At 32.6% G+C, this 244,016-nt stretch overlaps 10 protein-coding genes and 1 long non-coding RNA gene across 15 annotated transcripts; 8 read left to right on the forward strand and 3 right to left on the reverse strand.

Annotated features, from left to right (window-relative positions):
- Window positions 1–2,708: 2,708 nt before the first annotated feature.
- On the forward strand, window positions 2,709–17,539 carry LOC140051366 (uncharacterized). Its single transcript, XM_072096558.1, has 12 exons — window positions 2,709–2,801; window positions 3,497–5,467; window positions 5,681–5,786; window positions 6,472–6,632; window positions 7,655–7,791; window positions 8,315–8,383; window positions 8,941–9,000; window positions 11,291–11,335; window positions 12,046–12,168; window positions 12,684–12,785; window positions 13,211–13,314; window positions 13,826–17,539. The coding sequence occupies exons 2-12, from the start codon at window positions 3,625–3,627 to the stop codon at window positions 13,968–13,970; spliced, it is 2,895 nt and encodes a 964-aa protein (XP_071952659.1). The 5' UTR covers window positions 2,709–2,801; window positions 3,497–3,624; the 3' UTR covers window positions 13,971–17,539.
- A 621-nt stretch (window positions 17,540–18,160) lies between these two features.
- On the forward strand, window positions 18,161–37,348 carry LOC140050922 (uncharacterized). Of its 2 annotated transcripts, none has more exons than XM_072095924.1 (18): window positions 18,161–18,236; window positions 18,606–18,684; window positions 19,037–19,125; window positions 19,551–19,637; window positions 20,168–20,237; window positions 20,544–20,636; window positions 21,134–22,649; window positions 23,159–23,333; window positions 23,958–24,097; window positions 24,218–24,312; window positions 24,633–24,694; window positions 25,569–25,656; window positions 26,282–26,462; window positions 26,907–27,034; window positions 27,325–27,454; window positions 29,376–29,481; window positions 32,921–32,978; window positions 34,443–37,348. In XM_072095924.1, exons 1-18 carry the CDS (start codon window positions 18,172–18,174, stop codon window positions 34,578–34,580), a joined length of 3,300 nt encoding a protein of 1,099 aa, XP_071952025.1. In that variant the 5' UTR covers window positions 18,161–18,171; the 3' UTR covers window positions 34,581–37,348. The 2 variants fall into 2 exon arrangements, with proteins under 2 accessions (XP_071952025.1, XP_071952026.1); XM_072095925.1 differs by having other exon boundaries at window positions 23,276–23,333.
- Window positions 26,566–52,210, reverse strand: LOC140050923 (uncharacterized). 2 transcript variants are annotated; one of them, XR_011845466.1, is made up of 4 exons: window positions 52,058–52,210; window positions 49,428–49,546; window positions 49,082–49,210; window positions 42,936–43,676 (listed from the first exon to the last, which is right to left on the reverse strand). It is a non-coding gene; the product is annotated as an uncharacterized lncRNA (long non-coding RNA). The 2 variants fall into 2 exon arrangements; XR_011845467.1 differs by lacking the exons at window positions 49,082–49,210; window positions 49,428–49,546 and adding an exon at window positions 26,566–29,325 and having other exon boundaries at window positions 43,600–43,676.
- A 2,406-nt stretch (window positions 52,211–54,616) lies between these two features.
- LOC140052264 (apolipophorins-like) lies at window positions 54,617–76,619 on the forward strand. Its single transcript, XM_072097738.1, has 40 exons — window positions 54,617–54,735; window positions 56,559–56,603; window positions 56,920–57,074; window positions 57,474–57,731; window positions 58,087–58,227; window positions 58,560–58,749; window positions 59,085–59,331; window positions 59,566–59,731; window positions 59,964–60,146; window positions 60,409–60,561; window positions 60,936–61,080; window positions 61,288–61,446; window positions 61,683–61,969; window positions 62,200–62,331; window positions 62,611–62,828; window positions 63,048–63,230; window positions 63,522–63,678; window positions 63,967–64,080; window positions 64,214–64,379; window positions 64,678–64,953; window positions 65,247–65,455; window positions 65,684–67,447; window positions 67,647–68,006; window positions 68,280–68,396; window positions 68,519–68,854; window positions 69,137–69,302; window positions 69,508–69,692; window positions 69,946–70,173; window positions 70,332–70,475; window positions 70,580–70,832; window positions 71,145–71,377; window positions 71,594–72,077; window positions 72,236–72,447; window positions 72,638–73,042; window positions 73,308–73,461; window positions 73,636–73,821; window positions 74,014–74,270; window positions 74,588–74,696; window positions 74,860–75,152; window positions 75,768–76,619. The coding sequence occupies exons 1-40, from the start codon at window positions 54,681–54,683 to the stop codon at window positions 75,861–75,863; spliced, it is 9,621 nt and encodes a 3,206-aa protein (XP_071953839.1). The 5' UTR covers window positions 54,617–54,680; the 3' UTR covers window positions 75,864–76,619.
- A 995-nt stretch (window positions 76,620–77,614) lies between these two features.
- LOC140052491 (uncharacterized) lies at window positions 77,615–80,510 on the forward strand. Its single transcript, XM_072098098.1, has 6 exons — window positions 77,615–77,632; window positions 78,067–78,136; window positions 78,550–78,677; window positions 78,831–78,987; window positions 79,306–79,368; window positions 80,503–80,510. Exons 1-6 carry the CDS (start codon window positions 77,615–77,617, stop codon window positions 80,508–80,510), a joined length of 444 nt encoding a protein of 147 aa, XP_071954199.1.
- LOC140052692 (uncharacterized) lies at window positions 80,142–89,662 on the forward strand. The gene is made up of 18 exons (XM_072098375.1): window positions 80,142–80,199; window positions 80,503–80,580; window positions 80,758–80,885; window positions 81,332–81,505; window positions 82,061–82,163; window positions 82,507–82,619; window positions 82,864–83,044; window positions 83,224–83,349; window positions 83,803–84,043; window positions 84,244–84,370; window positions 84,714–84,831; window positions 85,041–85,232; window positions 86,045–86,073; window positions 86,533–86,628; window positions 87,167–87,312; window positions 87,648–87,849; window positions 88,514–88,572; window positions 89,380–89,662. Exons 2-18 carry the CDS (start codon window positions 80,542–80,544, stop codon window positions 89,523–89,525), a joined length of 2,220 nt encoding a protein of 739 aa, XP_071954476.1. The 5' UTR covers window positions 80,142–80,199; window positions 80,503–80,541; the 3' UTR covers window positions 89,526–89,662.
- A 2,808-nt stretch (window positions 89,663–92,470) lies between these two features.
- LOC140051372 (uncharacterized) lies at window positions 92,471–115,408 on the reverse strand. Its single transcript, XM_072096564.1, has 26 exons — window positions 115,285–115,408; window positions 112,728–112,772; window positions 111,811–112,376; window positions 111,427–111,631; window positions 110,991–111,264; window positions 110,595–110,862; window positions 109,963–110,477; window positions 109,602–109,842; window positions 109,110–109,475; window positions 108,710–108,934; window positions 107,943–108,553; window positions 107,333–107,827; window positions 106,886–107,141; window positions 106,338–106,569; window positions 105,915–106,183; window positions 105,512–105,797; window positions 99,955–105,254; window positions 99,168–99,751; window positions 98,152–98,863; window positions 97,391–97,969; window positions 96,455–97,244; window positions 95,042–96,340; window positions 94,137–94,913; window positions 93,593–94,008; window positions 93,230–93,458; window positions 92,471–93,000 (listed from the first exon to the last, which is right to left on the reverse strand). Exons 1-26 carry the CDS (start codon window positions 115,328–115,330, stop codon window positions 92,819–92,821), a joined length of 15,768 nt encoding a protein of 5,255 aa, XP_071952665.1. The 5' UTR covers window positions 115,331–115,408; the 3' UTR covers window positions 92,471–92,818.
- A 6,010-nt stretch (window positions 115,409–121,418) lies between these two features.
- LOC140052691 (importin-13-like) lies at window positions 121,419–159,416 on the reverse strand. The gene is made up of 26 exons (XM_072098373.1): window positions 159,335–159,416; window positions 156,800–156,903; window positions 155,640–155,765; window positions 153,854–153,912; window positions 153,034–153,142; window positions 149,515–149,613; window positions 144,832–144,885; window positions 144,460–144,532; window positions 143,376–143,595; window positions 142,581–142,665; window positions 142,013–142,132; window positions 141,812–141,892; window positions 141,352–141,490; window positions 141,063–141,112; window positions 140,510–140,599; window positions 139,690–139,837; window positions 139,193–139,261; window positions 137,110–137,249; window positions 136,745–136,879; window positions 134,329–134,550; window positions 133,765–133,902; window positions 133,277–133,373; window positions 132,629–132,810; window positions 131,398–131,487; window positions 130,871–131,052; window positions 121,419–124,237 (listed from the first exon to the last, which is right to left on the reverse strand). Exons 2-26 carry the CDS (start codon window positions 156,863–156,865, stop codon window positions 124,144–124,146), a joined length of 2,868 nt encoding a protein of 955 aa, XP_071954474.1. The 5' UTR covers window positions 156,866–156,903; window positions 159,335–159,416; the 3' UTR covers window positions 121,419–124,143.
- A 2,384-nt stretch (window positions 159,417–161,800) lies between these two features.
- On the forward strand, window positions 161,801–169,294 carry LOC140051153 (uncharacterized). The gene is made up of 4 exons (XM_072096285.1): window positions 161,801–162,024; window positions 164,536–164,589; window positions 165,810–165,974; window positions 166,695–169,294. The coding sequence occupies exons 1-4, from the start codon at window positions 161,850–161,852 to the stop codon at window positions 167,978–167,980; spliced, it is 1,680 nt and encodes a 559-aa protein (XP_071952386.1). The 5' UTR covers window positions 161,801–161,849; the 3' UTR covers window positions 167,981–169,294.
- Window positions 169,295–173,048: 3,754 nt separating this feature from the next.
- On the forward strand, window positions 173,049–221,971 carry LOC140050999 (zinc-regulated GTPase metalloprotein activator 1-like). Of its 3 annotated transcripts, none has more exons than XM_072096055.1 (14): window positions 173,049–173,114; window positions 173,714–173,820; window positions 174,029–174,115; window positions 174,613–174,709; window positions 174,870–174,961; window positions 175,440–175,499; window positions 175,932–176,016; window positions 176,568–176,654; window positions 177,095–177,139; window positions 177,719–177,775; window positions 178,874–178,997; window positions 185,324–185,389; window positions 212,136–212,259; window positions 220,422–221,971. In XM_072096055.1, the coding sequence occupies exons 2-14, from the start codon at window positions 173,739–173,741 to the stop codon at window positions 220,475–220,477; spliced, it is 1,062 nt and encodes a 353-aa protein (XP_071952156.1). In that variant the 5' UTR covers window positions 173,049–173,114; window positions 173,714–173,738; the 3' UTR covers window positions 220,478–221,971. The 3 variants fall into 3 exon arrangements, with proteins under 3 accessions (XP_071952156.1, XP_071952155.1, XP_071952157.1); XM_072096054.1 differs by having other exon boundaries at window positions 173,060–173,170; XM_072096056.1 differs by lacking the exon at window positions 176,568–176,654 and having other exon boundaries at window positions 173,060–173,170.
- Window positions 221,972–222,924: 953 nt separating this feature from the next.
- LOC140052149 (uncharacterized) lies at window positions 222,925–226,453 on the forward strand. The gene has a single exon (XM_072097581.1). It carries the CDS (start codon window positions 223,195–223,197, stop codon window positions 224,407–224,409), a length of 1,215 nt encoding a protein of 404 aa, XP_071953682.1. The 5' UTR covers window positions 222,925–223,194; the 3' UTR covers window positions 224,410–226,453.
- The last annotated feature ends 17,563 nt before the right edge of the window (window positions 226,454–244,016 follow it).

Consider the following 244,016-nt stretch of genomic DNA (forward strand, 5'->3'; position numbering starts at 1 on the left):
TCTCGATCTGCAGTACCAACAGATTCATTTTTTGTCTGTTATTCATATTTTAGATTATGAAATTTATTATTATTTTCTTCAATGTATTTCTTCTCTTTTTTATTTGTGTCAAGGCTCGCCCAACACAAGATGTTTATCAACATCTTCCAGGGCTTTTGCCTTCCTTTTCTGAAACATATTTTTATAATTCTGTACAATCCTGTTTCTTGTTTTCCTATGTATTCAGATTTTGTAAATAAATGTCTATTGAATTGAATTGAATGTCAGGCCTAGGCAAGTGGATGGCATTCATTTTTCCATTAAATAGACACCATAACACCCCGAATGTTCCTCATTTTTTAGTACTCTTGGGTACGGTGGCTTCTTTTCAACGGATAAGCTTCTTTTCCACATGGGGTTCTTTTCAAGATTACTTTTGTAAACTAAAGGAGGGGAGTTTCTAGATTCCCGCCCGGAAAATTCTTTACATGATTTGAATTTCTAATAAAGATTAAAGATATATTGTCCCCTGAAAAAATGTTTTTTTTTAATCTTTTTGTTGAATATGTTATTTTAATGTCACATAATAGTTATTCACTTTCACAAAAAATTGGGTCTGATAAAAAATTATTTACTTGAAAAAACTGTAATTTAAAGCAAAAAAATTGTCAAATTGTCTGGAAGCCAATGAGGTTTTGGGTAATTTAACTGTTTATTTTGTCTTTTTATAGGTTAAATAATTTTTTCCCCGTTCTTTTTTCTTATGGAAGTGAACAACTTCAATAAAACTGCATATTGGCCTATTCAAAGTCCGATTTTAAGAATCTTTATTTTTCATGATTTTGGGAGACAATACATCTTTAACAAATCAAAATTTAACTTTTAAATTCAATTTTGTGGCGTAGGACTAACAATACCATCTTTCCCATTACACCTGCACAAACACATTTGCATAACAACGCAGGGCTTACCAAACTGTTTAAAATAGCTACAAGGTCCCCAGAAATGACACCTATAGTATTTTAAAACATGATATATAAGAGTCTTCACTACCCCACCATGATTGGGGCTGAGCAAAGACAATTTTGAAAAAAATATTTATTGAAATATGGAATTAAATATTAAGTCTACAGTTAAGCTCACCATGGTTGGGGCAGAGCTAAGAATGAAAGCTTAGTCCCCGGAAATTATGAAACGGAATATAAAAGTCTTCAGGACCAGCCATACAATGGTGATTGTTTCCGAAGTGTGAGACATGCAATGCACGCGGCCGTGATTATCATATCACCTTTGATAAATTATAATGTTAAATTTGAACTATCCAGATGCGAATTTTAGGTTGGGTTTAAAAAAAACTCGACTTCATAATTATGCTTAAAATCCGGCTTCAAATTCGAAGATCTGCTTAAAACATATTTATATATTTATTCTACCATAAACTTGTCTTCACAACATATTAGTAGGCCTACAATACAATATCTTGCATGAAACGGATATTTAAAAGTACACTATAATGTGTAACGGTAGAATTACAATTCTAATGTAAAAGATTAATAAAAATTGAACAGTGTTGTGTGTTGATCGCGAATGACTAACAATACCGTCTTTCCCACAGCACATGTGCACACTCATTTGCATAACAAACGCACGGCATACCAAACTACGATGAGATAAAATTAATTCTCTTCTAAACACGTAACGAAGAGAATTAATTCCTTTTTTTTACATTAAAATAAATTGAGGCGCTAAACATAAAATTTAAACCACCAAAGCAGTTTGCGAGAGCCAAAAAAAAGATGGTAAATGTGCTCTCCCTGCCTCAGCACTAAGGCCTTTTGGGGTCGTTTCCACCACATCACCAGATGCATTGATGTTGTCGCCTCATGATGTGTGGTGGATTTTGGAAAAGGGGACGTATTATCTGTGAACCCCAAACACAGTGGCTCGCATAGCCTTAACTCTATTCCACCGACCATCGTGGGAATCGAACCCATGACATACGTGTTGTGAACACGACGCTCAGACGACTGAGCTAATAATATTATAATACAACTGATCATTTTGGTTTTAGCAAGGTTAATAGGATATTTATGACGTAATGATCAATTACGTAATACACGTATAAATAGACTATTATCAGCTTTTCAGTCATGTACTTGGTGGAATAACGGGTAATGCTCAGTTTTGAGTGCTATCGGTTGGGGTTCGAATCTCGACGGATATTTTTTTTTTTCTTTAATACGGTTTTTTTTTTAAATAGAGATATGTGACACTGTATTGTCGAACATGTATGGTACCTACCATACCGGTAGGTATTCAAATATGCTTAATACGAAAAGATATTAAAATTCAGTAACTTATTTCTATTTTATATCACTGTGCTACACTGGCTCCAAGTTGGGTCCACTTGAGCACAGTGTATTAACATACGAAGAAAAGATATTAAAATTCCGTGAATTATTTCTATTTTACACCACTGTGCTCGCCTGGTGCCAAATTGGGTACACTTGAGTACATTGTACATTAAAATACGAAAAGATATTACAATTCAGTGACTTATTTCTAATATATGGCTCTATACCTCTATTTTACAACAAGGGCCCCCAAACCCTTTAAAAAAACGACTGTACTTAAAAGACTAGCAAACAACCTATGAACTTTGTTTGATGATCGAACTCTCCTTCCTTTTTTTAGCCGTATTTTAATCGAGTCACTGGTGGGAAATTACAGTGGATTTTTAAAGAATGGTAGTCATTTATCACGAACGTATTTTCTGATATATATCTAATGTATATCATTACAATATTTCTGGAACTGCTTAGGTAAGTATTGGTAGTACTGCTGGCTAATTATTATAGGTAATATTGTATTTTGTTCGGAGGCCTAGCTAGGGCGGCTAGCCTAGAGGGCTCTGTCTGGTCTGGGTCTGGTCAATTAAATAGGGAAGTCGTCCTCCTCGGCTCCCGCGCGCGTGCCCATCGTTGCCCGTCTTAACTACTAGCTAGCTGTAAATGTAGTGATACTAGGCCTAGGCCTACACCCTATGTAAACCTGACTTAGGGATTAAGCTATCATCCATTATTATAATGGTGTGTTGGTTCTGAACACAACTTGAACAGATGAAACAGATCACAGTGACAGTAGTCAGTTGATGTTTTTTTTTAAATTTTTCTCTTTTATTTAGAAAATTATCATTTGAAATAATATAATATGGCCATTTTTTCCAGAAAAAAGAAAAATATTGAAATTAGCTCCTCATATTTTCAGTGTGAATATATTGAAAATAGGAGTTTGGATTGTTACATTAAATCGGGTTGAAATTTAAATACTGTACTATTTTAAAGTGTTTTTTATATTCTTTTCCTGATAAAGGAAAGGAGGAAATGCACCGTAGCACTACTACCCTGCTGGATCCAGCTGCCCTTAATCAATATTTAAAAAAAACAGCCTTAAAATCTTCAAGGTGACTAATGATTTGTGAAAGTGCATAAATAATCAATTTTTATTTGTTTTTCAGAATATGTTATGATGTAATCAATTTACCAATGGTTGAGAAAAGACCTACTAATAGCTATATAGTGCTATAATGCCCAACTGCTCATAAAATAGACTTATCAATAGTCTAACATTTCATTCTGCTATAAGATGGAGCAAGAATTTGATCATACATCAGATTGTGATTCCATCAATGATCATGTATGGAACAATCCAATTGGTCAATATTCAAATCTTGGACGACACAAACCGAAATCGAATACTACTTATAAACCCAGAACGATTTACTCGGATACAAATTTCAATCCATCCAATGTTAGTAACGATGCTTTTGAGGCAGGTGATGATTTTTGTGACAATTTGAGTTCAGTCGGTTTTTTATCTAATTTTTCCAGTAATGATTGTGCTAATAACAATCCTTTAGAATCTACTTCTAATACAGATATTCACCATAATTGGAAAAGGACTAAGAAAATGCCTGCTAGTTCTGCAGAAACAACGGCAAACAAAAACAAATTTTTTGATCCAAAGCGAATATTTGCCGAGGTAAAGAAAGCCATACAATCCGATGTAATGAACAGCGAGAAATCTTCATCTTATACTGAATCCAAAGATGAGGAACTAGATCTAAGAAAACTGCATTTTGATCAGGAAATAGCAAGAAAATTAGGAGTAATATCACCTGATGAAGAATGGCCAATCAGAACTGAGAGTCCACTAAACATAGGCAAACATCGTCAACAACAAACCAGTATAAATAGATCTGAGAATGTTGGCCCACATGCATCACCTGATCAGTGCAGTTCAATCAATCAGAATTCACTAAACCCAGGAAAACAAGACAAAAGTAATTCTGTGAAGACACATAGAGTAAATACATCACCTGATCAAGGCTGTATAATCACAAGTAACAATTCAGCAAGTCTAGGAAAACGAGAAAATCGAAACAGTTCTGAAAAAAATGTTACACCACATAGACTAAGTTCATCACTAGATCAAGGCTGTCCAAGCATAAGTAAGACTTCAACAAACCTAGGAGAACGAGAAAACCAGAACAGTTTGGAAAAAAATGTCTCACCACATAGAGTAAGTTCATCATCAGATCAAGGCAGTCCAAGCATAAGTAACAATTCAAGTCTAGGAAAACGAGGGAATAGTTCTGACAGAAATGTCTCACCACATAGACTAAGTGCATCACCTGATCAAAGCCATCCAATCGCAAGTAAGAATTCATCAAGCCTAGGAGAACGAGAACATAGAAATAGTTCTGAAAGGAATGTCTCACCACATAGACTAACTTCATCATTGGATCAAAGCTGTCCAAGCATAAGTAAGAATCCATCAAGCCTAGGAAAACGAGAAAGTAGTTTTGAAAGAAATGTCTCACCACATAGACTAAGTTCATCATCGAATCAAGGCTGTCCAATCACAAGTAAGAATCCATCAAGCCAAGGAAAACGAGGAACTAGTAATAATGAAAAAACTTTCTCACCACATAGACTACGTTCATCACATGATCAAGGCTGTCCAATGACAAGTGACAATTCATCAAACCCAGGAAAACCAGAAAGCATTAGAAATAATCCTAAAGAGACTACATCCGAGACTAAACATAGTGGCAGTAGATCTAATGACATTCAGTTTAACACTAATGCTGCAAGAGATTTCAAACAAAGAAACCATAAACCTGCTGAGAAACAATCATCAGAAGATGCTGCTTCTCGTGCCGCTGGTGAGCCTCGAGCAGAACCAATCAAGAAGAAACCAGTTCCAAAAGGCGACAATGAAAGGTACTTATCGAAGAAAAGGAGAAAACCAAAATTTGCTAACCAACCTCAAAACCAGCAGGACAATGGAAATAGGTCTGCTAGAGCTGATAGAAGTGATAGGCCCAGCAGTAGAAGGAGCCGGGAACGACAGAGTCATATGAATCATGAAAGGATGGATGGTAACATGGATGAAGAAGTCAGAGAAGAAGCAGCTGATGGCTCAGGTAGGTTATTGTTTTGTATTTTGTAAACAAGATCCCAATGGCCATATCTAATTGCGTCTTTTTCGTTATGATAATTAAAGACTTTTTTTAGGGTTGTTTATCATCAAAGATTATTTATATTTTATATCATATTTATATACCACCTAAATCTAATAATGTACTAAAAGTTTCCACCAATCAGAAGTCCACCTTTAATCTGTTGTTTTGTTTTAGGTGATGCACTGCAGCAACTATTTTTTGGCATCATCAGAGCACTGGTGTGGTTCCTTGGTTTCCTATTCTTCTTGTTTCTGGTGTTGTTGTCTTTTGCTTTTAACATGTAAGTATATTAATTATAACCTATACAATAAATATTGATTATAATAAATATATTATTTTAATATTAAAAAATGTGTAAGTATTCAAATTGCCTAGTTTATTGGTAAAAATCATTTTTATAGACTTTGGAATGGATTGGAATAAAAACAAACGTCAAAAAGCCCAAGGTGCCATATGTTTGTGACAGTGTGCGAATGGCATTCACTAGCATGTGATATGCTAACTCATGGGGCAAGGGGTCAAGACCTTCTCTGTGCCATATTTCAGCATTCTCTCAGTCTCATTGCCTCGTCCTTAGGATATCAGATATAAAGTCATACTGTACTGTACTTAAATTACACATGAACTTTTAAAAGAGTACAGTAGGGAGATCGTCTGTCATTCATCATAGTAGGCTCTAAAAGTGAGGATGTCATGGATCCATATAGGGCATCTATATCTCCTCAATTCATCATTAACAATTACTACTACATTTACGTATTTTACCAATGCTTTTATTTGTTAAAAGTAAAAGCCCTGTCTACCTCAAAGTTTGTGACAAAAATGTGATGTGCCCATATATGGACATATACATATCTGGGCACATCATACTGTTTTTGTAAAACTAGTTTAATACTGTAGACAGAGCTTAAGTTTTCATAATGTATGTACTGTATATTCATGTTGTACTATGTAATTTGAAATAGTTGCAGGAGATGGCTTATATACACAATGGTATTCTTGAAAGTGCTGATGGAGTGGATCAGGAAACGGAGTGGTAACAAATTCAGGGCGTATGATGGAACATTGACTATGGAAGACATCATGACCTTAGGACCATCTGAGAATATATTACTTCCGACAGAAGGTATTAAATAAATCTGATGAATAAAGCTCTGTCTACAATTTAAGGGACAAAAAAATGTGATGTGCCTATATTTGAACATGGTGATGTCATATCACTACAATATTTGGACACATCACACTTTCTTTCTCCTGTAGACAGAGCTTTATTTTAGATGATTCTTACTTCCAATAATGTATTCAATATGTTCAGCATAAACGCTTTTAATCATTGTCATTATCAAGTAATTTAATATACATTTAATATCTACAACAGTATATGTAAAAGTTCAAAGTACAGTAATGCTTTGTCATTGATCTTGTCAATGTATAGTGACTTATAATTATTTCTTGTTAAATAAATTGAAGACAATTTTTTATTTGCGCTGGAGGGGAAAATACAATTGATACCAAAACAGATTGTAAAACTGTTTTTAGGATACAATCACAGATAGGTCTATTCTAACAATAGAACAAAAGCAGAGAATAAACCCTAATGTTCACTGGTGAATTCATTGAGTTTATTTTATAAAGGAAAATAAGTACATGATACTATATTATAAAAACACCTTGGAAACACCACTGTAATTGCACTGGTGTTAACTCTGTATTTAGGTCTGTTTCATTAACCGATGGTTGCTACTGTAGTTCAAATTTGATAAAACTTTCGTAATGTTGTGTTTTTGTAACTTTTTATTTGAAATAATTATTGTTTTGTGAAGTGTATGAAAATGACTTAACCTTTGTTTTGTGAACGCTTTTTCGGTGATAGAGAGCACACTATTATTTTGGCCCATATTGAAGATATAAATGTAACATAATATTTTAAATATAAGTTTTACCAAGTATAATGTTATGAAATCCGGTCTAAATCTCGGTCTACACTATCAAACTTAATGCGACAAAAAAATATGATGTGCCTTTGATGATGTTGTATCACCTTATTTGGGCATATTTCTACCATATTTGGGCACATTACACTTTTTTGTAAAACAGACAGCTTAACATGACATAAAAAGACAAGTATTCTTTTGGTTTTTTTTTAAGGTGACAAGGCAGTGGAAAGGTTGCTGAAATGCGATAAAGATGATCCCTACGAAGTACTAGGCGTATCAGCTCGTTCACCAGATGATGATGTCAAAAAATACTATCGTAAACAATGTATTCTGGTGCATCCTGATAAGGTAATTGTCATGATTTGGAAATAAAACCCCTTTCATCTCCAGACGTTCCATCCTCTGTTCCGAGAGCCTCCCAAATTTTTATCTAGTCTCCAGATTATTTACAAAATCTTCCGAAATTTTGGTTTAATTTTTCAAACCCATGTTTATGTGACAAAAACATGTAATGTGCCCATATATTTATTTTATTTATTCTTTCTTTAAACTGAAATACACTTTCAATACAAATGTACTGATTTCCAAAGTGGTTCAGTAAACATATTTACAACAAAAATAAAATATAAAAGAAAAACAAAAAGAAAGAAAACAGATATAAAACTATTTAAAATTGTGAAGGTAAAAAGGTTAATACATATATGTTTTCTATAGTGAAGATTTAAAAGTTATATGGACATGATGTCTACCATATTTGGACATATCACTATCATATTTGAACACATCACACTTTTTTTGTCTAAAACTAGTTTAACAGTGTAGACAGAGCTTTATGCTAGAACATTTTTTCACTGTTATTTCTATTTTATAGAATACAATGGAAGGAGCTGAGGAGGCATTCAAGATATTGCATCGTGCATTTGAAGTAATTGGTGATCCAGTATGTCAGTTTTATATATTTACTATTAAATAATATTGTTTTTTATTGTAATTTCTATATACTATTATACTGTATTCAGCAAGCATACTAAAATACAATACCCGAAAGTGAGAATTTCTAAAATACTGTCATTGTATGCTGTTTATACTCGTATACTGTATTCGTTACTATACAATATAATATCAGAGAGACGTATAGATTGAAACAAAATGCCATGATAGAGATATAAAATAGACCTGGAAATATAGAAATAGGGCTATAGGGTATTATTTTCAATGAATATAGTTAATAAATATTACTAATAGTTGTTGTATTTACGGATTTATACTCGTGAGAATTGGGATTAGTAGGTTAAACACATGAACAGTTTTGCACGAAGATTTAACTATACCTATACTGTATTAAGAGTTTGGAAGTCAATTTGTTATGCCTCTAAGTCTCTTCCATGAACTCTGCAGCAGTCTCATCATGGAAAAGGGCCTGTCTTGTAGAAAACTGTCCCCATCTTCCTTAACTGTACCCTGCAGGAACTCATGCTACTGACTTTTTTCCTCTAGGCTAAACGAGCTGGGTTTCATGAAGCAATAATAGAACACGCTCAGAAAGAAATGTTCCAAGTAAGAATTGTTTGTTTTCTAATCTTCATTTCTATATATTTTGTTTTTTCTAATTGAAGTACTTAAGTACTGTAAATGCTTTTTTTACTTGCATTTAAAATATTTCTGTGTTCCAAACATGAGGAAACTTTCCCTCTTACCAAATTTCCAACTTTTGAACCAGGTTTTGCCTGACCTTGATAGTGACAGCCTTAATGACTTTACTCAGCATGTGACCCCATTAAATGCTAAATGGATTAAAGCATGTAAGCTATCTAGGTATTTCCTGTGAACTTTTTTACTGAACATTAAAAAAAAGGCAGCAACCAAAACACAGCCCACGAATTTCACGTCGGCAATCGGCAATTGCCGACCTTATTGCCGACCTTAAATTGTCAGAGGACGGCAAGAGATTGCCGACCTAGAAACTAGGCTAGATCCCTCCTTTCAAGCCTCCTAGCAACAACATGGTACTTTAAGGGATCGTATCATTGAAATTTTAACAGGCATATTCACCACCATGTTGTGTTTAGTTAACAAACCATGGAATTAAGATGATCCCTGAATTCACTCAACCATTACATCATTTTGTGTGTGAGCTGGCATGCTTTCCTATCAAAACCAAGCTGGCTGGGCACAGCGCGCTGCGCGACAGACCTGTGTAGGGGAATACCCTGTTATGCCAAGCAAGCAACTATGCTCTGTGTACGGCTAGCTCCAGAACCATGATGTTCAGCAATTATCAAATAGAATTTATCTTGTAAATTTTAGTGTTAGGTTTTTATATTTTAGTTAATTTTCTTTTTGCATAACATATAGCTAGGGAGGCTAGGTTAGCAAGAGGTTAGGCCTTGGTGAATTTTCTATTTTTTGAACTGCCGAGACTGCCGACCTTGGCGAATTTAAGGTCGGCAATTTTTTGCCGACCTTCTTTTTTCTGAATTTCGTGGGCTGAAAACACTAAACAAAATAGAACTGAAACGAATATAAAGTAACAAAATCCAAATATTTATTCATTTATATAACAACATATTTATAATATATATATATAGGACGAAACGACTTCTCACGATCGGTATAGGCTTGGCCGGCCTTATTGCTAGGCTAAGGTCGATTGTAATTAAGTACTCAATCCATCATATCGTAGCCTACGAAAATCTAACGAAGATACATGGCAGTCCATACGTGGAACTCCTAGGCTAAATATCGGATTAACTGTAACAAAATGTGTTAAATAAGGTTTTATTTACATACTCGAGCGAGTGACTTCCATGACATAATACCACTACTAGGCCTAGGCCCGGCCTAAAATATTCATTTTTTTTATATGAATGCTTCGCCTCATCTTGGCTTTCTTCGGCATTATTTTCAAAATACTGTACACATGTTTGATGGAAAGCCCACATCACACGTGTTTTGTCGCGACAATTGTTTTGTTTTTGTTTTTTGTACCTACGCTACAATAAAGTAGTAATGTATATACTGTAAACAAAATTAATTGTTCGATTTTATATTTTAATACATCTTAAATAAAGGCAAAGGTATTAAAAACTACATACAGTATTGTTTTTAAAGACATTTTATTATTAATATTAATACATGATAATTCAAAAACAAATCACTGTACCACGCTTGTAAAATATTCATACGCCAAGACCTCGTGTGTCGTCTCTCTGGCCGGCTCGATTCTCTCCACAGCCTGGAAATCGTGATTTTTCAACGAATTCTAACTTCGCGTAGAATTAATCAATTTTTACGATTTGAAATTGCTGATATATCACTTTTTCTTTTTATTCATGGTTAAACAAATGATATTACTATTATTTTATAGAAAAACACATTTTCAAACATTCAGTCACTTCATTTGACCATGAGAGAGTAATTTGATCGGACACATTTTCCCAGTGATTTATTGACACTTCGTAAGGTCGCGCGGCCTAGTCTTTTGATGTGTAATGCGATTAGATCGATTAGACTCAGGCAAAACCTGGTTTCAGTACCCGTCTAAAGCATCATTTGACGGGTAGAGTGGTAAGAGGGAAAGTTTCGGCATGAGAAATGCATCTATAATTATCAACTTAGTATATTGAGTACAATATAGCGAGAATATTGTAGTAGGTGATGGAAAGTCTGGTAGAGATTACACAGAAATGTGTGGAGAAGTTAATATCAATCAATTCTAATGCTTTGTTCAACAGCATCTATGTATAGATTGTATTCATTGATCTCTTCTCTATGGTACATTATGGTATCATGTTTTATCAATAAATCACTATATATTTTTTACTATGGTTGTTTTATCATTCAACAGAAAGAATTTACAGAGCAGTTCAGGAAGATTAGAAAAGTACTTGAGGTAATATTAACATAATGTGACGTCATCAAAGAGACAGGATAGAATTTTGATGAAATTTATGATAATAGTTTTAGTGGTGATGATATTGCTCAAGATTAATTTGGTGATATGATATTGTGTACTGTTGTTGGTAGTATGGATAATGATTCTCCCTATGCTCATGGTAGATTATGGTTTTAGGGGTGATGATTATGGTGGTGGTGGTGGTGGTGGTGGTGATGATGATGGTGGTGGTGGCGGTAGTAGTATTGGTGATATAACTGTGAAGATGGTGGTCATGATTTTGGTTATAATAGTGGCGGTCGTGGTGATAGTTGTGGTGATGATGATATTAGTATTAGTATAACATATAATTCTGACATTAAATGAATGGCACTAATATATCGTATAGTGGTTGGATGCCCTTTATTTGATCTCTGTTCTCTAATTTAACTAAAGTAGTACATGTGCTCCACGTTGTCTCTCCATTTCTCTTATATTTTGTTTACCTCTCTATATGACCTTATGGTCTATACCATTATATATATCACATATAATGATGATATTGATAGTGGTGATTTGATGATGGTGGTAATTACAATGATTGTGGCAGTGGGTATGATTATGGTACAAATTGTACAAGAGTTGAAAATAATAACATGATTGTGGAGACAATAAATACAAAAAGTTTAAAAACAAATAGTAATTTTCTGTGTTTTTTGTTCTTTTAGGAAAGAGAAAATATGATAAACTGTGTAGTATGTGGAGGGACACATAAAAGATATGTGACTGATAGACCAGTGTATGCTGCAAGATATTGTGCTAGGCATGATGCAAGGCATGCTGCAACAGAAGTAAGTGTGCATTGATTTTGTTGTTGTCTCTTTTGTATTGTATTCAAATTCAAAATAATCATCCATTCAATATCAGCATACTGTAGATGATTAAGCACCATAATTAAAATAAGCAACACAGAGGGCATAAATGTATTTTCAATATTTTCGTGCATACATGCAAGCCAACAAGATAATATATGTATTCTATGATGCCTTAGGCTCACATCTTGGCACATCAAGCAAAGAAAGTTTGGACCCCAAACTGTGAATCTAGGAATCTCAAAACTATGCACCTTCTACCACCACAAACTTTGAACTTCAACCTTGCACTCTAATTTTGCAACTTGCTTATAATATTTTATATGTGTAGTTTATCATAGCTATGCTGAAATTATAATGTTTCTTAATTGAATATCAATAGTTAAAGGTTTCCAGAACATAATTGATAAATTATTATTAATTTGAGGGGAGAAAGATTGTGAAAGTGTAATTTTTGTATTATGTATTACTGTAATGTTTTTGTAATAACTTAGGGGGATATTTGGGCAGAGTCAACACATTTTGGATTTCGTTGGCATTTCTACACATGTATGGATCATAAGATTTATGATGTCACAGAATGGGCCAAATGTCAGGTTAGTAGCTTTTCTCTTAATTTGATTTTGCGTGCATTAACACATGGTATTGAAATCTGATATCATATACCATTAAAGGTCCATATAGCAGCTAGAACAAATAAGAATTTGGTAGATATAATTGTGAAGTAGAACAAATTTATTAGGAATTTGATATGTTACTTAGATATATTGTATGTATCTCTACATGCAAATCAGATTATTGTCTAGACCATTATGGCCAATCAACAATTGACCTTTATGTTTTGGACAAAAATGGACCTCCAACATGCATCCGTAAAAATGGATGTACATCTATAGACAATACGTACCTACTTGCTTATTATCAGGACCAACGGTTTTTCATGAACAATACACTTGTTATTCATGACTTCATCCTTGTAACATCAGAAGAAATAATAGCGTATGAAATGTTTATTTTTTAGAATTTAGGACAGATGCAGAGTAATGCTCATGCAGTTCGGTATCGGTTTGACATAAGGAAAAATCGTAATCGTCCAGCTCCACCGCAACCACCACCTGACTTTAAGTAAGTATAACTTATAGTTATATAAGTATAACAGTTATTATATATATTTACAGACCTAAATAAAAATTCTGCCCGCTGATATACTGAATATCAATAAATTGACTTTCAAACAATAAAGATTAGGAAATCTGTGAAAATGAGAAAAAGATGCCCTAATCTGCATGTTTTCTCTTATCTGTTGTTTTTAATAAATATAAGGATCAAGATTCATTTGTGTTTCAGCTGCCACCATTTTTCAGGTCATTGTTATTTTTCCACATAAAGTAACTGATAAAAAAAGGTCATAAGAAAGGCCTTGTTACAGTCCTTGTTTATGTGTGGAATCTCAAGTAAGCCAAAAATGGGCTTTGAGGCCGAGTTTCCAAAACAGGACTAAATCTTCTGTAAGACGAACGAGTTCCTGGATTGTTAAAGGATTCCCCAAATGAATGTTATATTTACTTACAATAGATAATTGAACTATATGAATTCTATAAGATAATATAAATCTTGATATATTTTAATATTACAGTGACGAGGAATTTTTTGAGGAATTGTTTCGTCAAGCTCAAAACTATGAAAGAAGCCAAACTACACAAAACACTCCTAACAGTAACACAAACACCAACCACCAAAGGAAGCATAAGAAGAAACACAGAAAGAAAAAAGGGTTTTAACATGTTATCACAAAATGATGTGTTAATATATAGTGTAATATGAATGCAGTACCAGAGATGATCGAACAAGTGTCACAGGGCTTATAAGATTTGATTAGGTTCTGTGAGATTTAGCACATTCGACTGTGAATCATATAAAGGCCCATTTACACTAAGGCGATAACGATCGACGATAAAAAGATAAATATGCATTTTTCATACCTAAAACAAATGAATTTAAAACAGTTTTCATCCTAGAACTATAGATTATCATCTATGCTGCCTTTAATGAAAATAATATTTCCACACGTCCAATCAAATGACGTCATGATTAAGTAAGTAATAATATCATGACAATACAACACAATTTTTTTAAATGAAATACAGCACAAATGATTATCCTATAGTTTTAGAACGAAAACTGTTCTAATTTTCTTTGTTTATGAATGAAAAATGTGTGTTTATCTATTTATCGTCGATCGTTATCACCCTAGTGTAAATGGGCCTTAAGACTGCATGTTTATCTAATACCCCTTTCACATCAGCTAGCGTTTACACACTCACCACAGCATCAACACCTGTTTTTTATATGGTGTACGTCCCATGTGTAAAATCTGGAGTTGAATCGGTATTAGTATAAGCTTTTTAGAAAGTTATAATTTCATTAGGTGTTTCCATGATTAAGATAACTTCCAGAGAGTTTAAAAAGTACAATACATTTCTTGTAAAAAGAAAACCAAAGAAATACTTATTATTATACTTATTGCAGTTTTGATTCTACAGCGGCGCTTTCATGAACCACATCAAGTTTGGTTTGACTGTGAGATGCTTATTCGATCATTTATGACATTTTTTATGATGGAAAATGAGTTTTGGTGGCAACAAAATATTATGAAAAGAGAAAGTTATATAAAAAAGGATCATCATAAAAAATGCCAAGGGAGAGAATAGATGTAAATAGTGATGATTTGATGATTAAAATAACCTGATCGGTATTAGTATAAGCTTTTTAGCAAGTTATAATTTCATTAGGTGTTTCCATGAAAACCAAAGAAATACTTGTACCTATTGCAGTTTTGATTCTACAGCGGCGCTTTCCAGAACCACATCAAGTTTGGTTTGACTGTGAGATGCTTATTCGATCATTTATGACATTTTTTATGATGGAAAATGAGTTTTGGTGGCAACAAAATATTATGAAAAGAGAAAGTTATATAAAAAAGGATCATAGAAAATGCCAAGGGAGAGAATAGATGTAAATAGTGATGATTTGATGATTAAAATAACCTGATCATGGTAACAATTTGTCTTTCTTTAAACTATACTGACAATTTCAGGTGCTGTTTTTTGCTTGAGCAGGCCAGTAAATTTATTTATATTGATTTTCAATTTATTATTTAATCACAGATTCTTTTTTATAGCAATACGTTTAATATAATTTAGTGTTATTGTATCAACCATGTATGCAGAGGGCTTCTGAGGCATTTTAAAGTCATGAGTGCCTCACTCAATTACTGATGAGTGTCTCACTCAATTCCTGTTGAGTGCCTCACTCAGTTGACGTGAGTGCCTAAAAAAATCAATTGCGATCACTATGTTAATTTTGTTGCATAGAAAATAATAATAAATGTGTATGTTAATATAAAGCTGTAGTAGTTCTGAAAAGAACTGTTGAGTTTCTCGACTTTATGATCAATGGACTTTGATTGTCCTCTGGAGTGAGAACGAAACTGTCACAAAACTCAACAGTTATTTTCAGAATTACATACGTGGTGTACCACAAACTTTAAATCAACAAATTTATTTCGCCATGCAAACATTCAAACATAAATTAAATTTTTGCTTTAGTATTTCTGGTAGGGTATTGCTACTTAAGAAGCTTTGTGTGCCTTGAACAGCTTAAGATCAAGTCATTTTGTGAAGTTTATCAAACCAAATGTTTAAATTGCTCCAAACTGAATTTTGTTCTTATGTAATTTTACAGTAAGAAGATTATGCCAGTTAATTTAAGAGCTGTAATTATGATGATATTGTATAATTATGTGTGCATTAATAGGGCTCACCACATTGAACCAAGTATAATATTCCATGTTTTTAAATTGTTTTCGCCCTTAATTAAAGCTCTGTCTACACTATCAAACTAGTTTGACAAAAAAAGTGTGATGTGCCCATTTTATATGGTAGTGAAATTACATCATCGTGTCCATATATGGGAACATCACATTTTTGTCACATAAAGTTTGATAGTGTAGACAGAGCTTTAGGCTTGGTTTCAGATACCATGAGTTACATGATAAGCCCTGGGTCAGGTAGAGATTTCCATGGTTTTAAAAATAACATGCATGATGGTAGGTCAAACGTTTATATCAAGCTCCTATATAATGTTTTTATAGTTCCTCTAAAGTTAAAAATTATCATGGTGCTTTTTTATATCAAAATCTCCAGTCTACCTCCATTTAAAACAAACCGCCCTCTGGTATAAACTTCAATGGAATTTTAAAGCCTGCATGAATTAGTTTTGTAGATGTAAATCAAAATGTCAATGGCTCTAAATTTCTCTAATTTTTATTTTTCTCTTCTTGAGTGGCTTGGTTATTATTATTCATTCAAGAAAAAGAAAAATGTTTACAAAATATAGTACAAATCAACAAATTAAACAAACATGACGCAAGAAGAAAATATGATCATAGTCACTAGCTGCCAGAAAAGCACAAATTGTGAAATTCTAAATTCTGTAAAATACATATGATTTTATGAATGAAAATAATAACAAATACGTGGATGGTTAGTGATATTTGTATAGGCTAGTAAACTGAAGATTTGTGTTATGAGTTGTAGGAGATATCTTTATGAATTTTCTACTGAGAATAGTAATAACTAATAATAATATTCAATCGTAGTTACAAAGGTTTTGATTGGCTAACTATGATTCCAGGTGATTGTTTATGTACATATAACATATTACCTACAATGTAGTTCAGAATTATGTTGGTATCAAGAGGCTAATATTGGTTATTCACAAGCTGCACGAATTCTACGAAGAAACAGCTTATATTGGATAAACAGCTGAGTTAGACTTGGGCTAGATCTGATTGAAACTGACCGAAACTGACCATCAAAACATGTTGTGATATCGGTTTATTTGGCATTACAAACACTCATTGAACTCTTTCAAACATTTTTCAAACACAATTTCTTAATTATAAGTTAATTATATTTGACCCTTCTTACTTTCCAAAAATAAATTCTGCAGAATCAGTAAGTAAAAGTAGATGCTTCCGATGATAGGTGCATGCGTCACAAATTCAGAAATCATATAAAGCAATAGTTTAAGTTGATTTATTTAATGCGTTTTTGTTCTGTTTATGTATGTGCTCTTGAAGCTGAAATGTTACCATCATCTTAAAAGCAAAGGAGTAGCATGGAGTTACTCCATGGGAGTAGTAAGCACATGATGATTTTAGTGTAAATTGAACTAAACATCTGAATTTATAATTAATGTTGATAAAGTAAGAAATTGTTTAAATGTATATTATTGAAATAAATGCATAAATATGGGAAATATTTACAAAAAAATGTGTGTACAGTAGTCTTTTTCTTCCTAAGCTCTGTCTACACTATCAACTAGTTTTACAAATGTGATGTGCCCAAATATGATAGTGATACGCCTAAATATGGTAGTCACATAAAGTTTAATAGTGTAGACAGAGCTTTGGTAAACAAAATTTGATACGAAATGCTTTTAAAAATAAAATGGTCACCATTATCAAAATTGTGTTAATAGTTCATAACAAGTACAAATCAGTACCATATTTTATACTTTTATACTACAGTCATAAGTCCTGATTGTTGAGGTCAAGATGATTAAATTCACTGCACTTATTATAAGATATCGCGATATGGTTTGGAAAATATTTTCAAAGTAATTTTCTCTCATTTCTCAATCTCACAGATTTTTGTCATCTTATTTCCTGTATATATCACCGAGCAGTTTAGTAGAGTTTCTCTATGCTTGCAAATTTATAGTTACATATAAAAGTGCATTTTATTTCTTTTCCCTTGTTTATTTACTTCCCTAATATTATAAGTACAGTTCTGGACTCTAATTTTGATTGGATATTTGTTTTGTGTCAAAAGAAAGGATGATGATGCAGTAGCAAGTGACCTGTGACCTGAATTTGACATGCAGCAGACAACAAAAACAACACAAATAAAAATCATAATGGCGGGGATCGAGTTGACAGAAGAAATGGATATTGATGTTGAGTGTGTTGAAGATAGAGACAGGTTTTACAATAATTATTTCCCTAATATATTGTAGTATAATATTATCTGGCGTAAAAATTGTTTTCAAGCAAGCAAACTAGGCTAAGCTTAGGCTTAATTAAGCTAGCTAAAAGGGAAGGCAGGGTGCCTATATTATATATAGGCCTAGGCCTAGGCCTATCACCTACCGGATTCTCCCACTCTGCCAGAGCAGTACCACCGCCACCACTCCACGTGACTTTTATGTAGAGGAATATATAGTAGGCCTAGCTTACCTACCTACTAGCCTATATCCTAAGCCTAACTAACTAGTCACCAGGTGGAACATTTTGATTTAATTAAAATGCAGAATTAATCAAATTCTACTTTCTCTATATACTTCTTACTTAGTGATGAATCTTTGATGATTCCGGAAGAAGACGTTTCTGCAGATTTTCCAGAATATCCATGGTTCTTCAATGTAGAAAAGGTGAGCATGATTTTGGTAAATTTCTTGTTCACTTATCTGACAGAATATCTTCTTTTCTTACACAATAATTTTACAACAATAAATGATTTGACAGTATTTTTTACAAAATTTTCAAAGCAGGCAATATTAATAAAAAATAAAGGTAATTGTATTTGTTATCATCTTCAAGCCTCAACTGGCAACTGAGGAAATACTCTACTCTTTTTGAAAAGTGTACCAAGTTCTTTAACATTGTATGTACACAAGAACAACAGCAAACGTCCCGTCCTAATATTAATAAGGACAAGATAATAAGAGTAAAGTACTCTGTTGAATGAATTGTTGATACATTTACTTTTTTTGTCCTATGCAGATGAACTCTAAAATGCCACAATGGGTGCTACATGAAGATATTGATCAGAAGAGTAGAACAGCTATAGAGAAGATGCTATTGGAAGAACAGTATCCTTTCAGATATTTTATTGCCATGAAAGTTAATAAATACATTTACATTAAAAATCTTATAAAAGTTATTCTACGACAAATTACATCCATGTGTCTTTCCTTAAGTTACACTGATGTATTTTGACATGTTTTTTTGCAGACCAAAACCAAACAAAATTGCTGAAATAATTTGTTAATTCTTCAAAATCCAAATATTTGAGGATTAGATAATGTGACATTTTGATAGTTACTTATGTTAAATAAATTTAATATTAATTTCAAGATAAGTTACTTTATTTTAATGCCGATAGTGAGTTTAAATACAGAAAGCTATCATTTTATCTTTATTTAGTATTCACTGCCTCTTAAATTTGTTTGTTTTCTTATTGGTAGGAATTAGCAGGAATAAATAAATAAGATTTTGTTCCTTAAGCATTCGTCAGCCTATATTCAGGGAAGTGTGTGCATACCAGATCAGGGAGTTCTAAACATGGTAAAAAGAAGCAACTCTTCTATAAATCTAAACGCAAGTAAGTTATGTTTTAAGTAATACATTTGTTAAGTGTGAGATATGAATATTTGAAATAGTCAAATTTGACTCTGCTCTTGAAATGCATTTAAACATGTTTTAGTCTTATTGTATAGTCAGCTCTTTTTATTCTTAAATGTATAGTAGAACATTTAATTAGATAGATGTTTCATATAAATGGTAATTCCACCTCGATTCAACCAATGAATTATTATCGTGCCATTAATATGGGTAAATTTGGTACAAAAAGAGTTCCTAAGCTAAAACGTCAGAATCCAAATTTTAGTTCAGTTCACGAGATATAGACTACAAAATGTTTGCTTAAAAAGGTCATGACCTCAGATTTTTCAAACTTTTATATTTTCATTATAAATGCTGTGCTAGCAGCGCATTTCTGACGATGTTTTTTTTGGTTGAATTGAGATGGAATGACCCAAATACCCAAGACGGTTTTAATGGAATTGTGTTGACTTTGCTATCTTATCGATAATTTGTCGTAATTTGTTTGAAATTAACAATTTTTTATTTAAGTGTTGAACGTTCAGACACCCATCGAATGCCTTGGTCAGACGAGGAACAGCAAGTGTTTAATCAAGCCAGGGTAATGTAGTCATAATTTAGATTTATGTACAGTATGACGCTATAAGGTCACTCTGACATTTTGTAACATATTTTGTCATGGTTGTCATGGTTGTCATGGTTGTCATGGTTGTCATGGTTGTCATGGTTGTCATGGTTGTCATGGTTGTCATGGTTGTCATGGTTGTCATGGTTGTCATGGTTGTCATGGTTGTCATGGTTGTCATGGTTGTCATGGTTGGCCCAATTTTGTGTTTCAGAAAATGTAATACTAAGGTGAGTATTATTTAGATTTCAAGTTGATTGTTTAACCATTTTTTTTCTAAAGGAAATTCATGGTAACCAGTGGAGCAAGATAGCTGATATGATACCAACAAGAACACCATCACAAGTTAAGAATCATGCTGCCGTGATGCAAAAGGTAAATATACACTGATACTTCTACAGTTATATTCCATTTCATTTCATTTTTCATTATTAAATCGACATCATGTCCCGGGACCCCAAAAGCAACAGAGTCACCATAACATGAAATGTCTGGGGGCCCAGATGAACTTAACTACATAAAATTAAAAATCAATATACAGTTTAAAACATAAAAGCATTTACCGTTTTATAAAAAAATGTCCTACACATAACATTTTCTACCAAAGCTAAAACGAGATTTAACATTCAGTTACCTCATGGCTTGTAATAATGTAATAATAAATAAATTATTTCAATGTACTATATTGCTGCAGTTAGGCTATTGGATTACTATTCTAAAACACTTTTTTATCCCGAAGGTTTCCATGCTCTTAGGCTTGCTTGAGTTAAGAATATTGCACTGCTGCAGTGAGCTTATTGTTTAAGTGGTAATCTAATAATGCTAACCAATATATAATTAAATTCTTGTGAAATCGTTTCGGTTTTTTTTAGAAATCAGAAATGTCTGATACAGCAACTAATATCAGAAAGCAGCTAAAGATGCTTACACCTAAAGAACTAAAGAAAACCCAGTCACATGGCAATTTGTCACCAAAAGAAAATGATGGTAGCAGCAAGAAGGAATCGCTAAAAAAGCAAAGACCAAGTCGATCACCTAAAAAATCTGGGAAAAACCCCCAAGAAGAAATAACTTCCAAACTGTTAAATAAATCACCTGTTATTATTCAAGGAGAAGCAGTTAAAATACAGAAGTTAGATTCAGATGAAGATGTAGATATTGACGTTGAAATGGATTCTGATGACTCATCTCTTGGTAGTCCTGCTTTCTATAAACAAACAATATCCAGCCTATCAGAGAACAGTACTACAGATTGCTGTTCCTCGGATTGCACTAATAAATCCGATACACAGCTCACTGATAGGTTAGAAGATTCAGACATAAGTGAAAAGTATTCTAGTCAAAATTCTATATCAAATATTGATAAAGGTGACGGTATATCAAGTAATGTTGCTAATTCAGGTGTTACCATTGAACGTTATTCACCAGCAAAAGATTCTGGAATCGAAGTTGATCAAAGCCAATGTAAAGAATTACGAGTATGCTTGGAGAAATTGTCTCCACTTTGTACAAAAAGTGAAGGCACTGTTAAATCTGATTTGAAGAAAGTACAAGAATCTGATCAAACTTGTGCAAGAAGAATGCCTGTGACAGACAGATTAGTGCCTGTTACAGATGAAATATTACCTATCAAAGAGAAAATAATACCACTCTACAAAACATCTGTCACAGCCAAAGTACTTTTTGCAAAGGAGAGTGTATCTCTGGCAAATGAAATAGTACCGGTCACCACAGATGAAATAGTACCGGTCACCACAGATGAAATAAAAAGTTTGAATCTCGCAGACAAAAGTCTACATGTCGCAGACAAAATAGTACATGTCGCAGACAAAATAGTACCTGTTGTTGTAGACAAAATAGTACATGTCGCAGACAAAATAGTACCTGTTGTTGTAGACAACACACCTGTTCTAGACAAAAAACCTATTGCAAACAATAAACTAAACAATTTTATTTCAGAAGATATTACAAAACCTTGTACTGTTAAGCTGACTGACTCTAAAGATTTGACCAAAGACAAAACAAATAATATAAATGATGATAATTTAAATGGTCAAATGTCCATCACAGTGAACTCGGAGAATGTCGGACAAGACTCAGTGGAAGAAACTAATGACTTAGAAGAACCAAAAGTTGGTTTCCAATCTGATATTGCAGTTGAACCGTCAAATTCATTTATTGACACTGCAGATATAATGTCTTTCAAAAAACAATTAAATGAAAACAGTCAACAGGAAACAAGGAATTTATCCGATGATTATGACATTCAGAAGATACCTCAAGAGAATGTTAAATTAGACAGTGCTTCTAATATAGAACAATTGACATCTGGTGAAATAAGTGATAACAGTGAAAACGAGGATGAAACAAGCAAAAGCATAGACCATGGTAGGTTACTTGTTTTGTAGGTAGATTGTTATTCTTGGCACTAATACTAATATTGAGGTCTGTCTAACCAACTACGTAAATCAGCAATGTCAAACTAGTTTGACAACAAAAGTGTGACGTGCCCAAATATGGTAGTGATGTTACCAAATATGGTAGTAACACAACATCATATGCTCACATCAAACTTTTTTGTCACATAAAGTTTGATAGTGTAGACAGATCTTTAAGATGGCAGCAAATACATTCCAAGAAGTTTTGTGTATGAGTTATTTTATGTTTTGTTTTATAAAGTTGCAATTGTCAATATCTACAAACCAATCAGCAGTTTGAAGGTTACCATCACTTCCATAATGATTTTGATAGTTTCAACAATAATAAAAATAAATATTTAAGCAAATAAAGGTTTGGTTTGCAGACATGCCCTTGTAAATGCCCAGTAAATTCATGAGATTATGTTTTCAAAGTATAGTAGATGGTTCTTAATGTGATAGTAATTTTATTTATTTCAGACCCAACATTTAACATGTCTACATCACATGAGGTTGTACCCATCTCACCAACCGTATTTAAAAAACCGGGAGTCAATGATGACCCATTTAGTTTTAAATGCTATTCCTCTCAATCAGGTGTTTGCAAGTCTAAAAAACGTTATTTATTTATACGCAACTTGATCTTGAGAACCTGGTAAGTATATTTTTTCATTCTCACTCTTGAGGAAGATCAGAGCGTATTGATCGAAACGTAGAGAAACTCTTTTCAGAACTAATACACATGGTTTACCGCAAACAATTCAATGTATATTAGTGCACTGTACATTAGAACCCCTATTAGAGGGACACCTTTGAGACCCAACAAATCTGCCACTTGATAGTTCGTTTGCCTTGTGACTGACATTGTTTTGTTACATTCTATAAATATATTTGAGATAATATAAATTTAAAAGATATCTTGCCATTCATTTTTTTCACGTGGTAGTGTTTCTTTAAAAGTTTGAGTGTCCCTTAGTAGAGGTGTCCCAAATGAGGAGTGTCTCTACTGTATAGTATTAAAGTTGTTGACGTTATTACAACACTACATTCTTTCTAATGCATGTGTATATTCTTGTTGCACTCTGATAATAAAATATTATACAACTAATGAATCTGTATGCATATTTCATGATTCAAATGTAGCTGAAATATAGCTGATGGCTTTGATTTGTACCACACGTTTGAATGCAGAACAACTTACACCGAAGAAAAGAGTGCGTAAACAGTTATAGTTTATAGTATAGCTATAGTTTTACTTTATGATCCTATTATTTTACAGGGAATCTCATAAACAGAATTACATGAACTGTGGTGTTATACGGAATATACTTAAGAAAAGGCACAAAGCTGGTAATGTCAATGATATTGGATGTATACACAAATACCTTGAGAAAGCTGGTGCTATCAATGTTGGACTAGGTTAGTGATTGGGGAGGGGGAGGGAAAGGGATATTTTTATAAGTACAGTACTTCAATTAAATTTTTTTACCTAGTGTTTGTCGTATTAAATGTGACATGTTTATATTGTTTTTCTTGCAGAAAATCCTAATGCTAAATGGAAACCAAAGATGTGCTCTGTAAAATTGACAAAAGAAGATAAGATCAATTTAATTGAAAACAGAAGAATGTCAATGGTAAAAACAAACATATTTTTAAAAATTCTCTCCAAAAAAATGTGTTAATTATTTAATTAACTTATAAAAGAAAACCAGAATTGAACTTTTTAGTTGGTTTGATATTTATCCAAATTATTTACTTGGCTGCTATTCATTGTGCTAATATTGTGGTCTTTTTTTTATCAAATAGGATTTTTTTATAAGTTATATTTATAACTTAATTCTATAACTGTTAAAATCTTTATTTTTGAATTTGGTAGTGAAAAGGATTTAATTTTTTTTTAAATATCTTATTTGGCATAATTTAGAAATTAGATTTGTATTGTTTTTTTCTATAGCGACCAAAACGAAAAAAGGATGCAATTATTATGGAAGAGAACGACAAGTCGCCTACTGTCAGGTGAATTTTAAATTTAATTTACAAAGTACAGACCGTAAATCTTCTAATAGTAACTCACACTCTAATAGTAACCCCCTTCTAATAGTAACCCACCTTATAAGTCAATCTAATAATAACCCACTACTCTAATAGTAACCCACACTCTAATAGTAACCCACACTCTAATAGTAACCCACTACTCTAATAGTAACCCGTACTCTAATAGTAACCCACCTTATAAGTCAATCTAATAATAACCCACTACTCTAATAAATAGTAACCCATGGAGGTTACTATTAGAGTCACACAAACTATGACACTAAAATCAACATTTTTGATAAGGAGATATAAATGCATGTTGATTTTGGGAGTGGGGGTGGATTGAGTGTTTTTGAGTTTATAAAATAAAGTTAGAGTTCAACCAAATTTGTTTATTTGTACTGTTTTATTATTTTGCTACGAGTTGCTGACCGGAAATGTTGGGGTGGGTTACTATTTTCAGGTGCCTAATTTAAGATTAGTAATAGTAACCCACTACTCTAATAGTAATCCCCCTTCTAATTAGTAACCCCCCTTCTAATAGTAACCCACCCTAAAAAACAATCAAAGAATAAGAACCAAGGGTTACAATTAGAAGATTTACGGTACTTCTTTGTTACATCCTACTATGGAAATTTATTATTTAATTGTGTGAACATCGATCCAACAGTAGCTACCCTACGATAGTTATTCTTTATTTATCTATCATCTTTACAGAGGATAACTCATGCAGGTATTCATTAAAAAAGAACTGATATTAAGGGGTCCTCTGTCTGAATAGAATACATAAATACAACAGTATAACAATAATAATAATAAAACTTTATTTCATCATTCACTGTTTTTTTTATTGCAGAGTTAGCCGTACGCAACCAAAACAGAAAGCCAAGTCATATGATCCGTTTAAATTAATTGCTTGCTCAAAATTTTCAAATTTAACACCAGTAAGTAGTAGAACTTTGTCTTTCTTGGTCAATTCCATCAGCAGAGTCTCTCTTTTACCACTGCCATCGTTCCAATCAAAAGGAAAGATGCACGTGAAAGAGATTCAGTAGTACTCTACTGGTTTCCATTGATTTCTTGTACCTTAGGCCAGAAGTATATAGGTTGACAGGTGTTATAGCAAGTGCCATCAACATTGTCACACCACCGTTATTGTTACCAAAAGACTTATATAATTTCTTTGTTATTCTGTCATAATACTTTTTGACATATCTAGCATATGTTTTATTATGGGATAAAAACAGGGTGATAACTGAACCCATGCTTTAAGTCTTGTTGTCATTTTTGGTGTTACACACCAAGGTTAGCCCACTAAGTCCATAGACTTGTTTCCGCTGGGTCCTTCTGTTGGTGAATTGGGCAATACACCACGTTCTTTAACATGCACATGAGCCATATTGCACACAGAACAAATGGCATAATGTCTCGTCTAAAAGACGGCATGCACTTTAATGCACTGTTTAACCATATCAAAACCAGAACTGTGGCAATGCCAGTATTTGAATCCACAGCCCTGTAATTATGATAACGTAACTTAACCATGAACTTCCACTGTATTATTTCTAGGCCCCATTGACGTTGAAGGTGACTTCTAAATCTCTTGTCGTTATGGACATTCATGCACATCTGTCAGGCACAGAGGTGATTGGTCTGTTAGGTGGATGCTTTAATCAAAGTCAGCTTACAATTCAAACCGCAGTGCCTTGTAACAGTCTTAGTACTGGCATGCAATGTGAGATGGACCCAGGTATGCTATCATTTCACTCTATATGTCTTTATCATCATCTTGTCTTGAGACATGATGCTTTCCACCATTTTCTCCCGAATGGTTATGTGTTTTGGCTATTCAAATATTTAATAATAATGATAATTATAATTGCTGTTGGCCAGTGCAGTAAGTGTAGATTTTGTATTTTAACCTCACCCTTCGGAAGGGATGTTATGCTATTGCACATATTTAATACATACACTATTCAAAAATATTAGGTCGTTACCTAGTAAACATTGCCATGGCACATAGAGATTGAAACTAAATTTATTTAAAACGTGTTGGTGTCTGCTGCAATGTAACTTAATCGTATAGAGAAAATTTTCTAAATTTCTACTGATATGAACTGAGCACCAATAACTAAATAAATAAACATACTGTTAACGATAGTAGAATTCTGAATTATATATTATTTATTTTTAGTTTCACAGACAGAAGCTTGTGAAGCAATTATAGATAGTGGATTACAGGTTGTTGGATGGTACCACAGTCATCCTACCTTTCCACCAAATCCATCAGTTAGAGATATCGAGACGCAATCACAATTTCAGGTATGATTACAATGGAGATCATCCTTGCCATAAATTGCTATCACATTTCTACCACAGCAAAAACCCAATGATGATGTACGAATTATTCATTCATACAATATTAAACATGTATATGTTTCAGTTCAGTGGTAGCCTAACCTAGGCCCATTCTGACTTTCAGTTTTGTTAACATTGAATTGTATTGAGTTGTATTCAATCCGCATATTTTTCATAAGGCTATTTGTTATTTGTAGCCTACAACTACAATAAAAAAAGATAGAATTAGTCAATATATGATTTCCAATTTGCAGAGCTGGTTCGTGCAGGGTGGAGCTCCGTTTGTTGGGGTTATTGTCAATCCTTATAGTAGAAACTTCCAGAATGAATCAGAATTCCGTTTCATGATCATTTGTGACCAGTGGTTAGATGGAGAGATGACAAGTGAGTATTCCATCAAAGTTAATTAATTCGTTTAGTAGTAATTTTAATAGTATATTTATTGTAATGGCGAATTTACACAGACGAGCGGTAACGGTAATACAAATATAGAATCTGTGGGATTCCTTATGACCATTTACACAAAGCACCGAGCGGACGGGCAGTTCAGCTGAGGATAGATAAAGATTCTACATGGGACACTAAGCTACACGTTTTTCCGCTTACCTTTACCGCTAGTCTGTGTAAATTTCCCTTTAGGCTTGGTTTTCTTCTTAAGGGAAGTTTATAATTAGGAAGTAAGATAATAATAATATTAAAACTGTTAAAGTTGATTAATTTTATCTACGCTGCATAGTGGTACTTGTTGGCCATTGTTTATTTTGTTTTTAAATGAATTTATATGATGAATGAGTGTTTATTTATTTCATATTTTATTCATGCTCCCTTCTTCTGTGTGGATGATGTGTATTCTTCAAAAAATATTATCAACAACCAATAGATGCAGACAAAATAGCCAGTATATATGTCATTATGTTCTGCTCTTGGCCTGTATGTCTGTCTTTGGGCTGGAATACCAGGTTAGGCAATCTGGCTGAAAACATTTATAAATGCAGTATTTATTTAAAGCAATACTGTACTTTGAATTTAGAGGATTCAAATTTTTTAAAAGCTTGGCAATTGTTAGACTGTAAAACCATTAAAATAATCTACAATTTGTGGAACACCGGAAATTCTTTGTGCTTTTAGGTCAAAGTTTGATGACAAAGCTTTGAACTTCAGTTCATCATCAAATAATTCCTTCATTTACTTCAATAGAAGCTAATTAATTAGTATAGTACTTCACTGCCATTACTGTAATAAAATTAGTAATGGTAAAAACTCCAGCATTGCTTCTTATCTTGCCACAACATTATGATAATCAAGTCAGGAAGTAAATTATATGTATTTTGTATTATGTTTCATATTAATGTTCAATAATATTCATTCATTTATTTAATCACCTCAAAAACATCAATGGTAAAATAAGTAAGACAAATAGTTTGTGCCAGTAATGCTCTACTTTCTAGTTTCATACAATACAATTAGTCATTTCCATATAATACAATCAATAAGATAATACTGCATATACTGTACATAAAAAATGAATTATTGTTTTGATTTAGCTTTTCGCTTTTTTTTTGTATCTCCATTGAGATCCAGCCACTGATACCCACAGCATTGTCATTTTTTCAGTATTTTGCCTTTGGATTTATATAATGATAATGATGTATATATAATGATATATAACATTTCCATCTAGTTGTTAGGTTCACATTCACCATTGATCATGCTTCCACAGAGTGAAATAGATCTGCTCTCAGTTTGGCTTAAATCATGATAATGTATTGAATTGATATACTGTATTAAACAATATTTCATCCACTAGTTGCATTCCTATTCACTGTTGATCATGCTTCCACTGAGTGAAATACCTCTGCTCTCTGTTTGGCTTAAATCATGATAATGCATTTAACTGATATATTTAACAATATTTCATCCACTAGTTGCGTTCATAGTCACTTTTGATCATGCTTCCACCGAGTGAAATACCTCTCCTCATTTATTCTTATCAGGCAGTACAAGCTGACACAGCACATATGTAATGATTTATTTATTGATTTATTCAGGTTCGATTGGAACTGTAGCTTGGTGGTCAACAGGCTTACTTTCCAATCCCAACGTCCAGGGATCAATCCTGACCTAATTCCAGTGCTTTAATTTACTACTCTTTTAACTCCACTCCCTAAGCCTCAAATGAGACTTTATAAGCATGATAAATTATAACATAGTTTATCCATCCTGTAATTTGCGAGTTTGTGCTTGCTGTTGGATGCCTATAAAATAAAAATGAAATAAAAAAAATAATGTATTGATTTAATTTCAGAGCAACCATTTCAATTTGATTTTGATGTTGTTCACCCGGTGATTGACGTCAATGAATTAATAACTGTCACAATGAACCTTCTTCACAAATTCAAAACATACAGCTAGTAAGTTTAATAATACAAATCTTTTTTCTTTTATTGTTAGAAATATAGTTGGCTTCTTGAATAATAATAACAATATTAATTACAGTAGAACCTCTCTTTTCGGACACCCCTATTCAGGAGACACCTGAAAGGGTCACTTTCCAATGAAACAAAGAGCCAATATATTGTTCAACCTCTATGTAGGGATACCCCTATTCAGGAGACACCTGAAAGGGTCACTTTCCAATGAAACAAAGAGCCAATATATTGTTCAACCTCTATGTAGGGATACCCCTATTCAGGAGACACCTGAAAGGGTCACTTTCCAATGAAACAAAGAGCCAATATATTGTTCAACCTCTATGTAGGGATACCCCTATTCAGGAGACACCTGAAAGGGTCACTTTCCAATGAAACAAAGAGCCAATATATTGTTCAACCTCTATGTAGGGATACCCCTATTCAGGAGACACCTGAAAGGGTCACTTTCCAATGAAACAAAGAGCCAATATATTGTTCAACCTCTATGTAGGGATACCCCTATTCAGGAGACACCTGAAAGGGTCACTTTCCAATGAAACAAAGAGCCAATATATTGTTCAACCTCTATGTAGGGATACCCCTATTCAGGAGACACCTGAAAGGGTCACTTTCCAATGAAACAAAGAGCCAATATATTGTTCAACCTCTATGTAGGGATACCCCTATTCAGGAGACACCTGAAAGGGTCACTTTCCAATGAAACAAAGAGCCAATATATTGTTCAACCTCTATGTAGGGATACCCCTATTCAGGAGACACCTGAAAGGGTCACTTTCCAATGAAACAAAGAGCCAATATATTGTTCAACCTCTATGTAGGGATACCCCTATTCAGGAGACACCTGAAAGGGTCACTTTCCAATGAAACAAAGAGCCAATATATTGTTCAACCTCTATGTAGGGATACCCCTATTCAGGAGACACCTGAAAGGGTCACTTTCCAATGAAACAAAGAGCCAATATATTGTTCAACCCCTATGTAGGGACACCCCTATTCAGGAGACACCTGAAAGGGTCACTTTCCAATGAAACAAAGAGCCAATATATTGTTCAACCCCTATGTAGGGATACCCCTGTTCAGGAGACACCTGAAAGGGTCACTTTCCAATGAAACAAAGAGCCAATATATTGTTCAACCTCTATGTAGGGATACCCCTATTCAGGAGACACCTGAAAGGGTCACTTTCCAATGAAACAAAGAGCCAATATATTGTTCAACCTCTATGTAGGGATACCCCTATTCAGGAGACACCTGAAAGGGTCACTTTCCAATGAAACAAAGAGCCAATATATTGTTCAACCTCTATGTAGGGATACCCCTATTCAGGAGACACCTGAAAGGGTCACTTTCCAATGAAACAAAGAGCCAATATATTGTTCAACCTCTATGTAGGGATACCCCTATTCAGGAGACACCTGAAAGGGTCACTTTCCAATGAAACAAAGAGCCAATATATTGTTCAACCTCTATGTAGGGATACCCCTATTCAGGAGACACCTGAAAGGGTCACTTTCCAATGAAACAAAGAGCCAATATATTGTTCAACCTCTATGTAGGGATACCCCTATTCAGGAGACACCTGAAAGGGTCACTTTCCAATGAAACAAAGAGCCAATATATTGTTCAACCTCTATGTAGGGATACCCCTATTCAGGAGACACCTGAAAGGGTCACTTTCCAATGAAACAAAGAGCCAATATATTGTTCAACCTCTATGTAGGGATACCCCTATTCAGGAGACACCTGAAAGGGTCACTTTCCAATGAAACAAAGAGCCAATATATTGTTCAACCTCTATGTAGGGATACCCCTATTCAGGAGACACCTGAAAGGGTCACTTTCCAATGAAACAAAGAGCCAATATATTGTTCAACCTCTATGTAGGGATACCCCTATTCAGGAGACACCTGAAAGGGTCACTTTCCAATGAAACAAAGAGCCAATATATTGTTCAACCTCTATGTAGGGATACCCCTATTCAGGAGACACCTGAAAGGGTCACTTTCCAATGAAACAAAGAGCCAATATATTGTTCAACCTCTATGTAGGGATACCCCTATTCAGGAGACACCTGAAAGGGTCACTTTCCAATGAAACAAAGAGCCAATATATTGTTCAACCCCTATGTAGGGACACCCCTATTCAGGAGACACCTGAAAGGGTCACTTTCCAATGAAACAAAGAGCCAATATATTGTTCAACCCCTATGTAGGGATACCCCTGTTCAGGAGACACCTGAAAGGGTCACTTTCCAATGAAACAAAGAGCCAATATATTGTTCAACCTCTATGTAGGGATACCCCTATTCAGGAGACACCTGAAAGGGTCACTTTCCAATGAAACAAAGAGCCAATATATTGTTCAACCTCTATGTAGGGATACCCCTATTCAGGAGACACCTGAAAGGGTCACTTTCCAATGAAACAAAGAGCCAATATTGTTCAACCTCTATGTAGGGATACCCCTATTCAGGAGACACCTGAAAGGGTCACTTTCCAATGAAACAAAGAGCCAATATATTGTTCAACCTCTATGTAGGGATACCCCTATTCAGGAGACACCTGAAAGGGTCACTTTCCAATGAAACAAAGAGCCAATATATTGTTCAACCTCTATGTAGGGATACCTCTATTCAGGAGACACCTGAAAGGGTCACTTTCCAATGAAACAAAGAGCCAATATATTGTTCAACCCCTATGTAGGGACACCCCTATTCAGGAGACACCTGAAAGGGTCACTTTCCAATGAAACAAAGAGCCAATATATTGTTCAACCCCTATGTAGGGATACCCCTATTCAGGAGACACCTGAAAGGGTCACTTTACAATGAAACAAAGAGCCAATATATTGTTCAACCCCTATGTAGGGATACCCCTATTCAGGAGACACCTGAAAGGGTCACTTTCCAATGAAACAAAGAGCCAATATATTGTTCAACCCCTATGTAGGGACACCCCTATTCAGGAGACACCTGAAAGGGTCACTTTCCAATGAAACAAAGAGCCAATATATTGTTCAACCCCTATGTAGGGATACCCCTATTCAGGAGACACCTGAAAGGGTCACTTTCCAATGAAACAAAGAGCCAATATATTGTTCAACCCCTATGTAGGGACACCACTATTAAGGAGACACTTTGTTATTTTCTCCGTTATACAATCCCTATGAAAAAATGTAGCATTCCAGATGATTTTATTTCACAATACAACACAATAAAATCACGAAAACGAAAGGTCGAAAAATAGTTGGAATAGTAAAGCACAAATTTAGGGCAGTAAAAAACAGCTATTATTTAATATTGGAGAGTACAGTATTTATTTTTCATATGTGTAAAGTAAAAGCATGTTAATATATTGCACAATGTATTGAGAAAAAAAATAATTATTCATAACATATTGTTTATTTTCTTTTTTAATAGTCGGATTGAAATGATGGAGCGCTATCGGAGAAAGGGGGAATTAACATACCTTGAAAAGGTAAATACTGTACATATACACTACAAACTTATTACAAGGTTATTTAAGCCAGTCCTGTGTCTAAGGGCCTGTTCGTAGGGGTTGAAAATACCAGCTTATTCCCGATTTCCGTTCGCGTGATTCAATTAACTTTTGCCTCAGGCTACAAAAAATTCGAGGTAAAATGTTCACCAAATTTGCAGGTTATTTCAGCGATAATCCAATTATACTCGGCCTTCGAGGATAATAAATCTCCGATAGAGGCAATGTGTCAAATTTTGACAAACGTTCGCTGCCTAGGCCCGTCATTTCTCCTACGAAGCTCTTCCATACACGCTTCGAGAGCGATCGTCAGCTGGTGCTGTCCTTGTTGGTGTAGACCGCTTAGTAGGCCTAGCTGGTCGGGGAGCCGCTGGTCGGTGGTGTTTCCGTCGTGTAACATTGGGCTCAAATTCTTCGTCAATGAGTAAAATAATGGTCGTCAGGAGAAGGCATATTTCGGCAGGATTATCGGCGTTAAGAGGCATAAGGTTTGTCGCAAGGATAAGCAGTGTAAAAGGTAGCAAGTAATTGTTATTGTAAAGAAAGATCGCGAGTAAAAAATATACAACACGAAACTAGCGTGCGAAAATGGGGTCGTAGGTTGTAAAGACAACTGACCTTAAAACGTAATTTCCGGTTTGTGATTCGTCGATTAAGCATTTAAGCGGTTAAATATTTCAAGTACGAACAACGCTCAATTTATAACCCGAGGCATGGGTGAAATTAAGCGCTTATTTTAACCACCGTAGGAACACGACCTAATAAAGTGTATGGGTGAACAATGCATACATCTGTGTGCAATTTGAATTGGTTACTATTCCATGGGAATAAAATGCATACATTTTTATCATTAGTACCAAATGGACATGACAAGGATGTGACACCAAAAAAAATGTTTTGGTTTAGAATATAAACGAAACAGGAAAGGACCTATCATTTCCCAACAGTCTCTATGTATGTGAATTGCCGTTTCATTCTGGACTGGTGTTTGAAAGACAATATATAATATTAGGCTACATAAATAATATTTTCAGGGCCTGTTGCTGCTAAAAATATACATTATATGGGCTCCAAAGAAGTAATGTCGACTGGTTAGGACACAATGGGTTAAATTTTCATTAGAAACGACTTCCAGTCAACTCAACTGTAAATTAATTCCAGGTTTAAAAAAAAAAATAAGTGGATAAATTGATTCATTTCCCTATGTTGTTTTATTTAATATTGTATAATTGTTTGAGTATTATTTCATACCCTACTTCAATTATAGCACTATATTTTTTACCCATTGCATTGAGGTCAAATCTTTAAAGTTGTAAATCACAATATTTTGAAGCTTTATAATTGAGCAGTTGTCACACAACAGGTCACCCAGCTCTGCAAACTCAAGAATGCATTTTGTGTATTAAAGAGTATTTTTATTCATATTCATTCCTTGTTATTTAGATGTTGCTGTCATTAAAGAAGTATTTATTGTTAGATGGTGGAAGTTTACAGATTGGTTTAATAGACAAGATACGAGAGATGGTAGCTGAGGAGTTTAAATCAGCAACAACATTCAATCTGCAAGTTAATGATGATTAATTCATTTACGGTATTACTAATCCCATTCAAATATAGCACACATTTTTTTAACCATTACTACATTGAGATAAAATCTTTGTGCTACTCTAAACTCTTTCAAGTCACTGTTGAAGTCTTTCTTTTTCATTAATTTAAATTATTGCCACTTCTCAATTTATGTACAGCACATTGAGAGCTTGTTTATATGCGCTGTATAAGAATGAACTATTATTATTATTCATCTCAGTGGTATGGCGAGTAAGACATTTGTTTACATCTATCCTACAATGTCAATATAGTTTTTTATTAGTATTTATATAAAAGAAATACACAAAAGTTCAGTGAATAAGTGAGCCAACATGAAAAAGAACTTTTAAATGTTCACTTTAGGCCAAACATGCAATGAGGACGAAAACTCAATAGATCACTGCATTTTGGCTGGCCCCACTCATTTAGGCCACAACAGGATCGGCCTAAAGCAATTGCTGAACTATGCTCTAAATCATATATTGGTTTGGATGCAGTGGCATGATAAATATTAATCTAATATCATAAATTTACAAATCAAATCAAATCAAAAAAATTATTCAATGAAAAAATTATATTTTCTTAAAAAAATATATGTTTTTCGATTTTTCAATTTATGCATACATGCTAGTATAGCATGTACAATAACGTAGCAACTACACTATTTGAAATTATTAAGCACAAATTATTGTCTCCTTGCAGATGATATGGTGATATAACTGATTTACGCATGTGCGATACAGCCTAACGCTACAACAAAACTAATTACAAATTGGTTAATTCAAATTGGCCAAAATAGCCAAATTATCGTAATAGCATTAAATACCCATTGTCTTTTCTGCCTTCAATAAAATTGAGAGCAACATTTTGTTTGTAGTACTCATAATATATACATAAAAAAAACAACCTTTTGGATAGAATTTTAGAATGTATAAATATAATGTAAAAACTGAATTTTAAAAATATATAATTGTATATTTTTTAAAGCTTTTAAAAAAAATATTTTTTTAGCATTTACTATTTAATTAGTAATATAATAAAAATATAAAACCAATTTCAAATATATAATACTGTATCTCTAAAGGAGAAATTATAATAATAATAGAGAGAAATGGTGAGCTATGATTATGTCTGAAATTTTTAGGGCGGTAATGTTTAAAAACCATATACAAACATACACATTTTATGTCAATTTGTATCAACCGAAATCTTTGCGAAGGAGCTGTGCCAAGTCTTGTCTAGCCTTTGTTGTACACAGCTATTGTGGACACTGAGACTGGTAAGGTCAAGATACAACTTTGCGCAGATTCTTAGATGCATTATGGGAGTATGTTTGATCCAAATAATGACCGGGGTAATAATGAACAGTTCTTAAGCTTGGTTCCCACTAGCGACGAAAAGTAGCGCAACCGACACAACGTAAGCAAATGCCCTCCCAATAATTGTGTTTACCCCCGCCTGTGTGAAATCAAACCTGCTTGTTGCGCGTCAATGTTAGCATGCCGTAGACTTTGACCTGGTTCACCCCGTGTACTTTTGAGTATGCACTGTTTTCCAGTGTCTTTTGCATTGCGTTGTGTGAAATCAAACTGATTTGATTTCCCATAGCGATGTTTTGCAGCACTGTTGCGTCATCGGTTCCCACTTGTGATTACGCAATACAGCTTTGCGTCGATATGTCGCTGCGTTGCGTTCTAGTGGGAACCACGCTTTAGAGGTTTCACAATATTAGGTGCTTTATAAAACAAGATGCAATTTCAATACATTTTACATAGGCTATAAAAAGTATATAAAGTACAAAGAGAGTGAGAAGTTATGTTAGATATATTGCTTGTATCATGTTTTTTTGTGTGTGTGTTTTTTAATGGGAAGAACAAGTCACTTATTGCATGGAGATTTTTCTAGAAGTGTTTAATTGCTGGCATTAATCACATGGTTGACAGTATTGCACCTCAACCAGATAAGTATGTTTAATATTGAAACCTAGATAGATATTAAAGTGAAGTGTTTGTGTTTTTGATACCATGTTAAATTGTGTCAAGGTTCGGAGTCCTGTTTAAACCACTTGACACCAAAGTTTAATGCACAATTTAAGAAATAAAAAAATACCATTCTTTTGAAATTTCGCATGATGAAATATTGTATCCAGGACTTATATTCTATTTCCTTACTTTTTCACATGTCATGTCTCATTTTGTTAATCGGAGGAAGTTTTAAGTGTCCTTGTTAACTTATTAAAGCATGTTTGAAAGAACTTTGTTGCACTATGTTTTTGTTATTTTTGGGTGGAGTAACATTTTGCAATACTACTACCGAGTTGAGCAAGAATATATTGGTCTAGCCTCTCATTGGAGCTAGGCTGCTAGGCTAGCATAAATTAAGCTGGATGAGTGTTGTTGTGTTTGCTTATGTCATAACTTATGAAGAAGTTTTTAGCCCATTTAACCATAGACATAGACATCGCTTTATTCATCCATAAATTTGGAAATTATAGTGTTCTTAGCTTTCTCTCTCAATAAATATTAAACAGAATTAAATAAAGACAAAAGAATATAACTAACGAACATATCTTCTATTGAAAAGGCCAATACATCTTGGAATGAAAAAGTTGGGATATCGGTTCGTGTTAGCCGCCGGTACCGTCAGTCTACCGCTGCGTTGTACTATACAACTGCTAATAGTCTCATTTAAATCAAGTATTTAGTAAATCACTAAAATATTTAGTATGAAACAGTTTATCTAGTTGCTGTATATAGTTATCATTATTCACTTATTCACTCATTTATTTAAGTTAGTGACAGTCTGAATAGGTTACCTTTGACATCATAATCACTTCCAAGTCCTGCTAGCCTGGTAAACTAACATTAGCTCTTGACAACACAAGATTTTAGCCAGATTAAAGCAGACTTATCTAGGTCTAAATTAGACAATTTTCTGAAGTACTTAGCTCTTACAAACCATTGAATACCCACCTAGTACTTTCAAGTTCTTTCAACCAACCCTTTCTGGCCTTTCACACCTGCTCTGACATAGCAAATAAAATCGCGTATCAATGTTTTATTTTCACAACGCGCCACACCAATCGTGTTACTCGATCGATAGTTGCTAATGCAATGCTCGCAATCTGACATGAATCTGAACTGGAGCCGGAGTTGTGACTGACCCTTTAATTGTTAGGTTTTTTTTTTATTTGTTGCTTGTCATAAGGTGGATTTCTTCTCCACCATCCCTCTTCCCATTGCTTTAGTTTTCATACCTAGATATCGTTGATACAATCTTTGGTTGTACCATAGATGAACTCTGTACAGGCCTTAACTTCTGTTGTTTTTATTTTCAATACCATATTATCTTGTTACACAAGTACTTTTAAAAATCTTAACCCATAGTTAACTTTTTGATACTACTACCTTTACCCTAACTTTTGATTGCTGTAGTAAAATTGTGTTTGTTGTTTCGAATACAGGTACATCACATGTTATCTTTGGTCTTTAGCAGGTGGTGTAAACGTGATATTGAGGAACATAGACACATATTCCTCTTGCTTTAATAAGGTATATCACAGACAGACAGATGTACTTGTAATGTGATTAAAGTGGCCGTGGTTACCCACCCCAAACCTCTTCCAATCAGCCTAAAATTACCTACATTAACAACATCCTCTGGTTACTACTGTCCAGCGGTGTTTAGCTAGGCCTACATCTTCTGAAAAAAAATCCTGTTACTGACTGAGAGTTTGAAAGCATTGATTGACAGTAAAACTATGGTTAATATTAAGAGTATTGGCAGATAGCCCACACATTGAGTGAATTTTGGCAAAGTAGCATAATTTATAATATATACATTTCCAGGAAAAGGGACATTTGTACAGGTTCATATATATCTAATTTTTCACACGGATGTCTACATTAAACTATAGTATAATAATTTTAATAATATAGACAAATTAGTTTATACACATTACACAGCTAACTTTTTAAAAATGGAACTCCTCATACTAGACTTGCTGAAAACCACAAAACTATCAAAATCAACTTTCTGGAAACAGAAATGTTGGGCCAGCCAAAGAGTTGTGAGAGACGACTACTTATTTTGTGGTTTATTAATACAGTATACAATAATAAACAAAATATTACCATGGCCCTGTTGCATAATGTACAGTGTAGATTACTGACTGTATTTCTGCTAAGTTTGTGTTCCCAAATACAGACCATTTATATCAGTGGGTGTTGTCAACTTTTAATGGTCAAGATATAACCGGCAGTCAAAATGTTGTATTGTTGGAGCAGTTAAATGGTGTTATCGTTATATTTAGAATGAAATTCAATTTGTTCCATTTATGCTGCTAAGAAATTGGGATGGGGGTAATTTATTGACATGGGTATTAATCATAATCCGATTTTTATCATCTTATACCTGTTGGCATTTCTTGCTATCTTGTCACCATCTCCTGGCTAGCCTTGATAGTCTGTTCTTCCCAATTAACCATATGACATCAGCCATGCATTTCCAGTATGGTGTGATTTAAAAGCACCACCCGATTACAAGACCAATGCAAGGCCTAATCAAGCACCTATTGATGGCCTATCAAGTTAGATAACATAATCAGAGAGTAAACTATTGATCTACTGCCCTCGACTTACCCCCTTATTTTAGATAAGAAAACAGTGTAATACTTCTCGTCATATTTACACAAACACTATCTGAGTTATAACTTGGTAAACATTGTATTAATCAATAACTTTGATCTGAACTCAAATAAATTATTAATAAAATAATGATGGCGCTAGGAAATTCCCCTGAGAGAGAGTTAAAATTAATTGTCCAAAATAACCTGTGATCCTTGCAGTTTTTTTTTCTATTCTACAGACTTCTAAGTTTAGCATGGTTGCTAGGGATTCTAGCAGATTTTCATACCTTTACACCATCTAACCCTTATTTATTTAAGCTCATTCTCTATTTTTGTTTGCTTTTTTAGTATAGTATCAGTTTAAAATATCTCAAACCCCCTGACAAACTTCCAGCAGAAGTGATGGTAAATAGGCCTCTAGTCTAGATCATGACAATGTTTCCTGTGTTACAATCCTAGTTATGGGGTTGACCCATGTTAAGAGTCACCTAACAACCCATGTATAGCGAGTGAGTGGTGAGTAATCTTAACAGTACCCACCATGAACACTGTGGATACCTGGAGGTATCTCTTGGTCCCCACCCACTCACAACTTCTTAACACACACCACTAGACTTCTCTGCCATACAGAGCGTAATAAAATAAAACATGTTTTGTTTCAGATAGTTACACAATACTGTACTTTAAATACAAAAAATGTCATCAACATAATACTGATGATTAATGCTGAAATACTGTATTTTATTGCATGGAGGATATGTATTGCCATGGAGTACCATGATATTAGGCCTACTGTACTGTCTGTACACGTCTGTCATAAGTTTAAATTGCTAAACGGTATACAAGGTTTATTTACAAAAAAGATGAATTAGACAAAACAGTAACACCTTCAATATTTGCAGTGAACCATAATGACTACAATTAAATTTGTTGAGGTCACGCTATCTAGAGTAATTAAAAGATCAGCAGAATAATGTCATGTCAATAAAACTGCTATTTGTTAACAAATACCCATTATGCTGCCCTCTGCTTTTTTTCCTTTGCCCATAATCAATAACATGGTACCTGAAGTATGCCCTCTTAACCATGGAGGAATTAGTTAAAACCTTGATTAGGTGCCCCATGGGGGTTTAAAGATTAGCCTGCTTTGGGATTAGCATTTTCAAGGTTTTAAATGTTTCCTTTGCTATTTATAAGTAAATTTGTTTGTTTTTTTCAGTTTACCATTATGTTTTTTTTTTTATTTCATCATTATTTCTTCTATTCAAAATTCAAGTAACTGTTTTGTTATAAAAACTTGTTGTATTGTATTGTAGGCCAGATTCACTTTTTTTTAAATTTTTCCTCAATATCAAGCCTTTGCGTGTGGAATAAGAACAAACTACTTGTTGGAAAATACTTGAGCTCACATACTGTGTACTGTAAGGCTGGAGAAGACTTGTTCTACCACCAGAACAATGGTCGCTGAGTCCCTTGAACCTGTGCCGATTGTATAGCTATAGTTTGCAGCGCTTTGCCTTAACCACTCATGTAGATTTTCCCTTCTGTGGTTCATGGGTAGGCTCTTCTACCTCAACTTGACCTAACAGCATTCTGTACAAAATATTTAGTATACCTGAAGTATGTTACCTTTTGTGGTTCATGGGTTCATCTTCTATCCACAATAGGATGCTATACACAGATGTGTTATTTGTATGTGATTGTTTTAAATTAAACTTTTTATGACCTTTCGAAACAATGTAAATGCAGCATACTTCCAGTGTATTGCACATGAAACAAGGGAAACAACACACTTATTGAATACTGAGTGTATCCTGTGGTTTGGTCATGGAACAATACAATTTTAAATTTTGTAGGACAAAATGCAGACAACATGTAGACAACTAGTAACTCATGTATCGCTAAATCAGATTATATATGGACTAATAAGCAAAAATAATAGCAAAAAAATACAATGAAAGCAATATGCTAATTTAATTCACCATAATCAAAGTAAACAAAAATCAAAGAATAATAGGATATACATTAGATTAAGAAGAATATTATAACAATCCATGATTTCTCTTAAACATTAGGAATCTAAGATTTGTTTTACCATTTACATCATGCTAAATATTTGTACACTTATGTTCATTTTCACTCAATTTCTCAAAATAGTTTTGGTAGATTTTAAGTCTGACACAATGTAGGTAGATCATTGAGGCCTGACGTAGTAGATCCTACAGTAGGTTGTCAATATTCAAAGCTTGCTATAAGATCAGACCTTGGCCAAAGCTTGTCATTAATGGGTGCCTATTGAGTAGGGCATCACATCAGGCAGAATGTTTGTATAATATTAATAGCTATATGCCAAAGTTAACTTTGCACCCAACGTCTTCCTAAACCGTGCCATGTTTTTCTCAAATTTAAAGGGTTTCTTTTAATCATATTTGGAAATTCCTAGTCATACAATCATTTCATGTATAATGTCATAATTCATACCTATGTATTGCTCATGCTTTTGACAATTTAGACTCAAAATGTTTGTTTTGTTTGTAGAATTCATTCTGCTTAGAGTAATTGTGTTCTGAATTTTAACAATTATTTCAGCCCAATTTGTTCTTGTGTGTTCAATTTTGTTCTTATAAAAATGAAAGCTTTAGCATCCAGTATGTAAACCAGCTGAATTTTGTTTTGTTTTGGGTTGCTTCCAAAAATGAAAAGGTTTGCTGAACTGCATCTTGTGACACTCTACCACCTCTCCTTGTCTTGTTTCATTTTGTTACTTGCCAACATTGGTCAAGGATATTTACAGTTAAAAGGCCAAATTAAATTTTGTTTGTTAATTTCACATCTGGAGGTTCGAAAGACTTTTTGAAATTCTATTGTGACTTACTAAACACAAGGATGATAGTCTAGAAGTTGCACAATGAAACACTTTAAAAGAATTGCGTAATAGTCTCTGTGTTAACAAAATTCCTGGGCACAAATTTGACCATAAACCAATTGTTCTTTCAGCTGGACACTACAGGCACTTCCTTCAAATAATAACCACTAATAATATGTCCCAGAAACTTTAGAAGCTAATGATTAAATGATCTTCATTTAAACTGCAATTCATAGTGCATAATGATCTTCATATCATTGTAAAGTAGATTAACTAAAAGTTGACCTATATTATATCTTTTAAGTATGAATATTATTTATGTTTATCAAAGCGTGCACATGATGTAAAAGCCAAGGAAACTGAAACTTAAAGCAATATATTTCAATCTACAGCTGGACCCTATGCAGGAAAACAGCTGTTTTTCTGGCAAGTTGCCAGAAACATTTCATAACAATCCCTCAGAGCATGAAGTTAACCTTGAAGGAAGCTCAAAACTCTGATTGGCTTCTTGGAAAGCGAACACGATCAAAACAACTTTGGACTGGGGTCAATGATCAGTATATGTCACAGTTTGTTTACAGTGTCTTTACAGGGGTTATTCCTTTATTAAAGAGGGTTATGCTGAATATAGGTTCAGTAAACATCTTAATATGTCATCTTTTTTAGTGTTTTAAAATGTACAAAATCTTAGAAAATGCACAGTACATACTGTACATAGATTTCCGTTTCACTTGAGGGAGATGGTGAATTAATGATGACATCACTAAAATTGGCAAGCTGGATATTGATTTTAAATAAAGCTGATTTCCTTATGGAAGAAAATGTGAAAGAAGATTAGAACAAAGAAAACAAAACATTTTCAAAATAAAATTTATTTATTTGCAAGTCAAAGTCAACATCTTAAAGAATTAGATACAAATATTACATCATGGTTAAAATTACTATTTTTCTTAACTTAACCTTGGACTTTGTGGGTTGTACTGGACTTTAGCCAAAATGGCCAATCTTTGCTACTGTAAAAATAGCTTGGATAATGACTTTACAAATGCCATCAGCAGAGTGTAAACTGATTTTATAATAATAGATAATAATTTAGAATCTAACTATGGGTACGTTTACAAAAATTGAATTTCTGTTTAGTTTAGTTTTTGTGAATGGCTGACTAGATTAGACGATGTTCTGGTTTTCTGTTGCCAGCAGCCTAATCGAGTGCTGAAAATTTCGTAAACTTATGACAACTTATGATGCCTGCACATTTATGATTGCCTTTATACAATTATTAACTGCCCTTTAGGAAGGGTCGGAACCCTGGTATGGTTTAGGATTGAAAGCGTCCATCTTTCTAGTCTTTTAGAAACATAATTTGATCAATTTTTATGAACTTACACTGTAATTTTATTAATTGTTGTTTCCTAACTTAAGGTATGTTTTCACTGTAGTCTCATTAGTTAGTAATATTTAGATTTGTTAGAATTCAAATTATTGTAGTTCATGCATTTTCGATCACCATTATAACATACTGTATGGTATCTGTTCTGCCCTCTTGAAACCAGAGTTCACCGAACATTTATATCGCTGTGCTCCACAATCACCATTCCTATTTAAATGAAAAAAGAAATAGATACAATTTTACACTTTTGCACCTAAATGAAAATCAGTCATAAGCCCATAGACCACTTTAATAAGTCCATCTTGAAATTTTATTTTCAAGAAAGGTGATTGCAAAGAGAGGTGCATTGCAGAGTTTTACTGTACATTTTAGTACTTTTAATACTTAAAGTAAACATTAACTTCAATTTTGAATTTTGTTGTGGGTAAATGACAATGCACTCTCAACATACTTTAGATTTACCCACAAAAAGTATAAGTGCAGTTTGTAGCAGACATATTTGTGGCTTATAGAAAGTTAGGAAATCGGTTTAATTTGAACAGGTTAAACCACTATTTATAATTGTCCACAGTTGAAGGCATGTATACATGTTGCAAACAAATTGTGGAACTTATTTCCATTTTGTATTCATGTTTATTCGTCTTCTGTTATTATTTTAAAAGAATTGCCTTGGAACCACTTAATTTTGTTAGTTTAGTCATTGGTTTTCAGATATGCTGGCCCTTTCAAGTACAAGGTCTTCCCCAGAGTCCTGATAAAGGCTTGACTGGTAAACAGTTCAAGAGTTTCTAGTGAGTGTTGACAAAGTGCGAGGCAGCGAGGCATGCCAAATATTTGTGCGAGGCATCATTTTATCATTTCCAAAAGTGCGAGGCATGCGCGGCATATAGTTTACAATTTCAAAAAGGTGCGAGGCATATCTTAACGTGCTATTATGATATATTATAGGCCTAATAATCAATCGATACAAGCGTATCTAAATAGATTCGTGTATACACTCATCATGTTGTTTATTTTTATGTAACGATTGTTTTTTCATTCAAGTCATATCGTGTCAAATTTTACTTTTACAAAAGTGCCCAAACTACGGTTCAAAAATCTGAACGACAGTCTTCAACTTTCGATAAACAATAATTGTTATAGCGACACACTCATCAAATGACTGCAATGTTTGTTGGCATTTCGAGCGTGTTCACTCACATGTCTCTCGAACATAGCAGAGTGAAAATAATATTTTGTCACACCCCTGCGCCTAGATCCGGTAGACCCGAGAGATGGACAATCCCTCTTTACTATTTAGCAGGTAGTGGAATGATTCAGCCCTCAGCTCAGAGGATTGTGGTGCATTCCCCTCCTATAGCACGTGGTTTCAGCAGCAACGCACAGACTTCTCTCTGAGCGGCGTGCCAAAGACATTTTTGACATTCCATTCTCTAGGAACAACACGTGTACCTCTCTCGCAAATAAGGTGAACAGCGATTGCCAGGACAAGTTCAATAACTGGCGGTGAATAAAAGGTAACTGATATGCCGATCCAATAACATGCCGCAAAGAAAAAAATTGCGACAGAATTCTGGAGCGCGTGTGAAAAAAGACTTACGTCCGACAATTGTAATACTAGGCCTAAAATTAAACTTTAGCTAATATGCTTAGCCCTAACCTAGATAAGAGGCCTATGTAGAAAATAATTTAATCAATTTTGATAAAATAATAATTGGTGTAATATTTAATAATGATACACTATTCCTGTTTTAGTAAGCTAGGTATATTACGAACGATTTTTATTTATTGTTGTCCATGTTTGTACTAATAAACCTGGCGCTAGTTTCCTTCGCTTGTATTTTTACTCCAAATTTGATAACTAACTTTATCGTGTGAATACCACACCTTAGAAGTATACCTCATGAGTACTTTAATGAAAGAATCACATAAAAAGTAACAAATAAATCCTTAAATTAATGATTTTACAGGCGTGTTTCTCGCACACTGTTCGCGAATTTCACTTATTCAATGTTCAATATTTTTGTTTCTATGGAGCGCCAAAAGAGCAACGATAATAGAGGACTAAAACTCAGTGGAATGCGTCAATTTCTAATGCATTTATTGGTGAAAAACACGTTTTATTTCAATATATTTGTTAATTTGTCAATAAAAATGTTGTAATATGTTACTGCTGATACTGTTCTGTTTTCAAAGAATAATAATCGATCCTAAATCAACATCACTACCTAGTCTAGACCTAGGACATCCTACTAAGGATATTATGATGAATTTTTCTATTTTATTCTTTAAAAGGTTAACGAAACCGTGTACATTATCAACAGTAACATTTTTCCTTACTGACAGTGACAAAATCTATTGAAATTGTACTTGATTTTCACCAAATAATGCGTTAAATATAAATGGATTCCACAGAGTTTTTAGCCCTCTAATTAATTTTGCTCTTTTGGCGTTCCATAGAAACCAAAATATTGAACATTGAGTGTGCGAAATGCGAGAAAAACAACGTCTGTAAAATCACCAATTTAATGGATTTATTGTTACTTTTATGTGATTTTTCTTCATTAAAGTAGGCCTACTAATTCTAAGCTGTGGTATTCAGGATAAAGCCTTGGTTAAATTACAAGGCAGGTGCAAAAGGAAACTAGCCTAGCGGGCCTAGGCCTAGGCTACTTCAATTTCGGTGATTTCCTGCCTTGCAATTTTGAGAAATGATAAAATGATGCCTCGCATTTTTTGATGATGGTAAAACGATGCCTCGCATAAATTTCTGACTTGCCTCGCATGCCTTCCCTGCCTCGCGTGCCTCGCTGCCTCGCACTTTGTTACTACCCGTTTCTAGTTTTGTTTTGCTCTTCATAAATTCAAAACAGGACAGTAATTGACATTGCAATGCAATAGATACATTTGCAGGTAGTGTATTTTTCAGTTACTGTATTATTATACAGATAACAATTCCTTGAACTAAAATATTAATCACATACAATTGACTTGTTTGTGTTTGAAAAGAATGGAATTAATTTAATGATCATGATTAAACTTAAACTCAATTTCTTTTGTCCTACGAGACATCATTGTTAAAAGAGAATACTATTAGGTCCTAATCTGTTCCTTCTTAATAGAGGCTCTATTGTATACGTGAAACACTGATCATTACATGTTCCTTTATGGTACGACAAATATTAAAAACTACATTAAAATTTATAGTGGTATGTTTATGTACTTAGCATAAACTGTATATTTTTCTGTCATGGATTATAGAGTTCAAGTAGAACATCAGGGAGGGGAAGTTTGATTTGTCTATCACAGAATTTCCTTTTTATGAAAGTTAATCATTGTGTCTGAACATCTTCAACGTCATAGATTATTGTACACCTAGCATTAACATTACAAACCCCAACACTATGACTATGAGTCTGAACATTATTTTACTATTAATGAATCTGCACTTTGTTGTGAGATTTGTTAGATCACAGATACTAGGTTGTTTCATTGCAACTTATTTACACATTCAAAAATAAACATACTGTAGTTTTCAATCTGCTGCACTAAGCAAAAAAACATTTGCCTATCTATTACTGTAATTTGTTTAATAATGTAAATACTGATAACTTTATTTAACTCCTTTTATCAGCAATAAAAATTCATTGTTTCGCATTGTGCATGTTCATTGCACAATCACGTTTTTCAGTGTTATTCTCTTCCTTCCAGCTGATTTGCTAGGGAATGAAACCAGATCAAAGCAGTCCACAGTTAGTCACACTTATTGGGTTATATAAAGATCATTGTCCTTTTGAAAAGTGAAAATAAAGCTAAGTTGAAAAAAAAAAATGTACAATGGATGAGATTGGGATATCTATTGCCAGATTATTAACCTGAAAATCAAGGGAATGAAAAAAAATAAACAATTATTAGTCACCCAATGAAGCAAAACAAACCACAGAATTAATAGGTGTACTGTATAAACTGTGTTTACAAAATCTATGACCCTAATTTGAGTACAAAGGAAAATCTGGCTTTTTACTCTTTTTGTTTGGCATTTATCAGTAATTTTTCCCTGGATGTATGTATCACTTAGCACTATACTATTATGAGTCTAGAATTAGAAAAACTTAAAATTTATTAATTAGAAATATTTTTTTAAATAGATAATTTGTTTGTAACATATTAAATTTGAAACAACATTTTGACATTGCTTGCCAAAGATCTTTAAATTTAAAACGATAAATGTTCCATGGTGGTATATTTTAGGCAACCCATCTTAGAATAATGTTGACAATGGCCTGCTTACGAAGAATGGAGATTATAGAAGGTGCATACTGAGTCTTAAACAGATCAATGCACTATTCCAAGAATCGTCAGAATTGTATAGAATGATTTGGAAATGACCTTATCTTCCCAATTACATCCCATCACAGAATACATAATTGTCATTTATACTATGTAATTTAATAACAATTACTAAATACTAGTAATTCTATAATAACATTTTATTACTAATTAATGCAATTAATAATCATATCATTGATCAGCTGGTAGTCGACTGATGCTTTTTGTATCAGCTGATACATGTCATACACCTACATTATTTTGAATTTAAATGGAAACTTGGAAGTTAAATGAAAAAACTGAAAACAAATTTGCTATTGCAAACAGTAAAATGATAAAATGCCCTCATATATTTTTATTGCCAGAATTGTACAGCTTTCTTTTGAATTATGACTCCTGCCATAACATTATATTTTCAGTTGTTTACGTTTTGTTTTGTTTAATTTAAAAGGTTGCTAATGATGAGAAATACCCCTGGTTCATTTGTTTTGAGGCTCAAAAGGCTCATATAAGAAAGAAGTGATGTCAAATAATCCTTGGTCTGTTATTCTAGGACCATGTAGAACGTGGGGAATACTTTATTTGTTCATTTGAGAAGCCCTATGCAAGCATTTGGGGAATACTCTCCTTCCAATCATATCTTTAAGCCCATGCAAGCAGCGAATGATGGGGAATACAGTCTTACTTTATACTTTGAGAAGGCCCATGCAAGCAGCGAGTGATGGGAATACTTAAAAGGTAACTCTCACTGTTTAGCAAGGTCAGAGTGCTTTCTTTACTTCAAAAGCCTCATTAAAATTGCATAAACCAATCTAGGCACCAAAGTTTCTACTAAGCAACAGGGCATCCTTGAATCCAATCAGCAGCACACGATTTACATACAATGTCACTATACTGCCCACAAGTTCAGTTTCCATATATAATTGTTTATGCTATATCCAACAAGTAGCTTTCCACCCTCTGCAAATTTGTTCAACCAAAACAGTACAAATTGCATGTATTCTGTTACTAAATTGGTCTGTACTCAAGTTATATCAAAACATTGTATAATATCAATACAAATTGTTATTTAAAGTACGGTATTATATTATAGTATTTTATTTTTTATTTATTTTTTTTTTATACTGGGCAACCTCTTCAGTCAAAGACTGGTCTCCCAGAGGGCCCAGTTGGTGATCAGTGGCTGTGATGTACTAATACACCGGGGTAACCCCCTACTCGTCTCGAAAGATGTACTAGGTTCTTTAAAGTGCACACGAGCTAGTTGTGTAAACTGGACCTACGGTTTATAGTTCTTATCCGAGATGACTACCACCAGAACCATGGAGTGAGCCTCGAACCCTTGCCGATGTTATGGCTACGTAATTACGGTTCCACTGTCTTAACCGCTCGGCCACTCACTCAGTATCTACCTAACATGCCAAATAAAACATAAATTTACAGTTATTTGTTGTGCTTAATTTCTGAGATAGGCAGACACAATGCAAAAAACATGTGGAAACAACCATTGTTGATGCATAAACATAGCTATGATTGTTATAGTCTATGTACATATATTTGTTAATTAAAACTCCGGTATTGTTACATATTTGTCGCATATCACAACAAAAAAAAAAGGTTTTCACTCACAAACGGACTTTGTTGATAATATGTTCTTTTACATTTTACGTTTTGAAATTCATAGATATGCTTCATAGTAAATTCTGGATTGGCTGCACAGTACTTCTGGATTCGCACACTCTCGCACCCTGCCAAGTAATAATGAATTAATTTGCAGATTTTAAACATGGTTACTATACAGTATTATGTTTATGTTTTTACTTCATACACTCACACTCACTCATTCCTTCATTCTCTTAATTTCTGATGACTCAAGTCATCATAATCAAAAAGTTTCTGAAAATTTAAACATGTGTACACTTAGTAGAGGTTAAGCGAGTCCACCGTTTAGTCAACTTTAAACTCATAACAAAACAATAAAATGCTTTTAGAAGAGATTATCCCAGTTATAACCAGTTTCACAACTATAAAGTATACAAAGAAATGAGGGTATTTAATTTACATACAATGCTTGCTAAGTAATACTAATAATACTAGGTTTTATGGTGAAAGGACAATCAATTCACCTTCAAAATTGACCTGGCAAAATGAAGGTAAAATTCTGTAAACAAGTCTAATTAGGGTACAACTGAATAACTGGCTAAATAACAACTTTTTGTGGAACTTTATTAAACCTTAATAAAGCCTTTAATCTTGATTGACTTTTAACTTCCAACTGGCTAAGGGCCAGATTCTGCTATAAGCAAATAAACTGGTTAAAATTATATGTACCACCATTTTCTAACAAGCAATTTCAGGGCAAACCTCCTAAGTAAATTCAGATAATCGTGGGAGCTACCCAATATTTGGCTGATCTCTTGTCTTGCACTAAAGGTGCAATTCTCTTTGTTTTGGATATAACTTTCACTACAATTTAGACTTTGTTATAAGGTCCCTTTTGGTTAAAACTGAATGGGCCAAATGAGAATTGATTATCAATAATTGTCGTACATCATGCATGAAAAGATCCTGGCATTCCCGCTCTGTACTATGCTGATGCGCAATATCGTTTTAAATAGGACCCTCTATCTTTGGATGCATTGCAAAATTTAATATACTGTACGGTACCATAGAGATATTATAGTTCACTATAATATCTCTATGACTGTACATAATCATGTCTTACTTTTTTTCTTTTTTTTTTGGAAAACGGTACTTTTACATTAGGCTCATGTGCAACAGAAACAAAGTGGGAAACAAGCAAACAACTCTAGGGTCTATTTCTGATACATTTTCGTTCCTAAATAACCATTTTAATTCAGTGGGTGGCCATCGGCAGAAATCGTTAGCATTACCAAAAATGCAACGGGCTCTGGCAGTCAATCAAACTGTAGTGTAGTTGACTTAAAGGCCAGGTGCGGGCAAAAAATTTCTATTGATCATACATTCGAATAATTATCGATCTATAGTTTCCCCTATGTTTCATAATTTTTGGGATTTTATTTGTGTTACACGAGCTTGTTGAAAATAAGCACTTTCTTATCAGTGGGGGGGATAGTTGAAATTACACAGTAAAATCTCTATTCTTTTGTACACAAATTTTGTAAATAGAGAGGCATTTTAAAAAGCTACGAAAAATAAACAGTGTGGTAAAAAATGTTTTCAGATGACTAAGTATAGGTAATATAACTTGAATATTACATTTCTGGAATTTTTATTCAACTTCAAATTTTTATTTTCATGCTATAGCAAAAATTATCCACCGTATATCCACCATCTTTTTTCACCTTCTAGGGAGTCACAAGACATCTTATTACATTAGGTTAACTACCTAACTACTGAAAAAAGGTCTTCCTGGTTTTTATGGAAGAATTTTGCAAAATTTTGTATTTGGCCATATTAAGGAAAATTCATGTTTTTTTCGTCTTGATTTCTGTTACAAATATTTGATTTATGTACAATTAACCAAATATTATATTTAAAATTCATGCCTGTACCTGAGCTTTAAGGTCAGCGCCTGTCAATCAAATAAATGTTGTTTTGCGTTGCAGCTGAAACTTGCACAGCAATATTAAATAGTTTAAAAGAGTTATTTTCAGGCTGCCATTTAAAATATTAATTTGTCCCGTTTCTGCTACCAAGAAATTGGGGTCAGTACAAGTGAAATACATTCACCAAACATAGGCGAAGATGACATCATTTTTTTGGGGGGTAGGCAATTAACCACCAGCTAGCCACGGCATTCATAAAAAATCACTTTGAAATGCGGGGCTGCTGTCATGCATGATGGTTAGTAACTAGATATAACAATGGGGATGGTAGACATTAGCCTGAAACTGAAAGGTAACATTTAAAATATTATTTTATAATTATATGTAAGAAATCAATGAACAATGTATTGTATAAATAAATGTAAATTTATCAAATTTATTAAAACAAAATTATTTATTTTATTATTATTTATAAAATAGAAATTTAATTAATATAATTAATACCTAGGCCTAGGACTATCTGAAATCGTTCAAACTACTTTACATTGTGTACACTTTTACTGTAGGCCTACTGGGATACCGTGTAGGCCAAGGTATAGTCTCAATTGGTAGTAGCAGTGCCGGATAGGTCCTGTCTGATTCAGTATCCGAAACAGGAAGGTGGAGGAGTAGGCCTAGCTAGGTAGTTAAGGTCTGAAGTTTTAGACCAGGCATATGTCTTCAACCTACCTTTAATTAAATAATAATTCCAAATAGCGTTAGTCCATATACACACAATGCATAACTTCAAGTCGTTTTATATTATGTAGATACAATTAAAAATGTATTATATATGATGTATACGTGGATAGGGCACAACTTCCAAACAATAGCTTCTGTGTAATCCGCTACCGGTGCCAAAACGTTCAACCAATCACATTTTACTTTAGCCACGATCAAAAAGTGGTGTGATATTTGGTGACCGATAAAATTCGTTTGACCATGTCTCTATACTTTTGTTAGTTCTAGGCCTAGTAGTTTTGTTTAAAATTAACACAGATTAATTAATTAATAGAATATTAATCAGCATTCCACTGAACGCAAAGAATGCAATCAAAATTAATTTTCAATCGACAGTCATAAAAGTCTGTTAAACCGGATGTGCGTATGCGTAACGTAATGCGCGCGTACACGTAACGTAAACATACGCGTTTCCGTTTCCAAGGCGCGTGAAACGTCGCTGAAACTACGCGCATCCGTTTTTTATCCTGATTTATCTTGCCGGTTTTTATGGATGAATATTTTAAAGTACCACTACCACACAATTTTTGTAGAAATATAATGTTTATATTAATTTAACCTTCGACGCATGTTGTAGATACTTTTTTCTTTTTTTTTCTGTACAGCCATGGAGAAATGGTGCAAGCATACACGAGAACATGTCATACTAAAGCTTGGTTCCGACTTCCCACTAGAACGTAACGCAAGAACGTAAACGCAACGCAAATGTTTTAACCAATGACAAGCGAAGTTATAGACAGTTAGCAATCACAAGCGAATAAGCCATCGCTTGTGATTTGTCAATTCACTTGCGTTGCGTTACGTCGTTGTGTTGCGTCGCTAGTGGGAACCACGCTTAAACAAACTGACCCACAGTGAGATCCTTGTTTGCAACAAAAAACAACTTTTTTGTGTCAATGTACTCTACTAATATAATCCTCGTGACTTTGTAATTATATTTAGCAATAGGCCTAGTACACCCAGCCACCCCACTGCCATTTTTCTCATTTTCTTCCATTTATGAACCGTCACATGTCATAGATTTATTTATACAGTATTTATATTCGAAAAAAAAACAAGAAAATTTACAAAAATAACGAGGAAATAAAAACAGTATACAAAACGCCATTTTTCTTTTGTTACTTAAAAAACAGACATTAAAGGTTAAACAAATTAAAGTATTTAGATGTATACGGTTATTAATTAACTATTGTATAACGTTGTTCTTTATGGATAATTGTTTGATTTTAAAGTTATTTTCGCGGCTGTCCACATGCAAATTGTTTATTGACTTCTACAATGTTTCCATCTCATTAGCCGCCTTTTGTTTGTTGCTTGTATATCCTCATTTTAATTTTCCAGTTAAAATTTTCCAATCCACATTATCACAAAACAAAGAAACAAAAAAGCTATTCCTATAACAATTTTTATTGCGTTCTTAAGTCTGAAAAAAGCACCTTTATCTAGTATAGTATCATTTTATTTATAAGTTGCGAATCTCAAGCGTTTGACTACAGTGAAAGCTGGTATCTACCTATACGAAAAACTTGGTTGCAGCACGTAAGGTCAAAGCAACGCAAGTTAGTTGACAAACAAAATGCGACAGTTCGAAAAACCATCGCAAAGTGTGATTCGTCAAATTATTTGTGTTGCGCTTACGTCCTTGTGAGAACCAAGCTTTACGCTAAAGCTTGGTTCCCACTAGCGACGCAACACAACGACGTAACGCAACGCAAGTGAATTGACCAATCACAAGCGATGGCTTATTCGCTTGTGAACTGTAACTTCGCTTGTCATTGGTTAAAACGCTTGCGTTGCGTTTTACGTCCTTGCGTTATGTTCTAGTGGGAACCAAGCTTTAAGTAAAGTTCAATATCTTATCGTTCAGAGGTTATAAATCATTTTAATTCATTTGTAACCTATTTGTTTCAGATCCGGTTTACTAATTTTGAAACCCTAAAAAATATAATGACTCTACTGTGTCAAAACAGATCGAAAAATATAGCCTGCTGAGAATCCCGTTTTTATAAAATATATTTCAATATTTTTTTCATTGAAAAAATAACAATGTTTATGCTATATCCCTATTCTGTATAGAGAAGTGCTCCTAAAGTATAAAAACACCCACTTAGGCCTACTGTATTCTATTAGAGTCGGAATTATAATATTTATTGATAATATCATTAATCACATACCTATTTAATTCATGATTATTTAAAACAAATTAGAACAAATCTCACATAGACTAGCTTAATAAATGTATATAAATTATCTATTATAAGCCTAAACTCTGTACTGTACAGAGTTTAGGCTTATAATACTGTTGATGTTAGGTCACGCACTAAAAATAGCAACTAATCGCTTTGTTGCTGTTTGCGCGAGCAGAGGGTGAAGCGAACACATGATAGAAGAGCTGTTTTCGTTTTGTCAGCATAAAGTAAATTGAGACCTGGTTGATGGAGAAACGACTTTTGAACCCCATTGTTTGGTGATGAGTATAAAAGGTCCGGGACGAATCGTTTCTTCATTTCTGCAGTAGTTCCACAATTAATCAGTCAAGATTTCGTAAGAAGGCCTACGGCTCTGCTTCGAAATGGGGCTGAAACTAGTATTTTGCGTTTTGGTTTTGGCAACCACCACACTTGCGTGTAAGTAAATACTAAGTTATTCATTTTGTTTTTTATACCACTTAGTTTTAAAGGATTTTTGTTGCATCTTCTAATTCTATCAGCGATCAAAAAGGAATTACAATTTCACAATTTTTTTGTTTTGGGAATTTAAAGAACCTCTGGATTTTAATGCGTTTAATAAACACATTTTCGTGGAATACCTATTCAGTAGATTACTTTTCTTTTGAAACATCAACTACATCAACTTTTTTGTTGTTGGAGATAAGTAAGGTTTATAATTTTTTGTCGGACCAACCAACCAAGCTCTCTGTTTGTTTTACATGAATTGTCTAGTTAATGAACTGGCTTTGTATAAATAATATATATTTCTTCATTACAATTTTGTTTTCAAATTGTTAAAATTAAAGTGGTAAGAAAACTGTAGTTAATCCTGTTCATAGCTTAGTATTCATTAAATTTTTCTTTTATTCGCTGTAGAAAATAATACAGTCGCTACTTCTTATCCAAACAAAGTACTTCAAAGATACTTTATCTGTTCTAATGAGGGCGGGCTGCAATTTTTTTTTTCGTACATAAGTTGGGGACCCCTCATGAAACGTCACAAAATAAACATGAATAATTCATCAGTTAAATTTGTTGTTCCGCGTGCACCCAAGCGCAGCGTATAGCAACAAGAAGTGATTACACGAACAACTGCAATACGATTCTTTCTACAGTAGGCCTAGGATTCTAGGTCAATTCACGTGATTGCCTTCGCGCACTCTTCTTCACACACACACGCCACTATGCAAAATGTGTCCGAGGCTAATCGACAGCTAGGCAAGACATTAAACTAAGTAGTAATTGGACATAGCCCAAAGAAAGCTTAGACCCACAAGAATAAAAAATGTCTATAATTTGTGTACTGTAATTTTTTAATTCTGCTATTTTATTATCAAACAATATGCATGTACCCAAAGGAACTTTAAAAATGCGCGTATATGAACACGAGATGGGAAGATTAGACCCACGAGAATAAAAAATATATTTTTGTGTAATGTTTATTGTTTAATTTTACTGACTTATTACTCGGACTGTGTCGTCATACCTAACACACATACACACACCCACACATAGCTACTACTAGAATAGACATGGTTTTAGAGACTAATAATTAGGCCTAATAGTATTAATAGAAACTATAATTTTAACACGTAATTGTTTAGTAATAAATTATATTAAAAACACCATAAACTAAAGGCTGATTATTTCGACAATCCACACAAAACGCCGCTATTTTTTTATGAAATCCCACGCGGCAACCACACAGCGGAGATTAGACCTATACTAGAATCGTACCGCACTTGTGTAATCACTTCTTGTTGCTATACGCTTGGGTGCACACGGAACAAGAAAATTTAACTGATGAATTATTCATGTTTATTTTGTGACGTTTTCATGAGGGGGTCCCCAACTTATGTACGAAAAAAAAAATCGCGGGCGGGCTACCATTTCTGTAGAGACTCTTAAAAAGTTTTATTTATAGAGGGCGCACTATACGATATTATCAATTTCGAAAGCTTTTTTGTTGTAAACATATTTTTATAATATTGATATATTTTCAACTTTCTTTTAAAAAAATGTAGTTATGCTACAGTCTGAGTTGTATTTAGTATTAATTTTATTTAATTCTATTGTTTTTACATTTATTCTCAATTTTTTCTCAACTATTTTAAAAGTCTGACTGATTATTATATTATAACTAATTATTAATTTTCTTTTATATACCTGAAACATTTTATTTCATAGTATATTATTTACTGAATATACCTGTTGTATAAACTAACTCTTTTTTCTTCCAGGGCCATGGCAAACCACAGAAGAACGCTGTGGAAAAACTTGTAAAAGTAAGATATTTTCTGTTTCCAAAACTGTTTCAACTAATACAAAATTTCAAAAAGAAGCTCATAGAATTATTTGAGTATATATAGACTAAATTTGTTGAAGGTCCTTATTAAATATTTTCAGATTTTATTAAAAAAAAAATTAATTGATCGTAGACTGACAAGGTAGTTTATAATTATGATACCGAAAGTAAATGAAAAACAGTGCTGAGTGTTACACAAATCATCATTCTATACTACATTGTGAAGTTTAACCTATTCCGGATTAACTATAATATTATTTTGATTTTTGTTTGATATGTAATGTAATTTTGTGTAGATATGTCTGGTTATGAATTAAACAAGAAATACACATATGACTACAGTATAACTGTGTCATCACTTATCAATGGAACGTCGGATGAAGATTCTAGTGTTGTTGTAACGTGTAACGCAAACATTGAAGTTGTTGACAACTGTGAAATGGTTTTAACGGTACAGTTTTTCATTTATGGTCATTGTTTTTAACAGTACAATACTTGCTTGAAGCTCCCTATACCTTAAAAAAAATTTGAAGAATTGTGGCGCCTACAATTGTCAGGTTATCATTCTGAATTTGTCAGTATATAATCTTGCAGAACATGCCTATTGAAAAATAAGAAAATCGCAAATTCACAAATAAAAAAGGGTAACATTTGTATTCTTTTAACATAGGCCGAAATATCAACATGCACCCTCTGTGGCATATTTTGCCAAGTACTTCACTTAATTTATGAGTGCTTTCATTATATTAGTGTTAATATCTATACATAGCATACAAAGCAAGGGTGACTATGTTTTTGATATTATTATTCTGGGAAGATGGCATCATGTTTTATAATCTACTTCATATAGGTTTCTCAGGTTCAGATTCAAGAAAAGAATTCTGAAGGTTCACTGACAATCTCAAAAAGCAATAACTTCCTTAGGTCAGAGTTGATGAGCAAAGAACTTCACTTCAGTTATGATGAAGGTCTTATTCAAACACTTTGTCCAGAAGATGAGGAAAAATCATGGGTACTCAACTTTAAACGTGGTGTATTGTCTGCATTCCAAGGAACCTCACTTCAGGTCTTGTCCATGGAACCAGAAGGCCAGACAACATCAATGGAGGTAAGAAGATGTCTTAAATATGGCACTATCGAACAGCTCTCCATATTCAACAGTACCTTGATTTAACAATGCTCCATATCTTAACAGCGCTTTTATTTACAACACTCCTATTTATCTAGAATTTTACTACGCCCAATGTTAGTGTTCTGTCTTACAGCTGTCCCTATTTAAAAGCGCACTAATTATTTGCGATCTATTTAATAGTGTTTTTTATTTCAAAGCTATTCTATTTTACAATGCTCCATTTAACAATTTCAACTCAGTATTCCGGATGACTTATTGGACCACTTGTAGAACGAGTTTTATTATTTATAACTTATAATATTTGATTTATTATTGTTTGTTTGATACCTAGACTGATGTAACTGGTATCTGCCCAGTTGACCTTAAAAAGGTTGATGAGGGTGTAACTGTTAAGTCAAAGGACTTCATGGGATGTCAGAAACGTGGTGAGATTGATTCATCCGTCCAGGCAATACAACTTCTACCTCATGCAGTGAGTAACACACCTAGCGTTTAGTAACTTGTTAAAACAACAATATAGTAATTGCTGTGTAGGGCTAGTTGCTACACTATTAAAGCCCCTCATTGAACAACTAAAATATTGATAAATTAATTTAGAAAGAAACTAGATATTAAAACAACTATGTATTAAGGAATAAGTTAAATATATATATATATATCTTACTATATCTGAAGGCAAATTACTAAAAACAAAAATGATATCAGTTGGTTACTGTAGATCTCAATGAATAAAAATATAAAAGGACTTTTCTGAAACATCTACCATTATTAAGTCACTTGAATATTACATTTAATTTAAAACAGCCCACAATGAGTGTATTGAACAGCACTCAGATCTGTGAGCAACAATGGACAAGTCAGAGACTACAAAGAACCTTGTGTCGTGAGAAACACCTTGTTAAACCTTTTTCCAAAGGAGAAAGTGGCGCTGTTACCACCGTTGTACAAATCATGGAAATTTCCAACATTGTGAATGTTCCACAAAGATCTGATTGTAAGTATACTAAGCTTCTGACTTGCGATTTATTTATTTATTTACAATCTCATTCAACAGCGGGAAACCCGCCACTTACAGAATGGAAAAATGACATAGGAACAGGTTAGGTCATGTTAATGTGAGTGCATGCAAAGAAGTTGGAAATTCTTTCACGCTCTCCTTGTCAGTTTTTGTAGTTTCTAAGTCCAATCAATAACTGATGACTCATCAATGCATAGGTCATAGGTCATCTGTTGACTTACATTTTAATGATTTAATTATACCTGTTAAGAAGGCTAGTTGATTTTTTCCCAATATTTTCTTATAAACTATTACTTACATATTTATTTCAGCACAAATCAACAGAAAAACCGATCTGCTCTTTGAACACATTGTTAAGGAAGATTCAATTGATGCTCAAGAGCTTGAAGCAACTCTCCAAGAGGTCTGCGATAACATCGATTCAGATATTGGCGCAGATGCAGCTGAAAGGTTCGCAAAAGTTGCTTTCCAAATGCGCAAGCTTGAGAAGGCATCACTTGCAGGTGTTGTGTCCAAGGTGATGAACAATGAGATTTGCGGTGACAGTGCTTCATTGAGGTAAGAAAGGTCATTTTTTTTCATTGACCTATGGCCTGTGACCTATAACATGTATTATCAGTTGATCGAAAATTAAACGATAGAAAAACATAATAATTTGATAGATGCACATTTAATATTACAGTGCGGCTTTTAAGTAATAGGTAATTTTTTTACATGTGACCTATGACATATTTCTTGCATCCGTGATTACTCTTACCGCATTAAAATGTATTAACTATTGCTTGATTTTAGGAGATTTGTCATCGATGCCCTTCCAGTATGTGAGAGCACAGCATGTGTTGGCGTAATGACTGATCTTATTCGTTCTGAAGCAGTTGAACAAAAATTAATCGATACTTGGATAATGTCATTTGCATTCTTGAGACATCCATCTGTTGACATGGTCAATGACCTTACCGTACGTAGTGGCAAATTAACTTCAATACCCTGTACCATTTTTTTATTTCAAAAATCTAATTTGTTTTTGGCATTTAATTTTATGGAATATGGTTGGTTAGATGGCCATAGATAATTGACTATTTTAATTCAATATTAATTGATTTGTTGAATCATCTATTGATTTACATTTGTTTATATTTATTGGATCATCAACGTTTTGTCACTTATTTATAATTGTATTGTATCTACAGAACCTGTTAAGAGATAGAGATGATGACAAAGCCCTGTACCTTTCACTTTCTGCATTGATTCATCAATTCTGTAGTGAAAATGAAAACTGTCTGGATTACACACCAGTACCAACTGCTCTTGAGTTCTTTGAACAAACACTTGGATTTGATTGTAATGCAAACACCGACGAGAAAAAATTCAAAGTACGTAATGAAAAACAATTAGTCAAATGATATACTAGCAATTCCACAATGTTGGAGCTGATACAGCAAAGCTCTTTAACCATATTAAAATATAAAAAGAAGAGGGAAATGCTTATTCACAAAGTCTTCACAATTCCAAGAATGGAGGAATTCCATGCTTCTGTTTTAGATTAAATCAACTTTCAAGTCACAGCTGTTCATCTTCTTTTTTTCAATTTTATCTATAAAACTTTCTAATAATTTCTTAACTATTTGTATTTAGGTCATGCTAGCACTGAAGGCTCTTGGCAACTCTGGACAAGCTGTATCCGTCATCCCAACACTTGACCGATGCTTTGAACAGAAGTTAAACCCAATTGGTGTACGCATTGCAGCCATGGAAGCTCTTCGCCGCATTCCATGTGAAAAAGGAAATGTAAGTTTACTACTGAGTTTGGTGGTTACATGCTTCAATGGTCCTCACTTCAAATCTTGACTTTAGTTCAGGACCTAGATTTGTCTATCATTAGGCCTACTTATGCCTAAAGTTCGGCTTAATTGGAAAGTGTTGATTCACCAACTCATTCCAGTTTTAAGTTATCTGAGAATACTTGTTCTATCACCAAACTATGGCCTATGTTGAACCGATATTATGGCTGTGGTTTGTAGTCTTAACCGCATAGCCACTGCCCTAGATTGGAATGTACTTTCTGATAGAAAAGAATATATAATACCTATATAACTATAGCAATATATGCTGTATTTTGTATACTGTACTGTATATAAACACATTTCTTTTCTTTTCTTTAGCGTGACATCATGCTCAATATGTATAAAGACAAGAAAGAAGATAGTGAGATTAGAATTGAAGCATTCCGTGGTGCCATGAAATGTCTTGATGCCAACATGATTCAAAAAGTTATAGAGCAAATGGAAATTGAGAAATCTGATCAAGGTAATTCAATATAAAATATCATCTTTAACTGCAATATTTGTCATTAATTGTTGAAATTATTGTGAAGGACAGATTTTTTACACACATTCTATCTCAGTAACTTTTACAACAGCTGATAACATCTCTGTTTCCACACTTATTTTTACATATACTGCCAGTTATATATAAATGTTATCTAACTGAGACGATTTAAATATTTTCTTTTAGTTGGTTCTTATGTATGGAGTTTCTTGAAGAACCTGAACACAACCTCAGACCCATTGAAACAGGATCATCGTGCAATTGTCCAAGAAAGTGGTGCACTCAAACGATTCCGCATGGACCCAAGAAAATTCTCCCGCAATATGGAACTTTCATTTTTCAATGGTTAGTAAAACTAATATTAATATACACTTATATGATTTTATATATTAAGATTCATACCAAAGTAGGTCTATGTTCAATAATATCAATCATTCATTAACACCATTTTCCCCTGGAGCCACTCTTAACTCTGTTAAAGATCATAGGCATCTCTTTATTGTGATTAATGAAATATTGCTGTACTGTATGTCATTTTAAATGTTTAATTATGTAACCATGTAATATATTGGGATTTACAGATACTACTGGTTTTGGAGCCACCTTAGAGAGTGATGTCATCTTCTCCTCCCAGTCCTTCATTCCTCGTCAAGTGTCTGTAGATTCTAAGATTGATCTCTTTGGATTCTCCATTGACCTTCTGGAGATTGGTGGCCGTGTAGAAGGAATTCAATACTTCCTTGAATCAATGGCTGGACCTGATGGTTTGTTAAAAGAAAATGGAATTATGGATCTTCTGATGGCTCCAGAAAGACGTCAAAAGCGTGCAACCATTAGAGATAGCACATTGAACAATCTACTTGATAACGTGAGTACTATTAAGCAAAGCTCTAACATTGGAAGAATATTGATTTCAAAGCAATATTGTACATATAAATACATTAAATCCACCACTGGCTCCTACGGTTTTTCTCATTTGCAAGGAAACTATGGTGTTAAAACTGTGTATTTTAAATCAGTTTAAATATGCTGGTCGTGACTTAAGCAAATGAGTTAATAAATTTCAGGCCTCTAATAATCCTTTCCTTTATTTTTCAGCTTGACATCCAGGCTGAAGACAAACTTCAGGGGTCTGTTTACTGGAAGATATTTGGAAATGAGCTTGGCTTTGCTGATTTGGCTAAATTGAAAGACTTCAATTTACAAAACCCATCCACTGCTATGCTTCAGGTTAGTGTGTTTCTAAATTACTCATTTGTTTACTCATAATTGTGATTATCTTAATTGTTACCTTTACCATGAATGTCAACATGGCAGAAAACATGATTTGATAATCATGAAAACTTACCCAACAAAATTATTTGGAACCTGAATCCTCTTGTTTACAGAGGTGAGTATCATGCCCTTAGATCCTTATGTAAATTGGTATAGTTATACTTTTAAATAAGAAAATTGTATCTATTATTAAGAATTTATAGATAAACGATATATTTCTTATTTGATTAATAGTTTGTAATGGAGCTTGCAAAAGAGAAAGTCATGGAATACAGCAAGAACATGATGTTGTTGGAGATTACTACTTTTGTTCCATCTTGTGCTGGTGTTCCAATCAAGATCTCTGTCAACGGCAGTGCCTCAGTCCAACTTAAGACTTCTGGAAAGATGGATGTCCGCCAATTAATGGTTGCCCCAAGAAGTTTAGATATTACTGGCAAGATTGAACCAAGGTAAATTTGATTAACAATTATTTACAGATAAACTAAAATTGTGAAAACATAGCTTCTTACCAAGAACACAATGAAATACACATTATAATAAATTATTTATTTGTTTATATTATATTTGAATATTTGAAATAAAATGTCCATATACAGTGTATGTTAGCTAATGCTAAATGGACAATTTGTGAAATTGAAAATTGCTAATTTCGTTAATTTTGAACTTAGTGCAACTGTGGAGGTCAGTACCATTATGGAAACCGATTTTTTCGTTGCTCGAACCGGAGTTAAACACGTAGCTCGTGCTTACACCTCTACATCACTTGAGGGCAGTGTTGTTTTGGCCAACGGCAAGGCATTCAACCTTAATCTTAAGGTTCCAGAAAGACGTCTTAACATTGCAGATGTAAAGTAAGTTTGCTTAGATTTTGAAGAAGAAATTGTATTCATGATATCTAACTGTAGTTCTAGATTTATTAAACATAATTGGCGTGTAAGTGATCTCAAGTTTCTAAGTTCACTCTTAGATTTGGTCTGTAGGCCTACCTGGACCTGTAACCATAATAAGACTTAATTTTGAAGTCATTCAGACTTAACTTTGAAGTCATTCAAAAGTATGGCTTTAAAGATACAAATTAGGAAGACATAAATTGATTTTTAGATTGTCAAACCAAACGTATATTATTTTCATTATTGCTTCAGATCAAATCTGTACTTGATCCGCATGGAAGAAGAGATGGAAATCCAAGGCAATCCAGATACCCAGATGGATTTGAACTTGTGTACTGGTTCAGATATAGAGCAATATTTTGGTGTTGCTCTTTGTGCTGAGGCTAATTTCCCAAGCAGTATCATGAAAGTAAGTGTTAAGTATGTCCACTTTTTAGTGATAGTTAAGGGGTTAAAATGATTTTTTTACTGTAGTTTGTTTTGTACGTATTAAATTGATATCTTCACTAATTTATTATGTTGAAAGCTTCATCGCCATTTAAAAAAATGAGGTCATAAGGTGCTACAAGATTAGTTACCATAATAGTGCAATAAAATGGATTTCTTCATATCAAATCATTAACCCTTATTTAGATATTACATGGTTGAAGATTAGATTTCTCTAAATTTACTGTATATATGTATTCTTAACCCACAGCCAAATGGCCCACGTTTCCCATTGTCTGGAAATGTTGATGTTGAAATCTACTTGGAGAAGCGTGATGTATCTCTTACCGAATACAGAATGGAGGCTTCATACAAAAAGAAACAGGTATGGCAATTTATGTTACAAGAAAAAGAGCATTTTTACTTCTTTGGCATCATTTTCCTAATTATTATTTTTTATTATCTAATAAATGAAAGTACTATAAAATGTATACAAAACATTTTGAATTTCATTACAGACTGCAATTAATGACGAGGTGTTTGTTACTGATATTGTACATTTTATGGTTGGTACACCCGGTACAACCATTCTACGTACCTACTCACTTGACATGACATTAAATCGTGCAGACAAGAACCTCACCATTGATATGGTAACACCAACCAAAACTGCCTCTCTTTCTGGTAAGTTGATACAGTGGAATTTCTATTATACATACTCCAAAGAAGGTAGTTAATACTCATAAATACTAAGTCACAGTTTAAAAAAAGATGTTTTAGTTACATTTTAGTTCATCTTTAATGTTAAATGTTACAGTATAGTGTGTAACACACATATTTTCATTGTTATACCCACTGTATGCCTATGCCTATATTTGCCACTGCATAAGGTACCTGTACCATTTTTTATTTTCAACTTCTTGTCATCAATAAAACTGATGAATTTGTATTCCTAATTGATTTAATTTTCTACTTACTTTAGCTGACTTGGTCAAAGATGAATTGATGCAGCAATTGGAAGTCCTTTTCTTTATTGATGATGCTCAAGTGATGAAGACTTTCTACAGCTTGAATATTCAACCAGACAAAGAAAACCAAAGAGTTAAATTCTCACCAATTGTCACCTTTGAATACAACTGTCAACAAGAAACCAAATCTTTCAGCCTTTCTGGAAGCGTTACCAAAGATTTAGGACAGAAACGCACCGAGATTGACCTAGTATTTAACAAACCTTCTGAGAACCTTATCACTCTGTCAGGTATTATCATCATCATTTTTTATTCAAGTGGAATTTTTTTTTCACTCTTGTTCTTGTGTTCTCCATTTCTTTTTTAGTAATTTTTTCTACCAAAAATTATCTTATTTCATCCAATTTATTTCCATATTATAGACACCTTCTTGTCTAGTCTTCAAAGCTCTGATAAAAGTTTCTTCTATTTCAATTTACTCATAAAAACAACTAATTCTTTCCCTCCTTAATCCTGATTAAATTACCAGTGCTATTTAAACATTTTAAAAAGTTTTCTATTTTGTTTTCTTTCAACTCATTAGGCAATGTACAGAAAAATATTGGTGAGGAAAAAACCTCGTATGTAACAGACTTGAATCTTGGTGGTCGCTACATCACTGCTAGAATTGATGGAGAAATCGTCAAAAAGGGCAATAAATTGACTTCATCAGCTACTATTGAATATGTACCACGTAACCAAGACAGTCGTACCATGAACTTTGCAATGAAGTTAACAAATAAAACAAATGATGTAGGTTTTTTTTTTATAAATTTTCAATTCCAACATTAAATGTATTTTGACACATATAATTCGTCAAAATAATTGTATGGATTAAATAAATTTTTACCTTTTGTAATCTGATTAAGAATTCTGGTAATTAAGTAAATTCAAATTTTATATCTAAAATATAAAACATATTTCTGCCCTTTCTTTAAGGGAATGTCTTTTATTTACATGAACTTTCCATTTTATCTCCAGGAATTCAGAGAATATGAGTTTATGACCAGTATGAGCTTCTCTCAGAATCCCAAATTTGACTTCCGCATCGACTCTAACACTAAATTCAATGCAATGCAGTCTGAAAGTTCTCACCGTCTCTGCTACAGTAATATCGATTGTCAAGGAGATAAGTTCATTGCACTGGAGCACAACTTTGAACTAGCCAAGTCGGAAAACAATATTCAGAATGATCTTCAGCTTAATCTACGCATCCCAGCCTTGGAAAAGAATTTCCAAATCACACAGTCTCTGACAAGAAACTTTGATAAACCATTGGATATCGTAATTGATCTTGAAGAGATTGTTTCAACTACACTTCTTTTCCATACCAAACTTAACCTAAACTCTGAGGGAACCGAAACTTTACCAAGAGGATCATTGGTATTTGAGCTTTCCTGTCCATTGAGAGAAGGCAAATTTACGCAAACTTGGCAGAGAGTGTCTGAGAACAAAGTAACTGCTACCACAACTTTAAAAACAGAGGCTGATAAAGTTTCTTCAATGGCTATTACTTGGGAGAAGATTGTAAAGGAAGATGATGACACTTACAAAAAGCATAGCATCGACATCGGCATTACCACACCTGATGAAACCGAGGTTGATATTGAATACTACATTGAATTGACCAATGGGGAGATGACAACAGAGTTAACCACAAGAAAGAACCAAGAAAGAATTGTTTTCACAAAGTTGGAATTAGATGACTTGAGTGATAGTCAAAAACTGAAAAAGGAACTAACCTTTACTTGCAATATTCCTGTCCTTGAATCATTGAAAGATGTTACTTGGGCGTCAGAATTTGAATACAAAAACCAGACCTTGTTCAGCTTTGAGTCAACACTAACAGTCCTTCAGAATAAGTTTATCTTTAGTACCAACCTTCGCAATAAGACGACTGATGACAAAAAGCATGGAGAATTTTCCATACGATTTGAAACACCAGAAAACCAATTTGAAGTATTTAGTTCTGCTAAACAACGTGGAAAGCTCACTTCTTTTGAAACATCTGTTACTTTCACACCAGGAAATGAAGATGGTAAAACATTTGCTGTCAAACTGGACCACACCAATAAAACCAATGAGATGACAAAGGAACATCAAGTAATCTTTGCCCTAGAAGCTCCAGATCAGCGTGTTTCAAGTGATTTTATGTTTAGCTGTGCTGAGGGTGCTCTAACATCTGTGTTGTCTGTCACTTATGCTCCAGAAAAAACCATCAGAAACAGCTTGGTTTTGAATACCAGAAACACAGAAACCGAAAAAGTACTAGACTTTGAGATGACTACTACAACACCAGAACGATCATTTGGCCTTGTATTTAACAATAGTATTGCAAGAAATAGAGTCAACCCACATCTTGAGATCTCTCTTACCACAGGCAATGTCTTCACAACTGATCTGGTCTATGAAACTAAAAAGAATGGTGCCATCAAAGACATTGTTTGGATGTTTGATCTTCCTGAAGAAGAGAATGATGTCAAGTTGAGGACAATCTTGAGCAAGACTCCATCTGGTGTTGGCTTTGAATTTACTGTTACACAGGCTGATGCTGAGACAATGCAATTGAACTTTGACATGGTTCCAATGATTACTGAATCAGACAAACAATTTGACATTGCTCTGAATATTGCTAATACCTATATTACTGGTTATGATGTGAATTTTGATCTTGTTTTTGCTCGGTTGAACAGAGGAGCAAGCAATTTGTTTGGTGCCAACATTACTGTTGATGGAGACCGGAAGGTAAGTTGTAGTCATTCTACAATTAGTTTGCAAATGAACATTAAACCCAGTGGTTTTGAATGATTTCCAATTTACTATACCAGAAGATCAAAACAGATTACTGTAAAAAAAAGCTATACTTTAACATTTTTTATCAATTAAATAATTTACAAGAAATATTTCATTCATTCATATTATTTATTTATTCATTTTATTACAGATTGAGTTTGAGACAAGTATGAAAACACTTTATGCCAATCAATATCGTAAAAAGGTTCAATACCTATTCAAGAACAGGTTGCCACAGGTCACAGAAGCTCCACTTAGAAACATGATCTTCAATTTTACTTATGAAACTGAAAATGAGGATATTTCTCAATATATAAGTTTCTTGTACGGTGATCTTAGTGAAGATTATAAAATCTGTATGGAACACACCAACACTGACCAATACCTCGGTAAAAACCACAACATTCATAACGTTGTCCACCTAAGACATCCATTTGTTGTTCCAAATATTCCTCAAGACATGGCAATGGATATCAGATCTGTGATTAATGCTATTGAGACCACCTCAACGGTAAATATGTACTTTTTATTAGTTTAATTTTGATTTTGGAATGTGAATATTGTTTAGCACTTTTTCTACACAAATTCAAATTTAAATTGTTTAAATTTGTCAATTGAAACATTGCAAAAACGCTACACATTTTAAAAAGACAATTGAAAACATTTCAGTCAAACAGTTGTGTATATATATATAGTTGTTAAATGCATTCATGTTTTTATGTCAGGGTTAGCAAAATTAACTCAATACATTTTTTTATTTAATGTATTACTTTTAAATCCATAGATTATGTTTGTCAGAAATGATTTGACAACAACCGTCACTACCCGATACAGAAACAAAACAAATGACAATAAAATTCATCACATGTCTGAAATTATTATCTCAAGACCTGATAAACATGTAAGTACTTTAAAACATAAGTTGTACTGTAGGAGGAAAAACTTTATTAGAAAGAGAATACTTATTATATTTAGAAGCTGAATTCGATATTCAATTTCTAAGCAATATTACTCTTCTTTTAGGATATCACAATTAAAGGTGTTGGCAAACTGTTCGATGGTAACACTATGTTCAGCACTGATATTGATGTAACATACAGCAGTGACAAAACAAAGGCCATCAGTTTCAGTTTTGATTTAACTAACAACACAAATGTTGAATATACCAGTGATTACACCATGGGAATGGAAGTATTGCATTTGTTTAGTAACGTTGATGTAACTTTAGCATGCTCTTTCACTAACAACACTGAACGTGGCAGTTTTGGATTGGAATCGCAAATTGCTATCGACGACGACTACATTCCAATTGCTTTTGAGGGAGAGTTCAACAAACTTTCACAGAAGTATGAGATCCATGTAAGAATTTATATTTTACTGTATTTTGTTTGTATTTTCTCGTATTACAATCTTGTTTACTTTACACAATTCTGTCAATAAAGATTGAAACCATATGCAAGATTGAAACCATAGGCAAGGTTGAAACAGATTTTCCACTTTTTTCATATAGATATTGAGCCAAATGAAAAGATGTCTTAAATATCTATTACACTAAAATCTTAATTTGGCTTATTTGTTGAAAACACAATATTTACTATGCTAGAATGAAAATTATGTGGAATTTTTTTAATTTGTTTATAGACCAATGGACCAGTAAGAGAAATGTGGTTCCGAGGTCAGATCATCACTATTTCCGATGGTCATTACCGTCTGGATATGACCAATCAATATGACGATAAAGTTATACCTAGTTACTTTGAATTGGACATGATCAGCAGACAGATTGAGTACAAACTTATGTTTGAAGGTGAGTTTTATTTTATTGAGAATGAGCAAAGATCATACACAATCAATACAATTTTGCATGTCACATGTTAACACCAAAGGTTATGGAGCATCAATACATTATTAAGAGATTTCTTGCAAAAAATGATTATACCTTCCTATAACATCCAATATTTTTATTATTTGATATAACTTTATCTACTATTACATACTGTTTGAATTTTCAGAGGAAGGTGATGATTACTGGAAGATAGTCATGGGTTACTATAATGACACTGCTCTTGAAGCTGACCTCACCAGAATGATCCAGGGACAACTTACAAATGATGCTCATATGCGTGTTGTGCTCACCAGTCCAAAGGTTCTGAGAAACGAGATCCATTGGCGTCCAGAATGGATTGAAGAAATTAACGTAAGTGCTCTAGTTAATTTTTAGAAAAATGTATTATTTGTTTTATAAACATACATACTAATTTTTTCTGTTAATCTGCTATTTCCATCTAGAATTGAAAAGGCGACTCAAAATGTTAATAAAAGCCTGAGCGTACAGTAGTCACACAATCATTAAAATAATACATGGCATGTGATATGAAGTCAACCAATCAAATAGGTGTCTCATTAACATTGTACATTTTTATAATTTAACACAATTTTTGTTTGTATAGGCTACCATTTCAAACAAAATCGAGAGGATTAACCGCTCTTTAGCTGGTAGATCCAGCGACATGAAGTCACGTATGGATAAGTTCAGACGTCGCTTGTATGATAGTATGATGGACTTTGTTCAAGAAAATGATGAATACAAGCAAATGTTAAATGAAATTAAACGGGATCTTGCAACAAAATTGTTTGTGTTTAAGAGTAAAATGTCAAGTCGTATCATACAAATAAATGTAAGCATATGAATATAAATAACACTTTCATTTTTGTTTTTTTCCTCATTTTTAATATGTTTCACATACATGTATTCATAATAGCATTTTTAATGTTGCATACAATTTAGTTCACAACTACCACTTTTGATCTTCTAACATTTTTCAAATGTTTACAGGAAAATATTAAAACAATGAAAGAAGATATTGCTCTCCAAATTATGCCATCACTTATGAAAATAAACAGTACTCTTCGCGAACTGAAGTCTGAGATTCAAGAGCTAAAGGAAGATCTCAAAATGAAAATACAATTGTGGACACAGGTGAGAAATATACATTGTAGTAGTTGATATGAAATGTATAATGTAAATGTATTGTTGCAGACATCTAGCTATACCTCTCTAAATTGTTATCCATTTCTGTATAGAATGCCTTAGTCTCTCTTGAAAGTTACAAGGCACAGTTTGATGGACGTATGATTGGCGAGTTCAAGGCTTTTGGTGAATCGTATAAAATGAAGATGGCTAGCGATGTAGAATTGATCAAACAAGAATTGACAAATGCTACCATTGAAATAATGATTAGAGAGAAGATCCATTTTGAAACGTTGAAACTCAATATTCAAGCCAAAAAAGAAATAATCAGAGAAATGTTTGAAAACTTCATTGTAAATATTAAAGGTAGCGTATCTTGCTTATTTTTTCTTTCCTGTTTTAGCAACATCGTCAGATTTCTTAAAATACAACCTAATTATTTTGTAGCCCACTACTACATTTAGGGATAGACCTAGCCTAAACACAAGAAGTTTAAAAACACAGACAATTCTTAAAACCTAACTTTGCCACTAATGATTTAGAATTACCAACAATAAACAATAATTATAAATAATAATAAATAAATAACAAATTGCTTACATTGAGATAACTAACTAAACTGATTGAGTTCTTGCTTTTATATTTCATAAGTAATAAATTGATGTTTGTTTTGTCCAGGTGCATTTAGAGAACGATTTGATGAGATGAAGTTGAACTTTGAAGATTCCACTTTCTACAATGACTTGATGATCTTCGTAGAAGGTGTAAAGAACAATGAATTGGCTTCTGACATAATGGAAAGTGTTGCACAGTCTATGAATGAGATACAGAACTCAGAGGACCTCTTTTTGCTGAAGAATCTTTTGACCGAGCTTAGAGAATATAGAAGAGCACAAGCAAACAATACCAAAGTAAATAATCATTCAATTCAATAAATTGGGATTTCACTAAGCCTGGGCAAGACAGGGGACAGACAGCAACAGGTCAAATTAAGTAACAAAACATAGTTTTTAATTGTTTTAAACTAGTGTAATTACAAACAAGATTTAAGATTGACACTGACCAGAGCCTAGTTAGATTCTTTTAAATCTAAAAAATTTTAATATGCTGTGTTTCTTCGTCTGTAGAATTGTATTGCTACCTCACTGATGGAAAAAGTAAAAGGATTCATTATTTTGAGATATGAAGATCTGAAAGAACAAATGTATGCAAAAGCACAGGAGTACAACAGCAGCACATACTTGCTAGAGAAACTTGACATCGAGAATGGTGAAATCATCTTCCTTCTTTTCCTTGAAGAAGAATGGCAAACTTTGACTCAATGGCCAGAGGTATACACACAAGGAGAAAAAATGGACGAATATGAAGGATACCAGTCATCTGTATATCGACGTCTAGGAGGCTACAAGAACAACCTTTTAGCAAAGGCAGCAGCTCAAAGGGAAATGCTCTTCAGTGACACGTATCTGCAGAGTCTTAAGGAACAGTGGGGTTCAGATTCTCTGAATGAGTATGTTGATCAGTACATACAGCAGTCTACTGAAGTATGGAGTTGGTTCTACATGGTCAAGAGACTTATCCAACCAAAGAACCTTATTCCACCATATCAAGGTATGTGCTATTTATCAAGGCATGCTGTTAAAATATAATTATGAATGAATTAGTATTTTATCCAGAAAATGCTTTTAAATTCATAATTAATATACAGAATATTCTATAAATAAAGTTTTGTTTTATTAATATTCTTTGTCATTTCTGATGTTTTTTAGCATATGCCATGATGATGGGAACAGAACACTTCACCACCTTTGATAAATCGTACTTTGACTTCTCCAACAAATGCTCTTACATATTGGCTAGTGATTTCATTGATGGAAACTTCAGTGTCATTGTGGATTATGACAGAGCAGAAAACACTGATTCCAGATCTATTGTTGTCAAAGTCGATGATCAGACCATTGAAATCACTTCAGATTGGCAGGTATGTGTCTTTCTAGAAATGTACCTTTAAATAGCATAACCTTTTGTTAAAAGTAATAATTGATATATTGTACAAAATACGTATACTAAATGTATAATTTGATGCATACACTACCCCTTTTAATTTGTGTTCTTTAGCTAGTAAATAACATTATATATTTATTTAATTTATATATATATATTGTTTTCAGGTCAAGAAGAATGATCGTGTAATTGATCTACCAATCCAGTTCGAGAAGACCACCATTATTCGTGACAACGGCATCATCCGCGTTGACAACACCAATGGCGTGACCGTTCGTTGCAACTTGTACAGTGAATACTGTACTGTGAACGTAACTGGCTGGTATTTTGGCAAGACCCGTGGACTTTTCGGTACCTACAATTATGAGAAGAATGATGACATGACAAAATCTAATGGACGCGTCACCGACAATGTTCCCGAGTTTGCTCGTAGTTGGCAGGTCGGCCGAAAATGCAACGATCACGATAATGATGCTAAACGTTGCGATGCCAATCCAAAGTTGGAGAGCAACCAAAGGTGTGCTGAGCTTTTCTTAGACTTCAGATCTGAGTTTAGTCGCTGCTTTACAGAGGTATGTTATTTTAATGTTAATTTAATGTTTCTATTTAAATATTTCTCATCTTATTCTTGAACATATAATAGTTTATAATAGTGTAGATACAAGCTATTCAATAGCTTTATAATTACTCTTTGAAATATCTTGCACTTCTTCATTTTAAAGTTTTATCTTTCTCATTTCTGAAATACATTGTTTTTTAATATCATATTTCCACATTTTAACAAAAATAATAACTCTGAAACAATCATTTTATTAATATTTATTTTATTTCATTCAGGTGGATCAAAACATGTTTTACAAAATGTGCGTCAACCAGAAGTGTGGTTTGTCGCTCAGTCATGACATTGCATCAGCTATATGTAATGTTTCAAATGCCTACCGTGAGCAGTGCAGACAACAGGAAGTTATGTTGAAGCCTCTTAGGGAATGTGGTATGTGAATTATATTATTTTTTTCAAAGATTATTGATCTGGTGCTCAGATGAGATGCACATGCATTCTTAATTAGAACTCAGAACTTATGTTATTTAACCAAAAGAAAGATTCAATTTAATATGTTTTTATGGTAAATGTTTATGTTTAAAAACAATTTCTCTTCCACCTTAGTCATGTGCAAAGGTAGTGAAAACCAAGACTTTTATAAAAATGAAAGGGAACGTCTTGAAGAAGATGATGATAAACCACAGTCAGCTGATATCATCTTTGTTGTTGAAGAGAAACTATGTGCCCAAGAAGTTGTCAAGAGGCTACCAGATCTTGCAGATTCTTTGAACACTGAACTTAAAAAGAAAGGTAAGCGGTGAACTTATATGAGTCACACCAATTTCGTTCAGTGTAGATAACTAAGTCAAAGACACGTTGGATTAATGGTAGAAAATACAGATTCTAATCACATTCTGGATCTGGTGTAATAACCCAATACTGTTAGTTAAACATATAATGTAAACTTTCTATCAATGTTAATTGCTATTTTTTTTCCCACAGGTATGAAGGAAAATCGCTTTGGTCTTGTTGGATTTGGTGGTCCAAATATCCATGATATACCTCACATGCACACAATTGATCATCAAATTTTCAACCATCAGCGCAAGCTACAGCTTGGAATTGACAGTTTGGAGTTTGGAGAAGGTGGTAACAATGACACATTTAAAGCACTTGAGAAGGCTGCTAACTATCCATTCCGTGCTGGTGTTGCCAAGAACATCATCCTAATCTCTTGTTCACAATGCAAGGACAGTAAGGTAATATTTGAGAATGTGTTAATATTTCTTTTTTTCTCTAAAAATAAAGATGTTTTTACTTGACCAACACACGTAAATTTAAACATTTGAGCTTATGATAATCAGTTGGAATTAGGTCTATGAGGTTATTAAAAAAATAAAAAAGTGTCGAACATCTCATCCACATTCTTTGTTCAAATGCACACCAGTTAACCATATCTACCAATTGTAGAAAAGGCCCTCTTGTATACAATTTATATGTCTGTTCTTAGTTTTAACTGTTCTTTCTTTAGTTCAATTTTTATTCTTCAGTAAATTTCTTGATGTTTTTTTTATAGATGACATACATGAGGATTAGCCGAACTATTATTAAACGTGGTATTAACTTCAACATACTTATGAACTACAACTTCACTGGAAAGGCTGGTAAAGATGTCAGTGTATATGGTAAGTACATTATCATATGGATGAAAGAGAGAAAGAGAGGGGTGGGGTGGGGTGGATTGGAAGTTGCAACTTTAAAATAAGGAGTTTTGGAGTTTCAGCTTAAAAAATAGAGGAGGTTCTTCTCCAGTTTTTTGAAAAATAAAAACAAATTACAATATTTCAGGTATTGATGAACGTTTTGCATTCACACGCAAGTCATCATCTGGACAATTGGGCGATGCTGATCTTCGTCGTCGCATCAAAGAACCAACTAGCAAGTGCGCCATCCTTGCTCTTGAATCAAACGGTACAATCTTTGACATGCAATCCATTAACGACAAAAAGTTCATTGATGTGTTTACGCAACGAATGCTACAGACAACCATGCCAATGGAATGTCAAGTTTGCAAGTGTGTAGCTGATAAAGAAGGAAGTGGCATCAGCATCTGTGAGAAGTGTTTCAATCCATTGATCAAGGTAAGCTGGCTACATCTCTCACAAACATAATAATATTAGGTTTTCACAATGAGTTTGTGCATAAATCAATACATTTATAAACATTAAACATTAATTTCTTAAATATTTAAAACTCATTCCCAATACCGGACACCCTGAAAGTCAGAAAATATTTAAAAATCAGACCCAAATCCTTATATTCCTAAAAGCACACTCTGAATGCCAGACTTTCAGATTATTCAGAAATTATTAGGTCAACCCAAAGGTATTGGGAGAGTTTACTGTTTACAATGTATGTTGGTGTTAATGGAATATGGGAATTGCCAGCCATCACTTTAGTACAGTACAGTTGGGTCTGGGTTGTGTTCACAAAATGTTGTTAAATGATTCTCTTCAAACTGAACTATATAAGAATAAAATCTATCTATGTTTTATTGTAATATAAAGTATTAGATGTGGTCATCTAACACCACATGTCTGTTCTGCTTCACTGTTGTGTGAAAATTTGTGGAGTTACTAGTATTATGATGTTTTTGCAATTGCTTAGGTAAACTATACAATAGTTACAATCTAGAATTTAACTTAGTTCCGACTGAAGAGCAAAAATATTATTAAGTTTTACATTTATCTTTTCAGTCACCATACCGGCCAATTACTGATATGCAAGTATACATTTCCGAGAAAGTCAAGCCCCAGAAACCAAACAAGAAAGCAAATATAAGCAAGCAATAATTGATTAACATCGAGTTAATTTGAAATATTTTGAAACTATCCAATGAGAGAATAAGATGTGTTAATTTAAACAATGAAAACTTTAAATTTTTTTATTTGAATAAAAGAAAAAGATTCACATAAAGCAGACATTTTGATCATCAATATTTTCAGTGAACACTTTCATTTCTTAAGTGTATAGTAATTAGAGGGAAGCTACTAAGTAATAGAATGTCATGGAAGGTATTACAACACAGGTGGTTTAAGGATGCTCACATCTTGGATATGCTCTGTTACTTTGTAGTCTTTACAGATATTGAATGCCGACACTACATGATACCGATTTTCCAGAATTAAGTTGTTGGTAATTAATATCTGTTATGAACTTTGACATAATCCTTGATTTGTATTGTTTACTGAACCATAAAGCAATGAAAATAATGTCCTCCATAATTGAACAATGCAAGATTATGAAAACTATGCAAATGTTTTCGCGTGAAAGCAATAGTAGACACTGAACCATAATCTGTATTATGTAAAGTTAGTTTAAGAAAATGTTGTAATTTTTCTTTTTGTTTAGTTGAAAGGAAATACTAAAACATGTTTATTTGTAGTGGTGAGGATACTGGATATGGTCATTATTTTAGTAAACTTAGTGAGGTTTAATTTGTATGTAAATTGTAAAGTTTGGTATGATGAATATTTGTAATTTGTTTCTTTAAGTAGTTTGTAATACTTTATTAAGTGGAAAATAAAAGGTGATTTTAAAACTATGAATGATATTCCATTTGATAATTTGTTGATTTTTTTAGACATCAAAATATTAAATTTTGTTAACAGAAAGATAATAACTGTACTATATTTTATGTTGAAGCAAAGTTGGTCCACAAAAGAGATAAAATCTAAAATCTAAATCACTTGAATAAATAGATAATAATTGTCTTTTAGAAACGGGTCCACATAAAAATAACTAATTTTGACTACGGTTCAAAAAATCCAAATTGCTTGGTCTGAATTGTGTTTTAAAACAATTTTTATGTGGAGCAATTTTAGCTTCAGTTTTTGAAAATTATTATTTAGAAATAGACTGATAGAGTGCTTAATACAAATGGTACAATGACTTATATCAATATCAGAAGAAAACAATTTCCAACAATCTGATCACCAGGATGGATCAGAACTGACACAGGAGCATGAATAAAAAATAGTGAGGAAGATCTGTGCAATTGGAAAAACAGACTATCCTATGCTTCATATTTAGATATATTACTATCCCATCAGACTCTCGTAACGGTATGTTCAAACCTAATTGGATAGCAAATCACAATTGTAGACAGTTGGATAGCACTAGTTAATACACATTCAGATCCTTTGGCTTTTTCATGTAAGTTAAATTTTAATAGAAATGGAGAAACATTAAACCACTTCCAGCAATAAATTCTGAAATAAATAACAGTTACACATGTACAATAACAAATGATTAATGATTTTGATTATTCAAAAAACAATTAATAACAAAATAATAAATCTACCATTATCTAATAATGTCAATAGATTTAACATAATACAGGTAGTTTAATACTGCAATGATTTTAAGTACTTGCTTACCTTATAATATTGTACGTCATCGCTGTAGCAGAAGCATTTCATTGGCTGAAATAGGTAATTACTCAAGCAGAACGAAAACTTTATAAAAGGTCAATTAGGCTAAGTTCCCATACCAAGTTAAATTGAGTTAGCGCGTAGCAACCAAGGACGCTAACTTTTCCACAATGCGGTTGTCTAAACAGGTTTGTTATTCAATATTTTGTCAATATGAATACCCGTCATTATATAATAGTCTACTATTAGGTCTAGAGTAAGCTAGTAGTAGGCTAGGCCTACCACAACACCCTAACCTAAGACCTACCAATTGATTGTGGCTAGCCTTCTTGTTGGCCTAGCTACCTACTAGTGGTAGGAGTGGAAGTAGGCCTAGCCTATCTAGGGCCTGGCACCTTCTGGGTAGTGAGAGGGCGGGCTAGAGACAGGCCTTGGGGCTGGAACCAATCAATTGACAAGTAAACATGTACACTATTGCCACACAGATATGTTTGCTATTATATTAATTTATGCATGTATTTATTATTATTATTAATATATTAGCTTAGTTAGGGCCCAGGCTAGGCCCTATATTATATAATATTAATTGTTTTTATTACATTTAATGATTTATTTTTCATAGATTCTCTTGTCTAAAGCCAAGAAAAAACTTAAATCAGTTGAATATATAGATCTGTCAGATTTAGATATTGGTAAGACCGATTATTATTATTGTGAACATTTTTTTATATATAGGCATACGATTTAGGGCGGCACAATAAAAGAAGGTTTTGCTTAATTATATCATAATCTAGATACATATGTACCTTTAATTTATCGTGTTTTGTTTCCGTTTTTTTAACTATGACCAGAAAAGATGTAGGCCTATCCCTTCTAAGACTTAAATTTCTTTTAACTTAAATATCTGAACTTCCATACAACTATTGATTTATCTTTTTCATAATGATGTATTTATTGTTGTATGAAAAATAAATGTTGTATTCATAAAATCTTCAATTAATCTCTCATGGAGAGTTTCGTGAGTTAAAAGCTTAAGATTCCAATTTATTTGCCACTAAAGATTATTATCTGAAAAATTCTTACTTATAGCGGTATCTTTTTACAGTTGCAATTGAATGGTTAAGCCTGTGCCCAAAACTACAAAGTTTAAACTTAAGAAATAATTATATAGATATTGTTTGTAATCTAACATCTTGTAATCAGCTATGGAACATAGATCTTGCAAACAACAGGGTAAGTTTTTAATACTATAATATTTTTTAATAATAATTTAAAAATGAAAGAATCAGACTGCACTCCAAAAAAAATATAAATCTTCCCTCACTTTAGTCTCTCCAGCTCTGCAATACATAGTGAATTCTTTAATTGTTTTATTTTATTCCACAGATTACAAATTTAGAGGGTCTTTCAAGGTTTGTTGCACTAGGTTGTTTAAATTTATCAAACAATAGCCTGACATGGACTGAACTGAGGAAAATTCAACATCTACAAATCTTGGATGTTTATTTGCATGGAAACGTAAAGTTGGAAAATGATCCTAACTGTAAGTATAAGTATACAAATTAATGCACACAAGGACAACTAAGCAAATAATCTGATTTTTGATTTAGAATACAGCTAAAACCTGCACAAATTTTAAAGCAATCTTATTAATTAACAAATACTTAGATTTAACCATATACAGTAAGTCTATTGTATTTAAAACTGCACCAGCCCATTATACAGTAGTGAGAAAATGCCTTACTGAAAATGCCTTACTGTACATGCAATCAAACATATCTGATGAACATGAGCGTTAAATATATGTAAAATGTCATTGTAGACTATCTAATCTATTAATTGTTTTTGTCTGTTTTTGTAGATCGTATTCATGTTATAGATGTATTGCCTAACATTTGGACATTGGATGGCAGAATGATCACATGTAAGTATATGTGTACAACACCATCAAGACTATGTATTTATTCTTTTAAACAAAATTGAGCTAAAAAATACACATAGTGACAAAACAAAATAATATATTTATTTACACTTTCTATGGCACACTTATGATATACATCAAGCAAAAGTGTTTGTAGTACCCTGGTGTTCTGGTATGTATCAGCCACTATTGTATACAAAAATGAATGACGCCATTTTCAGCTGAAACACTCAAAGGGATCCTTAGGGGGAAGTGAAAGCTGTTTTCCACAGCACCATTCAAATGTATATGTAATGCATTCTGGTCCTCAAGTTTAACTGGAAACTGAGGAAATTTGGATTAGGCCCTCCACGGACCCACGGCAGCCAGTCTACCAGATCAGCACACCGGGAGACGATCCCTTACTCTTTTCGAATAGTGTACCAAGTTCATTAACGTGCACTGTTAAGTACACGGGACCAACATCCCATCTGAAGAACGAGGCAATGAGAGTAAAGCATCTTGCCTAAGGATGCAATTAGTATGGTACAGATAACCTCGAACCCATGCGTATCACATGCTAGTCTGATATTACCATTACACCATCACTCTCTGGTATACAGCACCCGCCGATATTTCTAGACGGTCTTCTATCCAGAAAGCCACCAGGCCCAACGTTGCTTAACTTCCTACATTTAATGTCCATCATAGAGTACATCTGTACGTTTGTGGAACATTGATTGTAAACGCAAGAAATTGTTTTTATAATTTGGCAATGTATTTGTTTTGTATAAATATAGCAACTGAAAGCATGAACATTTTTTTGAAGAGTCTTCACTTTCATCTCATCCAGTTGTGAGTTTCATTTTCATAATTTATTGCATCCTTGCCTTTCATCTTGATTTATTTCATTATCATTGTCTTTCATATTGTGCAGAACCTTGTGTGAGTATAGTCGCAAATGGGTTGGTCACATTTATGCACCAGCTGAGCTTAAATGTTGTGGTTCTGTTTCTGTTTATAACGCTGTTTCTTTGTCCTATGAATATTGAATACATAAAAGTTAACTTTTACTTTTCTTGAAGAAGTGAATATATTATACATTATACAGAATCAATGTATATCCTATTTGTAATGTTTTTTGTTTTGCATTTTCAGCGACATAAGCACACAAAGAAATGGTTTGTTCCAACTGCCATGAAAAATATTGACGTTGTAGGCACTTATGGAGAAAGGGTTAGTCATCTTGTTTGAGTCATTTCACATTTTTCTTTTTGCCACATTGTCTTGACTTCTAGTTCTTAGTTGCCACAAAATGGTATGATCCTATTTAGCATATTAACTCGGAAACACAACTGAATCATTAAACATTTTTGCTTTTTTGTTAAATGTTTTTTACTTTACTTCTTTTAGACAATGCATCTAATGGTGCGGTTCCCACGAATTGAATGTCTGAACGTTGATACAGATAAACGCAGAATTAAGTATTTAGCATGTAACCTGCAACGAGACTTGTTACTTGAAGAAGCTTACAATGTATGGTAAGTATTATTAACAACAATATAGCTTTCAAAGCATTATGTTTGCAGTATGAAAACTTTTCATAAGTCTCTTTAGGTTTTTTTCTGGATGTCTATTCATACACCACTGAATTTCTTCTAAAACTTTCTAAAAAGCACATTTTATAATTGTTTTACCAACATTGATAACATTAGGTTTGATCAACCTTTTGAAATATATTTTCCAAGGACAAAATTTCATTACAGAAATAGGCCCTTGCTTAATTCTAACTAACAACCACATATTAAAAGTTGAATTGAATTGAATATATATTAATTGATCAGAACTTGGCTTATTAAAAACTACTTCAATGGAGTTATTAATATCAATATCATCCACATTATATATTCATTTTTAATATTCTTATTTGTAAATTCATTTATCGTTTCTTGTCATTGCTTGATTTTATTTATCTCTTGGTTCAAAGGTCAAATGATAATGCTTTACCAACCAATTTTCTTGAGAAGCTTATTTGGTGTAGAGCAAAAGATTGCCAACATTTCAATGTACTGCTACTTCTCTTGGTAGCTTCTCTTGAATATCCCCTTCCGACAGTACTAATGGAAAGTACTTTACAAGAGGCAAAGTTAGATAAATTAAGGTATGCTACATTGATTAAGGTCCTTGACTATAATTTATCAGTGTTTTTTGTTTTTTTTTTGTTTAAGATAATTATAAAGCAGTGTTTAAGTGGAAAACTGACGCATTATTTATCAATGCAGTTCTTTCTATTTTAAGGAATGGAATAAGGATTAACCTTGTACATGCTACACATAACCAACATAATATTATGATTATTTTAAGTTGGTTGTTTCCAAGTCGGTATATCCCAATGATTGTCATTTGCAAATGGAATCACACCTTCATTAAAACTCTGTCGACACTATCAAATTCTATGTGGCTATGAAATGTGCCCATACGATGACATCATATTACTACCATATTTGGATAGATAGAGCTTTACTGGCAATATGCATATAGGAAAACATGAACTTATGCTATAAAAATGAACCCTGAAATTGTTGCCAGCCTTTTATATCATGATACCATATAATGCTTCTCTGTTCTTGAACAAATTTAGTGAAACCTTTTTACATCAACTTCATCATTTACATTCAGTAATTAATTAATTGATATTGTTTTCCAAAACTTACAGTCAAATTTCTACTATTCATCTGTTTTTGTTGCCAAAGGACATAAGATGTCGTATATGTTGTCTCTTGTTAAGTGCAGTTAAAGTTGATCGTGATGCTAAAAAGGTATTGATATTTTTGTTATTCAATGATTTGTCAAAGTCTAGACATGCTGAGTTTTGTGCAATATAGCATTGTAGGCAAGTCAAGAGAAAGAGTATTAAATTGGATGTCCAGTTTATCTGGCTCAAATACACTTAAAATAACCCAGTGCATCTGGCAGAAGAGTAGGAGGCAACTCCCTTGTTTTTCTGCCCTGTCGAAATGATGACCGAAGAAGATGACCTTTACAGCCAACATGAGGCAATGAGATAAAAAGATGTGTCTGTTTAATATAATAGCTTATTTATATTACAGTACATACTTTATTACATGAAATTAATCAGTCTTTCAATGTTGTTGTACATAGGATGATAGCCTTCATGACAAGTTATATTTGTGCCTGCACTACACTGTCATGGACATTGCAAAGAGAATGCATGCTGTCAATGACAGACCACTCTATAATACTTCAAAACAGATGTGAGTATGCATACCCTTTTATACATGCGGGAACGCTATTCAATATTAGCTATACCTTTGTTAGGCAATATTTGTAAATAGTACGCTTGTATTTTGATGAACTCAGCTTCAAGCTTCCTTAATACAAAAAGCATGGTGGCTCCCAAAGATGATTTCAATAAAACACTTGACAATGATGTGACCTAAGATTGTTTTTTTTTCTCATTTTATGATTTGTATGCTGTGGGTGTTTTTAATTCTGTAGGTATTGCGAGTATCGAAGCCTTTTAGCAGCAGAAGTAGTACAACTGCTTTGTATAGTTCCAGTATTCTTTGAATTCATTCAAAATGACCCAGGTGTAAAGCACCTTGTGTCGGTAGCATCTGCTGATGATGATATGCAATATAAGGTTTCAATGCTAATGTCAAAGGTCATTGCCAATGGAGTAGGTTTGATTTTCTTTTTAATATTCTACAAAAATTACTATGAATCTAACAAGTAAATTTATAAATTAGAAGCACACATTTTTGGTAAACTTCACAAGAGTGAACCATGGGGCTAATTAATGGCAATAAAAGATTAAATCTTCTTGATAAAAACATAATTTAATATTCATCATTTTAGGGAAATACAAGCCAAGTAGTAGAAGAAGTAAGTGAACTGCTTTTGTCTGCTCTATATGAGAATACAAAGAATGTTATCAGTCACAAGATTCCAGCGAGGCATCCTGCTGCCAGATATGTTTTGTCAGTAAGTTACTGTATCATGGCATCTTAACATATATTTGGTATTACACTACTTTATAGGCTGATCCATTCAGTTGAGTGTTCATGAGGTACCCTTTGACACTTTGATTAACTAAAGTGATTCAAAATTTACAATAGTTAAATATGTACAATTCCGGTCATTTTGATATCCTATTATCTCCCCTCTTGGGATTCTTTTAGTGGTATGGAAGGCAAAATTCGTCAAAAAATAATTGTTTCAGTATTTTGGAATGCAACATTTTTCTAAAAAAATTATTGATTCAGTATTATTGAAGGCAAAATTTGTCAAAAAAGTAACACCTTTCAAACAAATATATGGATCTTTCCGGTTATCATACTTAATTCTATCCATATTCCATCCACAGCTCTTTCATTATTTTAGTTCTTTGTAAATATCATTGTATTACTAAAGTTTTTTAATTGGTTGTTTACTCAGAAAAGCATTCAACGTCGTCGTCCTATGTCATCACCAGTGTACACAAGTCATCTACTTGCTGAAGGTGGTAGAGCCCAGTCAGCTAAATCAACACAAGTTATCGGCCTAAGCCCCAGGAAAGTTGCACCAAGAAAACCACCTGCATTGGGTGAAAAAGTTTTACTAGGCCCGCAAAATATTGGTTTCATCATAGCATTACCAGAGGCAGATATTGCGTTGATACAAACGGAGAACAGACAAAGTAAGATCAATAAATCTAACCACAATAGGATGTAATTCTTCTAATTTTAAAAAGTTCCAACAATTAATATTGTTATCTTTGTTTACTTTTTTGAATATGATTATATAAATTTGAAAAAAAAAAGTTATATACTGTAGATTTTGAAGTATGCTCTCCAGAATTTCGTTTTGATTGAATAAAAAATACTTTGGTTATTCCAGCAAATGGTGGTTCAACTCTTTATAAGTTGGAGAACAATGATGATTTCTACTCCTATGTTGATATGACAATAATGTTCTTTGATAAGAAAATTGGTTGTTGGAAACCCAGAGGCACAGTTGGAGATAGGTAAACATCTTGAATTCATTCAAATGGTTTTTGTCTTTATTGTTCAAAATTGATAACTATAATACTGTTGATATAAAGTTTGCCGTACACCATGTATATTAGGAGGACGATCAAAGCATATTGATCGAAACGTCAAGAAATATATAATAATATATAATATACGTGGTGTACCGCAAACTTTATATCAACATTTGATTTCGCCATGCAAACCTTCAAACAATATATAATACTGTTAAATAAAATACTACTCCAATACTTACTTCCAACATGATTTGAACAGTAGGAACCAAAACCATTGCCAAATTTAGTGTGAATTGATCTTAACACTGCTGTTTATTTTCAGAGTTACTATGAAAGGTGCAGGTGATGAGATTATGCCATCAAATCCACCAAGTAGTCCTGAATCTGCCAGAACCCCAAAGGGGTCTCATGTGTGCTTAGTCGTTAACACAGAGACACAGGTATATTTAAATATTAACTTACATTACAGCATATTTATATACATTTTTATCTCTGTCTATCGGTCAAATGGTATTTTATCTTTTTCGTCATAGAGCAATAGAGCATGCATTGCACTTCTGTGCCCAGTTTTTTCCAAATGTTAATATGTTATCAAACAATTATCTCTTTTTTTGTCGTATTTTATTTTGTTGCTGCCATTTTTCACCAGCAAAACACGACTTCAGACAACTTGACAAGTTCTTCTTGCACAAGTGAAATCTATTCAATGTATGAACCTGAGGAAAGTAGCAAGCAAGACAACCAGCAAGTTGCACTAAATGAAGAAGCTGATTATGCAAACAGTGCCCTTTATGACTGTGTCACAAATGCAGTTGCAACATTTAATAAACCTAATGCTGAGGTAACAATCTGTAGTAACTACTATTACTCTCAATCAAGGGATGGTCACTTGTAATGCTCTATCTATACACTACCAAACCAGTTTAACAAAAAAATGTGATGTACCCAAATATGGTGATATGACATCATCATGTCCATATATAGGCACATCAAATGTTGTTGTCACATAAAGTTGTGTAGACAGAGCTTTAGATGGGAAAACTTTTAGATATTTGTTTAAGTATTTTTATTTATTTATTGTTTTATTCAACTTCTCACTAACTCAGTTAGTGAAGGAACTGGACCAACAGGTGGTAAACACCTCTAAAACGGCCCAGTCCCAATTTGCACAGTGGCTGTGTGTGACAGTGGCTGTGTTTGTGTGGACTAGTACACCGGGGTAACCCCCTACTCATCTCGAAAGATGTACTAGGTTCTTTAAAGTGCGCATGAGCTAGATGTGTACACTGGACCTACGGTTTATAGTCTTTATTCAAGAAGACTCGTTCTACCACCAGAACCATGGAGTGAGCCTCGAACCCTTGCTGATGTTATGGCTACGTGATTACGGTTCCACTGTCTTAACCGCTCGGCCACTCACTCACTGTTTTAGTGTTTCAGTAGCAATTCAAGTAAACAACCAATGTGCATACCATCCTCTGTTTCATTGATGTCATGATTTTCTCGACCTATCATGACATATTTTGTCCATTCTTAAAAATCAACACAACATCCCAGAAATATATACAAACTTAACCACTGAATAAATTTCTTTTTTTTTAAATGTACAATATGTTTGTATTGAAACCACACACATTGTATTGCTTTTTGTAGAAAGATGATGTGTTTGAAGATACAAAAAGGTAAGAATACTTTTTATGGTACAATGTGGATCCTGTGTAGGTTGGTGGTGTTATGATATTTTTTTTTGCATTATGATTTCTTGTATGAAAATCTTAAAATATTTTATGTTTGAATAATGAGAAGTACAGTATTCTTCCATGCTTGTATAAAATCTTACACACTGATTCTTGGTTATAATTATACCCATCAACTAATTGTGTTTTCTCTTCAAGGATGGTGGAATCATACCTGACTATTATAAATACTTCTAAGTTCAAAAGTTTCCTAACAAAAATGCTTTTCTACTTTTACTTTAAGAAACCTGTTTTTTTTGGACGAATGTCTGATTTCAGTAGAGTTAATTGTATTTGTATTTCATAGTTCTTGCCTTATATTAATTAGAATTTACTGTATCTGATTATTTTGTTCTATTTATTTATTAAATTATTGGCATACATACCATTATTTTGTTTACGTAGTTTACAGAATATTGGTTGTCGACAATGCATGTTGTCAAAATGTTTTGATTGTAAACCTGATGTAACAGTTTCTGAATGCAGGACTCCTGACAACAGGTAGAAAAGCCATATTTCAGATTAATAGAACTGTTAATATTGAGTAAATTCTATTGGTCGAATAAGCTTTTTGTTCTCTAACCATAACACACACAAATTCAAATAAAAACACAAAACCGTTTGGTTCTGATGAACAAATGAATAAAGCAGTGACAATAACCATTACCACAGTTTTTTTTAATGTATGGTAGAAAGTTGAAAGCATGGCTCATGCTACAACAATACAGTAATTGCTTTTAAATCGAACTGTCCGGGTGTATAAATAATTAAATGGCTGACAAAAATGTGTTCAAGAATCAAAATTTAACCAAAACATTTTATTGAAAGATGACTTCAAGACCAATATGACCATAAAGAATGATTGTACTTGTACTGTATAAATGTAGATACAAAATTTTGTTCATCAGTTTGACAATTGTAATACTGTAGTTTTATTTCTTTCATACGGCCTCGTGGAAGAACACATTTTGTTGTGCACGAGCCTCCGTTTTAAAATAAAGATTTTATTATTATTATCAAGGAAACACTTATTTTTCAGTGAGAAGATGTTTTCAGGAGCTAATGCGCACTTGACTGTTGACCTTCAACTTGATGGTGAGCATACTAAAACACAAGTAGAAAGAATTGAAATGTGGAACAGATCTGTTCAAAACTACAAACCAAAGAAACGTGCAAATAGTGCATGTGAGTAAACCATGGTTAATAGCAGCGTCAAAAAATATTGGAATAAGTAACAGGGTGCTATGAGCTTTTTATATAGTTCTGTATGACAAAACACTGTAATGTCCACTGTGAATGAATACAGTGCGAATTGAGTTCCTGTGTTTGAACTTTGTGTCCAGTCCAAAGTAGGCTATTGCAGGTATAAACAAAACCTGAATCTTCTTTATTGATATGCAGACATTCTACCATTAGACAACTGGAACTATCATGGCATGGTTCAAATTTGATTTGATAACTCTTAAACAACCTTGGCGTGACACGATAATCAAATTCATACTGTATATACTTTTTTTTAGTTGCACGATGTTCATCAATGTCAAAATCTGCTAGCCCTGTGATGATTCAGATGGGGAATAGTTGGCTGGCTGGAGGTCGTGACCTACATTACATCACTAAAATGACAAATAGAATGAAGCTATCGAGTCATACACCAGGCTGGAAGCAAGGCTTACAAAATCGTCCTTCGTCTTCAAAATCTCTTGTTTATAGACCGCAAAGGTAGTTGTTATTTTATTCTGGAATAAATTATTACAACCATAATGATTACTGATAGTTTTTTTGTAGCAAACATAATTGAGCTATTGGTCACTTTGGAGATCCTGCCTTGTGAATTAATATACAATATAAGATGATTTATTTCATCTTTTTATTTTGTACAATTGAGAACTATCACTGTTGCGCCATACCACGCTGTGTTGCTATCCTACCAGATTTGAACCAAACCATGAAAGCCCCATGGTCTAATTGTACAGTGTCTGCATATTAAGCAGAAGATTCTAGGTTTGAATCTCGGCATTTACTTTTCACTAATTTAATTTATCAATTTCTATTATATCACTTAGTCTGAAGATTTCCTGATGCGTGTCAAATGTGGATACACACTACTGTAGGCCTATATATTATATATGTATAATATTTTATGTATTATATTATATGATATATTACTTGCACTGATGAAGGCTAGTATTGCCCAAAAGCTCTGCTAACTTTTCTGGCTGTTTTACTTTTATCGTTTTGATCGAGCTTTTCGCTTTTTTTTTTGTATCTCCATTGAGATCCAGCCACTGATACCCACAGCATTGTCATTTTTTCAGTATTTTGCCGTTGGATTTATATATAATATAATATATTTATTCTCTAGTTTATATTTATTTATTTACAGAGTACAAAACAAAGTCAGAAATGTCAGGTCTGCTTGTCCGCGACTGGAACAAGTTTCAAGTAAGATTTATACGAAAATATTAAAGACACAAGACCTACGTTTTTTCGACCTAATTTAAGCTCACATACTACATTTTATGTTAAAGTAAATACTATATGAACATATTGTGATAATTTTTGTCATCTCTAAACAGTTAAAAATAAAGCGATTCTAATAATTATAGCGGCTCACTATAAATCCCAACATGCATTGCACGCGGATTGATATTTTCATATTGTGATTTGATACACCCACTTTGATTGATCACATGAAAGGTAAACAAATAAAATAACAAAATTATTAAATTAAAATAATAAAATAACCGTAAATTTTCAGCGACAATACCAAGTCTTCCCTAATATGTATTTTGCCAAAAAGTGAAAGACAAATTTAGCAACAAGACAACGTCAGGCTAGGCCTACAGCTAGCGTACAATGTTTTTATGTTACCGCTATTTACCAGCTATGCCTACAAAACTGAGTCTAGCTAAACTAGCCTAAGAGTGGACATTCTGGACGAGTGGACATTCTACGAGAGCCATATGTATAGTGCATTATTTCTCTCTTTTTATCATAATTTACCATAAAACGTACATTTAAGACAAGGAATGACCTGGTTTAAGCAGTATATATGCATTATTTTCACAAAACGTCAAAAATTGTAGGTCTAGTGTCTTTAATTTTCAGAAATATTGGAAATAACTAACGAATGGCATACAAACAATGAATATTTGTATGAGTTTATGAGACATTATCACTTCTGCCATGAGTTCTAACTTTACAATCATTAACATACATGATTAAATTCAGTTTACTATCTTATTACAGGGCCATCGCCAGCCTCATCAGTAAAAGATGGAGAAGAGTCATTGCATTATATGTACCATCAGTTTAATACTCAACGAGCTATAACACCTCCATCATACCAAGGTCAGGCCTGCCCTCCATCTCCCCTTAATATGACAATAAAATAATAATACAGGACAGAGGAAACCTATAAATATATATCGACTTTTTCTCATTCTCACAGATTTCCTCATCTTTATTGTTTTAAATTAATTAAATTTCAGTATGTATTCTGTGCCTGTGGTGTTTATATAATAATAATAATAATAATTTAGGTATTTGTGTAGCATATATATATATATTACATAGCCTATGTAAATACGCGAACGTTATTGGTTGAAACTGCATCACATGACTACCACTGCGAGGATCGTAAATCATATATATCCTCGAGAACGATGATATTGACTGAGTATTTTTCGCGTAATTATCGTGTCCCCTGTCATTAATCATATAAATTCTCGAGTACGATGATATTGACTGTGTAAATTTTGTGTGGCAACACTCACGTTTGCCAATAAATAAACAAAAGTCATCTACTGGGTCTTGAACTCGCGATGAAATTGTCACTCCATCACAAGACAACGCTTCATGCGCTGCATTAAACTATTTAAACTATGCATACATAGTGCCCTCATTTATTTTTAGTCCTCCCTAAAGGAGGCCTAGCCTAGCTACCCGACCCAGCAGATATTCTACTTGTTGTTGGCTATGTAATATAACAGATATCGCCTTTTATATCGGTAAAATATAAGATTAGACATCCCCTCGGGAATGATATTAAGTTCTTGGGAATTATATATTCCCTCGAACATAATATCATTCCCTCGGGGATGTCAAATCTTATATTTAACCTCTAAGCAGTCAATATCTGTATAATATATATATGTACTATAAAGAATTGGGGAAATATTTTTAACACTAATGGCCAACCCCTATTCAGTGAGCACGCTATTAAAGGGACACTTTGTTGAATCTTATACTTATATATAATAAAGTTTCAATATGTTAAGGTTCAAAGCTGTGTACTTCAAAAAACCGTTGAAAGCTAGTGGCTAATTACAGCAGATAAAAGAAAATACTAAATTCACTACAGTAAAGTATTGTAAGTAAGTAAGTATAAGTAAGTAAAGATAAAAAAGTTTCCAAAGTGAGTTAACAAAGGGATGAAAGGATGCTTTAAATGCCACAGTAGGAGCAAATGGAATATTAAAGGTATCTAAGTAATGAAAACAAGCAGATCAACATTTAGATTGAACTTAAATATCTGGAAGAATAAAATGAAAAACCAAGCCAAACTGAAAACAGTTACAATAACAGTTTTAAGTATGAGCGATATTCGTTTAATAAAGAGAATAAATTAGATTTCAGAGAGAGATATAAATTGTTTTCCATGATTTACAAATTTTGAAAATATAGGATGCCTAAATGCGTTGTTTTTTTCTTCCTGAAGTAAGGTAGAAATTATGAAAAGTGCATAGACATAATTGTTTTCTACAGTATGTTAAAAACCTGTTTAAATAGTACAGAGATTTTTTGGCAAATTTACCCAAAATATGGACTTTTTAAAATGCAGTTATTATTCACTACCATTGCAATACATGTCCGTATATTGCCATATTACATCATATGGTGCCATAGAACCACTTTATGTTGAGAAATAAAATCATCCAAATTTGCCCATTTTTCAACAAATTCCCTGTACTATATTACTGGGATTTTTGGCAAATTCACCCAAAATATGAACTTTTTAACTTAAATGCAGTTATTATGCACTAACATTTCAATACATGTCCATATATTGCCGTATTACATCATATGGTGCCATAGAACCACTTTATATCGAGAAATAAAATCATCCAAATTTGCCTATTTTTCGACAAAATCCCTGTACTATAGTACAGGGATTTTTTTGCAAATTCACCCAAAATATGAACTTTTTAAAATGCAGTTATTATTCACTAACATTGCAATACATGTCCATATATTGCCGTATTACATCATATGGTGCCATAGAACCACTTTATGTTGAGAAATAAAATCATCCAAATTTACCTATTTTTCGACAAAATCCCTGTGCAGGGATTTTGTGTAAATTTACCCAAAATATGGACTTTTTAAAATGCAGTTATTATTCACTAACATTGCAATACATGTCCGTATATTGCCGTATTACATCATATGGTGCCATAGAATCACTTTATATTGAGAAATAAAATCATTCAAATTTACGTATTTATTGACAAAATCCCTGTACTATAGTAAAGGGATTTTTTTGCAAATTCTCCCAAAATATGAATTTTTAAAATGCAGTTATTATTCACTAATATTGCAATACATGTCCGTATATTGCCATATTACATCATATGGTGCCACAGAACCACTTTAAGTTGCGAAAGAAAATGGTACAATTTGCCCATTTTGCCACAAAATTCCTGTACTATATAGTACTGGGATTTTTCTGCAAATTCAACAAAAAAAAGGAACTTTAAAATGCAGTTATTATGCACTAAAGCTTGGTTCCCACTAGAACGTAACGCAAGGACGTAAACGCAACGCAAGCGTTTTAACCAATCACAAGCGAATAAGCCATCGCTTGTGATTGGTCAATTCACTTGCGTTACGTCCTTGTGTTGCGTCGCTAGTGGGAACCACGCTTAACATTACAATACATGTCCGTATATTGCTGTATTACACCATTATGGTGCCATAGAACCATTTTATGTTGAGAAATAAAATTATCCAAATTTGACCAATTTTCGATAAAATTCCTGTACTAATAGTACAGGAATTTTGTGCAAATTCACCCACTATATGGAATTTTGTGCAAATTCACCCACAATATGGAAAGAGGGATTTTGTGAAAAATAGCATTAAATAATATGTAGTCCTTTTCATCATCATCGTCATCATCATCTTTGTCGTCATGTGTGTTCATTTTCCAAATATTTCTGCGGTAATATTACAGAGGATTGAGGATAATAGGGTAAATGTAAACTGGTAAAATGATAAAGATAATGCAAATTTAAGTCTATACATTAGTACCATCAAATAGAAGAAGTATAGGCTACTGTTAACTTTTATGTTGCAATATTTATTGGTCTAATCATAATATACACATTTTCAACCATACATATTATTGCTATTTTGCATTTTTTAGTGCATCAAATAACATTCAAATACAAGGAATAATATTGTTATGTAATACAATTAACTTTGCTTGATTGCATCTTTTTGTATTATAATACTGTACTGTAAAATATTTAATATAGTGTTCATAGAATTATTAGGTTTTTAGTGTGAATTGATTCTGCCGATTTAAAATCAAATTACTTTAGAAAATAACATTGTCTAATATCTTCTGTTATGTTGGGTTAGCTTTGGGTTTGTCGTGTAAATCATAATGCAGTGAGTTACAGAGTTATTCAGAAATGATTTCGCATTTAGATACAGCTCGGCCGTATACGTTTCTCTTGCACTCGCATTCTTTCATGTTTAAGTCGCTCTCTAGTGGTCTTTCAACTTGGTTACGGATACGCTTGGAACACAAGGTTATAACATCCTCGACTTCTCGTTGCAGTTGGTCAAGACTGAATACAGCGCCTATTATTAATACAATTAACATATTAATTATACATATAAGCACATTGTAGAATTTGGATTATTGTTGTTGCAGTAAACAAAATCGTAAAGCTAAATTTCAAAACCTTTAATAGTATTGTAAAAAGTGGTTTGTTATTTTAATTATTTTTTTTCTTTTAAACAACATTTTAGAAAAAGCAGTGGTATAAACTATGTTTATTGCATTAATTAATTAAAAGAGTATAATTACCTTTAGAGGCCTTGGCTACTTTAGAATAACTTCCTCTTGGCATATCTAACTTGGTTGAGATGTCTTTCTTACTCTTTGATGCCATGATAGCCTTTCCATCCCAATTGATTCCAACGATGTTCTTGCTTGATTTCTCCTGCTTCAAGGTATCATAGGATGAGATTACATTCAGAGTGATGCCGTTGTCTGCCAGGAGTGATTGCATGGTCAACTGTTCTTCAATCTCAGCCTGAAAAGTATAATTTGTATAAGCCATAATTGTATAATTCTATTTCTTTTTTGGAATTTCTTGAATAAAACAATTTATCTTGAATAATAATAATAAAAATAAAAATAAATATGTAAATTTATTTGTAAACTTACATCAGTTTCACTGTCAGAAACCAGAACAAAGATCTTAGTAGCTTCTGCACGAAGTTCCAACTCTGTAGCGAATTCAATAGCTTTAAAACCATCAGTTTCATAATCACCAAAGAATTCTAGGCTTCGGGCTCCATTGATAAATTCGGAAGAGCTGGCAAAGACCTTTCCGTTGATTGTGTGCTGGTGTGGGCCTTCATGTATTTCTTCTCCTCCAAATGCAACAAGTGCATATCTGTTATCATTGATGTTGGCTTTACCTAAGGTTTTTTCAGTTGCCTCCACAAGTTGAGTCAACTCTTCAGCAATGTCATGGTCTTCTTCCATTTTCTTGTTCTCCGAGACAATAAAGACAATATCAGCGGTGTTTTCGTTGGTGATCTCCCAGACTTCTCCGATGACCTTATCACCACATTTATCTACATAAAAAAGTAAATATATAATACAGCAACTAAAAAAATTACTGCTCAAGGTACAGTATAATGGATTGAGAAAAAAAAATTGCATCAACTTGATTAGAAAGCATATATTAAAAAGGAAGACTCACTGCATTGCTGGACATGCTCAATTTGTTTTCCATGGCTTCTGCACATTTCAACATATGAGGTGGTTGCATTACAGATGGCTTTACTGCTTTCTGGGTAGCACTTAGTTTCTTCCTCACAGAGTGATTTAAATTCAGCAACGTTGATAGTGTTAAAGCATTCAGCCAGAGGTGAAGCAGGATCGTTGAAATAGAATTCACAATCTGTACTTGGTTCTTCAGAGCAGTCTCTTGGTCCCCGATTAAATATTTCATCTTTGCCTGGTACAATCTTGCATTGTTTGTTTCCACTTATTTCAAATGCGTTGGCAAATTCAGTCAATGTCTGAGCAACAGAACCATCTGGTTTGCGCATGTCAAAGTGCTTTTCATCATTAAGGGTTCCAAGAAGTCCTAGGGTCTTGTTGTAGTACCATCGGCTGGCATTGAAGAGGCACATTTGGTATAACGAATCGCATTTGATATCAATACCATATGTAGTTGAAATCTGTACCCATTGTCCATTTCTAACGATTGTCACTTCTTTGCCAGATGACTGGTATGGAAGCTCCTGGATCTCTTCTCTGCCATTAATTTGAATCTTGTTCTCGCCATTGAGTTTGATGCTCATTTCCTGGAGTACAAGGGTAATGGAGTTTTGAGTGCTGATGATGGTGAAGTTTCGGTCAACGAAATCACTTGCCAATACGTATGAACACTCCTCTCCTTTGTATCCTGGGAACTCGTATCTCTTCTGGTCGAATGTGTATACATGAAGTGGTCCAAAAATCATAGCAGTGCCTATGAAAACATAAATTTAATGCGACATGAAGAACAACCTAATATTAATTGTGTTTTAATACAGTAAACAATACAATTATTATTACTACAATATTATAAAAATATAATTTAAAAAATTAAACACTTACTTTGGAATTGGGGAATGAAGTCTCTAATTGTTGGGATCTTTGGCAATTGAGGCAGCTGAGGATACTCAAAATTGCCGATCATGTCTTCCAAGTATTTGATTGCTTTTTTAATGTACGCAATAATTTCTGGTAGGTTTTCTTTGATGTAATCAGGTGTAAGGTCTTTGATACGAGATGCCAATTCTTCCAATCTTTCAGTGATTTCTGGAATTTTCTCCTTAATCTTTTCGATCAATTCAAGTGCCTTGACAATCATTTCATCGAACTTTTCATACATATTACTTATAAGCTTGTTAAGATGTTCTTTCCAGTTTGGAAGCTCAGCCTTGATTATATCAACTATTTTTTTGTAGTTTTCTTTTAAATCTTTCTGCCATTTCTCAAGTTTGGTTTTGACAACTTTAATAATCTCATCAATCTTCTTCTCAACACGAGGCTTTAGCTCATAGTATTTGTCTTTAAGATCTTCATATACGGCAACTGCATCTTCAGAAAGCTGACTACATTTTTCAACAACCTGTTCCTGAAGAATCTTCATTCCCTCAATGGTGATATTGTAAGCTCTCTTTATGTTTTGTCTTACATTAGGGGCTTCACGTAAAAAGATGGCGTATGCATCTTTACATTCTTGAACAGCTATGGGATAATACTCTTCAACTTTGACCTTCAATTCATCATATTTCAGTTCAGCTTTCTTTTTAATCTCATCATATACTTCTTTGGTTTCAGCAATTACTTGTTCAACCTTTTCTTTCAACTCTTCATATTTGTTTTCTGCCTTTACCTTCCATATTTCATACTTGTCCATAGCTTGGTCACGTAGGATCTCAACCTGTTCACGTACTTGTGTGTATTTCTCACGGATGAATGGTTCTTGTTCTTTCACCCATTCAACAACAATTGGATAAGTCTCGTTGATGTATTCACGGGTTATAATGTAGTACTCGACAACCTGGTTAATGACTTCTTCAGTCTTGTTTTGTACCATATCAACCATTTCCCATTGTTTGTTGGTAAGTGTCGGTGGTTGATAGAAGCTGGTGTAGTTAAATGGATGAGAAATGTTCATGGCAAAGCTGCTTTCTCCTACTTGTCCAATACTATTGAGGCTATAGCCGACTGCAGAGCGTGACATGTTCAAACTGTAGTTGATTGCAGAACGTGTGAGGTTAAGTGTGAGTTGTGGAGTTAGACGGATCAGAACAGGAATCTGTTCCATCTTCATTTGAGCGGCATCAATGGCACTATCCCAAACACGACGTGGAATTTGATCAATTTCATAGTATCTGTAGATCCATCCTAAAAAATAAAATATAAATTTAATTGATTAATAGAAGGATAGTTTAATTATTAGTTGCTAAATAATTTTTTTTTAAATGTATTACAAAATATATAATAGTAAAGCGTTAATACCTGGCATAGTGTTGTTGAGGTACTCAATGCATGCTTCTACAAACTCTCTAGTCATTCTGATAACTTCCTGAGCAGATCTGATAGCTCTAGAATTTATAGCATATGTAGCATTTAAATATTCACGTGTCTTCTCCACAAACTTGCGGGTAAGTTCTAAAACTCTGTTATTTTCAAGAATTTCCCATGTCTTCTTTGATACCTCATCCTTCATTTCCTCAAGTCTGTTGACAAGTGGCTGGATTCTGTCTTGATTGAACTCTTCAAGTTTGTTGATGATTGGTTGTACTTTATCCTCAATGTATTGTCGGGCATCTTCTCTCAGTTTCATGATGTTTTCTTCGGTGAGGTTTTCTTCATAGAATTCCTTAACCTTAGTTGTCAGCTCATCAACCTTGACCTTCAGTTTCTCAGCAACCTCTTCAACATATTCCATGGTTTCCCTGACAGATGTGTTGAGTGGTTGAGTTTTAAACTTCTCTATAAGATCAGTCAATTTTTCTTTCAGCTCAATAGTCTGGTTGCGTACATTGTCATAGTAGTTACGGACTTCTATCTTCAATTTTTCATACAATTCTGGAAGTTTGACTCGAAGTTCATCGTATTTCTCAATTGCCTTGACAGAATATTCATCATACAGCTCAACTGCCTTAATTTTGTACTCCTCATACTTCTCAATTGTCAATTCTCTGTATTCTACAAACTTTACCTTGGCATCATCATATAACTCCATTGCTTTTTCACGCACCTGTTCGACAAGTTTGGTAAAGTTTTTGATGGCTTCCTTCACAAGCTACAAAATAGATTAAAAAAATTTAACCTACATTGAAATATTACTTGAATATAAAAAATAAGTTTAAAAACATATTATAAAATGTGAGATCGTGGGAAAGAAACTATATTTATTGTCAGACTACAGTACAATTAAAACCAACTTACTTCATTGGCATTGCGGCCAGTGTACTTCAAAGCATACTTGTTGATAACATGTGTCTCATTCAATGAGATGATGACGATCTCATCAATAATCTTGTCTAAAGCTTCATAAGCCTTGACCTTGTAGATGTCAAGTTTCACCATAGCCTCAGCATATTTTTCTTTGTATATAGCTACAAGTTCTTCAACTATTGTGTAGACTGTGCGGTTTAGGTATTTCAGAGTGAGTTTGTTAATAGCGTTAGATTCGTTCTTGGACATTACAACAACCTGTTCGACCATATCATCATATTTCACCTTGGCTTCTTCCATGACAATTTCAAGTTTCTCCATTATTTTTTCGAGGATGGCTTCAACTTCAACTAGAGCAGAATCTGACAGATTTCGAAGTTCAGATGGTAGTTTGTCTACAAACACCCTGACATTTTCTACGAAGACCTCTCTGTCAAAATCGTTGTACATTTCAATTGCCTTATCCTTGTAATCAGCATAGTCAACTTTGGCTTGATTATAAACCTCAATGGATTTCTCAGTTATTTCTGTAATGAGTTTTACAAGCTTCTCCGTGACTTCGACGACAACCTAAAGACAGTGTAGAAAAATACATTTTTGAGAAAATTCCTATCATAAATTTCAAAAGTGAAACGTCATTTTAATCACACTAAATAATTTAAGATGACTGGAGACCAACAAAGATGTAACTAGTTTATCTAGTAAAAAAGGTATCTTTGAAAATTATTTAGGAAAAAAGATAAAATGCTCACAGTGTTGATGTTGCTGCCCATGTATTTGATTACAAATTTGTTGATAGCATTCTCGTCTTCAAGTGAAATACGGATTATTTCTTCAATAGCTTTTGCCATGAATATTTCTGCCTTTTCTCTGTATGCTTCAAGTTTCACCAGAAGTGCTTTGTATTGGATCTTGGAGATGCTGAGAATGTCTTGAGCGATTTCATAGATGGTGTTATTGAAAAGTCTGAGGGTAAACCTGTTGACAGTATTGGATTTGTCTTGGGACATCTTGGTAATGCGATCAATTGCTTTCTCAAGAGCCTTGGTAACTTGTTTTTTTGTTTTCTCAGTAACATCTTTGACCAACTTTTTGACAAATTCAATTGCAACCTTTGTCTTCTCTATAACCTTTTCAGATAATTCTGTAAACTTAAGAGAAAGTTTTTCTGCAATCTCTCTGACAAATAATTCAAAGGCTTCTCGGTCTGACTCATCATACATCCTCTTCAATTCGGCCATGGTTTCTTTCAGTTCAGCAAACTTCTCTTTCAATTGAACCTTGTAAACCTCAATCTTCTCTTCAACTTTAACTTTCAGGGAAGCTGTGAAGTCTGTGATCTTCTTTTTCAATACCTTCAGAGTTTTCTCTACCTTTGCCCATTTAAGTGCAGCCTTTTCCATGAATTTTTTAACAGAAACTTTTGAAATTTCAAGTATCTCATAAATGGATTTGTTAAAATACCTGAAAAACAAAATTAAAGTAATAACTATAAATAATATTGTTATTTAAAGAAACAATATGTTATTATTACTTACGAATGGTTTTTGACATCCTAAGAATCTTTTTACTAAAGTACATTAATAATACAGTACTTCTTTATGAAATGTAATATACATCATAATAAACCATTGGCATTTTAATTTTTAGTACACATTCAATAAGAGCCCACTCTTTGAAACTACAGTCATTGACAAATCGATTTGTCAAGATATACAGAGTATTCTGGTACTCTGATAGAGAAACTATAAAATAAATAATTGCTTACTTCATGGTAAGACGGTTGATTGGATGTTCTTTGTTCTTGATGATTTCTTCGATCTTTACAACTAGTTCATCAAACTTGATTTTAAGCTCATCATATTTTTCAATTGCTTTCACCTTCATGTCATTGTATCTTACTTTAAGCTCTTCATATTTTGCTTTGAGGTCTGCCTTCAATTGGTTGTATTCCTCTACTGTTCTCAGCCACAGTGCATCATAGTCATATTCTTTAGCTTTCCTCCACTGCTCAACAGCATATTCCTTTGACTTGACAATAGCTTTTTCGATTTCTTCACGAATAAACTCCATATATTCAGCTGTAATAACATCTAGGTTTATGTAAGTGTCATTAATCTTTCTTATTTGGTCATTCATGTAGATTCTTGTGACATTAACAACATGCTGAGTGTAGTTCCTGGTCTGGTTGACAGCTGTCATTGTGAGGTTGACAGTAGTGGCAATGAGTTTGTTGGTAAGGTTGAAAGCACCATCAATCAAAGCTGGGTTCCAGCTGAAGTTGCTGTAGATGACATTGCTCTCGTTCAACATCAGAAGCCATTGTAAGTCTGTTACATTCAATCTATCAGCCTAAGTATAATAAAATCAAATTATTAACATATATTAATAATGACTTTTTATTTGGCAATATTTAATTCCATGTTAACATGTTATGTCTATTGATGATTATTTTACATAGAGGTTTCTCATAACCTGAAATAATAATTAGTACATAGATTTCCTAATTCTATAATAAAGTAGTAACACATTAAACCATGTGATATGCTACTTACAGCTGTCATGTGATACACAGACATGTTCATCAACTTTCCATCATCGCTGATCTTTCCAAGGAAGCACAATGATCCATGATTTGGTGATGCTACTTTGAAATGTACAGATTGGATGTCACTGGTTTGAAGAAGAGCAATTGAAGCAACAGGGCTGGAAATATTTGCTGACATTCTCTGTTGGTAGACAGTCCATTTTGTCATATGTACACTGCTGTTTGTGGTAATGTTGATCATTCTTGTGGCAACAGTAAAGTTGTGGCCAGTTTCAATTTGACTGAAGTTTCTCCAGGAACTGAAGTTGAAAAGATCCATCACAGTTTCTAGAGTACTGTTGACAACTGGAGTTGTGAAGTTGTATGACATTTTTGCATTCACGTTTGAGAAATTGAAGAGAGAAGTGAAATTCTTCAAAGTGAAACCAGAACTGGTAGTCAGATTGGCCAATTTGCTTGTGACATTGTTTCTCATTGTACCATTGATCAGTCTGAATTTGAGAATGCTACCGTTGAAGTTATTGAAAGCCAATCCACTGAAATGGTCGAACCTTGCAATGTCAGAAGACAAGTTGACGGTTGCATTGACATTGATAAGATCGAAGTTCAACAAGCCAGTAAAGTTGTTAAATTCTACAGCACTGATGAAGGAAGCGTTTGTGAATGGAGTTGCAATTCTGTAGTCCATGGTTGTATTAATTCTATTGAATTTGAACATACATAAAAAGTCATTCATTTCAATTCCGTCAGTCAAGTTGACTGTAACAAGTGGACTGGTCAGGTTGTATTGTCTGGTAAAGTTAATTCTTGAGAATTTAAAGAGTCGTGACATGTCTTGGATAGCAAATCTTTCTAGACTCGTAAGGTTGACATATTTGTTGGTAAAGTTGAACTTGCTTGATGTGTTGAAACGCTCAAATTTCAAGAACTCAACAGATTTGGTCATTGTCAGGCCTATTTCTTGGTTGACAGCAGCAAATGGAGTGGTAAGGTTGTTTTGGGTATCCATGCAAACACGATCAAACTTGAATGGCGCTCGGAAGTCATGGAGACCACCACGGGTAAGAGAAGTGAATGTTCCTAGTTTTGATGTTGTGTTGTAAAAAACTGAAGCATTAGCCTTGTTGAAATCAAAGAGTTTACGGAAGTCAAAAAGCATAAATTCTGCTCTACCGGTGCTGTTCATGAACGAACATTTATCCCAAACGATGCTGGAAACTCCATTGACCTTATCAAAGTTGAAAATGTTTCTGAAGTTGACAAAATCTGTTATAGCTTCAGTAGATACAACAAACACAGGAAGAGATACATTCATGGTCACAGTGGTATTCATGCGGTTGAATTTAAAGAAGCCTTCAGAGCCAGTTCTACTCCAGCCAGCAAAGGTTGTTACATTGCCAAGACGAGAAGTAATGTTATTTGAGGTAGTTGCTCTGGCTTCTGGGAATGAACATAGTGATTTGAAATCTTTAAGAATAATTACACTTTCAGAGGATGTATTAATCAGTGGTGTGATGATTCTTTGTTTCATGGTTCCATTCACCTTTTTAAACTTGAAGATTTTTTCAAACTCTTCGAACTGCATAACAGCTTCTGAGGTGACATTCATTAAAGATGATCTGAGTTTGTTGAGAGTTCCCACTTTAGCTCCATCAAATTCAAAGAGACATTTGTGTTCATTAATAGCCATAGAGTTGTTGGATGTAACATTCATCAATTTGGAAGTAACACCAATGTTTGCCTTAGTAAGGAATTTCTTGAAGTTGAATAAAGATGTTGAAAGTGTTCTCTTCATTAAGACATCTGATTCCATTACAACCATGTTATATAAATTCAATTTGTTAGAAGTTGTAACATTTCCTTCATCGAATACAAACAGTGCAGGATGATTGACCATCATCATAGAGCTGTTGGAAGATGCATTTACAATCCACGAGTCAATGCTAAAATTACTGGCACCAGCAATTCTGTTGAAGTTAACCAAAGATCTAAATTGATCAAGTCCAAGGAACATGCTTGAGTTAAAATTAGTTGAAAGTACCTTAACGCCGGTGTCAGTGTTGATGGTTATGTTATCAAAGGTAAACAATCCACGGTTTTGGTTAACAACAAAGGTGTTGTTGGTAGTTGCATTAAATATTTTGGATGCAAGAGTGAAGTTACCAGAAATAACAGATTTGTTGAAGGAGAGCATTGAACGGAAGTTTTCAAGTCGTACAAGACCAACAGTTGTCAAGTTGGTGGACATCATTGTCAGCTTGTTGTCACTTATTGCACTTATTTCTGCAAACTTAAAAAGACACTTGTGGTTGTTGATAATCATTGAGTTGTTCATGCTAGCATTGACAAATCGTGAATCAAGATGTTGACTGGAAAGTCCGCTAATAATGTCAAAGTTAAAAATTGACCTGATGTTCTTGACCTTTAGAGCCATTTCAGATGTGAGATTTGCCAGGGTAGCATTGACTGAATTCAATGAGGTTGTGTTTGCCTCGGAGAAATTGAATAGAGATGTAAAGTTGTTTAAGAACACATTGCTGTTAGATGTAACATTTACCAATGTACTATTGAATCGGTGGACAGCACTGCCATTTACTTTACTAAAGTTAAAGATTGAGGTAAAGTTTTGCATTTTTAGAACAACTTCAGATGTTACGGATGCTAAGCATGATTTAACGTTGTTGGTAGTTGTGCCATTAATTTCTTCAAATCTGAACAATCGTGTGTGGTTGTTGATTAGACCAGAGCTGTTAGAGGTAGCGTTTAACCATTTGGAGCTAAATGTGTGTTCCATGTTACCTTCGATCTTTGTAAAGTTAAAGATAGATCTAAAGTTTTGCAGGCGAACCAGAATAGTTGATGTTAAGTTGGTCAATGGAGAACGTACAATATTGGTAGTTGTTGCATTCATTTGCTCAAATTTAAATAAGCATTTGTGGTTGTTGATTATACCAGAGCTGTTTGAGGTAGCATTCAAAAATCTTGATGTCAGGTTATGAACCATGGTTCCATTTACTTTATCAAAGCTGAAGATGGATCTGAATTTTTGGAGACGCAGAATCACATCAGATGTCAGGTTAGTGAATGGAGATCTAACATATTGTCTTGTTGTTGCATTAAATTCGTCAAACTTGAAAAGGCAGTCATGATTGCTAATGAGAGCAGAACTTTCAGAGCTAACATTCATATATTTGATAGAAGCATTAGTTTTCATCCATCCGGCCATCTTTCTGAAGTTAAAGAGGGAAGTGAATTCTCTAAAGTTTACACATGCATTTGAAGTCAGATTGGCAACCTGAGATGTCATGTTATTAAGACTGGTAAAATTTGCCTCAGTAAACGTGACTGGAGAGGTAAAGTTGTGCATTACCATGCCACTGACAGATGTAGCATTAAACCATCTTGAAAGAACTTTGTGGGCCATTGATGAATTTACTTTTCCAAAGTTGAACAATGAAGAGAAGTTTTTAAAAGCAATTAGCATTTCAGAGTCAACATTCATTAAATTAGACACTAATTTGTTTGATGTTGTTGCATTAACCTCGTCAAAGACCAATGGTGATGTCATGTTGCTTAAAACCACAGAACTATTTGAAGAACCATTTACATATCCAGTACTAAGGACATTAGTCATGTTTCCACTTATCAAATTGAAATTGGTAGCAGATCGGAATTCTTTCATTAGTAATGCAATGTCGGATGTCATATTTGTCATTCGTGAAGTGAAGTTGTTCTTGGTGGTTGCGTTTACTTTTTCAAATGCAAATAGACTGGTGAAGTTAACCATGCTAAGTCGACTGCTTGAATTGAAGTTACCAATGGAGGAATTGACTAGGTGTTTCATGTTTCCATCAACCAAGTTAAAGTTAGACATTGATCTGAAGTCCTTCATGAGCAGGGCCATGTTGGAACTGGCATTGACGAGAACAGCAGCAATTGTATTGTTGGTGGTAACATTTAATTGTTTAAACTTCCATATGTTCGTGGATTCGCTCAATGCAACCTGGCTGATAGAGGTAAGATTGGCTAATTTAGAAACCACAGTATGGTTCATTGTACCATTAAGAAGTCTGAAACTGAACATGGACTTGACATCCTGCATAGACAACCCGATTTCAGAAGTAGCATTTACCAATTTAGATGACACAATACTGACGGTGGTAGCATTGGCCTCATTCAAACTAAGTCTATCAACAGAGGAAGATAGAACAGCTAGGCTTCTAGATGAGGCATTACCAATACAAGTTGATATGTTGTGGTTCATCAAACCTTTAACCAATTCAAAGTTAAAAGCAGAGAGGAAGTTTTGTAGGACGATTTCTGCATCAGAAGTCAAATTTGCCTTTTTGGAGATCAGTCGGTTTGCAGTAGAAACGTTTACTTTAACAAACTTTGACAAAGATGAAAAGTTGTCCAAATTCATCATAGATACCGATGAAGCATTAGCCATTGTGGAGTTCATGATGTGCACCATTCTTCCAGTAAAGTTGTTGAAGTTGAAGATTGAACTGAAGGTGTCCAGTAAGACAGACATCTCAGAAGTCAAGTTGCCAACTGAAGAATTAATGGTATGCCTTAGAGCACCATCAACCATCTCAAATTGGAAGGGGGAGATAAAGTTCTTAAGATTCGCAGAGCTGTTGAGCTGAGCACCAATGACTGGAGATGTGATATTGTACTTCAGGCTTCCGTTTACAGTCTTGAAACTCCATAGGTTGGTCATTTTCTCGATGTTAAAGGTACCGTTGAGACTGGCATTTGACTTTGATGATTGGACAGCCATGTGGGAAGCACTCTTAAGGCCGATTTCCATTGGTGCACTCTTGAACAGAACAAAAGATCCATTTCCTTGCATAAAGTGAAGTGGACTCTTGCTTTCAGAAGCAAAAATGGTGTGGAAACATGTTTTGTTCATACCAAGATTGGTGAAAAGGTTTGCTCCAAGACCATATTCCTCGTGTGTTAAATTGACCTTAACTGTATCATTTAAGCCAAAGATTCCGAATCCCATCTTATGTTCTAAAGTCAGGTTGCCAACACGTGGTGAGCTCATGTTTATGGCATTTGTCAGATTGAAGCTGGATGTAATCAGTTTGCTGGATACTTCTTTGGTTTCTTCATAGAGGGCTCTGAATTGTTTGGCAAGGGCCTTCTTGTACATTGACTTGGCGCGGATCTGAACAGCCTCCCATGAAAGGTCGACGATTGGTCCTTGTTTCCTCAGAATATGACTGCCATTGATCTGCATCATCTTAGTCCAGAGAGAAGCATTCAAGGAAATGTATTCTGGCTTCAGTTCAAAATGACCTATATAATTAAAAAAAAAACAATAGAAAGACAACAATCAAAATGTGTACGCATAACATATAAGATAGTCTAACAAAGTCTGCATACCTCAACCAAAATACAAACATGTTTCACTTTGATTTAAAGTAATGTATCATCCCGAGGAATGTGAAGTGAGGTAAGAATATGACACCTACTATGAAATGGCGGAAATTATGTCTTTTTTGGATAATCTGTAATTAAACAATATACTGAATAAAATATATGAGTGTGCCTACCAAATACTGTGTGATTAAGGAAGTTGTTTAGTGTGTTGTTAACTGTATCATTGAAGATAAACTGGAATCCTCCATCATTTTTGAATTGCACATGATCATAGCTTATGTTTAAGACTGGTGTTGCAACCTTGGTGTTCCAAGTTAAGTTAGAAGACATAGGCATCCATGTAGCAAGAGTATCAAAGCCCCATGATTGCATTCTCTTTTGGTCAACAACTGTTAGATTATGGCCGACTGTAACTCCATCCTGTCCTTTAACAACTGCTGCTAAATAGCTACTGTTAAACTGAAATTAAAATAATAGCGAAAACTTCTAATAGTCGAATAGATTATCAATCATAAATGATTTAATCTATTCATTATTAATCAATAACATAAAAGATTTCTGATAAATAATACACACCTTTAGGCATGGCACAGATGCATTGAACTGTCCCCAATAGCTGTGTTCATTGTCTTCATAGATAGAATCATTAGCAATCTTGGCAATAAAGCTCACACTGCTTTGTTCTTTAAGGTTCAGCATATTTGGATAGGTTACGTTCAGATAACCAAGTAGACGAAGTGGTTTGATATCCTCCTCCATGGTAGCAGTCTCATTTCTTAGGCTTACGGTAATAGTTGTGTTCATGAATGAAGGTATCATCTCGTATAAAGCATCACCATAATAATCTAAAAACATTTAAAATAAAATATGACAATTAAAATTAACTGATTGATTAGACCTGATACCTGAAAAAAGGGCTTTCGATGTAAAAAAAAATATAAGTAACAAATAAAACAACATCATGAAAAACATGGGAAAAAACATAATATTCAAACTTACCAAATGTACCTGGGAAGCCTATCAAACTATCAAACTGTGGCAGGACAACTTTAGCAACGCTGTAGTACACAAATCGAACTGTGTGGTTATATTCTCCGCGAATACGAGTGATGTCATGTATGGCGGCAACGTATCGTTCATGTCGAGAGGCATTCAAGGTGATTTCATATTTTTCCGTATCAACTACAGATTGGTTCAACATTTGTACAGTGAAGTTCACAATTGGGAAAACCTATAAAATAAAAACAAGTGTTATGTATTTTGTCATATTAAGAATTCTAGTTATATGCAAAAATAGGGATTTAAATTCTACGATTAAATAAAACTTTAAAAACTGTACATTTTTAGATTTTTTACATTAAGAAATCTTCTAAAACCATCATTCAGACAGCTAAATTTCTCTCTAGATTCTTCAGACTCTATTTTATGTTTATGTTTAAGTTATTCCCCAATTGTTTGCTTAGGTCTAGGCAGTGGCACTGTGTCTTTCTGTTATTGCCTATGAAATACAAAAGTAGCTTTTGAACATATTTATATATTTTACTTACCAAGTTATCATTAGAAAAGCTGACGTTAAGGGTGTTGACATTGCTCATTGGCTTTATTGTGTGAGTGTTGGTGAGGGTCAGGTTCTGTCTGTACAGACTGGTTTCAAAAACACGTTCTCTCCTGTTACAGTCAACCTCTGAACACTCGCGCTCCTGGCTCTTGACAAGAATGTATGCAGTCTTGAATTTATCTGCTTTGATCTTGTAATCGTTGAATGGCCACATGATCTGTTTGTACAATGGTGTCTCATCATCCCTAATAAAGATATATGAAATATAATTATCAAATACAGTGCGATTGAAGAAATTGTTTAAAGTGTTGTTACCTGTATCAATGAAGCCAATAATACAACAGCTATCAATTATTTAGGAGCTTTACATTGAATATAATAAATATGGACATTCTTTGCACTTAGTGACAATATGAAGTGTATTTGTCAAACTTACCAATAATAGGTTTCATTGAGGCTAGCGATCCAGTTTCCTGACATGTTAAGGTACTGGGCGTAGTAGTTGTGGCGCCAGTCCATGATGTTTGTACTCAAGATTACAGAGCAGTTGGTTAACGATTCGGTATATTCGCTCATCAGTGTCATTGATGTTGATGCATTGTATATCTCTGCAGCAGAGATGTTGTAAGTCAAATGGTAACCCATTCTGTTCTTCTCACTGTCGGTCAGGTTTAGTAGTCCAGCATATATGCGGAAGGCCTTTACCTCTGGGATAGTGAAGTTCCATTGGACCTCAGTCTTCTGGTAGTCAACGATCAAAAGAGATGAAATGTTGCGTACCAGTTCTTTTCCTGGGGCGGAGAAGTTGAAGTGAACAATATCTCTAAGCAGTCTTGGTTTCATTGCAGCTTTACCAATTGAAGTAAATGATTTCTTAGCTGTTGGTGTTCTCTCCCTTCTCAAAGATGCTTCTAGAGTGAAGGCCTCAACACTAATAAAATATAATAATATTAAAATAAGCATTACAAATTAGTTAGTAAATTGTTTTAACAGTAAGAGGCAATTTTAATGATATGTTTACATAAACTGAAAATTATAAAACATACTTGTCAGTTGGCACAAGAGTAAAGTTGAAGCTCACTGGTCCAGACAGAGGGAATCGTGGAGCGTAGGCATAACTGGCATTTGGGTATGCGAAGGATACACAAAGATCATCAGCCACCAGACGCGAAACATTTGTGCAGAACTTATATTCACTTCGGTCTTGCTCAACTCCAGGTAAATATTCAAGGACCTGGTCTGGACGAACAAGATACAGGTTAGTAGAGAAGTTAAGGAGGTTCATTGGTTCTTGGATGTTCTTTAGGTTGAATTGGAGACGTCCCTTCTTGTATGTCACATTGCCTGCGATGTTAGATGAGTGGTAGATGGTAGAATTGGCCAAGACACCAGTCTCTCCATACAATGGCAGAGTAACACCCATCTTTCCAGCAATCTCTACAGCAATACTTGGAGCAAATTTTCCTTCAACAAACATTGGCTTCTTAATGTCATCAACTTTCATACGGAAGTGGGTGCGAAGAGCCATTGCAGTTGTTCCGTTGAGGGAGACATTCATTGGCATACCCATGCTGGTTGGTATCACCCATTCACGCTGGACAAGTATGATGCTCTTAGTCATGTTGAGTTGAACTCCATCAGCAAGCTTCTTGGAAATCTAAATTAAATAAAAGTCAACATTATTAACTAGAATATATGTAAAAGTATATTATTGGAAGTATATTTAAAATGTTGTTTCCTTTAATTTAATTAGGATTGGAGAGCAACTAAATATCTAAGCAGATTCAGGCTCAGACCAAAATAACATTCATACCTCATTCATCAAATCAGCAACCATTTGCATGTTGATCTTCTTGATGTTGGTGATGTTGAATCTTGGCATGATGGCAAGCATTTCTTCGACAGTAGCAAAACCAAGCTCATTCTCAAAGGCTCTCAGGTAGACAGCTAAGTACTTAGGTTCTGGCATGTGTGATACCTTGGTGTGCAAGTTGTCCAATTGGGTCAAGATTGCCTCAGGCAGAAGTGCTTCATTTGTCTGAAATATAACCATAATTAGGTAAAAAAGTTATCAGGTAATAACTATGTATTAACATTATATAATTAATCAGTTAAATTCATTATTGTTCAATTCAAACACTTTGAGGTATAATTTCTACTACATATGAACAAAAATAAATTAACATTTTAAGAAATAAATTAACTTATCTTACCTGGGTTGGTTCAGGAGTTTCAAGATCATTCAGCTTGCTCTTCATCTTCTTGATGATTGGTTTGACAATATTTTCAGCTTTGTCAAGGATTGGTTTCCCTTGTTCCATTGCCTTTGTGATGTATGGCATTACCTTTTCCATGTATGGTTTAATATTTGCAAAAATATCGTTGGTTTTGTTCGAAATCTTTTCCATTGTTTGTGGAAGGTTGTATTCAACACTCTTTTTTTGGTAGGTTTCGTTTAGGAATCTCATGAGATCTTTGCTCTTGGTGTACATGTTTCGCATCAGAACATCTGGGAAGTAACCTTGTGGTCCAAATATGGCTTCAAGAGTCTCTTCATATCCTTGCATATCAATTCCAAACTAAAGAAACACAAAACCCACTATGTTAAAACCAAATATATGATATGGAAAACCAAATGATTAGAATAGAGAATAAAAACATATTTAATCTAATAAAAAATAAATATCTCAACCAAGTGTACTTACTTCAATCATGTAAAGGCTTCGTCCAAGAACATTTAATGTAGTGTTGAACATAGCAGCACGTGGAATGAATCCATTGGAATTAAAGATGATGTTGGTGTCAAACTGAGAAGAGCTAGTCTTGTTGATGTATGGCAGACGGAAGGCCTTTGAAAACTCAATGTTTTGCGAGTATTTCAAGATATTCTTTGGATATTCTGGCATTGGATCATCTGAAAGGATCTTGAACAGTTTTTCACGCAAACTGAAAGTAAATTAAAGACAGGAATTTAAACATATATATTAACCTAATCTGAGGATAAAGAAAAACATTTAGAGAATGTTTGAGAATAATGTAAAAATAATAATGTATTATAATACTTACTCCTGGAGTGTTGGTTCCTCAGTTTCAAGGACATTCTGGATATGAGATCCAATGAAAGCTCTGACTTGATCAACTGGCTCAGTACGCATACTGTCAATGATGGTTTTAAGGTCTCTCTTTGCTGGAGAGCTTCTCATGATCATCAGATAAGTAAAAATACGCACTTCAACATCTCGGTTGGTATCAAGAAGGATCTCTTGCAATGGAGTAAATTGAGCAGAGCGAATGTTGAAACGTCGGAAAGCTTGAATGGCAGCAAGACTGATGTTGCGTGGAACCGTTGGGTTCTTGGCACAACGGAAAAGAGTACTGATTATTTGATCATCAGCGGCAAAGACTCCATTGTCATAAGTCTGGACAGGTTCTCCAATGTTGCCAATGGCTTTCAGGGCCAAGAGGATCTGGCGGTTACTCTCAACACTTGCTCCACTATCAAGCTCGTTAGTTTGAGAAGTACAGTCAATGTTGATGATTTCCTTCAGAAAGGCCAAAGTATCACGGAGAGCTTCTGGGAGCTGGAAAATGATTAAGTAATTATTATTTTTGACTGTATGTAAAATATCTTTTCAACTTCATTATACTATACAATACTTTTATTATATACTGTAATTTTTTTTAAAGTGTTTACTTACTTCACGCTCTCCTCGGATTTCTGGATTGTTGATCCAATAATTGTGTACCATGGTACTCAGTGGAAGGATGGATGACTGAGTGCGTAAAGCTCTGGCGATTCGAAGACTTTCATGGATGAGTACCTCAGTAGGGTAAGGCTGCATTGCCATAGTGTACAGCATAGCCTGTGCCATTAAAGTATTGACCTCATTTTTGGAAATCATAGTGTTTACCAGGGAAAAGCATGGTTGAGTAATGCAGTGGCTCAGTCCATCATAGATGTATTGCCTGTGAAATTCAAATATTTATGCAATTGCGTTGATAAGAATTGATGCAAAGTTCTTTCCTTCTTTATAATGTACAAGTTTTTATTATAATTATAGGCCTACTGTAAACAATTTCATACCAATACATACCGAGCAAGCTTTTCTTTCCATGGGTTCTCAACACATTCAGTTCTATACTCTGAGCAATTGTAAGCCATTGGATAGAATTCATGGATGGTTTCATTGCTGAGAGATCGAATGATTGCAACAAATTCAGTGAATTGTCGTGGAGTGTCCATTTTGACCTCATCTAGTGTGCTGTCAACAAGTCCCATCAACTTTTCAAAAGCAATTTCAGGAGTGTTCATGTCTGGTACTCTCTCATTTTCAAATTCATACACTAGGTTTGTCTTTCGGCTTTCTCCTAGCAAACAAAAAAAATGAAATAAATTCATACAAAGTTTACCTTGGAATACTGATTTTCATGAAATCGTCTCCATCATTTCTTTAATTGTATTGTCTTGATAACAATCTCAAACACATCAAAACAAAATATGGCCAAAAAAAAAAAAACATAACCGCTTACTGCTGTCAAACTTTGGCTTGGAATTTTCCTTCTCAACATTCTGCAGAACAAGTACTTGTGTGATGTTAGATTGTAGACCAGCATCCATGTAGCTCATTGGACGGAACACATGTCGCTCTTCACACTTGATCAAATCAACTTGATCTCTCTTGTTGATATCATGTTTGCAGAATTGATCGGATATAAACAGTTTGTCGGCAAGAGTCTATAAAAGAATATTTGTAAGACAAAGTGAGATCTTAATAAAAGTATTATCAAATCATAAAGAACATCATTGTTGCTATGTATAAATTTTAAATACAGAAGTCGTAGATTTTACAAAAGAAAAAGCGCATTAATCCAACAAACAACTAAGCCAATTTACTACATTTATTCAAGACTTACCATATTGGTGACCATCTCTACCAAAGTTGGGAATGGAGAATTCTTGGTTGGGCGATCACACATAGTCAGGTCCTTTTTAGTGATGATGTAGTCAATGCGGCCTTTATCTTCTGAGTAGTGAGGTTTGACATCAGCAGTACAATTTCCAAAAACAGTTTCCTCTTTAACGATGATAGATGTAGTAGAGTTAACTTGTTCCAGTTGGAAAGCGCTGAGGATTCCCTTCTTTATGTTGAGAATATGCAGAGGTTCGGCTTGGTTAGCTTCAAGATTGGTAATCTTGCTACCATCGATGGTGAATTTAAGTGGATATTTCACCATTTCTTCATTGAAAGCCGCACTTTTCTCTTGCATCTTAGTCCATTCCAGAGACTGTACATCGGGGTCTAATTCCTTGAGGCTACATTCCTCTAGCGTCAAGATGAGTTCACACTGTTCCGGTACTTGTATCCGCACCGTACAGTCAACCTTCAATCCGGATAGACGTTCGCTTGTTCCTACGACGCCAGTCAGTGACTCTGACTCGTAGGTGTACAGATAGCGCTTGCTCTCGACAAATCGAGTTTCTAATACAAGATAACATAATGAAAAACCAAAGTTAGTGACAGATGTATTGAAGGAATGACCAATCTTTGGGCCGGCAAAATAACTTTAGATTCAAGTTTATCAATTTCTAATTATCTTTTTTATAACGGCGCCACCAACGTGTTTTTACCATCATAATTGTTCCATCATTAATGAATCTTTTAAACAATACAATAATAGACCTCTATAATCTTTAGGGGAAATAATTCATTTATCATCATCAGGGACGTAAAAGTACGATCTAATTTAGTCTAATAATAATTATTTCATATAGGTACAGTTGTCCCTAAAGTTTCCTATAATGACTTATCACAACGTAAATGTTCACATACCTGTGCATGTTGGCAAACGCGTAATATCTGTTTTGGGCACAGGCACTGCAAGAAAATAAATCAGTAAAGTAATATTAATTTTAAACAAACAAAAAAGATCAAAAGTCAAACAGTGAAGTATTGTAGATAAGAAAACCACAATGACCTTATCTTGTGTCACGTGGGCAAACAATAGTTTCGTTGCAGATACCGTTACACAATTACATATTGATAACGCAATATAAGTTACAGTTCTGAAAGTGACTTTGTGCGGTATTAAGACCTTCGCTGCGTGTGTTGAAATCTGAGCAACACATTTCGTCACTTCAATTGTATAACCAATGACCCTCTTTAAAAAGTCCATGTAATTGTGCTGCTGACTTTGTAAACAGAACGATTCTGGCGATTTTGATTGTTCTGTGTCACAAATTATGGGAAGTCATTCACTGGGAATAAGTTCAGAATTGCGCAATCAAGTTTATGACGATTACCATATTTTATAAACACCGCACATGCTTAAATTACATAAAAACAATCTGATACATGCGCAAATACTAATAACCTGAAGAGAATGTAGATACATATTGTACATTTAATAATGATAGGCCACAGATTATTTGGTTCTACCGTATTTGTTTCATATGTATAGTTTCTGTTGCAGAAATAAAATATGCTCTAGGAAATTTAAGTACAGTATATAGGAGGTAGGCCTACTTTCGCCCATCAGGACTAATTATTGTTTTGGCTTTTATACACACACGCACATGGTAATATTAATTATAATAACGTACAATTGGAATTAATCATTCGGTCAAACTCTGTTACAAATATTGTTTAATAATTTTTACTTGTTTAAAAAGGCAAAGAGAAAAAGTGAAACCCGCGTCAGTGAAAATAAAATTTGGGACTGTGACGATGATAAAAAAAAGTAATATAATTATTATTTAGTATGTTCAATGATATTGAAGTTATTGTACGTTATTTTCGTTATTAAAACATTAAAATACCCACATCGTTGTATTACTATTAATATATCCCTATGGTGTTAACGGGATTCATTTTCAGTTGGTACCGGAAATAATTACAGAAGAAATAACACAGAAGTAGGCATATAGTCATTGTTTAATATTTATATGAACAATATAAAATATTAATTGTCAAGCAAACACTTCTGAAAAGGTTAGCTGCGGAGAGATAAGCTATACTTCCTTTAGTTTGATATGTATTTACGATTAACTTTACAGCCTCGATGTGACATTTCTTTGAAAGATTATTTACGGGTCATGTAAAATAAAAACAAATGTTTGTAGGCAATAACCATCTGGTAAATATAATGTCACATAGATATCAAACGTTCAATCATTCATAACTTCTCTCAATATGAGATTCGAATTCGGTTCTGTTTTCAATCGGTGACTACCATTTAGAGGAGTGTATTTTATATGAATTTGCACTTAAAACGTGAGTACATACATAGTATAAGCATGTATAAGCAATATTTAATTTATGCGGTTACTTCAACGCCATGGGACTGCAGGTCCCATGGCTTTAACCAATGAATTAAAAAAATATTCAGGGAGTTATTAATTGATAGAGTTTTACTTTAACGACATCAATACACATTATATTCTTTAAAAAAATTAAAGTTTAAAATGATTTGGTCCATCCAGGCGGAGCTGATATTTAGGAACGTGCGTCTTCATTGACGATTGGTTCTAAATTTCTTTTGCGATATCCTAACAACAATAATACTACGTTGAAGCATGGAGGTATAAAATATTTTATACCTCCATGGTTGAAGTATGAGTATAATCAAAGTCAATTGTTTTCTGAGCAGTCAACCAAAGTATTTAAGGTTAATGTATAAACATCCAAATGAAAATGAAAAAGTCAAGTTTAAAATGATTGGGTCCATCTAGGCGAAGCTGGTATTTAGGAACGTACGTATTCATTGACGATGAATTTCTTTTGCGATATTCTAACAATAATGCTACGTGCTATAAAGTATATGAGTATAATCAAAGTCAACTGTTCTCTGAACAGTCAACCAAAGTATGTAAGCTTAATGTGTAAACATCCAAATGAAAATGAAAAAGTCAAGTTTAAAATGATTGGGTCCATCCAGGCGAAGCTGGTATTTAGGAACGTACGTATTCATTGACGATGAATTTCTTTTGCGATATTCTAACAATAATGCTACTACGTGCTATAAAGTATATGAGTATAATCAAAGTCAACTGTTCTATGAACAGTCAACCAAAGTATGTAAGCTTAATGTGTAAACATCCAAATGAAAATGAACTTTGAACACATTAGTATACACTGCATGTATAACAACAATCCCTACCCCATTGTCATCATACGTAGGCCTACTCTTAAAAGAAGTAAGTTCTTTGCTACTATAAATGGCATAGTATATCATAGGCCTACTCAATAAGGATTGATAGTGAATTTATGAGTACAATACATTGAACCACATGGGGATAAAACAGTGTAAAACCTCCATGTTGAAATCTTAAAAATAATATAAATGAATAAATACTGTAAACTTAATTAACTGTAATAATAAGTAGCTAACCTGCAAGTGCTGTGGCAACGAGTAATATCACCAAACACAACTTCATTTTTATGACTTGAACTTGATGATCTCTTTATGCGCTAAAAGGTTTGTATAATTCACTTGCGAGCCTTGGCCCGAATATATCGCCAATACTTTCGAACAATGTATTTATAGTAGAAACTTATCTTGCAAAAGCGCTAATGTAGGCGATTTACATAAACTTGCACAATCTGCGATCAAAGGTTCGCAAAACCAATCACGTTAGCCAATCAACGACAACATAGGTACCTGGACAAAATTGAATATTCATACAAGCAAACGCTGATTGGCTATCACTGTTGCCTACAGATTCGTATAGTTTGATTTGTTCTAATCTGTTATTACACAATTACAAGTTACCTGACAATGGGCCTAAAAGATAATTTATGATACCTTTGTTTAGTTTATGAAATCATTTTGGAAACAGTAAATTCGAAAAAAAATAGAATATTCTGGTACGAAGGAAGAATGCTTACTAGGACTTGTGCAACTAGTTACAAAGCCAAAAATAATACAGTATAATTAAACTCTAAATAAAGGGACGGAATATATGTTGAGATTGTTTTGAAGATTGTTATTCAAAATATTCTCTCATAAAGTTTTCTACAATTTGTATACAGTAGGCCTACTTATTGTTATTATCACACATTATTGTTGTGTTGTATGAGGGTAGGAAGAGTGCTATACCTTATTTTTTAAGAGTAGGTCTTTGATACTTTTTCAAACCAAATTAAGGTTTATAAACAAGATGCCTCTGAATTGAACTACGTGTACTAGATATCCAAGTAGGATAGTTCATTGAATTGTTAAAAAAATTATAAACATTCGTGTTTTCGCGTCTCTCAAAATTCATCGTCGTAAATGCACTCTTTAAAATCACGGAACCTATAGAATAAAGATAACCATTCTTCAAATTTCTTTAAACCATCCCCGGATGGAGAAATTAAGTTTATAATGATTTAAGAAACACATTTATTCACATATTTATACATTAAGTTTATCCTTCTATTAACAAGCTATGTTTATATTAAACACAAACAATTTACAATTTAGAAAAATGTGTCTACTTTGCTTTTGAAAGAAGAAATAATTATCTTGTTTTGTATTAGGGCCAACTAAAATAAATTCACTGAAAAGGAAAAGAAGAAGTTAACTGCAGACGATTAATGTTTGGCCCAGTAAAATACATCTTGAATGTACACATCTATATTATAAGTGAGAGAGTTTGTCTGTCTGTCTGTTTGTTTGTTTGTTTGTTCGTTATACAAAATTTTGTTACTGCACATAATCTTACATATGGGGTATCAAAATGACCGCAATTGTACCGGGAATGTTCTAAGCTATATTTCAACATCATCCGCCACCTAGGATCCAAGTTAGGGACCAAAATGTGGTAAAAACCCCCACTTTCGATGTTTGTTCGTTATAAAAAATTTCTGTTTCTGCACGTAACCATACGTATGGGGTATCAAAATGATAGCAATTGTACCCGGAAGGTTTTAAACTACATTTAAAAAAATTCCCCCGACTCCTGGGGTTTTTGTGGGAGGGGTGGGGGCGGGGGGGGGGGTGGTGTGGTGGTTTGTGATGTCATTTTTTGCTAGGGCTCGGGGTTGTAGGCTATCGAATTGTAAAATTATACTACAAAAGTTTTACAGTATTTTAATTATCCTCAGCAAGGCGTTTGGGGAAATATAGATATAGATATAGATATTTTATTCATTAACCAATATGACACCTATTCAATTACACATTTAGCAAAGTACTTCTACCATTATCCAGCTATGTATCGGTCTCTTGGATTGTCTCATTACAGACCCAGTGGGGTTGGGAGATAGGGTTCGGGAGTTTGGGTTCAGGGGATAGTGGGGATTTTGATTGCTTACACCAGAATTGTGGTTGGAAAATGTTAAAGTATTTAATCATCCATGGGAAGCGGATGGGAGTTTGGGGTGGGGATGTAGGCCTATCACAATGACCGAAACTGTATTTGGAATGTTTTAAACTACATTTGAAAACTGCCACTGAGGGATTATGGGTTGGGAGTGATAATAACATAATTTGTTCTGGAACCGGCTTCAACACATCACCCAGTGTATCTGGGGTGTGTTTGTAGGGGGAGGAGGAGCGAAAATACTAGCGTAATGAAGTAGCCTATATGATTGGATTGTACTAGGAAAAGTTACTAAATTTGAACTGTCCACTAAATTACATATTTTAATTATCAGCCAATATGACACCTATTTATTTACACAATTTACAACGTACTTCAACCATTATTAGACCCATCGTAGCTATGCATACTCCTCTCAATTCGAAGCTTAGGTTGAATTGAATTTGTCCATCACTGGGAAGAATTTGTTTTTAAGAAAGAGTATGGGGTGTTATTGAAGAGGGGTGGAGGTTGGTGAGTATAGACAGATACTGCCGTCGGTTGTTATGTACTGAGAAGGCTGTAAACTAATTTTGAAACCCGCCCTGGGGCGGGTATAATTGCTAGTAACAAATAACTGTAGCTTATAGTTATATTATGGTTTATTGAGAAAAATGAGGACAGTTTCTACAATGTGATTGTCTTGTATATAATAAGACCAAGGATTCCCTGATAAGACTAATTCGTTTCGTTCAAAGGATCATATTTCTTAGATTATCATGCCGTACACTTTGATTTTAAACTGACCAGCCAATCAAAGAGCTCGTCAGCACGTGATAACAGACCAAAGTCCGAAAAAAAAAATGACGGTATTATTAACATCACGGCGTGATGTAACTACAAAGAAATCTTGCAAATTTATCATTTCATTTACAATTTAAACTTCATCTGATAAACGAAACATTTTAACAATACTGCATACACGCAGGTTGTGTGTAAATGATAACCATTTATGCCTGGTCAATGACACTATGTTGCACAATTTGAAATGAATATACTGAAAAGAATATATTTAAATTGATAATTATAGAAATTAATATAAATAAGTAAAATAAAAAGAATTGTATAATTAAATATTAAAGTTTCTGCATAAAGATATAACATATTCGAACGAATAATATATTTATTGTGTTGTCGAAATACAAGACATAGAATAGAATAGGCTTATTGTTTTTACCTAGCAGCAAGGAAGAGCGACTATTTCCTGATTCTTCAATATAAATAATCGTTCTAAAAAATGAGTAGGCCTATATGGCATTAACAATTACCCCGTTACATCCGTCAAGGTTAAAGATATGTCGTCCCCTTAAAAAAAAGAAAATTTCAATTTTTTTTTTTAATATGCCATGTTAATGTCACACCTAATATTTATTCTCTTTGGCTAAAAATTGGATCGAAAAAAAGAATTATTTACCGAACAAAACTGTGATTTACAGAAAAAGGTCAACTGAAAGCCCATTGCATGTTTGACAATGAAGTTTTGGTTAAATTTAACGGTTTATTTTGTCTTTTTATAAGTGAAATGCGTGAAAAAAGGTAATGTTAGGCCTAATTTATTTGATTCGTTTATTATTAGGCCCCTAAACCAACTACGAGGTAGCAATGATAATTTCTGAATGAAGTACCGGTATGTTGAAATCATCAATGGATGTACAGTACTGAACATAATATTAATAACACAAGTTCCTTCAAACTGAAATTGAAGGAACGCCTAGTTTCATTTGTGCTTGGAGTCTATGATTCTAAAAGTACCGTTTACACAATGTAAGATAACAATGAATAAAAACTAATATTTTTACAGTGATAATACATCCGAATCCGGTACAAAATAATCATTGTACAATATCATTAGGAAACTGGAGTAATTGCACAATAACTATATACAATATATTTTTCTTAAAAGTTTCAGTAAAGGATCCGTAATTGTAGATAATTGTACGTAGACGATCTACTCATTATTCTCAATAACATACATGTAAGTACGATTATGGCTGAAAATGTCCCAAACAAAACCCATGAAGCTTCGCGGACGCGGAGTAGCCTACATGTTAGACCCCTGTCTTTTATTATTGCTGACTATTTTTCTCAAATGTTAAGGTACAACATTCATCCAGATCTATGTGTTGCCTTTTCAATTTATCTCTTTAAGGACTTGATTTCCTTTTATTATTTTGTTCTTTGTATTTTGATGATGAATAAAGAATATTTGTTTTTATTTTATTTGTTAAAGGGTCATTGTCACGATTTACGAATCATAAAGATAACAATATATACCATAGAGGAAATAATTACATATCAATACGTATTTCGCAAGCAATATCATTACCAGTAAGGCCCACGTTAGAAATGTCACAGCCTCAAAGTCAAAGTTTGAAAGTACTTTAGGGAAGACACTGGTCTTTTCACAGGAAACGGATACATGAGCGTAACTATTATGTTGTTCCCATTCGGGATTAACTGAATGTGCTAAGGCGTATAAAATAGTTCCTGTAGTTTGAACGGGAGTGAACTTTTGCTTCGGCTTTAAAGAAATATTCCTGAATGATTTTAATAATGTATCTATAGCTATATTTATATAAGATAATAATATTTTTATAAAAGAAAAACTTTTAGAGACTCTACTGAAAAAAAACCCACATTAGTAATACACACTGTAGTACACATACTACTAAATGGTACCCTACACAGTCACTCTGGAAGTCCCATAAGATACGGTATGCTTGAATTGGAAAGTTCGTGAACAAGGCCATATACATGGCTGCAGTCGCGTGCTCAAGTTAGTGTTTACCGACCGACCGACCGCCCAAACGACCAGCATAGTGAGCTGTAGAGTCGCGACTAAAAATAGCATTTTGGAAATGTTTAAATAATGCATTTAATACTATTAAGTATTCGATGAAAATCTAGCTTGAATCTATTATTAAATTAAACCTAATAATCACAACTGAGAAGAAATGTTAATTAGTTAATCTAGAAGCAGTTGATGAAGAAAAAGAGGTATAATCCCCGGTCTCTATGCGAATTACAACCGCTAGTTAGTACCCAGGAATTTCGTACTTTCTTCGGTCTAAAATGAAGTACGGTACCACTTTATTCCCATTCAATAGACTTGAATACACTTTAATTTACGGGGTACTATTGCTAACATGATTCCCGATAACCGGTTATGAACTTTAATTGGATTTTTGCTTGAAATCGATTTTCAAGACGATCAAAACAACATCATTATTTTACCACCAGTACAGCATTTTGTAAATATGAGGGTTTCCCTTTGGTACTACCTTGACCTACATTATAACAATAGGTTTATGAAACTGTCATAAACGAGGCCTGAGGATTTGCCAGTGTACGTAAACAATAAATTTATGTTATTATTTATTAAGCATGCTTTTCTTTACATGCAAAGAGCCATACGGTGTGTGGATGATCAACTTTTAGTTGCAATCCTATTGGTAGTTAAGAAATATCATTTAACTCATTGGCCATTCTATGCAAATTACATCTGCGTCATATTATAATCAGTTTTAAGAATCAGTTTAGGCGAATTTAGAAGAAATTAAGCCGGGTGTACAGTAGTTCTATTGGCCTACTTTATTTTACAATATTACCACGGCTTTAATGGATCCACCCCGTGTCTTCTTAAACCCATGTGAGGGGTGTGTGGGAGTTAGATGTAGGCCTATCAGGCCTACCTTAAATGAATGGGTCGAGGAGCCGATAGCATTTAAACATTGTTTATAAAGGTCAGAAGCAGATACAGCTGATAATAATAGAATTCTAATAATGATTGATAATCACAAAAAAGGTACCATAAAACTAATCCAATGTTCGTTTATCTTTCCTAAATGTAAATTGTAAAATTGTTTATTTAGATTAGGCCTAATATTTAAATTTTATATTGTATTAATTATTTTTAATTGATAGGCCTATACAGCAGAACCCTTTTTAAAGGGACTTTCAAACCCAAATAAGAATGACCCCTACTTTAGCCGTTTGCCGCAGTGTTATATCTTACCATAGAGATATTATAGTTATAGTTATTATAGTTCACATGATCTTACCTCGTTCAATTCCCTACGGGAAATTTCCCCTTAATAGTGGTGTCCAAAATAAATAGTTTATTGAAAATGATTGAAAGTGTATTTCAGTTGAAAAATAATACTAAATAAATAAATGCCTATTTAAAAGCTTGAACAATGTTTATTGCAGTCAAACATCCAGTCTTATACTACATTTTTACAATAATTCCAGACAAAAAAAACCAAAACGGGTGTTACAATTTAAACCCGTTTACAATAACGAATTCCGGATACCGTATAATAAACGGATGTGTCTGTCCGGCCACCGGACCGAATTCGAACTCAGGGTAAACATAGCTTAAATCTGGTAAGCAGAAATTACTATCTGTACAACTTTACCAGAATTGTTTACAAAAATAATTTTTAAAATACTACTACTAATATAATAGTTATTGTTACCACGTTCATAGAGTTTAATTACAGTACTATTAGGATGTGTCAAAATTAGCTGCCATTTGGACAATATCTGATATACTGTATATAGTAAACATGTTTTGCTATAAATTCCAAGAAATTAAACGGTTTAGTTTATAATTTACAAACGTTTCTATTGTAAAACTTTCTACCAGCCATTTTAAATAAAGTAATTTATTGGAAAAAGAAAATTGTTATTTTGCTTTGATTAAAAATGAAATTTCATAAATGAAGTTTTACAAGTAAAGAGTGGTTCCCTGTTAAAAATGTGTTCGCAAGGGCGAAACACAATAAAAACATCGCCAGAAATAAAAGCACACATACTGTACCCATACCAACACTCGGTTTAAAGGGAAACTTTGGGTTTAAAATTTTATTTTTATAAATCATAAATCTTTTTGATAATAACCCCAGTATCAGAGCAGCTCATAAAAGCATAACTTGATTCCAAAATTAGAAGGAACATACAAATTAAAGTATACAGATAAAGATAGCACCTGTTTACACATAATTTACAATTTACAAAAACTCTGTACTTCTTAAAAATTCAAATAAACAGAAAAAAAAAACAACAATCTTCAACATTATTTAGAAAATATACATTTAACATAACACTAGAAATAATTTCTTAACTTTCATTTACATAATTGTTTTTGAACTTTTATACTTATTCCAAAATCATAATCCATTTTCAACTTATATTGTCTGAATGAATAATAAGAAAAGAATTAATTAGATGAGAGGAACTGAACCACATAATTGAAAATAAATATTTTGTATGAAATAAAGACAGAATCAGTGAGTGATAAATGTTTTCATTTCTAATCTGAGCATTGGACTCTGGACTTATCTACTTAGTGCAGGTGCCTTACCATTGGACCACTCAGCTTTCATGGTAAGGTACAGTCCGATTGAATATCGACTCTTTCACTCATAAACAATAATGCAATTAACTAATATATATACAGACAAGATGCCAATTGTTACACATGTGCGAGAAAACATGTACATGCACTCATGCACTGATTAACTGTACCTTTATGTGGTGTCACCAATATTTAATAAGTAGTATTGTATGTATGGTACAGCATTAAAAGCCGTATATATAACATTAAACTGAATCCCCAGATGCTTTATCTAGCTGCAATAATGTTGTTTACCTTACAACAAACCTTTAACAAATGGGGGAGGTGGGGGTGGGAAGTGGTGAGGAGGTACACTGAACACCACATACTATTTATGTTAAAAATGGTTCATTCTATTCTATGCATAAGTAAATCCAGGGAACGCAAAATCTGGGACTTTCTGTATTGTTTATATGAAGAGAAATAGTTACAAAACAAAATAATTGCATTGTGTTTATCGTTTGACCGTTGCCTCTTTTAGACCCAATATTTTGTTTCTCACTGGTATGCTAATTATAACCATTTCAAGTAGGCAACTGAACTAATTTCAATATAACTAACCTACAAAGTACAGTATTGGCTGAAATTGTGTTATTGGGCTTAATGACCTTTGCCTACATTACGTTAAAGTGACCAAAATACGCAATTTATCAGTGCTGTCACATGCGCTGTCTAAACAATTATATGGTTGTATTGTTGACTTGATAACTATCTTTTACAGATAGACTTTGAAGTATTATAAATATTATTGATAAATGTCAAAATAACAGAGTGGCATACAAAGGAAATCAATAATAAGTCAGCAAAAATTAATCTAGTAACTTTACTGTGATAACACATTACGATTGTTGCATCAGAGAATGAAATGTTTTAATTTTGATTTATCTGTTTGTCTTGTTGAATTTTTTCTATTTACTCATTTTTAAACAGTCTTATTTTCAAATGAAATAAATAAATTTAAGTGCAATAAATAAAACGTAAAAATTAACGTATCTACCTAGGTTTTTAAAAATGGGTAAATAGACCTACACTTTAGAAACTATAAATAAATATTAGCAACCCTTCGTTTTTCATGACGTGTAATGTGTATACACAGTTATTCAGTGTAATAGTCATTCTGCACAAAGTCTGTGACTTCAACAAGTGACAGCAGCATTTGACGACTGATGACAAAACTACTAGTTCATTGTGCGCATGTGGAAATATTGGGACAGGTATCCTCGCTGCTCACCTCGACAAAGGTTTGATGGTTTCTAGGTCCAGCCGATCAACCTGACCTACGTTGCCAGTCAACTCTCGACCGTTGCAAATCAAAAGCTCAAAATATATCAATATAAGTGTACAGTTTTTAAATTCGAACCATGATTTCAATGTTAATTTGATTACAGATCTTCAACAAAAGTTCCATATAAAAATCCACATGACAACAAAAATTGTTTGTTTGGATTCGAACGTCTTGGTTACCAGCATCTTAATCACCACACCATAGACATTCTCGACAAAACACTTAGAAATCAGCGTATTCTGTTCCTAGAAGACCCCTACAGAGAAGACTGAACTCCTTCACAATATCACGAAATTGACGTTTATTCGCTCGTTCTCTGAAAGACACAACACAATTTTCGAAATTGGTTTAGTATTAAAGTTATAATCCAAATTTGTTGAGGTGGAAGTCAGATCGAGATTGTGAAGCATCTGATTGTGCAACAAACTTTTGGCGATCATTTGAAATCAATTTCAAGTTCTTAAGATCAGTACTTTGTAATTGTAAAAAAAAAAAAAAAAAAAAAAAAAGCTTTTAAAAATTTAACACTTTATACAAAAAGTACAATAGACAACAGTAATTCGTAAGTTTGGTGGAATCATTCATGATTTACCTAATGGCATTGTAATCGAGCCACAATAACAAATATACGTATTGGTTTAGTGAACAGCAGCCAGGATGGATCAAATATTCTTATTTTATCTAGTAGTACAGTAGTACAATTTATTGAGGTGTAGCAATCTTGGCGCAAATTGTTTATTTTAGTAGAGTAGATAGAACACTAAACATTGCCTATTAGTGCATATTTGATCTTCCAATCAATAATGATCTTAAAGGAAGTAAAAATTACTGAAATACAAGATGAAGGTAACAAGCAAACATATGAATGACAGATGGGGCTCTGTCCACCTGGTAACTTGTTTGCTAGATTGCATAATGCCAAGTTTTAATCCAGGGTCCACCTGGGTTTACATCCAGGGCGATGTATTGTTTCTTATCAGCTGAATGGTGCATTGTATCAGGTACGCTGCACAATGTAATTAATAAGTTAAATATTATCACAAAAATTATCATAATCTATGATCTTTATACAATGTTAATTTGTATACAGTTCAATTGTGACCCAATTCATACTGTTTGCTTGTATTTGAAATTGACAGCATATTTTCTGCAAGGTAATCAATTACAGTATTATGTAAGACTTGCAAAATGGATTATCTATTTAATGTGATTAATTCTCTTAACTTTTGAGGGATGTTCAGAGTACAGTATTGACATTATAGAGGTTTCGTATAGTGAAGTCACCTTATAATTAGTGTTATAATTTAACCAAGCCCTGTTTCTGCTGCGAAAAAATAACTGATTATTAACCGTATGAATAAGTTAACTCAATTTCTTGACAGCAGAAACAGGACAAATTTTCAATAATCAGTTTATTGCAGCATGGTTAAAGCACCCCAACCATATTGAGGGTTAGAACGCCATTTAACAGGTTAACACTGTTAACGCAACTTTTAGCTCCATAGCAAAAAAATTGGGTTTTTTTTTACAGCTGTAGTATCTTTAAAATGTGATCACCGTGATCCTATAGAATTTTGGGTTAATTCTAACAATTTTTATAATTATAAACAGTAATTTTGGAGCACAAACATTTTATTTAAAACAAATGGTTTATTGGGGGCTATCTACAGCAGAAACAGGCCTAAAGTATCAAACATGTTGAATAAAACTTTCTATGCTGGCCTTTCTTACTGATTTAAATTCCATGATATCAGTATAATCATGAAAGGAAAACATTCAACACGAAAACATGAACCAATGATTATGTACTGTAAATTACACATGATCATCAGTAGTAAAGGTTAAATTATGTTTCAATAAGTTAGTACAGTACGTATACTTTTTCAATAGCACTATCTGAAACTGAAAGTTGAAATGTATTATTGTTTCTGGGGTCTTTCTCGAGACCAGAAACTTGATTTTTTTCTAGAGAAGACCCCAAATGATGGCTTATTACCATATTTTCATTAAAAAAATGTACACACCTATATATTATACTGTTTAATGCCATTGTTGAACAAATAAATGGTTTTTTTTTTTAACTTTTTGAAATGTCCTCTGTAAGTATGATACTCAAAACAATGAAATAAACACACCATCGTGTTTCAATATTTCAACATTAATTAAGTCACAAATGACCTGCTTGATTTTGAAATACACCTAAAATATGTTGAAATATCCAATTCTATCCTAATGGATTTCCTTGTGTAGGTTATACTTTCGATAGGATATTATATTTCTTTATGAGCCACTTTGGTTGCTCATAGTTTAATTAAGCACATATTTTTTATATTTTGTCTTTAGGCACATGTGGCCAGCGATGAACAATAGTAAACTGTCCTATCAGATAGGTGGTAATCTCCCTGGTACACAGGGGCTATTTTGTAAACCAGTTCACCAGGGTAACCCCCTACTCGTTTTGAATGATGAACTGGGTTCTTTAAATTGAACACATGTTATAACTATGTAAACTGGACCTTTGGTTTATAGTCCTTATCCGAGAAGACTTGTTCCACCACCAGAACTAGGAGGGAGTCGGCCTCGAACCATGCATATATTGCTGGCTCTTTTAAGTATGGTAAACGGCGCCCCTGTCTTAACCGCTCAGCCATTTGACTCTTAACTCTTGACCGACAATGACAAATTTAAGTGAAATTGATCTATTATTGCAACTTGATTGACTTATGAAACAATGTAATCATTCTTGACCTCTCATAATATTTAATACTGGTATTTCCATTGTATTTAAATGACCCAAAAAAATGTTAACTATATAATATTTTATATCATTTGCTTTATATAGCGACTCACAATTTCAAAATATGTGTACAGTAGTTGTACAGTAAACAGTTTAATTATTATTATTTTTGTTTTAATATCCTAAATTTTTTTATTTTAATTTAATTTTATGTCAACTGTTGTAATGCAAATTATTTTATTGTTCACTATTTTTTTTAGTTGTTCCTTTCTTTCTGTAAAATATACTTTTATTTCCCATTTTCGAGAATGACCTTACGGTAAAAACTGTTTTCATTTAAAAATAAATCTCATTATTATTACTAGGTACACTTTTAATAACTTGATAAAAAGCTAATTTTTAATTTAGAGTCCTATAATATCTCATATATGATCTTTAAAAACAAAACATTCAAACTTAAAAGGAAACAAAATGTATTGTCTTATCATTGGGGTTTATACAGATTTTAAAGTAAAACTCTTTCAATTAGATTTTAAAATACTATGGCAGAATAATGATAGGCATCTCTATTTTCCTTGTATCCTTGTATACATTCAGATTACACAAGGGTAATTATTTCAACTCCTCATATTTGCTTACCTTTACCTTTACAAATTATTGCTGACATTGTATATTAAACGTTTGCATTCTGATTATTACTACACATTATATTATGTATTTATGAGATAGAGTAGGATATTGACATTAGCTGAGAAAAAAGACAGAAAAATGGGTGCTTTACAAGGTGACATTGTATTAACATCATGATGATTTTATTGGAGTTATCTAGTGTCGGATAAAAAGAAATATATAAAATAAAGTTATACAATAAAAAGAAAAATCCTATTTCTATAATCCCTCAATAACTAATTTAGGCTAAACATGGACACAGTACCATAACACTGTATGATTTGAATCCACAAATATGGTATTAAATTATAGCATAAACTGGGCTAGCCTCAGCTAATATTAAATATATATATGATATTAACAAATCCTATCGAATTTGAACAATAAAAAACTCCAGTGGCCTAATATAATGGTTAGGGCTGATATCAGGCAAAAAGTTTGAATTTCGATTTGAGGTGGCTTTTTCTCATACTCACAGATTTCCTCATCTTTACCATTTTTAGATTAATCAATTAATATTTACTAACTGTATATCACTCACTGGTTTAGAATTTCTGTGCCTGTCAATTTATATTAATAAATCAAATTCCATACAGTTGAAACTATTGTTAAAAAATGGGCATTGATGGCCATGGGTAACTGTCAAATAAATGACAGATAAAAATGATACCAACTTAACAACCGCATCAAGGCACACATAGTTTACAAGCACATTAATGTACTTATGACATAGAATATTGACTTTAACAGGAGAAAAGCAAATTAACAAATTTAACAATAGGTGTTTTTACAAGGTGACATTGTAATAAACATTCGTCATTGTTAACAATAACATTATTTGATTTGAATTATGTAATACTGTACATACATCAAAACAATAGGAAAACAGATAAAAGGATAGTAGCTAAGTTTCCTTGAAAATGCAAATGCAAAAGTGGTCTCTCCACAGCATTATATTTTGCTTTTGGTGATCCTGCCGGCCTTTGGGGTGAAAGTTTAGTTATTTTTTAGTTTATTTTGCCGCTGTCTATATTTCTAAATTCTAATTAAACAAATTGGTGACAGACTTTATAAATTTTTAAACCTAAGCAAATATTGTAAATGACATTTATAATGTTAAATTTACTTATTTTAAAGATGTATTGTCTCTTTGTCAAATTCCAAAAAAAAAATAAAAATAAAAAGGTTTTGAAAAAAAGTGGGTCATTTTGAAGTATCATAATAGTTATTAACTTTCACCAAAAATTAGTCGAAAAAAAATCATTTAACTGAAATAAAGACTTCCAGTCAAAGTTTTCGATCAAAACATATCTTATAATGCAATGCGCTTATTTGGCTACTCTGTATGCATTAAATCATAAAACTTCCTCGCGATCTGTGTGAAAACACCTTCTCAACCGTGACGAGTTGTAAACAATCCTAATTAGCATCATGCATAATGTATACTCATGGTTTAAAATCTTTGTTTACTTTTGCTCGCGACTATTTTCCAGACGAAATGTAATCAAATTAATTTAGCTGTTAATTACGTAAAATGGTTGTTTTTGGCCTGAATTTTTGACTTAAAGTGAATAACTTTAATATTACTTTGATATGGCCAATTAGTATATTTTGACCTTCATTTTTTTGTGTTTTAAGGGACAATACATCTTTAATTTACAAAGTCAGTAACTATTTGTACCATTTAGGTCAATACAAATATATATATATATTGTAGAAATGGTGGCAATCTTATTGATTATAACTACTAATCTTTTCACTTTGTTGCTGACGCCCTCTAGTATTTATATCTTGTCCATGGTATCAACACAGTAAGAGAAGTGACTAATACTAATTGCTTTCTTAACCTCAAACTTTCGTTTTGTAATTTATTTAAAACATTATGTAACAATGGGAATTTCCAGAGTTCCTTCTATATGTTTTCAATCCAGCTTATTATCTATAAATAACTGGGTAATTTATTATTTTATAAATACTATCTACTATATAAATCAACTATGAACTTTATGGTATTTTCCATCAAACAGATATTAGTGCCAGATAAAACAAGTGCAAATATTAATTATCTTCAAATGATAACTAAATAAAACGTCACAAAAAATCATTTGTACCTTATTATTGAAAAGATAAAAAAAGAGAGTTAAACTTTGTACATTACAAAAGGCGCTGTCAACAAAAATTGTTAACGAGAGCAAACTTCAAAGTCATGACTTTGACATAAGCGTAACATTCTCAGAGGTCGTTGTTAGGGAGAAAAAAAAATTGATGGCTACACTGTATTAAACTGTAAACTCTCTCAATACATTCTCATTTGCTTGTTTTCAGTTTCGAATACAATTTCCAGGGGAAAATCACAGATTTTGATTTCTGTGTAGGGCCTAAAAATTTTAATAACAAAGTGCTGAACTTAAGATAATACACTCAATCCTTTGCATTACAATTTTTGAAATTTAGTGGATGAAAGGAGGTGGTGGTTTGGGGAGCCTCTCAATAGAGAGACTTTTAATATACTATATCTGTTTTGTTTGTTCAAATGGTTTAGAACATCTGCATATGAAGCAGAAGGTTCCGAGTTTGACTGTCAATCGGGGTGGCTTTTTCTCATTCTCACCGATTTCCTCAATTCTAAATAAATTAATTTTCAGTATGTTACCAGGCAGTTTGAAATTCCTTCCTTTAAAACAAAATAAATTCCTTGTTACACTCGCATTGAAGTTCTAATTTCATGAAAATTTCATGAACATACATCAGACAGAGCAGTTACTCTATAATTTTGCGCATCCATCCCATAATATTCGCGCTACTTTTATATAGTCAAGTAGTTTATATTGTGTCGATATTCTTTGTTAGTATCTGCAGAATGGTATTGAAGATGCACCAAATCATTTGTAGTGTCTGATATCAATTAATATCACAATCAGTTGCTACTGATAAACATACTAAAACAAATCCTATGAAGTCAAACTGGGGACATGACCTTAATTCTTTGACCTACGACGGAATGTGGGAAGAAAATTGCAAATCATTTTAGTAGAGGGACAAACAATTGGAAGAAGCGCAAGTATCTGCAGTGTAAGGAAAAATGTTTTGCAATCCACATAACAATAAAACTGTATAGTTTCAACTACAAAACTTGTAATTTGAGGTCTAAAAAAAGATGGGTGTTCAGCTACATGGTGTAATAAGTGTATTGTAGCTGAATACCTTGGCTATCAATTACTGTATCTTTTTTCTTAAGTCAAGATAGTTATGAAGTGCATAAGTGAAAAAGTGAGCCTTTATTTATCGTTTTATCTTATGGAATCAACTTTTTCATACAAGATTTAAGAACAAATATTTAAAAATGTTTGCTTAGGTCCATTTTGAAGATTAACTTAAGCAAAATCATTGACATAGTTAAGATTTCTTATGCTAAGCATGGTTGATAAATCTGACTTATGGCGCAGTTGATAAATAACCCACAAATGCAATTCACTTGACTTTCACATTGAACAGAATGACACAACGATTACGAAACAAGAATAAAAAACTTAATGAACTCACCTCATTAAACTTTTAGCAAACTGTTCTCGTTGCACTTTGTTAGCCCTTGGTAATTCTAACGTATGACTCATAATCACTTCGGGCATTATCGTGGTGAAGTGACTGTTGCAGTTCTTGCTGTACGAGAAAATGACATCACTCATCGGTTCCACCAGCGATCGAGGAGCAGCACCACTAATAGCCTGAAAATCATGTGATTTAATTAATGCATTTATAATTCTAAATATGATGATACCCAATCATAATACACAATGAATAGGGATTGGCTATGGTGTTAATAAATTTCCCGATTTTTGTTTCATGAGAAGGTGTCCTTCAAGGAAGGGGTAAAACTGTACAAAAAAAGTGAACAATAAAATTTCTGTATTTTTAATGGAACACTGGTTTCTTTCAAGATCATTTTACACCTTGACTTCACAGTAAACCAGGTATTTTGAAAATTTGATGGCAGATGAGTTGGGTGGTGTGACTGTATAAGTATTGGTGATTTTAGCAAATGAGTAGATTTTATATACGGATTCAAATACCTTTATAAGTAATTCAAGAAGTGCTTGGCCTTGCTGAGTGACTGTTTGAGCGTACATTGGAACCTTATTAGATTGCGCTATAAAAATGTTCTAAAAAAAAAAAAAACAACTTTAACGCAATGATTTAAAAAAACGAAAAGAATTGAACACAGTAACATGGAACTGTATACTCAATCAACAAGTTCACCCTTCCACTAAATGGTTAACATACTTAAGTTTGAATATGCATACAGTATCCCCTCTCTCCTGAGCTAAAAACATGCTTTCTATTCCTACAAGAGACTGATATTTTCACTAATGGAAACCACATACTACACACATATTCACTCCAATACACATCTTTTCTGTTTCAAAAACATAGAGACATGAATTTATTATCTACAGTATACTAATAAACATATGCACTCTTTTAAATTGGCAATTCAACCCAATAACACTAACCCAGAAGAGGTATATACAAGGTATCTCTATGGAGTAGAGGAGTAGAATATAGAGGAGTCTCTCATGTGGGTGGGTAAATGTCACAGCGGTACTGCTGTTGTCCAGATATGCATTAAAACATTCCAGCACTACTATCAAGTCCAGGTACCTTCTTTGACGTGTACGGTACAATGTAAATATTACATTGAGAATGTTTACCTTTGTTTGCCTACGTGAGATCATTCATGAGATATTTTAAATGGTTCAATTGTTTGGAGTACTTGACACTATGTGTAATAGTGTTAATACTGTCACCTTAAGCATACAGTCCAAAAAATGACATTACGAAATCGTAGAACAATGTTTAGTATATCAAAAGCGGGTAACTAAAGCTCTGAAACCACACAAAGTCCTTTACTTGTTTGACTTCTGTAGAAAAATATAATTTTCTTTGTGTCCGCCATACTGACTAATATCATAAATCTCACAATACACATGAACACATAATACAATAATAATTAATTATGTATCTAATATTTAATTTCACTGTAATACGGAGTGAGTGCATACTGTAACTATACATTTAAAGCACAATTGAGTTATAAATATCGGATTATGGGAGTATGTTTCCATACGTGTTTGATCCAAAAAATGACTGGGGTAATAATGTTCAGCGCTTAGAGAAGCTTGCTTGTAGAGCTCTATATAAGAATACACTATTATTACAGTACTTATCTATTTAATGGTATAACTTTGGTGTCTTATGGATTTTTATTTATATTTATTTACAAATAAGAAACATATTGCTTACAAAAAAGTTACAAGTAGCTTTCACGGTGGGTTGTTCAGGTAGAGTTATTGACACAAGACCACACTGGAATATAGCCGATGGACTCATATCATTTGATATCAATATGTTAGGCTGTGTTTTCAGAATCTTTGTACACATATTCATGTAAGCTTCTATCACCTCTGTGTGTTCTCGAATGTTACCTAAAAGTCAAAAAAGTATAAAGATCTAATAATATATATAAGATATAATGTAATTTGATTGCAGTGATATGCATGTCAAATGTTTTTAAAATATTGTAATGTATATTTACGCAAATAAAATGGGTGTGATTTGGACTGAAGTAACTCCAACTACTGGAAAAAAACACCGACGTTACAACCGACAAAAAGTCATTCTAAATCTCTGTCTACGCTATCAGACTAGTTTGACAAAAAAGTGTGAGATGCTCAGATATGGTAGTGATATGCCCAAACATGGTAGTGATATGACATCACCATGTCCTTATATGGGTACATCACATTTTTTTGTCACATAAAGTTTGATGGTGTAGACAGAGCTTTAGACACTTAAAAGCATACACAGAATGACTCTGAGACTCAAAATGCTTAGAAATGAGAAGAAAAAAAAAGGATTGACCATAAGATATAATATTTTAATTGTTTTTACCTGACTGGAAAAGAGAGAGTGTCTTGTTTGTAAGCTGCAGTATGAGTGACTGTGTATTGGCAGAATAAGCCTCATTAAGACTAAACAACATAAGCATCTTAAAAAAACCAAAACATTGTTAATATTATATTGTTCAGCTTTTTAAATTGTTTAAATCTAGTTGCTGAGCTTTCATATTGCGGTTCCCCCTTGAAATTTGGGGCAAAGTGAAGAGTAAAAAATACATACATTTGAATCAAGTTCAGATGGTTACGCAGGGCTTAAGTGAAAACTGAATATTTATAAGTCATCAACCAGTCCTTATCATAAGAAATGGATTTTGCACAACAAAAATATCACAAATATTTGTAAAGGTTATTTTGAAAACCGACTTCATTTGGCAGTTTCATACCGCTGATCAGTGCTCCTCAATTTAGGTTCAATTTCATATACCATGATTGAACTATAATCCAATTGTCTACTACAGATCACTAATGAAGAGTTCTTACCTGTTGGGAAAGGTCTAAGATGGGTACATGAGGAGAGGCTGTGTAGATCTGTACAAGGAGCTCACAAATACCAGGTACCATTGGACCAACATCATCCAGTAATGTAGTAATGGCTCGCTTAAGAAATTCACAAATTGACTGTAAAACAATAAGTATATTAATTTTTTTTAATGTGAATATTGAATAGGAATTCCAACACATTGTTAGTAGAAGACTAATGAAAACAATAACCACTGCCCTAGTATGTTGAGGCAGAGTTGTACAGTCTTACATATTACTTATACACACCACTCATATCTATATTCTTTGTTTTATCCATAGAGTAAATTGATATGGCAATATCAACATATTAAATATGGTATGATGTATGGATGAATAGACACAATCACCTCAGAAAGGAGATGGATGGGAACAAATGTCAGTGTTCTTATGGTTGAAGGAAGGAAGGAAAGAAGGAAGAAACTCTCCCAATAATGGATTTTCTAAAAACCAGAAACTCCAAAAAACCAGACTTTTCCAGAATAACCTCATATATATATATATTTGCTTAGAGTAATATTTTACCTGAACAATACCAAGATCACAAACCCAGACTTCCAAAACCTTCTGTAAGATAGGAAACACCCTCTGCAGAAGGAATGAGACAGGTTGTGGGTCTTGACTGGATGTGACTGCTGATCCTAGGCCCTGGTTCTCCTTGTCTTCTCTGCGTATGTCAAGGGTTGCCGATAGGCTGGCTAGCATATTCACCTTCACAAGAATTGTACCCTTACTTGCAGCAGAGGGCTAGTGTTAAGAACAACACAAATTATACAAATTAGTTGTGTTGGTAATCTATGCGTACTATTATACTTTTTGAATATTTACAGAGCAAAAGATGTGTACATGCAGGAATACTAGCACTTTCATGTAATAACATAATTTCCTCCACTAAAAAAGTCACACAAAGTTTGCCTTTTTTAAAAACAATTATTAATGGCAAGTATGTTTCCTTTTGATGTGATAATGTACAATTTTTCTGGCTATAATTTTTTTTTTTCTGTAAAGTACAGTAAAATTTTCCGAAACCAGACTCTCGAAAAACCAGAACTTTTGTTAGGATAGGACATTCCAAAGGTGTCCAGAATTGTCTGTAGTCACTTATTTTTTATCTTTTCTTCAGTATTTCTATTTGTTTAATATTTGTTTATTTTGAATAATTAAAAAAAAATGTTGTTTATAATTAATTAGTAGTAGTATGATCAATTTAATGTCCATGCTGTAAACATTTAAAAACATTCCAAGATATCAAGAAACAAATGCAATTTATTTATATTCAATATATTACTTGGGGTACCCGAGTCAAGCACTCTCTCATCTTCTCCTCTATCCGACACTATTGAGTAAAAAGTGCGATTTAAAGTACTACTCCTCCCTTATTCATTGTAGTATTGAGCTGGGATTTGTCAAGAATATACTACAGGGACATGTACTATAGAGCCGGATTTTTAAATTTCAAACCGGATGCAGCCATATGACGTCTCGAAGATGGTACCATATAGTCGTATAAACTATTTGGTAGCGAGGTTTATTGATGTGTATGTGATGTCACATCCCGTCTTATGACGTCATTACAGCTTCTTTTGCTGTACATTCGTGCTTGTTTTATGTTTCTTTTCACATGTTTAAATCTTTTGTGCAATATGATATAATAGAGGGTAATATAGAGGGAGCTACAATATTTCTGTTTTTTTTTGGTCTCTACTTTGCCCAAAAGAGGGTGCTATAAACATTTCTGAGTAGACATGGGATATTACAGTATTCAACAGTGTTACTAGCAGTAGTGACAGAACATGTTTTAATCAATTTATATTATACAAACATTGATAAGGTTGAGGGACTCTATAAACATTTCTTTTTAGATAGTCTACAAATAAAGAGGGGGCTATACAGAACTACAATTAGACCAGTTATTACCTACGTAGATGGCATGAATTTAAGCATTCATACTAATAATAATACTGTAACTGTATATATACATATATAATAACTTAATAGAGTATTAAATAAATACAAGAAATATTCATTCATAATAATGTTTTTAGTATATTAATATGTATAAATAGATAAGTTAGTATCAAATACTTGTGGTAAAAATTAGCCATCCAACTTAACTTGTACCTCACATACCCATGCTAGCCACAGAGAGCAGCACATTTTTTATGCACATGATTAATATAATAGTAATATAGCGGGGAAGAGTGAAATTACATTTCCTGGTAATGAACATTTTTAATCCATGACAAACTTATATAACAGCATGGTTATGGTCTTAAATTTGTGCTGCCATTTGTTTAAACCTTTTATGGTTAAAAAAAAAGTAATACACACTGCACATGACAGGAATAAAGGCCCAAATGTAATAAAAATATTTTTGCATAGAGTAAATAATTACTTCTAGATGAGTAAGGTAATATGCATTATTAATTATTGTTAGCTTGTTAGATCATTAACATCGTGCATGTCACATGTTGCCAGAAACACTCACATGGTTCTTTATACCAGAAGGCTGATGAAGTAAATATTTTAAAATCAAAATTATAATATCGTAACTGCCAACACTACTATTTTTTAAAAAAGCAAAACCTTTGAAAATGAATTGTTGTATGCAGAAGATGATCTATATCTACTTAATACAGTGGACCCCTATGGGGACACCTTTGAGACCCACCAGAGTGTCCTCTTAATATGGGTATTCTTGAAATAGAATATTACCCCTTGTAATTTCACTAAAACGTGGTCATTTAATCACCCTATTCAAACATACCTTTAACAATAATCTTAGGAATTCTATAGTATGAGGTTTAGATACAGTAGTACCACAGTTTTGGCCATGAGAAAACCAAGGCAAGATTTTAACCAAGGTGCCTGGTATTATTAAGAAACCATGTCTACCACCAAATCTATAGTACAACTACTAACAAACATTAGTAAATCATACCTGTTCATGTGATGCTGCCTCAAGATGTTGGAGATGTGGTGTCACAATGACATCCAGATAGTGCAGGATCTCTTGCACTGATAATGTGGAGAGTACAAAGCCAACAGATGCCATTAGTCGTACACACTCCCTCGACTGAAATAACAAGTTTGGAATTGTTCTAAAGCTCTGTTTACACTATCAAACTAGTGTGATGTGCCCAAATATGGTGATAAGACATTACCATGTCCATATATGGGCACATCAAATTGTTTTTTACATAAAGTTTGATAGTGTAGACAGAGCTTTAAACATTTTAATAACAACAAAGTGAAAACATAATTACACATGTGTTTGTTGACACATTTTTGTCACCCACCACATACCTTTAGCAGATTAGAGTTTAGAGCAGCTTGAATGCTGGTTAAAATACGATCTGCATGTGGTTTCATGTCTAAAGCACATTCCCTTGTGATCTCTTTCAAAGACATTGTTGCTGGCACTGACAGATCTGGGTTATTTAAACCTATTAAATAAACATAATATTAGAAAACATACTAATAATACTCTATATAGTAATATCTATAGAGCATACATATCTTCTAAGAAACAGTTACAAGACAAACTAGACATGAAACTCGTCACTTTGACGAGTTAGTTATCCGCACGACAAACGCCACGTGCACGTCATACGTTGGAATATTGCACACTGATAAAGATTATGGCATTATGACCTGAACTGAAGAATATCATACGTTTTTAGTGCTGAATTCAGTCTATTTTGTGTCATATAGTATATACATGCAAACAGTAAAATCTGCATACATATTACATACAGTGTAGAATAGGTGAAATTACGGAACCCGCAATTTATTCAAATTTTTAACATGGTTACGGTATCAAAATGAAACACTAAGATAGCAATTTCGGGAGGAAATTATCTCAGTAACAACATATTAACGTGTAGAAGAAATTCGAATACGTGAAATATTGATGCGCGTTCTTTTAAATGTAATGAATGATGACGCAAAATATGAAAATACGACATTTTTTATTTAACTGGCCATATGATGACGTCACAACATGCGATTGGCAAAATGTTCACAGGATTTCGTATCTACAATCCAATAGCTTCCAGAAAATGTTTTAATCGTGATTATCACATTTTATTCTTACGAGCTACAACAGATAAAAATTTACTGTAAAGATGAAATTAATGACCCACGTAATTAAAATTTTTAGGCATGATGACCTCATAAAAATTTAAATATTTTTAACTTGTGCGAAAGATAGTTGATTTACCTAGACAATATTAAAATCGGCGTGAAAATGGAAAACTGATAAGTGGCGATGCGTTCTACTAAATGTGATGAGCTATGACGAAAGATACAAAAATCCTAAATTTTATATTCACGTGGCCATACGATGACGTCACAATGTCCGGTTAGCCATAAAAATACATGATCCGATATCTACAACTCATCAACTTCCAGAATTTGTCATCCACAAAAAGTTGATCGTGTAGTTTAGAAATTATGACTGTTTAAAAAAAGGCATAATTTTGACAAATTTTTGAACTTTTTCATCAAAAACGCGCGCAAATTGTCCAATTCGACGTGCTCGTATGACGTAACTTTAAGTCGAAATTGTTTAAAAGTTGGTAAAATTACTAGAAAAGGCTGGACAAATATAAATCACGCGAAAAAAATATGTTTTTAATGCTACGTGCGCACCACACACGTAAAAATTTGCGCACGCGTGGGAATTTTTGACATGCTTAAAATGACATGAAACTCGTAGAAAATTGAATAGAAATTAATTTTGCGCATTTTAAAATTTTAAATGCGCGTGCACGCGTAACTTTGTGTAAAACACGCAATTTTTTTTTCACAGAAAGTTAGCGCATGACACAAATTAAACTTTTGCAAAGTTTCAGTTTAAAATCTTTTATGGTTTTCGATCTATGTTAAATACGCGAAATTCATAAAATCGCACGTAAGTCACGTTGCACAACTCTGACGTCATTAAAAAATAGGAGGTGCACAAGTTCACGTAAATGCCCACATGTTGTCAAAGTTATGAAATGTTATGTTTACACATTTTAGAGAAACGCTCTACACAAAAATAGCGAGAAAGAAAGAAGAATAATACAGAAAAAATATTGATCCCATACAATAACAAGGAGTTATCCGCCAAGTGCGGATAACTAATAATTTCACTTTGGCGCAATGCCAATTCTCAAATCAAACATTTTACGTAAACTGTTACTAAAGCTCGGTCTACTACACTATCAAACTATTTTGACAAAAAAGATGGTAGTGATATACCCAAATATAGTAGTGATATGATATCATCATGTCCATATATGGGCACATCACATTTTGTTGTCCCATAAAGTTTGATAGTGTAGACAGAGTTTAAGAGGCATTAACCAAATGAAATGACAAATTCTTCTTCTAGTGGATGTACCTGAAAGTACTAGAGGGATGACACAGTCCAGTGCATCAGGCATATCAGCAAGCCATTCAGAATATGCTTCTGTAAAAAACATAAAAGATTAAAATGATATTGTGTCACCTACTTTAATTACAAAAGAGGATCTGTTTAAATGTATAAAGTTTCACCAAAATTCACAATGAGGTTTCTTTTTTTTTTCAGGCTTACCAGTAGCATATATAGTTTGGTAGTCCCAACAAGCAAGGAGCAATTTATTTATTTAGAGGTTTTTTTTCTCTTTTATTATAGTCAGAGTCTAGATTATCAGCTCTAGATAGTGGCAACAAGAATCCTGGTACGATGGTAGATTTGAACACCACACCTTGGTATAATAAACATGTTAACTACTGAGCTATAATGCCACAATAACAATCACTGTTCAAACACAGTACTATAACCATTATAACTCTAATCTAGCATATAGAGGGCAGTAGTGTGAATGTAAATGATATAAAGGCAATGTATATTACCTAGCATATAGAGGGCAGTAGTAGCCAAAGTAACATTTGACATATTGATCTGTGGCAAGAGTCTGATGAGATTGTCAACACATTCATCGTCACCATATTCTCCAACCTCAGCAATTGACCGAAAAGCAAACAGCAATGCTTCAAGTTGCTGAACACAAAAATAATTATTATTAATCAAAAAAATATTATTAAAATATCACAAAATAAATAATAACAAATAAGTTGTTGCTCCATACTTGCCAAAAACAATAGAACAATTGGCATGTGGCATATCTGGTACATTTTACTCAATATTGTCTTAATTTCTTTCTTATAAATAATATCTGAGATAACAAAAACAATTTAAAGATAAAACTAACCATGCTGATAAATAAAGTTGTTTACTAAAACATTTGAGTCATTTTGTTAAGCATCATCAGTAGTGAGTGAGTGGCCGAGCGGTTAAGACAGTGGAACCGTAATTACGTAGCCATAACATCGGCATGGGTTCGAGGCTCACTCACTCCATGGTTCTGGTGGTAGAACGAGTCTTCTCGGATAAGGACTATAAACCGTAGGTCCAGTGTACACATCTAGCTCGTGTGCACTTTAAAGAACCTAGTACATCTTTCGAGACGAGTAGGGGGTTACCCCGGTGTGTTAGTACATCACAGCCACTGATCACCAACTGGGCCCTCTGGGAGACCAGTCTTTGACTGAAGAGGTTACCCAGTATAAATATATATTTCAATCAATCAATCATTGAACATTTTTTATTTAAGCAAAAAGATTGATAATGCCAGTCCTGACATCAACACAAATCAAACAACACTACACATACCTGCCAGGATCCTCCTTGACTCTGTACCCTCACTAGCATACCATATAAATTATTCAACAAGGGTTGACGTAGAAGAGTAAAACAGTACATCTATAGAAATAAAGAATTGTTAAAATCAATGTGTTGTTATTATTGGTAAAATACTTCTACTGATATTCTTTTATTGTCCATAGTAATATAAAATTTAAATCCATTTGAAACTGGCATGAAATATAAAAAAGATATACTATACAAATTCAGAAGATTACAACAAAATACACAAAGATACATTAAAAGCTAGGTTATGTATAATACATACAGATTAAAAGCTTTTATCATAAAATATTAAAAAGGAAGAATTTCACAATGATACGTTAACTCTACAGTATCCTATCTTTTTGCCGTGAGTTTATTAAATGTATGCTGTTGGCTATAAAGGCGTAACAAGATCGGTTTGTTCCTGTCTCAGCATGTTAATTAATGATGAGAATTAAACTTTTCTAAACTAAAGGCCAACAGCATCGTCATAAAATAAAAAAACGCCCCTTTTGTGACAAATAAAACAAAATCATACCAAAGTATCGCCTATATCCTGTCTGTAGCACCTGAACTGCTCTTTCTCTTCTGCGAAAATGAGCAAATACAATTGGTTACTAATATAAATTTTAAAAATTAGCAAATTGTTTTATCTTGGTTTTCTTTAAATTATGTTGGACCATTAATAAAAAAGTGTCCCAATAGTATTAATTAATTGTACATTTATCCCTCAAGTCGATTAATTAAAACAAGCATATCTGATAAAAGATAAAGCATGCTTATATTTAGTCATATTAACCCTTTAAAGTATACAATCCTCTTAATACCTGTATTCCATGTATTGTATTCATCTTCACTTGGATATTGCACTTTAGTAAGCATCACATCCACTAGATGCATGTAAATTGGGCCAAAGGTCATCAAATACTCCTGACATTTCACAGTCTCAGCTCCTGTTATTTCATCCTAAATATTTTGTAAAAACAACAATAAAGTGCTCTTTACCGGAGTCTTACAGCGCAACATGAAAAGAATAACTATTGAAATAGGTGAGTTTTCAGGAGAGATTTGAATTGAAAAGGGGATGGAGTGTAACGAATGGAACGAGGAAGTTGGTTCCAGATCTCTGGTGCCTGACCAAAGATTTTAGGTTGGTTCTAGGTAACTATTAATATGGCAAAATAAACTATTGGTTTTTATTCAAGATTTGGAATATAAAGGCACAGGAAGAGTAATTATTGTACTATGTATATGCAATATGGAAAACATCTACCAATTAAAGCGTACCTGTAAAATATACCAGAAGCCAAATGGCATGTTGCTTATGTTCTCATCTACTGGATAGTGACCAGGAAGTGCAGTAAAGCCCTGAGACAGAAAAAGAAACAATTATTTCAATGAAATTATTCCAAAACACCTTTTCATGACGCACCAAGCGAGTACATTCATTCTGCACATGTTCCTGAACATATATAAATAAATACTTACCAAGATGAGGTTTGTGAGATCCAGACATTGTTGCCGTTCATCGCCTTGACTTTCAAGGATTAATTTAGAATGGTTCTCACCGATAGCAACGGTCAGTCTACAGATACCATGTACCAGGTCCTAATTCAACACAAAAAAAAGGCTTGATCACTACCTTTTTATTATGTGATTTGTTGCCATCAATAAACAGTGACATAAAACCAATGAAGTCAATTCTTAAGTAAAATTTTGTACAAGAACATACTGATTGAAGATTTTTTAATAACAATAATAGAAAAATTAAACTTGGTAGGAACTCATTGAAACAAATATTGATTTGATTAAGTTTGCCTCACTCTACACACAAAATGTTATCACTTTATCATAAAGACACAGAAATAACGACACATATTCCTTATTAAATATCATGTTTAATGATATCAAATATTTTTATAATTTGTTTTATTTATAAATTCAGATTATGAAGAAATTAATGCATCCTTACATATACAAAAAAAAAATAATAATCCAATTTAGAGTTAGTTATAGTACAACGAACAAACATATTGTGTATCATAGGCCTACATACCATGTCTTTTTCTCTTACGGCATTAGCCAACAGATCTTGGAGTCTGAGCACTTGTGGAATAATCTTCTTGATTGTGTTTGGGTATCTAAAACAAATGAATGATACAGTGTGATCTAAATTGTCTGTAATTATCAACATCATGTTTATAGTACAGAATTAAAACAACTATTTTTGAAATTCTTAGTTAACACAATGAAATAGCATTAGTGAAATTTCAATAAATTAGAGCAGGGCAATCTTATTTAGCACTTAATGCCCAAAGCATCTAAGTACCTCACATTATTACCCCATCATTAGATCAAACATGTACAGTATGAAACAGCTATAATGTTGCAGAAGTAATCAGCGCAGTTGTTTTAACCCTACCAGGTACCCATTTGTACATTTGGGTGAAGAGAGGTAAACGTAAAGTGATTTGGCTATAGGACACAAGAAATGAGACAAGCCTTGGTCTTAACACACTCCACCCCACGTTCTTATAAAATAACTATTTATTAAAGTCTATATTTATTATTTTCTTGTATCACTGTTCTTATTTATTTAAGGATTGTCACAGTTAAAACATTTTACTGTCCCTGTTTACTGTTAAATATTATTATTATTCAGTAAACAAGCATACACACAAGATGCTTTACATATAATCTTATACAATTTTTTAGTGTAGACTTTTTTTTGTTATAAGAAAAGTTGTTGACATCAGACAGGATTTGAACCCAGTCTCATAGAGCTATTACTATCAGAGCTATTACCCTTTGCCACACATACTTCTTCATTGCTAATGTCACTGTCACTTACTTGTAGGCTGACGGTTCCTGAATGACACTTATCAAGGAGTCAATACATGTATCATATAAGTTATCATCGTGCACATATTTAAACAAGATGTCAATGAATGGATTGATATCTATCAGAGGCACGCCAAAGTTAACCCAGCTGGAGAAGCATCGTAAAGCTTGGTGACGTATTGATACTGGCGAGTCTTGTTGGTCAAGCAGGTTTTGTATCAATGGCAGTACTAAAGCAAAACGATATCAAAATCTAAATATTATACATAATCAATAATTTTGATTTAGTAATTCTTCTCGAAAAAAACAAACAAATATTAGAGAAACTAACCTGCTTGACAATTTCGCTCTCACAGCTTCTTCAGAAGAAATGACAAATTTGTCATTAAACAGATTGACCTCTAGAGTGCCAATTCTGTCTAATGACAGGGTCATACCATGGAGGTATCCCTAAATTTATACCTCCATGGTCATACACTGTCTAATAGGTTAGGTACACTAATATATAGGGTTTTTTTTTATCATAATCAATGTTTTGTTTCAAATTTTCACCTAATACTTTGGGTTGAAAAGCATTAAAAACTCCAGAAAAAAATGAAAACTGTTTAAAAATTACTTTCTATGGGCCTAAATTTGTTGCTATTTTCAAAAATGTATTCAGAATATCAGACTTTTTAAAGAATTCCTTGGGCAACTTAAGGGTGTCCAGTTGGACTCAAGAGTGAAAATCAATAAACAAAATACAGTGATTGGTTGAAATATGATAATTGTCTCATCAACATGCCAGTATAATAACTTTCCCTTTAAATTTATACTGTATGTAGCAGGTCACTCACTTTCCTGGAATATTCATGTATATTCTGTAATTAACACATTGACAATTTAGAAATAATTTGAACTACTACAACTAATCACTCTCTGTTTATATAGTACTGTTTAACAACAGTGTGTGTCATTTTTACAAAGAGTGCTAAATATATATTTCATTTCGAAACCTGAGCTGCACTGACGAGATCTAATAAGATCGAAACAGTACTGTCTGCAGATTGGATATATATTACTGTATATTTAATTTATTTTATTATTTCTTTTACCATGTTGCAGACCCTTCTGTAACTCATGTCGAACTGTTCCCTTTCTTGTTTGTCCTAAAGGTGCTGTTTGAAACTGAAAAAAATAATTTAATGCAATAAAAGGCTTAAATGTCCAAGTAATAAGCAATAAGATAGATAATGGTATTAGTTAGTATCATATTAAATGTTACGGCTTCCCGTCATGGATTCACTCCCGATTCATTCAAACATTATCAACATCAAAGTGCGTGCTGTGCTTAATGTTCACGGCCTACAATAATACATTTAACTATATCAATTATAAATTGAAGATTGAATTAAATAAAAAGTGGTGCAAGTGTATTGAAAACTAATTTTTAAATAGATGTTTACAGTTTACATTAATTAACTTACCTCTTCTGGTAAAACAGTGAGGAGTTCCAACAATGCAAGACATTTATTTGTAGCCTATAAGAATGTCAAAAAAGAGAATATATTAGATTAGATAAATTTGTTTATATTAGATAATATATAATACATGATCATTGTTAGAAAAAAAATATGATTATATTGATGTTATCATTTTAAAAAAATCTTTGCCAATATTAAGTTATCTGAACAGTTACTTATATATATTGATAATTAGTTTACTGTGGAAAGACAGTCCTATAAATAAAAAAAAACAAGCTAAGGTAAATTCTATTTAACCCCCACCCACCGTAAATGCATTTAAAATCCAGAATAGTTAATCCTTCTTTATCCCATCAAACCTTGATATCCCGACAGCAAAGTTAAATTTTTTGCTTGCAATTGTTTTTATAGGTATACCTCCTATACAAATACATATATATTTTTTTGTTTGTGTTTTTAAATGTTTGTGAAGGCCCCTTGATCATCAGCATGCTGTTTTGGGTTTCACCTTAAAAACATAAATAAAATAGTCTACGACTTTTATGCTACACTAAACACAAAAGTTTGTTTGTTAGGGTATAAAACAGAGAAGTTAACTTTTATTATTCACATCCTACCTATAAATAACACAGAAAAGGAAGGAAGAATTCTAACATTACGCAAGGCCAAAATTAACAGGTCATACTATGGAATAATATACAATAGTGAATGTTTACGAGTTGAAGAGAGATTATTTGCATTTAATAGTTTGAAGATTGACTGTTCAATTTAACAAAATGTTTTATTCAAAATTATTTATAACACACTCACAGTTACTTTTAATATTAAATTATCTCAGCTTTTTCATGTGTATAGTTTCATCTTTTTTTTTCATACGTATTTAACAGCGAGAAACTCGCCAATTACACTTACAGGATGGATAAACTATTTTATAATGTATCATGCTTATAAACTAATTCTCATTTGAGGCTTAGGGAATGGAGTTGAAAGAGTCGTGAGTTACACACTAAGTTAGGATTGAACCCTAGACCTTGGGATTAGACGGCAAGCATGTTAACCACCAATCTACACCTCCACTATCTTATATTTTTTTAAATTATAATTATTATTGTGCCATTCTATCCGATGTTTTGCTTATATGCTTATATATTTATTTATTTTTATGTTTGTTTTGTTAAAATTATAATTACTATCTTTTTTGGGACCACATTGGAATTAAGTTGTTTTACTTTAAACAACTTTATGTGTTTTCCCGTGCATCGTCAGACTTCATTAATCCCGCCATTTTTATTTGCTTTTTTGATGTATTTTAATATTTAAGGTGATTATATATATTATTGATGTATTTTTAATGTTATGTATTGAGATGCCAAATAAATGAAAGAAATGAAAGAAAAAAAGAAAAAAAATTATTTTAGATTTAAATCTAAATTGATTCAAAATTAAATTGTATTTATTTGTATTTTTGTTAAGGAAAGTTTTCATACAGTGATTTAGTTTGCTTTTGACAACAATACTTGGCATTTCGTTTACTTTATTTTGTTTTGTAGTTTTCTGTAATTTTTGTTGTGACAAAAAGAAAGACTGTATATCAAATCAATTTATTTCGAAGCTGTACTATAGTTGGCAAACTAGGCTACGAAAAATAAAAGTGTTCATTGCACCATTACAATGCAGGCTTGTTATTACACCTAATTAATCTGTGTAGTGATATCAGATGTTAAACTAATAATCCCTGCCAAGAGATACTATTGAATTATTATAACACAACATCTATGATTAGAACTAACTAAGCACACTGAGTATACGATGCCTATAAAACAAAGGGAGTCACATGGTATTGTGATGTCATTGCTGTTTTCTACAGTAGTGAATAATCTTCAAATACTATGTCAGATGTTAAACTAATAATCCATGTACATTAGAACTGAAAACCATACACAGCAAGTACTTAAGTACAATAAGTGATTTAACATACTAATGTACATAGGACTTTGCCTTAGATTAAAACATTTACCATACAATGTTACCTTTAAATACTGTTACTTAAAACAAGCGTACATAACATAGTCCTTGTAAATCATTATCTCAAAAGCATGTTACTTTTGAAAACTGACTTAATACTAAAGTATTTTAAGCAATGAGCATGTCATTATGTCGGGATTCAGTATTTCAACATTAAATATGTCACTCATACATTGCTTGATTAGTGGACTTTTTAAAATTGATTTTTTGTTTCAAGTTTTTAATCTTTAAAATATCAAAATGTAGTAGTTAGAATCATGATTCCATCTATGGATACATTAGTATTAATATATATTTTCTGTTTGTAAATTGGATAATAATAACCACTTTTTTAATACTATACTAAATTTAGATAGCTCTTTACCAAATTAAAACCACTAAAAGATATAGCTATAAATAACTCAAATTGTATATAGATGCCATCTTTTTCTTAGGCTACTAAAAGATTGGTATAGTTTGCATAACAAACAAATTGTAAAGCATATATTATATGAATGCTACTAAACTTCTAACAGTAATCCATTCTTTCAGTAACCCATCACAAAAATAAGTTACTTTATTAACCCACTACAAAAGTAACACATAGGAGTTACAAATGTATCAGAATCATGACAAAAGTACAGAATAGCAGTACTGTAATTTAAAAGAAACATGAAAAGTTTAAATCAGATTTGTTTAAAAAACAATTATGACTAGATTAAGCATAACAATAGTATAGATAAACCATGGAGGAAATCCTCCATGGATAAACACACTACTATAGTAAACCCAGTCTACAGTAATAATATAGTAAACCCAGTCTACAGTAATAATATAGTAAACCGTTCTACAGTAATAATATAGCTACAGTAATATTGTAAACCCGGTCTACAGTAATAATATAGTAAACCCGGTCTACAGAAATAATATAGTAAACCCGGTCTACAGAAATAATATAGTAAACCCAGTCTACAGTAATAATATAGTAAACCCAGTCTACAGTAATAATAATATAGTAAACCCAGTCTACAGTAATAATAATATAGTAAACCCGGTCTACAGTAATATAGTAAACCCGGTCTACAGTAATAATATAGTAAACCCAGTCTACAGTAATAATATAGTAAACCCAGTCTACAGTAATAATAATATAGTAAACCCAGTCTACAGTAATAATAATATAGTAAACCCAGTCTACAGTAATAATAATATAGTAAACCGAGTCTACAGTAATAATAATATAGTAAACCCGGTCTACAGTAATATAGTAAACCCGGTCTACAGTAATAATATAGTAAACCCAGTCTACAGTAAAATAGTAAACCTAGTCTACAGTAATAATATAGTAAACCCAGTCTACAGTAATATAGTAAACCCGGTCTACAGTAATACTAATAGTAAACCCGGTCTACAGTAATACTAATAGTAAACCCGGTCTACAGTAAAATAGTAAACCCAGGGAAGAGTGAAGGTAAACTAAACTAAAAACACGGAATAGTCACCCATGTTTCAACTATAGTTTACGGTAAAATTAGACTTCAGCCATTTCACATTTTATTTAGATTTTGATTGGATATAAACAGGTGATGGGTGGTTAGGGGGTGCAGCGAGCCAAATGCAAGACATCATTGCCTCAGGCAGAATAGGATATGAATATTGATAGCCTATTAGCTTAATACGTTAACTAACAAAAACCAATATAAACAATAATACCCTCATTGCAAATCTAAAAAGAAAAGACATCAGAAAAAAATTATTCTTGTCATTCACCTAAAGTTTATCTTTAAAAAAATATGACAATTTATATTATCACTGTCAATATGAATTTACTTCATGCTGTAAAGCAAAACAATTTCACTTTAAATTCATGTATTTTATAAATTTAGGTTAGTAAAGGTTTTATACAGTACTAGCAAAAGAAATATAGGTACAGTAGGTCTGCATTATCAAAAATATTGTGAATAATAGATGTTAAAACCATACTTGAAAACACATAAACATATTGGGGAGTAACAACAGACTATATACCCTTCAATCCTTATTATACTATGCCATAGTACCTTTATAGTACCTATATGAGTACCTATATAGTAATTTGTATCTAGAACACAATCTCACATGAGTTCATTAATTATGGATAATAGATAGATTTATATAGCACAAATAAACGATGACTCTATGCACTTGACAATAAAGAGAAAAGAGGGGAAACCAAAAGGAAGAGAACAAAAAGACAAAAACACCAAGTTAGCACCCAAACTGGAGTATGGGGATACACCATCACCGCTAAATGGGGATCAGTGCTTAAGTACCCCAGTTAGCATCGGTTAAGTCTTGATCTTTTCATGGATCCATTAATATTGATCATTGATGTCAAATGTGAACCAATCTCGAGAACACTAACGTTTCAAACCAAATGTACAGGTCCTACTAAAACGCCCTAAAGCGTCCAACTAAGGGAGGGGTTCCAGTGTACACTGATACTTTATTCAAAATCACCAATTTTATATAGAATAGAATGTTTTGTAGAATAATACCTTAATATTAGAAGAACTGAAATAATACTTTACATTTGTAAAATATTGTTTCCGATTTTGGATAAGATATAAAAATATAGTTCCCAAGTTTCTAGTTAATCTATTATCGATTGAAGCAAAAATGAAAACTTAAAAAAATACTCACGTCCATCTGTGGCATTTCTGCTTGATGGAACGTCTCTATCATGCTCTTGACTGCATCTGACCAAAACTCAGGCATAGTGTTCAAAGAGAATGATGCAAGCTAAGAATAAATGCAACAACAAACATCAGTATATTAAACAAGCTTAAGCGTACGAGTTTAAAGTTACTTGCTAAAACAGCTAAAATCCGTTAAGAGTGCATCTTAAGATGCTGTATATCTACACAGGTATGAGAGTGAGTTGAAATTGATCCCTGCTAAGTACATAATGGTAGCATTTAAGAGGATTAAGTCTGATGGATTTGGATAGAATTTAGGTAATAACACATGCCCAATTGAAATACAACACTAGAATGGGCTTGTTTACAAGATAATTAACTAGCTGTTTGGATCAGTGGCAAATGGATTATTAATAAAGATTAATGTTATTACTCGCATGTATTATAAAAAAGAGAATAATTACAAGAAATATGATATATTCATTGCAATCAGGTTTTTACTTTTTTTCGTGAAACAGTCACAATGGAAAATACTCATTAAATAAATCATTAGAAATGGATAGATATTATATTAAAAAAAATTCAAAAGCAAGTATACTGAAAAATGACATTGCTGTGGTATCTATAAAATAGATGTAACAAATTTAGTTTATTAGTTTAGGCTGAATCTCAATGGAAATGCAAACAAAATAGAGTAGGCGTAGAAGGATTGGTTGTTGATTTCCAAATCTAAAATCAAAACAATAAATCCTTTATCAGGGCTAAATGAGGGCTTAAATTAAAAAAATTGGCTTCTATCGCATGTTTTGATGGTTTAAAATGAAGATCACAAATAAATAGACAAATAAAATAAATAAATAAAATTAAAATTTCAATACAAAATTTAATGACAAATAATATCCAAACACCAAATTAATCAATCTGAATCAATAATAATGATTTTTTAAAGATTTTTTTAAAGATTTTGTTAAGCATATACATAATCCAAAGGAAATTATCCATAAGCTAAAAAACTACCAAATCCATTATGCTTTTATAGGTAATTCTAAAACAGTGATATTTCTGTAGAAATAAATTTGATTTCCTAATAAGGAAATGCTATTAGGATCAAAGAGGCCTAAACCTAGACTCAATAAACAATCGGATCTAGTAATCAAAGGAAAATTGTTTATCTAATTTAGTAGGAGCATGGAGGATTAGCTCATTATTTAATTGGCCCTCATTAGCTACATTTCCTGTCACCTGGGTGCTCAGTATATTCATAATAATGGATCTATTGTATTGTAATTCATTGCTTTTTAAAGCCTGTATTATATCTTGCACATAATTTAACAAGTTTCCTTGTAAATAGGCCTATTGTTACATATTTTTGTTCTCTAACTTTCATTTTACTTACTGTACTATAAACACACCTTTATTCAAGAAGTGTGCCCCTGTTTCAAAAGTATTACTTTTGTTAATGTTTTTTTTATATCTTGTACATAATTTAGTTTAAGTTTCTTTTACAGTTTCCTGTAAAAAGGCCTATTGTTAAATCATGGAGGTATAAAAATAGATATTTTTATACCTCCATGGGCCCCGTTTCTGCTGCCCAAAATATACCGTATATATACGGTATATTTTATATACGGTATATTTTTTGGCAGCAGAAATGGGTCTCATAAAAAATATACCGTATATATATGCGGTATATATACCGCATAAATATCCCCATCGTTTGTGGATATTATACGGTATATTCCAAAATATACCGTATATTTCGTACCCCGTTTCTGCTGCACTCAAAATATACCGTATATGTGACCCGGCCCATGACACGAGGTCAAAAACTAACAGAGCGTGATGCGTTTGTTTGGTTTTTCTGCTGCATTGACACACACGTGTATAATAAGCAAGCAACAGATCAAAATATTACTGTGGACTGAAGAAATAACTATTTTTGCAATTCAATTGTGGGGAGAAGCGAAGGTTGGGGTGGGGGGGGGGGGGAGACTGCATGGCAACAGAAGAGATACCGAGATTTACAAAAGTATCTCAAACAAAATAAAAGCAGAATTTGTGGTAGACTTAATAACGCCACAGTTATCGGCAAATGCCGTCGTCTTCTTTGCATAAATCTAGTCAATGCCCATTCTACATTTCTAGATTGTTTGTGTGATGTAAATTTGTTGCCACTTCTGCTCATTAGATTTCAAATAGAAAGCAATTCTACGACGTTTTGAGAAACCATCATTGTTTTGTTTTTGTCATGTAACCTCACTACACTAGACTCTAGGTCAATCCATACTTCCGTCTCACAAAATGCATTTTGGGTAATGAAAGCCAACTTTTTTACAGCCCACCCACGAAGTATGTGCAGCGGAAACGGTGCAATAATTTCATATACGGTATATATACGGTATATTTATACGGTATATTTATACGGTATATTTGGGATTGGCAGCAGAAACAGGGCCATGGTTAAATCAATGTGCCACTGTTTTAAAAGTGTAGCTTCCAAATAAATTATCGTTAATTATTATTATATAAACACCACTAGTTTCTTGACAATTTAATTTTTGATCATCATTGTAAGCAATATCTGATCAGGGAGTTGTAATTAGAACTCCCTGACATGACCACTTCTTGGGTCTCTAGGAACAGGTTTTACAAATAATTAATAATTACCTACCATTTTTTTATTTGTATATTTAACTTTCTTTTTCATAATGTAACGTTTGTGCTCTTTATTTTATTTACTTGATTTGCACATGTATTGTGCTTAGTTTATATATATTTTTGTTTTTCCATTGCTTTTTTTTTTTTTAAATTATTTTGCTCATTTGTTTTATTGTTTTATTTTGGTTGCACCACTAACAATAGTGTGTGCCACTGATAAAAAAAAGTGATGACCAATAAATATATATAAAGATATAAGTTAGGAACTTATTTCTCATTTATGCATTCAATCTTTTTTTTTATCTATTTGCACTTAAAAAATATCATATTATATAGTTAACGCTTCATTTTTGTACACCTGTTTAAAATTTTATTCTAAAAAGTTTTCTATTACACTCTAACTTTCGACTGCCGTCCTGATGCAAAAATTTAATAAACCCTTGTTCGCACCGGGCTTAAAGAATGGTAAATTTAACCAAGGCAATTACTGAACATCATTGGTAAATTTGAACACTGTTCGTACTTGAATAATTTCATGCAGTTAGTTTTACCAAATCATGTGTTTACCTGAGTTGTTTGAAGTTCTAATTGGACTATTTAGCCAGCATGGTTTAGTTTTACCAAAGGTGGGGTAAGTTCTATTAAGCACCAGTGGTCAATAAAGTAATCATTGACATTGGTCTTGGTTAATTTAAACCTGAGGGAATTGTAGTTAGTGTTCGCATTGGACTTTTCTTAATAAATAATAATAAGTTAATTTAGCTGGCGATTTGGTTAATTTGACCAAATTAAGTTCAGTGCGATCAAGGCTTAATAACAAATTACAATAACGAAATAATTTTTACGAAACAAAGATGTTACTTACTGTAACACACAGCCTTGTCAGTACAATACGTGTCACTGAAGAAAAATTAAATATTTGTTGAAATAATTGAGTTCTGAGATTAGCGTACTGTTCTGGATGTACTTCACTCCTGGAGAAAAAATATCAATTTGTTAAAAAAGATATATTGTCCCCTGAAAAACTCTTTTTTTGTTATTGAATATGCAATTTTAATGTTATATTTATTGGAAAAAAGATTTTGAATTAATCAGAACACACACACACGCCCATACATAATGTATTTTTTTTTTAAATATTAAAACAATCATAGAAAAGCCATACTATCAACATACAGTAGTGTAAAAATCAAGGTAACTACTTGCTTGTTTAATTTTTGTGTAAATTAACACTTTCTGTTTTCTGCAATATTTAATTTGTAAACTCATTTGTGCTTACAGTAGTTAATAACAGGAAACATGGTGAATTATATAAATTACATCGGCAGGGGTTCGAGGCTCACTCACTCCATGGTTCTGGTGGTAGAACGAGTCTTCTCGGATAAGGACTATAAACCGTAGGTCCAGTGTACACATCTAGCTCGTGTGCACTTTAAAGAACCTAGTACATCTTTCGAGACGAGTAAGGGGTTACCCCGGTGTATTAGTATATCACAGCCACTGATCACCAACTGGGCCCTCTGGGAGACCAGTCCTTCACTGAAGAGGTTACCCAGTATAAATAAATATTTCAATCAACCAATATTTCAATCAATTCAATCAATTAAATCATAATAATTTAATCTTGAGTAAACTTATATTAAAATTATAACGAAGAACACCCAGTAAAAATAAACTGAACCTACCAATATCTTGTTATTTTCATGTACAAAGCACTCGCCCCAAAATATTGAACCTCGGCAGCCTGTGAAGAAATTTAGCTTGTGATAATTTCGTTGTGTATGTGTCACTGAAGGTAAATAATCGTCTACAGCCGTATGTCTCAAATTATGAAGGAGTAGTCAAGACTATCAGAACAATTATAGGTTTGCCGTTTGACATTAATTATGGGAAACGTGTCCTTTTACTTGGAAATAGCTATGTTCTGGCACTGGTCATCTGACTATGGGGATATTTTTAGATTTTAAGATAATGAATATTTTAGATTGAACATGATAGGTCTATGAGACATAATAATTATTCATGTGATATTACGCTACTCCATAAAAGGTTTGAACCCAATGATATTTGCTTGTTAACTATTTAATTACTAGTTTATATGATATTAAATTACTTGTTACTGCTTTTGAAGGAAAAATAATCTTTAGTGGCAAAGAACTACAGGTATAATTATAATATTGAAACATTTAGCTCATTTACAAAGAAATTATGTCAATATTACATTCAGTGAGCCAGCATTATCACTGGGCTATTATACCCCATCACACAGGTACAGGAAGTTAATTTGTAGTTACTTTACAGTTTCATGCAAAAAGGGCAACATTTAAAGACATTACTTCAATCTAATTTAAGGTCACATACCGTACTACATTTTATGTCAAAATAATGATAATTTTTTTTCGTATATAAATGGTTAAAATTGTGAAAAGTAAGTCTATTCTAATAATTTAAGTGGCCCACTATAAATACCACCATGCCATTGCATACAGATTAATATTTTTGTTTTCCTTCTGTGGTGCACCCACTTTTGATCGATCATTAAAAAATCAACCTGAAGTTTTACCAACATTTATAAAGCTCTGTCTACACTATCAAATTTATGTGACAATAAAACACATATATGGACATGATGATGTGATATCACTACCATATTTGGGTATATTACTACCATATTTGGGCACATGACACTTTTTTTGTCAAACTAGTTTGATAGTGTAGACAGAGTATAGGGTTTATCAATTTTAGGTTTAGTAAAAACTACTACAGTAATAGTAGTTAAGTTCAGTTTCCAAATTAAACAATTTTTTTAAAGCAAACTCTTTCTTTTAGACATCTACCTAGTTAAGTTATTATAAACAGTTTACGGTGGTCTCATTCGAAGATCCCATATCAATAATGGGAAGTAAGTGACATCTTCATATCCTGTCTGATTGACGCGCACAATTTAAACCAGAACATCTATATAAACTGGGTTGTGTCGAATGCCTTTCACTAATTACAGCCATGCATACATTTGATAGCAATTTACTTTTAAATTGTCATGTAAACTCTTTATAATATATTCTAAAATTATACTTTGGTTGGTGCCTACAATAGTACTACATGACAATATTCATGACTATATTGAGTTTACCAACGAAATAGGATAATTAATAGAACTGGTTAGTAACAATTTACTTCACTTACAATTAGTAGCACTGTGCATTCGTTAACATTAGTTTTTGTTCACTTGTTATAATATATAGAATGATGACTGAAAAGTACTGTTTTACGCAAAGCTTTTAGGGAGCTATCGCAGTGGGACGGTAAACGAAGGGGATGGTAATTAACAAAGCATGACGGTTATTTTAGACACAAGCGACGGTGATCAACCTCCCTCTTGACATAGTCTGCATGTGGCTTGGTGGGCGACTTTGAAACGTTGATGCAAGATGGGTGAGAGGTGGATTTTACATTGGAGTCACTGCCTACCTTATCAGATGATAACAAACTCCAAGCAAACTGCCATGCCTGTGGTGATCTCTGAGCTGTAAACAACCAGTTCTGTGCCCTAGACTTAACACTAGGGTCTGGATCAAAATACAATTGATGCAAGGCCTGCAACCAACATAAAAATATCAACAATTTAACAACACATTAGAGTTACAATTACAATACATTCTTAAACTAGAAAGCCACTGCTATATATTTGTGTAGTCTTAATGCTGTTTGTGATTTAGGCTAATTTCACTACAAGCATGTGTATGCGAGTTTGGTATAATGGTTATGTAACAAGCCTTTCAATTAACAATAGCTTTAGTTGACTAACAATAGAACAGCAACGCGAAAATCAAACGAGTGAATTTGAAAAGAAATAGGTTTTTTAACTACTCTCATCAAAAATAGTGCACATTAAATCAAATTATGTTTTAAAATTACAAATCACCAATTATAACTCTTGCCTCTTGTACAAAAATGAAGTTTTTTGGACAAGTAGTTCTCGAGAAAATGCAATTTTAGTTTATTTGTTACTTTAAGACTGCTCGCCAGCTTTTGAAAAATTCTGTCCTATCTTAACACTAGCAGGTCTGAAAAGTATACTAAAAGTGGTCCAGAATTGGGACCATGGTCCCAAATGGTCCCAATGGCATGGTCCTTGACCACATATCTATCTGTATATTCATTTTGGTAAAGATCTTGTAATTACTTTTTGAGTAATCCTGCTAACAAACAAACAAACAGACAAACAAACAGACAGACAGGAGGTAAATGATGAGTGGAAGTGACCACATGTAATAGAGTAAAATCTGTTGTGTACTGTACGTTTGAATCAAGACTCTTGACACTGCATACAGTATGTCTAATAATCAGGTACCATATTTATTTGAACACCCACCCCCATACAACATTCCTTAAATAAATGCCCTGCCACCTGAATACATACAATACAGTATGCATGATCATCTATTGTATAATAACTATCAGTCTATATATCACTAAAGCTTACTTACAATATATTGATTACTAGTGATTTACAATACACCAAACATGTCAAAGACCACTAAAATATCAATCCAAATAATTGTCTCTAACTGTTGTTATATTCTACCCTATTTAACATTCTATAATGGATTGAAATATGCATGGAAGACCTTTTCAATGTTTTCTACTGTAAGGTCCAGTGCTGAATCTGTTTCTTGTTCTGCCTGAAAGGCCATAGTGACAACCAGGTGCCTGCTGAAACGGCTTCTTCTATCTGAAAAAATATAAAGCTCTTTAAGTATAATAGCAATAATGATACATTAAAAAAAAAGGGAGGTGGGGGGTTGGAGGTGGGGGAAGCATTACGAAAGAATATTAGCAACATCTCTCCAACAACTATTTTTCAAAATCATCATGGATCTGTCTATGACTATCAGATAAAATAAAATCATCACCACAAATTGATTCTGCTAGAAGTCCTGGAATCAAGTTATTCGGGTTCCTGATCTCTGTCACTGCTAAGTCTAAGTTGACAGTATAGCAAAACCTTGTTCCTAAATTCTCCTCATTGAAAAACAAACTCTGCAATAATGTTTTCTACCTTTGAAAATTGTCATCTATGAACTAAATTGTGTTGTGCTTGATGCTCTAAAAAGTGAAGTGAGTGTTTTGTAAGTTTTAGGTGTTTTTTCTCAACCACCTGTTGGTATCAAGATAGCTGTCACTGTAGCAGTTTCCGTGCGGTTAAAGTAAGCAAACAATTGTTCATGTTCTGAATTTTTTTTATTTTTTAAAAACAATAACTTGACAAGATACTGAACACCCACCGATGATGATTTTACATAATAATATAACCTAAACAATATTATTCTTTTCTGTAATAAATTGGGTGACACTGACTGCAAACTTTACCAACAAAAATAAGACATTAAATGTAAATTAAATATGTTTACACATGTTTTCCTATTATTGAAATAAACTGCAGACAATTAAGCAAAGTACTTTAACACCAAATTATTGATACACTTTAAGATGTAAAATTGTAACTAATCTACTAAATTTAAAAAGTCGAATAATATTGTATTTTGTCTATCTAATTGACATACTATCACCTTTGATTGCTCTTATTGGCCAATGTTTTCAATGTCTAGCCTTAACCTAAAACTACTACATTTCTTTATGTATACTTTTCTTATACCAAATCTTGCTGGCTAAACACTGGTCTACAAACATAACTACAAATGTTTTATCTTTCACCAAAAAAAATATTTGTTCCATTGTACTATAAACACATTCATATTGTTTATTTTATTTTATGTTATTTGATTGAATGTTGTGAGGCAAATGAAACAAATGTGCACAATTTACTCTTGATGTCGCTGGACTATGGACTATTGAAAATAATGTGACCCAAAACTCTCCAATCAATTGACAAGGATCTATTCAACCCATTAAACATTTAAAATAGAATAAAGAATGAAGTAGAAAATGATATGATGAATTAAAAAAACAATAATGCTAATTTTTTTCGGTAATATCAAAGAACATTACTTTTTTATTGGTTAAATTTTCCAACAAAAAACGATGAAACAACACAAACGGAAACAGGCATTTCAGACTCATTTCCTGCCTGTCAGTGGTGTGCTCAATACCATGATAAAGCACATATTATCTAATATATTTATCAGATAATTAACAACCTGAATGGAATAGAATAAAAAAATGTAAAGAATACGCTGTCGCATAATGAATATTGAACGATTATATTAGTCAATTTAATATAAAGAAACTTTATTTACAACACTCCTATTCATGAAATGTCATAAAATATGTGCTGGGTGCTTCATAGAAATCAATGCGGCTCAACTTGTAAGAGGCCCAAACGGTCATGCTATTCAGGGGACACTCTGAAGGTGTCCCCTAACTAATAATAATATAGGATCGGAGAAGATCCACTTGTAATTTTATTACAATCAACATCAATAACATTAACACCATATAATTAAAAAACCTACCTTGCCCTTTTAGCTAGTCACTAGGCCTAGTAGAGGCTAGGCCTAACCAATACATTCAGTATTGTAAAGTGTAGTGTAAGTAGGAGGCCTACCCTACTAGGCTTTCTACTAGTCCACCTAGGCCGGTAATTCCCTAGGCCTAGTTTAGTTATAATGGGAAAGTTTAGGCGATGTGCCTTTTTAAACCCCATATCAACTACATTGTGTCGATGCGATTCTTGAAGGTATTAACGGTCTCAGAATTGACAACGTCGGCTGGTAAACTGTTCCAATGGTTTATTACTCGTTGCGAGAAGGTATGTCTTCTACAGTTCAATCCTTTATGGAAAGTAGGCTTGAAAAATCTCTACCCTTTAGTTAGGCTAATAACCTACTAGCCTATCAATCAATGCTGTGCAAGCAAGGCTTATTAAAAAAAACATATTTGAAATGCACTTTACATTTAATTCAACAAATACGCAGACCACACTTAGGTCTAGTCTACTACAGCCCCTAGGCCTAGGCTAGTCTGATTTGGCATTTGGCCCTGTCACAGTCTGTCTGTCAGCGTCAGATCTTCATCATCTGGCTACTACAATGTTCTGCACATACTCTGTCTGACTTTGGCCTAGCTTTAGCAGTGCAACAAAAGAGATTACTATTCAAAATTGATTCTGACTATTTTACTTTAAATTATGTTTAAAATACTACCTGATAATACTTGATGAAATTATATTTAATAAAACATTATACGAAACATTATTCAAGCGTAAAAAAATCTGTTAAAACGACGAACACTGGGCGCTGACATCTTAGCCTCTTTCAAAATGTTTTCTTTATACAAATTCACTTTTCATTTACTATCTATGATTTTTATTTGAATAAAAAAATATAAAATCATGTTTAAATTTTTTTTTTATTCAAAGAGATGATTTAAAAGTAATGAATCCCAATAAGTAATAATATTAATTTATACTCAGTTGTTTTGCCTTTGATACAACTGTGTTCGATTGGTAAAACAGATATACAAAAAACGGTTTGTTTGATTAGCTGGGTGACAAATCTATCATGGACCTATATGATTAACCAAATTATAGGTCTATATGATAATTTTACTGCACTTACTGTGGAAAACTTTTTGAATAATGTATTCCTATGGTAGGCACTACATCTGAAGACGAACAAAAGAAAATTCAAAATTACCTTTTATCATTCATCTGATAACATTGCCAACTCGTTTATAATTCTTTTAAAACTCTACAACTTGTAAAGAATAGGCCTATGGATTTTATAAGAAAGTGCTTGTTTTAATAAGATGATCTATGGCATTACTATATATAATGAAATAATTTAAAATTAAGCCCCTTAACTGTATATTTTAACTGTATCAGTCTATACATAAACTTATTTAGGCCTATGCTTTTTCTTTCTTAGAATTTTGATTAATTATTGTTTGTTTTTATTATTTCCTACGGAGTTGCTATGGGCTCTGTTCGGAGCTAATTAGTCATTATCATCATAATCATCATCATCATCATCCTCTTAGAGATTTCTCATTGTAATTTTTATGTTTTGATTTTGGCTGAATCTTTGAATATAAATAAATTATGAAGGGGACGGAAGATATGATCGATATGATAGAAATGTGCATGCCTTTAATACCCGGTTTCAATTGCTCACCCTGCCGACCTACGATTAGAAAAGAACCGTATTATATTGAATACGCTATTATTTTTTTATCAGAAACATCGTCAACTATCGGTATAATTTAAATTTTTCACTCGCATTCATCTTATGCAGACTTGCGTATACAATATTACTGTACTGCTGCCTTCTATTTCTATTATCAGGGAAGAATGAAACTTGCTGGAATGCCCTTTTGGAGAACTTTGAAAAAAGCGGGGGTCCGAGAAAGTTCACTGGGCCCTGAATTATTTATGAACCAACCAAATAATCGGCGTTTTTTAAATATGCATGACGAATTTTCCTATAAATATTATGAAAATGATTCACACATAATTGAATATGTTCGCAATTTGATTAAAAAGAAAACAATTAGGGTTAAGCAAAACAAAATGGGTTTTTTTTCGCACGAATGTTTTTTAAAAGTTTAATTTGCACGCTATGGATAGGCCTAACATAACTCTAATTAGAGTGAAACTGAAAGAAATATGATACTGTCTGTAGGAAATAAATATTTTTTTTTAAAGCAATATAACGACTTAACTTCGTTAACTTCTCTAAGCCTAATCGTTTGCTAACGAAATTTAGGACGTAGAAAAGTTGGACATTTTTATTCTAAGTTTTTCGTCTAATGTAGTATGATTTTTTCATGTTGAATGAATGGAAGCCGATTCAAATCGACTTGGATCGAATTCTAATAATACCTTGAATTGATTATGTTGTCTCCATGCTTATTATTATTGATTAATCTAAATTATTCGGATATTCTGCGGGTCTAATCGTTACTAATAAAGTTTAATCTTAGGCCTAAATTCTGAGAGACGGACGAAATGAACAAACATGGCGGAAAATGATTTGATGGGTCCTGTCTAACGAATATAAAATTGATGGACAGACATATTTTGAGAAAATGGGACGCTGAACAATTATCTCCATCATTATAATTATTAGTCTGTCTTGTGTGGGTGGGCGAGAGCCTACGAAATCTAAACAAACTGTAAAATAATTGGTGATAAACAAGAAGAAAAACTATACATGCACTTTAAATATAATTAAGCTCTTCTAAGTGCAAGAAAAAAACAACAAACAAACAATAAAAACAAATATAATGCATAACTATGAATTAATAATTGTTTATATAATAAGTAAAGTATTTGACAATTTGAGATGTTCCATAATGTCCATAATACTAAATACTAAGGTCCTGCGAAGTGAAATCTGATTTTTTTTTGTAAATGAGATTTTTAACTTAAAAAATGAAGGCTTCTTCTATTGCTAGAAAGGTACTGACACACTGTAGGCCTACCTATAATTATTCTTTGAAACTTCAGACAAATGTTCAATTCCCTTTTCCGTCGAAAATAAAGAGTATTTAAAAAGGATACAGTCGAATACAATCATCCGAGTGTCGGTGGTTGGGACTTCGGAGGTGTCAATGCAGCTGTTATATGTGGCTTCCTCTTCTTTGAGTGGATGTTGATTGTTGTATTGTATTGTAAACAACACAATTATTTGATTAAATGGTTTACAATTAACTAAGAAGATGCCGGAAAAAAGGAATTTTGTAGGAAGATGGAGTGCTGTTAGAATAAGGCGACCAAAAAAGACGATGAAACGATTATTGGCTCTGGCCATTGGTGCATTTATAGTTACCCTCTTTCTGATATTCAAAACTGGAGAATTGCAAGGAAATGGTACCGGAATTCATCGTTTAAACCGTGAGTAGATTTTCGCCCACATCATCAATGACAGCAAAATGAGGCCTAGCTATACCTACTTCTAGCATGCTTGCATCTCAGTATTCTACCTGATATATTGACAAAGATTATGAAATTGGTGGTCAATGATGTTGAAATACTGTATGGCGGAGATGTATTTTTTTTAAATATTTAAATAAAATTTTTTTATTTTCCCCATCATCCCATCATCAATCATCTCATTTCAATTCAAGCCACACCCACTTTTTTCGTTTTCTTAACGGATAAAATAATTGGTTCTACTTTTACTCAAATAACCACCCACCAGTGAAAATCGATAATCAACATTTTTGACCTGCTGAAAAAAAAAGAATTTCTTTTCCATTAAATTTGTATTTCATTTGCTGAGTAATAGTATGTCACCAAATATTTTTGATAGTTTAGCATAGCATTGTTCATTAAAGTTGATATAAAGCAATACAATGTGTTTTTCCTACTTCAGATTGCAATTATTGTATTTTGTAATATCAACAAAAAATTGTACATTTTGTCGTTCGAAATTGACATAAAATATGATGATATTTTCATGCAAATCAGATGGAAATGTTAAAAATTCCTACAACAATATTGGTATGTACATATCTTTTTTGCGTCACAAGGGATGTGTGCTGGGTAGAGTCAGCCAACAGCCAATTAAAATGATACAATGCACATCTGAGTAGGGTAAAACATATTTGTTTGCATTTTAATTTCATTATAATTTTAACCCAGCACACACACCCTAATCTCTTGATTTTCTATGAAACATTACTTTTAAAATCATTCATTAAATTTTAGGGTAATCTTTCTTGTTTTTAAAATGCTTTGGTTTGTTAAATTGCTTTATTTGTTTTGTGAATCTGTTTTAATATAATTTTTTTTTCTATTTTCAAAAGTGAACACTGGAAATAATCTGTGTACTGTAAAATGATGCCAATTTCCAAACTATTTACACAGTTTTGTTTGAATATAATTCTGCAACAAATCAAAGTATTTGAATTTGGAGGTTCATTCATTTTGAATGAGACTACAAAAGCTATGTTTATATGAGCTGTTACAATACAATAATTCCCATAACATAACAATTATTCAAGTATTTTAATACAAAGCATGGACTATATAAATAATGTATTGATTTTGTTCAAATGTAATTCTCATACGAACACCTGAATTAAAGTAAACAACAAAATTGTTGGTAAGGAGGTTAAGGTTAAAGAGACATTACAGTATATTTATATTAAAACTATTCAATAGTTGGACAGGAACTCTTCAAATTTGCAGCCATATCTGTTTAATATTTATTAGTATAATTTTTTTTTTTAAATTAAAATATTCTGTTTAAAAAAAATAATTTTATATAAAATTATAAAATGAATGCTACAATTTTTTTTAAAATTTCTTAAATTAATTAAACAGTTAGCGTGTACAGTACAGTAGTAGTGGTGCCTGACATCCTTGGCCTTTGTTTCAAACTGCTATCTAGTTGGCCGAGCCGATATGTGATGCTGCAATATTCGATGGTTCCTCTTCATGGTGGTTCGACTTTTTAGCTGTGGGTTAGTTGGAGTTTACTCTACCCATCTAGTTGCAATATAATAGCTGTATGGGTTTATGCATCAATTTGGCCATGGCCATATCAATGTTTTTACACTCATTAATTTCAATATTGAACCGCATTGTGTAAATCATGGATTATTGATTTTCTCATTGTGTAGTACTGTACTGTAGGTTCAGATTTTGTATTGTTCGGTTGGGTGTTTGAATTTTATGTTATGGTTATATGTGTGGGGGATTGTATCAGGGATTCTATCAATTTACCATAATTATTTTCTCATTTTGTTTGTTTTTGTGTTTGTACAGTATATTTGTTTAATGGAACCTGGGCAAGAAGATCAACAAATTAATAAATGATATTGGACCATATTAGTTTTAAAAATACACAATCCATTCAACAGTAATTCATCATGGATGGATAAAATATATCGTGATAAATAAAATAAGTCTCATTGAAGCTTAGGGAATGGAGAAAAACAGTGGCACTACTTTATGTAACAATGGCACTACTTTAGGTAACAGTGGCACGTACTACTTTAGGTAACAGTGGCACTACTTTAGGTAACAGTGGCACTACTTTAGGTAACCGTGTACTTTGAATTGGAAGGCAAACATCTCCACTATCATAGTTTATTGACACAGAGAGATGCATTTGTATCTGGCTTAGTACAAACCCTGAGACTATTATACTGCTTTCACTTGGATCGTTCACAAGCCGCTCTCAAACTGATCGTCAGCTCATGACGCCAAGCTATTCATCATGCAAACAACGGCCGCTGAAGTGCAGATTCTATCGAGATCGATCGATGACATGCCACTCTTAGTCAGCATTGAAAATGTACCTGTCATGTTGTCTTTCATAAAAAGGATGCAATATTTGAGAATGAAACTGTCTTTTATTATGTCCTATTGTGACCATTTTATTTTTGTTTTTTCCAGTAGCTGGGATGTTTCAACAACCAACCATGGACCCTATTGTCCAGAAATATCAAGGTAACTAAACTATTATAATTTTAAAAATTTATAAATCTACAAATAATTTTGAATTATTATTTATAAACATTATTTAACAGTTTTATTAGGGTTATCCCCAGGTATGCTCTTCTGTTTGTTTTGTAGTTGTTTATGGTATCATTTTTATTGAACATATTGAATTCAAACTCTCTCTGTCAAACTGTATTGTATTATACTTGAAAAAAAGCTAGATTCTACCTATAAAGTATATAAAATATATAAATTAAGTACCCCTCCTATGGAACACCTCAATTTAAGTCAGTGAAACATTAGCTTTTTTAAGACGCAAATTGAAATTGGCCGTAGTGTTAAAAATATTGCCACTCATTTTTTGCCTTAAATAGGAGTGTCCCCTGAATAGGAATTAGCCCTAGTGTTAAATATATTGCAACTCATTTTTTTCACAGGTAAGTGTCCCCTTAATAGGAGTGTCCCCTGAATAGGAATTAGCCCTAGTGCTAAATATATTGCCACTCATTTTTTTCACAGGTAAGTGTCCTCTTAATAGGAGTGTCCCCTGAATAGGAATTAGCCCTAGTGCTAAATATATTGCCACTCATTTTTTTCACAGGTAAGTGTCCCCTTAATAGGAGTGTCCCCTGAATAGGAATTAGCCCTATTGTTAAATATATTGCCACTCACGGCTTAGTGTCCTCTGAATAGGGGTGTCCCCTGAATAGGAATTAGCCCTAGTGCTAAATATATTGCCACTCATTTTTTTCACAGGTAAGTGTCCTCTTAATAGGAGTGTCCCCTGAATAAGAATTAGCCCTAGTGCTAAATATATTGCCACTCATTTTTTTCACAGGTAAGTGTCCCCTTAATAGGAGTGTCCCCTGAATAGGAATTAGCCCTATTGTTAAATATATTGCCACTCACGGCTTAGTGTCCTCTGAATAGGGGTGTCCCCTGAATAGGAATTAGCCCTAGTGCTAAATATATTGCCACTCATTTTTTTTCACAGGTAAGTGTCCTCTTAATAAGAGTGTCCCCTGAATAAGAATTAGCCCTAGTGCTAAATATATTGCCACTCATTTTTTTCACAGGTAAGTGTCCCCTTAATAGGAGTGTCCCCTGAATAGGAATTAGCCCTATTGTTAAATATATTGCCACTCACGGCTTAGTGTCCTCTGAATAGGGGTGTCCCAAAGGAGGGGTTCTATGTACTTAAACCTAAAAATGTAAATTTAACCTTACAGGAAAAGAGCGCATGCCGCCAACTATTGAGAATATGGATGAAGAACCTGTTAGTCACACAGCAGAATTTCTTCTAGAGTATTACCTAACCAAAAAGACGGATGGCATTGAAATCACATGGTTGAAAAATAACAACACACGCAAGTTATTACTCCAAGTATTAGATGGTAGGTATGTCGTGGAAGTCAAGTTGTTGATATGAAATACCTTTAGAGCTCCAAACTTCCGAGGAAATTAAATATTAGGAAAAATATACCGTAAATCTTCTAATTTTTTCCCCTGGGTTATTATTCTTTAATTGTTTTTTAGGGGGGGGGGGGGGGTTACTATTAGAAGGGGGGTTACTAATCTTAAATTAGGAACCTGAAAATAGTAACCCACCCTTTTACGGTCAGCAAATTATAGCAAAATAATAAAACAGTTTATAAACTCAAAAACACTCAAACTTCCCCCACTCCCGAGATCAACATGCATTATCTCCTTATTTTCAAAATACTGTTGCATCATAACCAGTCTTCATAATGTCATTTTGTCAATAGTTTTTGTGACTCTAATATTAACCCTCATGGGTTACTATTAGAGTAGTGGGTTATTATTAGAAGATTTACGGTATTTATATTTCATATATTTATATAGATTGACTTAAAGGTGGGTTACTATTAGAAGGGGGGTTACTATTAGAGTGTGGGTTACTATTAGAAGGTGGGTTACTATTAGAAGGGGGGTTACTATTAGAGTGTGGGTTACTATTAGAAGGGGGGTTACTATTAGAGTGTGGGTTACTATTAGAAGTGGGGTTACTATTAGAGTGTGGGTTACCATTAGAAGATTTATGGTATTTATATTTTATTCAAAGGCAATTGAATTACTTTTTTTTTCTTTTTCAGACCATTTATTGATGATGGTAGAGGTTGACGTAATTACAAAAAAGGACAAGTCTTCTAATGGAACAGCTATTATTGCTCCTACTAATGCCAAAGACGAATATGAGCTTAAACTGAAATCATTTTTAAAATATCTTGCAGTCTATTCAAACAAAGGAGTCAAAATTAACATTGATTCATTAGAAACATTACAATTTGCATTGCAAACACTAAAAACTATGCAGTATCAATTGCATTCTCCAATCTGGTTGAGTATAAATGTGCTTCAAGGACCCAACTCTAAAAAAGAAGTTTTGGATTTTCCAAAGGCAGTCAATTTAATAATAGAGTATTATCCTCCGGTATCTTTGTCATTGGGATGGTCAACAGAATTGCAGTCAGAACCTGTTAAATCAGGATATAACTGGTATCATGTTATTAGCATGGCCAAGTTATGTATCAAATTTCAGCAGCGTGTGTCCTTCTCTGTACGAGCAATCTACGGTGTGCATTCAATACATCAAATTAAGTGGTTGGTAAGTTTATCGAGTAGATTTTCTGTGACTGTATGGGCAGATGAATCAGACAGTTTATCAGTCTCCGTTTTAGAGAATTTTCGCCAGGAAACTGATCCCAGCAAAGTGTTTTATAACTTACCAAAACAGTTGCTTGATGAATTAAAATCAACTGAAACAGCAAAAAGTAATCCTGTTGGTAAATGGGACAGAACATTATGGAAGCCGTCCATATTGGATGATAAATCATTAGCATTTTTAGGGACAGAGCATGCAGTGTTAGAAGGCGGTAACAGCTGGCTTGTGTCGAAAATATCACACCAGCCCGCTCCACCAAATCGCAAATATGTACAGGTTCGCGGTAATGTGCAATTCATAAACTCGCCAAAAGATAAAAAGCATCTTTCAAAATTTGTGCTGTTTATTCGTAGCTCAGGGGTAAATCCTCCACAAGCTAAAGATGTACATGGCGTGAGGCTTATTATAATGGGTGATGGAACAGTGACATTTAGCTCGCAAAATCTGAAAAAGGCAGAGGTCTACAAACCACAGACTATGGCTAAATTGCCGAGTGGCAGCTGTGTCTCCTTCAATGTTACTGATTCAGGGGAAAATGAACCGATCTTGTGCTCTTTGTCAATAATAGATTGTGAAAGCAGAAAACCAGTTGATTCATCTGAAGTATCTTTACATTTAAGAGTGCCATATGACAGTGATAGACAGATGTTTTATATTGCGGTAACCGGGGGAACAGCGACAGAAGCTGTTGTTGTTGAAAATCTAATTATATCATAAATCATTGTATGATTAGTATGTACAACACAAAAAAACCCAGTACTTTAGGCCAAATTCGGGAAAATATAATCCTTCAAGGAAAATAGAATTCTCTGGAAGGTTATCATTATTATAAATTGCACCACTAAGCAATATTTGCAATATAATGTTAAAATATTTGTGTAATTTATTTGAGTAAAACTCTATGTGTTTGTATGTTTTATTTATTAATCCAAAGGCAAATTACTGAAAAAATGACAATGCTGTGGGTATCAGTGGCTGGATCTCAATGGAAATACAAAAAAAAATCGAAAAGCTAAATCAAAACAATAAAATAAAACAGCCAGAAAAGTTAGCAGAGCTTTCGGGCAACACTAGCCCTTCATCAGTGCAAGTTTTATTTATTTATATTATTATATTATTTTATTTATTTATATTTATTGATTTAAATTTTTCCATTGCCTTGAAACTTATTTGTACTAGATACAACATTTGTGCATAATTGTGTATGTTAAAAATACTATAATCATCATTTCTGCAATCTGTTACATATGTTTAATATTGTATATAGTGTGTTTACATTATTCCATCTACCTGTATATGTTCACTTTTTTAATGGTGTCATTTTATGTTGTGTATATGCCTGCTTTAATTTCAGAATGTGTACCTCAGGGGGTTAATAGGTATTTTGTTTTTGCAATTGTTCCATCGGTGTTTGGTCATTAGTCATCAATTTTTTATTTTGGTAGAGGTATATATTAATCAATTTTGTATTTTAACCTGAACAAAAATTTTTTTTTAAATGTGCCATTTTACTCTCACATAATATAGTTATTCACTTTGACAAAAAAATTGGATCGAAAAAAAAAGAACATTACTTTATTCCCCCAACAAAATGTAATTTAATGCAAAAAAAATAGTCAAATTGACTGCTATTAGCAGGGTTAGGTACAGTACCTGCCTTGTATTGTAAGCATTTTATTTGGAATATGTAAATAGAAATATGTAATATCAATATTTTACAATTAGTAGTTAATGTATAGTCAGTATATTGCAATAGTTTTACCCAAATCAATGCAAAGTAATGCAAGAGTGAAAACATTAGGCCTACATTTTTTAAGGTAGACCTTTTTAGTATTATACTAGTTCCTTGTTCAAATCTAATTCCATAATATTATTTATTGTCTTTTAAGTAACCAAAAATAGATAGTACAGGTAATATTTGTCACAAACTTTCATTAGTTTTATAAAGATTTTTACCAAAGTTTAACATTATTTCTAGTATTTTACTTTACATAATATATTTGATGATGACCAGGTTTGAATAGCCTATTAAAGAAGAAAATTAATTTAAAAATGAATTTATACTTTATGATATGGTGAAGACAATAAAACTGCCTAAGAATGAAAATGTGTACAATGTCATTTTTTCAGATTTTGTTTTAATGAATGATATTAAAGCTATCTATTCCAGTAATTAATATATGTTTACCTTGAAAGTTAGAGACAACTTAATTACATTCAATTCTTTAAAAGCTGAATTGGATTTTAATTGTTAAGTTCTTTTCCAAGCTTAACCTGTGAAAGAATAAATCTCTGTAATATAATTCTGGGTTCATTTCGTTTTCATTTAGAATGAGACAATAATATCAACACAATAATATACAACTAGATTTAATTCGTCACTATGACGAATTATAGGTTATATGCATTGATTTAAATCAAGATAATTGATTTTTAAAAGATATATTGATTGATTGATTTTCTCAGAATCTTTAATTATTTATAATATATGATAGGACCTTGCTAACGCGAACACCATAGCCGGTATCACAATCCGATCAAAGATCCCTCTGCGTATAATGTCATAAACCACATTTGCTGTTACATAATAATAAAGACATAAGTTATTTTTTATCTAGATTTCATTATAAATCATGTGTATAATATATACACTAAAAAATAAATTTGAACAAACAATACGGATAATAAAAAAAAAAATTTATTTCGTTTCCCAAGGTGAGACTCGATCTCGGTACCTTGAGTGCCATAGACACGAGCACACACCACCGAGCCATACACAACTGACTAAAAATTGTAGAAAAATTCCTCCGTGTATTTACTATGCAGTAACCACTTTGGTGCAGATAGATTATTACATACCGCAATGAATTATAATTTTTTACTATGATGACATCTCTAAAAATGTACAAAAATGATGCACTGTCAAACTATATACTTTTAACTTTAATATATGAACTTTTGAAGGAAGAAAGTTAATGTTAAGTTTGTTATTTTGGCCTAAGAAAATGTCATAATTTGTTTGATTGTCGAAATGAATTTTTTTTAAATTTAATATGCAATTAATTATGGCTTAATCAACTTTTGTTCCCTTAGTTTAATAATAAATCATACATAAGATACATACACTTCAAGAAAATTAAATAAAAAATATGTGTTCCCGAGCATTCTGACGATCTATATTAATTTTAAAATTTAGCATATTTTCACCATTTTGTTAACTTACACGTGCGTAGCCTGTCACTTTTGACGTGCTCGTATAAGGCAATTACGCGTTGAAAAGTGAATAAAATATGATGATATTATTAAAGAAAGGTTGTACAACCGAAATCGGACAAAAAGAGTGCGCATTAACGTATAACGCGCAGTGCGCGTGCAAAAATCTGCGCACTCATGGCAATTTTTTAAACGCTTAAAATTGCCTGAAACGTACTCTAATTTCATCGAAAATAAATTTTGACAATTTTGAACATTTTAAGCGCGCGTACGCAAGCGTTATATGCGCTACGCACGTAATTGTATTGCCATATGATGAAATATGACCTGAAATTTATGAGTACCAAATTTTGTTTAATTGTGATTCATGCTTGTGAAGATATGATTACAAACGTGATTTCGTAAAATCGCGCGTAGACCGCGTAATTTTTGATTACGCATCGTGAAAATATAACCACATCGATTCCTGGCCATAAGGAATATACTCTGAAAAATTGACTTAGATAGATGAAACTGATTTCAAGATAATTCACGGACAAAATAGTGCTAAGGAAAGAATAAATAAACTAGAACTTAAACTCGTCACTTGAGGACGAGTTTGGTTATCCGCCCGCAACAAAACGTATCTTGCGTATTAAAGTACTTCTCAGTTATGACTTTTCCAAAAAAGTAGCTTATTCAAAATTAAAACTTCCCTTTCAGTGTAATAACCTAATAAATCCTTTTAATTAATTGCTTTCCCGTGATGGGATTCGATCCCGGTACCTCTAATACCAAAGTCGGTTGCACTACACATCGAGCCATATGAGCACCTGTTGAAGAAAATCCGAAGGAAGAGTCCTAGTTCATTCGGTATGTCGTGAACCCTCTCGATGCAAGTTGATTATTACATATCGAACTTAAATCATAATTTTTACTATGATGAAATCTTCACAAATTTTAAACAGTGACATATTATGAAAGTGCATACTTTCAAGTTTTATATATTAACATGTAAAGAAAAAAGATAAACGTTATGTTTATTGTTTTACTCTTTGAATATGTTTATGTTTGTTTGTTGATAATTATTTCAAAAATTACATTTAATATGCAAATAATGTAGCCATCAAACACGTTTTAGCATTCAACACTATAATAAATCAGACCTATGATTCATACACTGCAAGAAATTAAAATAAAAAATGGGGGTAACCTTGCATTCTGATGAACTGTGTCATTTTTAAAAGTAGACATATTTTGCAACATTTTCACAATTTGTTGACGTTTTCGTGCGCAACCTGTCATGTTTAACGTGCACGTAGAACGCCATTTCAAGTTGAAAAGTGAATAAAATAACGTAAAATTGTTAACCGAAGATTTAAAAACACAAATCGTGGAAAAGAAATGCTCATACCTGTTTCCTGCGCCGTGCGCGCGTAAAAATGTGCGCACCAGTGGCAATTTTTTAAACGCTTAAAATGACCTGAATCGTGCTCTAATTTAATCAGAAATTGATTTGAAGCATTTTAAAATTTCAAACGCCATTTACGCGCGCACTTTCTAATGTTACAAATTGCGATAGCGTTAAAAAAGTTAACTATTGATGTGAAGCAAACGTGGCTGAAAATGACGTTAAAAAATATTCATTTGTTTCGAAGTTATAACCAATTTAAGATTTTCAGAAAATCACGCGTAACTTACGCTACGCGGCTCTGACATCGTCAAAAAGCTTGGCTGGACAACTTCAGTAAAATGTCTATATGTTGAACAAGTTACAAAATGTTATGTTAACGCGTTACAGAGAAACAGCGTGCACAAATTAGGAGCATTTTAAAATTTCAAACGCAGTTTACGCGCAGATTTTCTAGTGTTCAAAAATTTGCTGAAGAGCGAAAAAGTTAGCCATTGATGTGAAGAAAACGTGGCTGAAAATTTCGTTAAAAAATATTTATCGGTTTCGAAGTTATGACCGATTTAAGATTTTCAGAAAATCGCGCGTAACTTACGCTACGCGGATCTGACATTGTCAAAAAGCTTCGCAGTACATCTTCAGTTAATTGTCTATATGTTGACCAAGTTACAAAATGTTATGTTAACACGTTCAAGAGAAAACGCGTACACAAAATCCGAGAAAGAAAGAAGAATAATAAAAAAAAAAAGTAACACTACAATAACAAAGGTTATCCGCTTGAGGCGGATAACCAATAAATAAATAAAGATTTTGACAGAATCAAGAGGTTATATGCATGATAATGCATATAACCTAATTAATTAATAGAAGATATAAAAATATAAAGACCTGAGCATTAGAGCAAGGCCAGTGTAGTTATGAAATGAGATGTATTTGTCACCGCCTATAAAAAAAGTTGCAAGTTTGAATAAAGAATGAGGATTAATAAGGCCAAACCCAAACAAAATTTCATAAAGTATTCTGGCTGACATTCCTTTGGTTTAGTATGATTAATTATGAAATAAATTAAAAACATTTTTTTTTATTTATAACAATAGGCTACATACCATTGATGTTGTAACGTGTAAATAGGAATCTCACGGAATACTACCGCGTCCGTGAGAATAGCCTTTTTCCGTCAAGAACAATGTCAACAAATGCACGTGTGTTGATTGTGTGAGAGAAAGGAAGTTCTTTTTAATTTGACAGGTTTTACGCTTTTTGTGGATATTTTGAATGTTCTTTCACATTTCTGATATAGTTAAGTATGTGAAGATTACAGTAAAATAATAATGTTTTTGAAACTGTGAATGACTCTGGCCTACAATAGCTTGATAGCTAGGCCTTAAGAATTAACCTCCGCTGAGTATACGTCTTAGTCGTACGCCCACTGTTAAACCGTCCATAATCTAAATAGCTTTCTAAAGGAAGTGATCAGGTTGGCTTTCTTTCTACTAAATAATATAAAAACACATGGTTATAGATAAATATGATAATTTTTAAATATCTTTTGCGGCCAAGATCTGTTACGATAAAGTTAATAATGCTAAAATGATTTAAATTATTGAAAATTATGTACATTTTATAATATTTTATATTTACTGTGTATGGCCTACAATGTGGCTTTTTAACTGGTTGCTTTGCTATTGAAACTGATATGTAAAGTTTGACTATCAGTTTGGCTGACATTTTATTCTTGGCCTATGTCTATGATGGTTTCACATTATAAAAGAAAAACCACTGTGTAACTGTTTCTTGTCATTTTTAAACCATTTATTTATGGTAACTGTTATTCTCTTTTTTTTAAGGTTATTTATTGTTTGACCAATCAGAATGTCAGACTCTGAGGATGAAATACCTGAATTAGTTGAAGCTGTCAACAAGATACCTGTCTCTATAATTACTGGATATCTTGGTGAGGTTTATTAATATGTTGAAAAGAAATTATGATTGAGAAATTAATTTCATATCTAATTGCAATCACCAACCCCATACAATAACAACTTCAATCTTGAACGGTGCGGCCACACACTGCAACTGCCACATACATAGCGAATAAAATAACGTATGGCATATGCACAAATTCAGCAAATGTGTTACCTTTCTTATTACTTCTATTACAGGTGCTGGTAAAACAACACTTCTGAATTATATATTGACTGAACAACATAATAAAAAGATAGCAGTTATTCTCAATGAATTTGGAGAGGGTAAGACAGAAAATTGTTTTGCGCGGAGCCATCTGTGTTTGACATATTCTAGTCAAATCTCCCTGACTCTATGTTGAAAAATCTTCAAAAGACATAAATTTCTTTTAAAAGGCCCTAAATCATTTCTTAGCACTGACTCATTTTTCATTTTGAGGGTCACTTTTGTTAGAAACGCAGCTAAAGTGATGGGACCATCTCTTCCCCTCTATAAAAATGTAGGTGGTACATGTATCCACCAGAATCTGTGTCAGTGCTATTCTTTACGTAATTCTGAAAATCAAACTTTGTTGAAATATACTTTTTTTGCCCAGCTAATGTATAGTAACTATTTCATTCAGCCGTGGAAACAAACTATGTTCTAACATGGCCGAATGGCTAAAGGGGAGTTGAAAGGTGTCGCATTTTGAATGGCGCTAGTATTGGTGTCAAGTTTAGGAGGAGATAGAGGACAAAATATTCTTTAGTGCTATTAATACATTTGTTTTCTTGATTCACAGGCAGTGCTGTTGAGAAGTCAATGTCAGTTGGCCAGTCAGGAGAACTTTATGAAGAATGGTTGGAGTTAAGGAATGGGTGTCTTTGCTGCTCTGTCAAGTAAATTTTGCAAATTGAAATATCATATCTTTGAAGGGAACCATTAAATATCATGTTACATGATGTGAAATAAACTAATCAAAGAATTTCGTAAAGAATTTATAATTAAAATGAATGAATATCTTCATTATTTTACTCTATATTTTAACACATTTTACAGAGATACTGGCATTAATGCAATAGAAAATCTAATGAAAAAGAAAGGCAAGTTTGACTACGTTCTTTTGGAAACCACAGGTCTTGCTGATCCAGGTAAAAATCAACATACTTTGCCCATTCAATACTCCGTCACCTGGCCAAACAACATAATTGAATCAAGAAAAACATTTTCATTCAAATTAAAAAGGAACTTATTGCTTACGTGCAATCATACCTCCACACCTGCTCTAACTATTGCCAAACTATAGAGGACACTATACCAAATATAGATGTTGCTATTTAAAACAATCTATAGTAAACAATTGATATGCCATGGTGAATATGATTTGCAATAGTGGAAAATGCAAATGTGCATTGTAAAAAATGTGCTGGCAATATATATATTTTAACCTTTAGTATGCAAAAGGGACGAAGTAGTAGAGCATTGATGGTAAATTTATGATTGTCAAAAGAATCTAGAGAAATTGCACTTTAAAACTCTGCTGAAAAGTTTTATTAATAATAGTATTCAAATATATATACAGTATTAATAATATTAAAAGTCAATATTTATGTTATCCATTTTTGTTAGGACCCATTGCCTCAATATTTTGGCTAGATGATGGTCTGGGAAGTGAACTGTATCTTGATGGTAAGTACTTGCTATATTTATTTCAAAATTATTATTTAAAATATTAAAAAAATGTAAAAATATATTTAATCAATGGAGACAACAAATTAAACTCAATTAAACTGGTGACTGATGAAATCCAAGCACTTCATCATAGTAAGCACACTGGGAGATTATCCTGTAATCTTTTAAAATAGTGTACCAAATTTTGTATTATGCTTGTTGTGTATTTATGTACAGCACAGTAAAATATCCCATATGGACAGACTAATCAAGCAATTTCAATCTTTTGTGAAACCAGTTTAATACTTGGACCACTTCACACACTCTGGATTTTAGTTTAATATTGACCTCACATTAGATAGGCCCAACCATTAGGCTTAGCTTTCAGTATGAACCCTGTTTACAATGGCCACAAAGTTAAACGCACATGCTTGTTTTATCTGTCTACAGGTATAATTACAGTTGTAGATGCTAAATATGGCTTGAAGAATCTGAAAGAAGATAAACAACCTGGCGTAGTCAATGAAGCTATTAGGTAATTTATATTTTAGTGAGCATGTGCACATGGTAGGAGCGATCAAAATAGCCTTCCCTAAACTGATTAATAATATTAAATTGGTTATAGTTACTGTAACTATTAAAATGAGGAAAAAACATAACTGCAGACTATTCAGCCCTAAGCATGGCACCGGTATCATGAGTTTAGTCCTAAAAAAAATAACATACAGAGGTCTCAACGTGAACAAATATTCTAAAAGTTTGGCTAAATCATAGAGGGTGCTAATCATTCTTGAAAAATTCATCCAAGTAAAGTTGGTGCTATTTATTTTTTTAATTTATGTCATCATTCCATTCTGCATATTATTTTCCCTTAATTATAAACATGGCGCCATTTCCGTTCGTAAATGGAACAAGTGTGGATCTAGCTTATGTGTGAGATGGAATATAATTCAATATATGTGTCCAGCTAGGTTTCATATGTTTTACTTATTGTTTTATATCAACATTTATTTCTTACAGTTTTATTCATGACTAAAATGTTATTTTAAAGATCATATTATTCTGAATAACATTTTATATTCCTAGACAAGTGGCAGTGGCTGATCTAATTCTTGTTAATAAGATTGACCTTGCAACTAAAGAAGAAATTGCAAAATTAACATCACATATACAGTAAGAACAGCAAAACCTCTATTAAAGGGACACATTTAGGACTGTGTTAAAACATTTCCCCTTGTCCGTTTCACAGGAATAGAGAAATAGAGGTTTTCCTAAAAGAGAATCTCTACTGTGCTCATAAAATATCAAAATACATATACTGTCTTAGTTTTGGAACTTTATAATGGTATATATAATAATATATTTCTGAACAATTATGGTAGCAAAGTAGAGACAGAAGCAGCAATTACAAAACAGAATCAAGTGTATAACAAGAATAAAATTCCTTGTGTTTTGAGCACAAAGTTTTCATTAGAAAATTATTTTCAATTATGTCAATTCTGTAAATTTTGTTCAGTTAAATGTTAATTTAACACTGGTCCTTGAAAAAGCTGGATCTTGTCTTGTGAGTTTACCCCAATAATACATTTCCTTTAATTATTTTTCTTTTTCAGAACCATTAATTCTTTTGCTGGACTAGTTGAAACACACAAATCAAAGTAAGCTTATAACACGTTCATAAGATTATTCAATATGAAAATTAAAATATAGAATTATACTTATTATTGACCACTGTAACTTGATTGCTTGTGACATATAATGTGATAGTATGAGGTTTGCTAATGACAAAAAACTAAATTTGGTAATCGTAAACCTATGACTAATATTTTATTTTATTCTTCTTTGTATGAATCGAATGTTATTCACTTCTGAATATTATTTGAATATCTGAATATATATATAAATCAAAAGGCAAATTACTGAAAAAAAAATGACAATGCTTCAGTGGCTGGATCTCAATGGAGGTACAAAAAAAAAGCAAAAAGCTAAATCAAAACGATAAGTAAAACTGCCAGAAAAGTTAGCAGAGCTTTCGGGCAACACTAGCCCTTCATCAGTGCAAGTGAATATATATATATATATAATATGTTGAGTAATGAATTTTAGTGGATTATAATTTTTTTAAATCTTTTTTAGAACTTCAAGTATTATCATACAATATTTAAAATTTAGAGATTGAGGGATAATAATACTGTACTCGTATTTTAAAATAGTTTCTGTATTTCTATTTTATTTAGTGTGGACGTAGATGAAATTCTTGACCTTCATGCTTTTGATACAATGGGTAAGAAAAGGTGAGTACAAAGTTAATAAAGTATTTGTAGATAACAATTTGTTTGAGCAAATCTGAATTTCAGTTTCCATCATACCATTTTGCTGGACTGATCTAACCTGCTGTAACTACAGAAAGAGTATGCTGCCCTCAATAATGTTTGTAAATTGAAAACCATCAGATCTTATATCAACATGATAAAACAAATCAATTGTCGTATTCGAGTGTACCATTGAGTAGTTTTTCCGTTGAGTACTTCTTTAACGAGTATTGAGCGTTGAGATTGTTCTTAACGAAAAAGCTTTCATTGTCAACGTTTTCTATTCGAATTTCTTTCTGTTGAGCACAAATTTACAATTCAAATACTAAAAGTACTCAACGAATCTTTACGTTGACAACAAAAGTTCCCAATCGAATACGACAATTGTATACTACACATTATTGAATAAAAGTATCCATTTTTAAGACATTATATTTCAGTGTGCATAGTGAACAATTACATGTTGTGATGGTTTCCTATTCACCTTCACCTATAGAAGTTTTATATTTTCTTAACACAAACAAATATTGCTTGCCTCTCTATAGAATTAGGTATTGCGAAAAGTGAGTTTAAGTATCATTGGATTGGATGGAATACTTCAGAATTCAGAGTTCTTGTAAACTTTAAAGTTGGGGCAATAATAAATCAATTCATCAAATCATTTAATCTGAACGTTTTTAGGCCACTTGAACAACCAAATATGTAAATAGTACTCAATGCAAACAGAATTGGAATGAAGATTATGATGTGCAGGCCTTGTCTTTTGAAAATTATAGGTTTTCTACAAATTGCACTCCTCAATACATTCAGGGATGCTGTAGGTGTGCTGTTTGTATTTTGGTGTGTAGAAGTTTACCAAATTTAAGCATGTTGTAAATTGCACTCCTCCAGGGCAGTTTAGGAGTGTGTTAGGCCAGTGATCGCACTTGCTCGCCTTAAAGGACAAGGCCTGGATGTTCTTATATGATACAATAATTATATTTAACCACTGAGCTAGAAACCCATATATTTTAACTATTTTAATAATATAGAAACTTTCACTTTATTTAATGCATTTTTTATACCTGATTTTTTAAAAAGTGATTGGACAGCACTTGAGAAGAGAGGAATTTCTGACCATCATAATATTGATCAGTCTGTTACCACGGTAACATTCACTGTACAAGGCTCTATTAATTCAGAAGACCTAGATAACTTTATACAGGTAAGATGAACATACAGTTAACTTTAATGTTGGATAGCCCTTCCAGTTCACTCATTTTCTTATCCTTGTTGCACCATTCTGTGCGAAATAAAATTTGTTATAAAACGTCTTAGTAGATTCTCGTCATTTGATTGGAGGATATTTGGTCACATGATATTCAATAATTACTACACTTTTGTTAAAAGGAGATGTGTTATAAAACAAATAATGAATGTTATATTTCCATGCAATGGAACAAATAATTTCATTCAGTGAAAGATGAAATGTTTATTTTCACCTCATGAAATTATTTGTACTAATGGGATTGAAACTTTGAAACATGACTTCACTCTCATTATATGAAGTTTGTTTTATACAGTCAACTCTCCCAATACCGGACTCTCTGAAAACCAGAAACTCTCCCAATACCAGACTTTTTTTGAGGACCAAAAGGTCCCAAATTTATTTTTACCATTAAAAACACATTCCGAATACCAGACTTTCCGGAAAACCAGACTTATTTGGCCGGCCCAAAGGTGTCCGGTATTGGGAGAGTTGACTGTACTATGTTATTTAAAAATAATCAGTGCATCTATTGGTTTTCAGAATATAATGTTTTGATAAAAAACACCAGCAATATAAGTTGGATTGACATAAAACATATCACTTCCCATAAATGTTATAATTTAGAGAGATGACTCCTTATGTTAAACTAATATAAATTTATATATTATAATTTTTGTTTATTTTTTGTTTCCATTGAAGTTTAATTGTTCACCATTTTCCCAAAAATAACAAGTAAGAATCTTGTTGTTGATACGTTAATCTTTTGAATGCACCCAAAAATATCCTTTTGAAGAAAAGCAGTGGTTTGATATGTCTGAAACATTTTGTTTGTCTATGTTATTGAGAAGATGAATAGGAAGACATACTGAAAAGTAATCCGCCTGAACCTGATGTAATGTAATATTAGATAAACAATCTACATATTTATTTATTAAAGTGTAGATTGTTCTAGTCTTATTTATAAGCCATCGGCCAGATTGTTTATTTCAATTTGATGTGGCACTTTTTCTTGGTAGGCCTACTTGAGGAGCTTTTCTTGTTGGCTTTTAGGGTTAAGCTAAAGGTATTATAGCAATACAACTTAATGACAGTAGAGGCACGTAAAGGCCTACCACACCTTACAGGAGATTTCTTTGTCATTAAATTCTAAATGAGGTGTAATGTAGCGATTAGTTTAGTAGTCATCCTGCATACATTAAAGGTCATGGAGGTCACTTACACCTGAGCAATGAAGCTGTCTCTATCGCTATGAAACTGCTGTCCATCGCCCTGGTTAACTTGATGAATTTTGTTTTCTTGAGCTACAGTTTCCAGGCTAAGTTAACCAGCTGGAGTTCATAATCGCCAGTAGCTGGTAGGGGTTAGGCTCAGTACCGCACTGGGGTTCAAGCTCACCAGCTAGCTGTGGTTCATGCTCGCCATTAGCTGGAAGGAGTTAGGCGCTGTAGCCATCTGGGGTTCAGGGATGGAACCTTTGTCAGAGAACTCACTGCTATTTTTCTGACTGTTTTTTCCAATTCAATAGAATTATGGTGTATTATAATGGTCATTTTTATGTATATGAGTACCATTTGAGGAGAGGCCTGTTGACCTCTTGCAATGTATAGCCAGAGTGCTCACGTCTACTTTTTGTTCTGATATTAGTGTTCCAAAATTACATTTTATCATTGTTAACTAGCCCAAGTAATGAATCACAGAAAGCAGTTGATTTAAAATACATACTTTCTATTTACTCCGGTGTGCATCTTTTTAAAGCTCAGGTACAAGCATGAATTTTAAATTTAATATTTGGTTAATTGTACATAAATCAAATATTTGTTAACAGAAATCGAGACGAAAAAACATGAATTTCACTTAATATGGTCAAATACAAAATTTGGCAAAATTCTTCCATAAAAACCAGGAAGACTTTTTTTCAGTAGTTAGGTAGTTAACCTAATGTAATAACATGTCTGGTGACTCCCTAGACGGTGAAAAAAGATGGTGGATATACGGTGGATAATTTTTGCTATAGCATGAAAATAAAAATCTGAAGTTGAATAAAAATATCAGAAATGTAATATTCAAGTTATATTACCTATATTTAGTCATCTGATAACATTTTTTACCGCACCGTTTATTTTTCATAGCTTTTTAAAATGCCTCTCTATTTACAAAATGTGTGTACAAACGAATAGAGATTTTACTGTGTAATTTGAACTATCCCCCCACTGATAAGAAAGTGCTTATTTTCAACAAACTCGTGTAACACAAATAAAATCCCAAAAATTATGAAACATAGGGGAAACTATAGATCGATAATTATTGGAATGTATGATCAATAGAAATTTTTGCCCGCACCTGGCCTTTAAAATCTAATTTTACCATCTGTTTTCCATATTTTTACTTTGCTAGGAGCACAAATATTGTAATAGTTTTCATTTGCATTTATTTCACCCTTTAGCATTTTCTTTGATGTATACATACATTCCTATTTCAATTAATGGTATCTTTCACAACTTTTGTTTTAAAAATGTTCTCTGCATCAATAAAATTCCTTGGTGTACTCATGTTTCTTATTCTTTTCAATTACTCTGATCTGTCAACAAACCTTACTTTGGTGGCAGGTAGAGTTTGTTCTCAAAACACATGCCACTGTAAACTATATCAACAGTAACCACCGCTAAATGAACAAACCATGTTCTGTACAGGAGTCTATTAGTGAGCCCGATTGGTTGATGCTCAAATAAGGAAGCAGTGTGTTGTCTGTTGACAGGAGGCTTTGATGGGCACCTGTCAGTCATTTTCATATTGTTTGGTTCATGAATGTATTTATTAGACCTCAAGAGATTGCCGCAGACCCACTCACAGATTTTAGGTTTCAGATGCGCTTGAACAGGTGAGAAGAGATTTACGAAACAGTATCAAAAGTTAATGATGTGCTGAAAATGTTGATTCGCTTTAATCATCTCAATCTGGAAACAAAATAATTACATTTAATAAATGTTATACTGAACAACTATAATTAGTGCAATAGTTATATTAAGAAAAAAGAAAGACTAATTCAAGATATTCTGTCCACTTCCTTGTGTGCTGAATAACTCCAAATAACCGGTTTTATTTTAAATTTGATTTGTATATAACAACAAACTACAGGGTTATTAAAACAAACACATTATATTTTCATGTATATATATTAGTTTATAAACATAATTTTACAATGAATTTATATTTATTGTATTTATTTGGTGTACAACGCAATAACAACCCAGTGTACAATGATTTCATTTGCTTAGTCAACATTTTTCCACAATAGAAATATATATATATATATATATATATAAATCCAAAGGCAAATTACTGAAAAAAAGATATATATATATATATATATATATAAACAAATCAGGCAAATATATATACTTTCACTTGCACTTATGAAGGGCTAGTGTTGCCCAAAAGCTCTGCTAACTTTTCTGGCTGTTTTACTTTATCGTTTTCGCTTTTTTTTTTTGTATCTCCATTGAGATCCAGCCACTGATACCCACAGCATTGTCATTTTTTAAGTATTCTGCCTTTGAATTTGTATATATATACTGACTGACTGACTTGCACTGATGAAGGGCTAGTGTTGCCCGAAAGCTCTGCTAACTTTTCTGGCTGTTTTACTTCTCGTTTTGATTTAGCTTTTCGCTTTTTTTTTGTATCTCCATTGAGATCCAGCCACTGATACCCACAGCATTGTCATTTTTTTCAGTAATTTGCCTTTGGATTTATATATATATATATAAATAAAATAACAGCAGAAAACTTGGTAATACTTCATTGTTTTAATCACTACAAATTTTGCTCTACCTTGGTATTGAGCACTCTATCCTAACGGTCTGATAATTTCAACCTGAATATATATATAAATTTCCAGCTTTATAAGCAACCATTCCTGCTTTGTACCCCATAGCTTTTGGAGGCGTGCCTTTATAACTTTGATTGGCTGATTTGTTTTATTATGTAATTTTGTGACTTATATATGTTATCCTTTGTTACAATTCTCTTCACCTGATGATGGGCTATGCCCGAAACATGTCGTAAAAATAAATCTATATTGAGGCAGTTTTAACTTATTTGATCTTGAATTTGTTTATATATATATATATATATCTGATGAATGTGACGAATAGGAAGATAGTTGCACTAATAAAATAAAGTTAATTAATCTTAACTATTGTATTAATTTCTTCGTTCTGTTGTTTTGTGTACATAGTCAGTCAAAAAGTTAGGCAGCATTGATTTCCTACCTGCCTTAAAAAAGAAGACAAAAACCTCCCTAGATATTTGTGATTGTTGATGTTTTAATATCGTTTTTCATTTAAAACAAATTTAGAAACAACCAGACTTGGTAAGACAAATGACATTTAAATAATTTGATAAATGAGGAGCTTTAAGTTTTCATAGAAAGTTTTTTTATTGATCGCAGAGATAGGCTCTCAGGGAGTGGTGATGTTGTCGATTACCACATGTAAGTCAAAGGTCAGATCTCAAAGACAAGCCATTCTCATTTAGCAGTATATATTTCTTAACTATAGTCTTTGGAATGTTACTATGAGTCAGATCTCACCTGTATGGTGCGTTTAGAAAGGTGATTATAGTAGAATAAAGTTAGATTAATTACTTATTTATTGTCATCAGTTAAATGGGAAGGTTTTTAGGTTCATCTGTTAATACTTACCAAACCAATCAAATTATTTGACCTCAAAGACCTCATCAAAATAAATTATTTTTCTTATGAATTGTGTTCTAACATTTCAGATTTATTATTTTAACACTTAATTCTTCTTTTAACTTAACAAGATGATTTATGGGATTATCAACCCTTGATTTTATTGTTTCCCAAATTCAAAATTAGTTTTTGATATTAAAAAAATCTAATAGTTGACACCTTGGTGTGACCGTTACTGACAACTAAATGATTTATCTCACAAACAAGTAAAAACTTTATTGCGGTGGTTACAGAAGGTAAATGATTTACGCAAACAAAAATTAAAAAACATTCTAACATTAAAAATGTAATATTTCTCAGCTAAGTATTTTATTTTATAGTCTCATAAAAAAACTTTATTGAGGTATTTACAATGTTAAATGATTTATATAAAAATGATTGAATGCCAAACTGGTGATGGCAATGTTTTATGTACCATATTATGTGAAGTAAATTGTGATTAATCTATTTTTTAGGGATATTCTGGAATGATTTGATTTGAATTTATTAGGAAAATCATCATAAAAAATGTATACAAAGTGATAACATAATTTACTGACATTACAAATAAATACATTTATAAAAGATTTTCCAGGATAGTCCAAAAAAGCTTATTAGCTTATTTACATTTTTATCCCTTTTGATCGACATTATAACCTAAAATCTGTGAGGTAATAGGATGGTCCCATCTTATCATAGTTGCTTTTTACTTTAGTGAGATGCCCCTTTCCTCCAGACCTCTCCTTCCCCCACTCAACCAATATACATTATGTGCAGATTATAAATATTGTAATGAGCTTGTTCTTTCTGACCTAAGTGTGGTCTTAATATCCAGGGACTGATCCAGGGACTAGGCTAGCTAATAAGTACATTTTAATCTCTTGATAATCTTGAGTGATCAAACTTTATCATCCACTCAACATCAGGCATCTTTACATGCCTCAAGCAGCAACAAAGCCATGAACGCAGATTCTAATAGGTCTACACACATGATTCAAATTGAGAATGGTAGAGAGAAATGGTGATATTTCAAACATTTCAACTGTTTTTTTTTTCCTAGAAAATTATTATCTATGCATTACGAGGTGGTTTATTGTGAAACCCATGTCTGGAGAAATCTGGTGGGCCTTGAAATTTGTGAGGTGCACCAAATTATCGCTTGAACATTTTGCACTCATAAAATAATATTGGGTGTGTTCTTTTTTAGCCTCAAGCCACACGCTATGCTTTCTTTCAAATATCAGCAATTATGTCATATTGAAATGAAATGATAATTAGTTTTAGCCTTAAAACAAACACATGTTTGTAGATGGTTTCAGATTTAAAAAAGATAGTCTGTGTGCCTAAAGAACAAGTAATTCGTGAATAGATAACATTTATATCATGCTTTTGACAGAAAAGCATAATAAAGTCTGTGTAAATTCGATATTTTGTATAGTAGGCCCAATGCGTACTAGTCTAGTCTCCTGGGATTTTCTGGTCCATCCATACTGTTGAGCCTACTTTAGGCCTATGATAAGATTGTTATATTGGTGTTTTTTTTTTGTAGAATCTTATTTGGGAAAAAAATGTGAAAAATGCCACGGGTGATGTAATGCAAATCTTGAGGCTAAAGGTAGGTAACATTATTCATTTTCACTAGCGCAGCCCCCTCTATTTCACCTATCATGGTTAAATTTTATTATGTCAATGAGAATAGCCGAATAATATCTTGGATTTATATAGTGCCTAATGTTGTGATACAGCGTCATGTGACACTTGTATCTTGTGTCTATTCAAAACATTAACCTTGGAATACAGTAGATATGTTACACTGTATTACACAATTTGCCCACAATACAGGAAATATATTGCAATATTTGGTGTACTGAGAATTTTGATGAACAATTTTATTTTGATTATTTATTGAACCATGTTTCATGAGGGTAGCCCATCCAGCAAAGCTGATCATTGGGTCCTCGACAATACAATACAAAGAGTACAAAAATGCATTATCATAAAAAATTAATTATAAAAAACTACTATAAATATAAAATTGTTATAGAATTTCCAGATTTTATAAAATTCAAAACTCAAATATTAAAATGTAATACAATCAATCAATCAATAAATAAAGGCATAGAAAATGCATTATCATAAAAAATTAATTATAAAAAACTACTATAAATATAAAAATTGTTATAGAATTTCCAGATTTTATAAAATTCAAAACTCAAATATTAAAATGTAATACAATCAATCAATCAATAAATAAAGGAATAGAAACTTTAGAAACACATTTCATTTGTGCTATCAGGGTTAAATAGAGTACTTGGAAAAGAGAGTAGAGAGAACATTATATAATTTGTTCTTGTTTCCCACATTGTATAATGTTTGGTTGTGGTGGTTTGTTTGGTTCCGTTTATTTAACAATCTTCTCAAGCGTGGCATGCAGTTTAGATGGTTCAAATAATTCAGTACAACAAGAGGTGGTTTGTGTTACTACTAGCGTCAGTCAATCATGTGGCCACGCAACAAGAAAAAATAATAACTAGCTTCATATAATAATATACAAATAATGAATAATAATAGTGCGAACTATTGCACGCCATGTGACCCACAATCGTTCAATCAAATGACAGGAATTTATTTAGGTGTTATACAATAATAAATATGAAATATTATATGTTAAAATTACATTTTTTAAATTTGTTTATTTGATAAGATCTGTAAAGTCCAGGTAAATTTATGCTTTTTTTTCTCAAATTCACATAATTTATCATAATAAAAGATGAATATTTTACTTGATACATTTATGTTGGGTTTGCTAGTAATTAGTATCTTGTTTTGTATAATTATATTAAAAGTATCATAAATAATAATTATAAAAACAGTTTTCTATTTGAAAATGACGTCATATTCAAATCGGACTCATTAATAAAAATGCAGAAGAAATTCTCATTTTGGGACATTGTTATTTTCCCGGGAAACAAGCGAGGACCATATTAATATCTTGTAAAACTATGGCCTGTGGTGATGGGAAATTGATTGAAGAGCACTTTTCGTGGCGTTGTTGCTTCTGTACAGTTGACAAGGAAAACACCGTAACATAATGTAACGTAGGCCTACTCGATTTACGAAACAGTGATGAGCGTATGTGTGGTATTTGAATTTCAACTGCTCGTATAGTTACAACTACTTTAAGGTCAAGTTTACAATTAAAACAAGTATTGAATTCACAAATCAATTAGATGAATAAAGCTCCAATTATGAAGGATAGTTCGCGTACTTTTGCTCAATCAACAACTACTGAGTGATGTCATAAAGTGAAGTACAATTGAAAATGTCGTATTGGTGTATGGATGTTTCGCGGTTTACCGAACTTTTCAGAAATGGACTGATTGCCGAAGGAATTTTTTCCGACTGTTAATGTTGTCGACAGCTCCATTTAGCCGAACAAAGCAGTACATTTTGCCGACACGATTCGCGTTTCAACGACAACCAATTCGCCGAGAGTATGTTTCGCACCCCCCCCCCCCCCGAGCATCGCCTATTCACGCCGACAACCAATTTCCACCGATAACATTAACAAGAGCTAGGTTTTTAGTTCAATCGCAAATTCATTATATTGATATACAACTGTTAAGTAACTTTTGACCAATCATACACTACCACCACTACTTTGTTTTATGAGAGGACAGACAAGATAGGAGAAAAGAAATTAGTTAGTAAATAGGCAATGTTACGTATAGACTTAAACAATATTGAGGTATTTGATTTGATACGAATTTCTTGATTTGATACGAATTTCTTGATTTGATACTAATTTCTCCGATAAGGAGGTCCGGTCAAGTTCTTATTATTATTTAAAGCTCCAATTATGTGTCCCAATTATGTGTCCCAATTATGTGTGAACTAATCTAATTAAAATTACTTTTATTCCAATTAAAAAGAACTTAATTACATTTGTCCGTACTATATAGTTTATTAATATAACACCTGTCAAAGCCGTTTCATGTGGTCTTAAAATGTTCTACGAAAACAAATAATTTCCTACAACGTTAATTTTGAATTCGTTAGGGAACGTCATCTGACCACACACGCCCAAAGATTTGAAGTAATTGAGGGAACTACCGGATTGATCCCCTAGCGAATCTCGTTTTGATCAATCCATTTAAAACATACCCTAAGGAGGCTACGTTTCTGGGACTGAAAGTGCTATGGGTGTTAGGACTATTAGTGAATCATATTGTTGAAATATACACAATAGTTGAACCACAAACATTGAAAAGTACAACGACTTATTCCAGATATAGGTGCTTTACTTTACGAAATCTTTTTTAGCAAACCGCTTGTTCACCTTCTGTCAATTTAAACATCTGTTAGCCTAGATTGTATTTTATCTACGTTTGATATCACACAGACGACATGCTATTTTACCTGTAGATAAGATCCCGTTTAGGATCTGTCCAAACTAACATTTATAACGGAGTGTGAACTCTGTACACTCGCAACTTTTTAAATCGTATACTTACGAATAATATTATAGTTTTTGGATCCTTTAAATTAGTTTTTGATAATTTGATATGGCAAATTTGCCTTTTAAATTGATTATGAATTTTAAGTGTTTCGGCGTTTAAAACCTGTTGCTTAAAATCAGTAGTTAGTCGAGGGTCTATAATTATATAGACCAAATAAAAGGAAAATCTTCTCGGCTGTTAAAAAAAACAGTCACTTAAAATCAATTAATTACGGTTCGTTAATAAAAAAAAAAAACAAATCGAGCTGGACCTGTACCCTCTTTTGTTTTTATGAGGGCTTCCCTATATTAGCTATTTATTTTGACAATTGATGTTTCAACATAAGAATGATAATAACAGTCCAGTCACCGTACGCGCGCTTGACGGCCGCGGTCATGTAATTTCGATGGAAAATTGAATGATTATTTTTTGTGTGCTGAATATGACCAATTTTACTCATTCTCGCAATTCACGAAACGTCAATCTTTCTTTACTTTTTAAATACTAGATTATTAGTTATTTTTATATTTCAATACATAATACGATCCAATAATACAACTTAACCCTTATCAACAATGGTCCGATTAATTTTGTATGTAAATTAATTGTTCTCCAATCGTCAGTCATTGCTATATAAAGTGACCCACTATTTTCATCTGACATGGTTGATGATGTCACTGTGACGATGTTAACACGGTATTTCTGAATAATGTTTTGTTAAAGTAAACAACACAGCGCCCTCTCAAAATATTGTCTTTTTTTATTACAACTAACAAATATTTTTGCAAGCGTTATGACCCACGGGCTACGCCCCTTGTGTAAATCCACTTCATAAATTCTTTATTCAACATACGCGATGTATATTTCACCTGTTCTACCGACGAAATATGTTCCAGACCTCACAAGGAGATGATTTTTTTTTTCTCGTAATCTCTGCAAAGTGATAGTCAAAAGTCACATGGGAGGTTGGCCAAACAACAATTTTTAAACATGTTAAAATTACTTGAAATAATGATCCATCATTCAATAACTATACAAATTGTGGCCTCCAAATATCCCTGATTTATTAGTCTGTTCTCAGCACCATCTCACCTGAAATTTACTAAAAACACCTTGATTAGATATTTAGTTGGCAGTAGGAACGCTAGTGATTGATGTGTGTAGTGATACAAACATTGGCACCACTATGTCGGTTTACCTGTAAACGTGTGAAAACAAGGTCGTCTTTAGTTCTTATGGAATTCGCCACTAAGCTCCTCAAGTACACATTTAACATACATTTATTTTGTTGATTGATTCTTAATATTTTTACCACTCCACATTATTATGTCCAACTGTACATTCTGTGTTGATCCATTTTACCTGCAGACTAATTAATAATGTATGCGCGCCAAATGTTTTAGCAATAGACCTTATCTTTTGATACTCCGACCAAGTGGCATAGTTATGCTATGTTTAGTTTTATCCCGAGGCGTACTGTTTGGAAACTTCGTTTTTCTAAGTAACTATTTATAAGTATTACTACTTACAAATCTTATAATGAATTATGACTGGCACATTAGTTATGAGTTTTTATCTAGTAGCGTCTGCACCTCTTGAAGTTTTTTCTTCAAAGTTTAACTAATTTCTACGTTTGTCCAATGGAAGAATCTGTCCATTCGTTTCGGCTCTCTCCTCCTGTCAATCATTTCGATTTAGGACCTTTTTGAGGTTTTGTTTTGGGAAAAGGTTTCACCTTGTTTTGACTTTGATTACTCTATTGGTCGATTTATTACACATCTTCACGCCTTTTGAAGGCTAATTAATTACAAAGGTATCATGAAATTTGTCAGAGGAAATACGCAATTTGCACCAATTGCAGATGGTGTGAAACTTGCTAGATTAATAGGCCTATTGATTCGTCAGAAAAAACCCTTACAAATTTGACAAATTCTTTGACATTCCCTTAGGGATGTACCTATTCGATTCGTTGATCCCCGCTATTTAAGATTTAAGTATGTTTTCTTCTTATAATTTGAAGGTTTAGTGAACAATATCTGGATCTGTTTTAAACAAGCTCGTAAATTGTGTACATGTCAAAGTTTATGCTTATTGATAGTTTTAGCAGACTAAGGAACAAATCTGTTGGTTAAGCCCTGAAAAAATATCTGTTAAAGGAGACAATTAATACAGATTGTATTAAGATATTTCATGGTTAGTAATTAAATAACTAAGATATAAATGGCTGTTTTATTAAAATGAAATCATGGGTTCGCAGCGGTAGTCAACCTCAAAGAAGAACTTCAAGTTCTGTTTTAAATTGATTTACTGCAACTGGTACCTTGGACGAATGCATTAACCTCAAATATATATTCAAAGACAATAAATCATATATTTGTCATATTAACACTGTGGGTGTATTTATATTATTATTACATTTTGAGTTCATAAACTTTAACAACAAATAAAATAGTGAAAAAATATATAAAAAGACATGCACCTAATACTTTGTTTATAATAGAACTGTAAACAAAACAAACAAGAACGAATAAAAATGATGAGAGACTGGATTATTCATCATTGGCAAAACTATAGTTGTAAGATCCTTTTAAACAAAAAAAACTACGAAAGATTACAAGATGCACCAACATGAAGGAAAATCCAGCAAGTCTACTTTTCATACATTGTAATTTCTATGTAGTCTGAGCAGTGTTTCATTGTTACAAAACTCATTTCATGTTTGGTCCATTATTCCAACAAAATGTTGAGTGAAAGTTTTACACCTTTTTCTACTTTATTCGTTATGGTACTATATAAAGTGATTTTAGTACCGACTTATAGTTATACACAATCGATTTGAGATTGAGTTAACAGGTAAAGCTAGGCTATATGTATAATTATTAAACGTTTAATATAACATAAATGTCGAACATTATGTTAATGAGATAACATCAGAAAACAACATGAGACTGGATTGAGTAAGTTTTGGGAAAACATCAGAATAAGATGTACCGTTTGGTTAGTTTAATTGAAAATGTGGTAGCTAATCAGAAAATGGAGTAATAGGCCTACTCCATGGTCAGACTGATAACGGTCATACGCACTTTCACTGACCATACGCACTTTTACTGGTCAGTACTACTTTCACTGGTCAGTGTCCAGTTTTCGTATATTGCTAGAGGCGTATAGGAACACATTAACGTAAAAGTTTAAAGTTTGTGTTTCTTCGCTTTAGTATTTTTGATATTTGTTCAGGTAGTCCTTTGGTCGTCTTAAAGCAATACTAACATTTTCACACCTCGGGCGTTGAACTTAAATGTGTTAGTTCACGATACGGTCATTGTTGACAGACCAAGGGGTCACCAGGTTCAATGAAATAAAACTTTGAGAATTAAATAAAATCTTTTAAAAATGGTGATGATTTGTTCAAATGCCGTCTGCTTATATATTATTGCACCGCTGCGGTTTTTAAACTTTTATTAGCTGATGATTAGAAGGTAAAAGGTATACGCAAGCTTTTATAGGTAGTCGCCGGTCGGTGATAATAGACACTAAGTTTGCCTTGAAATTATACCATCTATAAAATAGCATTAATACCCGCTACAAATTTGGATATACGAATGTATAGCCAGATTGGTTTATCCCTTCCCGTATACAGACGGCGTACATAAAGTTGTACAGAACACAAAGCGCTTCAAAAGTATGTTTACTATATGCTTTTCAAACGATTACACAAAGTTCAAAACTTCAGAAGTTTTGATGTTGTATACAGTTTCTCATGTACGTTGAAAGATACCAGTATAAGGCCTATACGGCGGCGTGAAGAATACGTACTATATTAGTCGTCCCTGCCAACCCTGCTTATCAACAACCACAAACCTCCTAATTTACTCTTGGCAATTATTTTAATTACAACTCTTATGACGTTTATCATCATTCGTCAGAATCAACACCGGTTGTTGATAGTGTAGAACGTTAACGATTAAAACTACGGTAAACCACGTGATTAATTTATTTAAGTGTGTGTATTGGTTAATCGATTGATTCCATCGATCCTTCGATTAATAGAATGCGATTAATATTTTCTTCAAATGGAACCATTTGGCCAAAGTAACAGTTATACTGATAATGATTACGTTTGGACTCGTTTTGGACGCATCACAACAAAATTGTGTCAAAAACAAACAGAATGATTAAGGATGATTGATGTATTTGGCAAGCATCACACTGACTTCTACAGCTTCTTCAGTGTTTACTCTTGTACACACAAATTACATCACCAGCCTAATCATTTGTTTTTCACTCATGCCTAAGATCTTTCCTTTGAGGGTCTCGACAAACCTGTCTAAAATAATTGAGCTGAATAGTTGTTGAGCGCGCTAATGATCTGGTAATGGGACCGAGAGGAGGAAGCGAGGATTTTACCTGAACACATTAGATCTTTCTATAGTAGATGCTTTCATAAAGAAATTATTTCAACAATAAGACAAGAACTTGTATTTTATTCTGTTACGTGAGATTAAGCTTAATCTTATCTTTTTCCTCCGATAAAATAACCGAATGGTACTGCGCGTTTATTGATATTAACGTTAATCACGCGCATTTACGTGAGGCCTGTCGTGTTATGGATTCGTAATGATTATAGTTATTAGGCGGGAATGCGAACTATCACTCTTGTCTGCGAGTATTTTACTTGCTGCTGAAATTGTTTCTTTGCGTCAGAGAAAATCAATTCTTATTTGTGCGAATGAACTCATTTGGAAAAATATAACACGAAAGTTTGTAAAAATATATCCTGGACATAGACAGGTCATTGCCATATATAGTGTCCAGTGAATACATTTAATCATATTTTTAATTACAAAATTTGATTTGGCTTTTTTACCTTTAAAAAATACTTTTATTCTTCTGTTTGTTGTTCAATGTTTCCTTCAAGCACCGAGTCAAAAAAAGATACCAAGCCAATAATTCCAGATTCTCGAGCTAGCTGCAAACAATTCTTTTTGGTTTTTAACCTGTTTCCAATTTTTTTTAAAACAACAACAAACTAATTCTCCCTTGTTCGCAATTTTTATTATATATTTATTATCATACTCTACACACGAAGATTACTATATAAGACACTAAAGATAACGATATACAGCAAAGATATTGTCTTGGAAAACTTTTGAAATGTGTTTTTTTTTAATATGCCATTTTAATGTGACATAAATTCTTAGGCCTATTCACTTTGACCAGAAATTGGATCAAAAAAACATTTACCTTCAAAACAAAGGATAGTCAAATTATTTGTCATGTTGAATGTGTCCTTTTGTAAGTGAAATCAATATTTGTTGGTGTTTTTTCTACATAAGTTAACTTTATTTAAACTGCAAATTTAAAGACTGATTTCTTAATTTGTCATTGCTCTGTTATTTCTAATAATACTAATAATACAATTTAGGGCTAGTTTGTTTTGTACTTTATGGATACACAGGACTATTTTATAACTCTCAGAAATTAACTGGATAACCACCGCATCATACTATAATAATGTTCATTAATTTAATATAATTTATAATAATATTTAGTACTTATTGTTTCACCTGTAATGTTTTATAATTTTTAAATTAAATGAAAACTGATTTATCGTAATCTGAATATGATTATTGTTTGTTGATATGCCCATATAAGAGTGCAAACTGTCACGGTTTGAAATAGGAACAGATTATATACTGTAATCCCTTGTGATCCTATTCTAATCCTAAATAATCACAATCGAGATCAGTTTCCAGCGCGTATATGGACGCAAATAACAGATTTGTGTACTTAAAATAGTTATCAAATTATTGTCGGATTAAGACACTATCATGAATCGTTGAAACATTATTATTGTAAGCTTTCTAATTTGTTGTAAAGGGACTGTCTTTAATTATGAGGTGTTTGGAACTTGATAGGATGTAATCCAAATTCAAACATCGTTTTAATGAATGTTCTGTAACTAGTCGTGTTGTAGTGGTCCCTGGGGCTGACGTGCTTTGCTAGTGGCCATTATGTATTTATCTGTAATCAGAAACATTAAATGTAAAGAAGATTTTCTGTTCCCACGCCATCGCCTATTGTCGTCTGAAACGTCTGAATCTAATAATTATATAATTATTGAAACTAAACTCTTTTTTTAAACATCGAGTGACAAATAATCGATGCGTTCTTACAGGTAACAGGGCAATATAATGTTTAAACATTACCAGTCCCTATCCAGTGGACACTCTATTAAGAAATCACGTTGTCGGGCCACGAAGGTGTACAGGTTGTTCTACTGTATATATAAAAGTATAAGACGTTACTTGCGCAATTCTTCTTTCTTAATGTGTTAATATATCGGTATGTTTGCCTTTCGATATGGCGCCACCATTTTCAACAAATCATGAATCTAAACTTTCATTGCGTTACGTTTAATGGTTTTATTTAAAGAAACTTATTATTCTATTGGTTACGGTCAAAATGTCGTTAGAAAGAATATTATAGTCTATGTGACTTGCAGATATTTTTATTGGCCTATATCGTAATTTAGTTATGATTGTAACACAGAAAGATTTTTAGCGAAACAAAAGAATTTGAGAAATCATAGGATTGATTTTCCGTTTCTGTCACTCCATCTGAAAGTTATTACGTTCAATTTTGGAAGATTATGCACATTATACAACTTGTTTCATTTTTGACAAATACACTAATTTATGGCTGTGTGTGTGTGTTACTTTAGGCCTATGCTTGTCCAACCTCATAGCTTGTATTTAGTCAATTAATTTCTTCGTCGCGTTTTTGCCTTACTTCATTTCTCGCCAATATTACCACTCTTTATAAAAGCCGAAAGCTGTTTCCGATGATTTCATGAAATTAAATTTAAAACATTGCAAATTAAAAGTCAACATCGTTGAAGAGAAACTATAATTGCTTCTTTCGTCGATTCAATTTGCATTATGACTTCGTTTTTAATTAATATAGATTTTATTTTATAAAACATTAGTGTTTGATGGTACAGTATTTGCAAGTGGTCAGTAGATAACCGGACATGTGCTAGTACGTTCTACTACTGTATGCAGTAATAGGCTAATTTGATATGCCCAATAGGATATCCATTGACACTATTCAGGATGACAATTCACTATCTATAAGACATTCAATCGAATTTCGTTTTGTCTAATATTAGTTGTCACTTTGACATTTAGCATTACTATTTCGTACACAAAATATTTATTTTTAAAGCACCAATTTATTAAACCACAATTCCTAATGTATTAATATTGTCTACAGCAATTTAAAATGTTTTATTTCAGTCCGCCGAGAAATACATAATAGGTTTAAAGGAAAGAACATCCATATTCATGACACACCCATCATCGAACCAACGAAAATATGTTTTAACCCTCTGGTCAAACCCATTCATGAATCAACACTAGAGAACACTTTCCTTGGAAACAAACTAGGAAAATATACGTTTTAACACTATACCTATATAGGCCTATACCCTTTGTAGGCTCCTGAAGGTGTCCCTTTAATAATAATTTTACTGTACTGTCTTGTTAAACATATGAATCATAGGCCTAATATGCGTATCGTCAAAGTGTAATACTAACAACATAATACACCAGAGTATGACAACACAGGTGAATAATGTAATAACATTATGCAGTTTAGACATTGCAGTAACTATGTTTCTTTTTTATTTAATATTAAATAGTAGGAACGTACACGTGAATTTGAAACTGTTCATGGAGAGCATTTGAAGTCCCTGCGATGTCTCATCCTTCGTCTTATGGCATTTCCTATACTGTCTGATTGTTTTTCTTTCTGGGCAATACTTGTATTTTTAAGTCCTATAAATTATTAACGATTAATTCTGTTTGTACTAGATTGAGACATTCAGGTTGTGACAAATCGACAAATCGTCTAAAACGCAAACTTTTTTTAGTAAATGCTAAATTCTAAGTTTAGGGACGATATGTATAGTCAATCGAGTTCTTGATCCTCAATTAAAAGATTTTTTTACTAGTATTCCCGGATTTATACACATTAAATATAATCTCTTAATTATTTATTAGTAAAAATTAATTCCCGTACAACATGACGTCATTAATGATGTGTTGATCACGTTTACAATTCTAAATAATTATTTATGATGAAACTTAAATGTACAGATCCCATAGTGTTGCTATAGTCTGCTAGCTTACATTTTTTAAATTTTCATTGCATCCCATAAGGTAGACATATGTGGATAGAAGCTTTTTTTAAAAACAAATCATTTAGAAAAGTTGTTGGTAACTTCTCGCCCCTATAATTTAATAGCAAATGTGATGCATTTCAGCAAGGCGTTAATTACATTTTGCTACCGAATCTATCAATGATTTAATAAAAGGACCAACTTATAAATGTGTCTAATTTTGTTAGGTCAATTCTCATCCCCTTTAATTTAGCTTTGTCATGAATAGAAAGTTCACTGACCATTTTCTGCGTATCTTTTAATATGTTAGGAAGACAAGCTATCTCCATTTGGTTTGGTCACTTCTCAGACCTTTTAGCTAAGTCATGGAGCATCAAGGTTCTCCAGGCCTATAATAATGTTCAGTATCTTTCAATATGTTATAGGAAGACAAACTATCTCCATTTGGTTTGGTCACTTCTCATACCTTTTTAGCTAAGTCATGGAACATCAAGGTTCTCCAGGCCTATAATAATGTTTTGTTGCTACATCTTTCAATATGTTAAAGAAAGACAAACTATCTCTATTTGGTTTGGTCACTTCTCAGACCTTTTAGCTAAGTCATGGAGTATCAAGGTTCTCCAGGCCTATAATAATGTTTTGTTGCTCATCTTTCAATATGTTAAAGGAGTACAAACTATAATCTCTATTTGGTTTGGTCACTTCTCAGAGCTGTTAGCTAAGTCATCGAACATCAAGGTTCTCCAGGCCTATTAGGCCTAATAATGTTTTGTTGCTACATCTTTCAATATGTTAAGAAGACAAACCATCTCTATTTGGTTTGGTCACTTTTAGAACTTTTAGCTAGGTCATATGAGCTTAAAGGTTCTCGAGGCCTATACTAATGTTTTGTTGCTACATCTTTCAATATGTTATAGGAAGAAGGCGTTTACGTGAAAACAACACAAACTATCTCTATTTGGTTTGGTCACTTCTCAGACCTTTTAGCTAAGTCATGGAACATCAAGGTTCTCCAGGCCTATATAGGCCTAATAATGTTTGTTACTACATCTTTCAATATGTTATAGGAAGAAGGCGTTTACGTGAAAACAACACATTTAATTATGTGTCGATTTGTTCTTCCGAAGTTTGACCATGGGCCATCTTCCTGCACTTTACGGTTTAGAAACTTCAAGTCATTGTTTGTTTGTATGAAAACAATGTTATTGCCGCATCTGACATTTTGTTTTAATCTGATTTGGAATAATAAAATAGTCATTAATGTGATTCGATTGAATGTTTCAAAATTGTTATATATTTACTTTTAATGGTCCACTCTGCAAACTTCTTATGTATAGCCTGAAGTTATTGTAACAATAATATTACAATCAAATCAAAGCTAAAACAAAAAGTTCGAATTTGTTGAAACCTGCAGGGAGTTGTCAATTGGCCCCCTGTTTAAACTATGAGGAAGAGCACGGTACAATTATTAATTATTATTAATTAGTTATTTTAGATATGTGTTTGTTCTTTCGTCTTTTATTGTCAAATATATTTTCTTCTTATCGTTGTTACTTTATATCCCCCTCCCCTTCTTGTAATCGAACGTGCATTTACAAAACACTTTGAATTTGACGTTTATTAACTTTAAAGCCGTATATGGTCGTTAAACATGTATAATAGTTGTTGTTGTGTAAAATTATCGTAGTTCAGAGTCCAATTGAAAAGTGGCATGGTCGTTTATGTATAGGCAGGTATCTGAAGCTCTTTACGCGTCTTATACAGATTGAGTTTTTACAATTAAAATGGTTTATTAGTAACACGTTATTGGATGTAAAATTGACGGCGTACTATCAGTAGCAGACTATTAATCTCGCGCGCAGTATCGATCGTGCTAACTTGAGAATAACTACTTCGGATCCAAGGTAATGATGGCGATAAAGGATTTTTAGTGACACTTCTTTTTTAGTAAGTGAACATATGTCGTTATGACGGTAATCCTTTCTATCATGGATGAGGATAATTTGCACACTGTTTTGATCCAATATTGCATTCAAGTCACTTGAGCTTTAAGTGATTTTATTTTTTTCTATTGCTATACTTAGTTTATGATTTATCACTATCGTTTGTTATTATTGTCCTATTGAATTATACAATTGAAAACTAAGAAGCAAGTTTGTTTTAATTAAAAATTAAAATTAAATAAAAAATTATGAAATTAAACAAAATTTAAATTGCCTTTATTTGATAAAGTAATGCAATACCGTAACGGCTATAAATGGAATAGTTAATCTTATTTTTCCCTTTGATATAAAAATGATCTGTAATAAAACATCATCGCCTTCTTCATCTCCTTCGTCATCAACAGATCACTATCATCATTAAAGTAATCACCATTACCAACACAATTAAATACTGCAATCAATGTTGTTCTTATCAGCTACGTCAATCCATTAAACAACGTCATTATCATCAACATCATCAGTGAAAAATGACCATTACCGTAACAAATGTCGTTATCATTATCGTCGCATTACAATAATCAATGCCGGTTAATCGTAGGCCTACATTGGAGGAAGCATCATCATAAATCGACGTCGCTTACGTCATTATCATATCCATCATTTGCAACTTGTCATCATAATCATCGTCGTCATCGTAATCACCGCAATCAACCTATTTCGATGTATCATCATTGTTATCATCTTTATCATCTTATGATTTATATCGACATAGTCATTATGTTCAACAGCATTGTCTTCTCAACCGCTATGGCTTATTACGTTATCCGTCTAGTATTCTGTAATTTAGCCGTTTCACAAATTAACCTACAGAGTCTAATAATAGACACTCGGTAATTACCATGCATGTTGCAATTGGTAAATCGGAAATTCGATTTTCTAACGCAGACCTGGTCATCTGTAAGGGGTGTCAATATGTCATTAGGACTAAAGGCCTACGTAAATAACATTGTGTTTTTTGTAGTAGTTATATATATATATTACTGTATAGCTGGTGACGTAAATGAATATTAGCTGTATTAATATTATATCTTAAAGCTGCAGCAGTCAATCTAAAAATGTTTGAAACTAACTTTTTTAACGCAGAATGTTATAGACCATACAATTTAGACTTGCCCTAAGTCTGTCTTATAGTTTCAAGTATTATTCGTATGAAACACCAGAAGTGCTAAAACATTTATCTTTTACTAATAGTCGAGATACAATCTAGAACCTACACATAACATTATGTTCCTAGTTTAAATGGTTAAGAGGGGCGCGTACGTGAATATTAACCGTATAGCCAATTGAAAGCTGGCAGCTAAGTTAATAATTTGCATACAAGTAACACAAATCCATTGAACATGGTATAGCCTAAAATAATAAATATTCTCATTGAGGACCTAGTGTTACTTTTTTCTAGTTTACTTAGAAGTTTTTGTTTTATGTAGGCCTATCAAGGAATAACTATTCCCTGTGCCGATATTCCAAGCGTGGATCTAACAGTAACACGGGATCTATAAACAGTGAATCTATAGATTATTTAAATGTCCAACTGACAAAAATGTCCCTCGCAAACATTTGACAACTAACATTAGCAAAACGGTACATGTCATTTATTTAATCGTTTCCTTACTTTGTCACTTTTTAAATGACAGTTGTAATCTACGTTAACACTCTTTTGTTATTGTGTCATTTCCGGTTTAAATTATTCCAATCAAGGAGTGATTAAAACAATTGCTGTTTCATGTCTTCAATAAATGTTACAATTTTGTACTAATCATGAGAGAGCAAACTCACTTTTGTCTTTAAAATTATACGTTTGACTTCTTGTGATTATGGTATTAGTAATGAAAATACAATGATTTTAACTTAATGTTGCTTTCTGGTGTCCATTAATTTTATTTATTATATTATTATTTTAAAAACAAAGAAGAAAGAATAGGCCTAAAGCAAGCAAGAACAAATTTTGAAATTTGAAATAATTTATCAACAATATATGTAACATAGGCTTTATAGGTTCTGTTAGAAGATGTTCTGTTTTGTTAAAATGTATACATTTTTATAGTGTATTCAATACTGTACTTATATCAAATGTTTGACTACATTTATGATACTTCAACAACCAACATAATGTCGTTAGCTTTGAATTGAATTAAATACTGTAAGTAGTTTCAACTAAATAATAAAAAGAAACACGAACAATATTGTATGTATTAAAGCTTTTGAATATTAAATCAGGTCATTCATAGATAATTTGTAGTTTAATAGATTAAGAGAAAATAAAATATTAACAATTTGAGATTGAATTGATTATGGTAAAACCACCCGTGGAATATTATTTTAACATCCCTATTTAATAATTGACATAATAATACATTTATTTAATAATAGTGTGTTGAAATACACATTTTATTCTACAACAAATATATAATGTTCGCATGGTAAATTATTAGTTTTGTAGGCGAAGCGAATTAGCCTCCAGGGTGGCCAACTGCTTAAAAAACCTGGAAATCTCTATCAGACATTCGCAGGTGTAGGCGCCTAGAATTAATATTCCCCACCGTCTTTGTACTGCCGTATATCATCAAATTCCACACTTGTCATCCGGTGAGTTTCCGGCCCAAGGCGTACCTTTTGTTGTAAACCAATTCTACCTGGTTTTCATATCGAAAAAACCGACATCAATCAAGTAACTCCATGAATTACACGCTACATTTGTTCTTAGTTTACCTATGAAAAGTTTTAGACCATATGATTGTATAAGCTGAAGCTGTGTGGCCCAGTATTTTGACGTTTTTCCCGTACCAAGGACTACCTGAGCGTCGTATTACCATTAGTGGTGTCAACTTATAAACCATCAGGCCACAAACGAAATAATTATTGTTTGTGCTATTTTAAAATATTTATTTTACTTAGCCGTACACTGTTATTATTTATATTTCGCCCATGTTCAGGTGTTCGTACAACCAGGTTTGTGCGCACTTTTCAGAATGGCAAATATGTGATTAGTGTAGGTCATATATAGGCCTACACACAAAAGCTATACAAGAAAACTGAAATGCACAGCAATTTCAGAAAAATAGTTAAAAGCTTCAAAATAGTCAGTTGTGCGTATTCTAGGTACAAAACTTTTATTCTTACTTAGAGATGTAGGCCTATTGTCCCTTGAAAAAAATAATTCTTAATTTTTTTTTTAATATGTCATTTTAATGTCACATAAGAGTTATCCAGAAAATGATTAGGCCTAACTTTATTAAAACTACAAAATAACCTGTTCAAAGTCTGATCTTGCTATTTTCAATTTTAAGCAACATCTTTTTACACATTATTTTGGTTCTCTTGGTTAACCTTGAATCAGATGTTATTGTTGGTAAAATAGGATATTAAGAGTACTAAGACACTCTACAGCTCACTATGTCGGTCGGTTAGTCGGTAAACACTAACTTGAGCACGCGACTGCAGCCATGTATATGGTCTTCTTCACTAGAGCTCCTGTTAGTTCAGGTAACCTTCATGGTTCAAGCGAGCTCTTATTCGGGAGCTTACAAAGAGTTGGAGAACGGGGGATTGAAAATGGTTTGAGTCTGTGTCACCTTCGTTCATCCTTTTCGATTAGTTGTTTTTTCCTGTTCTAAATCTCTTCGTAAATATTCGTAATAAATAGACGCCATAAGACAACCATTAATATTATTTTGATAGTATTAGTAATTGCAGGACATGTACTCTATTCCTTTTAAACAATACCAGTATATTTACAATATACGTGACATTTAGTAACTGTATGTCGACAATTATTTATATTTGTCATTTTTTCATAAGTTTCTGCAATTTCTTGCATTTCAAAATAAGATAGTTTTGATATTTGAGGCTGTAATCGGCTAAAAGTAAATAATGCCACCACACCTTAAGACTAGGCACTAAGGCAAATTAGGCTGTTAATATCCTTAATTATACTAATCATATACTTTTCTTAGGCCTATAAGAACGAAACTAAGGAAATATTTTCCCCTATTCATTGACCTGAAGATGAGAAACAAATTTGTTATTTTGTTTGGCCTTTCTGTAAAAATGTCTTATTGGCGCCAACACCTGCCTCAAATCAAACCCGACAGTAATTTGTTCGCTTGGACATTCCTGATTACATTTACAGCTGAATTGAATTGGCCTGCATGTTAAAACGTGAAAAGTAAATAACCAGGGGCAGAAAACGCTATCAAGCATATTCACCATATTAACACAATTTAGGTGTAATGTAATCATCGGTTGTTTTGTTATTTGTGTTATTTATTTACAACCTGTGATAGTTGATGCAATATTTGACCTTCCGACTGTGAACAATAATCGCTTTCAGACCAAGAATGGTTAGAGGCTCAAAGCTAATAATAATTGTTTAGAAATACATGACTGTGAAAGTGTTCTGTACTGTTGCACAATGAATTGTCTTATGTAACTGTTGTTTTAGGCTTGACTCATAAATAAAAGTTTTAACAAGCGCTTTGTTTAAGTTAGTTATTAACTTTTTAAAAAAAACAGGTTATATTCCCGATATAATTTCATCTGGATCCAAATGAATACAAATATATAAAAAGAGAAAGCAAAAAGATGGAACTATTTCATTATATATAGTACATAATTATTCCTCTATTGTCCAAGAAAATGGAAATCACATTTTTCATGCCTGCGAATTATTATTACTATTATCTTAAATATTTTAAAGTATAGTCTCTCATCCCGATTTTAACGAGTTCATTTCTTTTTGCGTCACTGTAAATGGTTTTAAAATTATGAAACAGTTACACATTTGATGAAAAAAGTCATTTAGGCCTATATTATGGAGATTTGGCTGCTTTTTGTATTGTGTGACGTTTTCCAGCATGAACAATTTTTTTTCTAATTTTACATGCTTTTGTTTTCTAAATTGTTATGTTTCTTGACACAGGGAAGAGGGAATTACACTTTTCCCTGGTGGAACATAACAAGTTCAACATCGGTATTACACTCTTTATACCTTTGAATATCTAAACAAATGCCAAAAATATCAAATTCTTTTTTTTAACTGACCTGCAGTACTATATTCATTGTATTGTTGAGTTATCTAAATTGTATTCGTTTAATATATGCGATGATTTCCTTAACACACACAGTTGCTGTCAAATAAAGTTATGGTTACCATCACACGGCTGTGCCGAGTTTTCCTGTACAACATTCAATCACATTATGCTAATATGAAGGTCATATTCAATATAATATCTAAACAAACAAGTATAACCCGTCAATGATTTGGCATTTTAATGTAGTTCATTATTAGGTATTGTCACATGTAGGCCTATCGAACATCACGCTACATGCTTTTGTATTGGAACTACAAACTACTTTTGTTGAGTTTTAGAACCGATATGGTACCGATATTTATCCTATAGTTTACGGCTTTATAAAGACGTTGCCTTTTTCTTCTATTGCCTTTTATGTTTAAAATATTTACTTGATATGAGGTTGAATTTCTTCTCCATTTTATGTTATAAAGTGGACTTCATTTGATACTTTGGCCGAAAGTCATCTTCTTTGTACTTTTTAAAAATAAAATAGTTTTTCTAATTTTCGTCATGATATTGAGACAGTTTTATGTTTATTGGCTAACTGTGAATCATGTGACGCGTTAGCAAAATTCACTCCTATACATTTTCATCTTTGATTAGCTATGTAGCACTCATTTACTTGAGTTTTTAAATTATATTTCGATCAATAACTCGAGTAAATCATTATTATGCTGTAATAATAACTTGCTACAATGGCGCCACCAAACTACTTCTCTACTTAAGTCATTTTGTTAACCGGGAAGGGGGAGTTTCTGAACATTTAGCACTTGTCCACCCTCTCAACGCAATTACGTCCGACTCTGATTTATCCTTGACCCAATGAAAGAAGAGCTTAAACAAAGGAATATGACTCCCGATATGACTCAAACCTCCCAGGTGATCAGCGACTCTTGCTGTAGAAAATCGTCAAAAGGATAGACAGAGTCTTGAGCGTATGAAACGAAACGTTACAAAGTCAAAAGGAATCAAAGGTTGTAAAAACTGTACATAATTAAATTTGTGTTATTTTATAACTAAAAGAATTAGATTTGTTACAGTTTCTTTCGTTCTTACTTTCTATTATACTTTAATGTTATTGGTTTAAATTTGTTTTTCATTTTAGTTAGAGAGAAAACGTTGGCCTAAAGGCCCATATGGACGGTAACGATCGACAATAAATAGATAAACATACATTTTCTACAAAAAAGTTTTCTTCTAGAACCATAGGATAACCACTTATGCCGTCTTTGATTAAAAAAATAAAATTGTTTTATCCACTCAAAATGTAGTCATGATAAATAAGAACAACATCTATCGATAGTATTGTTCTTACTAAATCTTAACATTTGATTGGACAAAGGCAGCGTAAGGTTCTATAATGAAAATGTTTCGACAGGTACCAAATTTAGTTTAGTTAGTGATAGCTTGTATAGGCCTACAATAGTTTATATCTCTCCAAATTAATATTGGCACTGTTTTAGGCCTACTGGAAATAAAATTCGTACCCAATCAATTGGTATTTATATAAGCTGAAAAGATTTATTCTTCATTCTATATGTTTTTACAATAAAAGTAATTGTTTTTTTAAATGAAATGTTACAGTGCTGTGAATCACAAAACGTAAAATTTGTTCTATTGGCTAGACCCCCATAGTCTCAAGGTTTTATCTGCTCCCAAGGCTCTGTTCTTGTCAATGAGGTAGCAAAAATAATGCTGCATCATTCGTGAGTGAGACAGACCTGTCTCTCACCTAGGGAATACACACGAGACCTACTAAAATAATGTTTTCAAATAGACTAACAAGGCCAATTTCCTATTCGCTTGTATTCATATGCATAAAACCTTAAATATATATAGCTTAACCTATGATTTAAATAGGGCGATTTGTTGTACCATTTCAGTGATTTCCCCATCTAAAATGCAAGTCTTTTTTTACATCCGTTTTATTAATATTTACGAAAAACTCGCTATAGCTTCGGTAAACCGCAGAGGACAGGAGGTGTGTTATCGATGCCACGATGGAAATTGTTCGATGTACCTACACACTACCCGGAAATCCGTCTGTTTCTTAAGGTGTTATCGCAGTAATTCAGAGCGACATTGTGTGGTTGATTTTTGCTAGTTAAAAAATATGAGAAGAAGAAGAAGACTGATTTATGTAATCTTAACGACAAAGTCTTGAAAGGAGGTTGTGGAGGAACTGCATGTTGAAGAGTGTGCAGTAGGGAGGCTCACGCGCGATGCAAACGTCACACAACGCAAATTTATCGCGCCGGTACGATGTTACAAAAGCATTACGTTGATTACGCAACTGTAAAATGCCTAAATGATTGTCTATAATGAACAAGCAATCTTATTGGAAGCTGCTGACTTAATTACATCTTATAAATATATAAGATTGTAAAATAATTTCATCATTACCGTAATACAAAACGGGTGTTTCGAAAACAGAGACCTAAAAAATAGAGATCCACAGGTTTCTGTTTTCTAGACCCTATATTACGTTAATATTCAGATTTATTTTTTTTTCCAAATTTAGTATCAAAATATATTGCGTTATTATTGTTTAATAAAGGTATAATATGATAGATTAATTGAGTTAATATTGAATAATTTTTCCGTTATTGGTAATTGTATTATTTAGAGTAAAGCAATAATTTTCAGAATAAAGATAAAATGTATTAGGCATTAATGTCTTCATCACTTATTTTACCTCATCATGCAAGCATGATTGTTCATTTTGTGAGTTATCGCCATGATTATGTTAAAATTAATAATTTTCAGTGTAGATTTTTTGAAACGTCACAGGAAATTGAGAAGGATTAATGTTGTCTTTAAATGCAACTGCTTTGATTGTCATAATGATGTGATGATTCGTGACCTATTTAACCCTTCAATGAGTCGGTATTAATACTAATCTAGCCGGCATCAAGTGGGACTTGGTCTATAATTTTATAGGAAAGACGGATTAAGCCATACATGCTTTTCTGGAGCTTTTTGACGAATATTTGTGTTGCGTATAATTGATAAAACCAGCCCCTTACTTCACGATGGATTGATTGATGATTTAATCATATCATATAACTGAGAAGTCCACGCTATATAATCCACCCGAGATCCTGTCTATAAAGCTTTTATAAATAATATTCTTGATAAAATTCTGAAATGTATACAGTGGATGAATATACTTCCGTGTCTCGGGTATTTTTAAGACTTCGAAAAACTTTTTCCATTCGATGTTCAAATCGCGCGCGAAAGGAGTATTCCGTTGAGATTGATTGGGTGCGTTTGCTACTACCTATTCGTCAGTGTCAATCATGAAATAATATTAATGTATACAATAGGCCTAATTAAATTGTGTTTAACCATTAATATTAAAATAAAATTAGTTAAAACAATAAATAAATAAACGGATTGACAAAAGATTCCGGGTACTATATTAATTCTAATCGGGGTTTTGCTCTGAACTACTTGGTAGGACCTATATAAGGCTATACATCATTGTACCTGTTTAGTACCTGTATTGTTGCTTGTGATATTTAGTACGTACAGCTCACGATGTCGGTCGGTTGGTTGGTCGGTCGGTCCAGGGAGTTGTAATAATAATAATATTTTACAACTCCCTGGTCGGTCGGTCGGTTGGTCGGTAAACACTAACTTAAGCACGCGACTGCAGCCATTTGTATGGCATTGTTTTTAGTTTGATTTAGTTTTCAACTAAAATAAAAGTTAGATATTAATGTAATGAATAGATTTTAAATTATTCGTTTCTGGTTAATTAATTTACCGTTTATTACAATGTTGACGCGTCTGAACTGTATTAAGAATTTCTGTTGTCCTAACAGTAACACAACTGTTGCTTTCGCTTAGTGTTAATTAATAAGACAAAAATCATAATCTTTAATAAGCAATTAGTTGAGGTCGATTAATATATTTAGCAGAAGGCATGACTACGACTTTATCAGAGGTCTTATTTTGTTCGCATCGTCCCTTGAGAAAGCATGGTGTCATAATATAGCGACACGTGGTATTTTTTTTTACTGTTTTACACTACATAGCCTTTATGCAGGTGGTTCACGATATACAGTAACGGTATAATTAAATTAATAACATTTTAATGATTAATTTATTGATAATGACATCGTTGAATTTTCGACATGCTAGTTTTTGAATGATGTTGAGGCGAGATACATGAACAGCTTCCCATTATAATGTTTAAAATAGTTGTGCGAACTTTATCGAATGTTAAACTTCTTATTTGCATATTTGCTTATTTCTCGTTTATGTTTCGTGTTTTCATACTCTTTCAATATGGAAGTTTTTATTTTCGTTTTCCAAACTGTAATGTTTAAAAATTATATAGATTTTTATATTTAAAATAGCATTCAATAAAATATTTCTTCCAGTAGACCCTATCTGTTTATTGAGTTCACTATTCTTTAAAAATCTTGAATTATTCCGAAATGAAAATCCTTTTAACGGTTTATAATCGATTATTTGACTTGTCAAACCATGCGATCAAATATTATATAAATACATTATATACATAGGCCTATGGGAGGCATGGGCATATCTTTCTTATTTTCTCAGACCTTAAAAGTACGGTACCGTAATTCAAATAATTTGGTAGAGCATTCCATTCATTATAAGTCTACGAGATTATAAGTGTGTTTTTTTTTGTGAAACATAACCTAATAATATAGATTTATACATTGGTTGTGTTTTAAAATGTGAAGAAAATAATGTTAATATTAGTGTTTTTTAAACCGTCAGTTGACGCATATGAAACGCACAATCATGTATGATGCGTCAATATTATGTGTAAATAAATTCAAATATGTCTTGCCTATCATTAATAAACAAAAAGTGTAGAAAGTTTCATATAATGGATAATCACCATGCTTCTGTTTGGTAATTATTTACCTACCTGTCATATCTAAAATCTATATTTGTAATTATATGAATAATCATGTCCCCACAGGTAAAATGTCAACATGAATTGTAACCTAAACAATTGTTATGGTACATAGACTTGCTTATAGGTAACATAATACCACTTGCTTGATTGGATACAGCTTGTACGCGCTACACTAATTGATTTAATTAACGCATAGCACAATTGTTAGCAGAATATATGAAAATATGTTTTGACGAGTTTTTGAGTTTGAATAGCGACGAGTAAATATGTTACAATACAACGGATCTAAAGTTGCATTTACACGATGTTGGAAGTTGAATCTGCCTTTATTATTTTGGCCATGTGTAAATAATCTACAGAAGCTATATTTATTCAATATACACGGTAAAGTTGGGCCAGACACGTATTTCATTTATACTGTAATGTACTTAGCGCGTTATTAACAAGTAATTATGTTTCAACGTGTGAATAGAACCTTATGTGTGCAATAAGTGGCTATTCAAAGAAAGTTATTGAAGGTTCGTAAATATTGTCGAGTAATTGACGTTTAATACGCTTCATAACCTTTTGTATTATCAACGGATGACCGTTTTTAATTATATTTTCCGATTGAAAATAAAATGCTGGGAAATTATACTGATCAACGAAATCACTCAGTCGAATTAAATTTTGCAACATATATATTGTCTTGTTTTAAGACTAGCATTGTTTATTATTAAATTAAGTCGTCCATCTCAATGTTTTGTGATTTTGATTGGTCTGAGAACAATGTAAGATGGATGTATATAATAAGTGTACACACTTGAGCAAACTACGTTAAAGCCATGAGCAACTAATGTAACGTATATGTATTATAATCTCCGCCTAAAGAGGTTATTTGTGTCCGAGATATTTGTGTGTGTTTGTCTGTTAGCAAGATAACATAAAAACTAAAAGACAGATCTTTACCACGTATATATGTGGTCACGGACGACTTCATTAAATTTTGGAAGCAATCCGGACCAGGATCCCAATTCTGGACCACTTTTTATTATTTTTATTAATTTTAGGCCGTACGTCAAAACTACAAGACGGATCTTTATTACGATTCTTGGTCTCCTTTCTCTGTTTACTCCTGGGGAAGGTTGCAACTCTTCACTATGAACATTTTAATAATGTATTTATAAGCAATATGGTAATCACAAGGTCAATAACTTAATTAGGGTCAATAAAATATTAGGGTCATACCGTAGTGTTTTAGGTCAATATCGTAGGGTCAATAGAGCATATAGTGGTCAATGAATATACGTAACGTATTAGGAATTATCATTGACGTTTATTTAATGTCATACCACTATAATAAAATTCAATGATTAAACAATTAATTACATACGTTTAAATTGATTTTTGAAAATTTTTGGAAAAAAAAAAGTAGTAGTAAAAGCGTAGTTGAGAAGCAAAATGGCATAACCTCCCTTCCATCTACTGTGTAAAGTATATCCTGCGTTGGATGTAATTATATTATATTCAAATTAAGTTCCCTGTAATTTCCGTACCTTTAGGCATAAGCAACTCCGGAATGTTGTTACAACTTATGTTAACGAAAGAACATTATTTTTGTCTTTCTGTAAACAGTTTGCCAAAGATTGTTCTTCACGGAACTGAATGCATAGTTAACATTTCTTAAATCAATCATAAATACATATTTTGATTATACTATTAATGTTGCTCAAATGATGACATTAACATACACCCGGCGGTGAATGCATGAACTTGACTTATGTAATCTCCTAATCTCACATTTAGGTGTCATTTCATATTTATGCACAGTAATAGATCTAATTGTAGATACGCCGGTTAAAACATGCGTGTGCCAGTTTTTTTCCCCTCAACAAAATGCCCAAGAGACATGGGTCGTGGCTCTACTGTCATGTCATAGACAAACAGACTGGAGAACTTTACTAAAAGGAGTTTACAAACGAAAGCTGAAGGATACATGGATTTAAAATACAATCTATAGGCGGAGTAGGCGGAGTATTGCGCCTTATTCACTTTAACTTCGATGTTTTGCAAATCATTGTGAAGTTAATGTGTTGGTTGAAGCTGTGACAATTTGTCACACAAAGCATATAGTCGAAGAACCCCTCTTCAGCGTTTGGTGTGTAATCTGTTTTTTCCTCCCTCGTCTATACGTTGAACAGTATCATTCCTTTATAGTTGAACAAATTGCACGTTTTGTTGCGAGTTAAATAAGTTGCTTTCGCTTTAACTTTACCCAGCGGATAATTTTTCAAAAGATGGTTATGTTGCATTCATGTCTGAATATGATGCATAGCGTAAACTTTGTAAGTTAAGTTTGTGCTGAATGCTGATCTAAGTAAACAAGAAAAATCCTGTGTATTTAAGGCAGAAATGATTAATAAAATGCCTCCACTGTGTTTATAGTTATTCGTATGTTTACTTATACTTAAATTAAATAAACTAAGTGTTATTGTTAAAATGTAGGTCTATGTTGAAAGGTGCTGTTAGTCTCGAACTCAAGTCGAAGTTGATCTCGAAATTTCTGTCTACTTTTGAATGCAGAAAATAACTTCAGATGACTATAATGAATACATTATGTATACAAGTGATGCACTTAACGGCAGTTGCTTTATATTAAAGTTGGCTTGTAATATTTTGTTGGCCTACAACCCATAGACGTAATCACTATCATATAATACGATGATTTACATATGGACATCATTTTAATGAAATATCACTGAAATATTAAGAATGCATTTTAACTATTAAAGTCAATATTTTGAACCTTTAACCTGATATGATTTTGAATTTGTCATGCGTTTCAGAACCGTGACAGAAGTCATCATTGGTCTTTTAGGAAACAAATACAGCGACATTTGTCATAGTAAAAAGTACAGTATTGAGACAAGTCCCTGTGAAACTATTTAAATTCAGTGTGTAGGATAAACATGTTATTAGAGAAGAGAATTATGTAATCACTAAAACTCCCCGGGGTTGATACTTTTTTAATAATGTTTCTTGTATTTAAGCAGATTGGCACGTCTATTGCTTTAGTCGTTTCTTGAAATTACTACAACGATACTAAGAAAGGATGACGAATATAAAAACGAGATCCTTACTTTGACATCTGAAGTGCAGTACTATTTTATTTATAGAAATATTTCTGCAATGTTATCTCTGCGACTTGCTATCTCTGCTATTTGCACGGAAAATGGAATGACTATACGACATATGATATAATAACAGTAATGATCGTATAATTTCAATCTATAACAAAAATTCACCTTTAAATATTATAATAATAGTAAATCAGCAAACCATTTCGCTAAATCGAAACGTTATTGTAGGCCTCTTCATTCTTTTTTTTCAGTTTCAGAAGAAAAAAACCTATTACAGTTAGTCCTACAATCTGAAAAATATTAATACAAATATATCAAACTAAAAAGGGTTTATTAAATCAATAAATTGTTTTGAACAATCTCTGCTACATAGTTTCACCAGATTCTGCCACTAGATAGAGTGTAACAGACTATTGCACGTCTACTAGATATATGTATAACTGTATGGAGTTTGGAATCTTTTGAACTTGGGGTTCCGTATACCGTAATGAACAATGAACACACTGTACAAATAGAGGTAGATGGTACAGTAATTGAAGTTACACAGCCTTACAACTATTTTATATCCTGTTCACTTTTTTCGATTCAGGGGGAGGTTTCGGTGACAAATGAACCAAAGAGAGTTATCCTGCAAGTTGTTCAGGAGTTGTATGACAGAATATTAACGACGGAATGGGGTACCGACACACGGACATGTACTATAGTTTTCATTGGTAAGTAAAGCAATTGTTGATGACATATTGTTAAAGATTTATTGTCCCCCTGCAAACTTGAAACTAAAGATGGATAAAATCAAACTTTGAGAATAGGCCATTTTGTATTTTTAATAGTTTAATTTAAAAGTTCACTTTGGCAAAAAATTAACACTGAGGCCTACAAGTATTCCGCTTATAATTGACTTTGAGACTATTTTTTCCTTTAAGTTTTATCACTCCAATATTTGGTCAAAGTGAATAATACGTGACATTTTTTTGGTTAGTGTATACCCTGAATTGTCCTCAGGGGACATCCATATTAAGGGGACAATCTTTTTTGTCCCGTTGGGTGTCTTCTTAATAGGAGTTCTACTGTATACAAAACAGCAAGTATTATTGATTAACGTTTTGCTAGAACTCTAGATCTAGTTAGGCTTGTCCTATAATGAAGAGTACGTTGCATATACCGACTGCTGCAAACCCTTGTTTAATGATTCTTGTTACATTATGTTTATTCTGGTAAATTTAGGTATTATATTAACATTAACAAAATAAGTATATAATAAAATAAATACATATTTAAAAAAACAAAGGTTCAGAGAAAAGGAGAAGAAACATAAAGAAAGAGAGAAAATCGATCCAATCAATTAAATTGTTTGGGTGGTAAAACATTTTTCGCTCAACACGATTGATATCGGTATACTATAGCGCCGCCAATTGACAAATATAACTTAAGTGACGTATGCGACCGGTTTGTCATTATAGCTTTTGATCGAACTTTGTGGATTATCTCTTTTCATTGACAAAGTTAATAGTTATTGATGGCTTGAAAACTTTGACCAGAAACCTTTTAAATCTATATCCTTTTAACGTCGAAATGATTATCCGAGGTTGAACGGATTTCAGTTGATTGAATGGTTTGTTTTGTCCAAAGGACATGGTAGCCTAATATTTTAATTGAGTCGTTGATTTAAACATCAATATTCTAATGCGAAACACAAACATGATTATACGTTGACTGTATAGCATGTTTTACCAACGTGTTAATATAGTGGTAATTATGGGAGAATCATGTTATCAACAAATTCAAGAAGAAATTGACTTTTTGTTCTCACGAATGAACTACAAAATGGGAGCTGATTCCATTTGTGTATAGAAACAAAGGTTTATTTGTACATCATCATTCTGAAATGCAATCACCTGCAGATTAGATCATAACGTGTTTATGTTCATAGCATTGGCATGACCATCTAAGGCGAAGATTCGTCTTTAATTAATCTAAACAAAGATTATCATTTCTTGTTATTTGAGCAGCGCAAAAATATTTTCTAATTTCACTCAGTTTATCTTGCAGAATAACAATGCCCTTTGGACCCAAATGTACCCATATGTTACTCGTTGTTAACGCGTCATTAATTATCAGTATATGACGCGTTGTAAATTCAGAAGCGTGTGAGTAGTTCCATGTGTTTTAACGTCTGTCATCGTAACGCGTCATTAAATGTGATGATAACGCGTCATGATTGTGCGGCGTAAATTTAATTTATCATAACATTCTATTTCGTGGCAAGCTTCACTTCACATATTGTAATGCATGGTGCATGTAAACTTGTTCACTTGTTTTTCGTAACTAATTGAAATTGTGTAGACTTTTTTTAATATCGATACTATAACACTAATGGCAACTGGGCCTTGGTGGTATTTGGGTATCAAATATCTAGACTTTTCCTTCTGCTGAAGAGTAATGCTTGCAGACAGGGATTCTTTCTCCTCACAGTATATTAAAGGGTACATCCGAGTTTAACATTTTTGTTTAAATACCACAATAGTAAAGTACAGCCTGCTGAAAAGGGCCTTTGTAGTTCATTAAAGGATAGTTATATTGTTATTGAAAACAAAACCACTTCGATTAATAATGTTGGTTAACTCCACTTATTTTTCGACAGCGGTAAAGGAGGACGTATGTCGTAAACAGGCCCTTTAAAAATGTGTTGGATTTTTCATAATGCAATAACGAACATTTACACTACTTTATTTATGTAAATTTGAGGCAGTTTTTTCCTAGGCCTATAGAAAAATATATAGAAAGAAATGTATGCTAAGTCCGATTTGCACGCATCGAACATGGTCTCATCAGATTTATTTACACTAAAGATTGGTGTCGGATTTGGAACCCCTATAAATCTAGTCACTAATCCTATTTAGAATAATAAAAACATAATACAATACCTTAATTAGCCAGCTGCCTTTGCAACTTAATTGACTGTTTTGTGTTACATAATTGATGAATGTACATTTAATAGTCTGTTACTTTAGGTAATTACCTCTTTTTTCTCTCTTTAGCATCAGGAATATTTCTTATATAAGGAATATTGCACTATTTGTTGTAGGAAAGCCGATACATTTAGACATAAAGATATATAAATGTGTGTATTAATAATAAGTACCGTATGAATTGTATAGCGAGATTCACAAGATGGCTTATTTCCCTGTCCAAACGGCCCCAAACTGTGTAAATCAAGGATCGGTCTATTCAGCCATGCAAGAAAACATCGAAACTAACTAACTCACATTAATTATACAACAACTGTGTGTACACTACAACAATAACAATCAACTTAATACAATACTTAATAGACTATATAGGCCTATTTTATACAAATTATTAAAAATAATTAAAAACTATTAGTAATTTTAATAGTGAAATAATTAGTAATCATCAAGGGCTGGAAATGACAGGTCATACTCTACTTAGAGTGACTCCAAAGAAGAACATTTGTATATTAATAATGAGTATTGTATATAGCCAACAAGTGAAAATAAGAAGTTAACGATTATTTAAATACAGAAATGTTAACCGATATTAGCGTAGTATTCCTAAATGCATACGGTAACCATTCGCAAGATAGCAATATTAAGAAATAGACAATTATTGTGTGCATATAAGCTTGATTCACGTCGGTTTGTTTCTAATTCAGTCGATCTAAACCATAACTTTCAATTTTTTTGTGATTTTTACAAAAAAATATTTATAAACTTTCTTACTTCTTTCTTAACAATTTTCACGGCTGCTGAATAAATGTTGCGAAACGAAAGAAAAATATATAAAAAAGAAAGCAGAACATGTCATGATTCTTTGCTTTTTAAATGCAAATACAGTTTGATTGAAGCATGGAATGATGCTGCAGTATGCAAGTGACACGATTTTTTCTTAGTTCTGATTGGTTGCGTAATTTTTTATCGCAAAAAGTTACTCTAATTCTAACTGCTGTGCGAAAAAGATTCATATAGACCCTAAATAAAATCTCTGAAAGAGGCTTAATGCCACCCTTGTTGGTGAACCCATAGTGAAGAAAAGAATAGTGTATAGCCACTAACCATTCAAAACTAAGTAAAAAAATCACTCTTCCTTGGTATAATGATATCATACACAAAATCCCTTAAAAATTTAGCATAACTATCATAACAATAAAAAAAAAACATGGAGATACAAACAAATAAAAAAAAGTTGGATTGTTAAATGAAACCGTTTAGGCTATTTTGTCTTTTTATATAACTGAAATCATTTATTATTTCTGTTCGTTTTTTTTTTCTGTAGAAGTAATAACCCTATCTTTGATTTATTCATTTTCTGTTCAAAGTTTAATTATGGTAAAAAGTATTCTGTATAAAATCTTCAAATCAAAAACAAATTTTCTGTTTTTTAAACACAAAACAGTTTATTATATTCGACTGAACATCTGCGGACCCTCAAAAGTCAAACAGTGTTTCTCTTCTTCACCGCAACATTCTCAATTTGTTTGGAGTTATTTTCTTGACAAAGAATTGTAAGAGTTTTACCTAATCGGTTATGAAATGATACAACAGTTACAATTACGTTTGCTTTTAAGATTTAGTTTTGCAGCAACTTAAGGCCGATACCGCCACTATTTGCTTTACGTTTTACAAAAAAAGTTAAGATAATTTCCCCAAGGAGAATTGATATTAGGGGATCACTCTTCAATTCAAAACTTTCATCATAATACTATTTATCAAATCATTCGAAAAGAATTGTTTTGAGTTGTAGTTGCTAGGAGCGATTTTCTAGAGTTTGGTCGATTACCTCAGCTTGTATTCAACATTTAACTCTTTTACTCCAGGTGTTAATTTCTAATAGCTATCCATTTGGCTCTCTCTTGTACTACAACTTGCTAGACAAATATTGAGAAATGCAATTGACCGCAAGTATTCTTTTTATTCACATGTAATATATAAACTAGGTGAATATATCAATTACCTAGTTGTAATAATATCAATCGAATTTTTTGATGAACCCGGAGGCTAAAGTGAGCATGTATTATGTTTAGTAACCTCACTAGTGCGACCTTTTTAACACCACGTAAAATTATAGTGCATCGTTTCGTTTCTCGTTTTCTTATAGTGAAGAGGTAACCCCGGGCAAAGGTTTTTGTGTGAACTTATAGCGGTCTCACAATGCCGTTTTTATTTTTGATATTAAACGTTTTCAAAATAATACAAAGCTGACCTTAATCATCATTGTAGAAAAGTCTGCTGACATTGTTCTTGAATAGTTGTAGGTAAGATGCAATGTAATCGTACCCATGTTAATTTTCACATACCGCTTCGAAATGAGAAAGAAAATATGTTGGCGTACCTAGTGGCTTTTGGTTTTGTCGGCTGTATCAACTTAGTTAGTGTACCCGAAGGGATCTCTTACATGGTTTTTGTTTTGAATTACAATGCTCAGTGCGTTAATGGTCAGTTTTCCTGCCGTTTCGTGTGTGTCCAAGAAACTTATCCGTGGTCAGCGCTAATGGATTGTATGCGTTATCGCTATTATGTTATTTCTTAGGTGCGAAACGTTCCTTATTAAAATAAAAACAAGATAAACGAAACCAACACACATGGCTGTTGACAATTGAACTATAACTTTTTCATTAAGCAGTTAACAACACATTTTAAGACACTTAAAATGTGAGCATTGGGGAGGAGCAAAATAAATTTATTCGAAGTCTTAGTCTATGATTTATAAAATCATAAAACTTAATAACCAGAGTAATGATAAATATAACTAATAAACAACTAAATAAAATAAATTTTAATCTAACCAAAGTCTTGGGTATAGAAATTATTATATTAAAAAAATAAATAACGAGAGTTAAACATGGAATAATAATCATTACAAATGATAATAGTATGTTTGTGTTTTTATTGTTTGTTGTTTTAGTCATTCTAGTTATTTATCGTTTTCTTATAGTTTGGAAAATGTTGTTATTTTTAACTAATTACGCATCGATTTTCAAAATAGTAGGCCTACAGTAATACATTTTATCGCACTTTGGTGTTAGAAACAACTACATAGTGATGAGTTAATTGACAAGTGATTCAAGTTTATAATATAAAGCTTATAGATTTTAGGTATATTTACACATTAAAAGTGTTACGATGATTACAATATATAATTGATTTCAATATCTGTCTGTTTGTGTATTTAAACGACAAGGCTATATTTATTCTGAGCGAAAGAAATAATGCGGAAAATGAACACTCTTCTACTTAGCCAGGACACCTGTGGCACAGAGCCTTGGTCCTTTGTAGGGTGTTATTGCTTTTAGGCAACGTGTTACCTGAAGAGTAAATAGATGAAATATAAAAGAATCCATTGAGAGGTATTATCTGTCTTTATTTGATTTGAATTAGCAGATTAATGAATGCAAACGCTCCCTTCGGTAAAGTACAAAGTTAAGCAGTCCCAAGGACCACAATAGCCAACATTTAACAAGACAAACTTCTCTATTCATTACGCATCAATTGGGCTTTTAACTAATTTCCTTCTGAGTGGAGGCACTAATGTTAGTGGTGCATTTGGGTGATTTCAATTAAAGATGGACGGTAAAGGTGTTAGGCTAAATTGCTTTTAATCCGCCATGAGTGTGTGATCGCTAGGCCATCATTTATTCAATAGAGCATCGTATAGTAACTTGATGAACTAGTTAATACTAATACTCAAACCTACTTAGAAGCTTTGGTAAACATTATATCATGGCTATATATATATCAAAATGTCAACGATATCGCATGGATATCGCGCGTATTACACATGAAAACATTACACCCAGCGTTTCTTACCAATCATGGTGTTTAATTTCCTTATAAGGTATGATACATTGTACAGTATTGCTATTAATATATTTCAGTTTACATTAATTGTTAATACTTAAATATACAGAAACATTAGACTATATGAGATATGATCCGTTATTATTTAAATTAGACAAATAACCCTACGCTTTATTAGGACATCCGTTTAAAGTCATCAATATCAACAACAACTCTTAAACTAACCAATGTTCACTTGGTATATGCATGGAGAATCTTATTTCTTCATGGTGTAATTTCACTCTTCCCTGGTATGAATACATAGGCCTATACTTGTTGAATGAAAAGAATATTTTCTCAGTTGAAAAATTGATAATTGATAAAGGTCAATATCATTATAATATATGCACGTTTTCAACAAATGCAAAGGATTCATTGTTTGTTTTAATCTCCAACTTCCAAATTATTTTTATAGTTTTGTTTTTTTGGTAGTGGAAAATGAATTACAATTCCCCATGTGCCAAGGTTTCATAAGAATTCATTCCAAACAAAAATACAATAACACCAGTATTATAAACTGCAATGCATATATACAAAATAATGACAAAACAATTCTTAATTAATTATAATATTAATAATAATTAAAGATGTATTGTCCCCCAAAAACAGGAAAAATGAAGATTAATTAAATCAGACTTTGAATATGTTATTTTGTAGTTTTAATAAAGTTAATCACTTCCATAGAAAAAAACGAAAAAAATAATGTTTTCACTTGTAAAATGACAAAATAAATGGTTAAATTCAACTAAAAATCCATTGGCTGGCAGCCAATTTGACAATTTTTGCTTTAAAATACATTTTTTTTTTCGATCCAATTTTTGGTCAAAGTGGATAACTATTATGTTACATTAAAATGGAATATTCAACAAAATTTGTTTTAAGAATTATTTTTTTCGAGGGGACAATACATCTTTAATAGACTAGAAATCAACGACACCCTCCCCCGCCTTATACTGAAATATCCCTCCTGTCCGAGGATCTGGTCACTATAAATAAAGACAGCGAAGAAATTGAATTCATTGACTGTTATTAATGAATTGTTGGGAAAGTAATGAAGATATAAAAAGTTGTCAGTTACCGTATTTTCCGTCCCTAGCGGCAACGTGATCTGAGAAAATCGTTTCCTTGTTAATAATCATTGTTCTTTCATTTAGAAGTTTTCACACGTTTGCATTGCGCGAGTCCGCTAACGAAGTTGACATTTCGACATGGCTTCGTGCGGTGTATTGTATGTCTTCTTATATACCTTCTTATATATTTATATCAAAGAAACCATTTACGCCTGTAATTATGATAATGTCTATTATTATCAATAATTGTTTCTAATAATTAATTGGTTACGTTGGTTAAGTATCTATCTTTCGGAATTCGATAAATAAGAAAAATGTTTAGATATTTCTTTTAAAGGAGGGGACGGGGGACAATATTAAAGATCATTTATTACTATACCTTTTCCTTTTCTATAAGGCTATAGATACCCCAAAATAGAATTTTATTTGTAAATTGTCTAGACACATTAAAAAAAAAAAAGATCATTAGCCTATAATAATATAATTATGTATTTATATATTACGGTATAACATTACAATTAACATTACTTTTTAAAATAATGATTTTATCATATAAGTTTGCTTTGGCATACTTAATGTATTGTTTGGTCTTTTTCATGGTTTTATGTTGTTGTTGGCCTATAGGCCTAATGTACTTTATTTGAATTAACATCGGACCACTGAATATCAGTTCTTTTTTAATGAAGGATCTGCACATAAAATAGATTGACGGGTTTGAACCGACATTGATATTCTATACAAAATACCTACAGAACCAGCAATTCATAGTTTTCACAATTTTCTATTTTGAGATATCATTGTCATTGTTACTGTAGTAAGATGATTTATACGATCATAAGATCAAGGCCCGTAAACCAGATTTAACATCTTACTTCTAATAATGTTATTCTGTGTTTTTTTAAAATGTTAAAAATACTATATTTTTGTAAAATGTTTTAATTTTTTTTAAAGGTAAACATCTGACGAAGTCTATATTGTTGGAATCTTTTAGTAAACTTGTTAGATGATGTGTCTTGGTTGTCGCCATCTACTGAAGCAACGACTTGGATTACCACGTCACGTCTTTCGTCCAAATAGCTCACGTTGATCAAACGACTGTATCGGTTTTCCAAAATTAAATTATTGCACACATAACGCAAATATGAACAAAATGTCTGATGTTTATATTCAGTTCAATAATTGCTTTTTTTTACGGAAACTTACGCCTATGTATAATTAAAAATATTTTGCCGTTAGCATTTCGTAATACAACTTAATTATAAAATGAAATAATGATTTGGTGGCTGTAGGCAATAATAGGACATATCGTTTAAGATTTTACAACGGATTGATAGACTCCAGTCGTCTCGTCTAGCAATGTGTTGACGTATCTGGACATCAAGCGCCGCGGAACGCCTAAACATTTTGTGTGTGTTTAGGCTAAACTATACTAAAGCTCTGTCTACACTATCAAACTAGACAAAATGTTAGTGATATACCCCAATATGGTAGTGATATGACATCATCATGTCTATATACACATTTTTTTATCACATAAAATTTGTTAGTGTAGACAGAGTTTTAGGCCTACAATCCGAAAAATGTCTAGTTTATCAAATTATCACACATACGGAACTGCATCCAAATATCTTTATTCAAAAGTTAAACCAAAATAATTTGTTATGGTTTTGTTTTAACACACCAGATTCTCGGTACTAATAGTAGATTTCTCCGTTATCATAGGGAAATCTCTTCCGCCTATAGTATCATTAGACCATAACATAATCCGTCACCATGCATGATACAGCACCACATGGGATACTGTATTACGGAATACAGCACCACATGGGATACTGTATTACGGAAAACAGCACCACATGGGATACTGTATTAAGGAATGTTCCTATATTACTGGGAAAATAATGGTCACCCTTTCTGTCAAGATTATAAGCCTGAGACGTCAGCAATCGTTAATTACCAAAGGAAAGTCAAATTTCCAGTTTATGGACGAACACTGTACATAATCTTGAATCTTTTATTTTTAATTTGTCGATTTTATGCGATCTTGACTTAATAAAACAAATAAACAAATGTCAAATATCATTAAGGCTACATTATATAGAACGATAATATTTATTTTCTTACTACAGTGTTATTAACAACACATAATCTTTCACGTTACCATAAATGGACGAAATCAAGAAGATAATTTATAAATAGACGTAAAATGTTAATTGTGTGGTTGTGTTTTACCAAGTCCCCGTTAATCCAACTACTCGTTGAAACCGTATCATGTTCATTGAAGATCAACATTTTATTACAATAAATGGATATTTTTTTTTATCCCCACGAAATCGATAGTAGTAGAGTAGTAGTAGATCGTTAGTATATAAATATTATTTATTAAATAGAATATATTTAATAACACCTAAATAAATTCCTGTGTTTGATTGGACGAATGTGGGTCACATGGCGTGCAAGTACGCACTATTAAATAATATGCATTTTGGCCTTAAACACATGATTTACCACATTAAATTTGTCTTTTTTAGACCTCAAAATAATCTTATTTTAGTAAAAATGTTGTAATATTTCTCTGATTTAATCAACATATCATTATGGACTTATATATCGCCAACAATATCGTGTGTCAGTACAAATATAATGATATGCATTGAGGCCAACACCTGATTTACCACAGTAATTTTCTATCTTTTTTTTTTTGACCCCGAAACAATCTTATTTTATTATAAATTGAATCAACATCTTATTAAAAAGTATATCCTTTCTACTCCCATATGAACACTCTTACATAAAAAATAATCACAGTTAAAAGTAAAGAAGAGAAATGCGAGTTCACAATACACCTTGCTTTTTGTTGGGTGGGGGGGGGGGGGATTGGGGATACAATGAGATTACATTATGTTATTCCATAATTATACTATATATTACATGGTGTCTTTCTTTAAGGACGCATTTAAAGATATATTCTATGAAAAAAAATTGTAATTTTGTTTCAATTCTCCAAAAATTGGATCGAAAAACCTGGTTAAATGTAACTGTTTATTTCATCCAATACATTTTGAAAGTTCAGTCTCGAAAAAAGTTTTTGCTATGCATGGTGGCGCTGTTGTCAACAAGTAACCGGACAGTTTACTGCTATATGCTTTATCTTATTACGAACTCATGAATATCAAATGAATAGCACTGTTTGATTGTCCGCCTGTATCGATTTAGAATTTAAAAAAAAACCTTAGCGGTTGTCATGCCTGGACTTAGCACCGTTTACGTAGTCTTTGTTTGATGAGCAAATCACCTAATTATCTAAAGGGGCGTTCCAGGCGGCGAAGTACTTTTGATATGGTAATGAGGCGGACGAAAGGCCAGCTAATGGCTGAGCCTGTGCTCACGTGCTCTAGCCAAGTTCTAACTCTGACACATAAAGTGAAGATAGGAAGTTATCAAGCATGCGACAGCCGCATTTATGTTGACTTCTCTCCGTTGATTAGAGTGGGTGGTAAACAGTCGAGATTTTCTTCTTCATTTTTATATGAACGAATTAAAACCTAGCTTGACATCTGATTGAAATTATATTTTGTCGGGTGTTCGTAACTTCTACTTGGGTTGAATTTTTTTATTTCCATAACTTCTGGGCTGGAACGAAACCGATTAATTTTCGCTTGTCGGACGTCCGGTAAACCATCTCTCAGAGGAAACTGACCAATTTGTCAGCTATCCGTAATTGATGTTACCACAGGTACAAAATAGGAGCCCGAACGCATCGCCTGACTTACCAGACATGACTATCATTGTAACCGAGAGTGCAATGGATGAGGAGGCTAAGCCCCATACTCTAAGCCAAGATGGACTTGCATTGGAGAGAAAAATAGATAACATTATCAATGATCATTCTATCGATTCACCCCATATAACAGTGGATGATGATTGTAGCGACAGTGAAGATTTCATAACTTGTGAAAAATCAATCGACATGAAGGAAGACGAACTTGATAAAGAAATGAACGATGTAGAAGATTTTAAAGATGATGATGATATTGCTAAAGAACGAGATAAGGACGAACAAAATACCGGAGACAAGAAAAAGTCGAACTTGGTGAAACCACCTTATTCATATATTGCTCTTATTACCATGGCTGTGTTACAGTCTCCACAGAAACGACTTACTTTAAGTGGAATTTGTGAGTTTATTATGAACAGATTCCCGTACTACAGAGAAAGATTTCCAGTTTGGCAAAACAGTATTCGGCATAATCTATCCTTAAACGACTGTTTTGTGAAGATACCAAGAGAACCAGGTAATCCTGGAAAGGGTAACTATTGGACCCTAGATCCAGCTAGTGAGGACATGTTTGACAATGGATCTTTTTTGCGAAGGAGAAAACGTTACAAACGTCAACAACACGATATTATGTTAAGGGATCATCCGTTTATGACCCATCCATACGCTCATCACCTAGGCCTAGGTATTCACCACGGGATTTCACAACATCACCCCATGATGCCGTATCACTATATTTCACCTCTACCACCACCGGTCCCTCTACCTCTACCGCCTACATTAAGTGGTATTTCGCCGTTAACCATGAGTTTCTTGCCTGGTGCACCGTGTACAGTTGGTTTGCAGTCAGTACCTGGATCAACATTGACAACAAATAGTAATAGTACCTCAGCCTCTCGACAGGGCTTTTCAATAGACAATTTACTTGGACTGAAAAAATCAACTTCGCAGTCATCATCATCTACAACATTATCGACGAATAGTGTAAATTTTGCGTTTCGTCCGCCTTCCAGCTTACATTCACCGCTTCGAGCTATAGGTAGCCCTCACGCTGCAAGCGCCTTTACAGCCCCTGTGAACTTTGCTTCAGATTTGGAGAAATGCAGGCAGTGTGTACAATGTACAGGCGGCGCTGCCTCGCTTTGTACGTGGAGATGTTAGTTGACACATCGCTAGACTTTAATTTAAGGCTTTCTGTCTGCTAAACGGCCCGAAGGACTTAAAAGCGAATTAAGCCAATAAATGTATTTTAGCCGGCCTAGAAAACATTACAACTTGAACACTAGACCAAGTGTAAGACTTCTGTGCAACGCTTTGTATCTTATTATATGACAATTGACAACATTTCGTTGACATGGGATGGACTTTTTTCTCTGTGTAAGACGATAGCCACTATTGAGGCAAGTTTTAAACATTTTTTTAAAATTTTATTTTAACGATATTATTATATCGATAACAATAATGCACCGTAGATTTAACAATTATACAAATGTGTATATACTACCAGAACGAATATGTACTGTTCTTAATTATAAGTGACCCAAATTCAATACTCATTTCTAACAAAAGAACTAAATTGAAGATAGGAGAATAATTGAACAAAAAGTACCTTTTCTTGTTCTGGTGTTAATTTAAATCGAGTGTGTATATAACTAATGTTTAGGAATAGTTTTCAAAGGTCTTATTACACGAGGGAGCTTAGCTTCAATTTCGGGGACAAAAGGGAAACCAATTTTACTTACCTTTAAAATCAAACTTTACTATTAATCGGCCAGTTTCTTTTAAAAGAATAAACACTTGTAAAATCGCAGGCCTGGATGCATTGATTGTCTACGCCGATTTGTATTATTATTCTCTGTCGCTTTTGGCAATATGTTGATTTAAATCATTTGAGCGTTAAAAGAAACATAATTACAAGTTAATTCTTATAACAATGTGTGATTTTTATCAACACAGGTAAGAAGTTTTCTAAATTTCAGTTTAAATTCCTCATTACAAAAGAGTGACTAACTAAACTTATTGAGTTCACTCATAATGACCAAACCAGACACTTTTCACTAATATCGGCAATGACAGTTATAGTGATAATGACGCCAGCATAGATTTAGAGGTTGTTTCAAAATTGTATAATAATTAATTAAATGTGTATTGTTTAAGTTAATGTTGTAAATGTTAAAATAAAAATATAATTGTTTATAAAGATTTATTTAAAGAAAGAACTCATGTTTATTAATCTTGAAACTGTTAGCTTCATAACTGTGCCTACCGTTTAAATATAACAATATAAAATAAATTGTGGTAAAAAATTATAACGTAACAATTAAAGGAATCTCTTACAGATATATTGTCCCCTAAAAAGATAATTTTTAAACAATTTTTTTTTTGAATTTGCCATTTTAATATTACATAATAGTTATTCACTTGACCAATTTGAAGCGGAAAAAATATTTACATAAAAACTATACAATTTACAGAAAATTATCAGACAACTGCTGTTGTTTGGTTAAATGTAAACATAACTTTATTCTGTCTTTTTCTAAGTGAAATCATTATTTGTGTTCGTTTTTTTTTCTGCGGAAGTTAATAACTTTATTAAAATACAAAATGGTCTATTCAAAATTGATTTTACTGATCGTTATTTTTCATGTTTTGGGGACTACATTTAAAAGAAAATATTTACATTGTTTGCAATTGATTTTGCTTTCATGAGATTTAAATCTGACCTAAACCTTGTTAAATGTAATATTCATAATAGATTGTTTAAACATGACCTAAACCTGGTTAAATGTTGTATTCATATAGATTGTTTTAACCTGACCTAAACCTGGTTAAATGTAATATTCATAGATTGTTTCACCCGAAAGTGACTGAAACACAACATAATGTAAAGTCTGTATATATTTATTATTAACGAACGAGAAGTTTAGATTGTTCTTCAGAAATGTATCTGAAATGTTGTATTGGGCCTGTTATTAAATATTAAATTAATTATTTTTGTAATATTTGTTACTTGTCATAAACATGTTTATAATGTTCAACACATTTTTTCTTTGTATAATGTTGATTGATGAGTTGATAATATTGTTCGTCATTTTGTGGATGCGCATTGTTTTTTTTTAAAGTGATAATGTTGCATCCCATTATGAATGTTGTAAAGTTTGTGCAATTATTTTGACAAAAAACAAGTATTAATGATAGATGTAGTTTATGTAAAATGTATGTGTATCAGAAATGAAAATGTAGAGAAACATTCTTAGAATATAAGTTTCTATTGAAAAAAAAACACACTTGTTGTCTTTATTGAGTCGTTGTTGCTATCGGATTTAAATAGAATCGTAGAATTGTAGAATAGTAATAAGTCGGCTAATAAGTTGGCCTATAAATATTTATAGTAATAATACAGTAATCTATCTCTTCCGTCCACTATGATAGTGCGTTTGTTTCTGTGAGTTAACTTTATAATGTTTTTCTATAAATTTACTCCAGAAAACAGACTCATGTGAAAACTACTCGGTATAAAATACATAATAAAAATCGTTTAAAACTTCAGCGAGGCTGTAATTTGAAAATCTGAAACAGAAAATAGACCCACGTTATGTCAATGCAATTTTGAGAGCGAGCCACTTGTTTTTGACAGAATATTATACTTTGTAACAATGGATCGGCGGGTAAACGGTAAAACTATTGGGCATACTTAAATCTAAAAATATGATATGATGCTTGTACCTTGGTAATAATATCATCAATGGATGTAATGATATAAACTTTACTAATGTGGTCAATACCTAAACGTTGCTGTGTTTGTAAGGCCTTAATACACTAGGAATATGTAGCCATATAATGCTTATAAAGGCACGCACTTAAATAATACATTAGTATTCTCATACGTACGACTGAAAAGGTACCATAATATACGGTACATTTTAAATTTAGTTATATATAATATTCGTATTGATTCAAGGATCTGAATTATATTTGTCACTTATATATGGTACTTTTCTGCGAAATGTGTCGCGGTGGTGTCATTTACCTCCCCACCCCCTCTCCTCACACAACGACCTGTAAACTGAAGATGATCATGCATAACTGTCAATGTTCAAGATACCCATACCCATATCAATTTATTTTATTCTAATTCATAATTATATGCTACACTACCTCACAATTACCGAGATTAGGTCAAATTTGTACTTGTCATGCTAAACCTTCAAAGTATAGTGATTTTTAGAAACAGACTTATGGTTATTATAAATAGGATTTATCCTCTATTAATACTGTGATATGATGGCGTACTATAAATAAAAAATAAGTAAACAATTACAATACTGTAAGGTTTCTTCCCTAAATAAACCTTTTTAATGAGAAACCATAATTTCAAAATAAAAATAGGCCTTTCACATTCTCAAATTGGTTCGTGAGTGTTTTGTTGTACGATCAGCTATGCATTTATACTATACTGTAGTTGTTGTTTGCAGTGTGAACATGACTGGAGCAATCGCTTTCATAAAGATGTTGATTAAGAACCATTTCAGTAAATCGTAATACAACAAACTAATACAGATTTAGTCTCAATCCTTTATTTGCAAACAAATGACACCAGAAACATTACATTAATTACCAAGTGTAAAAACGATATGTCTACATGATTAAGGCATTTATTATCATGTTTTGTCTTTTTAAACATTAAGGTTTCGCATTGCTGTTAATACTAATGAATTTATGTGAATTAGAATGGGTGACGAGTGTCCGAGTAAAAACGTGCTAAATGCAGACGGCAGTACGATAATGAAAACACCGCCATCTCGGTATATTATCACCATTAGTATAAGTAAGAGTACATTTGTAGATTTCTTGTACAAGCGTAGATCTTACAACTTGTCAGTTTTGGTTATAAAAAGTAGTATTTATTCCATTAATATCCTTTCCAAAATATACCGTTATATCTGCTTTTATTAGTTTGAGTAAATAAGTGTGATGGTGTGTCAACTATATCCTTGCTTCGGTCACTTATGTAATAACGGATATAAATCTTGTAGTGTAAAATACACTTATAATCTGACATGTATTATTTGTGAAGAAGATTTTTATTTTGCAGAATTTAAGTGTGATTACTTTATTAATATACTCCCGATACAACGAGCACAATTTTAGTATTCCAATCATCTCTCAGTAAAGAACAAAACTTCATCAAAATTAATATAATGTTGTAGGCCTGATATATCAGTTTGTCACATGTGCGTCGCTTCACCCGATACTCACATACGGTACTATAATGTTCAGAGATAGTAGACTGCGGGAATCTCCAATTTCTTGTCTCCTACGTATACAACATTTCTCCCGCCATACATTTCCAAACGATTTGTCTCTGCTTTTCGGCAATTTCGTACCACATTTTTTCAACAGAATATTTAGTAACAATATGATAAAAATCAAACAAGTTGAACTTAGTCAGTTACTATTATACTCATGGTTTATGTTACTTTAGATACTGTGATACATTGTCAATACAGTACTATATATAAGGCGATGCTTAATTAGTTATCATGATGCATTCAAAGTAGGTCTAGTGTATACGCGGAAAAAATAAAGAAATAAATAAAAATAAATAATTGGTTATAATAGTGACTAAATAATGAACATTCAAATATAAAATAAGACTATCTACTTTTTTTATTTAACAAAATTTACGATGAAAATAATTAACTACAAGCGCCTGTAAATAATAGAGGGCAGTGAAACAATAAAGTGGTATTTTAAAAGTTTAATTGGCCTATGAATATACTGTAATGTCGCCGTTTCTATAGTAAGTAAGTAACATTATGAATGAAACAAACAAAATGTGTGAAATAGACCTATAGTAACAATTTTTCACGAATTATTTTATTTCATAGAATAATATACATGTTCATATGCAGAACAAATAAAGTGTTTTGAGTTTTAAAGTTAATAATCTTCTTGATTTACTATGGAGATTGAATTGATTAGGAATTTATTCTCTACGGGTTATAGTTACAACATTATTATCAATATAAAGGCGAAACAAGTCACAATTCGCTAAAGATACCTCGCATTGGGCCTATCAGGCTTAGCTAATTTTTGGGGTTAAGTTGGTTTAATGGCGGGTAGAACTTACCGGGTAAATAGCAACGCCTGAACTGGTACGATGGTTATAAATATGCAGTTCGGTACATAATAATATGCATATGAATGCATACACTCGTTTTATATAGGTAATGAGTTATAAAAAATAGATGCACTTGATGTATACGATCGCACTGTCTGTATTCTATGTAAACGGAATCAGTATAGTAAACTATAGCAAACAACCAATGTTTGCACAGTTCGTGTTTGCATTATACCTAGACAGTGTATAAATGTAGCAATTATCAAAGCCAGGTAAGTGGTATAAACCCTTTGAAGATGCCGCTTAACATTTATATTACAGAAGAAAACTTTCATATTTAACAAATATTTGTATTTCAACGTATGTTTTTAAGAGATATTTTATTTTATGTTTTAGTAAGAGCATCGTATCACGCACGACTGAGAAAAAGTTGTTTATGAAATTGAAGGATGAATAGTTCAAATGTTCAAGAGTGAGTCAGTATATAATAAAAGGGTAACACATTCGTTATCTTATCAACTATATATTGTAATGTAAATGTTATCGTTTGTTGATCTCTAATTTTCTGTATTGACAGGATTAATTTATTAGAATAGGAATCCAGAATTTCGTTTGTCTTATTCTTAAGATAAACATACTTACAGATAGTGATATTATGTTACTGTATGCAGTATTGATTCTGGTTAACATACTGAGCTTACAGGGTCCTGATAACAAACCGTACTTATAAATGAAATACGGTAACGGATTAAGATGCGGGAATAAAATTACTCAGTAACACCATGGAATATAATATTCTCACTATTCCACTATATCATGTAAAAATGTGTGTGTAAATCAATCAAAGAATATCCCGTGTGTTTCCCAATGTAACACACTTACGTATTCTGTTTTTCCCGCCATTTGGAACAATATCACACTTCATATTCGTAACTTTAATTTAAATTAGCAACCTATATAACATTTATTCTGAAACTAAAAATTGACCCTTGTTATAAGTATGTATGCATTATTCAATCCAACTTTATGTCAATGATCATATAAAAGAAAAGATATACTAAAACTATAAACCGACCAGTGAAGATAAAAGTCCCCTCGACCGAGAATCGAACTCGACCTCTCCTGTTTTTATTATGTGGAATATCCATAAATGTCATATTAGATATAATAGGCCTAGACCAACTTCGAATTTTTAAAGGTAAGCAACTTTGAACATTCTGTTTGTATTTGCAGAAAGAATGTTAATATATTTATCTTTTGATAACATCTTGCAGTTTTATTAAAACAATCCAAGAGGGGTATATTTACTTTTGTGCTTGTTTGAAAAAAAAACTGCAATATATGTCAAGCATTGTCAACAGTTTATTGAGCAAAGATTTGCGTTTAAAGTTGTAAATTTCGTTTGATGCTATTCAGCCCATGTCCTGACCCGTGAATCAGATGAGTATGGCACTATAAAAGGATAAAAATGGCGCTGGGGTTCAACAAGAAGGTCATAGAACCATCTATCGATGTCGCTCTCACACAGTATGCTTATCTACAGTGCCAAAAAAGAAAAACAACCATTCATAACGAAATGTGCATAGAATCATAAAACCAACAATATTATCATTCTGTTTTTAGTCCTTTAGGCCTATTTAGGTCGTACATCAGAGATGTGTCTGACTGGTTTGATGACTCTATTAATGTCTTGATCATAATCTGTGTAGTCCAAGATGTGATGCATTTAGGTACAGTTGAAATCGATATGTGCAGATTTTTTATAACTGCCTTTCTTGATAAACTTATGAAATTATACGCTGGAATTCGCCTTTTCCAGGCCGGTCTATGAACCTTTAAGACAAACGCGGTAATACCTGTATTTTGTACACTAACGCACACGTTTGGAGAGTGTTTTGGGTCGGTTTACCCTTTGAATGTTTAGGCCTGCTAAAGCTGAAAATCGTTTCGTTGTGAGAATTCATCTTAAGAGATCGAGGAGATACGTAACGAGCATTTGTACATGGCATTTACTTTAATGCTAACGATAATTCCCCCATTTTTGTGAAAACCACAACATTACAAATCAACGTAAATAATTACTTAAAGAAATTTAATGTTTTTGTTAGAAGCGTCGGTAACTTTAGTTCTTTGTTTTTATTGTTTACATTTTATTTTTCACAAAAGTTGAACTTTGAATAAACTCGCATGAGATTCTAGGCTATATAATCTAACCAATCGTACCAAATGTTACCATTCATAATGGGTGTGGTAGTCCCTAATGTTATAAAATGTAATCGTCATGTTTTGAGGCTAGCCTATTTAATAAAATTTATTTCTCTCAAGATTTTACTCCCTTTTTTAAAAGTTTTTTAACATTTGTATTTATCTGCATCTCCTTTTGATTGTGATGTAGGCCTATCAGATTTTAACCATTTAATGATATTGACAAGATTACTGTATACCTATGTCGGTGTTTGTGTTTTATATTGTTTATACTTTGAATTAATCTGTAATAAAACTAAACTAAATAACTAAATAACAAGTTTTTTTTTCATTGTGAAATAAAAACGAATGAATGAATGAATATAAATACCAAATAAAATATATTATTCTATTGTGTGTCTGAAATGCTTATTTTTTTAAAGAAATATTTGAATGTTCTGTTGTTTTAAAAGCGATAGCAGTAGTGTAATACATGTCTATGTGAATAACGGTTTTCATTATACAGTATTTTAACTGACTTTGAACGAAACAAACTCTAGTAATCAAAGGTGTGTGGTGCAAAATGTGTAAGACGATGGTATACAAACGAATAGAATGTCAAAGTACATGGTAATAGTCGGTCTTATCAATCTATCACGAATATAATATCTGATAAATAATCTTTGATATATCTTTATAGAATAAAATTTTATAGAGATGTAATTTTATCCATCAACGATTTTTGTATTGTGTTGAATTCTGCGCTTAATTTCAATATAATGTAAATATTACCAATAGTTTTCTTTAAATGAAATTCTTGGAGAAGATTAGTTCAGGCAACTGATCCGTGAATAATTTAATAGTGAATACCAACTCGTTTGTTTTCTTAACTCTCCTTATCGTTTCATCTGGATTTGGTGTTGTTACAATGGGAACTATTAATCTAGAACCAAAGATATAGCAAGTACAAATGTACGTTTATTTTAAAGAATTTATCTTAATTGTAGAAAACTTAACACTCTTGATTTGAGATTAGCAGAGAAATGCCAAAAGATGTGTCCTTAAACCAACGAAAACAATTGCAGTCAAGTTTTATTTCATCCTACTGTAGATTTACCTTTCTTTATTTATAATTTTACTATTCGTTTGCTTAAATATTCTTTTATCTAAGATGTTTATCTGTCGAAAATGATTAAAACTAAGTATACTGTATGAATGTATTCACCCGCGCATTTCAAGTGGTGTGTCTATCCAATATATCTAGTAAAATGTTTTGTACTTGTATGTTTTAGGCCTAAATAATCAATCGTCCGTATTGTTATTTCTACCAAATGTTAACGAACATTTTTCTTTTTTTTTATTAGGTGATTGTTGTCACAATTATTTATTTTGTTTACATGTTTGTTTGTTGAAATGAAATAAATAAATAATCTTCTATGATTATAAGTTTCTTATATCATGGAGGAAAAAATAAAATCATGGATGAATGAATTTGAACCATGGTTTAATTCTCCATGGTTTAACATTACACTCAACTTGACATCTTAACTGTCTATTCGCCCGACCCGTCTTCTGTTGCAAGGTCAATCTAACTGTGACTTACTAATATTCCGTGTGTAATTTTAGGCATCGTGTTTATATATAAATATTAATGTTTAAACGGTAAAATTTATACATATTATTATACCAAAGCATTAATGTGTAGTTTTTTTTTCTCTTTTTTAGGTGTGTCCTACATTTATTACTTCTTATAATGTTTACACAGGGTTATGATGACCAAAATAATACATTTAACATTGAATTCTCCGCAAACGCGTTTGATTTTGTTTCAATTAATTCAAAAAATGGTAGGAACGGCTAAATGAAAATGGTCAAAAGCAAACACTATGTTCTAAGAGTTAATTTTGTTTAGGCCTATGTTTCTTTCTTCTTTGTTTAGGACTTAAACTATATATAAATAAGTTTCTATGTAACTTTGTACAATTCAGATATTTTATTATAACATTTCATTTCATTTATTTTATTAAAATAACAAGTAAACTGTTTTTTCCCATTAATCTACAATCCAATTAATCTAATCTGTGTTATACGGTATCATAACGAAATCCAATATATTGTTATAACCATGTTTTTCGTAAAAAGTTGTTGTTTTTCTTTCAAATTGTTCAATTGTTTATAATAGAAAAAAAAAGTATAAAATCAAATTCTAAAAAAAAAAAATGTTATTCTATAATTATGGTAAACAGATTAATACAAACTACCCCGAATTTTAGATTCAAATGTCAAAAACTGAAATCAGCTTAAATTATTAGTACTGTTTTTAATAATTATTATATCAATTTAAACAAACATTGAAATCATGTATTGTTTTCTATAACTATATTGATACAATAATTTGTTTCCTTAACCACTATGAAACGTTATTAAGCAAAATTTTCTGTTGAAATGTTGTTTCTGATTTCAAGCTAAAAAAGGTATTGCCCAGATAATTGAATCCTTTTCCTGCCGACATGTACTTTTCGACATTTTGAAATAACCATTTTACTTATCATGCATTTCAACAAGATATCACATGAGTCAGATGTATTTATTAATTTATGTTTAGCGGTAAATATTTGCCTTATTATAGGACCTAATTATTATTAGACATTTCCGCCTGTTTTAAGTGTTGTTTCTTTGACTTTACCAAACCAATTTCATTCAGACTTACATCATGACGCTAAACGTAGTTAAGGTTGAAAGATATCATAAACATCATACTAAAATGCTCAGTCATATAGAGGCAGACACTATCAAATTAATGTAGTGTCTATAGACATTTTGTGTAGTGTCTAGATATCTTGTGTAGTGTCTATAGACATTTTGTGTAGTGTTTATAGATATTTTGTGTAGTGTCTATAGATATTTTGTGTAGTGTCTGTAGAAATTTTGTATAGTGTCTATAGAAATGTTTTATTATACACTTTGAACCATCATCATTTGTTTTCAGATATAATGTTTATGATTTAACGTTTTATTACATTCACACTGGGTCCACCCTATTATTTTATCACCGAAATCATCTTTTGTGAGATTCACTCACCTTTAATAATTCTGCACTAGAAAACATTATATATTATCCATGTAGCCTACATTTCATTATATATAGATCATTGCTATAGAATTGCTATTTTTTTTTTCTTATTGTCGGTTTTTTTTCTTGTTATGTTCTCGTTCATTTGGAGATCTTCTCTTTTATTTTATATAAGAGGGCATACTTGAAAATAAAATAAAATGTAACATAGGCCTACAGTATATCCTTAAAACATTAAAAAGGAAACCAATTATAGTTATTGGTAAATTGTAAAGCGTGTTCTTATTTTTTTTTTTACACACGGTACATCAATACCAAAATCACAGAAGAAGGTGGCGATCAATGTAAAACAACTACATTCTACGATCAAAGATAACATTCTACAACTCTCATCGGCATTATGAAAAGAAGTGACAAAATTCTCTTAGGGTACGTTTCCAAAACCAAGATATACAATAACTATTAGACTTTCTTTTCGGCGAGCGTTATCAAATAGTCATGTTTGCTGGATCAATTCTGCCAACAAAGAACAGTGTTACAAACAATATAAGTACATTTAATGCAAATTGTATACTTTGTTAATAATATTATCCTGGCCTGGCCTCGCAAGTTGTTCTGTGTATCAGTTGAGCAATAGAAACTTGACGAACCCGTTTGTTGTAACTGATACCTCACAGCTGCAACACCATATGTATTAAGTTATTATTTTTAACCTTTCAATTTTGTGTAATGGTATTATATACCTGTACCACCGATTAATTTCACTCTTTCCTGAACTGATAAGTGAAAAAAAAAAATGTTAAAAGATACACAAATGTTTATGCAGCAGCAAGAACATAATGTGCAAAATACAGACGACAAGAGGCTATAATTTATTATATTAAGCTTATTTTTGTTATGCTACATTTTACATCTAAACTTATAGATAGCTCATGAAATAAATGTGTTGGAATCAAAGTTCATTCTGATGACAGTCTGTATTCTATACATTGTTTGAAAACGACAGAATGATTTTGAGTTTTCTTTCGACGCCTCGTTTCTAAAATAACGTTTTCGACAATGATCTTTTTTTCTCGTTTTTAAAATAATGTGCATAGCCTATACATTATATTTATACTGTCTGAGTTCGTTTGTAAACATTATGACGGAATGTCCGCAGATAAATGGATTTGAATTAGGCCTATGTCTTATTATCATATAGGTGATAACATTTATAACCATTTTGGTAGTTAATATACCTATTTATTAATACGAATTGGCTCTTTTTTTTTTCGATAAGTGCGCAATTGGCCTCATAAGTAATTAACAATAAAACATTATACCGCGGTTGTATTTCCTTATACAGTATTATTGTATCACGGAGGACGGTATAAAATGTACAGGCCTGTACCTTCATTATCGTATGGTGCTTTGTGATGACCCTTGTAATTACATCCCATAGACCTTTTCTATGCCACCATTTATCTCCTCCTTAGAGACAATCAAACTTCACTGCCTATAACTTAAGCCTCCAATCGAATGATTATACCCTGGTTTTTGATGACCCATGTGATTGCAGTGCACCATTAGCCCATTATTTTACTAGAATTTATCCGGAACTTCCCTGCCTAACTAAACTTCTTATTGTAGGCATATTACCGGTAGTGTATGGAATCCCTTCCCAATACCAACCCCTTCCTTAGAGACTATCGTACTGCAGCCTATAGTTGCTGTCTATATAGGACATGTACGACAAATATGGATGCTCGGAAATACTGTACTTTTCTATGGCGTAAACCTGGTTGCTGTCTATGCAGCACGTGTACGACAAATATGGATGCTCGGGAATACCATACTTTTTCAATTGACTTTCAAGTACTTCCTTAAGTAAGGCATGAAGAGTTAGTAGGTAAAGCTGTTTTGAAACTCACTCTGACTAATGCAATAGCAGAGTGAGAAATTTGCCTAATTTGGATTTCCGCTAAAAATACTCAAATGTAAATGTAATATCTCTACTTTGTATTGTTGGTTGATACTAATAAACACACCAGGGACACGTGATTATTACGTATAGGCATTGTCGAATCTCTTTTTAAAAAGTAAGTCTTTTCATTTTTACATCTAGGCCTACCTGTTTTATATTAATTTTTCTTTTCTTTTTGCATAGGCCTAACTATTATTAAATCATTAGATCACAGAGAAATAAATAATTTTTTTAATAGAACAATAATACACATTTACAAATATGCAAATATTGTTTAATATCTAAATGTTGTTTACACGCAAAATCTCCTATCTAGGCGACGATACAATTAACGCTCACAAACGCCAATCATGCATTCAATACCTAAATGATATAATATTCAAATTATCTTATTTTATCATTATTTAAATTCTATTTACCTCTGTTAATTTTAAAATGTTCTTCTTTCTTGCGTACATTCAGTAATTTCTTTTCACTTTTCTCCACAAATTGTTTTCCAATCAATATTGTAAAAATTTATATTTACATGCAACAAGCCTATGGATGATTCGACAAATAATTCATTTTATATATTAAATTGCTATTTTACTTATATGAGACACTTGATTATGTTTTTCAGATTATAACTTAATTTATAAATTATTATATATATTCTATAAGCCACCTGTAATGTCAACAGAAAGTATAATAATATTATTGAAGAGAGTCTGAAGAAAAGTGATCGACGAATTGAAGCGACATTTACGTTCATTCATACATATTATAGGCCCTAATTATTATTGATTAATAAAACAAATATTATTTAACAGAATTTCGATAAATTAAACACAAAAAACCATTAATAACTTGATAATGAATGATTTTATATTTAATTGTCGGATGCCTAACGTACGTTTATTATGTGTTAAAACATTGTGATGCCTACTAAATTGTACTTCAAAATTTAAGCCTATTGATAAAGATGACATTAATGATAGAAAACAGACAATGATGATTCATAAACGAAGAACATGAAAGGAAAACCGTTTCAAATCAATTGCTAGTTTGTATTCGTTTCATAATTCGTTAATTCGATTTTTTTCTTTCGGCGTGGGGAATGCAACATTTTTTATGAATTAATTTCATCCATCGAAACAGAGTATTGTAATCCTCTGACATGGCTAGAACTCAGACAGAAAAACAGATAGGTAACACAGATTGAAATACAACTATTACTAGGTTGGCTAGAACCTCTGGGTATTGCTTTGTCATGCTATGTATGCGTGTCTAGAGTGTTAGCCTATAAATTGGTGTCGGCATACACACTACAGTATTACGGCAGCTGCTCAGGAGGAAACCGCTTTGCTACCTGGAGTATTTCGTATCCTCCTCCTCTATCCACCTGAGCGTCTAACCTCCCTCTTCTCGACATCAACGATGATTAAGGTAAACAACTATCTTTTGCTTATCTATTTTTCACGCATTTCTTGTGATTCATTGCACGGTGGCTCAGTTTGCGTTCCTTAATTATCCTTCACCGCCCACTAATTACCAGGGGGCGCGCAACTAATTTTGTCACGTCATCGTGCTAGAGTTCACACCTTTTGACACGGCCTTAACAAGTAAAACTTGGCTAGCAAAGGGAAACTACACGTTTGTAAAGCATATCATTGGTTTAACCTAATATATTTGCGGTTTAAGTTTAGTGTAATGATAGAAAAATATAAGAATTAATCAATTGAATAAATTCATTAGGGTCCTATAGATTGACCTTATGGTACTTATCAAATATAAATGTGCTTATTAATTGATTACAACAGTTTAAAGCTGTATATTAATGTAACAAATCATTTCAAATAAAGGAAATAGTCAACCTGTAAGAAAATACCACTTTGGCACGTTTTAGTTTTTTAAAACTTTAAAATATGCTACTGTCTGTCTAACTTAATTAACCAAAGACTAATTTGAATTTAACGAAATTATTAGGTATAATTAACTATATTTTCCATCCCAAATACGTTTATAATTCGAGCAAATTCTGCATTCGGTGACTCTGGCTCACCACATGATTCGACACAAACTTTGGTCACGTGGTAGACGGCTAAAAGGGATTTGAAATACTCCCATAGGATTATGATAGAAATTTATTTTAATTCGAATGATTCATTAATTTTACTTTGATGAATAATTGAGATATTTCGAGTCCTTCTCCTGTTTACCGATATAGGCATCACATGAACAAGGTAACCCTACTGGACTTCATTACTGTAAGGCTTAAAGTTCATTAATCGTAATTCAATAGATTGAGTTAACATTGAATTTATAATGGGGACACTCACATGATTTTATAAGATTACATCTTACAGTCCGTCGAAATAAGTAGTACACAAGCAGTTACTTAAAAATTCATTAATCACAATTAATACGGCAGAAAATACATCTTAACAGAATATTAAATAAGTACCGTTATATTTCCGTATAATTTCTTACATATGGCTCTACGTTTTCTTATCATTAATTTTGTACCTATTATGTAATTATTCTAAGCAACGAATTCAATACTATCAGTCACATACCACAAAATGTCTTATCCTCGGTGTTTTTATTTTATTCAATCCTTTACAGTAAAATAGAAATCTGTATTATAATATATTCCAGCTCAGTAATAATTATTATTATTATAACAATATAAATGTATACTTTTATATGTTGTATTGTATTTTTAGAGGCTTCTGGTATACTGTTTTTACTTAATAAAAATAAATCGTGTAAGCAACAAAGGTGTTGATTTTATTTCACATAATTACTTCAAAGTTGTTGTAAAATGTGTGTTTATATTTTACAGAATTAAGTTGTTAAAATGCATTTACGATGCTAGCTGATTAGCCACAGCACCCGTAAAGGTCTCAATGATGTTGCCTTTTTCCGACCAAAGGTCCAATTGTCACGTTGAATTAATATACTCCACCGTCTGTGTAACTTATTAAGTTGGGGAAGCGAAGGTGTGAAATTGATTGAAGAGAAAATGTTGTTTGCTTTCCTGGTAATTTCATGGCCTAGTGGTCACAAATTGCCCAATTCACAAGATTATTAAACATTAAGTACTATGGTGTGGCAAGCATTTGATTATAATAACAGTTGGACTTATACCAATTTAAACAGACCGCACAATACTATTGCAACTCAATATAAAAAATAATATAAATAATTATAATATTTACTGTATAACAGTAGATTTACGACGACAGTTTATTGTGTTACTGTTTTTAATATATTTTCCTTATACTAAATAGTAGATTTTGTTTTCGTTGTGGGGTTTAATTTCTTTCACTAACTATTTCTTATGTTCTTTTATCATAATTTTCTTCTGATATGATAGTATGCCGCTTGAACACTACAATTAAATCGAAATAAGTTGTAGAGAAAAACAGCGATAATACTCAAGATCAAATATAAAAAACTTTCATTATAAAAATATAAATTTTGACTGAGGCTGAACATTAGTACACTTAAACAAAAAAAGGAACTTATTAACAGTACATTGTTTATCCAGTCTGAAACGGTTATTGAGGTAGAATACATTTCATTAAAAAAAATATTTTCTATATTTTTCTAAGTATTAAAAAAAAAAATAAACCGTTGAAAAAAACAAGAACATCGCTGACCCTGTGTAAGTTGGTTCTTTAGAAAGTATCAATACACAGATTATTGAAAGGTATCAGTTTACTCAGGCTTAATGGACTGAACAGAAGTCAAAGGTTTTATTTACCAATACGGTTCAATATCCACAAAGCAGTCAAAGCTTAGTCAAACAAGTTCACTTTAGTTTTTGTATCTGATTGTTGAAGGTAAATTCGCCAAGCTTTTGGTGATTAAAATTGTGTCAATTTGAGGCAGTCTAAATCTTATAATTGATATTTACAGAATTGAAATTCACATTTTCAAGGCGTTTATGTAATCTATTCAAGAATTTCGAGAAAAAAAACCAAAAACTAGTCATAGGCTATAGGAGATGATTTTGTTCAACTCTAATTTTGACTGGCTACTAAACTAATACATCCTGATATTTTGTTTTGAGCACCAAATAAAACTTGAACAAAAACTTTGTTTTCATGGAGAGACTCGAACTTCGGTTATAAAAATATATAGGGCCTATTAGATCTATTTTGTAACGTTATGAGAAGAAGGTTGAAATTGGAAATTATTAAAAGCAGTAACAATTTTGGTTTCAACTTTCATTTTTTTATATTTCATATTTTTAATTTTGATTATAAACTAATATTAATTTCAGTAGACGTTAAAAAAAAAATGTTTCAATTCGTTATTGGTTATTATACTCTTTATTTGTTATTTTTCACCGGTGTATTTTTGTTGAAAACCAAGCCTTAGGCCTAATTTCTTTAATTTTGTATTTCAGTTCTCATGAGTGCACTAGAAGTTGCAAATAACATCAAGCCAACGATTTAAAACATCAAAAATGATGATTTTCAGCACTGTACGGTGAACAATGTTTTAAAAACTGAGTTAAAAAGCTTATATTTCGTTTAAAAATGTTGCCGCATTTTAGGTTATCGGCGTTTTTATTGAAATCTATTCCGTAAATATCGCATTTGGTTTTAGGCCCTTATTGAATAGTCTTTGTTGCAGCTGTAAACACATTTGTTTGCATTGCAGTTTTATTTCAGCAGTATTTTTACCGCATTTTGGTTTGAATGCCGTTTGACTCCGACTTGGTATACGTGTTACTAGACGTCATTGCTTTTATTAATTATAGCTCGTCCTCCTGATCATGTTTCTAGATACTTTTCTATCACAGAAATAAATGTGACTGAAGCATCTTAATGCGAATATCGACGTGCAAGGCGAGACGAAGATGCAGTAATAGAGCACGAACCTGATACAACACATTGTCCGTAGAGTCAAATTATTTAAAATCCCAAAGACTTATTAGCTTTTGGGGAAATAAAGACTTCTCCATCTATCTAATTATTGACAGTAGCAAGCACATCCCGCGATACGTTATGGCCATAGTTGTTTTTCAACTCTTTTAAGTCGACAAAACACATGATATAGATAAAAATGTTACTAACTGATAATTACCAATTAGCAGAAGTAACACTACAAGCCTATAGTAGATGGCGTTCAGCTTTATGGATTCTAATAGGTTTAGAGTCATTGATGATCGGACATTGACGGAATAACACACTCACCTTAAACCATACACAAGGTGGTAATGTTGAAAACACACCATTATCGCTATTTTATTATTTCCATCAAATCCCCTGAGATTAAACTAGATCAGTGGACTTGTATTAATACATTTTATTACCAATCACGAGTGACGTTTTCTTTCCTTTTTTATTTTATTATTATAAATAAGCATGAGAAATATAAAGTTTATTATTCATTTTATTATGGGTATTAGCTTATACCGTAACTCAATTCTATAGACAAAACGTATTGTCTCATTATTGTTACTCTATTCGTCATATCAGTTTGTTTAATTTAAAACTATTATTTTACCTGTGAGTATAAGTAAAGTTCTCAAAGAGTATTTGATTATTTAGAAATATAAGCTAGCCTTTTTACTTTGTTTATGCTGATGTATACAATAAAACGACCGTAAAACCAAATGTTTGAAAGAATATAGAAAAAAATATCACAAGTATAGCCCTAAAACTAACATATTATGATGAATTTATCTATATTTTATTGAAGGAATACGACAACAGAGAGGAAAAACTGTATAAAGTGCAACAAGTCCGAGTACAAAACATGATTTGATGAGAAAATGTCCGCATTTTAAAGATTGTATAGGCCTATAGTCATGAAGAAATATAGGTTGATGGTATTGATATTAATGATTCAGCAGACAATGATTTGATCATTGTATCCATCCAACAGTGTCCGTGATCACTTTCTTCCAGATGCAACTTTTGTTAGAAATCTCTATTTAAGGCTTTATATTCGTTTTTCTCGTATGGCAATTCTTGTTCATGTTTTATATAGACCACAGTACCTCTTATTACAACTATGGTCTCAATTGATATACCCTATAAGAATGAATGAACAAATAAAGTTCGAAATATTGAATCACAATGGTTTGCCTTATATTTTTTGAGTTTTTTTATTATCCTTTCAATCTGGACACCCTAATGATTATTATTTGTTGTATAAATACTACGTCATGCATGAAAAAATAGCATATGTCATATGTTAATTGTATTTACATTACATAATATTTAATTAGGTCGCAACTCCCATCGGGTTTCAAACGATTAAATGTATCTTAAACAACTTAATCACAAATAATACAGTAGAAGTGCGTAACTCCTGTTACATAAAAATTAAATGTATCTTTACTAAAGTACGGTAGGCGTAACATTCTAAATAATTTCGTTATGGAAGATTAAGATGCACTATGCAGATCATGAAAGTATCATGCAGGTAACTCCGTGATGCAGATGTCTCTTACTCTTTTTTTATACCTGTAAAAACATTGACATTTTAAAATGTATTTGTAATCATATATTTATATTTATTTACAGGAATATGGAGTTTCTAAACCGCCCAGTGATAGCTGTGGAAAGGATTTGTTTTACCGTACTCCTATATCTACTGCGATGACAATGCTTTCTCGTTTATTGTTTCTTATTTATGTTTGTTTAAATAAAATATAAATATTGTAAAACTGGACTTACTAATAATACGATCATTTTAATTGTTAACATGTATTATATTTTGAACGGAAAAAAATAATGGAAATTTGTTTTTCCGTCCTTTTATATCTACTGCGATAACAATGCTTTTTGGTTTATTATTTCTTATATTTGTTTAAGTAAAATATAAATATTGTAAAGGTAGACTCACTAAATAATACGATCATTTTATTTGTTAATTAATAAAATTAATGAAATGTTTCGTTTGGTTAAGTTTGGATGCTTTTCTTTTGTAATTGCATTAACAAAAAATTGTTTTAGGCCTATTTAAATAATTCATATTAGGCCTATATTTGTTATTACTTATCAATAATTTTCTATAAATAACGTGGTAATAGAATAGATACAGTCAGGATAGAATCCACGGCGGTAGGTAACTGGTCGATTCGGCCTTGAATATGGACAGGTATAGGTAAGCCCCGGTGTTAGCTTGTCTACCTCCTTACGGGATACGATCACGGACCACATACACAATTTATCTCCATTGCTTACATTAGCCATGCTTTGGCTTTCGGCTCACCTGTGAAAACATGCTTAAATCTGTTTACAAACTGTGTATCAATAATTGATGGATTACAAAGGAAACAAGCATGTTAATGAACTGCATGTTTATATACTAATGAGTTAATACGAAAGGTAACGGCTACTGTTTCTACCATCAATGTTACAAGGAGTCAGTTAGTTATCCCGCTGATCGTCAACATATCTTATGTTAGGTGAACTTGA

This window comes from Antedon mediterranea, chromosome 6, assembly GCF_964355755.1.
Source record: "Antedon mediterranea chromosome 6, ecAntMedi1.1, whole genome shotgun sequence".
NCBI classification, from domain to species: Eukaryota; Metazoa; Echinodermata; class Crinoidea; order Comatulida; family Antedonidae; genus Antedon; species Antedon mediterranea.

Bases quoted from the DNA above. Each gene is read 5' to 3' on its own strand.
- LOC140051366 (XM_072096558.1), top strand. From the start codon at position 3,625: ATGGAGCAAGAATTTGATCATACATCAGATTGTGATTCCATCAATGAT. The intron at 6,633-7,654 runs GTATTAAATAAA...TTTTTTTTTAAG, and splicing joins TATATTACTTCCGACAGAAG to GTGACAAGGCAGTGGAAAGG. The intron at 12,169-12,683 runs GTAAGTGTGCAT...GTAATAACTTAG, and splicing joins CAAGGCATGCTGCAACAGAA to GGGGATATTTGGGCAGAGTC.
- LOC140050922 (XM_072095924.1), top strand. From the start codon at position 18,172: ATGGCGGGGATCGAGTTGACAGAAGAAATGGATATTGATGTTGAGTGT. The intron at 24,098-24,217 runs GTTAGTGATTGG...TTTTTCTTGCAG, and splicing joins TGCTATCAATGTTGGACTAG to AAAATCCTAATGCTAAATGG. The intron at 24,313-24,632 runs GTAAAAACAAAC...TTTTTTCTATAG, and splicing joins AAAACAGAAGAATGTCAATG to CGACCAAAACGAAAAAAGGA.
- LOC140052264 (XM_072097738.1), top strand. From the start codon at position 54,681: ATGGGGCTGAAACTAGTATTTTGCGTTTTGGTTTTGGCAACCACCACA. The intron at 59,732-59,963 runs GTACGTAGTGGC...TTGTATCTACAG, and splicing joins ACATGGTCAATGACCTTACC to AACCTGTTAAGAGATAGAGA. The intron at 61,447-61,682 runs GTTAGTAAAACT...TGGGATTTACAG, and splicing joins GGAACTTTCATTTTTCAATG to ATACTACTGGTTTTGGAGCC.
- LOC140052491 (XM_072098098.1), top strand. The intron at 78,678-78,830 runs GTAAGTTTTTAA...TTTATTCCACAG, and splicing joins TAGATCTTGCAAACAACAGG to ATTACAAATTTAGAGGGTCT. The intron at 78,988-79,305 runs GTAAGTATAAGT...CTGTTTTTGTAG, and splicing joins GTTGGAAAATGATCCTAACT to ATCGTATTCATGTTATAGAT.
- LOC140052692 (XM_072098375.1), top strand. From the start codon at position 80,542: ATGAAAAATATTGACGTTGTAGGCACTTATGGAGAAAGG. The intron at 84,044-84,243 runs GTAAGATCAATA...TGGTTATTCCAG, and splicing joins ACAAACGGAGAACAGACAAA to CAAATGGTGGTTCAACTCTT. The intron at 86,629-87,166 runs GTAGAAAAGCCA...CTTATTTTTCAG, and splicing joins TGCAGGACTCCTGACAACAG to TGAGAAGATGTTTTCAGGAG.
- LOC140051372 (XM_072096564.1), bottom strand. From the start codon at position 115,330: ATGAAGTTGTGTTTGGTGATATTACTCGTTGCCACAGCACTTGCAG. The intron at 109,843-109,962 runs GTAAGTATTATA...ATTTACTTTCAG, and splicing joins GAGGAACCAACACTCCAGGA to TTTGCGTGAAAAACTGTTCA. The intron at 97,970-98,151 runs GTGAGCATTTTA...CACTGTCTTTAG, and splicing joins TGGGCAGCAACATCAACACT to GTTGTCGTCGAAGTCACGGA.
- LOC140052691 (XM_072098373.1), bottom strand. From the start codon at position 156,865: ATGGCCTTTCAGGCAGAACAAGAAACAGATTCAGCACTGGACCTTACA. The intron at 153,143-153,853 runs GTAGGTTCAGTT...TTTTTTCTCCAG, and splicing joins ATGAAAATAACAAGATATTG to GAGTGAAGTACATCCAGAAC. The intron at 142,133-142,580 runs GTATGTAGGCCT...GTGTTGAATTAG, and splicing joins CCGTAAGAGAAAAAGACATG to GACCTGGTACATGGTATCTG.
- LOC140051153 (XM_072096285.1), top strand. From the start codon at position 161,850: ATGCCGGAAAAAAGGAATTTTGTAGGAAGATGGAGTGCTGTTAGAATA. The intron at 162,025-164,535 runs GTGAGTAGATTT...TGTTTTTTCCAG, and splicing joins CGGAATTCATCGTTTAAACC to TAGCTGGGATGTTTCAACAA. The intron at 164,590-165,809 runs GTAACTAAACTA...TTAACCTTACAG, and splicing joins TATTGTCCAGAAATATCAAG to GAAAAGAGCGCATGCCGCCA.
- LOC140050999 (XM_072096055.1), top strand. From the start codon at position 173,739: ATGTCAGACTCTGAGGATGAAATACCTGAATTAGTTGAAGCTGTCAAC. The intron at 173,821-174,028 runs GTGAGGTTTATT...CTTCTATTACAG, and splicing joins TATAATTACTGGATATCTTG to GTGCTGGTAAAACAACACTT. The intron at 176,655-177,094 runs GTAAGAACAGCA...TTTCTTTTTCAG, and splicing joins AAATTAACATCACATATACA to AACCATTAATTCTTTTGCTG.
- LOC140052149 (XM_072097581.1), top strand. From the start codon at position 223,195: ATGTTACCACAGGTACAAAATAGGAGCCCGAACGCATCGCCTGACTTA.